The sequence below is a fragment of the Copidosoma floridanum genome, unplaced genomic scaffold (genome assembly GCF_036245765.1).
Source record: "Copidosoma floridanum isolate Cflo_tuat_1 unplaced genomic scaffold, Cflo_Japanese_pri ptg000013l, whole genome shotgun sequence".
Lineage (NCBI taxonomy): Eukaryota > Metazoa > Arthropoda > Insecta > Hymenoptera > Encyrtidae > Copidosoma > Copidosoma floridanum.
Window position 1 is genome coordinate 37,101,388 of NW_028321890.1, and position 243,793 is coordinate 37,345,180.

Sequence of the window (243,793 nt, forward strand, 5' to 3'; positions counted from 1 at the left end):
ACAAATTATAGTTCGTTCAATAACATTTTTAAGTACCATAACAAAGTAGCTGAAAACCCCTGAAGTGACATTAAATCGTTATCTCTAAATCTTAGATTTAGTTTCATTTTTAATACACGCTTTACTCTCGATTTGAATTAGATCAGCTTGAATAGCACAAAAGAGATAAACATAAAACCGCTCACCTTTACAGAACCAAGCGAGTGGGTATCCCATATATCATGTTTGGAAATGAATTGTGCAAAGTATCGCATGGCTCTCGGGTTAAATTAAACTTGGATAAACAGGGAACTTTGTTTTTTCAACATCTCGGGAGGAAGTGCCGATTTTGCCGTACGTTGAACTTGTATCAACGCGACAAAAGCACCAATTTCACGATCACGCGGGTCAGTTCGGTAAGCGTGTCCCGGACGAAAGTCCACCCAAATCGCAAATTATTCGAAAACCAAGTCAACTAAACGCGCAATCGGTTATACGATGATAGCTTTCGCAGAATCGACGGTAGCTCGGCTACTGGCTCTGGAACGCGACAAATACGCGCAAGGCTACAGCCTGACGACGCTCGTGGTTATTATTTTAGTCGTGACCATCGAGGTTGTGATGGTGCAGATAGCGACTATTGATCACGAAGATGGGGACGGTTCCATTGTTGGAGCGACCGAGATAGTTTTCGATCGCGAAGATTAGTTCGATACTTGCTTGTGCAGTATTGTGACCCGGCTGAAAAACGATCAGGTGGAGTATTGGTGGGCTGTCCGGGGGTCGAGTTCAGGACGGTGAGTCTGGGCTGTTTTATCGAGCACGACACGGCCGAGGCGCGGCTGTGCACCGCAGCCGATGTCCTGCAAACGCGCGCCGACTGCGGCTGGACCGATTTCGGCTACGTAATCCCACAGTCGACTCTACCGATGGACACGCTCCAGCAGCTTGTGGTCCAACTCGGCGGGGCTATGCTGCTCGAACAGTACATTGGATACTACGGCGTTGACTTGGTGGTTTTCCGTGACGAGGATACCGATGGCAGTAAGGTGCGTGTTTTGACATATTACCTTATTGTATTGTAATCGATAAGTTGGACCGTTATGTGCGCGTGTAGGAACTGAATTACTGGGTCGTTGATGTCGATCCCTACTACACGGACTTGATATCGTTCGACGATTGGAGGAGATTTTGTTTGGACATACCACTCACCGACAGGTATACTTGTCTATACTCATCCAAACAATGCGCTTGTATCTCTCCGTGTGTGTCAAAATATAAACAATTGCAGATTCGAGGATGGGCCATCGGCTTCGAGATGCGAGAAGCGCGATAATCGGTACGTCGTGTGCAGTGGAAAATTGTACATGGACGGATTGTCCCACTGCAGCGGAAATTTCCTCGTCGATCTCTGCAAGGAGCACAGAATCGCGTACAGTTCTAAGGTAAATATACATGATTTGCATATTCCGAGTGCTGGAGAGAAAAAAAAAAGTAGTAAGTAGTAGTAAAAAAAAAAGAAACGGTCTATTAATCAATCGGAGTCGCGGTCGTGGCTGACACTTTATTTTGCACTTGGCGTGACGAGACTGAAAATTATGCAAATGACGCGCATATATACGCGCCAAGTTGTTTTTTTTTAATTTTATTTTGTTTCGTGCACAGGCGAGAACGGGCTGCATGATTTGTCCGATCGACGCCGACTGGCGGGCCTTTTTGCTCTTCGCCTTCTGCAGCGACAAGCGAATGGCCCTGGGATACTTCACCAGGGCACTGCAAGCGCTCAGCTCGGCGTCGCTCGACCCGAAGGACGTCAATACTGTCGTACGTTGTTGCAGATCATTATCGGCAGAGCTTGTTTTTTTCCTTTTTTTTCTTTAACATTCATTTAAAAAAATTTGATTCGCAGAAGCTCGTGAACGACATCACCAATAGGATCGGCAATCCTTTCGAGCAAGGGGGAGAGAAACGGTGAAAAGGATCGATGGCAGAGGCAATGCGGGAGATTGTTGATTCTCTCTTTGGCCTCCTTACCGGGTTGATTAACCTAATTTCCATTGTGTGGAAATCTAGGCCACAAAGCAGGATAAATTATACCTATATACGTCTACACAAGAGAGCGCGGGTCAAAGTGTCAAACGTAGCATCCGGCAGTCGATAAGTGTAGCAAAAGTACCGATGCGGCGAGGGAGGAGAGCTGAATATTGTTGCGAGTTGTATGTATATGTGCAAGCAGAGTTTGCATTTGTATGGAGTAAAATATAATATAATTGAAGGAGTATAGCGGACGGGAAAAGTAAATATTGATACCGACGACAGGTAACGCGGTGGAGTACGTACATAACTCCCGGGGATTCATTGTACTGCGGACCCGTGCCGGTTGAAGGAGCACCTGACGCGCTTTTAGAGCTTTGACGGAACGATAAAGTTGCGGTAATGTCTTTTGCGAACTTTTATTTTTGTCCGAAAAAGAGGTGACGGTGTAAAAATGACAATCGTAGGCATGAAAAGTTTTCGGACGATGAGCTTTAAATTAAAAAGTATCATCCAACGAACAAATAATCAAGTGTTTTTCAATGGAATTTTGAAATGAGAATAATCGTACTGTTCCATGATTTTTCAACTCATGCGTGTACAAAGAGTCAAACATGCTTGCACCAAAACCAATTATTTTTGTTATTGATTGTGTAAAAAAAAAAAAAAAATGTAGTGTCGCCAACGAGTAAAACTCAATTTACTGACTTCACAAACGAAAATTATCACCATCATTCGTCTTATGAAAATCCACATGTTACACGGATTGCCTCGAAATTCCAGCGACTTTTCTCACTTGCTTCAGCATCGTGACTCAAAGTCATATATGCATATGGTACGAGGCACAGACACGAAGATTCCACGCGTATATCTATACCTATCGGTACCTCAATAGGCGTATGTAACATGTGTGCAGACTGCACAGTTGGCGAGGCCGGGGCGATTCTTCTTTCCCCGTTATCGCTCGTTACTAATGTCGTTCAACGGCGCGAACAGGAAGGAAAACGCGCCGGGGCGAACCACCCCTGCGATTCCCTCGCGTGATTTGCCAGCTCCGGTGTAGCTGACGGATTGCTTTTTTAACAACGAATGCGCGCTTTCGGGTCGATCGTGCACATATTATACGTGAATGTGCAGGACATTTTGGGCTTGTACGTTGGAAATTTCTTGTCGTTATTCTGGAAAAAGTTTGCGTCATTGAATAATTCAGCCGCGGAGAATAATCCATCACGCGCGAGCAAAGTGAAAACTCGACAGAAGTGCTAAAAAAAGAAGAAGGAGGAGGAGGGGGAGGGAAAAGTTTTCCATTCCACGGCGTTAAAAGGGAGAATGGAGGGATCGACGCCTCATCCTTCTATCTGCAAACGTCGAAAGACACAAGTCTCGACGGAGCTTATCTATATATTATAGTAATGTTGGCACACAGACGCGTCCTCCCCTTCCTGATGGGCGTCAGATGCACTAACCCCACGATAACGTTTTCTTTTTTTCTTTTTTTTTTTTTTTTTTTTTTTAGCCGTTTATCCCTGTTTTTTTTACCGTTGGTGATGTAATACGTATATTAGATTTTTACAGGGTGTTTACAACCATCTCGTAACCGATGATTGTGAGGAAAAAAAGAAACTGTGCTCTTTTAGGTACAGCAATTAAAAGTAAAAAACGCGCATCTCGGCTTTGCACGAGTGGAAAATGTTAAACACAACAGCGCAAACTCTGCACTAATAAATTGCGAAAGAGCGCGCAGCAGAGCCAAAAAAAAAAAAAAAAAAACCTAGGACTCGGCGGGGGAGGGAGGGGGTCGTTAAAAAAATAAAGTCGCAGACGTTGCGCAGCAGAGGGTCAACGCCACGCGGAGTGTGTACACCTTGAAAAACAAACCCTTTCGCGCGCGAGAGAGGAGCAACGGGGGAAAAAGTAGGAAAAAAAAAAACACACACACACTCACAAACGACATTTCCTTTTTCACCGCGGAACAATGGGTTGCCAAGAAAAATGCGCCCTGGTCCACAAGTGGCGATGAAAACAAACTGCGCGCCCTGCACGCTTGATCCCTCGATTTTTTTCATGCACTGCAGTTGGAAGTCACACACACTCGTACTAATTACTACATTTACCGTGTACGTCGAATTCAAAGTTCTGCGGAAGGGGCGGGGGGTGGGGTGGCAAGGTGCTTTTGTCACAACCCGGCGGACGAAACAAAAACGAAGAGAGCGCGCGCGCCCAGCCAGAAGTTAATGCGGCCAAAGGGAGAGGGAAAACATTTCAGACGCAGCTCGGAATGTATACAAGAAAGGGGGGCTGCCGGGACCAAAAAGCTATATGGAGGGGAAAGAACAAAAAAAAAAGAAAAAAAGAAAAATAGTAATGATAATAATAATAATTCATTGTATCGTGGTGTAAGAGTCTGCGGAGCACCGAGGTATGCAGTGGTGTCAAGGGGGTGGGTGTGACGGCTGAGACAGCGCTGAAGGGAAGAAGAAAAAAATAGAGCCCACTTTGCACCTCCTGCAAAATCAGCATGGACGGCCCGAGCCTCCTTTTTCTCCGGGAGGGAGATGAAGAAAAAAGAAAAAAAAAAGAGCCTCCCTCCGTAAGAATCGGACTCGTTCCTTTTGTTTTCCTCCTCCTCCTTTCCATTATCTACCCTCGGCCGAGTTTCCACGCGAATGTAGAGTGGCTATTGATTAAAAAAATCCCCCGAAGTGCGGCGGTCGCGAGAAATTTACTTCCACCGGCAGAGACAGGGCACAAAATGGATGAGAAAGGGACGGGAGTGAGAATTGATCACCGCCTCCCGGAAATTGGGAAGGCGTGGGTTCGCGTGACGAGTCCAAGTGGCATCACCAGGGGCTCCTATCTCGCCGCGACCCTAAGTAGGCAGGGAGCAACGGAGCCCGATTGACATTACCTCGGGGTTTAATGCCGTTTTTACGGCTCACACGGAGGACGTAAAATTTTTCACTCCACCTATAGCACGTGACGCCCGACCGAGCTCTAAAACAATTTGCGGGCAACAACACGCCTGCTGATTGTAGGTAGGCGCACGTCCAATTTGCGCAAACTCGATCGAGGAAACCGAGAGGAAGCAGGCGCAAAATAATTCATACCTCCCATCCTGGTCGTGTCTCTATTTTTTTCTTTTTTTTTTTCTTTTTTTTTCTTTTTAAAGATACAGAGCCGAGCGAAATTCTCGTCGATTCTCGGGAAAATCCCATAATCTCGCGTCGGCAGGGCGGGGATAAAAAATACCGCGAAACAAAGCAACGACGAGTACTCGGCCAAAGCTCCGGGCCCTCGACCCGATGCCTCTGCGCTACATACATGTATATACGTATACATGTGCAGTATAAGCCCGAATCTCCCAAAAGACGTGTCACTCGGGCGATTTGTTACCTACATAGGTATATATGCACACGTACGTATAGGGAGAGGGAAGAGGGTGTCCTACCGTTGTTCTCACACCGAGCACGAGTAGGTGTACAGAGAGGAGTGTAAGCCGCAATCCCGACGCCGCGGGCGTGATTGTCGCGCGCGAGCCGGCCTCGCGGGATTTCCTCCCTCCCTCTCTTTCGCAATCAAAAGTGTTTCAGAGCCGAGTACAAGCGGGGATCGAAGAAGCTTGCCTCCTCCGACCTCTTTTATCCCCCTTCCCTCGGTTCTCGCTGTTAGATTCAATTCCCCGAAATACAGATATGTCTAATAGCAGCCATTGTTGCCGGATCCGAAGGGTGAGGGCCGTTGGCGCTCGAGTGCCGACTTTTGGCCCCCGGATTACCCGGCGCGCCGGCGGAAAATATTGTCGTTCCGCGTGTCGTTAAAAATAATGGCCCTGGAGAAATTGTGCCCGTACAATACGGAGTATATATATACATAGCCTCTTTTGGAAATCGCTTGGCAGGTGGTATACATCAGGACACAAAGATAATAACACTTTATTTTTTCAAATACATGAACTAATATTCATAGAGTATATATATAGTATTCGCAAGTTAGCCTAGCATTTCCGTGAATTGGGGATGGTCATCGTCACGCATGCACGCGCCGGAGGGGGGGGCGATCAATCAGCTCGGCAAACGCAGGTGTGGGTGGTATACATATATACATCTAGTCTGGCACGCGAGAGATGCGTATCAGAGTCCACGCAAAGCGTCAATCAAATCAGGGAAGTGCGTGATGAAGCTGTACAGGGGAAAAAAAGGGGGGAGAAATAAGCTGCGACCTCTACACACACACCTGACTTGACATGGGTGCTATTAATCATCGGACCGAGGAGTGGGGTCATCTGGACCAATGGGCTGTTATTTGTACCTTAATTTATATACCCTAATCGGATACTTTACGTTTTTTTTTCTTTTAATTTTTGCTTTCTCGTCAATGAGACTATTTTTTCAGATGTTTGTTTTCCCCCGGGACAAAGATTTATATTTTTTGTTTCTATTGTCATAGCTATTAAATTTTCTATTCCTACGCATATATCATTTTTATCGCGAGTAAGCCTCGCGCCCTGGCACCTCCGTATTAAAAGACGAGTTGTTAATCGAGGGCACGATCCTCGTATAAGCCACGGCATTCGCGTGCCCTACTCCGAGACTCTTATACACAGCCCCTCTGTATTTTGCTCGGGAACGTATAATACACGCGTGTACGTATTATGCTTTTGGGTACAATATAATGGGTGCAGGTGTTGTATATGTGCTCACACGCACTTGTCCATGTCCGTCAATAAAGTGGCTTCCAGTGTATGGTATATTATATACTCCCGGTGCACTTAACGTACACGCACGCATTCCTGCACATGTTGTGGTTGGGGGGGGGGTGAAATCAGATTTCGCGATGAAAATCCACTTTGCCGGAGATTCCGCTTTGTATGTATACGCCGACCCACGAAAACGCCAATCCCCACCCCCTCTTCGCTAGCGCGCCCGCGGATTATCGCGGAAAACCGAGAACCACCCCGTCCGCGGTCTTCCTGATATTATACGCCGTAATAAGCTTTGTAAATTGCTGCCTCGTGTTTTTCCAGTTCAACACCATTAGCCGCTCATCCAATTGCTTTTTTCGAAAATGTCCTGCATCGGATCCACATATATGGAACGACGGAAAACTCGTCACGGCTACAAGTCCCGCGTACGCTGCAGGCAACTTTTAATATTCCACGGTACATACATATATTAAAAATCGGAAAAACACACGGGGAGGGGGTGAAGTGAATATGGTCCCTTGAGAGACAAAAACTTTTCCGAACGGAAGGCGTGACAGGGAGTTCCGAGGATGATCCATGTACTGCGCGGGGTATAGCTCATAGCGGTGTACTTTGAACGTGCAGGAAGCATCCATCAGAGAGTCGTTGATTTTTCGCGACAACAGCCTATATTTATCGCTCCGATACTGCCTTTTCTAAACTTGAGCTGTTCGCACTCGTGCGGGGGGAGGAAAGAAAGAGAGAAAGAGTCGCCGTTGGTGCGGCGGTAATAAAACTTGGATATAACAGCATGCACGTGTATAAATACAGTTGTACCGTACACCTACGTCATGTGCATAGGTGTTGCCGAGCGCATGAAAAGAGAGCGAAGTAAGGGTGAAAGGGGTGGGGGTGGAGAGAAAAAGGTAGCAGAGAGTGTATATGTAGCGCGGTGGGCAAAAAAGGGACAAGAGAGAGAGAGAGAGAATGAGAGCGAGAAAGTCGCGGCCGACTCCCTCGCCCGCCCCGTTCGATCAATACGCGACTGCCTGCACCCACGAGGAGGTGTACTGTACCATACACAACTTGCTGCACTTGGTTCAGCTCAGCTGGTCTTGCCTCCTTGCTCTCTGACGCGGCCAACTGACGTTTAGGCATACCTATACTGTATATTTGTATATACAGCTTTAGCTCCGCAAGAGCGAGAGACAGGGAGCCAACAAAACACCTGGCGTGTCTTACTGATGTTGGACGCATCTCGCGCACGATGAGCTTTTTTATCCATCATTCCTGCATGTATAGATACTTTTTTCTTACGAGTGGCGAGTGATAAAATGTTGCATTTTTCCCTTCGATTTTCAAACCTACTTTTAACAGTTTATTTATTAGTTACTGCTCTCCGTGTCAAAATAACTGTACATGTATATTTTAGCGTAATGAGCGACCACGCTCTGTTTAAAATTTTCGAGGCATACACATTTGGCTGAACGTGCATGGTGACGCAAAAAAAGGAAATTAAACACGCGCCGTACACTCGATCGTTGACGTCAGATGGTACTTCGCGCTACCAACGATTATGTCCATCCTCCGCGTATATTATAATATATGCTTTGAAAGTATCTTGGGCCAATACAGAAAATTAAGGCAATTAATAGGTGCAGCTCTTTAACGGGCATGTTGCTTATTGCACAAAAATACATGAAAAAATAATCTAGTTAAATATGTGTATTACGTCCCGGCACATCGGTAAATGGTACGCGCGATTAATCTCGAGATTATTAACAAATTTTCAGGTACATTAATGAAGTTTTTGCTTGGATTTTTGTGAAGCGTTTTTAATTATGGGTTTTTTATGTAATTACTACTTATTAATTATAATTACAGCTTTTTGCAGTTTCACGATGATCGCTTGACACCTGTTTCGACACGTACATTTTGACGATGGCGTAACTGCCGAAACAGCTGTCAAGCGATTATTGTGAAACTGTCAATTATCACGTAACAACCCATTGAACAAACTTTCAATGTTAGGTATCGAATTTCGTATATGTACGAAAAACAAACAACCCAAATATTTAACATTATAGAATCGAAATTTTAATTAAAAATTTTCGCCCCCCAAGCAACCTCCTCATCCACCAAACTGATTTCACTTTATCGGAGTATTCGAGCATTTCCGTTAAAATTTCCGTCCATTATAAATTGAAATATTCCCCAGCTCCAGTAACTTTTTCCTCATAAACACCGTACAGTGGAGCTGAAAAAGAAGAGCACGGCACGAAGAAAAAAAAAAGGTCATCGACTTTCAGCTGCTTCGAATTATCAACAACGGCAACAACAATAACAATCGTGACAATAATACCGCACGAAAAACAGAGAGAGAGAGAAAAAAAAGAAGCGGAATGAAAAGCATATCGGGAATGGGTGAGGGCTCGTTCCGCATTATGTTCGATTGGCTATTCTTTTCATCGAGCCTCGTGTATGTATACAACCTATACAGGTACACACATGTAACCGCACGTATCACAAAACGTGAAAAAAAAAAAGGCAAATATGGAACGAGGCTGCCCCCATTGCGCTGCTGCTGTATTGTATAATATATGTATATACTCGATACCCGATGCTATGCGCGAACAACTGCCGCATCAGAGCGTGAGGGAAGCGCATTGTTTTCTAAAAGGCAACAAATGCCCCACGTATCCATAATAGCCTCGAATTTGTTTCGCTCCCAATCACACCGTTTCTTCTTTAATTTTTTTTTTTTTTTTTTTCAACCTGCACAGAGTTATGTCTCGATTTGCATGAAACACGCGGTGTGCACCAAACGAGGGAAAGAATAAGCATATACACGCGGTACAGCTTTACGGGTTTTTTATCCAAGCCGTGATTACCCGCGGCCTATATGCATCTCGGTCGTAAAGTAAAAACGCGGGGCGAGTAGAAACAAGAAATTGGACGCAGACGAGGAGACAGGGAGATGAACACGCGGTTTTGCATTTGGAAGGGCTCGACGCTTTTTTCGCATCTTTCGCTCACATATTCCTGACAGCATTACATACCGGTATAAATGTCGCGCTCGACCAACCTGCACCGAAAGACCGATTGATTGGCACGAAGTTATACCTACGGCGAATAATCATCCTTCAACCATATTTTTTAGGACTCCCCTGATATTTTAAGCATCGAACCTAAATAAATTCATAAATTTTATCTGATCCTCGATAACTATGGTACTATATTTATTAAAGTGAAAAAATATGAATAAAAATTTAAAAGCTAAAAAAAAAGTTGTGGCGCAACGCAAAGAGTATAGTGGTACCAAACGCGGATGAGTTGGATGACCATCCGACACTTGTACCAAAATTCACCCCTTGCCCATAACTACAGTGTTTTCCTTCATCGTGTGGGTGAAAAAAAGCAAGCGTATAGCTTGAGACGAGCGCACAGTGCAACGAACCGATGGCCCAGGGAAAAACTTTGGAGGAAGAGAAGGGCCACGTAAAATAATAACGCGAAAGGAGGAAACGCGAGAGGCGTCAAAGCAAAACGTGTACCCGCGATCCACTTTTACTACACAGAAAAACGGGGTCAACGAAATGTCGATCACCCGGAGCTTTGGCAGGAAAAAAAAAAAAAAAAACCTCTAGCTGGGAAGGCTGCTTGAAAAAGCAGAGAGTCCGGTGTAGCTGAATCACCTCCTCGCCCGGGATGACAAATTTATACCAGCGCCGCGGCCATGAAATTCTAACGCGAGACACCGCCGGCCCGTCGTTACGACAAACGGCTCCCATGAAAGTTTCATGCGAACCCGCACCTCTCGGTAACAAAGCCAACTCCCCGTATCTGGCGCATCAATTTTAATTTGCCACGCCGCGGGCGCGCGACAATAAAATACATTCATTATACCCGTTGAAATTTGAATCATCCATTACTGCATCATTTACACCCGCTCGCGAGTTTTCAAACTCACTCGGGATATATACTGGACCCATCGGGCGTTACCACCGATACAGTGTGTACTCGTCCCACGGATGCACGGAAAATGGATTATGACAGGATCCCCCCCCCCCTCGGTGTATATATATATGTACACACGTGGGGAGCGCGCTCATACCGAAATTAATAAATATCCCGGTGTACGAGGGAAAAGTAATAAGGAGGAGATACACGGACACGGGCGTGATTAATAACCCCCACTCCCGTGATATCCCTCTTTGGCGCCCTACATCATATATACCCACATACGGCGATGATGATGATGATGCACCTGCGGTTCAACTTTTCTTTTTTTTAAGGTCAACTAGGAAACATGTACACTCGTATCCTACCCCCGGCACTGCAACGAATTGCACTTACGAAAACGACCAGCGTAGGTAGGTAGGTAACTTATATGTATATGTACAATCAAGTATCTGGAGTACTTGTAACACACACACACACGCGTGCGGGGTGAAATGAAATTCAGAGCTCCTGAGCTTGCATGGCGCGCTTTCGAGCAGTTGCGGGATGGAGAGAGAGAGAGAGGTGCACTCTATTTCAATTCAGCGCTTGGACGGTATATGATGCCCGGCATCGCGCGTGCGCTGCACCACCTTGCAAGGTACATGGTACACCTCGCATGTATTTGACCAAGAGGGAGGGAGCGAGGGGGGCAAAGGTTACTTGTGCATTCGCATCGGGCCAAAGTAGCCGAGGCCGGGTGTGGGGGCAGAGGAGGAGGGCCAGAGTGAGAAATAAGGGGATCGGGTGCCGCAGTGCGGTGCTCGCGAGAGGAGCTCTCCGCTCGGCTGATGATGGCCCACCAGCGAAAATAATTGAGCCGCCGGCTGTGCGCTGTTGGGCGTTTTCTCTTCCTACCCTCGACGTGTTTGTCCGATTATTTTTCCGCTTATCTTTTACGCGCTTCGTTGCACCCCCTTTCGGGCGCTCTATTTGTTGATTCAAGCTCACACTGAATTAAATTAATGCTCGTGTGGCAATTGGTGCAAGGGGCAGATAATCATGAAAAAATTTTTTTTTTTTTTTTAACGTTTATCCATACTTTTGGACGGATTTTGGTTATTTCATCTGTCGTACGTTATGATTATCGTATGCAAGAAAACAGTACATTTCAAGAGACTTGGCCGTGATACTTATTTGCACCCTTTGTGCGAAATGTACTTTTTTTTTTTTTTTTTTTTTTTTTTTAATAACCCGCGATCCAAATTTCACGTACGTCGTTTTATCTCACTAAAGTTGCTTTTCCAGCCTAAAACAAAATTAAATGATTGTTGAATCGAGGTGACCCTGCGCTTTGTGAATTTTTCACCCGTCAATCTACCCCAACAATAGCTCAAAAAAAAATGATCAATTTTTGCTTTTTCTCTTTTGTTTTTCGAAATGCATGTAAAAAAGCAAGAGAATACTTTGCGCGTCGTTGTATAAGATCCTTGAAAGGAAGCTCAATTAGACCGAAGAAGACGCGCTGATTGACCGAAGCGCTTTCTCTGTTCGTTCACCTGTTGCCATTGTCTGATATCTGATAATTTTTGGCAAATTCACTCGGGCTGGTTTGGCCCCGGGCCAGAAATGTGGCAAAGTGCCACTCACAGGAGAGCACAAAAGCCTTTCTCGCACTGTAATCATTCACTTGCCCATATATATACGCGTGGCGCTGAAAAATTTCAAGCTCCCCCGGTTGAATCAATTATGAGCCGAAATTGCTCTCCGCGCCCACACTGCATCCGACGGCTCGGCATTCCCCGACTTGATATATACACGTACACACATACTCGGGAACTTTTTAAGTGCAGACGCGTTAAATACGCCGTTTCTCGGTTTCATAGAGCTTCGCTATTAACCGCACGCTTGATTGCACTCAATTCAGACGTCACCGTCGGAGGGGGATCATTCTTTTTTCTCCTCGACCCTGTTCGCGTACGCGACTGCTCCGATAATCGGAAATTTAACGGATCACTTGAATCTCTCTCTCTCTCTCCGATGATTATCCGATGTTTAGCTGCTCGCCAATGGTCACATTAATCGCAATAATTCGATACGCGGGTACGGAGGTGCGTTTGTAAGAAGGAGAAAAAGAAAAGTGCAACTTCGAAGGCCTCGATAGGCTGTACGGTCGAGCGAACGAGGGTGAAACCCGTGCGATAAGCACACACGCACTCGCGGACGCATGATGCATTATGCACGCGTGGAGTGAGCAAAATAAATGTATCGGGGCCAGCGGGCTCATTTCTCCGACTCCCGTGGCCTCGAAACTATAAACAGCCCCTCTGCCTGCGCTGCGCAACGTGCCGAATGCCAACCCTCTCCGTCTCTGTGCATATATTGCACACACAATACAGATTTTTTTTTTTTTTTTTTTTTTATATTATAGTGCTCTACGTCCGGCTCCTTTTTAATAAGGGCACTACTATGGGCACTTAGCACTTTGGAGAAGGAAGGGAAGAGGGATGGGAGGCCCCCCATTACTGGGAGGGGGGTAGGGGGAAATTAGGCAATTATGCTACGAGAAGGTCGCCTAAACCCTCCTCGAGGAGCATTGCGTGGTGAAAAAGCACATGTGACAGACACAGAGGTACTTGCCCGAAAAAGTCGCACTGGCCGGGAATTGAACCACGGTCTCCCGCGTGCCAATCCACGACCTAGCCGACCGAGCCACCGCGCGCTCTACACAATACAGATAGACAGAGAGATGGGAACGCGGTGGTGGTGGCGTAGATACGACGAAGCCACGGTCTATCGCGTATACGTGGGAGGAGTCGCCACCGACGATGAGTAATGAAGATGGCAACGATTAAATTGGATCGACAGAGTTTCCTCGAGTGTACGCGGTTACACCTGGACAAGAGAAAAATACCTTGGATGGACAAGAGCTCGTAGATTCGGTGGCTTAAAAGGAACAAAGACGACGGTGGGGCCTCCGTCAAAACTTGAGGGGTTGAAATACACCCCGGATTATTGCGGCTCGGAAATTTCCGAGTGCATATATGTAAGCGTCCAGCCTACCCGAGCAACAACAATTGTCTCGAGAGAGACAGCTCGAAATCCCACGTCTCGGCTGTGTAAATACGTCCCTTCCAGAACCGCGTGATTATACGGGCTCGGAGGAGTTACGGACTCCGTCGTCGACCTCGATTCCCCCGCAGCGTCGTCTTTTCATCCCCTCGAGGGAATGAGGATATATGTATACCTATACGGGCGGTTGCCGCGTTCGCGTGTCCGCGCGTTAATGAGATACCGGGGGCTGTAGCTGCGGAGGCAAGATTTGCCGGACAGTTTCTGGGGTAGGACTCTATAGGTGTGACGGTTTGCGCTGGACCTCGAACTTGCGGGCAAGTTCAGCCCCGCGGCCCCACGGATCGATAATCCGCTGCCGAGGAGCTTCTTACTTATGCGGGGAGGATTGCGGCTACTTTTGGAATTTTCGAGCAAGCGAGCCACGTTGGGGGGATCCTCTCGTGGCACGCTCGGGGTCTTTTTTTTTTATTCCGCTCGAGACTCGCTTTGGACGATGATGCGAGGGGATACGAGTGTATAACATGGTTGATTTTTCGCCCCGAACTGCATCTCTTGACCTTCTCTTTTCAGCCATTTTGCACTTTTTACGTGGATGATCCATGGGTTGTAGTTTTTGGTTAGTTATTTTAAATGATTTCCATACTAGCACACTTTTTTTTTTAACTTCAAAATAAAGATCCACACCGATTGGATGATTTTAGCAAATAGTTTTTAGTTACAAATTCTTGGTTGCTTTTTTTCAGTCGTCGCAATTTTTCACGGCTAATAACGTTTGTTAATCATACACGTATTACCTTTTGCGGGGCTTATCGAGCGTCGATCGTGCAAAAACAAGTATATGTATATCTGCAATTACGGTAAAGGCACGAGCTTTCCCGAAGCGGGCAAGGCTGCTTGTGCTGCCTCGATGATAGAGCGCAGGAGGAAAGAGTATACACGGGAGCCCCTTTAATTGCCGGGGCAAGCACACGTAAGATCGCGATCAAGATATCTTGGTGCGGGACGCGTGATTCGAGAATTATTTCATAACCAGCGGCGCACGAGCTTTTAAAGCTCGGGGGCTATAAATCGGTTGGCGCTCCCTGCCCTTAAATTTATTTCCGGGCCGCGTCATATCGCGTGAAGCAACAAAATAACACCAGCAGGAAAAGAAGAAAAAAATAAAGGGAGCTTTCGGGGGTGGGAAAGACAAAAGCTCGGCCGAGCTTGCGTCGACAGGTGGGAGAGAAAAGAGAGAAGTGCGAGGAAGAAGTCACAAATGAAACAACAGAGTTGGACTTTATTTATTTATTCGTTTCGATAAACAGGGTGGGGTGAAGAAGGGGGTGTAGGACTCGATACGGCGTCACATCAAATCCATTATCGGAACTGCATACCCTCGTTCACCCGTAATCAACGTCTTCTAGCATTACACTGCATACACACACGCGCGCGCGCGAGTTGTAATTAAACACGCACGTCTTACCTGTAGTAGCTATGTAGGCATGTATGTATGGTATGTACCTGTACTATACCAAACCCACTTGTCGAATATTCAACGAGGCATTCCTAGCGTAAACCGTGTAACTAATACGTGCCTTGCAATCCTTCCCCGTGCACTCGAGGAGCGAGCACCTAATTGGCCTCCTCCTCTATATTATGTATGTATACTTACGCCGCGGCGACGCAATGACTGTGTAGCATAGCAAACAACCGAAATAGGTGTACCTACTTAGATATCCACGTGAAAGTAGGTATTGTACTCGAGAGTACCGGAGTGGAGATGTATAGTATAAGACACGCAACGAGTGCACTAGTCGCACGGGATCAGCGAGCAAGTGTGCGATATGGCAGCGTCACGGGAGTTCAAGCATATGAGTATACATGAGCTTAGAAAAAATTTCTCGGAGCGGTGTAATCTTGAAATTTTTAGAGCTACCAGCGTAAAAGATTGAATTTAAGGGCAGTAGGGATAAATTAGGTACAGAGAACCGGCGCGCCCTGATGGCGCTACCGTGTATCTCTTAAAGTAAAAAAGGTCGGCTCATCCTGATCCTTCCTATTTTAAAACCTCCCGCTCCGGTGCTCGCGAATGAACTATTATTTGCACACGCGAGTCGGCAAAAAGAGGAGCACAACTGGGTGAGGAAAGAAAAGAAGAAAAAAAAGTACGACAACGCCGAGCACCTCTCTCTGTGCACTGATAACGCAAGGGACGGGGGGGGCAAGCAAAAGCAGTGGGTTAATGGAACGCCACAGAGTCTCGCCTCGGCGTGTAATATCAAAGCGCCGCATCAGCGAGGCCCTTCTCCCTCCCTCTGTTTTCCAGTTCGCGCGCTCCCGCTTTGACCTATTATGGTTATAGGGCGCGCCACCCTATACACGTGTGCCCCGGTGTTTCGCGAGCGCGATCATCGTTAAAACTTTTCTCCCTCTTCCCTCTCGCGTTGTTGCACCTCTGTTTGTCCAGCTCTTCTCGAACATCGTATACTTTGCTCCTTCGGGATGAGGAGGAGCTTTCCGCTCTCCACTCAGTAAATGGCGATTTTCTTTGATCGATCACGCGTCCGACCGGTTTCGACCTTATCTACTTATGCCGGAGATGCGAGTGGTGCCGAATGTAAAACATCCCAACGACTCATCCTCGATATCAACTCGAGAGACGAGCTCCTATAGAGGATTTCGAATAAAAGTTGCAAAAACTCGGCGAGGGGAAGGCGCCGGCAAATGAAATTGGGGCATCAAAGCCATATCCCCTCGAAACTACATTTTCGGGGGCTGGAAATGGAAAAATGAATTTAAAGTTTCAACGGAGCAATTGCCCTGAAATCCGCGCGGGCGTTGATCAAATTTCTCTCCCATCCAAATTTATACGTATACATCGTACGGCATTACATACACATAATATGCTTTAGCGCCAGTATTATGTATATGCAAAAATGTCAAAGAGCACGATTGATCGGAACGCCGGGGGTATTACACGGATCCACCTGCAGCGAGCCTATTTGTTCGACTGAAAAATTCACCAGCCCGAAGCACAAACACACACACACACGCGGAAGAGAGCTCAAGAGTCAGGCAGGCGCTTGATTAGCCACTTCATAATTCAAGCCTCGGCGCATCTCCCAATTGAATTTTCCACGTCCCGCTGTACGTATATGTATACGTATGTATGTCTTGTAAAGTCCGCAGCTACCTCACAAAAGCCCCTGCTGCGATAAACTTGTGCTTGAATAGGGAGAGGAGGGGGGAAAAAAGGGGGTGATCGAGAGCGACGCTCGAGAGGCACGACGAGTATTGAAAGGCAGTCGCGGCAGCGAAGACGATCGAGAGGGGAGCTCCAGTCTGTTGTGTATAACTCGTTTATCTCGTTGTATTCAACAGTTTGCGGCTCGATCGCCCGAGCCCCAGCACCCCCCCCCCCCTGCTCCCGTGCTCCGGCTCGGCAGCCCATACAGTCGACTCTTGTATATACTCATCGAGAGGCAGCTGATGCTGTCGCTGTTTTGCGGTTCGGAGGCTGTTTGAAGGGGAAAATGAAGCAGGGCTTCTCTCTTACGGGTGGAGAGGAGTGCTTGTCACATGGCTCCGCGGAGTTAATGGGCATTGGCATATAGTACACGCGTGATTGAGTTCAGCGCGGGGTTTTTGTTTTTCCTCGGATGATCGATGATTGCCAGTTCGTTTGATTTTTGCGATGTGAATTGGCACACGCGCGCTACGCCGTACCTCGAACTGCTGTACGTATAGAATATGATTCGTTGTTTGATTGCCAAACAAATGTTTTTATTATAAACAATCAACTGCGTGACAAAGTTTATATACAAACAGCTACACGAGCGCACCTCCTGTTGGATGTTTTAATTGAAATTTTTTTTTTTCCCCCCCAACCTCGTGCACACACACAGCGTCGCATTATAGGAGCGTTTAATTAAGCTTTAAAATAAAAATGACGACCGCACGCGTGGGATGTTCTCGTGAAACGGGCTCCCCCCCTACCCCCACTTTTTGCAACGAGATATTATGTGCAGCTACAAATAGCGTTTTTCGCCATTTGTGACGTTTGTATGTCTTGTCAACTCGTTTTCGCGTATATACACGTGAATATTTGAATAACAGATAATAATAATAATAATTATTATTATTATCATCATAATGGTTGCAGCTGAGTGGGAATTAAGTTACGTACCGGCAATAAAACTCGTCGTGCACGGTAAAAACACCAATTTCACCCCCTATACACTGTGGTATATACATATACACATGTACTCACCTATACCGTTTTTTTGCAATCATTTTCCATTAACTCGCCAAGAGGAGGGGGGGGGGGGTAACTTACACGCCTGCAGTGGCGTCGACAACCATACACCACGGTATATTTACAGCCAAAGTTTCAGCAGCTTGTTACGCGTGTATATGTACAACGGGGGGTATATATTTATAAGGTACAGGGTAAGTATGCGCGACAGCACACCTGCAGCATGACGAAAAACCCAATGAATTATTCGAGCCACGTGTAACTTTGTCCTATACCGAGAGTTGAGACACTCGCACGTGCGCGTATATATATAAACTATACTGTGTACTGTATGTATATACAGCTTACCTATCGTCGTCGTTTTTCCCTCCGTCTATTTTTTCATTTTCGAGCGTTACAGTAAATCCCCCAAAATGTATTTTCAATGCAACCGCTTGCACCCAAAAAAAAAAGCTCCGTTTGGAATGTGGTTAAACAAACAACTATAGCGTTGGCCCAATCGCAGCCATCGAGCGTAAACTTGCAGGTACGTATATATATACTCGGAGCATGTGAATTTAGGATAGTTTTGAGGGTCGAACTACACGATGACTCATCCGTTGTTGGCGGGAGCCGTCAACAGGAGCTCCATCCGATGCGACAACGACGGGGGGGACCGGAAAAAAGTGCAAAATTTCCGCGGATAATGTATATATACATGCGGTCACCACTGCAGCAGCGGCAGCTCCCCTTTGTACAATACACCGTATACGAGCCGTGCAACACACAACCCTCAGGTGACTCGGACACGGATACCCCCCCCCCCACCTCGAAGCTCCCCTGAGCCCAAGAGAGCGCGATACACACGAGGAAGGCTCTCTGTCTGCATGCATACGATGGGTATACAACCTGCCGGTGTGTCCCGTTGAGCGCGCACCGCAGGTGTATGGTATTTAGTATCAGGGCGGAGGATAGTACAAGCGGACGATAAGCATCGGTTGGAATAAAACACGGAAAGCGAAAGGCTGGCAGGATCAAAGGGGGATAGAGGGAGAGAGAGAGGACGAGGTGGGGAAAAGTGCACGCCGAGGCTGACGTGCATGTAGCAGCAGCAGCAGGGCAAGCAGGCGGCCGGAGGTGGCTCGATACGCGCGGGCGCGGCAGCTCGTGCAGGGGGCGCGGGCCTCCCCCTCGCGGGACTCGAGCCGCGCTTCTCGGACAGTGCCGTCAGAGCTCTCGCGTGGGACGCCGGTGATTTTCGGTGAGCACCCGTCGCCTGCTTACGCCTCGTCTCGTGCTACTGCAATCCAATTCTCGACCTACCCCCCCCCATCCCCCTACCCTCGTATCTGTATATACTTTTAAATTTATTTTTTATTTTTTTTAATTCCCCCAACTACCCGCGCAGTTTAAAAAAAAAAAAAAAAAACAAGTGGGATATCCGCGTGGATTAAGTATCGCACGGGGCCAAAGAGTCATCGGGTCGTCGGCGCCGATTTGACCCCGTGGGCGCTATGGGGGTCACGCGCGGGCGCACTCCTGGTGAACTCTGATGGGACACGGATTATTGCCCCGTACGCGGGTAATACTTTACCCACCCATAAAGCAGTGTACCAATATAATAGGGTGGTTTTGCGTTTTTTCCGCGATCGATGCCTCCGTTAATTTTTCATTACGCTTACCCTTGTACCTTATAGACGCGTGAGTTGTCCGAAAATGGCAGTTTACTCGGATCACTTCTGCGTACAATCAAACCTTTTGCGAGTCTATCGTTTACGATGCGAAAGTATCACGTCGGTATTATAATATGGCAGCAAAGAGAGGGTCGGTGGATCGATGCATGGGGGGGGGAGTAAGAGGAATAGGTGCCTATAGGCAGTGTGCGTGCATAGCGCGGCGACGGTAACGGGGACAAAGAAATTGATTTGGAGAAAACGAATACGTGAACGATGATTCCGAAAAAAATACCTCCCCTCCCCCCCTACCACCAGTGTTTTTTTTTTCCTTTACGAGGAGCACGTGACAAGACGCGGCTGGACGTGTGGTTGTTTTTTTTTTACAGGGATACGCCGGCTCCGGAATACAACAGAGTCCACGATGCGTATACGTCCGTTACGCGAGTGTCCGATTTCGGAGCCAAACGTGTAATATGTAACGAAAAGCTGTGCCGCTGACGTCACGGAAGAAAAACAAGAAGACAGGAATAATAACACGAAAAGAAAAGTGCGCGCGTGTGGTGACTTGCGTAATTAATGTATAAGAAGAGGAGGTGCATACATTTACATCGACGGAGATACGGAATATAATATGCACATCTCCACCGAAGCTAAACTGTGAACTGCAGCTGTTGTTGTTGTTGTTGTTGTTGTTGTTAACTGTTGTTGTTGTTATTAATGACTCCGTGGAAGCCGAGGGACACCATAGGGTCCCATTTGGAGGACCCATCGAGCCACGCTCATCCGATGACTGTGACACTCCCGTAGCTTACGCCCGCATCCCATAATTTAACACAAGTAATAAAAATAATAATAACGCATCGTGTACCAGCACATGGCTACAAAGATATATAGCATAACTAGTGAGAGATGGTACGCTTCGAGGCTAGATCGGCGCTGAAGGAGTAGCAGTAAAATATCCTGGATCGCGCGACGGGAGTCCGGAGGGGCAAGTATGACCGTTCGGTGTCCGTGGGGGAGTCGGGGGGACGGGGGGTCGCGAATGGCACGCGGCAGCCCGCGGCATGGAGCCGCCACGTGAAGCAGCAGGTCGGGGCGCCGGGAGCGTCGATAGGAATGAGCAACCGCCAGCGGGGGACGGGGCCACCTGACCAATGACCTCGCGGAGAGCCGGCGAGCCCGAGGCTCCATCGCCGCCGCAGCAACCGCGCCACCGCGAGCTGGCCCAACGGGCCGTCGGTCTCACCGGCAGCCTCCAGAACCTCTCGCAGGAGGGGCCACTCGTGCCCCCGCCCGTGCCGCCCCGCACGCCCCAGGTGAGACAGCCCCGCGGCCGAGCCCGCCCCCAGCCCCCGAGGCCCCTGCCACCGCTACCCGCGAGGCCCACCACCGCCACCAGGGTCCCCGAGCCCGCGCCACGCGCCAACCTACCACCCGTCATCGCACTCGCACCCCAACCACCGCTCGGAGCCAGCAGTGGTAGCAGCAGCAGCAGCAGCATCAGCGATGGGGAGGGCAATGGAGGGGCCTCGTCGATGTTCGCGAGGTGCGGGCCGAGAGCCGCCTCGCGCGACGAACCGGAAGAGCTTCCTCCTTCTACTCTGGTGGAGGGGAGGGAGGTGCCCGGACCCGGGACGAGCGGGACGAGGTTGCGGCCCCCGTTGGTGGGCACAGCGGGGTTGTCGGCCGACTCGGGGACCGGGGACTCGGGTAGCGCGGAGATGCAGCCCGAGCAGCAGCGCCCGGGTGCCGGGGAGGACGAGGACGAGGAGGAGGAGGAGGAGGAGGGCGAGGTGGACGAGGAGGGGGCCGACGACGAGCTGGCCGACGATTTGGACGAGCTGCGGGGCTTGAAGGGCCAAAGGCAGCAGCAGGGCGGCTCGGGCGTGCAGGGGACAGGGAGTGGGTTCGGGGTGTCGCGGCAGCCCCTGGCCAAGGGTGCCAAGCAGCAAGTGAAGCCCTTTACGAAGGACAGCCTCGACAGGCTCGAGAACAAGCACGTGCAGCTGGTGAGGGACTACGGGTTCCAGCCGAAGCGCAAGACCTCAGTCGAGGACGGGGGTGTGCTGCCCAACAAGTTCGAGCCCTTTCCCTCGAATCTCTACGGCAGGCCCCTCGAGGAGATCGACAGCTTCATCTACGACGAGGTGGGTAACTGCTTAATGACCTTGAAAGCAAACGCATATCATAAGGCGATGGATTATTTAATCATCCTACCCGTAAAATTGTAATTCGATGATTTTCTAAAACTCGACTTTTCAAGCACAAAAATTACTCTAATCAATTGAATCACCAACAATGGAAAAGTAACCACTTTTGTGCTTGTGAAAATGATTTAAAAAATATACTCCCGTTACGAGATCGCCCCCCGGAGACGTGTTTATCAATAAAAGTGTAAAACACTTCATCAAAAGCCAACTCGGCATCGAGCAAACGAAAGAAAAAAAAGAAAAAAAAGCACACTTCTGGCATTGGCAACTGAATAAAGTCACTCGGCTGTTTTCGCATCGGAAGCCGACGACTACCACGTTTCGAACTAGTGTTTCCATAAATTAGCATAAGTATACTATACGTAAAAAAAAAAAACTCTCTCTCTCTTGCGTGGCTTTCGCGAGCAAAGTGTACACTGCTAATAATTCACGGGGCCTCTGAAAGAAAGCTCCCGATAACCCACATACAAGGCGGGGTACAACCACCCACCCTCTACCAGAACATAGCAGCTCTACCGTTACATTATATACATAGGGGGTACAAAACGCTCATTGTCCGGGTTAACTTTGTTTCGTCGTACGGACACACTTGAACGCACACCCATATACACTCAGACGTGCACGTAGGATGATCGAATGGGTAAATACGGCGACAGCAACAACCCGCTCCCCGTACCGCGATTACGCGCGCAACGTAGCTTCCGTCGAACACAAACCGGACAAGCCCCCGTCCCACCCTCGGAGCGTGCACGTATCGGTATATATACATCATACTAGTATTGTACAGCCAGATTTCGTCGGGACCACGCAGCCTTCACCCGTCGCGTGCGTCCAATCACGCACAAAAACACACACCCGCGGGAAGATAGCGGGAACACTGGACGTCCGTATATATATACACACGACTCTGCTCGGACGCTCTGCATGCAGACACGAGATATAACGCGTGTGTATCGGCTGACAATTTCGCAGGACCCTCCCACGATCGGTTCTGTATTACCGGGTATTGGGGACACACACCACACGCACCGAACCCCACTGACGTTGATTGATGTACTTTTAATCGGACGGGGGGGAAATTAAGCTCGAGTTTATTTTTGCCCTTTATACCCTATTACTATACGATTCATCGTATACATAGGTACACATACGCCTAATAATAATAATATATACGTATAGCTGGTAGGGTGCGTGTGTACGATTTTAAATGACAAACCCTATATATACCCCACCCCCTCGGATTAACCTTGCCCCGATTGTTTTAAGCTCGATGTTTATATACGCATGTATATGGAATCGATCGCGCATCGACGCAGTTAACGCACTTTTTTTTTTTTTTTGCAATTAAATTAGCTACGATTCCAGAGTAGCGAGCAACAAACGCGCACCCGAGCGATTATGTACGCAAAATTACATTTCCCGGGCGTCCGTGGAAAATTAAGAACCAGCCGAGCGCGAAGGGAAGGAGGAAACGAGACTTGTACGAGACTTGTTTTTCGGGGGAGGAGAAAAGAAAAAAGGGGCGCGCGGAAATTAGATCCCGCGGGCTTTGGAACAAACGAAAGCGCGACTTTGCCATTCGCGGAGTAAATACGCGCTTTCTCTTTCCACCCGGCTTTTCGAGCCAGTCTTTGACCCTACACGTATGTAGGTGAACCATGTTGGACCGTAAGCTGCGTTTGCAAGAACAAAATCGAGCACGAAACGCAGCTTGGCCCAGACTCTTTGATGTTTATGTTGCGCCGGTATACGTATTATACGCTCGCTTCGTGCAACTTGGTTTTCTCTCCGGTGTATATGTACTTACTCCGTGCGTGGGAGCTTAGTTGTGCGCTGTACTTCTTGGTGTCCGTCCCATACGGGCTTTTGTTTTTTGCGCAGGGCTCATTTATATGCAGGAAATTACCTTGTCCCGGCCGGTCGATTCATTGGTTCGTTGCGACCGTAGCCGAGCAAAGGTTCCATTCGAGGCGGGCTCCTCGTCGCTGTCGCGTGAAACTCAATCGTCGAGTATACTTGAGGTAGAAAATCCGTCGTCACTACCCCAGCAAACTTTTCTTGAATTTCAAGTATGTTGTACATCAAATTATTTCATGTTATCAAACATTTTTTTGAGTTTGGCTATCGGGACTAGTTTTTGACATTTTTAAGTTCAAAGTGCCTTTTTTTTACATAGGTTAAATGGGTTATACCAATAACAGCTTTGAAACCAAACAATAAAAAATACTGTACAAATCTTGGAAAATTTCGTACTTTATTTTGGTCCTTTCAAATAATGGTGTGTCGGCACGAAATAAAAACCAGTTTATTGATTAATATTTTTCCCAATACAAAAGCATGCGGCTGTAACCTATAAGACTGTCACGATACGGTAAATGACGCGCTTCACTCGCTCTACGGATTTTCTACCTTAATAATCAATTTCGCATGAACGCGGTTAAAAGAGGACGATGAGTCCCGTTCGTTAGCGGAGCAAGTATCGTTTCCGCGGGGCGGAGCGGGCATCGATAAACTCGAAAGTCGGATGCTTAGCGCCCAAACTTTGTTTGGCCACCCCCCCATTTTGCACGAATCGCACCGCTCGTGGGAATCTGGAAGTTTGCACTCGACCGCTTTCCGTGTGCCCGCCTCCTCGACCGGTGCTCCTCGTGGTGTGATTTTGAAGTGGACCCATCATTTTTTCATACCCTAAATTTCGGTATGAATTGAATGGTCAGAAAATGGCATATCGACTATTTTTCGCTCAACAATTGAACGAGTCCGAAGCAGTGGATACAATTTCCGCGCAATCGCAAGTACACATAAACTGTAAGGATGTACTCACTCTTTCTTTTCCAAGTTTTTTGTTTTGAGCACTAACACCGAGGAACATACGGAGATACGCGCTGCGCTCCCAACTCATTGAAGAAACAATCGATAACTTTGAAGGAGAAACTTTCTTGGTATAGCGGATCTCGTACTTTTTTCCCCCAGCAGCTGTGCTCAAACATCGAAAAAGTGCAATAACGTTTTGCAAGGCACTCCTGGAATAATTTTTTTTTGCGCGTACGCGAGATCTCGTCAATTTTTATCAATATCGCGCGCGTGTCGAAAAACTGCGGTACAATCAATCGGAGCTATACGCATTTTGGTGGCTTTCTGAATCGTCTTTTCCACAACCTAATACCCACCCCATATACTATGCAGTCGGTCGAACAATTCGGTAATAACCAGCCAAACGGTCCGGTCACACTCGGAATCCGAAATTCGTCGTTTCATTTGAATTCCGGGCTTGAACCCGATGGCGCAATCTGGCGCCGCAACTTTGCCGAACAATCGCCGAGTTTCGTGCGCCCGGCACCTTCGCACCCCCCCAGGTATGCACCTCCTTTGCTCGATTCCATTAGGGCGATTCCCCCAAGTGGTGGTGGTACTGATCGGACAAGCCCCGACTACGTGTGTTATTCCCGCGCTTCCTTTCGTGCACACGGAGAATAAAGCTTCTACCCCCCCGCGTGTGAATTTACGGTGGGTTTTTCGTACAATATGGGCCAGGGGAGCCGGTTATTTTAGCGGTTGCGCGCCATTTCGGGACTGTAATTCAATGGGGCTTTCTTCATTACGGTGATTTGAAATTGCAAAGGGGGTTTGTTTTTGCGTCTGAGCCCAATGAGGTTGAGCTGGGGAGAAAAAGGCAGACAGGGTTTTCGCATGTCGGCAAGAAATAGATATTTTGGTATTGCATTAAATGGAGTATTTTTTTCCAAAGTTACTCATAGCAGTTAACGCGACGTTCTCGATGAGCAAGATAAATTTTTACATTGGGTTTGAGGATTATTTTTTTTTATATATATATACCTTTCGATGTAGGTATCTGTATAAAAATATCGTCGAGTAGGTACATGTACTCTCTCGAGCACTTCTCGTAACTATTTTACGAGTAAAAAGACCCGTGGGCAGGATAATAAGAGCAAATTAGTAGCCAGTGACTGCAGAGGGGGGGAGGAGTAAAAGGAGGTGGAACGACCACGTGAGCCGCAACGTCAATAACGCGTCGGGGACATCGACGTATATCCGCTAGCCCGTTGGCTTTCCTAATTACATATAGGGGGGTAGTGAAAGGTAATTAGCGCTGCTGATGCTGCTCTTCACTGTATTAACGATTTTCTTCTTTTTTTTTTTTCTAACGATGTAGAGATTTTTCAACTCAATTTTTTATTCTTGGTAATCTTTGAATTTCGAGTATCCGGTTTTTTTTTTTTCTTTTAAATGAACCGCTATCAATTTGAATCGATTTTTCATTAATGAGGAAGATACTTTAATACTGATTCGAAGTAACTTACGTCGGTCTAATTTGATCAAGGAAAATGTATGCAGGATGTTTCATCAAAGTTCAATCCAACGTTCATTATTTCAATTAAAACTTGAATTTAAAAAAGAAAAAGAAATTGTGGGTATGCCTACTCTATTAATAAACGTTCGTAAAATGTGTATAAATGTAACGAGGGAGAGAGAACGAGTATATAACCTTTATCAGGTGCACGGCGGTTGAGCATACAAATGAATATACATTTTTCAGCTGAAACTCTTGGTCGCTGTGGAATGTTTCAGGAATTTCAATAGCCCGCGCAGCTCCACAGGGGGGGAATCAAAAAAAGTCGACGACACTCTGCGCCGCGAAGGAATTCTTTCTCCTTTTCATTGTCGAATTTCTTCATTGTTTCGCCGAAAAAGAGCTCGAATGATAAATTTTTCGTCCCCCGCGTGGAATGTATAATCCATTGCGAACAACGACGCTAATTTTACCACACTTTTGCGAACGAAATGCACGTTTGGCGACCAACAAATGACCATTGGAGTGCCCAAGTTTACGAAAGGGGTACAGTTGAAATTACTTTTTTTTTTTTTTTTTTCAATAACAATAATAAAAAACCATTTCTCCCAACGATCGACGCAGACTTACGCGTACAATTTTCTTCGTGTACCCTTTATACAATGTTTTTTCCATTCCAGTTACGTACCATAGATACTCAAAATCCTGAAAAAAGAGGGCTGTCAACACCTCCGCGCGTCAAACGTGTACTCGAGCACACACTTGGATTCGCAGGGAACAACCGATTTCCCCCTCAGCGTGTGGTGTGATGGTCGAAAAAACATCGTAGCAGTGGAGCTGTTCAACTCCAACGTGACAATGGGCGTACCCTTAGCTTCTTTGATCCCACTTGCAAAGTCCTGGTCCAACTTTCCAGCGGAAAGTTAGCGCCCGACGGAAGGCATGTACATATACCCAGCGCCTCTCGAAAGAGCAAAGATCGGCACTGCTTTCGGCGGACCCAAAGTTTCCCGATCCTCCCCCCACCCCCTTCTTTTCGTTTTGCACAGCGCAAAGTCTCGGCCGGGTAAATAAATGAAGAGGCGGGTCTCGCGTAAGCCGTTTAAGAAGTCTCGGGAGCTGCCGTCGAAAGAAGCGCGCCCTCCAAACAACGGCTTCCTCCCCCGTCCGGACGACTCGACTCTGTCTGCTCGCATCAGCCGCAGCACCGCTCTCTTAATAATTAATGGACCACCCCCCCCAGATGACTATTTACACGGAGTCCTTACGAATAAATTTGTTTGCCGATGGCTCCTTCGGTTTGCCTATATGTGCTCGCGATTTGTTTGCTCGTCTGATGAACTGCGCGCTCTCGGCTATTACTTTCGAGGGCCGTCAGCCAACACGCGCCTCCAGTCCCACCAACTTCTACACCGTTTCACACTTACAACGAGTTTTACGCTCGCGAGTATGTATAGCGCATCATTTGGGATTTTGGGAAAAACGGTCCGTGACGTATTTATGCCATTTGTTGCGTGGACGAGTAACTTTCTTGACTATATACGATGCGCTAATGGCAGAGACTGCAATGTACGTATTTGTATTGGATATAGCGTTGCAACGGCAATGCACTTTACATGGCTGGGTTGTACTCGCGTGTAGTGCCTGTAATTCATTGTAATGCGGGAGGAGCCAGGCGCCGAGGTGGCGGGCGCTGGCGCAGACAACGGTGCGGACAAATGAAAGCTTCGCCCGCGGGCTCGTGTGTTACGTGTGCACGAGCTCGGATGGGGAGGGGGGAGGAGAAAAAAAAAAAAAAAAAAAAAAAAAGGAAAAGTGTGTCAGAGGGAGAACAAGAGAGGTCGACGAGCACGAGCTGTCGGAAAATCGCCTGCTGTACTCTTTCTCTCGCGCATACTTATCCGTGCGCGTGTGTGTCCCCTCCACCGGCGTTTCTTTTCTTCCGTGGATATGTGAAAACGCTGTACGAGCGGGTCTCTGGCTCTTCTTCCTTTTTTTTTATCCCTCCCGCCCTCGTGCGCGCAGCGATTACGACGGAAGGAGAGACCACCGAAGAGCCGCACCGGCTGCGGAATGATGATGAGCAAATGAAAGACTCGCTACTTTTCTCCTTTCCTCCGATGATCATTGCTCTATATTGGATGATTAGTTGATAGGTTATATGATTCACTGATCAGCGTGTGAGCAGCTGGTGGAGCGAAAATCTCTCGAGTTAAATCGGTGAATCGGTTAATTTGTCGTTGAACTGTTTTTTTTTGGACTAATGAGATAAAACTGCGATAGCCAAAAAATGGCAATTAACAACTGTGGATCCATCGAGGCGTGAGAGGCGCGTGAAAAGCCACTGGGAAGCTGTGGGGGAAAGTCGCTGGACCGCGTGAGCACTTGCGAAAAGCGAAGGGGGATATCTATGCCGAGCGAGCGAACTTTAAAAAGCTTCGAATAAGCCTCTTTGTGGCGCGACATGCCTCGGAAGCGAGATCTCGAGAGGGACAATTAGGAGAGAAATTATGCCCTATCGAGGCTATGAAAAGCTCCTTTTCCTGCCGCTACTTTCGTTTCCCTCAAACGCACCCAATACCCACACACCCAATGGCAGCAGCTGGTACGTGGGTCGTGGGTACAGGGGTATTAAGGAACGCTCATCCTCTCTCTCTCCCCTCGACCGCAGATCTTTTTATCTTCTTTGCATGAATTTTTCTCTCTAAAACCTTTTTTTTTTTTTCTCTCTTCTTACCAGCAGTGCGCACGGAAGCAGATTTCCTCGTCCATTGAAAAATACACCACAGTCGAAAAGAGTATAAACTATACTAGCCGAGCTCTTTTCCCCCCGGCAATGGAGTTTCTGCGTTTCACCGAGCTCCATTAAGATAATATCTCTTAAGAACAATGCGATGAAGGTGGATGAAGAAAGAGAGCACGTCGTGCCCCACCAACATTGACTTTACCTCTCGATTACGTTATTTGCCCTCTGCGCCATACAACCATCGTTCATACACGTATACCCGTGTGTACTATACATATATGTATACCACGCACTCGCACACGCATACTCTCTGTAATTGGAAATTCAAATTTCATAACGAGCCTGTCAGCGTAAATACGGGAAACAGTGGGCGAGCGTCCGACTATACTCGGGCTGTACTACTTACGCGCCAAGAAATCGCCCGGTGCAGTACCTCCATGTACCCTCCATTTGAATATTTGGAGCAAAAATGCAAAAGCCCCTTATTTTTTCGCTCAAAATGGTAATTCAAATCCCCGACGCGATACACAATACTTCACGCTGGTAGGGCTGCACGCACACGGGTTGACAGCAATGTTGGTTGGTGTTTGTTTTTGTTTTTTCCATCCCCCCCGTTAATTAACTAAACTGTTCGGTGCACGTCAAGTGCTCGAATTCGAGCAAACTACCGCCCAACTTTTTGCGAGAGAGGACTTTGAGGAAATAAAGTGGTCGTGCTCACTTGGAAAGAGGGGGAAAAAAAAAAAAAATCCAATTGGCTCGTTTGTTCTTTTTCGTCCTTGTCATTTCCCCGGAATCGGATGAACTTGATACCGGTGCTGCTGCGTTGTTCACTAGAGCGAGATAGGAGGTGCCGCTAAAAAGGCCAAGCGCAGCGTATGACCGCAGGGCGCGTAAATACGGGCTATCTGCCCCGTGCCATCATCCCTCTTCGTCGTCCCCCTATACTACGGCTGGTTGGGCTTATATTTCTCTCTGGAGTATATATATATGTATACGAGGAAGGCGTGCGTGCTACCGCACTGCTGATGCAGGTGTTGTGTGAATATGCGTATACACGTAGCTGCGTCAAAGGCTCCTCTCCCCCTCGCCCACCCTCAGTTTCCAAGGTTTACGTTTGAATGCGTGGCTGACGCAAACGCATCGAGTTTATTTTGGCAGCGGGCAGCGATAAAGGACTTTTTTTTTTTTTTTCTTTTTTCACGAACCCATTAACATGTACTTTCTTGTGATCTTTGGCGCTGCGTAAATTTCCAATTTTTTTTCAAAGTGCAAAAGTGGCGGTAGAAAAGTAACATCACCAGTCGTGGTGTTGAAAAATCAGCAGCAGAGCAAACAAGAGAAAAAGGGTTACATACAATACGTGCCGCAGCTCAGCAACTTTCGGGGTCCGAGTTGGGGTGTGATTGACGCTGCACGCGAGGAGCCAACACCCCCAGCGAGGGGGGCTCGATCTTGCGTTAATTCTCATTTCCTTTGATAGCGGGGGGAGGGGGGGGAGAATCTGCCATCCGAGAAGAGGCGCTAATTATCTTCCAATTTGCGTCGAGCGGCGGGGCTCGATCGCACGCGCGTAATCGACCGAGCTATTGGCTGGACTTTGGAGGGCACCGCCGATAAATTACTTTGGATAAGTTGTTTGCCCACCTATCGGACTCCGATCCCACAGCCCCAACGATGTTTGCCCCGTCCAAGCGATATCGCACGAATAAAATCCACCGAGGGTACATACGTACATGACGAAAAAAAAAAAAAAACAACTTTGTCGAGAGAATTCGCCAAATGACACTTGGGGGGCATCGGTATTCCGTTCCCGCGCAAATGGAGGGTCATCTCGGGACGTTCCACAGCTGCATGGCGCGATACAAGCCGATCACACCCACGAATCGTATATCTCCACAAATGGGAAATATGCCGCGTCTCGGGTGGGACGTGCCGTCCGACGGCGATTAATTAATACAACTCGTGACGCGTCCTCCTCGGTCTTTCTCTCTCTCTACTTCTCTCCGAGCCTCTCTCTTGCTCGACTCGCGATATTGTGCTCGGGCCTTCGAATTCATCATCTTCCCTCGTCTGCAATGAGCACAAACACACACACAGAGATAAAAGCAACAGCGACTCTCCCGGGAGTGCAAGCCCGCGCATATTGCACCGGTTATTAAAGCCGCGTGCACTCGATGGATGCTCAGTGTCCTACAAGTAAGTATACGTGTATCATACCCGTGTCTCCCCTTGGACTTATCTCCCGCTCGTCTTGCGAATTTGCTGTGCTCCTGTTCATATCGTCGTCGTACGAGTCCACACACATACACACGTACATGTGTGTACAGTAGGTTATGCCTACACGGCGCGTGCCGTTGGCCCACTTGCGCGATGATACCGGCGAGGCAAGCGAGCGAGGGTAAAATGAAAAAGAAGGCCAAAGGTTGGACTGTGGAGGTAGGGCGCTCTTCTTGAATTAAACTACTCTCTGGGAACTGAGAGGACGAGAGGCAAATTTTTTTTTGTTTTGTTCGGATGCTGGCAAGCCTTTTTCAATCTGCTTCTCTCCGTGTATCGGCTGATCGTGCTGGCTCTGTTCTTTATTCCAAGTTTTTTTTTTTTTTTTCTTTGTCGTGAGTTATTATGTAACTTTTATTTTTCTTGTTTCCATTCATTCATTTAAATAAGGGTTTTTTTTTTTTAATATTTGAAAATTTACAATAATTGGTATTACAGTGTAAGGGATACATGCTTTTTCCTAAAACTCCACGAGTGACGTTGACGGGAATCGAATTCACATCATGGCCTTGCAAGTTTACTCATCAAACAAAGCTCTTGGTGGCTTAAGTGTTTGAGTGCTCGATGCTATAGTAATCCGAGTAATATTGACCAGCCAAGATCGATTGATGGGATTTTTCGACCACATGTTTTCTTGTATCTCCAATACTGATGTATCAAGTGTAGCTTCTATATTTAGTACCACGTGGTGGTGTGATGCTTACCCCCACCGATGAGAGGTGAGGGAGAAAACTAAGGGTAATCGGTGTCTCCAGAGGGATAGTAGCACCTACTCTCGAGTTATTACAAATTTAATGTGGCAAGTTGAGGAAATCAAGGCAAGTTGGAAAGCGACCCAAGGGCCAATAGTGTACGAACAAGAACAAGCCAATCGCCAAGTTAAAAAACTGCTCTGCCCCGTTTTTCTTATGCTAGACGTAGGCGTCTTTTCTTAAAAAAATGGAAATTTTCAAAAGATACCCTTTGAGTGTCCTTACCCCACGCGGAAACCAATCCGGAGGGCTATACATGCTTACGGAAAATCAAACGAAACAAGGAAGGGAGGATAGAGAATTACTATCGGTGGCCACTTTGCTCGCAAAGAGACGAAACATCCAAGGCGAAGCATCAGGAACTGCGCAGATGCTAGTGTTATAAAAAAAAAAAAAAAAGAGTTCTTGTTTTTCGTTGCAAATACCCTCAATCGAATGTACTTTATCATTAATTTAATATTTACTGCCATTAGAGAACTAGAAGATGGCAATTGTTCTCCTACCGAAAAGCCAGCAACGAAGACATGGCTCGAACCTTCAGAGAAACGCGAGCTTCTTCGTACTGCTTTACCGACTCGGCTACCACCGAAGCCGTATTACAATGGCACAATTTTTGTTTTTGACGTCAAAAATTTTAGTAACTCATTTTGCTACAATGTTTAAGTATTTTTTGACGCATCGACGATAATATTGCATTGATGCTTTTACAAGAGATAATCCAGAGATATCATTTCAAACGTTCACGTAAAGGACGTATATGCGTGTACAAACCATATAGAATGAGTGAATATTTTTAAGTAGTAATACCCGATTATAGTCAGACCGAGGCTGCACCCCGTGTGAATAAAGTCAGATTACACAGCCATTTCTTCCGTCACTCACTCGGTCTCGGTATGTTTAGCAACAAGAAAACCCCGCCGACGCTCTACGCGCGTCTATTTAACGTCAGACGTCCAACAAACCTCCCTCCGAGGATCCCCGTCACGGCACGCCGCTATTGCTCGCCCGTGTGCAACCAACACGCGCCACCCAAACGTAACACGTATAGCCATCCCTGGGTAGGTACGTGGGTATTGCACGGTCGTTTGCTCTCGTGAGCGCGTCTTCGGCGCGAAAAGTAAATATTGGCGAAGGTACACCGTAAAGGGACGGCTGCATATTTCAAAAGGCACCAGCTGCAGACGAGGCGCGGTGGAGGAAAACAGGAAGCCCGCAGTCGTCGCCGGAAGCAACTCCCGACCTTCCCCTTCCCCACGCTATAACACGCTTACGTGCTCTCTACCTCTCTTCTGGCTTTGCTGGACTGTTTTTTTTTTTTTTTTCCACCCACGCGTATATGTACGTGCAAGCGCAGTGCAGTCGCTCGAATTTCCGCTGGCGATTCTTTAATACCTCGGCGCGCTCCGAAACTCGTTACTCGATCCTCATCCCGCGTCTGCGAGTTTATATATATATTTTTTTTTGGCCCATTGGACTCGTTTTGTGCCATGATACCTTAGCTGCAGATGTCGATTCCGCCCATCGCCATTGATAATAGCAATATTTTGGAAATCACGTTCAGAGTGGTGTTTGCCGATGTATCTGTTTTTTGATATTTAATATTACTTTGGATTCAACTGCGAGGGAAATTCATCTCTCGAACGTCAAACGAAAAAGAGTAATATTAAAGCAATAGAAAATGAAAAAAAAAAAACGCCTCGTTTGATGAAAATGTAATGAAATCTTTCATTCAAGTCCCGGTAAATACGGGGCGGGGGAAGGGAAACTTCAATTTACAAGCTCCGAGATTTAATTTTCCCCTTTTCCGATGCAAAACGACGGGCGTGGGGCGATCATTAAACAAACCATTGACCGGTACAATGAAAGGGGGGAGGAGGTGGGAAACGAAAGGGAGAACACACCGAAATAAATAAACTATTAACAAGTCCTCGTGTTTGCGAGAACCAATGGACCGGGGGAAAAGAAGGGCCAGTAATTCCGAGTGTATATACACGAGGGGGACAATTGCGCGTCTCCCGGTAAAACGATTCCGTACAGCGAGACCGGAGGAAACCAAAACTACGCGGTTCGCTCTATTTCAGCCACCCCATCCAAATTGGCTCTTTAACCTTTTTTTCATCGGCATTTGGAAAATAGTTACCCATTTACTATTTCCAAATGGAATCATGCCCACACTGTTGTTTTTCCCCTTTCCTTCAAACTGAATAGCCGCCCCAGCGACGGTGCAATCTCGAACTTTGCACGTGCGCGCGAGAGAAAAGTTCCCGGGGCTTTCGGCAGTAAATCTCATGTAAATTTGTTGTACGCCTCGCTTCGCCGCGTTGTTTCTTGCCTTGGCTCCCATAAAAATCAACTTCACTCCAGGGATCCATCAAACTTCGAGCAGGTCCCTTTTCAATCGGCTCCTGACGGATGAATCCCGTAGAGAGCGGCGTACGGGTGGGGAACGCGCGCCTCCGCTCCGTGGATTTGCTGGAAACTTGATGGTCCGTCCGGCTTCTTTCTCGACGCGGAGTAAAAGTGACGGGTGGACGCGTTCCAAAAGCACCCGCCCAAACGTGAAATTCCGCCGATGTGTCGAGATGTCGCTTACCTTCGTTCAACTCCAAATCGTTGTTTTCCTGCACCAAAACATTGAAAAGTGCCAACTCGATGTTGCCTTTAGAATAGTGGCTAACTCAATGTGAGTTGACGCATTCGTTGGCCGAGGCATCGATAAACGGAAATAAACTACTTTGTCGCGTTATTGAGATAAAAATAATATACGGCAATGGAAAAAACCAATTAGCTTTTTGAACGATCGCTGGTTACACATTGGGATTTTGCCATCGTACATATGTATACGGTAACGAAATAACGAAAAATCATCCCACCGATTCCGTAATGGAATACTGCGTGCATCCCACGCGCGTCATTCATCCACAAAACCGATAAATCTCTCGCGCATCCAAACCAACAAAAAAAAAAAAAAAAAAAAAAAAAAAAAAATCCCACGGATAATAAAATACGGGCGCATCGAGCAAAAAGATAAATCGAGGCGGTGGCGCAGAGGGACGATCGTTTATTTATCGCGAGACGCATCCCAGATGTCCCGAGCGCTATGCCGACCTAATTTTAAAAATATACGCGACGCTTTCCCCCCCCCCCGTCCACAAATCAGAAAATGCATGCATCCAGCCCGTACATCTCATCCCGGCATCCGCGTCCGCGGCATCAAAAATTTACAGAAACGCACGCGTCTCGTAATTGCCAAGGTGCCCATATATGTATATCCAGCAGCTGCCCCCACCGGGACCACAACTACATTGCCCAGTGAACACGCACACAAGTATATAGCTGCTGCAGTAGTAGCAGTGGTACAGGTATATATATATACGTATACACGGTCCCTCGTGGATTTTCCTCGATTGATCCGCGAAAATCCAATTGATCCGCGTGTATGTGTGTATATCTGTGCGCGGCTCTGGTGTACGTGTGTAGGCGCATCATACCCGAGCGCTCTCGTGATGTGATGTGTTTCATGCTCCGGGGCACACGCGCCCTGGGTATACGTATACATGGGCAACCAAATCCAGATATATCTATATATGCAGAGACGAGGAAAAAGGATCATACGGATGGGCGAGGGGAGGTATTTCACGCGCCTATTTTTCACGTCACCGACTTTGGCTGTCGCTGGCTGATATTGGAGTTTGATGGGGGGGGGGGGGGTAAACGCGAACTCTGAATAATTATGCAGCAGAATGGTCGCACCGGTGCCTGAAGTTGGCCATGTACAGCAGGTAACAATAACGCGTGATTGGAGTAACCGGGGAAACCTTTTTTTCCGGGAAATAACTGGGCGATGCAGCTGGAGGGGGAGGAATTGTTATTTTCTTTCCACGCAGTGCTACAGCTTGTTACTCCCTCATCGATTGGATTCGACCGCTGATTCTTACCAATGGTGTACAGTTTCAGCGTCGGAGTAAAGAACATGTATACGGACAGTACTGCTGTCACGTAATCTGCAACTTTAAGAAAATATATTTTTGTTATAAATACATATAGCTACAGGAACCTGAACACAATTTCGGATGATGATAACATTTGCCTTTTAAAAATGACCGATGTAAAAAGTTCAATGGGAAACGAGTTGGTCCAATTTGGGCTATACTTCATAAAAATTCCAACACATCGTGTAACTTGATGGGATCACCCTTGCCTTGTGCTAGAAAAGCAATTGTTTTCTTTCTTTCCCAAAAACATCAGTTAAGTACTCCAGTAATGCTTGAAAATTCCATCAGGGAGTAAAGTAATTTTACACGTGAAACTGAGTTTAAAAGAACCATCAGCCCAACCGATAGTGAAAAAAAAAAGACAAAACCAATAAAAAGAAACTTACACGTGGCTGCAAACCGCGGAATTACAGCCAGCGCACTCCCGTTTGAGCCAATAGGAGGAAAGGAAAAAAAAAAAAAAAAAAAAAAAAAAAAAAAAGGAAAACCGCCGAGTAAAAAGCAAAAAGCCCGCAAGATCCCGCATTATCGAAACGCGCCATCAAAATAACCCCCCGCGTGAAAAAAAACGCTCTCCGGCACTATTGAGTGCACTTTCCCGCAACAGAAAAAAAAAAAAAAAAAAAAAAAAAGATTCTCGCTTCCTCGACGCGTGTAATCCGCGGTACAGGTAGTCTCGTTTTTACACACTTTCACGCGGCGCGTTGGTGGGTATATACAGCCCCGAGACAGAGTCAGTCGTGCTGTATATAAAGGGATATGAGAGGAAACAGCATCGGAGCCGTTGGGAAGAGACCTCGGTACATGCAAGGGAAAAGAAAAGCATAATAATACACGCACCCACACATCAGACAGTCAGGACGGAGGTGCCCGCGTGCGATGAGGATTCTCGAGCGTATACGTGTATTACACCCACCTCCCTTTATAAGTAGGAAGCTGTGCGTGTGTTTTGGGCACGCATCTGATGCTCATTATACCGCACGCCAGGCGTGCGACGTGTGCACAATTATACCCAAAACTATCCCTGAGCTTGCAACGATTTTTTTTTTTTTTTTTTTTTTCCGTACCTTCATCTGGTTGCTTCGAAATTTTTCTTTTTCTTTCCTTCCTTCTTTTTTTGCTAGTGTTATTCATGTAATGTACATACGGACGCAGAGGAGCGAGACGCATCGCGAGTATTGCGAGGGTGAAAATGCGCGCTGGCTTGTACAGACATGCACGTTGTACAACAAAATCCGTCGAGGTGACGGTGCTTCTTCACGGTGTGTTTTTGGATTTCTTTTCGGGAAAGCTCGGGGGGCTCGGGGTATATACCTTATATGCGCGTACACGTCGACCCGAGACACATTTCGGCGAACACGCTGCATTAGGCACACCGAGGTACGAAACTCTGTATCATACATACATGTAAATCGGGATACGTGGGGTAAAAAAAGTTTTTCCCACAAACATCCATACGTACACGTGGGTGTATTTCGATGAAACAAATGGCATTTCCAGGGAATAAAGGACGACTGGAGTGCTATTGTAAAGTTAAGGGGATACATGTACGATACATATAGAGTGCCTCGTGAAATCGTTAAATCGGGAATTTTCTGATAAAGTAAAATATTCAGTGTATACCTACGGTGCTATACGCATGTATATAAATATTTCGTGTACTTCAGCGCGACAGCTCGTTAATTCACCTCCTTTCCCTCTCCTCCCCGTGTCTCGCGCGCGTACGCGACTCGGTCGCGTATACGAATATACAGGTATAGGTGTAGGTGTATATATATTTCATCGCCATGATGTGTATTTTTATTGTTACATTTTTATTTTTTATTTCTTCGTTATAATCTAATTCCACGGTGCACCGCTACTTTTTCAGCAAATCGCGGGTAACTCCCCTTGGCGGCACTGCGCGCTGTCGCTGCGGATCTAAAATACTTGCAGCGAACGGGGTGGAAACCACTTCCACCAATGGCCAGCACGACATGTACCTCAAAAGAAACTTGACAAAAGCCGGCAGGGACACTCGTCGTCAGATTCCATTTTCAAAGCGAAATTCCACTTTTCGGGGTGGACAAACTTATCTCTTGCGTGCCAAACGCGTCTGCACATCCCTATGTACCTATATGTGTATTCGCGTGCACATGGTGTCGGGGCTTATCCTCTGCAGGGCATCGGTATCCCTCTATTAAGGGTAGTGGGCGAGTCGTGCAGATGGTAAAACACCCAAGGCAGAGAACAAAGTAGCTTCGCACGCGATACAGGTGTGTGACCCCCTAATAAAAATCGGTACTGATCCTCTTCGCATCGATCGTTTTTTTTTACACTCAACGCCTGAAAATTCCATAAACTTCTGGTACCTCCTTCCGCCTTTGTAGATACACCGATATAGCTCTCGCGAACGTGCGAGCTTACGTATATAATGTAGGCGTGGGTTATACAACGCAAGAGCGGCGCAGCCTCGCGTTTTGACGGATTTATCGCGAAAGCGTCTCTCCCGCCCTACTCCTCCACCACCGGCTCCCGCGCGGTGATTGTGGCTTTAGAGCGCGGCACTTTTGCAAAGTGCCTGCCCGTTTTGCGAGAAACGGTTTATTGGAAATTTATACATCGGCGCTCCCCGTGTGCGTGTGTACCGGAATAGTGGGCGGTGCTTTTGCGTGACAAATCGTCCGTTGTTTGCGAGAAAAGAGAAAAAAAAAAAAAGAAAAAAAAAAAAAAAAAAAAAAACAATAAATTTTTATATCGATGGCGAGCGTAAACACACTTATACGTAAATCATCCTGTTGCTGGAAACAACACGCGCACTAATTGCTTGTGCAATCATTTTTCATTGATTGTACATATGGCTTCTGGATTTTTCATCAGAGGAAAATGTATAATTGGCTCGTGACGATTAGGTGTATTCATATATATTTCAAGGCAAAAGTACATATTTAATACCTATTCTTAAATGTCTTTGTTTTTATCGTACATTGACGTTAATCTAGGGGGAGTCAGATGTATTTATCGAAGCTCCGAAGCAAAAGCCCTTCGAGTTAAAAACTTGAAGCATCAAACATCTGTTGTACTAGACTCGCGGTTCCTCATGTTAGAGTATAGATAATGTAGTTCCTCGGTAGAGTCAATTCACCGCGTCGTCCCCCGTACACAACATACACCCGGAGGGTCTGGAAGATCCCTCGTCCCGGAGATTGCGGGGCTAATTGACGAGGAGCACCCAACGGCTCGCGCACGCAAGCGCGTAAACACACAAGTGGAAGCACCTACTCGCGCGCGCATCAGTGCTCCCTCCCGCTACAGCCCGGAAGCCGTGTGACTCTCTGCGATGCTTGTTTAGTCCGCGGTCTTGTCGCCCCCACCCCCCCCCCCCTACGTAGTGTCAATCGTACAGGTAATTTGGTGTTGATTTACCAAGGAGCTTTACGAATTCGCTCGGCACTCGCAAGTTAATAACCGCTACCATACAATACCAATACTCGGTTGATACGGGCAAACAAAGCACAGCTCCGATAAAAAGGAAAACCCTTGATATTTACGCAAGGGGCACAACGAGCAGTAGATCATCCCCCGGTCGTAATCGGAAACTCTCCAGAGGTGCTCGTGTGTGTGTGTATATATATAATATATATAATACCGCGCCAACACGGGAGAGACGTGGAGAGCACGAGCAGTATACACAGGTATATATACATATATAAAACCCGGGCGTTGACTCTGCGGCTCTGTTATCTCTGGCGCGTGATCTGCGCTTAAATTAAATCCAAGCGGCCCGTAAAGTTTGCCGCGAGAACAGCTCTCGGCACCCGGTGTATATATATTGTACCATATATGCGGATCAGCTCCGAGATTTCTCTCTCTACCCATATACCATGTAGGTATAGGCATTCGGTATGTGTGCGCACATTATAGGCGTATCATCCCCATTGATTTAATTTATATGGGAACGGCGTGACTTTTGGCCCACATGGGAGGGTTGACGGGCCAGCCTCGATTTTTTCACACTCCCTTTGTTGTATCGTTGCCGAGTGTCATCAAAGTTAATTTTTATCATATTAACTAGGTCGACGATCACTTGCTTTTTTGCCTTTTAAATAAAATAAATGGCTGTATTGCCATGCTTTTACATTCCACTATCTGTAGTTCATTTATTTTAAAAGTTAATTTTTGCCTATGCACGCCGTGCAGCTAAAGTTACGTGCAATGTATCATGTACGTGTCCAAGGTCGGTGCGTCGAAGACGCAATAAACTCCGACAGCTATAATATATACATACATCCATAATTAAGGACATTCCAGCATCAGCCGAGCTCTGGAGGCTCCGGCCCATCGGTTGCACACATGTATACGTTATATACTATGTAGCAACCGCCAAACTTTGCAAGCCCTCCACCACCACCCGCCGTAGCTTAATCATTTACACACACTCGTCAAACTTGGGTGAACTCCCCAAAGCGCATTAGCACCATCAGCAGTTTCGGCTCTTGTAACGATAACGCCCTTCCCGCAAACTTCTTTCTCCACTTTTGCGTGCCCTCCGTATAAATACGTATACATACGTACATGTGTACACACGGAGGGGGGGGGGGGGCAGAAAAGCGAATGTAAAGTGAAACCAACGCCTACATTACGTGGCTCGTTTTCACGGGGCGCAGGTACGCGGCGCCAATTGTATTATAATATTAACTCTATAATCTTGTTTCCACCGCTTCTGATGCTGCTGTGCGTTTTATTGCTCGCGAGTTTGCAAGTAATTTCATAAGCTGATAATTTTGCTTGGCGTTTAATGAATAACATGTACGAGATAACGAGGAACAACTTTACGGGAAGGACTGCGCTAACTGGAACTCATCCAATGTTACAATTTACTTTTCGTTGTTCATTAAATTGTTTTTAATGATTATTTTTGTATCTTTTTTCATTTTTCAGTTGTAAGAATTAAATATCACATGCTGTCAATTATAGGATAGACCACGAGCCCTTGGCCGATTAAACAAATACACAGTTATCGATTGCAATTATTATTATTACTGTTGTTACAAATATATTTACAAACGCTCTCGTAAAGCCCAACACCCAAATGACATGGGGGGGGGGAGGGAGGAAGTAATGTTACGATTCGCAGCGTGACAAAGTCCCGAAGACTCGTAAATACGGTATGCCCACTCTCGCAAGACCGAAACTGTTCGCCCGCGGCTCTTATATGTTCGATCCAAAACCCGCGGAACCGCGCCAAATCTCCCGCGGGAGTTGAGCACACATGTACATATATATGGCGAAGTTACAAATCCACGCAGCCGAAACTCCACCCGGGCATTCATCCTCTCGCAAGAGAAAGCCCCCCCCTCCTACTCCTCCCGATTTTCTTGTGCAAAGCTACCTCCTACTTTCGGGATGTACGGATGTATAGTGTACTCCACCGGTGAAGGATGGGGCAAAGGAGAGCAACCCGGCTGCCGGAAAGTCTCTGCACCCACACACCTTTCCCGCGTCTCGGGGAAACGGGGGTACAAAAAGAGAAAAAAAAAGCCAGGAGCATTATCGCTTCTTTCCCTCTAGGCTCGGCTACGAATCGATTTTCTCCGCGGGTTTTATTTGCATCGCGCGAGGAGGTATATTATACGTACTACGCCCGCCTGTCTACCCCACCGAGCGCCTCGGAATTTCGGACACCTGTCGTTCTCCTCCTCCATGTGGGAGCGGCTGCCTTTTGGCCTTTGCTCCCTGAAATTTACATGTCTTTCATTTCAAATTGAAATCGCTGGTCCGACGGTAAAATTTGAGCACTTACCGGTTGCTACGAGCGTTGCGTCTGGCTGGAAATAACATTGCCGGTGTGCGTTGGATCACGTATCCGTGTTTAACACTTGCTTTTCCTTGCGAGTGTTGCGTTCGCCGATTTTTCCAAGTACAATTCAAGTACATAGGCATGCCTATCTGCTTTCGAAGTCTCGGGGGAGAAAGAGGCTTATACAAGCTTAAGCGAATTAATACGAGTTTTCCTTTCTGGGGTAAGCACGGCTTAAGATCCTTAACTCGAGAGAACAATGCACCGCGGCAAAGTTATTGAAAATACTTTTGTTAAAAAGAAAAAGGAGAAAATTTGTAACGCCCCTTAGCACGTATATATATATTTATACACACCGTCGCGAATTTAGATCGCAAATGTATGCATAGGTACACGTGGCGTTAATTAGCGTGAATGTACATTAATTATTGATTTCGCGGGTTGGATGGTTTGAAATTTAAATTACGCCCAACGGAATATAAATAATAAATATAACAAAGGGAGGGCGTCGCGTATACGTGTGTATTTATAATGTATCGTGTGTGTATGTATAAGTAAACGAAGTGATTTACAGGAAATTGAATGGAAGTGTGAAGAGATAACACTTTTTGCGACTCTTTTCACGCGAATCTCGTACCGAGATTCATTAACCCAGTTTTTCCGGGTCTGATTTAATGCCGCGACTTTTCGATCTGCCTCCCATCGGCGGACCTGTTTTTTCGACGCGACGCGAGACGATGAAATTTAAATTAACCGCCGCTTGCAAACGTCCCCCCTTTTTGTACCATCCCCTCCTGCGGCCCGATCATGCAAATCAGTACGGCAAAGCACCTAAGAAAGAGACAGAATACACCACTTTCGCGAGCAAATTTTCGCAAAGAAAGTATCCTCCCCCATCGGTTTCGAATTAAAAGCACACCCCACGCTGACGCGTACCCATGTGCACGCGAACGAGCTTGAGCTGCATGCACGCGCCGACGCGCGAGAGGAGCTCGCAGGGCGGTGATCCATTTTATTTATATTTATAACCGGGGCGCTTGTCGTGCCGCAAATCAGGCCGCGAGAGGGTGGAGGGGGAAAAAAAAAAGCTCGGCTGTCGTGGAGTATCAGCTCCCCTCGAGCGACAAAAGGAGGCCCGCGTCGAGCGCACAATGGCTGCTAAACAGCTTGGAAGAAAAAAAAAAAAAAAAAAAAAAAAGGCAACAAACTTTCCTGTACACGAAACGAGGGAGAGCTCCGTGTGTGTATACACAGCTTATCCGGAGTAAGTAAGTGCAGTTTGGCTCTGCGCGCTCAGCACCGAGTGAATAAAGGCCGGCTGCGTGCTCGAGCAAAACTGTTGTAACGCGGGGGGGCGTTATTTCACCTCCGCGTCGCTGCTACGTGTATTACGTGTGTGGGGAAAAAAAAAAAATATATATCGACGCTCCGCTCCGTGCATATTAATATACGTGCGCGCACGGCAACCGCGTGTATCACCGTATGTTGTATATGCAAGGCAAGGTGTGCACGTATGTGTGCTGTCGTCTCGTGCCGCATCGAGATTCCGGGGCTCCGTTGTTTTCTTTCTCCTGCACGTGAACGTACGTATGGAATATACGTCGCGGGTGGGCCCTTTTTTTCCGAGTTCTCGGGGAGTGTGTAACACATCGTACCGAGCGTGTAATGTACGAATATGTACAACGGCTGCGGTATACATAAGTTGAAATGTATGCCACCCGAGAAATTCATGAGGCTCGAGTCGTCGTCGACTAGTGGTGGGTGGCCACAAGTAAAAAGTAACGGCGCTGGAACAATCGTCCTGCGGGACTCGGCATTCCCAACTCGTTCTCGTTGGGGAGTGGCGTGTACGTATAGGTACACACCCCTTGCATCGTTTGTAAAAGGTGCTCGAGGTTCCACGCGATCGAGATACGCGGGGCTCTTGAATGGATGGCTTTTTTTTTCGGTAACGGGGGATGATTAAAATCCACCCCCCCCCTTCGAGTCGCGTTGAACGTAAATACTGTAACGAGCGAAATAAATCATGATTGCGTGCGAGTACGTATTACATGACTTTGGTGCGTGAGACTTTGGCTTGGAGAGCGAGATGTTGTTTAATTTGTGAAATGGAAAATAAAAAAAAAAAAATAAAAAAACAAAACTCAACGTCAGGTTGATCCCTTCACCTTTGCCGACGTTAATCACCCGGTGATTGAACGCCCGCGTGTACAACAGTAATGATTATCAACGCGACGTCGCGAGACTCATTTTAATTATCATCAAAAGCATCGAGTGAGCGAGTGTATATTGGGTAATAATCATTTTGTGTGTGTACAGTTGAGCTCGCAATTTCTCGTGTGTTTATACGTGTTTAACCCGAGCACGTTGGCCAAAGCCGTGGCGAGTGACTGCGTCGATGTAGCGAAATCTGATGCATCAGTAGTAAGGATCAAGCGTCGGTCAGACGGACGGTGAGCGGGTATACTTGCTCATCGGTAATATGGCACCATAGGACGCCGAAGCCTCGAGCTGCTGAGCTTGATTGAATTTCTGCGTTTGATGGCCCGGTATGAATTTGATGATTAAACGATGACTCTGAATGTAAAATTTGTTTGCTCTCCTATATACGCGTGTATTTATTTTTAAGCACGATCAAAGCATGTTGTTGCGTTAAAAATGTCAAATTTGTTTGATAGATCAAGCGAAATCATGGTAAAATTTATAGCTCTCCAAGAATCATCGTTCTTCGTTAATACAGCGGTGATTATACGGTAATGCGAGCATCGTGCGTCATCATCATTATCATAATAATCAAAAGTAGCTCGTGAATATCATACATTATCCGTCAAAACAGTCCATTATTACCATTCCCGAGCCGGTGGACACTCGCACGCGTGTATATAATATACGCACGCAAGGTCAAGAGAGAGAGCTCTCGTGTGCTTGGCGGGCAGGCCGCAAGTGACCAATTTGGCTAACAGCGTAATTCGTCGACTTGTAATAGTTAATATCCCATCAAGGTGTTGACCTACAATTGCGGCCGTGTCGGTTTTGCTGATGTATATGCATCAATTCTGATGCGGTCGAGCTGTTTGCTGTATATGCCCAGAAATCTCCATACGTATACTCGGTGTCATATTGCCGTTTCGGAATATTTATTGCCGAACGATCAGGCACTGGTTCCCTTTTGGAAGCCGATCGCCAGGGTTTGCTATGACACGGTAAAAAAAAATCGTTCAAACGTCCGATTGAAAGCGAAATAATGAAACGGCTCTCACCTGCACACACAGTGTTCACGTTTTCGTAATTTCACATCGTGATATCTGAAATCCACGTAATAATTATCACTTACTCCAGTGGCCTAAACTAATTGAATCAACAGTCGTATGATCCGTCGCATCAAAGTAACACACCGATGCACGCTGCATGAGACAGTTGCAATTACAATAAATTAACGTACAGCCGTAACGTTGGGTAAAAAAAAAAAAATCATCGAGGAATTGAAAATTACTTCGAGCCGACGCGTTTAACGCCATTAACGTTTCAACCGTAAAATACGTGCTTTCTCCGAGTCGTGTACCATAATTGAAACGTGCGGTAGTATTATTTCACGAGTCAAAATGATCATCCAACCAAATGTCGCGCTCGGCGGTTTCCACCGGCTATATTTCACCGCACACGTGCATGAATATTTATACCACGAGTCCCCTACTCGCTAATAAAAAAAGGCTTCCAAATGCAATTGCAAATGCATACACATATATATGTCCCGAGTCGATTGCGCGGCTAAGCGCCCATGCGTCAAAATGCGATATAATCATCCAATAGCTCTCGCTGGCAACGTGTACACACGCGTCCGTCATTTTCGTGTGTGCACAGTATATACACTGCGATCCGTTCAGTGGGTAGGTGGTGCACCTCTTCTCCCGTAGTGGGGGAGTAGCTGTTGCAAAGCAAATGCCGAGCACGTGCTGCGATCGAACTGAAAGCTCGGCGCATACAGAGCGTTACTCCTTCCCATGCACCCACACGCTCGACCCACTGAATTTTTCGCGGCTCCCGTGTGTCTGTCGTCGATAAGACGAAAGGGAGAGGATGTTTTGATGACGCGTTGACTCTCGGTATCGCGGTTGATGCACCACCGCTGCTGGCACTCGTCCTGTAATTGCTGCCCTCCGAAAAGTTCCCAACATTACCAAAATTCCATTCAACGGAGAAAAAAATGCGAATAAGGACTCCAAAAGATCGTGTGCACTCACCACGCGCAGGTGGATCGGGAATTCGCGGCCGACTTTCCCTGGCATTCCAAAAGCAGCTCTTTCTTTGGCGCGCAAGCGTTTTCGCTCCGCCCGTGGATGCCTTGGACGAAAAAAAAAAAAAAAAAAAAAAAAATGAAAATGAAAATCGAAAGAGCTCGCCAAAGTGGTTTACGGGGTGTGGTCCTCGGAACCACTAGAGCAGCTTTTTTTCATCTTCCCCCCCCCGCCCGCAATGGGGGTATAGTACACCCACGCCCTGGGAAAAAGCTCATCATCTCCTTTCGCGCGTTTAATTCACCGTGAAGCCGCACGCCTCCCAGCGAAACATGCCCCCCTCGACGTATAAGCATATAATGTACATATTCACTCGACGCTCGTATATGAAACGAGAGACTCTGGCACGTTGTACGTATATACATGTAAATCACGGTATTATCAGGATCTGGCACATAGCCAGTAGGGCTCGCGTAATCACGGCAAAAATTCACAGTTTGCCGGGCAAAAAGCTTTTTTCCTCCCCGCTAAAGCCCATACACGCCCCCCCCCTTCTTTATATCGCCCGCAGCCCTGCTCTGGTATGCTTATCGTATACGCCGCGCGCGCACTTACATAATGCATCAACTGCGTGGCCTTTGCGGGCGGAAATTCATTAGGTGCCTGATGGAATACCCCCTCGAAACTCGATGAACCGTCGGGGCTACGACGGACAGACGTGAGCCGAGAAAATTAAAACAACAAAAGGAGGATCACCATATAATATGCACTTGGATCAATCAATCAAATGCACATTAAAAATTCACTCCTGCTTGTGTCATACAGAACAACTCCAGAGAGAGCGGACGAAATGCCAGATAAACTAAATTAAATTGCCAAGCGTATAGGGCCATTGTGTAGGCATCCACTTGCAAGTACATGACTACATGAGTGTAGCTGTATACTTTTTACAAAGTGAAAATTTCAACAATTTCAATTTCAACATAGCTGCATGTATTATTAGCACTCGCGTCTTTCGACATATAATATCCGTGTATAGCTTAAATATTTCAAAGTGGACAATTTTAGTATCGCCATTGCCCGATGGTTGAACGCATCAGTCGTTCCCGCGAGGATCGAGAAAATCAGTCAAAATATTCCATCGCGAGTGAAATGATGTACAGCCCCGCGTTATTATTATCGCCTGCATCGTTCTCCAGTCGAAATTATAATCGCTTCAAATCTTTAACATCAGCCAACGAGTGGGATGTAAAAAGGCACCGAGATCGTTTAGAGGGCCACCAAGAGAGCCGATAATTCACGAAATAATGGAACGCCCTCGCACGCTTCCTTTTTTTTTTACCCCCGACCAGGCCCTAATAATTAATGCTCGCGCCGGGATCGAGCGGTGCTGAATATTCAGGGGACATTTTAAAACGAGTCGCGAAAGTTGAGCCGAAGGGCCCATACTCGGTTATACGTACGCGGCGGAGCACGGCTCGAGGAGGCTTTTCCGAACTCGATATCGGGAAGCCCTTCTCTCGGGGGCGCGTGTATAAATAATTTACAAGAGCCGGCAGTAAGTACCACTACGAGCACCCCCATGTAATTGCCGCTAGTCTCCGTTATTGTTCATTTTGTTCCGCTGCAACGAGCCCTCGAGTTTGTAGCTGATATACGAGAGCAAAGGATACAAAAAAAAAGAGAACCCTCTCTCTCGGCTGAACGCGTTAGGTAAGAACTTTTTTTTTTTTCTTCTTTCCTTCTTCCGAGCCTCCCTTGCACAATTTCCCGGGGCGGCTTTTTCGTGCTACTCGGCCCTAAAGGGGATATTCATAATAGCAGTCCCTCGCTCCCCTCCGCGGGTTACACGCAATTACAATTTAAAGATCGTATCGGCGATTGACCTCCTTGCGACCCCGGCCCTTTCAACTTCTTCTCCCTACCGCCCGACTGTACGTGCGAGTAGGTACGTATATACGCGTGTTTTTATGTGTTATACGTAGAGAAATGTATATCGAACGGGTGAATTGGGATTATCCGTTTAAGGAAAAACCGGGCAAAAGCTTGTTGCCTTTGTTCTTCCATCGATCTCGTGGTGCGAGAGTTTGACGATTATTATCCCAACAAATTTCGAGGGACAACGTACAGAGTGCGGGCTGCTACAGTAAATAAATCATGGGTATGTGTGCACATTTTTGTCAGCGTCGTGAATAAATCAACACTGCGTGTGTTGAAAAAATCAACAAGGTTGTCCCCCCCTCGCTCATGTCGCTGATAATAATTCAACGCGCGTACATACTACCTCCGCGGAGATATAATGGCACAAATGTCTCGCAGCAGCTTTTTGACTCGAGACGCAAACATATACCCTTTGTTGCGGTATTTCTCGTGTATTTTGTATACATTGTATACGTAAAGGTGTGTTTATGGGTGACTCGTTCCGAGAAGGAGATGCCGATGACGATTCCTCGGATTTTCGTAAGAAAAGTTGTTTAATAACCGTACACGCAACCGCGGAGTGCCGTATTATTCGTATTGTGCCACAAAAGGGAGGGAGGAGAAAAAAAAGAAAGGATTTCGTGCACGCGCGAATGAAGTTGAAAAGGAGGTCTATATATATACCGTATATACCCACGTAACGCGTATCGCGTCTTTGATCTTGAAGCCTGCCAGAGCTTGCGCAAGGGTTGCGTGCGATATACACGGGGTAGAAATAAGTCAACACCTCCATTGTGTGTGTGCGTACAATATAGGGTTATGGTATGCGCTCTGCACATATTTGTACGGCATAAGCGCACTCGAATGGCACAACATGTATACAATACAACGGAGGGAGAGGATGTGTTGATCCACCTACTTTGCTTCCTTGCAACTCGACACACAACAGCGACAAATAATGTGGGTTATTTGTGTGTATACACGCTCGCGGAGGAGAAACGGAGCCCGGCCTCGATACACTTTCCTTAGAGCATTTCACGCAGTTTCCATACCCGTACAATGCACTGTACAATATTTTGCGCTCCTATACGTATATGGGATTAAACTAGACTCCGTAACGCCGAGCGATATACATATCGGCGTCACGCGCGTGGCTTTCGTGTTGCTTTTCTCGAGGTGAAATTGTTTCAGTAGGTATCGTAAATTCTGTAGGTACGTAGATGCGTGCTGTACCTATGCAGTTTTTCTTTCCCTCCAATTGCAAAGAATTAAACGGCATTACCGTGTTTTACGGGGGTAATGCAATATAATTCCAACGTCGCAAATAACGGGATAACGTCATCGGTACACTGCGGGGTATATGACCGATGGTGTATTTTTCGAAACGGCGCTCGGCTGTTCTCGTAAATCCTACCGTTACAGTTACAAATCGTCCATTGCCCCGGGTCATCCTAACCGCGCGCACAAACCGGGCCATTTCGGATAATTTTCGCATTACCGTTTGATTTTCAATCGAGTAACGGATATCCGATGCCGGTGAAAATTATTTATTCGACGAAAAATCGTAAATCCAGCCGCGCGCGAGACGAACGACCCTTTGAAAGAACTGTAGACGTCAAACTTTGGATCAAAGGGAGGAAAAATGAAAAGTTTCGGCACCCGATTGTTCCGTGGGTGCTGCGAGTGAAACTCGATTCCGAAGCTCAAGGACGCGTCAGGGCGTGCAACTCGCTCGTCGTCCACTTGCACTCTGTGTATATAGGACACAGCCGTGGGGATGACTCCAGTTCTTCTATATATCTTCTTTCTATCGCGCAGTTGTACGTACGAAAAGAGCCGAGGCGTCGGGAACTCGAGATAAGTTAATTACTCCGGAAATCACGCGGGAGAACGAGAAACTTTGATAGTACTGCTATACACACGCTCACCCCCGCAGTTTCGTAACTCGAGAGGATATTCTTGGCTCACTTTTCGTTGTTTTTTTCATTTTTGATATTTCTCATTTGTTATCCCATTGAATTGAAAGCTGCGCTTCGTTTTGTATTCCATGAATATTGTGTTGTACCCGCTAGTGTCGATACTGAGCTTGCAGTTATTTTTGCCGAACGCGTTTCAAAATTAATTTGAAACATTCCGTAGCTCGGTCCATTTTAATATTACACGAAGGATATTGTAACGATCGTCCGTATCGCGGGTATACTTTGAAAATATCGAGATCCAACTCAGTGCATCGCCGAGGGTATATTATAAGTATGAAAATTAATGAGATTTCAAATTTTATCGGAATGTACATTCGCACCCACTTGTGAATTCCACACCTTTTTCCCGTCTCGTGGGGATACGAAATTGGATTTTGAATCAATTAAACGGCGATGATGAAAAAAAAAAAAAATAATAAAATAAAATAAAATAAAACGTCACAAAATCGTACGAACGTTTTCTCCTCACCGAAACGCAAATTGGTGGAAGGAGAATTTCAAATAACCGGCAATCACCTACCCCTCGTCCCTCCCCGGCCACTAGCCCACCTGTGTATTATAAATGAAGGCACTCAAAAGGTCTGATAACCGAATAATTTTGAAACGCAAACGCATATATACCTCTCCCCCCTCAACTAGTCGTCATTTATACAATCCGAACGGTAACTGTACTTTGATTATTCAATCCAGTATTTCCTTCGTTCGAGAGCACGAAAAACAAACAAAACTCGGCTCTAATTTATACATACGTGTCTATATACGGGCAAAAACAATGGAATTACCGAGTAGAGTGCCAATTGCGCTTATTCCGCGATTAGCAAAACCAACTGCGGGGGTTAAGTATACATAGGGTCTTTGTGCACAGCCAAAAACGTCGAGATGCAAAAACTCACAACATCCCCGACGCAAGAGGGGAGACGACGAACATGAGCAAATTCCAGCCAATCGCGCGCTCTTCCCTCGATGCTGGCATTATTTACGGGTGTAGGTATATATAGGTGTTTCGCGCTAGCGACTGCACGGGGAAGCCAAAAGTAGGTTTTTCTCCTCTCGCGAGTTATACATACAACGCGCGCGGAGCGAGGCGGAAACATAATGAGCTGTGTTTTTTTTTTTTTGTTATTTTCCACTCGGATCGATGCCGTCGTCGGGGAAAGCGCGCCCGGCCAATTTGAAAGGGCCACCCTTCCGTGCTAACGAGCGACAAATCGCTGTGCGCCGTGATTATTAAATTTTGCACACGCGCAACCTTTTCCCGCTGTATGTTTTTCGCCCAACCATAATATTTTGAAATACGTGTTGTATAATGGAAATTGAATATTTACCGTTGATTCTCTGCTTTGGGTTGCTGCACAGTGTACATCATACTTCACTGCTCGAAGCAAAAGTCGCGTGAACAAAAGTTCACTCGCACCGGGCAATTCGTTCACCCTGTAAATACATACGAGAGTATAGCCTATATGTAACCATGCAGTATATAGGTTCGGCGTAGGCACGAACAAGCGACGTAAGCTTAACACCCCCGACACGGCGCGACACGACATCGCTCAATTACGCCCGCCAAAAGGCTCCGCTTCTCCCGCTTGTAATAATACCTATACATGTACGACATAAGTACGTCGAGAGTTGCTGCATTGCACACCCAACTATGTACTGTTTTACGTACCCCCGACTCTCTCGCGCAAAGTTTTCCTCCCCCTCCCTCCTCTTCCTACAAGTAGGTTTATATAATACATGTACACACCACGAGCCCGAGTATATTTATACGTGGTGGATCGACTCGAGGACGTCGCGCGTGCAGCACCTGACCCATGCCACCTGTACCGGTATGTGGGGGTAACGATGTCAGTTTCAGGACAACGGTAATAGTTATACCAGCGCTATACATACATAGAATTATATATAGGTGCGGCGAATGTATATACCTATAGGTATATAATATAAGAAAGTAGTACGTGAGAGAAAGAGATATGGGAAAGGTGAGGGGGAGGAGGTGGGGTAAGTTGCACGTAATGGAGCGACGAAAATTGACTAAATATAGACACCGACAGACGCCCGACACGCTCGTGCTGTTTTAACGAGAAGCCGATAAAATACATCGGTATCTTTATATATGTAGTTATGTCCATTTTTGGTCCCTCTTTTACGTGTACTTCTCGTACAGCATGAACATTCCTCGGGAGATGTGCAAATTTAATAAAATATTTTTAGAACGGCTCAAGGATACTTGATGATGCTGAAATTTTTCGTAATGTATTACCAGTGACAGTGAATTATGTTTTTTTTTTTTTTTTTTTTTTTTTTTACAACCCCCTATGTACGTGAGATTCAAATGAAACGGCAATTCGTAAGTACAATAAGTGGGATGAGTTTATATACTTGGTGGCATATTCATACACCAATTAAATCTGGTTGCCGATTAATTAGAGATATTTGTTTTTAACCCCTTCATCGCTACGTATCGGTAATATCATAAGAAAGGGACTACGAGAAAGCAAATAATTTTATCTTTAGTCCAACGTGATATAGGTAGGTATTACAATTTTTTTTTCAATTCTGCTGGAAGTTTTAGAAGCAGAGAAAGCGAAAAGATATTTTGACACAGTTACAATTGCTGCATAATCATTGTCAATTTTGTTGAAAGAATTCGTGGATTTCGTGCTTCGCGCCGAACAAATTGATATCCGTACTAGTGTGCATGTACGTACACCCTCGTTTCGCTGGAAAAAAAATGTAAAACAAAAGTAGCCAACACGGAAAATCGCGAAAAAATGGCCAGAAAATACGAGACTGGTCGAGAAGAATAGGGAGAAGAGAAAAATTGGAGCGCAGCAAATAATCAAGGGAAAAAAGTGAGAAAACCGATCCCACGCCGATCTCGGAGACCCAACGCTGCACGGGCCGTCGAAATTCAAAAATCGTTTTTATAGTCTGATCCCCGTGAAAATAGCCCACGGATCGATCAATATTAGCCCGAGCCCCTTTAATCCCCGACCTCTGCAGAGCCCGCGCTCGTCTTTCTCTTTTTCAACGTCAGTTCCGATGATCGGGCTCACCAAGGATTACAGCCAGCAGTCGATACCCGCATCTGTTCCACACGAGCCGCGTACACGGACCCGCTCCCGCTTCGGGGATTATCATTGCTTATTAACGAGGCTTCCGGTGAAATTTTCATGCAGCTCTCGCAGTTGAGCTTTCGTTTAAAACAAAAAAAAAGCGCCCCCGATCTCCGGAATATTCGAGGACTCCCTGCACTGTCACCTTTTTTTGCGAAGGAACTTGCGGTTATTCGGAGCTGAAATTATATCGGGCACGAGCGGTCAGGTGTGTTTTAACATGTAGGTATGTTTTTCTCGACCGATTCGAGGCGGGATGTAGACTCCCAAATGAAGTATAGGAAAACTGTGTGATATACGGCGCACATACTCTATATACATCCCGATCGTCTGTCTCAAAGAGCAAAGTTTAAGAAGCTCACCATCCACCTCCTGCTGTAGACGAACGCCTTCTTTAAATTAATGACCCAACTCTTGCTCAAACTTTCTGGAAAAGAAGCTATAGTTGTTGCGATGCTCGATTGGTTTTCCATTCGTATCTGTGCAGCGAGAAACTGCATATTAAGAGAAAACAAACGTAAGTAGATGAGAGGGTTGAGCGGAAATCGTGATTTTTGAGTCACCGAAATCACATTTGTACGATATGTATGAAAAAAAAAAAAAAAACACGTACCAACTGCTGCATTATATGCACAGGTGGCCCGATTTTTATTATTTGTATCCTGAATCTTCGGTGTAGGAGGAGGAGGAAGACCAAGTTTTGATTGGGTCCCAGGGCTGGCGGCGCAAAAAATCCAGGCGCGTCCGGGAAATATTTATCAAGCCACTCCCTGCGAGAATATACATATATACCATATTCGTCGCGTTATTTATGCAGAGCCCAAGGGCGGCCGACATTTTTCAATCGGGTTTCGTGAGACGAATAATACGCGAAAAAACAATGGGTACACGACGCGCATACAGGTATACGGGGGAGGGGCTGTGACGAGAGGGCGTGTAGAGATGCGGTGGCAATCAAAGGATAATCGAATCAAATTTGCAGCCCCCGCACGGTCGGCGTCGTAAATTGCACTCGACTCGGGCTTCCTATCTCGGCTGCAATACGTTACAGACCATTCGGTCTTTTCACCGCCAAAGCACATTTCCCGTCTCGTCCCCGCGACGGTATATTTCGCAATTTAAGACGTCCCCGATTGACAATATTTTCGGTGGGCCATTTGGCCCTCTTTTTCCTCTTTTCCTTTCCTACGCGACTCAAATTACTTTCTTGGCTTCAGAGGAGCTTTGATACTCTTTGTTGGGTGGCAATCTCTTCCGTACGAATAATTTCCATCCATCGGAGGAGAAGGAGAAATTCATTTGGACCCTTTTTCTACAGTTGTGGGTCTCTCGCACTTGAAATCGTTTGTTACCAAGTACACACCACGTATACGTATACCGAGATGGTGATTTATGATAATGTTCGATTTGCGCGTGTTCAGCTTGCGTTTACGGCAGAACTTTGTTGTTGTTGTTGTTGTTGCATCTGATTAGAACGGCAACAAAGTTTCCAACAAGTTCCGATGCCAGCGCAATCACCACCAGCAAATTATACATTTTACCGATTCTCAAGATTGTTGATCCAACCGACAAAAACCTACCGATTATCTGTGAGATGGACAAAAAATCGCTTACTTTGCGTATACACCTCGTAAACACCAAGAGCTATTTCAAAACTCCATTCGCCTCGTCGAGCATATATTATACAGACTATATAATGTACGTATATACTCCTTGACGGCGCATCAATCAATCCCGTATGAATTCACGCCTCGAGGGCAATCTTTCACTTGGCTCGATGTGTATGTTCACCGAGGCTCCTCTCTCGTGGCCCGTACAACGTTCAGTCGGTCGACCCGTGACCACCATGACGCCCGGTAAGGACGGCCGGGTGATGCTTCTCGCGCTGGTCCAAGCCTCGGCGGAGCTTGCTGGTCCAACGGCGAGCCGGCGATCGGTTATCTCAAGGCGGTGCAGCTACCGCAAGTACAACGTCGACGCCGTCGAGCGGGAATACAGGGCGAAGGTCGAGCCGCGGGCCGATTGGCCAAGGGCGAGGAGCCGAGTCGACGGGATGCGACGCCGGTACAGGAGGGAGGTCAAGTTTTGGGATCGTTACCTCGGACGCGCGGAGCAACGCTTCACGGGGGAGGGCCACCTCGACTTTTACCTGTGGTACCTGGAGGACGTTGACGAGGACCACGAGGCGGATGCTCCGACGGGGGAGGAAAGACAACGAGCAGAGGACGGGGTAAAGTTGTCACTCCATTCGGAGTGATGATTCATGTGCACACCGGCAAACATTGGGTGATGTGACGGATATTTTTCTTTACGCGCGAGGCGATGCGCGATGTGGTTCGTTTATATACACCGCAAGCACATGTGTTATACATACACGCGATTTTGACTCTCCGTTCACTGAGCAATCCAATTCTTTGAATCAAAGAAAATTTCTTTACCCTCATTCCGTTGAATATTTTCTTTTAATTGAAACAAATTTAGTCGATCCAAAAAAAACATTTCGTACAACTAAATGAGAAATTCGTAATTAAAAAAAAGAAAATTTTAATTTAATAAAATATTATTTTCAATTGACTTGTATTTTTTTACTCGTAAGAAAATATTTAACCGGAATGAGGGTAAAGAAATTTTCTTTGATTCAAAGAATTGGGTTGCTCAGTGTTTCATCTTCTTTGGCACCCCTTTTCATGTACCCGTCAGTTCGATCGGCTTTGGTCCATTTTTCGAGCTCCGTTCGACGCGAATGAGGGCTGTTCCGTACACGTTGTTTGAAGGGCTGAGCGCCAGGCATTTTCGTGATAAATCGATGATCGGCAGCGATAAACCCAACATCCCATTATCCTTAACACTGAGTTAAAATTCTTCGTTCCGATCAAAGGTCGAATAAATTTAATTGTTGTTCTCATCGCAGTCGATACCGTATGATTAAACTTGTAAAAAATAACTGTAAAACATAGCGATTTACCGAGCGGTCACGATGACGAAATAAACTAATACGTGGAATCACGAGTGGTATAAATCCCATATCGGTGTAAGTGTACGCACGGGGCAATAATAATCTCACGAATGTCAGTGAAGTGTAGCATTGGATGTAAATCGCTAAATGGGCCTCTCGAATGCATGGAGATGATGAAAGGGAGTCGCTTGTCTTATCGGCGCGTGGCCTAGTTGCGCGGAAATGCAGTTGGTAAATCTTTCTTTTCTCCTTTGCCATCGGCGAAACTCCACAATCGTGTATAGCAGCTTCGCTATGCGCAACGTCGAGTGGCACAACGTATGCATATATACCTGCAGTGTGTGTGTATATACGTACACACACAAAAAGCGATGGCGGAAGCGGGGCAGCTTTTGTCTCGTCTTTTCTTTTCACGCTTTGTTGCTAGGATCTGTCTTTGTCCCCCTTTTTGCTTTCCAAGCCCCCCTACAATGGACGTCGTTGGTTTGGTCGCTGTATATATATGGCACGGCTACACCAACGTGCGTAGATTACTATATATATGTGTGTGTACACGTGTCGAGTTTCGCTTAATGATGCATGATCGGAGGAGGGGGCATAATTGAACAAACGACGAGCCCACTCGACACGATTTTTTTACTTACTACTTGGTGCGACTCGCAACGAGCGCGTATTCGTGTTTTAATCGTGCATGGCTTGGGACAAAAGTTTTTCTCTGGTAAAACGATTAACGGGGAATGGAAAATTTTGTTGAAAAGTACTCGTGCACCTACGCATTGTTATAAAATTATTTTCGTATCGAGAAATTCCGAGCGTTAAATTTATACCGCAGTGTACAAATTATGATGAATTTTCGCCCTCCTGAGCTCGCAAGACTAGCATTTTTCATGAAATAGTTTGCACGTCCACTACTTGGGTAAACGAGGCCGATGACAATTTTCAACGTATAGTATGGGTGTACCGCCTGAAAACTACAGCCCGTATAAATATATATGCACTCGGTTTCTTTTGGTGTCAAATCGGTAAAAAATCGACTTCCCCAAGCGATCCGCGGGTGTGCAGTTGTTTCACCTCCGCGCGGGAAAATTCGATTTAAGTTTCCTTGGCGCGCGGCTTAACGAGCTCGAATACACACAACCCCCCCACAGCCCCTGTCTCGCGGCGAATCGAACAAAGTTATTCGATCTGCCACATACACCCCTGTACCTCTGTACACGAGAGCGTAAAAAATCCCCTGGTAATTAAACCCCACCCAGCTATCCCTTTTTTCCTTGTGTGTGTGTGTACACGTTCAGCCGCGCGGGAGAGGGATCGTTTCCAACGTTGGATTCGGCAACCGCGAGAGCCATTTTTCCCGCCCCATCGAGCATATATTTGTTCCGTATAATTTTACTTCCCGTTGTTTCCGGCCATACCAATAAAAGCTAAGCAATACGTGGGGGAACCGATCGAACGTGGTCGCGCGACAATCCAATCGACGTACCTCCCCCTATCACGGTTGTAAGCGCCTAGAAACACACGATACCTGACACGCGTGACTCGTCAAACGCATCCGTTTTTGGGGAGGGAGGGAATCATCCGCGTGTATATGGCGCAATAAGTGAAATTCATCGTCGCAATATGTACACGTGCCGTGCAGCCGTCACCGCCCCGGTGTCCAGGCCGTCGAGCAGCTTTTTGCGATTAAAAGTGCACGTTTGTCCGGGCGTCCCTCATCCCGTGACGGATGGCTGTCGGACGCCTCGGTGGCATCGATATTTAACCCGCTGTGAATAAAACAGGGGCCAAAGGGAGGAAAAACCGTACGTGTGCGGTTGAAAGTTTTAGCGCCGGGTATTTTTCAGTCGGCGGATGGGTGAAAAAACGAGTTTCGCTCAATCACCCCACTGTGTATAATATGCATTTATGCATGAGCTTGCGGCCCTCCAAGTGACTAACAAGTAAAGCGCCAACGGCAATACCAGCTCGTTTTCCTCTATATATTATAACAGCAGGTCACACAAGTCGACCTATGCCATCCAATGCGTCTGCAGTTATGGGAGCTCGTAAATTCTCTCCGCGGATATAGCCACTGTGTGGTTCATGTATGGGTTGTACGTGGGTGGTACGCTTTTGTTGACTGAAATTCGAAAGAATGGCAGAGTTTAAAAAAAAAAAAAAAAAAAAAAAAAACCCAGTGTTTTCCAATTATATTAATTTATGTTGACGCGCGCCATCGCGATGGTTTTTTACTCATAGAAATGTATGTTAGCGGAGCACTTCCCGTAATCCCCCCGGATATTCATCGGGTTATTTATTCCCCCGATCAAGCTGATTATTCGGATTGATTCGCACCGAGAGGGGATATTATTCCGGTCGAGGAAGCCGTAGCTACGCTGATGATGCTTATTTATATATACGCGATACTATGTATATTATACCCGGTGAATTTTCCTCGGTTTTAATTGCTCGAGTGCGGATCGATCCCGTACGCGTGATTTTCCATTCACGTGATATCGGTTTCAAATAAATACCTGTACATATATATATACATTAGTACATATACATACACATATTAGTGGTGTACATACCTCTCAGAGGTTAGTACACTGTAATATAAAAAAAAAAATATATACATATTTTTTATATTATAGTGCTCTACGTCCGGCTCCTTTGATAAGGGCACTGCTATGGGCACTTAGCACTTGGGAGAGGGACAAGGAAAGGGATGGGAGGCCTTCCGTTACTGGGAGGGGGGTAGGGGGAAATTTAGGCAATTTTGCTGCGAGAAGGTCGCCTAAACCCTCCTCGAGGAGCATTGCGTGGTGAAAAAGCACATGTGAAAAATTGTAGATTATATATACACCTCAAAAAATTCAGGAAGTACATAGGTACAACAATAAATAAGTTCTTTGTAATTCGCTTGGTTTGCGTTGTATTATTATCTTGATGGTATCCATTAGAGTCGTTTGAGTCCCCAAAAACAAAACAAAATCATGTAAACGATAAAAAAAGGGCCAGAAAAATCCAATGTTTAACCTCCCAAGCGTCGATCGCTGTATACTCTTGACTTACCATATACAGCCAGTAGCTTATTGTACGTAGCAACAATAAAAAAAAAATGGTACACCCAGCAGATCCGAACAGAGAGCAAGGGAAAAAAAAAAAAAAAAAAAAGAAAGAAAGAAAAGGTAAATCCACCTCTTGGCGAAAGTGGCTCGTAAAAGAATTATCGAGCTCCAGCCCCATTTGTAGCCAGTCACGGATAAGCAGAGCACAGCTGTTTGCAATTTTCCCTGGGTACGAGCGCGGGGAATTTGCCTTCCCTCGTGACGTACACACGTACACTTACCTATACGTGTACAAATCGATCGGGCCCTGTGTATTCCTCTTCTCGGTGAGCGAAAAAAGCGTACCCGGAAAAAGAGGAAGGAAAGAACAAAACCGAAAAGCGCACCGGAAAGAGAGAGAGAGAGAGAGAAAAAAAGAGCAAGGCTGGCAGCAGTGCAGGCTCGATGAGCGCGTATAGCGGGGGGTGGGGGGGAAGGAAAAAAAAAGAAGCAATAAAAAAACAAAAGTAGAGCACCGGAGTAGCCTTAAAGCGTGTCTTTTCTCTCCCCCCGGCACGCGTGCAGGGGGTCTATATATATATTTTTTACCCACCCCCACCCCCTCCAGCTGTAGCTAATACATATACCTATCGAGTGAAATAAAGTCGATGTATATATATGACGCGTCGAGAAAATGTATACCAAGTGCACGTATAGATCGAATCGCGCTGTACACCGTGAGCTCCTCTTTCACGCGCGTATCGGATGATGCGATGAAAATGTTCTCGGCTGCTCCTTTTTTTTTCTTCCTTCATCCCCGACTCGGTGGTATCAAATTTTATAAAAGTTAATTAAAAAAGTTTTCTCTCTCCCCGGCGAGGCGGTGACCGTTGACGCGCGAAAAAATGACCCGCGATTCCTCGGCCGGCACAATCGAGGGAGGGCCAACTTTTTCCATCCCTGCCATCCTCTTTCGCCACCAAAAGCCGGGTACTTCGCGATCCCTTTGAGGATCGAAATCGCCGGTTGAAAGCTTCGGACCGTACACGCATTTTTTTCAATCGACCCCTCCCCCCCCTTCGAGAGATAGTCTCCCACCTGCTGGAATGAAATGTAATGAAAAATATCAGCGATCACGGTCCAGGTATCATAAAAACAAACACCAAGAGTAGAGAAGGGGTGGGGGAAGCAATACGGCGGGAGTGTATTTTTCCGTATGCGCTGCAATGGGCAAGGTAAACCCTCGTTGTGTTGCTTTCTGCGCGAGAGGAGTACAAAACCAAACAAACTGCAGTCAATTTTTTTTTTTAAATTTCAACGAAATACAGCGTAAATAAACATTGATGATATCAAAGGAAGGAAGGACGGAAAACACGATCGTTTGATTTTTCTATCTGTTTTCAGACGTTTTGCGTGGTATCGAAGAGGTTTCAGAAGAACTACATCCACCGGTTCACAGCGACCAAGAGCTGGTTCATCTTTTCGCCGTGGAACCCGATAAGGCGCTGCTGCATCTTCATTAGTACGAATCAGTTCTTCGATTACGTGGTCATGACCACCATTATATTAAACTGCGTCTTCCTAGCCATGACCGAGACTATCGAAGAAGCCGAGTAAGTTACCCCTCTGATATAAATTATATATACTACATAATTTTTTGTCCCTCAAATCTTGCAACCATAATCCCCGTATCAATATACATACACCGGGGGGGGGGGGGGTAAACAGAGAAAAAGATTTTCCTGGCAGATATCATCGGGGGTGTAGGATTATATATATACAGACACACTGTCGGAGGGAGGGGGGATAGAAAACAAGATGTATCTTTCCATTAGCGGGTGGGGCAAAAAAGCGCAGACGCATAGTCACCGCGAGGCATTTAGCGGCTCGTAAAGCTTATCGCGGTAAGGTAACGGCACACGCACCCACCCACCACATATATAGAGTATATACACTATCGCGCGTGTCTCTTATCTCTCCCCCAGCCCCTCGCGTTGTACGCGGTGCATGTAGGGGGAATAAGGGTCGCGCATCAAGGCTCGGGGGAGGCACGAGATAACGTACGGTTGCTCGCGGATTTCTCGCGGGATCGTAAAGCTCCGCGCGACACGCGATTCTCCGGGCCCAAACGCGCTCTCGCTCGGGTCGACTTTCTTTACTTCCTCGGTTGCTTTTCTCCACCTGATGCGTGCAAGTAAATAATCCTTCGTATTCTTTTTTTTTTTTTTTTTTCCCCTCAACGCACCGAACTCGCATTAAATTAATTTACCCCACCTTTAATTGAGGCACAATACAATAATCCTATATCGCGCTGTGACGAAGCCATTAGTAAAATCCGATACGCGAAGCGCCTCTTTGATGCGAAATTGCGCTTGCCGTTGATCCGATTAAACGCGCAGTCACCGGGTCACGGTTATCATTGGGCCGAGTAGTAGAGGCACGCGGGAGGGGGATCAGCGACCCGTGCGAGAGTTGTATATATACACTGCCGAGGCATGCATCGCCAAAGTTTGGCGGAGAATATAGCGGAGAGCGCGTGGATCGAAACTTTGGATTTTTTTTGTTTACCCCACGCACGAGCGGAGAAAGAAGGGGGAGTGAAGAGGACACTCTTGAAACTTTTTGACGATGAGCTTATGTACACTGTACAGCGACAGTGGGGCTAGTCGGACGATAATGACCCTCTTCTAACGCGACGGCTGTATACGCTACGCGTGCTTTTTTTTGTTCACTCGCTCGGCTCTTCAATACGGCAAAATTAAGTGTAACGAGGGCCTCGACATTTTCTCGGGCCGTATTAGTTTTTCCGTCCCAACCGTATACATGAAAAGGGAATTTATTTTTAATTGGCGGCCCCTTGGGCTTTTCCTTACCTTTAAGAAATGTTTATACAAATGTGGGGCGAATGCAAAAAGAAAAGTTACAAAATTCCATCAGCGCAACTAAAAGACGCAGGTAGCATAAAAAAAAGACAAAACGCCCATCGGACGATCGGAGTTTCCAAAGTTTACCTGATTGTTTTATACATACGTGTGAATCGTGAAAAAGTGCTTACACCTCGCTTCGGACGGAGGAGGGAAAATATTTTTCCCTCCACTCGCGGATTTTCATCTCCCGGTCCTAACGACCCGGCGGGCATAATAACCCCCAGACGGTAAATTCTTAATCCCCCCCTCGTTCCACGAGCATTGCGAAGAAGAGATCGAGAGTATACATGTATATACATACAGTCCCGGGGAAAAAGGCCTAATTAGCGTTCCATCGAGGCTTGAAAAATCTTGGCCCAACTTTACCCCCCGTACCTCGGCCGGATTAATAAAGTTTCCCCGGCCCACCGGAGCCGTAGCTCGAAAAGGTACGTATAATACACGTGCACGCGTTTCAATATCGATCCCCGTTTCGGTCGTGCGCGATGGTACAGCCGAAGCTGCTGACCGAGTCGTGTGGGCGACAAAAAAAACCCGCTGACCAGCTGCACGCGCGGCTGAGCAATTTAATCGCGCCAGGATTAATATTGACCCTCGTCGCGCGCGTCCGCGTGATTTGTCCATTCTCCTCTCTTCGACCGTCCCATCCGCGCATTCAAGATACGACAAAGCTCGCTCGCGTCGCCTTTGTATACGTATGATATGCGTTGCGTGGGGCGAAATCAAACTCGTGGGTCCCTTTTTCGAGAACCACTCGGGGGTGGGGAGAGGGGAACTCAAATAATCTTGTTTGACGGTGAGTTTACGTGATTTTTGCGATCATTCGTTATGATGGTTTTAACGATTTATATAGTTGAAACATCAATCAATTGAATCGTAACAATTATGCGTGGCATATATTTACCTAGTCATCGGTAAATGTTTGCTCGATTGATCGGATACTACCGAATCAATGCAGCTCTATTGTGAATAATCGATGCAAATTCAAAGATTTTATCGCGTTGCATGTGTATGAAAGTGTGCCGTGAATAATATCCAAAGTATAGCTTTTTTGGGTTTTAATATATTCTCCCAAGGTCTACATGTACTTTTATTCGTGTGAGCTGCTCTACGTGGGCTTAATACTATTGGCAAACGCATTAGCACGAAAGAGACAAATTCCTGTCCTCGCGTGGGGAGGGCTGCGGGTAAAAAATTTTAATTTTCCAAAAGCTTCTCCGAGGGTGTGCGCACCTAATGGGGAATTACGAAATGCGCCTCGGGCAAAGCAACTTAGGCTGTAAAAATATACTTCGGTGTATTATTGTGTGCCGGGGCGAAGTTTTGATGGTAAAATGCCCTAATCGTTACTTACGGCCTTCATTTGGAGATGGAATTACAAGTACAACGGAGCACCCCCCTCACCCCCTAAGAACGCGTTTATATCACCCAACTTTTTAACGAGTCGGGCTGGGACATTTTACGCGCAGTGCTAATACATTACTGGGAGTCGCGTGAGTGGCAAAACTTTCCGAATCCCTCCTTCCCTTTTGGAATCACGATATTTTTATGGCGTGTTGTTTATCCCTACGGGCACTTTGAAAAACCAAACTGACTCTGTACTTTTGTTCGATTTTACCAAGTTTACCAGTTGTAACACATTAAAGTGTCGCAATTTTTTTTTCTTTTCTTACAAATTAGAATATAAAAGAAAATCAAGCGCTTATATTATTCATTAATTACTGGAAAACCATTTCAAGATTATTTCGTGACTCGTACAGTCGTAATCGAAAATAAGGTGAGAGATGGAGCATTTTTCAATATCTTTTGATTTTTTCAATAAACCCCCATGAAAAATAGTGGCAAACTAGTGGTTCGGAATCAAAATGTTGTCACGTCAATTAGAAACTCGAGCCCCGCAACATATAGATTGTAATACTGACACGTGGTGATTGATTAACATGGACGATGACGATGGCAAATTTTAACTTTGCAGATATATCTTCCTAGCCATCTACACGGCCGAAATGGTGGTAAAGTCCATAGCCAAGGGATTCATCCTGAACAAGTACACGTATCTGAGGAATCCGTGGAATTGGCTGGACTTTGTGGTAATAACGAGCGGATACGCGACCATAGGCATGGAGGTCGGCAATCTTGCCGGTCTCAGGACGTTCAGGGTACTGAGAGCCCTTAAGACTGTTTCAATTATGCCAGGTAAGGATGACGGCAAACAACCCCGGCACTACCTCTATACATATACGTATACTCTTCCTCCTCTGCTTTCATAAATCAAAGCACTCCACCAGCGTCGTCCTTACGTACCGTAGCGCCACCCGGCCTTTAATAACTTGTTCATTGCCGTGCTTGCGGGACCCTCCTCGAGGGGTATTAATGTGTACAGAGGAGGAGTCTGCTTCGTAGGTTAATTAATGATTTGTTTGATGACACGAGGAGCCGAGCAAATAGAGAGAAAACCCATTGAATACGGGTGCGATTCTCGTGGACTCGGATGCTGGGGCGATGAGAAACTTTGTTGTTGCTCAGTACTGCATGTCCCATAGCTGTACAGGGGTGTTGTTGTAAATGGTTAAATTGTTGCGACAAAAGCAACGCGATACGCTTGGTTCTTGCGTGCGGACTATCGATTGCGTTACCGTATCCGATTACCGGTTGCCGTCCTATCAGCCCACCAATGATGATTATGACAGCCAAAATAGAAGCAGCTCATGGCGCACGCATGCATGCGTACAGTGAAAGTTTACGTCTCGGTTTACATCTCTACATTTTCAAAGTCTCGGCCATTATACCGAGCAAAGGGCTCCAAAGGCTTTTTACTCATTTTATAACTGGGTTAGAAAAACTTACGGAATAATATATGTACACGTATTTTTTTGTTTCCATTTCTTTTTTTTTTTTTTAGATGAAGTTTCGAAAATGTACTCGGTGGGGAAATTCACTTCTGAGGATAGCACTACTCCATTTCAATTCCATTTCTACATTTTGTAGAATAACACTCGCCGATTTCCACCGCGTGCGTATACTATATATACACGCCATTTCGAGCTACACTCGCGCAATTAATTCCTTACGCGTTTGAACTCTCAAGCAGCACTCAAGCCATCGTTTGCGATGCTTAATTTAATTGCAACCCTTTTCTGCGCACCAAAGGGGGAGTAATGGAATTTAAAAAAAAAGGGGGGGGGGAGCGGACGGCGATGCGATGATGATTATTATCAACACAATCAGCGTCTACAGGGAAAACGTATAGAGGTGGACACCCGATGTATCATCGAGAGCACGTATACACCAGCTTCTCTGAAATTACTGTACGGTGTCGGTATTAGCGATACATGCATATATATATATGCACAAAGGGAGTGGGACATGTGCAACTGGACCGCCTGTCCTTTATCATTATTATTATTACCATTATTAATATTCTCGGAGGCGCTTGGCGCTCCCGATCCTAAATCAATTACCGCAACGCGTCCCCGGAGCTCCAGAATATACACTCGCGTGCCAAGAACTTTGCGCTCTCTTCTCTGTCTCTCTTTTTTTTTTTTTTTTTTTTTTTTTTAGGGGGTAGTCACCTGCTTTTTCGGGGTCGAGTGTTCTTGTTTGTCTTTTTCTCCCTTCACGGGGGTTGTCGTCAGCTTCGCTCGCCTAATTAATTCGAGCTAGTCAAGTTCTTCAATTACGGGTGGAAAAAAATACTCTCGCCCTAGTGCCGAGCCCCGGAGGAGGGACGACTCGATTTTGGGTACGCGCACATGTAGTTTTATTGCACGGGAAAGTCGGTAAGGTAATCAAATTTGGGGGAGTATTATATTTTTTCCGCTGAAGAAAAAAAATGTCACTCGAAGATGTCGGGCAAGTGAAGAATTTGTACAAAAAGACGTTTTTCCAGTCTCTTTTCCTTAGTCGCGTTTAATTCGCCATCCAAAGAGCGGAAAGTTGGGAAAAAAAATTTCATTCCCATCCGCCGTGACACACGCTTTGCGGTATTTGACGTCGGTAATGTATATACATACATACAACTGCAACGTTTTCTCTAATCTTAATTGAGTTTCGGTCGATTTCCTGGTACCCTCGGCAGCATCAACTCGATTGGATCTCCAATTAAACATCCTTCCCTAAACCCGGGACCCGGATTTCCCGCTCGAACGAGTTTTTTCTCTCATCGTTCGCCGAGTCCCCCGCGAGCACGCGATTACCTTGTTATACGTACATCTCGAAAGTTTCGTATGTTTCATATATTATACAAATAGTACGTGATTTTCCTGTAATATAATATCATACTAAAGGTGAAGGAAAAAATTTAATCTTCGTTCCGTCTCAAGTAGGTACACCAAACACCAGGTGAATTGAACCGAGTCAATCCGATAAAATAAACCGAGACGTTGAAAAAAAAAAAAAAAAAAACCCACCCCCAGAGCTATATGTCCATACCATCCGGTCAGTATAATTGACATAGCTCGATCAACCCGGTTCACGCGTTTACCAACAATCCCCGTAGGCATCGGTACCGAAGCAAACAGCTAGCGACTCGATTAGCTGCATATACATATCTCGCCGCGATGGCGCGCCCATGCAGAGCTGTCTTTTGTCGCCAGCCGTTTTTTCCCTCCACACGCTCGCACACGAAGAGGGGGGAAAAGTAACGAAAAGACGGGGGCGAGAGCGTATGATGCAGCTGTATTGTATACATGTATGTATACCGGCAATAGATCCTCCGGTGTGGCCTGTGCCCGTTATTTTCGCGCTTCGACAAAAACAAGCCTTTTATTGAAGAATCCCGGCTAAAGCAACAATCCCCGCGCCCCGGCCGATATGCAAAACCCTCTCTACGAACATACAATAGCTGACCGTGCAATAAAACACGCCCTCGGTCTCTCGCGTTTTCGGAACGTCGATTGCCTCTTCTTCTTCTTTTTTCTTATTTATCGAGTTGCCATCGGCTCGAGCCGTGTGTTACTTTCGTAACGGGCCATTAATATTTTCGGACGCCCACCGAGAACCCATTCATATACACACATATATAGATACGTAGGTGCAAGAAAACAATCATCCCTCACACCTGTTGACGGCTCTCTTTCTCTCTCGGTCCCGGTTGGGGGACAAAAGTTTTGTATTCTCTTGAAATCCAATGAAGGGGCCAAAGAAGCTTGGACACCCGTTGTCGTGACACTGGGGAAAAAAAAAAAAAAAAAACAACAGGAACGTGCCTGGTGTACGCGTATAGGGAAATGCAAAGGAGGAGCAGGGGCTTGGAGTAGTTGTGCAGCGATGAGGAGCTCTGTGTGGGTGTAGATGATAAAAAGTCGCCAGTGGATCCTAGAACTATGGAGAGCCGGCTGTTCAAGAGCTACGGATACGGCAGAGTGGAATGGGCGGGGGGAGAGAAAGAACGAGGATATATATATACCCGGGGCTTATCGGAAGGCTATAAGCTACTGCTCTCCCCGTCGTCGATGGAGAGAAGCGAGTCCGTGGGTGTACATATATCTGTTGCAGCTCTGATTACACGGAATTGTTCGCTCTATATCGGTTCTTTCCTTTTTTCCTCTCGCCAGGAATTTATTGGTCGGATGATAAAGAAAGCTGGATGCTTTTATGCAATGTCCAAGTTTATGAAATCAGAGTGCCTTTCTTTTTCGATTTGGGGGTACCAAGCAAGCGCCACGTTATTTGTTGGTCCATAGGGCATAGAGAAAAACCAAGGTCCGATTACAGCTTTTAAAAAGTGCCGCCACTCGACAGCCGTACTTTTTTTTACAAATTTTTCGCGCGCCAGAGACGGTAAATTAAAATTGCACGCTATACAATATAAATTCCATCATCACCGTCTCCGGGAAGTGCGAATAAATTGCGGTACTCTCGAGCTCTCGATGCTTCTTTTTTTTTTTTTTTTTCTCATTCCTCCCTTTACGAGCCAGCGTTTATCATACAGCCCATTGAAATTTATTATTCCAGAAAGCGCATCGCGTTCATCATCCAATTTGAACCCGTGCCCAAATACGCGTACAAATTCATATCGGTTTAGCATCATCTTGGACGAGGAAAAAAGATATGCGGTTTAAAAGATGGCTTGCACATACATAGATAGACGATCTCGGGAAGGGGGGGGGGCTACTTTGCGTCATTTCACGCTTCGGCGCTCAACATCTCAAGTGTCGCAAAAGGAAAAAGGGAAAAAATCGATACACCGTCCTCGCATCCGCGCGATACGTCAGGTGCGACGGTATCCGCCCCCTCGACTGTGAAATTCCATATCTGCGCGCAAATGTATATATATATACATCTCGTGTCTCGGTACATCGGCAAAGGCGGTGGCGCAAAAAAGGCCAACGACAGCAGTACAAAAATATACAGTACACGAGGTTTTCGATGTCTATACGTATACATACGTACAGGTACACGTGCCTCCTCGTCGCTTTGCATTTTTAATATCCCGCAGTGCTGGCGTCGAAAACTTTTCTCATAAAGTTGGCCGTCGCGGCTCCGCACGACACGGCTGTTTTTCCGCTTTTGATGCTCCTCGGACCTCTATTTTGTTGTTTTTTATGTTTTCTTCTTGTTTTCCTTCGTCTATTTTGTGTTTCGCGCGTTTTTTGCTCGCTCTCGGAGGCACCGGCGCGAAAATTAGTCGGTAACTTTGTTCGCCGGTCTCGATCCATCCGACTTATTTTCTGGTTTAATTACCGCGCGCCTCCGAAAACCCCCCGCTGACGAGACCCAGACGGTTGTAGGCCGCAAGAACCGACTGCTCCGGGGGGGGGGGCTGTACCAGCCAAGTTTTGCCGCTGCTTCGTTAAGGCCTTTGGGGCCGTTCTCGTGTACGCGCGCCTGTCGCCTATACGACGTGCGTCTTGTCAAGCCCCGAGAGTCTGTCTGTCCTCCTCTTGGATAAGGGGTGAAAATACTACACCCCGTCGGGGTTAACTTTGCCGCCAGTATATATGTATACGTACTCGCTGGTTCGCAGTAGTTTTACGAAAATAATTATACAAACGTATGTTTTTGAAAAATGTAAGGGAACTTGTCGCTTTGACTTGTGCTTTTTTTTTCCCGTAAAATTATATTCTCATTAATTTGCGCAAGTAAACGTTCTTCACGCGGTACTTGTCGTGTAATTGCGTTGCCCGAATAATTAGTGCAACTTTTGGCTTTGCTGCGTTTTGAAATATTAAACGCTCGCAATTAAAAGTTAACAACGTTTTGGGAACCTCGTCGGTCGAGAGTTTGGGAAATAACGAAAAACAAGGATTTTCCACGACGAAACCTCGAAAAGGTCGGGTTTTTAGGGGAGTTGCGGTGCGAGCGGCGACGGAACCCATTTTTGCTTCCCCCTATAAGCGAATGATTATTGCGCAGCTTTTACGTGGATTCCTCCAGGAGCTGTTGCGCGACTACTCGCAGGATCCATTCGGGAAAAATAATTAAATAAAAGAGGCCGGTTCTCAGCAGCAAGGCGTAATTACGTTTCAACCATCAAAGATGCTCTTTGACGCCGAATTTCCAGGAGACCGAGCAATCTCGATGCAAATGTATATATATTATGGTGCCTATACGCACAGAGAGAGAGAGAGAGAGAGCCAAGGAGTATTAATTCGAGAAAATAGGGGCAACGTCCAAGTCGAGACTTTGCAATCGAGTCGATTTGACTTTTCTGCCGTATATAATCCAGAGTCGAAAATTAGATTCCGCGGAGAGGGTGTACTTGGACCATTTATATGGCACCGATTCGATTTCCACGATGCTTTTAAAGGACGTCTTTATTTTCACAGGCTGCAAAAGCCCCAAAGTTATTCAAAGCCGCGAGTGCGCAGATGAATTTACAGACGCGCGGTAGGTTTTATTTTCCATCGCATCTGCAACCGGCGGATAAAGTGAAGCGCGACTGGGAAATGGGAAAAATAAGACACAGCAGTGGTAAGAAACAGTGGCCTCGAGGGCCAAAGAGCCTGGTGGGGGGGAAGCAAAAAAAACTACATTCACTCTGTTACCCAGTTGCGCGTGTATACACATGTACAGTTGGTGTACCCACTGCAAATTTTATCCGCACCGTATTAATCCTTGGCCCCTGGCTCGTTTGCCAAGCTCCCGCGCTCGTAACGTGTACATATATATATATACACACACGACCATCACCGCGGACGGCACTAATCAGGGTTAATTGCTCGCGTATACGTGCGGTCGGCCGGGGAGCGCCGGTCCGAACGGACCATCAGAAAGTGAAAATCCGAGGCAAATTGGATCAAAGTTTCGGCTTAATGTTTTCGTCGAGATCACACGTTATAATGGCACACACGCGAGGATGATGCACTACGCCCCATAGTGGAGCGGACTCTCTGACGTGTATATATATACATATACATTTTTTTGGCAGAGCTGCCTGCAGTTGGCAAATAGAATTTCGCCCCGGATGGGCTGCACTTAAAACTTGGAGGTTCCATGCGAGGGATATTTGCAAAAGGGGGGAGTATATGGTTTTTTGGTTTCGATCAATGATATCTCCCCCGCATAAGTACATGTACCTACAACTAATTTCTCAAAGCGCGAAATGTAGGACGATATTGTATACAATGTATATACGTGTAGCTGTGACACGCGTAAAACTCAATGCCGGTCAAAATCGCGTTACAAGTTTTCGCAGCCGCTGTACAACACCACCACCTCGCTCGGTCTTTCACCAACAAACCCCTGCAGTCTACCGTTCTCTCTTGGTCCATCAGATCCAATATAATATATTGCATTCGCTCGAAAGCCAAGCTCGGGGTGTCGTCTCGTACATGGCGTTGCTCTCGAATTTATCGCGTGTTCGGGGTGTATGTATCTATACCTATCGGCTGTCGTTACCGGGGGGGGGGGGCGCCAAGAGAGAGAGAGACTCGCCGCGTCGTTAACGGGTGTGTATAGGTATTGCGTGTACCATCCCTCCAGGAGTTACCGGTCAGCCGTACACTTGTCTCTCGGCTCGCGTACACCGCGGGAGGGAAAGGGAGCACCTCGCCATCACGGCACTGTATACGATCATGTACAAGAGCCGGCTGTATCGATCTGTCCAAGACGTTAGCCGCTCGAGAGAGCAAGGGACGGCGTAATAAATGTACACACATAGCAGAGCTTTACTTTACGCCCGGCCCCCGCTATCTGCATACATATATACGACCCGCAACGTGGATATAACGAGGAAGGGAGATAGGGAGCGCTTCCGAGTATACGTATATATGTAGGGTCGGTGAAAACGGCCGCAGATAGACTCTCCCCTCTTCTTCCCTCGCACCCGCCTATACACGGTATACCTATTAACATACATGTATATTATGTGTATAGTAATACAGGTATTATGAGGTGAACCGGCAGTACATGCATACACATGTACATGTATACCGTGTTTACAGCCGTAAGTGTCCCATTGGGTTAATTATAACGATAGGAAACTATACAACCCCCTCCCCTCCCGCTCACCCCATTGTATGCAATTACCGTTGGCTTATCCTTGAAGATCAGACCCCCTTGAACTTGTCGGTGGTGTATATATACATGCGCCACCACCTAATCGCCCTGATATGGCGTATCCCGTGTACGCGCGCAGAGATTATACGGTGTTGTCCAAATTTATACGTGTACCCGTATGAGTGGATGTAAAATACTCGATGCTCGTCTACACGTTGTATGGCTTTGTCACCCCATACATGTACTCGATGAAGAAAAGGTTCAGTTATACGTACTGGCGCACACCAACATCTGATGTATGTGTACAGCACAATGAAAGCCCAAAGGTCGGTCGCGATGCACACGTGATTGCAATCTTCATCCGGGTTACTGGGTATATATGGTTAGACACACAGACCCACACACATGTACGTGGGTGCTCTTTCAAATGATTTCTTCTTCTCTTTCGATGAACTCCTGCAAACGATGCGGTTACGAACTGCATATACACCTATACACACGATCAGTGGTGTAAGTAGCACACGCATTAAGCTATAGGGGTCTTCGGTGCATATACATTCATCACGCTCGAAGCTATATAGTAGTAGGAGAGTGGGTCAATGGCACGTAAATGTGCGTGCACGCCTGCAATATAAATATACAGGCTGAGCTTGCGCGCGGTTATTCTTGTATGCATCGAACACTCTGGCGTGTCTTTAATCATCCCTCTATGCGAAATCGTGTCGCGTATTGGGCTTTTTTTTCCCCCTCCTGTGTAATAAAGTACTTGAATTAAAATCTCCGTGTGTACACCTGTGCGAGTCGCGTTGAGCTTTAGCTGTATGGAAGCCGCCGCGGCGTGTGCTATATACGCTCCAATTAAGGAGGTGTAGAGTTATTGTTTTTTTTTTTTTTTTTTTTTTTATACCTCGACGCTCGGTGAATTTGCATCACTCGATCGAACGGATGCGCTCGCAAACACGCGTAATCCGTGTGATGATGAACAACAAAAACAAAAAAAAAAAAAAAAAAACGGATGAAACCCCGCACAATGGAGCAACGATACCCCGCCGTTTAACTAGCCGCGTAATCACATGAAATATTCATCGAGTTCCTGGATGCGATCTGATATGGTGAAGGGGCAACAAAGCTAGCCGAGAGAGAAAATGGGACGGGCTGCAGATGTTAGAAAAACAGCTACGGTGGTACGAGAAACTCGACTATTCCACCGGCAATTTGCATAAATCCTGCGGCGGCGAGCTTTATGTATATATAGGCTCCTTCATCGGGTCTGCACTCGAGCGGCCAAGAGTCGAGGATCCTCCTGTAGGTATATACTACAAAGTCACTCGGGAAACCGGTATGGGGAGGGACCGGCTCTTCAGGGCGTCCTAATTTAATGCCTCGGCCGAAAATGAGCCGCTAAAGCAAACTTTGCGCCGAATAATTTCGAAAAGTGAAGCAAAAAAAGTGCGCGATTTATCGTTCGTTTAATTGTTTGTTCGGGCTCGTCAAATATTTGCTTTGCTGCGTAAAATTCGCCCAAAGGGGAACCGTGCCATGTTTCATATCGGAGTTTCACCCCCCAATTTCACTACGGCCATGTAAAAGAAAAAATATTTTTAAAAAAGCATCACGAGCGCAAACAATTTTTCCAATTGTCCGTTAAAAGAATCTACGGCGCGGGAATAGGTTGATTATAATTGCAAAGTTTGGAAAATAAGGAGACTCGCGGTATAGGGTTAACGACCAATAAATGCGGAAACGTAACTCCATGTGACATTATATGTGTGCAAAAATATATATAAGTGGAGTAATATGGCCGAGGATGGTATGATGTGATGATAATAGTTGCCGTTGATTCCAGGGCTTAAGACCATCATCAACGCGCTGCTGCACAGCATAAAACAGCTCGCCGAGGTAATGACGCTCACGATCTTTTGCCTGATGGTTTTCGCTCTCTTCGCCCTCCAGGTGTACATGGGCGAGCTCAGGAACAAGTGCGTCCGGCACATGGAGCCCAACGCCACTGCTCAGCTGGACTGGCACGAGTGAGTCTCTTTTCACCCTTTGCATTGAATTTTCGACAAAGTATTAAAGCGATTAATTTCCCGGTCAGACTCCAAAGTTATTTTTCTCGTTGCTCTCCGTAGTCCCCCGCTCGTACGTATAAACAGCCTCGCTGTAATCACAAGGGGCGCGCGTGTATCGTACACCGTGTTTCTCAATGACGGGGCGCTTCTCTGCCACCCCCTTTCACAATGGAAGATACTACACGGGAGAAAGCACGAATCATCCTCTACACTGCGCCTGTCTCGCAGAGCTTTCTTGTTTGCCGAGAGCCGGCCTCTAAGGGGTGAGAAGGCTCTTTCTTCCAGCCCCGTGGAACTCGCTTAATGATAAAAAGGGGCGCGCACGGGCGATTATCCCCCCCAACTGGGAGTTCCGGGCTCGGTAATCGGTACACGATTTGACGTGTTTGCCCAGTTGACTAAACATCCGTGTAGGTGTACTTTCGTGGCCTCGAAGTAAAAATACTTACCCCAAGACTGGAGCTCGCACAACGGGGGGTGGTACGTGCCATTAATACGACAATGGCTTCTGGATGTGTATAAGCAGCGGCCAGTGCAAACGGGATGAAAAATTCAGTCTCTTGGCTCGGCGCTCGTCGTTCACTCTGTCTTTCTTCCAACAGGTGGACCTGGAACTCGTCCAACTGGGCGTTCAACGAGGACGAGGAGCCCATCATCTGCGGAAACGTCACCGGAGCCAGGTCGGTAGTCGTTTCTTACCCTCCCTTTTTTTTTTCTCTCTCCAAAACTCGTTCGCGAAGGAACAAATATATATATCCATATAGCTTCGAGGGCGATAATTCGTACGCATTGTTTATACACGAGAGTGTCCACGCGGTTAATCGATCGCAGGGACGAGCCGGAAAGGCAGAGGCGGCACTAATCGGATCTTCCGGAATGCCACGCGGTAGTGCCCATTAAAAAAAAAAAAAGGCGCGGTATAAATCTAGCAGGCGTGCGACTGGCTAAAGCCGCGCCGACCACTTTTGCTTTATCGTCCGGTCGCACTTGGCGCTACGTATAGTACAAGCAAGTAGTAGAGCTCCGCGTACGGTCAGCCGTATATTTTCCCGGGCGAAAGTGAATCGGCTACCCCCCACTGCTTCCAAAGTCTATTAATTACCCATTCAATTGCCCCCCCCCCCCACACACTCCCATCAACCTTCCTTGCTTTGTAAATAATATATTATACATCCGAGTGGCACGCGTGCACGAGATGCGAGATTCGAAGCTGTACGCCTCTGCTTCTAGTATTGGATAAGCGTCAAAGTTTCGGGTTTAATCGACTGTGCCGCGTATGCTGATTAATTGTTTTTCTCGAGCTATAAATCGTCGCGAGTACAGCGGCGGGGCCAACTTTTCCCGTATTTATCACAAGGAAAACATAATCTCCCGGAAAAAAAAAATAAACAAAAAAAGTTCTCGACGCCCGTCCGAGGGATGAAATAATACATACGGACTGTCGAAAACAGCGGGAAGCCATTGGTTCGTTCTCTGTACTTTTAAACTTAAATGTTATTACACCCTTGTTTTTTACAACTTTTATTTGCACTTGTATCGATTTCACGCGCCCCACCGAGGAAGGAAATCGTCGTGTAACTCGCAATTACCGCGGAGCCAAGGGAAACCGAGACAATTTCCCGCCGATAAACATTTCGCGCGTACACGCCACCGATGACACTCTATACATACATCACACGTATATGCATGGCGCGCGACCCTTGAAACTTTCGACTCGCTGGCACGGCGCCCCGAAAATCGGATGATCCGCGGCACTTGGTTCTCGCAGCTGTGACTAAAAAACACGGCCCACTAGCTGAAGCGGAAGAGGGTTTTGCGCCAGCGGCGGTAAAAGTTGCCAGGCGCTCCTGTTTTTTCCTTTAACTTACCGGAAGCGCGAATTCGCGACGAGAGAGACGCGAAAGGGGACGTTATGTATATATTTTACAAATTGTGTGCGCAGGCACTGCAACGAGAGCTACACGTGCCTCTGCGTGGGCCCGAATCCGAATCACGGGTACACCAACTTTGACAATTTTTTGTGGTCGATGCTCACCACCTTCCAGCTCATCACCCTCGACTACTGGGAGGACGTGTACGACAAGGTACGTCGATCCACCATACTTGCAGCTTTTTCGAGCTATGTGTATTTACCCCCATTATTATCGTGCAGTGTTTTGCGTCTGTGCTCCACGGCAATGGGGACCGGTCGATGATTGATGGCCCGTTTGTTTCGCTCCATTCGACAGCCTCATTAGAGGGATTTTGCCGGGTGATTTCGGGGTTTGATTATTTTTCCATTAATTTTGGATCCCTCGTATACCTTTTCATTTTTTTTTTTTTTTTTTTTTTCGCGGTTGGTCATTAAGTACGGCCGTACGTGTGTGATGTATACGTTTCATTAATTTTGACGTCTTTCTTTTGCCCGGTTGGGCTGAATAGACTCGTGGAAAGGAATGACTCGTAGTTGGATTTAATGAATACCCATGATGATATCACGAAGGGGGGGAAAAAAAAAGAATAATAATAATAATAATAATAATAATGAATTTCATCCCCAAAAGGTCTTGTCAGCCTGCGGTCCAATAAGCGTCACGTTCTTCACGGTCGTCGTGTTTTTTGGTTCTTTCTACCTCATAAACCTCATGCTCGCCGTCGTAGCGCTAAGTTACGAGGAAGAGGCCGAGATCACAAACGAGGTAAGAAAAGTACATATACATACATATTTTATTTTTTAACGATTGAAAGAAAAAATAAACGAGGACTCGCACGTGAGTTGGACGTGTAATTTTTTTTAAAAATCACTCCACGAAACTCGCATCGATCCAGATACGTATGTATACGCATAGCAGAGCAGCCGTTCATTAGACCGCTCGTCGATATAGAGAGCAAACAGCGTTGGAAAAAGCCTGTATCGATCCACCAGCGGGTAAAAAGAGAAAAACCACGCGAAACAAACCCCCGTTCTTTCCTCTACTCCCGTGCGCACACGTGCACGTCAAAAACATGCTCGAAAAAGAAAAAACAAAGCCCATCAGAGTCAGAAATGCACGGGAGCAGTCTAATTACGAAGCCTCGGCTCCGCACATGGTTATCGCGTGGCAGCGATCGAGCGGACGGATTCGAGGGAAAAACGATTTCACGTATCGCGACCGGAAGATCTAAAAGCGCGACCGATGTAATTGCCCGGCTGACTTTGACGAATGATCTTTTCCTCTCCGCGTTCGACAATCCAATGGAGCCGTGTCGGGGGGAGGGCTTGGGAAAGCGTATCGACACCGCCGTCGCGATGGTTTAACCCTCTCTGTTCTTGCAGCGAGAGATACGTTACGGGGTGCGCGTGTCGAATGAGGGGGTAAGAGTGGTAGTCACACGCTTGTTTCGTCGCAGGAGCGGAGAAAGGACCTGACCGACCACCGCGAGGATTCGACGTTCAGCTTCGACCCGACCAAGATCAACATCAAGACCTTGACGAAGGAGAAGCAGAAGAAAATTGATGCGCGCAAGGGTGTCCTGTTGAGCAGTTACTCGCGCAAACGGACCAGGAGAAGAAAGCGCGGCCGGAGCACCGTCGGGCACGAGAAAAACGAGGGACAGCGCAGCAGGTGATCACGACTTTTGCTCGACAAAACATTCCAAATTACTAAATTAGGCAGCTATTGGCTTTTTTTTTTCATTCTGCCCGCACTGGGTAATAATACATTATGTCGAAGAAGTCGGAGGCCGATTATCGCCGGGCGTCGATCTTCGCGTCACGCTATCAGAGCTGCGGCTCCGTTATTATTACCCGGAACTGCTCGACTTCTCGGCCGGTTGATTTTTTCCACGCTGTGTTTTTTTTTTTTTTTCACCCCTGCAATCTTTCCCAGCCACGCCACGATGCACACAATAAATTTAGCCGTTTCTTCGCTCACTCGTCTCGGCGAGTGTAGCCTACACACGAGCCGTGTCAGGGTAGGCGCGTGATTATCGATTGCGCGAGCTTTACGGCTCTATTTGTCCCCAGCGCCGGTCTAGCTTGTTGACTGCTGTGTTACTTTTGTTACTTCAGTCCCTCGAGGTTTGCTTTTTTTTTTTTTTTTTTTTTCGCAATTTTGTATCTCGCGGGCTAGCCGACCGTGTGCAGTTGCGTGGCTGCTAGTGTTTTGGAGTAATCACTCGGGTTCGAGAGGAATTATTTTCGTGGTCTCGTTAAGTCTTCGAAGAGGCAAGTTTTTACCTGAAAAAGATTCAAGTTTGGCACAAGCTTTTCAAATCTTTTACAGATAACAATCAAACACTTTCAAAAATGAAGTGCCCAAAAATTGGCTTGTAACTTTTTAATTCCCAAGCATCAAAAAATTTTTTAAATAATATTTACAAAAGTTATTGAAAGTCCCAATAATAGATTGAATACTATAAGAAATACCGGATGGATATTATTCAAGAGCCAATTTTTAAAAAATCTTTGCCAAATTTAAATCTTTCTTCGCGAATATTCTCTCGAGGTTAATCAAAATTAGATACCGTCTTCCATACGAAATATAATGGCAATGCAATTCCGCGAGAAAACAAAAATAAACTCAGTTCAGGTGGCACCTAGTGCAAGTTAAAAATATCCCAAGCGGCCGATGGTAATTACATTGGCATATAATTAATGCATCAATTTTGAAACCCCACATTTCAACGCGAAAGCCAAAACCCTCCTCTGATCGATATCTAATTAACTTGACAGCGGTATACTCACAAGGGAGGTGGTTTTGCTTTTCGCTTCGATAAAAATATCCCACATGGCACGACTAAAGTGATATATAAAAATGGCACCTTGGCCAAAGCGAAGATGAAAAAAAAAAAAAAAATGTCGACCGCGAAACAGGTCCGTGACGCCCAGTCCAACGCCGAGTCCGCGGCACTCGGGCGCCCGGCCGTCCCACCTGCCCCTCCAGCAGTCGACACTGCAGAACCAGCACCAGCAGCACGTGGCAGCTACCGAGCAACGACAACAGCAAGGAGGAGGGCCCCAGAGGCAAGCGGCCCCCGAGAGCAACGTCGTCCACCGGCTGGCCCCTCGCAACATGTTGCAGTCGCGGCAGGCGAGCAACAACAGCAACCAACAGTCCTCGATGGACGACTCGGGCGTCGTCGACGACCACGACGGCGAAGACGTGACCTCGGCCGAGGAGCACGAGCGCCGCGATCAACACCATCGCGAGCACCGGCTCCAGGAGCGCCACCACCTCGACAAGCGCAAAAAGCTCCAGCAGCCGGACACGCGGGCCCAGGAGTACCCCGGCCCCGTTGCCATTTCCGTGAGGACGAGCAGCCGGGAGATCCGCGTTCTCAGGTGCAACGGCATCAAGAACAAGAAGAAGCTCTACTCGCTGCCCCCCGAGTACCTCTCGCACATTGTCGTTTTAGGTACGGTATACAATATAGGGATTGATCGGTTTGATGATGATTGTTGCCAACATTTTGTGACTTTGGTACAGATGATCTGCCGGACCGGAACTGCGACCGGTGCATACAGTGCTGCGCCGATTACGAGGGATGGCTGCGCTTTCAGAACTGCTTGTACAAGGTATACACATTTACATGTATTAATTGTTGCGAGAGGAGAAAAAAAAAAAGGGCAATAAATAACACCGTTGCGATGGACAGGTTGTGCGGGATCCGCTGTTCGAGCTGTTCATAACCCTGTGCATAGTGCTGAACACGTTTTTCCTGGCCGTCGAGCATCACGGTATGAGCGAGTCGTTGCGGCAGTCCTGTACTATCGCGAATCGAGTCTTCACGAGTATCTTCACATTCGAGTGCTTCCTCAAGCTGATGGCCCTGAGCAAGGATTTCTTTAACAACGGCTGGAACGTCTTTGATTTGCTCGTCATGTCCGCGTCGCTGGTCGATCTCGTTTTCGAGCTCGTCGACGGACTATCGGTCATTCGCGGCCTACGGCTGCTTAGGGTCCTCAAGGTATATGCACCTACACCTCTTGAAAAAAAAAAAAAAAAAAAAAAAAAAAAAAAACTGGAAATCATTGCATGCGGTGACTCTCTGTAGCTTGCCCAGTCGTGGACGACGATGAAGGTGCTGCTGAGCATCATCATCTCAACCATCGGGGCCTTGGGTAACCTGACCCTCGTGCTCGTCATCGTCATTTACATCTTCGCCGTGATAGGCATGCAACTGTTCAGCCGGGATTACACCCTGGAAAAGTTCGAGCCCGATCCGGTGCCGAGATGGAACTTTAACGACTTTTTCCATTCGTTCATGATGATTTTTCGCATTTTGTGCGGCGAATGGATCGAGCCGCTATGGGACTGCATGCGAGCCGAACGAGACGAGGGCCCGGAGACCTGTTTCGCGATATTCCTGCCAGCGCTGGTTATGGGTAACTTCATGGTACTCAACCTCTTCCTCGCTTTGCTGCTTAACAGGTAAATAAAGAAAAAAAAAATAAATAAATAAAAATAGATTACCACAAACGATTGACCTTTCCCACGCTTCATCCCCGCAGTTTTAACTCGGAGGAGCTCAAGCAGAAGAAGGAGGAAGTCGGTGAGGAATCAAAGTTAGCCAAATCCTTCGATCGCATAAGGTCCATAGTGCGGAAAAAGCGGTACCCAAAGCTCAAGAGCAACGACTCGGAGGACCCGGGTGGCAACGACAAGAGCAACAACGCCAAGCTCGAGCAGATCGTCCGCGAGGTCATGGACAAGTCCTCGGACAAGGCGAAGCACGAAAAGTACGCCATCCAGGAGACGGTCCTCGGCGCTCTGCCCAAGGACGCGATGTGCCAGCCGGTGTTCACGTACGAGCCGATTTACCGGCAAACGGTGCAGCGCAAGGAGACGACCGAAAGCACCGGCAAGACGGATGAGGTTGACAAGGAGACCATAGAGATGAGCGTGTTCAGGGACGCGAGCGCCAAGGCCGAGGAGGCAGCGGCATCGTCGAGACCAGGGCTGGAGGACGCGCCGAGGAAGACGGAGAGGAGGCCCTGGCACGCGCTCGTCAGTTACGTGGACGAGCTGACCGTCGGTGGTCGGAGGGACAGCCAGGGCAAGTACATCGACCCCATGGAGTCGTTTCCGAGTTTTGGGGGACGCAGGGCGCCCAAGGTGCCCCAGGACTGCTTTCCCGAGCATTGCTACGAGAAGCTCGGCTGTATAAACAAGTGCCTCGATACGGATATCGGTAAAAAGTGGACTAGCGTGAGGACTAGCGTGCTCTCGGTCGTCGACACGCCCGCGTTCGAGTGGCTCATCCTCGTGCTGATATTCGCGTCGTCGATAACTCTCTGCTTCGAGGACATCTACCTCGACGACAATCCTTACCTCAAGAACATCCTCTACTGGGCCAATTTGGCCTTTTGCGTGCTCTTCATCGTCGAGATGCTCCTCAAGTGGCTCGCCCTCGGTTATTGTAAATATTTCACCACTTTTTGGACCATCCTGGATTTTATCATCGTCGCTGTGAGTACACGCACGCAAAACCCCTTTTTCGTTTTTTTTTTTTTTTTTAGCTGTACGTGATTTATATATAAATGTACCTATATGTGACTTTGAACAATGTTGTATACCATAATATGTGTCGGTATGTGTGTGGGTGTGTCGTTTTTTCTTTTTTTTTTTTTTTTTTTGGTTTTTTACTTTCCTGAAGCAAAACACCGACTCTGTTCAGTTTAGTTTTGTTAAACACCAAGTACCTAATACTTCTATATAATACCTACTTCTATACGCAGCATGACTATATTTCTTTTGATGTTTTCACACAACTATTGTTTCGAAAAAATCTAGCAGACCTACACCTGTAGCTTTTTACGTTGGATAATATAAAAAAACACTTTATAACGTTAAAACGGACAAGATGATCGCGTAAGTCGAAAAAACATGGTTTCTAAAAAAACTGTATGATTATGATTGGAATGTGTTTTAAGTTGAAAATTTAGTTTTTATACGGGTTTTTCAAAATGCACAGACTTTTTTTTTTTTTTTTACAAAAATTGTGCAGCTTTTACAAAAAACTTAAAAATTTAATTTTTTTTTTTTTTCAAATTAACCTTTCGTTTATTTTCCAATCACACTAAACAATACTTATTTTTATAGACATTATTTTTCTAATTAAATGACAAGAAAACCTATAGTTTTGAATTGAAATCGAATGAGTGTGTAACATGTAACTGTACTAGGTAGCACTTTTGAATGTAGCAAATGAGACGTCGTTCTGCGTGTATTATATCGTCGTTTGTCTATGTGTGTATGATTATATACATATTATAAGGGCTAAACAGGTACGTCGAAATAACTCACCCCCTATCGTCGTAAACATAAGTATTCAATCAATATAAAATGAATAAAAATAAGCATTTAAGTACTGAGCTTCGCACGATACTGGCATCAGCAAGTTTTTTCAACACCTATGAAATTTTATTGATTTTTTGTAAATGTACATAGTTAAATTGCTTTCTTGCGTGCCGCTACTAACGCTTGCTTGCTTGTAATTTTAGTACCCATCAATGAATCCAAAAAGTGCCCCAACACACCATGTAACGGCTATTTTCATTTCATGATAGCGGGGGTGAGAAATCCTGTTGTCGACAGCCGTTTAATCGTTGGCATTTTTCCCATCGGCAGTATTTTTTTAAGCAGATCACACGTTAACGTGACGCTTTTCGAGAAATGTCGACAATTAAATTAGGTTGTCGCAATAGGATTTCTTACTCTATGTAAAATCACGAAGGTGCATCTTATGAAATCGACGATACATGGAACGAATTCATTTTTTTTTTTCTTTCTTTCTTTTTCTATAAATATATTTGTTTAGTGTTTTAAAATCTTGAAGCATTTTGTAATCATTACTTACAGTACTTTTTGTCTTGTCGTTTTCAATCTTTCGTGATTATATAAAGAGTAGACAATTGTGAATTTTTCTTTAAGGATAAAATCACCGTCGTTTAAAAGCATGTTTTGCAGTTATCTTGTATATATATTTTGGCAGATTAGTAAAATTAGGAAGCATTTTATTGGTACCGTAGAGTCAGCTATCCTCTTTACAATAAGTACATACATATACATGAATTAGCCTTTGGTTATGCCAAAATAAATTTTTGCACAAAGAGAAAATATAAATACATTTTATCGAAAGTAACAGTAGTATTTTTATATCAATCGAGGTGATGGCATGAAGGCGTAGCCTATAGTAGCTTTTTTATCGAAATAAAAATACTAACGTGCGAATTTCAATTCGCAGGTATCTTTATTTAGTCTCTTGATAGAGGAAAACGAGAATCTCAAAGTATTAAGAAGCCTTAGGACGCTCAGAGCATTGAGGTATTTTAACCTTTGATTACCGCGTTGAAATATTTTTTTTTATTTGATGCCAAATAATTGAGACAATGATAACCTTGATACCAGGCCACTGAGAGCGATTTCGCGGTGGCAAGGCATGAGAATAGTCGTCGGAGCATTACTCAAAGCCATTCCCTCGATCTTCAACGTCCTGTTGGTCTGTCTAGTCTTCTGGCTCATTTTTTCCATAATGGGTGTCCAGTTTTTTGGCGGCAAATTTTTCAAATGCCTCGACGAGGACGGCGTTATGTTGGATGTATCCGTAAGTCACTTTTAAAAATATACACGTACAACCAAGCCAATTTTACGATTCCTCGAAAGAGCCTTGTTTTAAAATTATTCATGAAACATGGCCAGCCGAAAGTGAGCTACAAAAGATTATTTATTAATCTTAAATAATTCCATTTTACGGCTGTTTCGAGTAAAAGCCTCCCAATTGGCGACACCGCAATTTTTGTACATATACTTATAAAATAAAAACGCAGGTGGTAGACACAAAGGAAGATTGCTACAGGCTTAATTACACCTGGGAGAACAGCAAAATAACGTTCGACCACGTGGGTGTTGCCTACTTGGCGTTGTTTCAAGTCGCAACCTTCGAGGTATGTCATTATTATATTGCGTCAATTGGTGACTTTGTGCGTTTTATGATGGAATAATTGTATCGTTTCAAGGGGTGGATGGAAGTCATGGCAGACGCCGTCGATGCTCGCGGAGTTGACCTTCAACCGCAACGCGAAGTCAACCTTCCCGCTTACATCTACTTTGTCATTTTCATCGTCTGCGGGTCCTTCTTTACCTTGAATCTGTTCATCGGAGTTATCATCGACAACTTCAACATGCTTAAGAAAAAAGTAAGTTTTTGCATCATTAACTCACAGCCCTCTCGCATCGTCTCATATTTACGAGCTTTTTTTTTCATATTATTTCAGTACGAGGGTGGCGTGCTAGAAATGTTTCTGACCGAGAGCCAGAAGCACTACTACACGGCCATGAAAAAGTTAGGGCGGAAGAAGCCGCAAAAAGTGATAAAACGTCCGATGAACCAGGTTCTCGCTATGTTTTACGACCTGTCCAACTCGAGGAGGTACTTATCCAAAAACTACCATTACTATACCTCGGATGATTTATTTATACGCTATTTTTTTTCTTTTTTTTATTTTGCTTTCAATTTCAAAATAATTCCAGGTTCGAAATAGTAATCTTCATCCTAATATTCCTGAACATGGTGACGATGGGAATCGAGCACTACGGCCAGCCGCACGTCGTCTTTTTCATCCTCGAGGTGTCGAACGCCTTCTTTACGACGGTGTTTGGCCTCGAGGCCATCGTCAAGATCATAGGGCTGCGTTACCACTACTTCACCGTACCGTGGAATCTATTCGACTTTGTGCTCGTGCTCGCCTCGATCCTAGGTATCGTCATGGAGGACATTATGATCGACTTCCCGGTCTCACCGACCCTTCTGAGAGTCGTCAGGGTCTTTCGCATAGGAAGGATACTCAGACTAATAAAAGCCGCCAAAGGTATGTTCTTTTTTTTATTTTTTATTTATTTGTATATATATATATATTTATTTACCAATGTTACTTATTATTTTTCAGGAATAAGAAAGCTGCTCTTTGCTCTCGTTGTGAGCTTGCCTGCCTTGTTTAACATCGGGGCACTCCTCGCTCTTATTACGTTCATCTACGCCATAATCGGGATGTCGGTGTTTGGTCACGTGAGGAAGCAAGGCGCCCTCGACGATATGGTAATCCATCGAATAGAGTAACATATCCACACTATGTAAAATTGTTTAACAACATCGTCCCGGTACTGCAGGTGAATTTCGAGACTTTCGGTCGAAGCATGCAGTTGCTGTTCCGGCTGATGACTTCGGCCGGCTGGAACGACGTCCTCGAGTCGCTGATGGTCCAGCCCCCGGATTGCGATCCGACGCCGACGAGCCGCAAAATCAACGGGGACTGCGGCTCCCCGCTCCTGGCGATCACCTACTTCACCTCCTTCATCATCATAAGCTACATGATAGTCATAAACATGTACATTGCCATTATTCTCGAAAATTTCAATCAAGCGCACCAGGAGGAGGAGATCGGCATCGTCGAGGACGACTTGGAAATGTTTTACATCCGCTGGTCAAAGTAAGCTGTTCCTACCACGTTTTGATTGAAATGTGGTGTAGTAAATGATGTTGATGAAAATCATTGTTTGGTTCGAAAGGTACGATCCACACGCGACGCAGTTCATACGGTTCTCGCAGCTGAGCGACTTCATAGCGAGCCTTGACCCGCCGCTGGGAATATCAAAGCCCAACGTGGTCGCGTTGGTCAGCTTTAATCTTCCCATAGCGAGGGGCAACAAGATACACTGCCTGGACATACTGCACGCCCTGGTGAAACACGTGCTCGGCCACGTCGAGGAGTCCGAGGACTTTAAAAAGCTCCAGGAGCAGATGGACGTCAAGTTTAAGAAGCAGTTCCCGACGCGCAAGGAACTCGAGATCGTGTCTTCCACGAGGATATGGAAGCGCCAGGACAAGGCGGCCAGGCTCATCCAGCGATCGTTCCGCGAGTTCATAACGTACGGACGACCATTAATGAAGCGATGGTCAACAATGGAAAAAAAAAAAAAAAAAAAAAAAAAAAACATAAATGATTCGTTTTGCAGGAACAAGCGTGAACGGGAGCGCATAGCCCAGGAGGTGGACTCGCAGACGCAAACGTCGAGTCCCGGCGGTGTGGGCAGCGACGGTAGGGGCGGTAGTGGATGGGGCGGCAAACTGTCGGCCCTACTGCACGTGCACAGGGGTAGCAGGGCCAGCAGTCGCAAGTCCTCGAGGGCCAGTGACGCCAGTGACGCCAGTGAATTGGGTACCGCATCGGCACTCTTCTTCCAGAATTTTCCGCTTCTGATGCTCTCCGGCGCCACGGGAGCCCACGAGGACCTGCAGCCTCCCGCCCTCACCGTCTCCCGTCCCTCGCCGACGGCCGAACACCCTTCGGCCGCCTCCAGCTCTGGCTCCGACTCCCACGTCACCGTCAGGTCGGTACACACATTATTTTACAACATCATCATGTACGGTCCATACATCTCCTCACAGCCGCTACTACCTCATCCTCCTCCCGATATGATTACACATATAATGATGTATCCTATATCCAGTTCATTTCTCATTGTCGCGCACGGCGTACTTTTCTTGTTTATTATTGGCACAGCCGTGCGTTGACGCATATTTTTTCGCGGTTCCAACGATGACTTTTGTCGAAAACGACAAAACTTTTTAAAAAGTATAGATCATCGTAGAGGACATCATATTTTCATAGAGAACACCTATACGTCACATGCTCATTTCAGGCATCAACAAGCATTATTATACTCCATCAAAATAATATCAATGTTAAATGAAATGGTAACTGTGTTCCTTTTACTTTTACAACAACCGAACCAAACAGACTCCAAAGAAGACTGACAATCTAAGCCCTATGATAGGTAAAAACGAGGAGAAATCCGTACCAGGTGTTTTATTTTATCTTACTGATTTAGAGAGAGATTTTGATATTTATAGCCCCGATATATCATACTATTAGCAGTAGCTTCTCTCGAGTACTAAGTACATTTTAAGCGTTAAGTCACTCTCATCAAGTATATCATGTACGAAATTATACACTTGATCCAAGTTAATTTTCGGTATATCACGAGAAATTAACTGCTGCTTCTTCTTCTCCCTAACAAAATATAGCGAGCTAAGCCACTTCATTACATACGTATTAAACATAGTGACCTTAGAAGACAAGAAAAGTTTTCCCATATAGTTTAATTAAGCGATCCCTGGACCCCGGCTTTTCTAGGAAATTATTATGCGTAGCCCGCCCGCAACTACTTGTCACCCGGCGCTTCGTCCCAGGACCTGCCTACCGCAGTAGTAACCTATACCTACCTCCGCACCTTCACAATTATCGCTTAAGAGTATAGACTTTACTTCTACCTTGGCATTAACATGGTTAATTATTTTATTCATACCTGCATACGGCTAATTTTTTTTATAAGAGTTTAAAGCAACTTTGCCGAATAATCACTCGTTATGCGCTGCAATAAGAAAATTAGAATTTAGTTTTTGTACGCCTTAGGCACTGGTCCAATTTTTTCGTGATTTTATGTGAAATTATTTATAACTCTTTCCAGTGGCTTATGCGAAATGGTGATATAAAATTTGTTGAGTTAATATGAATTGGTTTGAGAGTAAAAGTTACAGAAATTGAATGAAATTTGTCAAGATTTGGTCTTCCACTTCAACATAGTTGGTTTATTTGAAATATAATTCTTAAGCACTTTGTTTTATGTTTTTAATTTCTGAATAAAATCCATTTCAATAACCAAAAGTAAGTAGTCAACATTTTTCTTAATTTTTTAAATATTCAATCATTTTGAGATGGCTCAAAAGATTTGTCAAGTCATGTTATAAGATCTTTGACCATGATTTTTCTCATTTATTACTTAATGTGCCAACTGCGAATGCAGTTGTGTAAAAAAGACAGTCTACAAGGCATACAAAAATTAATTTTTGTAACACTGTAGTGGATAATTTTTCTTTCGAATTTATATGAGCAACTACACAAAAAATCCAGTAACAGACTCCCAAAATTAAAAAAAATGTTCGATCACCCACCGCGCGAACACATAGTTAGATTGTACTTATAGACAAGAAACTTTTTGATCTCGATAAACATTTATTGCTATGGTATTTGAGAAATGCTGGTACGTACCGTCAAACGAATATTTGAGATTGACAACCTGAGTTTTCCCTGAATTACTGAAGCATTGGTTCAGTTGATCATCAAATTCTTCTATGACTACATTTTATTATACTCGCTCGGCTGATAGCATTAATGAAGTCAATTATTTTATGAGTTTAACTGAAACAAACAAAAAAAACTTTCTTTAAAATTATAAATAATTGGCATGTTAAACATTAAAATATTCATAAAGATATTATCCAATTCAAATGAACATGTGTTTCAAAAAGCTTTTGAGAAAAAGAATTTGCAAAATCTGGTCAAATCCGATTTTTTACAATTTCTCTAATATTCAAAGTTACAGTGGTAGTGGTGAGAGTAAAATTAACAAAAATATCTTGTACCTAAAATATTCTTAAAAAACACATCTGCTTTTATGTTTACAAGTTTTCCCGCAATCCTAAAAAGTATGATATATTTTGAGGGAGTCCTGACTGAAAATTTTTTGCCAAACTGCTCGTAAAGCTACGTTTAACTCCACAAAGCACTCTTCGTTCACAACTCCATGATTTATCGGCTTGTTTTAAAAATTTGTGCACACTGGCTTGCTTTGATAAAACAGAAACAAAAAAAAAAAAAAACAAAAAAAACTTTATTTTTCACCATCAGCCATCATCGGTATACTTACCGATAGACGCCAAAACTAATCCATCGCTCGTTTGTTGTTCGCATGATGTATCCCCCCAACCGGCACAACAACAGCAACAGATCGTCCGGCGCGACACTCGGTCGGCAAGACGCTGTGGAAACTGACGAGGACGTGGCGTCACCGCCTGCGCCGCCCCCGCCCCAACAACACCAGCAAAAGCGCCACTCGCTCCGGCCAAGCGGCACCGCCCTGTCCCTGAACGTCCTGCAGCGCGACCTCAAGGAAGCCTTCACCCGCCGCTGCAGCAGCCTGAGACGCCGTCCCGCGCCCCAGCCGCCCCACCTCCGACCCACCGACGCCCAGCCCGACGCTGTGAGCATCCTCGTGACGGAGCCCAGCCCCGAGGGCACCTCTCCCGGGGGCCGACCACCCCTGCTCAGGCAACAATCCGAGGCCACGGTCGTGCACGTCCTCGTGCACCGCGAGAGCGAGGAGTACCGCGAGCAAGCGCTCGAGGAGGAGGAGGAGGAGGGACCACCCCAGGGCAAGAGCCTCAAGGAGGAGCTCGAGGACGCCGAGAGGATGGCTAGATGAACGCGAGTTGCAAACTGCTTCCCCCTTCATCTCTTCGCTGGATATAGTTCGACGTGCAGCTGCTCGCAAGGGACGTGCATATATACATAGGACTGCATTATAATAATATACAGCTCTCCGAACTCCGTACTCGTGTAAATTTATGCGATAGGGTATCCCGATGTTGGATCGAGAGTTTGATACTTTTCTCTATAGGTGTACGTGTCGTAGGAAAATTTTTAATTATCGTTGGATCCGTATAGGTATACGTACGTGCGTTTAAATTGCGGAGGGAACGTGATGCTTGTCGCGTTTTTAATGAAATGCGGGTTCAATATTAAACGTTGGCTGTGCGGATAATTAATGACGAATAAATAATCATGAAAACTATTTAGTAATTTTGGTAAACATTGCTACGATTTTATACCAGTTTTTTTTTTTTTTTTTTTTTTTTCATTGTAACACGCTGCTCTTTTTTTCCTACCCTCGTTTTACGCACAATTCGAGCTAACAATGTTTTTTGTTGAAACTCATTTTTTTTTTTTTTTTTTTTTTTTAATATAGCTCTGTGTAAGTGACTGGCGTTGCGCTCTTGCGGTTGGAAATAATTTTGGCTGTATGCTCTACATGAGCGTGTAAAAAAGTTTTCAATCACAGGAGGAAATCATTTCCGACTGTATCTAAGATTTTATTTCGTGTATACTTATGTTGATTTGGATCGATGGCGCTAGTGAAAAAAACGCACTAGCGGTGTCTTCTCATTTCCTTAAATACATGTTACAAAGAAGCTTTTCGACGGCATCAGCGTGTCGTGAAAAATTAACGATTAGTAGATAACATGTCAATCATCGCGGCTGAACAAATCGAGCTTCTATACGTGCAGTTTCCAACTAGTTGGTATAGTTAATTTCGATGCATGATTTTTATTAAAGCGGAATGACGAAAATTTTCTTGTAAATAGTACGTATACGTGTAAATAAATTAAAGCGTAACTCATAGGTTTTCGTAGCGTGTATATTTACAAAAATTTTAAACGATCGTTGTGATATGGACGAGATCGCGGTAAATGAATTATCACGTGAATGTTTCGCAAATAACGTAGAGACTATATTGAATTGAGGATAATTTATTTGTTGCTATTAGGTTGACGATTCACTTTGTCCCGGTCTTCTCTATTTCTTTGTTTTATCTTTCAAATTTTATATTTTAGTACCTAAACGAAAAAAGAAAAAAAAAATAATAATAATAATGAAAATTGTTACGTAAAATAAAAATTGTAGAGACTAAAACTGTAAACGGTAATTCTAAATACCAGACGTAGTTCATTATCGCTACTTCTGTATAAATGTAAAAAAGAAATGATAGTTACCGTAAAAAACAATTGTATATAATTAAGGTACAATTAATTTTTACACTAAGAAATACGTGGCACATATGTTTTAATAATAAAAATTATACCCAACGAAGTTTTGCGCGCTTGAAAAAGAACACGACGAAAAAAAACTTTTTACATGTACATAAACGAATGCACGAGAGACTTCTGCACTTGAAAAGGTTCGCAATTAAAAATCCAACGACAAACCAAAGTGTGGAAGATACAAAAATCCTAGAAGAAAAGTTTTTTAGAAAACAATCAATTGGAGCGAGTAATGCGGTTGGAAATAGTTGAAACTGACAACAATATAATATGTACTGCCTCAATAATAAAATTGTTAAGTTGCGCGTCCATACAAGTTGCTTCTGATAGTTTCGAATTATTTTTGAACAAAAAAATTTTTGCTATTGCTAATATCGAATTGCTCCCTTACGAAACACTACGAAACACAATAATAATAACAAAAAATTTTCATGTAATGATTAAGATTCATAAATAATAAATGAGAATATCCATTGATCCTCAACCTCTAAAAACCTTCTATAAGGTTCTTTTCTTGTATTAAAGGTAATAAAATCGGCTCCGCTCGACAATCTTCAGGCGACACAGAAATTAACGTAGCTAAAAATAACAAGCATAAACATATAGTAAAAGCGACGAATAGCGCTGGCGAGACCTTTTGTAAAGTGTCACCTTAGATGAAATTACAGGACACGCGTTACAATTTTATGTATATAGAGTATCTAAGACCATAATAGTAAATAAACTGAATTAATCAAGTCAATTATCGAATAACGTAATGAACATGTTTGACGAGTTCAATGAATGCAACAGTATGTGAATTGTCGAAAACAAAGGCGCGAAAATGAAAAAAAGTGTGACGTACTAATATAGGGTATAGATACTTTCGTAAATGTAGCTTCGAACTTTTAATATAAATTTCCTGAATTTTAGAGACACAGTATTTTTTGCTACTTAGTGTCATTTTTTGTTTTACTGGAAGCTTCAAAAAGTAAAGAAGAAATTAAATTTCACGCGTAAGTACTACTTTCAAAATTTACGGTTTATATCGATCCGCTGCAACTAAAATTTAAAGTAAATTCATACTTTTAAATCGTCAAAGTAATTATATAGCAATCGTTGGTACTCTTTTTAAAAAAAAATAAATAAAAAAATTTTAAAAAAACTCGTACATAGCTCTTTATGATGTAATTCAAATCATTAGTGTCATACGAAAAAACCATCCTGAAAATTGCACTGCAAAATAAATGAACAATTAAACATAAGTGACCCATTAATCCATTTTAAAAAGAAAACTCCTAAACAAATGGAAACAATCCAAGGACGAAAAAATCAGAAACTGTACAATCATTTCAATGTTATAAATTGAGGATCGGAGAAGCGTAACAAGTGAACAGGAAAAAGATTTTAACAACTTGTACATTATAATAAAATCAGGTTCAGATATGTAAAACACATCACGTAATGATCGCGTAGTTATGTTTTTAAGTTATTGAAAAATTAAAAAATAATTTATTGCATCTTCGTGTAAGGTGTATGCACCCATAACATGGGTAATAGAAGAAAACAAATTTCAGTATGAAACGTTCATAATTGTTGTCAAAAGATTTTTCCATTATTTTTATTGTTATTCATACGCGTGAATATCGGCTAAGGGCTCGAATCGACTGCCGACGTTTATTCATTTCTAATTCGATAATCAGTCGAATTGATGATTTTTTTCTTGATTAAAAGAAGTGTAGAAGTTAGCCATGTTTTTGATTTTTTCACATAAAAACATCGTATGAACATCAAGGAAATACGTAAGAGCGGTAAAAAAACCCCCGACGGATTCAAAAATTTTTTAAATGCGTCTAGCTGCAACGACTATTTTTATTGTCTTCCCTTTTTGCTCGTTATTAGTAATTAAAATTTTCAAATAATAACAAATTGAAAAAAAAAAAAAAAACAAACAAAAAAAACAGTATAATTTTAAATTATCTCTGATTTTGCATATAATAACAAGGTATAAGCACGCACACACGCATACGTTTAAAAAGTAGTATCGGTATAAATTGCGGAGATTTTGTTACAAGAAAATTGCCTCCCTGCCGCGCATCTCACGTGCTCCCCAAAACGAGCAGTGATTGTTGACAATATACATTTACCCGCCACGAGAGACAACAAAAATAAATTTAAAAAACGCTTACGAATGAAACCGTTTGGATGAAGCATTAAACCATGGATGAAAATGATACGTGCACTGGATGAAAAAAAAAAAAAAAAAAAAAAAAAAAAACAATAACGCATTTTAAATTTTGATTAGAAATGTTACTGGTGAAACAAAATCACGCAATCGCTTTTGTACGAACCGGTGCACGGGAGAGTAAAAGGAAAAAAAAATCCAACAATCAAAGGCCTACAAAACGTAATTTAAATATAACCCAGTGGCGTTAATTATTACCTTAAGGTGTAGTACCGTTACTGCAATATTATATAGGAAACTGTGTTACGACAAGCGAAATAGTAAAAATAAATAATTAATGTACTTGAGTAAGTGGCGAGTTGAACGCCAATGCAAAATTTATCGCGTCATTGAGCGCCTTAACGTAAATAACTGTACGCAAATGAAAATACAAAGTCTCCAGAAATCATATGCATATACACTTACTCGAGTTCTTTTCCGGCTGATCGATCATTTCGATGCCGTATGCGTGCCAATAACGTACCTTCGATACATGTAGTAACTACTCTGGTACCTGCGTTTCAAACTGTTGGCTTGACTGGCGATTTATAAAAAAAATTATCCGCAACCTTTTCTCCATGTAATGAATTTTAGTTTTTTTTTTTTTTTACATATTTATAAATATTTTTGTAGTTAGTTACCGATCAACTTTCCACGTTCGCAAAAATTTATTCTAAAAATTTAGCAATACAGTCAGTCAAGTCAATTGAAACGTAAATACATAGCTGCATTAATGAAATAAATATACAATAAGTCTTTGAACACATGATGTGGATGTTTGACAAAACTATGCTGTATCATTCATTCCGAGCAATTGATTCCGAACCCCGTGCACAGAGATATGGTATGTACATAGTGTAAGAAAATAACTTTTCCTCTCCTACCTCGTTTTTCCTTCAAAAAAATTCAAAGTTACTTATTTACCTAAAAAAAAAAATATTGACAAAACTGTCGTCAGAAATGAAACTAAAACAAAATTTAATTGATGTGAAAACGTCAGTCTTGTTAGATTTTTCAACTTCTTTGGTATTTTTGTATTTTTTTTTTTTTTTTTTTTTTTTTTTTTCAGTAAAAGTAACGGTATAAATATGTATAAAAGGAAACGAAAAGCACTAAATCTCTTGCCTCGTAATACCAAAGATCATAGCACGCGTTAGATATCCGGCACGTATACCGCACAATTTGTCCCAGAGAGATAATTTTTTCATCGCATTGAATCAATTTTTCACTATCACAAACTTGTGAGAAAATTATCACTCTCGGCTCATTTTCACGTACAATTCTTATTATATTCATCCGATGGACGCGTGAGACTTGCGTAAGACAATTAATGATATCCATATACGTACGTAAATATATAATAATGAACAATGTTCGTTACTCGAAGCGCCATCCGTTTATCGCATAGCCGAATTTTATTATTATCATTAAATTATTATTATTATTATTATTGTTATTATTGTTGTTGTAAGCATTTATTTATACTGCGAGTGTAAACATGTTGCATATTATTTTCAAGCAGTATTATTACCGTGTTGTTACTGCGCGTATGCGTTTATTATTGTTAAAGTTTTATTATTATGATTGCGTTCGTCGGCCAGGCAGATGCCCAAAAAAAAGCTGAAATCGAAATATTAAAATAAAGCGTCGTCAATGCAGCGCTGGACAGGCAATGTGAAAAAAAAAAATGTAAAAACTAAATGAATTCAACGTCCGAGTCTGGAATGTTCGACTCTGATTGGCTCTTACAGTCAGAGCAAGTGGTACAATAGTTATCAGCAATATTGTACGAGGAGCAGTTATTCTGTCAGATATTTTATTATAATAGTGATAATTTAAATACGATACTTAAAAAAAAAAAAAAAAAAAAAAAAACGAAAAAAAAAAACAATAAACAGTGAGAAAGATGAGCTAGACTCTATGGATTATAACTAGTACTTTTCGCTTGTTTTACTAATAATGCGAATAATATTATTAAAATCATACAAAGTATTATACAATTATTCCTAAACAATAAAAAAGTGGAGTTTATCGATAACAGGTGTGTGTATTTATTTTCCTTGACCAATTTTTTTGTATTTTATATAGTTACAGTGGCTATTTATCGCGCACTACTCTCTTGGTGATCATTATGCAGTAAAAGAAGAAGAAAGAACAAAAGAAGGAATGACATAATAATGTAGAGACAAAAAGTATTGTCAATAGCTAAATTAAGATATGCCATTCATAAGAACTGCTGGTGTCAAAAACTAGGTTCGTTACGAATGATGCATGTTTTTCTTTTTTAATCACAAAAACTTACAAACAGGTCTGCTTAAAAAAAAAAAAAAACCTAAAAAAACTTGTGGGGAAAACCTCCCTGACCTACTCGTTGGTACAAACATTTTTTTGAGGATCATATTTTAAATACTTTCGTGATAAAACATATTTAAAACATATGGAATGTTGTGACAGTCATCGATTTTGTTATTTGATAAATTTCAAATAATATAATGTAAAATAAATAAATAATCAAGAGTCAAAATTGAAAATTTTTAAATCTAATAAGCTTATAAGTTCAGAGCTAGTACACTTTTTATTAGTTATATAATACATGGAAAAGTTACTTGCTTTGAGATTTTTTATACAAATGATTTTGAACTCTACGATATTTAAAAAACAATAAAAAATAATCATCAAACAGAGCTGAGACTGCTAAGTGTTAATCAGGACTTTGTAGATTACATTTAATGTCTTTCATTTAAAAAAAAAATGAAACGAATTTTATTACATTAAATAAATTCATTATAAAACTATTTTAAGTAAATTATATCTATTGCAAAGGTTTACATATATTTTTTATAGCTACCATTACTTCCAATACAGTTTTTTTTTTATTCAAGGAAACTTCCGATAGCTTAAATTAGATTTTGAATGAAAAGATTGACCTGAATCAAAAATATTAATTCATATTTATTTTATTTGCGCAACTTCTTATCTTTTGCTACGATAACACTTTTAAATTGATCGGAATCATTACTTTCAATCCTAATTACACATGTTTATCTAACTATAGACAAACATTACTTTGTTGATACTCTTGTACGCTTGTCCCATGAGAAATTAGCTCCATAGGTACGTGGTTTTGGATTGTTTTCATTGGGTTGCTGAACAAAATAATTCCATCCCATGTTTTCACAATGTCTTATAGCATCCTCCTGTGTAGGAAAGTTGACTCTTGTTGCTTGTAAGGGATCTCCCCTGAAAAATAAATCATTGTCACAGTTTTCTTATTATTATTGTAGGATTTAAAAATTAAAAAAAAAAAAAAAAAAAAAAAAAAACAAGTTATGCGATGAAACACAGTAACAGAAACGAAATTCCATAAGGTATATGTCTGTAACTTACGAAGAACACCATCCCATGAGTGGATTTTCCCAGCGCTCTCTGGTATCAAAACAAATTTGCCAGTGATGAGTATTGTCTGTTCCAGACTGCATGGCATTTTTTGATGGCATGTAGATGCGAACAGTTCTCGTCTTGATGTGCTCCTCTGGTACACCAGAGCATATACCAACAGCATCTAATTCACTTTCGATGGTGATGTAGTTATTCAAATCCTTGTCATGTTGAATCTGTTCTCTACCTCTCATCACATCGTGCAAACTTTCACGCAAAGGTTTGTAAACCTCCACGGACTTTTCGTCTTTTGATTTCGAAGCTCTACTCAGAGTTGAGGTGGAAGAAAGATACTTGCTATTGAAAATAACAGAACCAACGGTAAATTGTAAATATTACAAAAAATACACATATTGACTACAATAAGGATTACATAAAATCAAGAGGTTATGTTTAGGTAAATAGGGTTTACACTTTTGACAGTTTGTTTAATAAAATTGTTATAAGTATACGAATGTGTAAGTGTAATTACCACTGCGAAGAGTTATTGATAATACGATTCACATTTCGTATCAGTAAGGCTTTGGAGCCCATATTTTCCGCACTACTGAAATTTTGACTCAACTGTGAAGTTTAGCAGAAGACACTGAATTTCGTATGAGCAGAAACAACCGTTTGACAACGAAAACAAAACGCTGATATGCGGGAGCCCGCGAACTATACGAAATCGCTCGAAAAAATTGTTTTCGATACAAGAAAAGTATAAATAATCGTCAAATCACGTCTTTAACTTTTGTTCGGTAAATAAAAAAACTAATACGTCATGATAAAAGGCATGCTGAAAAAAAAATTTCACGCTTGCTTCCATTTTTTTTTTTCTAATACTTATTTGAGTCCAATATCAAACACTTTGGCGATAAAGCATTTATAATTTTTTAAACGAAAAAACGCTAAGGTTGTTAATTAAAGGCTGTTAATGAATTTAATGAAATCATTTCAAATTCGTGACATTAAGCGCTTGGAATCTCATACGTTGAATTTTAAGACACTTTGATCTGATAACCCTACAATTTACAGGATGATAAATAAAATTTCAAAATCTTGTGAAATTTACCTCGATTTAAGATAATAATTAAAATGATTCGCTGTGATAAATTTAACCTTCGAGCACAGGCAATCATAAAAATGTTGCCCTTATATCCATGCATTGGGGTTCATGGACTCGGCAGAGTTTGATTCCGATTGTCCAGAAAAAAAAAAAAAATCATAAACGTGTAGGGGTAATTTTGTCACAGAAACGCTATCACCACTGAAGCTATGGATAGCCCCACTCACGTGGCGAGCACTATTTTTCGTACACCCATAAACGTAATTTAAATCATAAAAGTATACAGTTTTTTTGTTATATGTGACCCGTACAGATACGTTTTAAAACGGCAAAAGCCGCATAGCTACGGGGGATGGAAAAAAAAAAAAATTTCTAAAAAAGATATATAGGTACTCGTACACACACGATGATGAGTGTTGAAAATGAGACTCATCGTGTTTTTTCTACACTTTATAATATCTGTGCATTTATACGACGTGGAGCATAAAATTGAAAGTATAGTTGTACCAACAAAAGTATACAATATTTGAAGGCACTAATACATATAATAATTAGTACCGCTCGAGCTGCAGGGGGGTGATGGGCAATCGGGTGTGATATGACGCTCACCACCGTGACGTCATTGCAAGACGGGGGGGGGGGTGTCTGCGGTATATATCCATGCACATGTATTATGTGTATAGGTATACAATACGTACAGATATAGATTACACGGATGCTTGCACACGGTCTCGATATGACTGAGCGTTACGTATAATATTACGCGGAAGCAAAACACGGCCGGGGCGCATGCCCGACACCCCCTGCAACGCTATGCCAGCACCTCTCGCCCCTTCGATCCCTCGGACGCGCCACCGTGTATACCCTCTCCGCACAATCTCGGTGCGCGAGAACGCGCGAGCCTCGTCCGGGCAACTCCAGGATTACAATGGGTCATAACGTGAGTGCGCCTCTATACTTAATCATCATTTATCATCTCATCTCTTTCAAAGTCGCTAAGAAAACCAAAACGAATTTTTTTTCCAACCAAAGTTTTTTTATCACCACAGGGATGCGGGGTGGGGTAAGTGTACGGGGGTTGTCCTCATAAATTTTGTACCTTTGCACACATTGCACTCGCTCGGCTCAGCTGTTTTGCTACTCGCGTGTGCTTACCCACTACAACATAATTATTGTACCGTATATACGCGGGTGATGTAGAATATTACGGTGTGATGCGTGTATAGGAAATATAGGGATACAGGATGTCTTTTATAATAATACGTCACGTGTTTAACGATTGAAACTCTTTTAACCCGCCTTTAATGCTCTACTCGTAAGTATAATATACATTGTGTGTACATAATATATACCCTCACGGGTTGGTACACTTTAATATAAAAAAAAAAAAAAAGTATATACATTGCGCGCCACAGGCGATGATGATATATGGTAATGGGCATTTAAAAATATTATTTTTTATTATACGCATATGGACTATAATACGTGTGTAATATTATATAGATTTGCGAGGAGACATTATAGTACATGATAATGTTGCGTCGCGTATAATATACAGTCACTAACATTTTATCAATTCCAATTTAATTTTTCGTAATAATTTGTGTTTTTCATTCGTCGATCCAGCGAGTTGAATCGTTCCTCTGCTCATCCGCGGAATGAAAGTGTAAACCCGCGTAAAGCCACAAAAGCGTATAATATACGTGATTATCGCAATGACAAATAACAATAATAATTTTGCTTTGCAGGTGAAAATAGGGATGTGCCTGTCACTGGTGCTGGCGGTTATTAACACGGGCGTGGATTCCGCGACGCGGCACATGATAGCCAAGAGAAATTACAGCGATCAGAGTGTCGAGGGCTACTTGGCCGAGGTAACATTCAATACGCGCAGTATACATGCTGTGTGACTTACTCTCCGCCGCCCCGGGTAGGATTACCCCACTTTCCAAATTTAGCTGCCCATCAAATTTTCATTGAACCTTTTCAACGGGAATCGTGTAACTTGTGTCCCAAATTGACATTTTTTTTTTGTTTTTTTTTTTTTTTTTTTTCATACGAAAATCTTTACTTTCTTGGGATGAACATTTTTCCACCCCTAAAATACAAGTAAACCTATGGTTTTTTGTGTATATACCTCTTTAAAAAGTTGAGTTTAAAATTTAAAAAAAAAAATAGATTTTAGTTCCGTCCGAATAAAGCAGATAATTCACCCGGAATTTCGTATAGTGGAGTCTAATGGATGATATAAAAAAAGATTAAATACGTTGCGCGAAGAATTATACATCAACAGAACCGATTGATTTTTGACCACGAAAAAAGCATAAAATTGCACAATTTTAATTTCTCTACTTGATTGTCTTGCGTTACAAAGTATCGATTCAAAGTAGATGAGAGACTATGAAAAAAAAAAAAAAAAAACAAAAAAAAACAGGCAATAACAGCGCATTGGTTGAGCAGAGAACCTGCTGGTGGAACGAGGTGTGCAAGGAGGAGTTCCACAGCAAATTTCGTTGCCGGTGCCCGCGTTGGGCCTATTGCCGGGCTCCCGGCCGCTACTACGACGCCCACTGCAGTATGACCAGGACCGGCTACATCTGGACCCAACCCGAGACTTCGCTGATGCTCGAGAACGTCGGCAAATAACAAACACCCACGTTGCGACGTGTGCACAGCTACACCTCGCGACGTCGTGGCTCATCCGCCAGGGAGAGGGACCGGGCCGAAGCTGCCTCCCGCTCCAAGAATGAAAAAGTCAACACCGAGGGTTGATTTTAACACCTCTTGTGTTGGTTTTATTTTTTTTTAAAACCTATGTGTTTTTGTTGACACTTTGTTTGTTTTCTTTTAAGAAAAACTAATTTTTTTGCTCGTCACAATTCGCTCAGTAAATTTATATATTTTCGTTACTGGTTTTTTATGCGATTCTGGGAAAATCGTTAATTTTCGTCAATGTTATCGACCGATTTGCGTGAATCGGGTTTAAGGTGATTCCATTGGAAATCAGACTTGGGCTGTTTCGTTGATCTCGAATCCCGATCAAGTTCGGAAAACAAACGGTTGTTCGAGCATAACAATATGCATGTATGTATACTAATGAAGATTTATTATACATCCATGGGGGTACTATGAAATTTCTTATGCCTTTAAAAATTTGTGATTTAATTGAACGTAAACTTAGAGCAGATTAGAAAAAAGTTGTTTGTTATCTTATAAATTTAAAGATATATAATAGAGTAGTTGAGTAGAAAAGAAAAAAAAAAAAGTTAAACATGCTCAAGGGAATTTATTTTCTTTCGAGCGGGCTTTAGATGAAATTTAATATTTACTGATAAATCACTTGTTCAAACAAATAACACACGGAAGCAAGATAGAGATTGTTAAAATAAGAAAAACACGCTGATTTTATTCACATAAACAGCTGCCATGAAAAGTTCGAATATTAAGCAAAAAAAAAAAAAAAAATTGCCTACTCATAATTCAATAGCAATCGTATATACTTATTTTGCCTTTAAAATTTTACATATTATCAGTTTTTTCAAAATTAACGTGTACAAGGCTAAGATTATCATTGAATAAGTTGAATACGTTAAAAAGTTCAATTGTACAGCATGTGGTAGACTGGTAGCGTCGGAGAAAAAATTACACGACAGATAATAAAGATAACGTCGTAATGAATTTCAGTTCGGTTTTACAGCAACAGCATTCTTTCGAGTTAGATATCTATTGTCACGTACGTGGCTTGGCCTTCTACACGTAACACTACGTAGAAAAAAAGCTCTATGTATAATAAAAATGTTAGAACTCTCGTGTTCGTAGGCACACGTTTTGTTGAGACTTGTTGCATACAAACTTGTTGAAAAATTAGAACTGTTATGTGCAGACACGTTGTTCGATTTAAAACGCATAAGTATCTCTAATAAATAGCAGAATTTTAACACGATATGCCAAAACCTTCCAGGACATTTATTCAGTGACATACGCACATGCACATTCACACGTACACTCTGAAAGACTTGTCCATGTTAATATTCATAAATATGTATACTAAAAAAAAAAAAATTTCAATTTTAAAAAATAGGTCTTAACACGCATATTCCAATATGTATATATAAGTGTGTATGCAAACTTGTGAAAAAATATATGAAATGTAAATATATGTAAGTTGAAAAGATATTAACATAATATACTATTAAAGTTTCCCGTATTTTTTATTATTTTTCATTACTATTGTTTAGGAAAAAAAAGCCACTGCAATAACGAAAAACGTATACACGTACACTAAGTGAAAAGTTGTATGATTTTATTTTCCCATTGTAAAGTGTACTTTAACGGAAGAACGAGTAAGTGGGGCAAAGAGACAAAGCATCGTCGTGCCGTTGTACATCCTAATATATATAAGGTAAGTACCTCGATTGCAAACCAACAAGCCCACTTCCACCATCCGCTTGATAACTGTTATTTTCCTTTTATTTTCTTCAAATGCTGTTTGTTGAGGTGGGTCATGGGTGAAACGCACGATGGTTGACAAAATAAGAAAATACTTTGAGAAATTTTACACAGAAACGACCATTTCTCTAAAATTTGGGTAAGAAAATTAAGCAAGAAAGCGGACAATTTTTTAAATTTAGAACAAACGCTCATAAACACTATTATGATTTGCGTTTTTGAAAGCTTATTATTCATCTCTTGTAAAAGACAAGTATTCTGAAAAATATACGTATAAACGCGCCCTGGTGAAAAGATGATGGAACCGGAACGTTAAACAAAAATACATATAAATTCCTTCCAAAGTTCTAGTTGGAAAAATTAAAAAACGGTTTCAATAATACGATGTGCAATGTATTATTGAGAAATCAATGTAATACATATAGTGTCTGTCTAACCTTTATTGTTACAACTATATAGGATTTAAACCTGCAAAATAATGTTAACCTTTTAAGATTCAGAAGTTTCCCAATGATCTATATGACTTATGGAACTTAAAGTCACGTGAGAGAACAATACTCCATGCAACTCTGAATCATAGAAAATAGGATTTGTCAAGTAATTTTTGTACACAGAATGTGTATTTTTCATTTCTTATTAGATGCTTTTGCCGAGGAAATATTGTTTGACTTTGGACACAAATTATGAACAAAAATTGTTTTTTTTTGTGCAATAAGGTATTCTATTATTTTTTTTTTAAATATACTTGTACGAGTAATTCTCTTCATGGTTTGAAATCGTAAATCCAAAATATATTTTAAACAACGTACCCACTAACCTACTACTACGTACATATAAGTACTACTTAATAGACGTAACAGCTAAAAATATTAAATTCGATTAGTGTGAAATCAGTAACCAAGTAGATACACACCCGATTATTTCTTATCATAGGTAACGTTGAAATTCGACGTCGACAAACGATAACACATTCATTTTGTGGAATTTTGAAGACCACAGCAAAGAACTTTACTATACTTACACATTTTTGACTCTTCACAAGCAAGATATAGCTCACAATACGTGCCGAAGCTATTAGCTCTTGTCCACGAAATCGAAAATTCCACTCGAGGCTATATTAAGTACTGGAGTAAATCATTAAAATTTTACTTGAAAATACGAAAAAGTACAAGTATTTCACGTGATGACGCAGTTGTTTTTTTTTGTTCACGTGTATGGTTTAACTAAGTACAGCACGTGATTCATCGTCAAGTCGATTACAATGTTCAAGTATAAAACACGGCCGATGCCGGTAGGTATAGCGTAAACGTGCAACGACCGTGCGGAGCTAACCGAGCCAAGGCACCGACGCAAAAGGTGCTCGCGCGACAACGCAACCGAGTATTTCAGCGCTCTATATATACCTCTAGCTGAGCCCGTGTATAGTTAGAGGCCGTGTACGTGGGTGGCGGTGGTCGTAGTTCTGTGTATTGGTGGCCCCCCTCTCTCCACGTTTGCGCACTGAACACATTTTGAGATTGAAAGTTTCGCGTAGACCTATATGTGTCGTCTCGTCGTCTGTCGTTCTCTTTCCGTTGGACGAGTCTGTGCGCGTGTGTGATCGGGGGAGGTGCTATACGTACAAGCATATATAAATATACCGTTTCGGGCGTGCTAGCTGGTATGGGAACCCTCGGGAAAGTATAAAAGGAGAGCTCGTGAGTCGCTAAGCGTGGAGGAGAAACCCAGGCGGGTTCTCTCTCTCTCCTACTTATTCGGCTGCTGCTGCAGCTGGAGCCTCAGAACGTCCCGTGCCGTCGTCCGCACTTGTACACCCTTGATTAAAACCCGTGCTTACACAGTCTTCCAATAATTTTCCAACCTCGTGCGCCACATACTTATACCTATACTTGAATCCGTTCGTTTGGTGCTTCTTTACAAGAAACTTACAACGCATGACAGCGCTAGGTATCACCGCTGGTGCTCACCCGTTGAGCAAAGGAGGAAACCACGTCGTGTCTTTATTACATACACATATTATCATCCCCCTTTTCTTCCTCTTGGTTGTCTGTTTCCTCAGGTAGACGTAGACCGACATCTTCGTCGGCATAATGGCCCTCAGTCAAGCGTGTGTGGTGAGTAAAGTCCCCTCATCCTCTAGGTGTGTGCGTATATAGACATAAATATGCCAACAGCATCGGCAGCGGCATCAGCCTCGACTTTGCAGAAACATAAATCATATAATTATATACACGTCCCTCCCGTCGAGGCATGCCTCTCTTCGGCCTGCGACCGAATGCCGCTGAAAACCTCGTCGGAGTTCCAATTTATACTCTCTTGCTAGCAAGGGGGGCACTCTCCCCAGCCCACCGAGGAAGCGCCACCGCTCTCCTCCTCGGCGCGGTACTTGTTCTGGCCTCTCGGCGTGACTTTCATCATTGCGAAACTGGTGCTGCTGCTGCTGTTGATGTTCCTTATACAAGTATAATCATACGATCTTCGCCGACAACGATCATAGTTTTCAAATGACCAAATCCACTAGCGTTTAAAGTTACGGTTCATCACACAAGTTCATGATGGGTTTAAGTTAGTGACTCGGACGTTGTTGCTTTTAGTGCTATTGTGTAAGAGATGTCATTTTGTGCTGACTATTATTGATTTCTACGTTTAAACTATTAAATTTTTTTTTTTTGGAAATCAAACTTCAATGATGTAGTTGTCATAACACGTTGGTCTTGCCAATTGTGATTTATAGAGGGTCGAAATGCATCCATATTAAAACTTCACATTGTCTCATGTAGTGTTTTATGCTTATTTATAGTCATGTGATTTATTTCAGATAAAAGTATATAGCACGGTTATAGATGATGTAATATCTGGTGTACGTGAGGCTTTTTTGGATGAGGGTGTTGATGAACAAGTGCTTCAGGAACTGAAGCAAATATGGGAAAGTAAGTTGTTGTCCAGCAAGGCTGTGGAGCTGAACCTTGATACTCCAGAGCCACAACCACCTCAGTTGAATTCAACAAAAAACAATGCGTCTAACAAAAGCAGCTCTAAAAGTAAGATATCGCTTTAATGATACATTTTGTGCTTGTAATGCCAGCAGATGAAGCAAAATTTTAGATTTTACAAAGAAGTCACTGATGTAAGTAAAATTTTTTTTTTTTTTTCAGAAAATAGCAACGCCAACCATGCTAACAATGCTCAAGCAAAGTCGGTTCCTATGGAGGAATTGCCCATTCCAACCCAGCAAAGCTTACCGGCTCAACCTGTGCAACCTCAGCAACAGGTTCAACCACAGCCACAGCCTCAAGCGGCTCAACCACTGCCTCAGACTCAAGCACAGCAACTTCAAAATGCGCAACATGCGCAATCAATGGCATTGCAACAGCAACAAATGCAAACACAGCATCAGCCCATGCAGCAACAACAGCAGCAGCAACAGCAAGTTGTCACTCCGGGTGCTGATCGACAAGTCTCCATACAGATAAAATTGCCTGTTCATGGAAATTTGCCCGAGCGACTAATAAATGTTCATGTTCCTGCTGCTGCCCTTCAAGGTGAATAACCCAAATTTTCCTAATTTGAATACCATCTTTGTAAAAGTTTTCAAACAATCAATTCAATTTTTTTTTATAGGGAACCAGCTGCATTCTCTCTTTGCTGGGCCCGTTATTACTGCTGCAATATCATTGCCAGTTCCATTTGCAACATCTTTACTACAACAGCACGTCAATACTACATTTGAACATCTTTCTGGTTTTACTCCAGTGCCCATCTCTCACCCTGTACAATTTTTACCACAAAGCAGTGCCAACCTTATGCAGCAGCAACTTATTCAAAACCAGGTAATTCAAAACTATTGAAATTTTGGCTGGATTTTGCAAAGCTCATTTTATTCACAAGTATATAACGTTTTTTAACAGCAAGGCAATATTGCTCAGTTGGATGGTACTGTAGGTGATTCAACAGATGATGATGATGATGAAGAAGAGGAAGACAATGATGACGATGATGATTTGGATGAGGACAAAGAGGATGAAGAAAACGATGATTCTGGTGCAAGAGAAGAAGTTAGTATTGCAATTAATATGAACCTTGTTGATACAGTTGTTAACTTAAATTTTTTCTACCCAGGAACCACTTAACTCGGAAGATGACGTCACTGATGATGACCCAACGGATTTGTTTGATACTGATAATGTAGTTGTTTGTCAATATGATAAGGTAGGCCATTGTTACATGTCCACATATTATAGCGTAAGAAATATGTTAGTCATGATATTTTATTTGAAAATGCTTTCAGATTACGAGGAGCCGAAATAAGTGGAAATTTTATTTGAAAGATGGTATTATGAACTTGAGTGGTAAAGATTTTGTTTTCCAAAAAGCCAATGGAGATGCTGAATGGTGAAAAATTACCTTGAGCAGTGTCAATGTTCCACAATTGACAACTGCCAAAACTTATGGACTGAGAAACAGTCAAACTGTTTCCAAACTAAACATTCACGAATTTATGTTGGTAATCGCCAATGCAAAACTTTTGAGTTGTTTTTTTTATTCCTTAACGTGCAAAACATCAGTAATTTGCTCAATTACTTGATTTAAGTGTATAATTTTTACTAATATGAATGTAGGCTTTAAAAATCTGATTATCATTTGTTTGTTGTATACTATTAAGCAATCAAGTTTAATTTATTCTGTTGCATTAAAAGATAAATATTTGACCTATGTCTAGGGTCAAAGGAAATTAGAAAAAAAAAAAAACTTTTTTTCTGAAGTGATAAGACTTTGCAGCAACTACATGGATTTGTAATGTTACACAGATGCCTATACATTGATCTCTGAAAAATAATACAAGATTTACTTATTTTTAACATGTATTTTAATTTGATACGATCCACAAACGTGCTATTAAAAATTTAACCGTGAACATCTATAATTTGGAAAACAGTTGATAAAATTTATATTTGTAAATAAAATTAGTCAACGGGATACATGTAAATAACAACGTAATGTGAATTTTCTGCCAAAAACTAGTATCATTTAATCCTTGAATTATTTTTCAGCATTTAGCGTCTTTATTTTTTGTACAGTTGATCTAAACTTTTCTTATAGAAGTACAACATTTTTAACAATCAACATGCAAGGGCACGAGTGCCTTAATTAGTTTTGGATTGATTATTTTGTTTTCACTTTGTCATTTTCGTATAATTATTGTTTTATTGTGTTTTTAAATACGTATCTTATTTCCTCTCATAAAGACGGTGGACGGGATAAAGTTTCCATTAAAATTAGTGAAATTTTAGCTTTATGTGTAATGCAATGTTGACTTCAACCATTATCTCGCCAAGAATGTCATAAATATGAATGTATATACATTATGAGAGGGAATGAACAAATAGACGTTTTTTGAAATTTGTGCAAATATCTTATAAATAAATGTATCTTATATTGTTAACATCAAATTTTTTCCTGATTTTACAACCCTTACTTTACCGCTAAATACGAGTGACCGTCTTAAAGCGTAGGATATTGTGTATTAAAACAACGTGGAATAATAGTGTATTTTAATTTATTAGTCACCACACAGCAACTTTGATGGAATTAAGAAGACTGTAAGTGGTAGTTACAGAAACAATACATTTACATTGATTATTAACTCTTTCGTAGAAAGGAAGTTTTTTCGACCAAGTATTCCGCGTTGACAGTTTTTATTCCTATTTTTTCTGTTCTTAGAATATTCTAATAAAAGTTTTATGAAACTTATTATTCCAATGCAGCAGCACCAGAAATAATTTCAATAAGCTCCCTGGTGATAACGGCCTGTCTGGTACGATTGAAGGTGAGAGTAAGCTTGTCAATCATCTCTCCAGCGTTTTTGCTGGCATTATCCATGGCAGTCATTCGGCTAGATTGTTCGCTGCATGCCCCCTCTTTCATCGAATAGAATAGCATAGACGCCAAGGAGAATTCCAAATAACTTTGGATCACCTCGTCATCCAACGAGTCGTAAACGGAAAGCTTGGGCGCAGCAACAACCGCACCCTTATCAAACAATGGCAAATTGTCGGTGACGTAGGATACAACAGACCTGAACCTGTTGTAGATAATTTTGCCAGATCCATATGTGTATCTGAAACGAAAAAAAAAAAAATTTTTTTTAATCCACTAACCAAAACTTGACAAGTGGTAAGTGTGTGACGGCGCCAATAAAATCGTAAAACTCACTCGCTATTCATAATCTCAGCAGCGACTCTGGCAGCATCGTTGAACGTGGGAGGCTTACGACCAACCTCAGACGCGACAAAAAGAATATTCTTGCCAAACAGGCGCTGAAGGATGGCACGCGACTTCTCCCCAATGCAAACAATCTTGGTATTCTCGCGTTCGGTCGGATTGGCGAGCAGCTGATCGCGAATGGTTCTGGACACGCCGGTGTGTACAGCACCACAGAGACCTCGATCGCTAGTCACTGCAACCAGGAGTTTCTTGGGCTCGGTCTCGGGAGCCGTGATCTCAGCTTGCTCGTAGAAAGTTTTGGAGCCCTGACCCAATGGCCTGGCCTGTTTAAGCTCTCGCTCGGCCCTGTTGTACTTAGCTGCTGAGACCATCTTCATGGACTGTGTGATTTTTTGAATATTCTTGACCGACTTCAACCTCATGGAGATGGCCTTCAGAGTAGCCATGTTACGTTGTTGGATCTGTGGCTGCTGGGCAGCAGCCAGCACCAGGTTCGTTCCTTGGCGAAGCATTGTCACTGCTCAGATGAACTGTTCCTAAAATGAAAATACGTTTATTTATTTATTTTTTTTTTTTTTTTTTTTGACATTTCATATAACGTGTGTATTAAAATCCTGTTAGTTCAAAGCTTTTCAACTCTAATACATAAAGATTGATAAATGAAACAACTGATGATAACTGCCACTGAAACTTGGATACATTTTTTTACAACAAAATAATTATTATTCAATGTTTATCACAAATCACAAGTGCCACACTCATCATGGCACGATATGGATTTGGCTTTTTATTTCTGCTACAACCTGACAGTAACGAAACAGAAAATGTAATGATTTCAGCCCATAGAATGCCAATAGAAGTCCAATGACACACGATCAATTTTTTTTTTTTTTTATTATCAAACAGATTTAAAAAAACGGAGCAACATATTCTTAAAAAGGCAGTGGAAAACTATGCTTGCGTGGAAACGATCAATTGAGTATTAGTACTAGTGCCATGTCTAATTAAACACATAACAGTGAGTAGGTCTCCCAAAACAAGAGCACCACACCACGGAAATCCGTCCCAAAAAGTCCAAGGATCGCGAGAGCCCTTGCGATCATGTACCTATCACACAATTATTCACAGTCACAGCAACGGCAGCCAGAATCACGCACGCATTTATGTAATCGCTGAAACTGAGATGGGTATGACGACCGCCCTCGCCGTGTATTTGGAGCCAGCAGCAGCGGCAGTTATGCGAAAAGAGCCAAAAGAACAAAGGTGAAGAGCTGCGCGTAAACTCACCACTGCCTCGACGGAACAACCGCAACCAAAAGGTGCGCTTCTGTGCACAAAGTCGTCCGGACGATGATCTGACCAGAAGGAGACAGTGCCGCTGCGGACGACGACGATTAGGAGCGATAGGAGCGACGAGTACGAGCCAGTGGGACGGCACCACAATACATATAAACACTGCTGCGTCGATAACGCAGGTAGTCCGAGTAGTCTGACTTATCGGTTATACGTTGAGTGAAGCAAAAATTTGTTTTTTCTCATTTACGCGCGCTCTCGTTGTGCTTGGGATTCATTAGTAGTTGTTATTTCAATCACTTTTCACATCAAGTATTTCTTAGATTTCGTCATATTGATTGAGTTAATTTATCACCTGTGCAGTATAATCGTGCAATGCATAGATTCGTTCACCTTACAATCCAGGGACGGTCGGGGACGGTGTGAGCGAGTCGGAGACGAAAGTGAACAAGTGCTCTTCTCCGATCGTCCCTGATCGTCCCTGACCGTACGCGATGCGCAGTTGTACACGTTAGGTTAGATTAATGCAAAAAGTAAACAAACTTGTTTGTATTTGCACTTCTTTATTTACAAACTATTGTTTACATACAGCATTAATCTAACCTAACGTGTACAACTGCGCATCGCGTACGGTCAGGGACGATCGCGGACGATCGGAGAAGAGCACTTGTTCACTTTCGTCTCCGACTCGCTCACACCGTCCCCGACCGTCCCTGGATTGTAAGGTGAACGAATCTCATATGATGTAGTGCGCGCGCGAACTTTTATTAAACGGGTACCTGATTGTTTTGGTTGATTTCAGTGTTTGATAGATTACTTCATAGGACAGGAGAAAAAAAAGTCGTTAGCTAAAATGCCTTGTGAGATGATAACCCTGCAACTCGGCCAATGTGGAAACCAGAGTAAGCTCAATAGTACTTGCATTGTTTTCTATTTCTGTGTGTAAACTTCACGAGTGTCACAATTGTTTTATTCTTACAGTTGGCTTTGAGTTTTGGAAGAGGCTCTGCTCCGAGCATGGAATCAGCCCCGAAGGCATTCTCGAGGATTATGCCACAGAAGGCACCGACAGGAAGGACGTTTTCTTCTATCAGTCCGACGATGAGCACTACATCCCAAGAGCTGTTCTCTTGGACTTGGAGCCCAGAGTCATTCACACCATCATGAATTCGCCTTACTCAAAGGTTTTTCATTGCTTTCCCTTTAATGTCAATAGAAGCTGTTGTGATGTGAAACGTGGATTTACTTAAACATTTTATTTTCCAGCTGTACAACCCTGAAAATATTTATTTGTCAAAACATGGTGGTGGAGCTGGAAACAATTGGGCATCTGGTTATCATCAAGGAGAAAAGTTGCAGGAAGAAATATTTGATATACTCGACAGAGAGGCGGATGGAAGTGATAGTTTGGAGGTACGTTTGCAAACAAGATTTTTCTTTCAATTTTAAAATTTTTATGAGTATAGTAAAAAACAGATTGTTTCATTGTAGGGTTTTGTTTTGTGCCATTCTATTGCTGGAGGTACGGGATCTGGTATGGGCTCTTTTATGCTTGAATCTCTGGCAGATAGGTTTCCAAAAAAATTAATTGAAACATACAGTGTCTTCCCTAATCAAGATGAAATAAGGTATGTCGCTATTGTCTACTATTTATAGATTCAATCTATAAATTATTTTTTTAAATATATGAAATTCCAGCGACGTTGTTGTGCAACCTTACAATTCCCTGTTGACGCTCAAGAGATTAACACAATGTGCCGATTGTGTGGTGGTTCTTGATAATACTGCGTTAAACAGGATTGCATCTGACAGACTGCACATTCAAAATCCTAGTTTCACTCAAATCAACAAACTAGTATCGACTATTATGTCTGTCAGTACAACGACACTAAGGTAAACAAATCTTAACTTACAAAATGTCAAACTATGAAAACAGTGCTCATTCTTATAATTTCTTGTTGTAGGTATCCATCTTACATGAATAATGATTTGGTTGGGTTGATTGCACCGTTGATTCCAACGCCAAGGTTACATTTCCTAATGACCGGATACACACCTCTTACGACGGATCAAGAGGGTGCATCAGTTCGTAAAACTTCTGTACTGGATGTTATGAGGCGTTTGCTGCAACCAAAGAATATGATGGTTTCCACGGCATTGGACAGAAACGCTGCTCACTGCTACATTTCTATATTGAACATTATTCAGGTATATTTTTTTTTTTTTTTTTTTTTTTTTTCCAAGTAGTCTCAATACAAAAAATATATTAATATTAAAAACAATTATTAGGGCGAAGTTGATCCAACCCAAGTGCACAAATCTTTACAAAGAATCAGGGAAAGAAAGTTGGCAAATTTCATTCCATGGGGACCCGCTAGTATCCAAGTTGCTTTGTCAAGAAAATCCCCTTATATTCAAAGTACGCATAGAGTATCGGGGCTCATGTTGGCTAATCACACAAATATTTCTTCGGTAACTATGAAACACTTTTTACAGCATTATTTGTAACGAGGCCATAATATTAAAAATCGAACTTTTTTTAGTTGTTTGATCGAGCTCTGCAGCAATACGACAAGCTTAGAAAAAGAGAAGCTTTTTTGGAACAGTTCAGAAAAGAAAAAATGTTTGAAGACAATCTTGACGAGCTGGATAACTCGCGGGAAGTTGTTGATTATTTGGTGAAAGAATACCAAGCTGCTACAAGAGCAGATTATTTATCATGGAATCCGAGTAAAGCAGAGTAAAATCATGTTTCTGTCTGGTACATTATGAATTTTAAGCCTCTACAACTCGATTTTTGACTCCATACGTATGGTTCCATTATGTTGAACTTATTAGATGTTAACATAAATTAATTAGTCAAAATGTTTTTTGGAAAATTTGAGATCTATTATTAATAACAAATTTTAATTAAATTTGTACAGAGTTGTTAATTTAAATTACAAGTCGAATTTTTTTGAATAAAAGGGCCATTTTTTAATTAATTAGTCATGACTATAAAATAAAAATTATCCCTCTTCGGTAACTCTCGCAAAATCTGGTGGTAGTGTAGCAATCGTTATATAGCCTGTATGACCAGGAGTTGATGCAGGATGAGCAACTGTTGTTAGTTTCACAGGATCAAGAAACTTGTTTAGGCTCTCGTTCGTCTGAAAACCAAAAATTATTTTTTTATTTTTTATTTTCTGTTAAATCATGAACGAAAAAATTAAAATTTACCGTATTTTTTACACTAAGTAAATCCAGCACAGGCAAATTTTTTTGTATAACAGTCAATTCCCTTTGCAAACATTCATAAGTTTCAATTCCTATAAAGCCTTTTGATGCTAATTTTTCACACGTCTTTTGAACTTGTTCTATACAAGGTGAAAATGAACAAAGCTTTCCTCCTGCGTCAATTTAAAAATTTAAAAATCAATTTAATCTATTTCACATACGAAATTCATTAAAAGTTAAATTTACAAAAAAATACTTTACCACTCTTTTTCAAAGATTTAACAACGAAATCGATCGTTAACCACGGAAGAGGTAAATCCAAAAAGACGGCGTCAACCTTGTGCTCAAGTTCATTTCCGAATCCTTGTGTACAAACATCTCGATGGCTCACAGTAACAAATTCATCGATACCATGACTTTTAAATTCTTCTTGAGCCAATGATACCCTTTGCTCGTGAAAATCAAATGTGTACAGGTGACCGTTTGGCCTAATTGTCCTTACCAAAGAATGTGATAAAGATCCACTACCAGTTCCTGTAAAAGCCATTTTAAAATTAAACGATCTAGCTGAACGTTGTAAAAAATAAATTCAAATAAAAATTATTTTCAAACCTGTCTCTATCACAACACTTCCAGGAACCAAGTCGAGAAGGTATATTATCAAACTTATGTCAGGTGTATAAATGATCTGAGTCCTGTGCGGAAGTGTCAAAGTCCACAACTCTGGGGTTGGCTGCAAAACGTGAGCCCAGCCTTTTGACAGATCGACTTTTGATCCGTACTTTTTACCAATAAGACTAATAACTTTCAAGGCACCGTAAGTTGTTTGGAACACATTATCAACGAGTTCTCCCTTTTTATTAAAAATTTTGTCTTTCACTTTAATTTGATGCATATTGTTGGGATTTATGTACAATATCACTACATCTCCTTCTTCAATAAAATCTTTGTTACATTTGAAACTCATTTTAACGTGTCCAACTTTTCATTAAAATTAAAAACTTGGTCTGTCAACTGTCAGTGCCTTTAAAGCACGTGGATTCGGCATTAAATTCTCAACTGTTTTTTGAAATCGCGAGATAAACGTAACCTTAAAAAATAATAAATACAAATTAGACAATAAAATTTACACTTGTTCAAATAACGTATTATACAGCAATAAAAATTGAGAATCAAAGTTTAAGTAAACATTAAATAATGCTAATGTCGTAGCAGCTGTATACCCCTCTGCACAGAGAAAAGTCAATTGAAAAAAAGCAAATGCAGCGCGAGCGCAAGGCGCAAAGTCGAGTTAAACTTGTACATGATCGAGAGTATCAAATATCGAAGGTCGACCGGACTGAAACACTTAACGATCCGTTTCGAATGACCGTCATTTTACCAGCGGGAAATTTAAAAAATGTGGCACTTCCCTACGTAACAACGGTGTGCACAAGTAATGGGACGGTCAACTCGATCGCACATTTCGAGGTTGTCAATCGGACTCTTGAAATCGAACAGCACTCGCAGTTAATCGAAATTAAGTGGTGTGAGACTGTGTGTGTGCACAGCAGTTTGGCAGTAGGGCGGATTTCATCTCACGTCAAATTCGACCCCAGCTAAAACATCACAGAAAGTGTCACAATTTCTGTTGAATTCACAAGATATTATATCCACAACATCGACGATGGTGAGTAGAATTTTCTGTTTATGTTTTTTATTGACAAGTTCATTTGTTAGTGGAATATTACGTGGTTGTGAGGATTAGGAGGACTGATCCTTAGAGATGATTCATTACTATAGTCTGCAATCAATATCTTTTCTATTTTTTTTTTATCTATTATTAGATGTATCAAAAACCTTATACGCTTTCAGATCGTTTCATTGACAAGTCTGATCAAATGATTATTTTTGTTTTCAGATCCGGTTTATCCTCATTCAAAACAGAGCAGGGAAGACGAGATTAGCCAAGTGGTACATGAATTTTGATGATGATGAGAAACAAAAGTTGATCGAAGAGGTACATGCTGTTGTTACAGTGAGAGATGCCAAGCATACAAACTTTGTGGAGGTTAGTGAAAGTATACTTGACGTTTAACATCCAAGTGTTAATCTACAGCTAAAATTGTTTCATTAATTTTTTAGTTCAGGAACTTTAAGATTGTATACAGGCGTTATGCTGGACTTTACTTCTGTATATGTGTGGATGTGAACGATAACAATCTATGCTACTTAGAAGGCATTCATAATTTTGTTGAAGTGCTGAACGAATACTTCCATAATGTATGCGAATTAGACCTGGTCTTTAATTTTTATAAAGTAAGAACAATTTTGGCTTACGTCCCGTTTTTCGGATTATTACTTATACAGTTGATTAAAAATTTTTGTTCTTACAGGTATACACCGTTGTAGATGAAATGTTCTTAGCTGGGGAGATAAGAGAAACCAGTCAAACCAAAGTGCTCAAACAGTTATTGATGTTAAATTCTTTAGAATAGATGATGTATGTACATATTTATTGGGTAATGTTGAACTCATTATTCCTAAGGTGAGATTGATCTGACTCATTCCATGAATTTATCAAAGCAGTGTTTAACTATTTATTTACACAAGACCAAACGCAAACGAACCATTCTATTATTATAGTACATTACTATACAAAAGTGATGTTGGGAGATGTTTTTTTTTTTTTTTTTTATCAATTAAAAATTTTTATTAGACTTTTGATTTCTTTTTTCATGAGTTGTTTTAATGATAATAGTTGAAAATTTGTATATTTATTTCTTGAATAAATGTGTTTTTGCTCAAGATTATTGCCCAATATTGATCTACTATTACTCCGTGAGTGGCGGTCGCAGCATGGTTGACATAAATATAGTATTCTATCTGTTGAATCTATTAAATAATATAAAATGTAGATCTGCAAGGTCTCTCTGAAATAGCAGGAGATGTATATTAGTATAAATATATTAAATTTTTTTTTATTTGAACTAAATATGTGGATAAAAATTTTGCTCGTTTGATTGAACTAAAACGTAAACAAAAGTTGTTTGCAGCTAATATTGAATAAAGGTGAAATATGTTGAAAAATACATGACCTTAAAATTAGCTGTCTAACACGCCTAAAACTGATCCTACATTGTGCGAAATTAAAAAAGGAAGCTAATGAGCTGAGTTTGATCAAACTTCATAGATTAACAATCGATCCAATCAACTTCCAGGTTTATATTTATGTACAAATCAACAAAAGTTTATTTCCAGGTCAAACAAAGCATGTTACATTGTGGCAAAAATCGCTATGTTTAAGTAACTTCACTTAATTTATAAATTAACGATTGATACACGTATATGTATACATACTTAGTTCCAGATAAGCCAACGATTAGCTGATACCGATATTACCGATACCTGTAACGCAACCTCTAACTCCTCCCTTCTCTGTCTTGTCCTTTGCTTATCGTCCACTAGGCGGCCAACCGCTTGCCAGGGCAAGTGTCCGAAATTTACATTGGCAATTGTCACATAATGAAGCATATAATTGAATACAAGAACATGGCCATCCATGGCTAGTCCAAATAAAAGTATAATACGCGCTGGCCGGTATGTGGCGTTAATAGTATTATCACTCCAATGATTACCAATCCCCTTTTGCGTCTTTAATGTTTTAATTTTCTAAAAATTAAAATTAAAGTACATTTTTCCCTATACATTGGAATCAGTACAGGTTGCCTTGATTATTAATATATAGTTGGTGATGTTGGCTTTATCTGTCATAAAACTATTTTTCGGATACCTTTGTAATATCACAATGGAGTTTTCAAATTTAGGTCTAGTATATGCCATACAGTAAATTTCGACCACAACAGTGTTGGCATACTTGGAAAAAATTTGATGTTCACCTACAAAACAGTCAACCGGTCATCATCCATTTAATGCCCAAAATTATTCTTCGCGTATAGCGCAACACCGTCGTTTCATTTTAAAAATAATACGCGAAACACGTATTTTGCAAACACAATGGTCGTGTACGGCGTTACGCCAATTGAAAGCGATGCGAAACAAAGCGTTTAATTTGATCAACAGTTTTCCATTTCGGAAGATAACAACCATATATACGTGCACATATTACACGTATTATAGCGAATCAATCAATTAACGCAAACAACACATCAGCCTCTCGCTGTTACACGTATACGCACGCGTGTTGTTTTCAACTGCACGCAATGTTGCAAGAGTCAATAAACAAGTCGTTTATCGCGTCGTGTACGTTGCATGTACTTATATACACGCGAGTTCTTCCTTATCTCGTTGAAAAATCGCCCGCTGTCTCGCGCCTACCCCTCCGTCAAAACACCCAATACGGCAATCACCGAGCGATAAAAACTCTCTTATCGACCCCTTCCCCACACCCCGTCGTAAATAGCTCGCGTCTCTACAACTTATCTCTCTCTTTTCCTCCCGGTTATTCCAAGTACAGAAAAATCCAGCGGGTTATCGAGCCCGGCTGCGCCTTCCCTCTTTTTTTTTTTTTTTTTTTTTTCTCGAGCGTTATGTTACGGTTCACAGGGTTATCGCGCGTCGCTTCGCCTCGATGCGCCTCTCTTGGCACCTTATATACCCACTCACGTAAGATTTTTTTACAATGTGCACGTTTCGTACTGGGATGCCCCCGATCGACTCGTGTATGGTATGTTTTTTTTTTTTCTCCCCTACGAATTTATCAGAAAAATAGCGCGTCTATATACGAGGGACCAACGAAAATGACAAACGTCGCGATCACCTATACCCTGTAAAGTCGAGTGTCGGCAAGTTTTGGGGGCTACACGAAAAAACAAAAGGTCACGCAATTTATCCACGTCCCGCAAAGTATGCGCGTGGAGGGTTTTTACGACAAATGGAGGATGACTCGGGAACGAGCTGCCCTGCATATTTCCCTTCCTTTTGGGTGGGTATATAATTATAATACAGACATGTATTAACTCCACACGCGTGCGAGGGAGGGAACGGCAATTAACAAGCTCTTGTCTCGAGCTTTTCGGGATAATAGCTCTCGTCGCGTATCGTAAAAGGGCGCGGTTTCTATGTGGCGTTCGCCGAGGGACGAAGAGGATAAAAAAAGAAATGCGCTCGAGAGGTACAAATAGCCGTTCGTCACTTTTGGCCGTTACTGTTTCACTCGTGTGTCTCCGGCTGACGCGTACATATATACGCTTTTTCCTTGTCCCTCTTTGCCGATCTTCTGGTATATACAAGGAGCGCGGCCTCTCTTTAATAATGCAATTCCTCCTCCCGTTTACGCGGCGCGCACATGCGGAGCTTTTAATCTATTTCCTCTTCTGTCGGTAGCGCTGTCGCGCGCACGAAAAAAAAAAACAAAGAGTCCCGCGGCGCATCAGACACGGAGCGTTTGTCTGGCCGAGATGGGACGCGCGGCAAATTCGGTTATTCAAACGACACTCGCGCGCGCACATTATATACTATAATTTTTGCGGCAGACGCGCTTCAACTCTTTCCTTTTTCTTATTTTCACTTGCGATATTTATCTAACGAGTGTCACGTGCGGCCGTGCCTTCGCGCTAATGAGACCGCCTCGTTTGTTCACTTCGATAATGCCTCCGTACAAATATAATCGCTACGTTATAACGAAAATCACCCGTATTATTGTTGGCTCCGACAATTCGATCCCCGAGCACATATATATATATATGCAAGGTACAAAGGCCGCGTAAGCGCACAAAATAATGTCCATCCGAATATATATCCCGTTTGGATCCAAGATAAATAGACACACGAAACGTATAGGTGTATATACAACCCGCGGGCTACTGTCCCGTCACTCGTTACGCTCCATCGAGCTTTTCTGCGGTGCAGCATTGCGCTAGTCCGGCGTGTGACATTTGTCAGCGACGTCGGGTTTAGCGAGTATACCTACTTGAACAAGTGACTATTATATACTGGTTCTCTTTGACGTACTTGTAAGGATTTGTCGTTTCTGAAACTTCAGTGTGTGGGTACTTTGTACTTATTTGTGGGTTTGATTGATTTGCCAAAGGTGATGACTATACACTTTTTGTTTAAAAAAAAATGCGTAAGTTCTATATGTGGGCAAATGTTTAACCGCGTGAAATATCAAGCATAAGTTTAATGTGTGTGTGTGTGTGTGTGTGTGCACGATGCCCAAAAAAGAAAGCGATCCTCCTCCGACGTACAGGGGCGTTCCGCCATGCAAACCTGGAATATAGTAGCTAATGCGCGTCGTCCCAACTCTTCCTCCGCCTCCTCGTCGTCGACGCGTCTGCGTCTCTGCCTCGCTTATACTCGTTTGATTGCAGCATCACAGAGAGAGAGAGAACGAGCTTTTCTCTTCGTCCTTTTCTTTTCCCTACACCCTATATATACGCCGCGCGCGTATCCGGCCCTCATATACATGCTTCCGTCTCGCTTTACGCTTTTCTTTCACTTTGCGGCTTAGGTATACATAAACCTAAATTTAAAAAATACTCGTACTTTTTTTTATCGTTAACGTGCGCTTGCGTGTACATTTTGTTGGGTCAACAACCCACCTGGCTTTTATAAGGATTATTCTCAAGATTATACTCGGGGAAAAATTAAGTGCCGCGTTGCACAAAATCTGCTGTTTTCCGTGGTTGGATTGAAAAGTATACGCTCGCGTGGGAGGATGGAATGAAGGGACTTTTCGATTAACTTTTCGTTAGAAACTCTCCGATTTGACTCTCTCAAGAAGTTACAATTGCAGGGACTCATCGGGAGGTTTGCCGATCCCTCTAAAAAAAAAAAAAACCACGCGCGTTCGATCGGTTGCCAAGTGATTTCGACCAATCCTTCCTCTTCGGTGCATAAAAATTGTGCAACAGCATGAGAATGAACGCCAACACGAGTGTATATAAGGAACCAACGGCGATTCCGTGAATAACGACGCCCACAAAGTGCACCGGCTCCCCGTGATTAATGAGATCGGCCTCTTCCGGTATATACGTTTGCACGATACCCCAGAGAGAGAGAGAGAGAGAGAAAAAAAATGAATATCAAACATTAACACCTACCGCAAAAAATCAGCCGTCCCAGACATCATCGGATATCCCCGGTTTTACAGCGCGTAAGACAAACGCATCGCCGCCCCTTCGCTTTTGTCTGATCTCGGGTCGCGAAAAATAAGGGCTCCCAACGAAACATCCAGCTCTCACGACCACACATACACAAAGCCACGTATATGAGCGGAGAACGGGAGTAGCGGCAGCTCTTTTTAAAATAGAATCGGTATAGTGTAGCGCATTCGGGTGGCGGTCTCGTCCGCGGGGAGACTGTATTACACGTAAATATATATACACACGACGGCACGCGCGCCTGGCAACGAATTAGCGAATAGCGAGAGTAGATATATATGTATATATTTATATTATTCACAGGCCCTAATCTGTCGCCTACTCTCTCGGGGCCGCATGTGCGCGGCTCGCGTTTTATTATATATATGTGTACCGGAGGGGGTTGCGTCTCTTTCACCTTTCGCTCCCTCCCTCTTGAGCGTGTAGTGTGTACATGTATATGTGACGCCCGTCACGAAAATATACTTTTCTTTGCCGCCCCCGTCTCACCGATTTTTTGTCCTTTTATTTCTTCCCTTTTTCAAAAGGCTCGTGCAGCCGAAAAGGGAAAAATCAACGCTGCACTTGCGCACACTTGTCGCATCGGCGGAAGAAGCTTTCTTTTCTTTTTTTTTTTTTTTTTTTTTTTTTTACCAGAGCTTTGATTTTTTAAATCTTTCGTATAACATATTTGGCGTAAAGCTGATCGAGCCATTCGTCGCGTCTCGAGAGAGCTCGTTCGCAGCCTATATACTCCCACAAGTTACGTGCACATAGATGTCGTGTATCCCCAAAGGGAGCAGTGATTTAGTGATCCGTGCAACGTCAGCGGCGGCAGGTCTCACCCGAAAAGAGTCGTGTCGACCCATACGTATATTATACACGCGGCATAAAATATATTTTATAACGATCGAACGGCCGGTCCACGAGGACCGAAGATATACGTGTAGGCGTCCAGTAACGCGTTACGAGATTTCGATGTATATTCGGTAAAATGCCGTAGCGCTTGGGTGAGAGTATATATAAACGTATGTGTGGGTGTGTGGGTGTGCGCGCACTCGGAGCTCCGAAAAGGCCCAGGGGCTCTTCGTATTTCAAAAGGGCCGCGCGGCTCTCCTCGTTACGACGCGCGATCTTTGCGCCGCACCCGCACATATGCCGCCGGTCGCCGCTTGTACAACTTGTTCCAGCGAAGCTGCAGCATTGACGATGAAAAGAAACAAAAAACAGAAAAATGAACAACACGTGACGTATGGCGATTTTTGGCTTCCCCCTTTTGTCCCTGTTTTCATAGCGTTTCTCCGAGACGTTGATTGGAGATTTGTACGGGTGTAGTAGGTGCTTTGGGTGCAATGGGGTTTTCAATTTTTTTTTAACGAGGGAAAAATATACCGGCTCTCAAGTGTATATTATCGGCGCCTTGGGGAATGAAATGTTTCAAAAACACCATCTACGTTATCTTGGAATTGATGTGGGATTTTTTTTTTTTTTTTTTTTTTTTTCTCATATACTTCGTGGGATCGCCACTGCTAGAAAAAAAAAAAAAAAAAGTTGGTATTCCTTGAAGTATCAAAATGATCAAAAGTCTGTATTAGTTTTACTGTCCAACTGGAGATAGTTTAAGTCGAAAACAAGATATTTTTCAAAGTATAGGTACTCTTTTTTTCCTAAAGATGTTGTGGTGCCATTTTTCCTTCCTCGAGGCCTTTCATGCATATATAGCTACATAATAATTCGATCAACTAGTCACTCGTTGTTTTTTTGCATTTTTCGTGTCCCTCACTACTTCCAAAGCTCATTCCGATTTATACATATATATTTTCGTACAAAATGCAGGTATCCATCAGCACCGATTAGGTAATACGGAGCACGAGTGTCCCGATACCTTTTGCGGGATCGGCCCAAATCGTCGCGCGCGAAAAACTTTTTTCGCTCTCTGTGTCGCGCATGTATAGCTGCACTCCCGTGATTTATAGGGCCGCGTCGAGAAGAGCGATGGAGACGCGCGTAGAAGCTGCGACGTCGTAAACGTCTGACGAAAAGCTCTCGTGCTCCGGCTAATGTGCTTTTCGAGCGAGATTAATGGCTCGACTGTTTCGAGGATACTCGACTGCGGCTTTGGGAGTGACAATCGCGCTGATTTTTCAATGCGCTTGAAATAATGATAAAAAAAAAAAAAGAAACATTTGGTTTTCAAGTCGATTTTTTTTTATCGGTATGTATCGTTGCAATTTTTTTTATTCTATAAAAAAAACAGTTGCATCTCGATTTGAGACTTTCAGGCTCTCTGTCGTAGATTAGGAAACAAATAATTTTCTTACTCCTGGACTGAATCGTCAACACCACGGCGATGGAGTTATTACACCATATGATTGTATGAGTCCAATAACTTTATTTTTCTAAATCGAAAAGCAGGTGCTTAGGGTATGGTTTAACGTGTAACCACCAGTGAAACGGGTATTTTTACGTTTTCACGTATACTTGTACGGAGGAGGGAAAAATAAATAAACTTCTTCGATATATACACTGCAGAGTTGAAAACAAGTGTAACCATGGCAACCACCGATCTTCAGTATATTATTATGTGTAGGTCCGTGTCGCTCGACAAAGCAGATTGATATACACACATCAATATTGTAGAGTTGGAAAAAGCCCCAAATGTACAAATATAGTATACATGTCCCGTGATGTACTGAAAATGCCCCAATATATCGAGTAACAAATTTAACGCCCTCGTAACCGAGGCATCAGTTCACACGGGCCCCTCTTGTCTATACACCGAGATGCCCTCCTCCCATTACCGAGAGGTCCAAAACACATCTCACACTGCGGTCGATGCACACGCACACATATGTTTATAGCTCATTATGTATGTATAGATACGAGCAAATGACGACGGCCGCCGTCAAAGGCTATGTACCTAATATATATATATATATGTGCGCGCGCGAGAGTTGGTAATGAAAAAGGTCTCGAAGCCCTCCAGTTTCGTGGAACCGTCGCAAAGCTACTGGTTTCGGGCTACGATCGTATAACACACGTTAGCTATAAGTACTTACGTATATCGCGTGAGTAAAGTACAGTGCGCAAAGTTCATTGCGCGAGGCTTTGTGGTGCACAAATGTTATTATTATTTTTTTTTTTTTAATCCAAGGAGATTCTTGGGGAAGAAAATTTTCTCGAAACAATCGACTCCAGTATCGGCATCTGGAAGCGACGCTGCGTCATGGAAGTGGGTGGGTCCAGCCTCCATACGGTCGCACATTAAAATACCTACAAACAGCTTTTTTTTTTTTTTTTTTTTTGTAATTTGAGCAGCGCATCGTTAGTCGAGCATCCATCATGCGTGCGGTGTGCGTAATGAGGTCTGCTTCTTTGATCTGCTCCTGGATTTCGGGACTATGCAGAATAATATTGTATATGGTCTCTGTTTAAATGAATTTTTAAGTCTTTCTTTTCTTTTTTTTTTTTTTTTTTTTTTTTTTTTTTTTAATCGAACGAGCTTTTATTCATTTCTTTTTTTTTTCCTTCATCGAACGAAATAATCGTGATTTAGGTACATTATATACCTAATACTTTGTACAGATAATATAAAGTTGCGGTTAAAAGAAACGTTTGAAAACTCGGGGTTCGCAGGTTCGGGTTGCTTGAGCAGTTTATTGACAATACTGTGAAAAATAATGCTGTGCGCCACTTACAAAACGATGTATACACACGAAAATGGATAAGCTTCGAGGCTTGTACATTTTATTTTTGTGTTATAACGATCGAAACGTGGGGAAATAAAAAATAAAAAAAAAAAGCACCAACAAACAAAAGTATACTCGGGGAATCGATACACGCGGGATTACTATAAACCTAAATATATATTTACACAAGAGTATGATCGAGGGAAGAAAAAAAAAAAGAAAGGAAATACCTATTTACACCGAGAGATTACGTGAATCCGTACTTATCTCTTGCGAGCGAGCAAGAGTCGTTTGTGCGCGAGTACACGTCGTTAACAATTGAGTATTAAATTACTAAAGTGTGCGCGTACTAATGTATACCTTATGCAATTTAACGGAGAAAAATCGCATACTAAAGTAGCGATGTTGGTAAACAATGTGTATTGTACATCGAAAGTAACAAAAACACGGTTTTCGCGTGTTTGACTCCGTTAATTGAAACGATTCTTTTTTTTTCATCCACGAGCTTGAAAAGAGAGATCGTCGAACCGACCGCGATTCGTCACCTTTCGCTCCGACTTACGTGCACTATAATATACGCACATTAAATCAATGAATAATATAATAGCAACACCAACACAAGGTATTTGTTTTTAACTTATCCCTATGTATATAATATGTTATATAGTAAGGTACTACTTTTGAAAAATCATCGCGGTTGAGTATGTTACTTTTGAAACTGTGTCCGATGAGTGATGCGATTGGTCGAACTTTTGTATGAAAAATTGCAGATAAAGGCGACTCGTTGCCATCACTTTGATACACGAAATACTGTACACAACGCATACATGTATATACACATACGCGCAATAATTACATGGATCCGAAGGATTCAACGTCGCGCGTGTAGCGTATAATACCAAAAGCAGCCCATTAGCGTGTCCCTAATCGGCGCAAGCGGCGTGAAAGGTCTGCATGTGGTGGTGACCGGGTACCGGTAGGCCGACCCCGGACTGATGATGGCTCAGGTGGTGATGATGGTGGTAAAGGGTCGAGGCGTAATACTGCTGGTGTCGTAGGTGGTGGTGGTGGTGGTGGTCACTCGGAAGGGTTTCGCTGCTACTGCCCGAGGAGGGCGACGTCGACGACGAGGACTGCATCCTCTGGTGGTGATGGTGCTGCGGCGAGTCTCCGCCACCCGTACCGAGGTGGTGGTGGTGGTGCGGGTGTAGGTGGTGGTGGCGCGCGAGATTGTCCGCTACGAGGCCCGGGATCGCCCCCGACAGGATGTCGTGGACCGTGTGGGAGCTTGGCCAGTGCAAACTAGCCGCCGCAGCCGCCGCCGCCGCAGCCGCTGCCGTTGTCGAGATTGGCGGCGAGGCCGTGCACGCGGTGACCACCGACGGAGTGTTTGGCTCGTTCGACGATGGCGGCGAGGGCGACGGGTTGCTCGGCTGCTTACACGACGACCCCGGAGAACTCGGCATAACCCCTGCAATTAATTTATGATTTTTTTCTTACACTAAAAACAACACAACTAATCATGAAAGCTATTGGCGACAACAACATCACCAAGGTAAATGAATTTAAATGCAAAACCATATGTAATGAGATGATGTATATAATGTATGTAAAAACAGCGAGTCGGAGGCCCGCGAGCCTCGTACCCACCCTCCTCGATGGCCAGGAACCTCCGGAAATTATTGGCCCCTTGGTCTTGTTGGTTCTCCGGCTGGTGATTCACCTGGTGGTGCGACGACGACGACGACGACTGTTGTTGCTGGTGGTGGTGCAGGTGGTGACCCACGGGCGAATGATAAGCCGTGGGCACGTAGGGCATGGGCGGACACAGGGGCGCCCCGGGATACAGGTGGTGGTGGTGGTGGTGGTGGTGATGGTGGGCCGGATGGTGCGGGTTGTGGATGGCAGCGGCAGCAGCGGCGCCCACCTTGTTGCGCAGTATCCTCGAGATGCTCGATACCGAGGGCACGTTGTACTTGTCGCAGACGCCGTCCGAGAGCAACCTGTCCCGTATCTCCCAAGCGAATATACCGGGATCCTTGAGCTTGAGTTGCTTTATGTACTGTACGACCTTGGGAGTGGTGACGCGGGGCTTGCTGCCCCCGATGGCCCCGGGCAATATGCTACCGGTCTCGTGGTAACGGGCAAGTATTTTGGAGACGCAGCCGTGGCTGACCCGCAGCTGCCGGGATATGTCGCAGGGCCGGATACCCAATTGGGCGAGCTCGACGATACGCAGACGGACGGCGTTGGGCAGGGGCCGGCCGTTCACGAAGACACCTCCCAACTGGTTAACCTCCCCGTACTGCTGCTGTACTTGGGTCTGCTGCTGAACCTGCGTCTGTTGCTGCTGCTGCTGATGCTGGCCAGTCTCTGCGACACGCAATTTTCCAACGAGCCGGGACATTCAGTAAATATTATCATTATGTATATATGTTATGTATGTGTTAGCGCGTGCTTCCGATGCCATGTAATATCACGCATTTGCAATTATTAAACCAACGGTTGGACGGTCGCTCGGCCCTAGCGGTGCTTTCGCAATGTTTGGGGGGAGGGGGGGGTGCAATAAATCAGGCCTCTTGGCTCTTTTCCGCGGATAATTTCAGCGACGGATCCCGCGCAGCGTCCATTATTTCGCGGCGTAGGACTCCCTCGCGGTCCCCACCCCCGCCTACAGGAGGTGGTACAAGCTCGCGCGAGAGAAGCTTAAACTCGGGGCACCCGAGCTTTTTCGAGAGCATATACATACATATATATATACCGAGGCTCGGCCGAGCGTGAAATGGAAAACGCTAAAATAACTGGCGGTGACGGCTCTGTAGGGGTTTCCTGAATCTCTTACCTATAGCTGGCCTGTCAACCGTTGGTACGTATATATAATATGTACACCAGTTTCACACGAAGCTGAGGATGCGGACCAAGTGGGTTTTCAAAACGCCAGTGGTTTCAGCGGTGACTGTGATGTATAATGTCTTGTATATGCGTACTCGACTCGGGGCGTGGGGCTAGAATAATTCAAAAGTGATACTATTTCGCGCGACGTTTCCGCGCTGTGCTCGGGGCTTTGCTGAAGAGACAGAAAAAACATTGCATCAAAATATACCAGCTACGCTCGTGGAAATTCCCATGTGTTTGTACCTGTGTGGATCGCGCACCCCTATATACATGGCAAGAGAAAAGCTTCGGTAAAGCTATATAGGGTCTATGGGTAAAAGGTACAAGATTTGCAGCACAGGAGTTCACTATATGGCGGTGCTTAATATAACAAAAAGATTGCCGGACCACGTGCTCGGACGATAAATTTCTCGGTCCGCCAGCGCCGAGAAGCCGCGGTGCGCCGCTCCTACGAAAAAGCTCGTCTCCGATCTTACCGATGCTGGAACGCATGCATGGAAGCTCCCGAGGCCAAAAGAAAAGGACGCGCCCGCCAGTCTGGCCGATTCTCGGAAGCACACTGCACATATATATATACCGGTGGAGGGGGTAGGGGGCGCGTTTTTGCTCGGATCGCCGATGGCTTGTCTCTCTGTAGCTCCTTTTTTTTTTTTGCTCCTCTCTCGCTCGCTCTGAATCTCGGAATCGCGAGACTTTAACGGCCGCCTGCGTCAAATGGACCGCGCCGGAGGAAAGGGGGGTATAATATACGTGTAGGCTTTCAAAGGCGCAATGAGGCTTGGGTTTTAATTTCCCCCTTTTTCTGCGGCAATGAGCCTCGATCCTCATTCCAATCGGGAGATTTTTTTTCCCCAACTCTAGAAATGGGTACGTTTAACTGCCGCATCAACCTTACAAGATTTTCCATACCAATTTTACGGGTGATGAGGAAAAAAAAAAAAAAAAAAAAATCACGAGAAATGGCGTATAAATCAGCGTCGAGGAATTTTTCAAGTACACGTGTGTGTATATACATGTACAAGTAACCCTTTCGGCAAGTGGTGTGTACATGACAGGGAACACGCGACGTAAGTACCTATATACTTAGATTTGTACATGTATACGCGAGGGCGCACGTTTATTAAAGGCAAAGGCACGCGCGCGCGTCAAAAGCGTTTTTTGAGGCAATAAGTCGAGAGGGAGCGCGAATGTTTGGACAGAAATCTGTCGCGCGCCCCTTGCCCGAGAGAGAAAATATTATACAAGTGGCGTATATTTTACGTATACCTATAGAGAGAGAGAGAGAGAGGAGCGGAGTATACATATACATATATAAACGAGCGACAAACGTATATAATTCTTCATGCGTACTTTCACGCTTGCACATGTTATTCTAACGAGATTAATTGCACCGCCCTGACACTTTGATACACCCTCTAATAATATACTACGCGCACGTATTATTACAAGGTGTATAGTTGTCAAGCCACTTGCGCAAATAATTAATAAATTTTAATTTATATATACATACATACGTTTCGGCCTTATGGTATACGTATATAATATATAGTACATTGGGTTGGGCACTTTTTTAATCTTTATTCTTTCCAAAAGATCGTTAATGCATAACACGATGCCTATACAATGTCACATCGTGTAATCGGCACACGAGCATTTTTCATTACGCATCATCGCAAACCTCCATCTCTCTTATTTCTGTTGATAGTAGTATGCACAGCGGCTTGTAAATACAACATTCGTAAAACCACTTTGTTTTTCTCGAAACAGTGGACACGAGGACGAAAAAGGGGGTGGCGATTCAATTACCGATCGCCCGCGTTAGCGTCGTCGGAAATAATAATAATTAAAAAGATGAGAGTCACGAAAGTACGTAAATGCACGTGGTCGCGTAAAAAAAGCGGGAATATACTACACACATATATTATATATATATATGCGTTGCATGGGTGTGGCTATATGTATATATTATATTATTATTAGACTTTTTCCCGCGAGGGGTGATGAATGGCCGAGATCAAAGGCTCCCGGCCGCGAGTAGTCGGTTTACACGCTTGTAATACATATGTTTGGCCCAAGGGAAGCAGTCGTAAGAGTCGCGAAGAGAGCGAGAGGGAGAAGAGAAAATAAAAAAAAACGAGTCAAGTTTGCGCGTACGTGTGGGTGTGTGCAGTTCTGCTGCTGCGCGACACTCTCGATCTCGTGTTATACACACGAATATATATATATATATATATGTATAAAAAAGAACGAGGCTCGATGGGGTTCCTCTTACTCGATGAGTGTGGATTTGACGTTTCGTGCACTTTGAGGGACAATTCGATCGATGCGAGATTTTTACATCGACCTCGTAAAATAATGCGTTTTATGTGTACTCGTATACAAGGGTACACGTGAGAGGGGGGGGGGAGTATTCTAAATTCGGAGCTTACATGGAGTCACCGATTGACGTCGAAGGGGCGTCGGGGCGCTTTTTCTTCTTCTATTTTTTTCATACGAGTATCATTGCAAGTACATACTCACAAGTATACCTAAACGTGCGGTGCTCGTTTTTAAAAGTCAACTCGTTTTCCCGACAGCTCCGCTGCTGACAAATTGAAAAACCGCGTTCCATAAATGCTTTTCCGAGCAGCTTTGATTTAAACCGGATACTTACACTCTTCGAGTTTATCGGTTTCAACGATTTAACTACAAATTGAACGAGATGAAGATGAAGAAAAATAATTCCAGTCGCTTGCGTATGGCAAAGCTAAAACATATTACCAATATGCACCCATCAGTAAGTCATCTCCGTGTCTGAGCTTGCAACCATCAGCGTGACATTTTTTCGTCGCTCGTCTCCGGGCTAATTGGAGGAAAACTCGAATCCACTTCCACGCGACACATGTGTCGTGTATTTTGTGTGCATATCAGGCACTTACAGGGAAAATGGGCGGAAGCGTGTAAAATAAATCTCCGCCCACTGGTTAATAATTACATATAATTATGCGTAACGAGCAACAACGCGTGGCGCGCACATCTCGAGCTCATTAGAGTATAGATATTTTATAACGAGCCAAGGTGTTTGTTAACCATAAATACGCAAGTTAAGGGTGTATACACGTTAACAAAGGGGAGGAGGAGTCATAATAACGTCGGTTGCTTGCAGTCAAAGTGGCCGTACGCGAGTATATTATGTACATCGAGTGAGGCTGCGCGCACTTATCCGTTTCGGCCTCTTTCCCGGAGACGAATGTCACACCATCAGGGGCCTATACAGCGTCGAACACGTGTGTTACGCTTACTTGAGCACTTTCCGAGGCGCGCAAGAGTTTATAATGCGCAAAGAGACAGAGAGAGAGAGAGTGTATAATATGCACACAAGTGCGCATATAATATGGAGGAACTTTGGGTACAGTTGTACGTACGCATATACATGCTCGTTAATATACGTTATTATTATATATGAGAAGTTAAGGGCAAGATTGATGCCCGCGTGCATAAGGACCATTTAGATGCCCAACCGAGCTGCGTTTGTTATGACGCGTACTTTTGCATGCTCGCGTGTGTTGACGAGTGTATGTAGGAAACAGATCTCGACGGGTTGCGCGCTTGCCATTATTATTTTTCTTCCGATGGGATGGAAATCGGTCAACATACCAATTTTCGATCGATTATCGTTAAGGGGTTTTTCCGAAATCTCGTAGGAGGAAAGTAGTTCCTCGCAAGCATGTGTGCTTTTCATACGGGAAAATTGGTAGCCGGTGAATTTGTAGGATTATATAGATTGGTACTTCTATACATGGTCTAAACCAGCAATCGGCTCTTTTCTCGTGTAAATATAAATATGCTGCACACACACCCGTCGGACGGTCAGTCTCTCCTCCCTTTGACTGTGCAACAACCGGCGCCCGAGAGGGCCGTGCAACACACATACACATCCTACCTGTATATAATACCTACAAACGGAAAAGTCGCGTGTTTGTACAGTCTAGCCGGTCCTCCGTCAACTGTATTTGCCGTCTGCGGATGCACGCAAGTAGATATATATATATAATAATGTATTTACCCTTTTTCGGGGGGGTTGAAGAAGAAAAAAAAAAAAAGAAAATCGGCGCCCCCGTTTATTTTCCCTGCAAACACGACTAATTGACGCTAATGAATCCATGTGAGCGCTCTGCTACCTACGGAAGCGACGACGCGTATTGTCTTACCTGTGCACATATTATACTCGTGTCTACTTCATCCCCCGTATACCCTGAACCGATTTTCCTCTTTCGTTTTTTTTTTTTTTTTTTTTTTCATCCCGAACGCTAGGAACAGCTGCCGCTGCTTTGGATCACGTTGCCGATCAGCTGCCGATTTTTTTTTTCTTTGTCGTCAAAGAGTGATTGTACGCTATTCCAATGTTGTTTCGAAGGTATCGAAAATTACAATAAAAACGACTGATTCTTTTTGAAGCGACGATTATACGGTGCCGATACATCCGGAGAAAATCAATGAAAGACGCAAAGTGTGAAAATGAAAGAAAGAAAAAAATGAGCCAAATCTGCGCTTTGCTGGTTGAAACGCGTTGGAGTGAAACACTTACCCATTAAAATCGAATCCATGTTGGGGTGTCGTCGGGGTGCTCGCAAAAGGCCGTCGGGCCGGGCGCGTCGCGTGCCACCCGGTATACACTTGCGAAATAATCTTTTACCGAAGCAACTGTCAATGATCCTCGACAAACAAGTCTCCCATCGCTAGACTCGGGTGCTTCATCTTCTTACTAAATAACACTCTGTCGAATTACACTGGACAGAGACACGCACGTAATATTGTACCATTGGTAAAAAAAAAAAAAAAACAAAAAAAGAAAAAAAACAACACGATCGAGGAGGTAAGACCTATAAACTCGCGCACTCGCAACGAATCCCAGTGGCAAAATTGTCAAACAACACCAAGTAGAAAGCACAGTTGAGTATCACCGGTGTAAGGACGAAAGTCGAAAAAAGTCGTTTTCAGAGCCGACGATGCCAGGGGAGGGGGAACAAAAACAAAAAACAAAAAAACAAAAAAAAGAAAGAGGGAGGCGTTCGGGCGCTTATCGGGCCGGTTCGCCCTGCCTCACTGACCGGGCACGACAGATTTACCCGAGCAGAAATAAGAAATCCCCGAGCGTGCGTGCAGTGTCGCCGCTCTCCTCCTTCCTCCCCATCTTCTTCCTCCTTCGCTCTCTGCCGACGCTTTCAAGCTCTACATGGACCCTCGGGATATACATATATCATACCGAGACTGCCTTCCCTCGCGCCTAAGCCATATAATGCCTATACGTTTTTATACTTACTCGTGTGCGTACAGATCGAGCGAGAAGAGGACCACTTTTGCGCGATGTGCGTGTGTTACATTAAACATCATACTGATGCATAAGTGTACCAGATGAGAAAAAAAAAATTACGCGAGCGCGTACTCGCATGAATATTACATACACATATCACGAGGCTTGACTCGATATCGCTGACGATTGCTCCTCGGTATAATGTATGTGCGCTCCGTATATGGTCTCGGGGAAATAGTCGTACAGCCGATTTATATCCAAGTAATTGATTGATTGTTCGAATCGATGCGCCGTTTTAAACGGCGCGTGTACATCATTAATGCATTGCTACATAGATATTCCCCTTTGGATAATTTATGCATCAATGGAATTTCAGAGCAACGAATTGTAGATTCACGTGTCGCAAGCTCGCGGCCACAAAATGCAATGATATAATATTTTTGCAAGTGAAAAAAAAAAAAAAAATAAAAATAAAGAAAAAACAATCAATCCACAAATCTATGATAAATGGCACAATGTGCCAATTTATAGTATACAAAAGCAACTAATAATACACGCGTGGGGCGAATCAAGTAGCGCGGACCACCTTAAATAACCCGAGAGAGAGAGAGAGTGGGAGAGAGATATTAGATGTTGAGATTGGGTGCGCGCGGGCGCATCTCATTCGCTCGTGACGGCAGGCATGAAGGAGAAAGGGGGTGGGAGGAGGCATCCCATACTATCTCATCATCTCGTATATTATTTTCTCTCGGTTCGCGCAATACGCGTATAAATGAGCTTCTGGTATACATATACGTATATATAAAAGAGGGGGTGGTCCGGAGAGGGGGAGAGAAAAGATGATACGAAGAGAAGAGAGAGGGAGTCCGCGGAGGGGGTGTGGCCGGCGCTCGGCCGAGGCGGTTCTACGTCGGTGCGGGCCATTGGAGATGCTCATACAGCGTGGCGCGGCCTACTCTTTCTCTCTCTCTTTCCTTTTCTTCCTTCCTATATCCTCCCCGAGCCCAACACGCCCCTCATGATTCACCTATACACTCCACGTACCATATAATAATATGTGGTACACATACATCGTTACAACAGGTGCGTCAATTTAAACAGGTTTTTTTTTTTTTTTTCATTACTTAGGTGTATTGGTTATAATTATATAGTATACAGGAATTCAATCGGGTAACCCTTACCGAAACGCTCAAAATGTATAAAATTACATGCACATTGCACATGTGAATTTGCGCAACAAACCCCTCGTGTCGTCATATTGCCAATTTAATGTTCATTTGACGGTAGATTTAGCGAGTTATTTATTAGTATACAGCGGCGCGGCGTTACTTGGGATGCTACCGAGGTGTATTATTTATATTTATAGATGCTCACATCTTTGTTGCAAAACGCAAAATTGATTCGTTTCTTTGTTCTACTCGATAAAACTTGAAAATGTTATCAAACGCAAAAGAGAATGTACCGTATATTTGTAAACGAAATGCAATAATGTCAAGTAAATATGTACCAGCGTGGGTGATGGTGCACACTTACCCCGTAGGTATAATATACAGTCGGCGTCACGAGTATAGGTATATATACATTAAACGAATTTGCTGGTTGTGAAAATGTATCGTTCCAAGTGCTCGTTTTCATTAGCATCGCCCACCAGCCCCCACGGTATTTTGGCACGATCGGTACGCTCCGCGTACACGTGTATGTATAATAATAATACTCTGGTCCGCGCGGTCGCGCCCGATCGCCAAATTCTACGTGGTTCTTCCGTAAATCATCATCAACGGCGTGTAATAACGCGGCCGATTGTTTTTGTTGAAATTAAAACGCCGGAACGGCAACGTACAGCCGTGAAATTGTTGCACCCCCTCGCCTCCACCCCCAACTTGAAATCATATAGTCGGCGAAGCTAGTAGATGCCAATTTTTGTTGTACAAAATTGTACATGTAAATCTACGTGTACAATAAAATATCTTGGAAATCATCACGTGTACATGTAAAAACAGATGGAACATTTTCAACTTTGGTCAGTAGAGTTTAGAGAAAAACGAGATGTAAAAGGAAGTACTATACGGTGGGAGTTGAAACATTGTTTTTTCGTTTATCTTAAACACAACAACATTACACTTTTTGCAAATGTATGTTAAATTGTAAAAAAAAAAAAAAAGAGCTCTCGTTGTAACAAGTTGTGACTCGCGACTATATTTGACGAAAGTCGTAAAGATTTCGTTCACCCACCATGGACACGGAAAAAAAAGTCTTCGCCATGAGCTTCCGTCTATAAAATTTCATCCATCCAGACGATTGGTCGGATACATCATGCACTGCACCGAGAGGGAAAAGCTCCATGGGATACCTATTGGGTATGAAATGAGCAAAGGCCGTTTCACACCGCGGAGCAGGGAATTATTTGGCCGTGAGCCCAAAATTCTAAATTTACAGTTTTCCCGGCCCCGCGGCTGCTGCTTTTCTACGCGTGTGCGCGCATATGCATGCTTTCTTGCAAACGAACGGGCATTTTTCGCCCAATGAAAGCCAAAGGTCTCGTTTCGCCTTTTTTTTCCCTCCCGCGTGCGTGAATTTTATGCTTTCCAAGTTCGAGCTTTTGCTGAGCGCGGGAATAGTTGTATATATTATCCACTTACGTTTGAGTTATTTTCAGAGTATACAACGCATCATCCCGGGCACACGGACTTTTTCACGAAAACGAGCAAAAAGTACACGGTACTTTCGTTATTACAAGTTGTAGAGTACAAACGAGAAGAAAACTTTTGGGCCCTACTCCATTGCCATTTTTTTAAAAACTCGTGTTTTTATAAGTTTGAAGAAAAAAAATCGTTAATAAATCGTGATTACGAAGCCTCGAGCAATAACTTCGGATGTATTTACCGTTTGTTTATTTTTACAACTCGTCTACCGAAACGGGGAAAGAAATTGTAATTTTTACAGGTATGTGTAAAACATCACAAAGTGGTTAGTGCCAAAGTAAACTATAGGTGATGGTCATTAAGCGGTATTGTCTTTGGTACGGAAATTAATACAATAATGAAAAAATCGACGATACGCGTCTGTGGGTAGCACTGGTACTGCGGGACCTGCTCCCACCGAGAGGAGTATCGCATCCACCGCCACCATGTGTGGTACTCGATGGTACATTATAATATATGTACTCGATTGCTGCAATTTGCGTTATAATTCACTACTTATTCTTTTTTCGATTACTTTTCAAAGAACAAAATTATACAAGATTGCTTTCACATCAATGACTTTGGCTACTCATGCGTATAGAGCGTCCGAAGTGACTGGTTACTAGTTTTTCTCGCCTCAAGCTAACGCAATTCAATTATTGTGTTTCCATATTAAAACACGTTTTTGAAAAAAAAAAAAAAAAAAAAAAAAAAAAACATTAAGAAAAAAGACGTAACTCGAAGCAATGTTTTAAATGGCTTGGTACATGAAATATAACATAGATTTTGTGTAACAACCCATATACATATCATGTACGAAGATGGCGCAAAGCGCACTCGCGATATTTATATTCGTTAACCTTTTTATCTAACTTTGCTAACTCTATATCGGACTCCAATTTTTCTCATCCAAATTGCAATTCCTCCTTAATTTCAAAAAATGGGCGGACAAATAAACGATGATGATAAAATTCATTCGCAGTTCTTGGACTCTTTGTGCATGTATGTAAGCGAACAAGATATTATAATGGTATAAAATAGAAACACATGTCCGATGATGCATATACTTATATAAAAATAAAAAAATAAAAACCAGCAGCCGAGTGCACAGCTCTACTTTTATGCAAGTCATATACGTTCTCTTTTCTTTCTCCTCTCCTCGCGGCTGGCCACATAATATGGCGAAGCGACTTAATGGCTCGCGAAGTTCATGGCGCCAGGCGGCCTCGCCTTCCTCCCACCGCTCCGTGGCACGCTACATATACATATTAAACACACAGTCTATGTACAAGTTTTCTTTGCTATACTGCTGCAATCTGATAAGATAAAAAGTTTCACGTTGACTTGGATTTCAATGAGGTGAGATTTTTTTTCTTTTCGATTACATAAATGAAATATTCAGCTTTTTTTTTTTTTGTTACAGTACTTGTTTTATCTTTATATTTCAATAGGATGAAAGCATACGTTATTTACAGGCGACTTTTTGTGATATAATTTTTAATTATGCTAAAATTCACGATAATTATTTTACAATAGTTGATTTTACCCCACTATACAGGTGAGTTGCAGTGCACACAAACGATGCGAGTTATGCCAAGGTACGGCAAAAACTCAATTACAACAACGTACATACATTTATGCGTTTTTAAGGTCCTTATTGCTAAAGATACAAACTAGTCCCTGACACGGTAAAAATTACTTACTCGTGGTTAGAGAGTTTTTTTTCTGCAAAATTGAATACGAAACGTGTCAAGATAACTGGATTTTTTGAGTGAACTAGTTAATTTGATTTTCAAATAAAAAACTATGAATCCAGATATGTCACGAATGTAAAAGATCATTGTACTCTGAAATTGAAAAAAAAAAAAAAAAACTTAAAATATTACAGCTTTGCCATTATCAATGAAAACCACAATCACGCAAAGTATACATACGTTACAAGTTCATACACTTCGCTTTTGTTCCAAAATTTTCACACATCATGATAATACACTCATGTACAAAATTAAGACCAACGTTAATCTGTACTCTCATCCATCTTCTCGTCTTGCTCTTCTTGCAGTATTGAAATACTACTTTCATCTCTCTCCAATTGAGTAGTTTCTTCATTGTCAACTGGACTATCATCCTTACTTTCACCTTTGCTACTGTCTTTATCATCTTCCTCTTTTTCTTTACTATCGTCACAAGCATCTTCTTTTTCTTCTTCCTTACTGTCGTCTTTCTTTTCTTCTCGTTTTTTTCCCATACTGTCCTCTTCTTTTTCTTTTTTAATCACTACTTTACTTAGGGCTATACTTTCTGTTGTATCTTCTTCTTTACTCTCTTCTTTATCCTCATCATCATCTTCTTCTCTGTCTTCTGTGTGTTCATATCTATCTACTTCCTTGTCTTCAACTTTATCGTCATGTTTATCTTGCTCTTTAAACTTGGAACTTCTTTTTTTTGTTTGACTATCTGTATCTGTCATTCTGACATCTCCATTTTTTTCCGGATTAGGGTCACGATTTTCTTCTTCAGGTTCTTCCATCGAATGGTCAAAGTTTTCATTAGATTTGTTATGTGAATTTCTGTGACTTCCAGCTTGAGATTGGATCATTTCAAGTTCATCCACTAATTCTCTCTCTCTCCTATCGATTTCAGCTGTAAAATAAGTTTCAGTTTATGCATTAGTTTTTTTGAAGCTGATTAAATGTATATTCACGAGAAAATAAAAATACCTTTAAGTTCATTTGAAGATTCCTGTAACAATGTGTCAGTTTGAGGTGTACTTCGTTTAGGCAAGTAATAGATCGATGGTTGAGTTTTTGTTTTGATAAAATTTAGGAGAGGAATCTGTGAGCTACGCCAATCTTGATACTGCTTACTTCGTGCTAATTTTATTTCAAGAGCCTTAACTTGTGCTAGCTGCTGTTTCCTACTTAAAAACAACTGTTGTCGCTCTCGTTTCAGTTCCTCCTTCTCTCTTCTCTTTGCTTCTTCCACTCTTGCTTCAACCTCTGCCTTTTTATCTTCCTGAAATTTAACAATAGACGCATATTCATCACTGTTGGTACGCAATTTTTTGAAGTACCTTATCTATTGCATGAAATAATTATAAACATATTTTTAAGAGAGCAGTAAGTAACCTTTGCTTTTAGTTTTGTTTCTTCCTGACGGAATTTTTGAAGGGTACCCAAGAGAGCACCAAACATGCGTCTGTTTCTCTGTTTACTCCTTTCATCTGTGCTTTCTCTGCGTATAACGTCTTGCCTGGATGGTATTTCTCGAGGTGTTGCTATAACTCTAGAAGATACTGCCGGCTACAAAACACGGGATAAGCAATGTAAGTACTGAATAAATCAATCTATAATGAGGTATGATTTGAAAAAAAAGTCAAAGTACCTTAAAAGCATTGTCATCTTCATTGTCACTGTCATCAGCAGCAGGAGCCCTTGCACTCAATCGACTGAATACAGTTTTTGGTTCAGGATTATTGTTGTTGTTATTGTTATTGTTAGTGTTGACATTGTTACTGCCTTGTTGCCACCTTCTTTTAGGCCCAAAACCATTATTTGGGAAATCAGTTCCTGATCTGCGTCCTCTAACGTCATCTTGCATAGGCCTCTTTTGAGCACCTCTAAGCAAATAGATTATTCAGTGAAATTTGCTTGGAAAGAAATTGTAATGAATAACATTGATAAAACAAGTCACTGTGAAAAATCAGTACTATAATGTTGCATGTAAATGAAAAAAAAAAAAAAAAAAAAAAAAAAATTGTTAACAAGCAGCTCTAAAAATTAAACATTGCAAATCTTGTGACTTGACTGCACATGCATGACCCAATAATTGCCACCAGGACGATAGGTTATGTTCCACACAGTTACACTGATGTAATGGGAAACGGAAAGAACAAGAGAAGCGTAAAAAAAAGCATTAGTGCCCACCTATTTTGGACAGGGGCTACAGCGCCGTTCTCCCCGTCAGGTACATCTCTGCCGAGGATCTTCCGGATATTTTTCTCGAGACCACGCAGGCCGTCCTTGGCGGCTTCAAGCTCCGCTTCAAGCTTCTCGGCACCCCAGAGCTCCCTCATGACTGAGTCTCACTGTGTCTGTTTTGATAATGTTTTCCCCTGTAACTTTGACAAAGCTCTTCTCCTATATCCCCATGGATTCAATCCTGGAGTAAGTATATAGGCTCCAATTGTCTGGCTGCAGGTCACGAGCAGGAGTTACAGCACTTACAGCTTTCGGTTTATTGTCTGTCGTGCTAGCGTTTGATAAGTACCTATGCTTATGTACTCAAGCCAATCAGACTCATTATCAGCGTCATCACGTCACACCCGGCGACCAACACCTAGTTTTCCAATTAGATTGAGCTATTGTGATATTTGTAATTGTTACTACAATTGCAGTTTACACTTACGCAGTATTTCGTATATCTCGGTGTGAATGTATATGAGTATATGTACAATCTACACTACAATTGACTACAGTATTATCCCGCGACGACCCGCGACGGCTGCGACACGCTTGGGCCGCTTATTTTGCTTATACCTACCAGGTGTATATAATACCTACATGTGGTGTACGAGCTATAAACAATACAACTTGTATTTTACAATCTACAATGTACACGTGATAAGACAAATAGGTAAAGTACACACTTTCTGATTTCGTAATCAAAAATTAATGTTGGGAGTTGAGACAGATGAGAAAAATATGTAGTACACACAAAAGTTGGTATTATAATAGCCGAGATAAGACAATACCTTTAAATGCATAAGCCCTACCGCGAGGCATAACGTGGTATATTTAACTTTTCTTCTAAATAAGTATAAGGAAGTTTCTTAATAGTTTTATACTTACTTACCAAATATGATCAATTTTTTAAATACTATTGTACTAAAAAAGTAAAAAAATGTACATACAATTCATCGAGAAAATTTTTTTTACGATTATTTCATTTCATTATGGTCAGTTAGATAATTGTGGATAATATAAATACTGATACAATACCAAGTGATGGTTACCAATTGTCACTTGGCAAGGCTGAAACTCTACTTTCCAACAAATTTCATTTTTTTCAACTGTAGGTGGCGGGATTAGTGGTTTGAATCAGGAAGGATATTTTGAAGTGAAGATACGATTAAGTAAATCTTACTCAACTAATATCTTTTTATTTGATATTTTTTAGTCTCCATAATAATTACTTATAAGCACACATGTTTTATCACAGCGAAGAAGTCCAACGTTGTAAAGCGCTGAACGTATACTAGGAGGTATAATTATGGTTTTACTTTTTACGGACTTTCTTGTATTTTATAAAAACATTGAAAAAAAAAAAAAAAAAATTCGAGTAGCTTTTTCTTTCAATTATTGATAATCTTGTTTTAAAAATTTATAATACATAAAATACATAAAAATGGCGAATAAATGTGATTAAACAGCTAGAGGAAGACTTGCTTGAATCCCCCAGCACGATAGCATGTAACAGTAAGCTTGAATACTATGATAAATGATACATAAAAATTTCGATAGAATCCTAAAGTTGATGCAGACTTATACAATAACTTCACGTTATGCTTTCATTATCACCAAAAGTCCATTTCATCTCATAGCACATTTCATGTGAAATTGATTGAAAATTCATTCTTCCAGTGTTAAACTGTTTTAATGTACAACTATTTATTGTCATGAAAAATCTAGAAAAGTCAAGATTCAGAACACGTGCAATTGACGAGCATAAACTTGCATCGACTTTAGCTTGAAAAGGTCTAGGGCGCAATAAAAATAATACAGCGAGATTATTAAATTTATCATGAGAGGTAAAACATAAGAATAAGATATACATGTATAGGCTTTTTGACGTAATCATATTTTACACAGAGAGGAGAAATATCCTTTGGCTTTAACGATATTTCATACCGAAAGTAAAGAGTAAGGCGCGCCCCATTATGTAGTAATATCTCAGACCATAAACTAACATCTAGTCTTAATCTAGTCTATACAATTGTACAATGCGTCCTTAAACATTAGAATATATTAAAATCACATTGTCATTTACCGCGACAGTAATACTTTATTCACGTTTATTTTATTCGTTGCGCCTGAAAAATGGCATTTTAAAAAACTGTTTTTTTTTTTTTTTTTTTGTTCAACTCCATGAACCCTTTTCTAGATTAATATTTCGCAAGGTATAAAAACGTTATAAATATGTACTAGGTTTTTATGCGTAAAATTTATTTTGCAGCTGAAAGACCCAACCAAAATCTGCACAGCATATGATATCATCATTGAATCGCTCGATTTTTTATGATGGAGTTTAAGTCACTGTCGTTGAAATGTATAAATCACTAGATTGCTACCAAAGTTAATGTAAAGTAAACTTTGTGACGTTGGTAAACTCTAAATGCATCACTATAGAACTGAATTGTATTAAACCAGTTATATAGATGTGAAATAAAACAATAAACTCCCAAAATAATTTCGTTAAAAACAGTTTCGTTGACAACACGTAATATGTTGAAAAGTGCATTGCTGCATCAATTTAGGCCACGGTTGCAAGGCGTAGATGCAATTCTAGGTATAAAACAATAGTACATACTTTTCACGTTTTGATACAACATGAGAGATGCTTTCCAAAAAGGATTCATAACTGCATGGACCCGTGTATACACTTGCGTTAGTTGATGGTCTGCAAGCCTCCGCATTTTTCATTTGTTTGTGCATTATTCAACTTTTATAAGTTAGGTGCTTAGAAATGTCTAACTGATTAATAGTGGAGTAAAACGAATAAACGGTTTAAAATTTTTCAAATCATAAAAAAAAAAAAAAAATAAAATTTAAATAAATACAATTCAATACTTTAATTATTAAAGTATTGCAAAAGATGGATCTTTTTTAGGATGGCAGTATGCATTAAAATGAATAAGGCGAATGCATAAATTACGCGATGTTCAGATGTACATGATCCAAGCGAGGTCTCGCGTATTTTTGCGGGACGAGAACGTAATAATATTACGAACGTATGAAACGAATGTGGTTTTGCGCTTATACTTTATGCATGAACAGCGCTCGCGCGTCGGCAGAAATAAATGAGGATTACATCCATTTTGAGCGATCGTCTCTAATAACGTGATTATGCCTTTGTATGTGAGTGAGTTCATGACACGCGCTGCGTATACAGTACGTCCCTCTTCAGTTTGCATTGGCTTATAATATGTCGTTTATATGTACAATAAATGAATGACAGTCTTGGCGAAACAGACGAGAAGCGGAGAATCAAAGGTGACAAAGCATCCCGTGCTTTCTACTTTTCCTGCAGCTCCATTTATTATCATCAATCGACCAGCTTTCTCGATAGCTGAGGTTCCCTACGTGCCGATACAGTCGTCGCCATTCGCTCTCGTGAACAAATATCCACGCAAATGGATTAAGAGATCCGTTTACTTTTATATCTAATTGTACAATATAAAATGCACATAGTAAACAAGTAAACAAAAAAAAAAAATTTTGATTTCGATTTCTTTCATTTCCTCGCGAAAATCCATCGCCGCGAGTTGCTCATTCCGTTTAATCACCTTGATTGGCAAAAATACTTATAACTCGCGCTCTACCGAACGCGTGAAAGTAAAAAAAAAAAAAAAAATGAGAGACCGGTCGTCTTTTGATCGTTGACGAGGGCGGACTGTATTCAACGAACCGTGTATGTACATATACATTTGAAGAATACGCTTGCGGTATCAAACCTTCAAATGAAGGAAAGGGAACAGAAAAAAAAAAGAAAAAGAAAAGTGGTGTGTTTTTAAGTGGGCAGGCCGACAATTTCGCAACTGGTCGCGTGTCCGTTGTACGCCTCGGCAGCTCCGTTGGCCTACGTCGTCGCCGTCGTTGGGGTGGTCGCGCTGTTACTGGACGTCGTAGCTGCGCTCTTGGGACTAACTGCGCCCGGGCATGAGTTGTCAGTGCTGTCGCTGTCGGTCTCGCTGGCGACACTCGATACCGAACTGCTCTTGCGCCGACTGCTTTTTTCGCGACACGCATAAGACGCAGGTACAGGCGAGGAACCTGGGCTCGTTGTCTTATGGTTGCTGCAATCTGAGCAAGCGTGACTCTGGCACGAGCTATCGCTCTCACTGTCGACACTGGACATCGGGCTGCCGTGGCGTTGGCGCAATTGCTCGTTCTCCCGGCGGAGCTGTTCATTCTGCTGCTGGAGCTCATCGACGCGCTGCTGAAGGGCCTTAAGCTTCTTCGCTAGTTCCGCGTCCCGAGGTTCGTTCGGATCCGATGCCGTTGCAGCTGCAGCTATCAATGTTACTGCCAGCTGCTGATGGAAAGCAGCCGCTGCGTTGCAGGCGCTGTTCTTGGCACGCAGCCGCTTGGTCAGGCCGTCTATCTTGGCTTCCAGCTGAATGTACTCGGCGATGAGCGCACTCTTACTAAGCTGACTCAACCTCTCGGCGTGTGTCTCCTCGTAGACGTTACAGAACTCCTTGGAAAGAAATTCCTCCTTGGGAGAAAAAAAAAAAAAGAAAAAAATTATCATCAAGTCAAATTTTTTATTTTAAAGATTTATTTGAGTTTGATGGAAAAAATCGTAAAGTGATGTATAATTTATAAAAAAAAAAAAAATGATCAAAATAATGAAATTACCTCATCTGCGGGGGATGAATAAAAATGATCATCGTCGTCACTGTCCATGGAAAAACTGGGACAGCGCCCGCGGGCAACAGGCTTGCTGGAGCTGACGAAATCGGTCGAGTTGGAGGAGACGGGAACAGCACCTGCGATCTTCTCGTCCAGCTCGGGCAAGTCGTTGTGATCGTCCATGAGGAATTGCGTCGTGTTGTACGGTGCGGGTGGATTACGTCCGGCCTTGTTTGGGCGACTCGAGGCCCGACCTCGCAAGCGTTGCTGGAACGACGGCTGCTGCTTCGAGTAGGGTTTGAGCTTGCGGTGCTTCGGCTTACCGCGTCTGGTCTTGCGCTTCTTCGCCGCTACGTCTACGCCGTCTTCCATCGAGACCATGCCGTCTTGGTCGCCGCTGCCGCTGCCGCTCTCGAATCTTTGACATGTCCTGATGAATGGCTTCAATCGCTAAAATACAATTGTTGCAGTTGTACGTTACTCGTCAAAATTAATGATTATCGTTATTATTATGAGCTATGGAACGAGTTTAAAAAATACCCTATTTTCCCGCGAGTTCTAAGATTATGAAAAAATTTTCCAAACCAATTAATTAATTTAATTACAAAATTGGGTAGAAGTTACGTTTCGACATCAGGAGAATTAACACCGTGACGCGTTTTCACGTCTTAAACTTCAAAAAGCTGAATCTCGAATCTTACAAGGGTCAATCACGTTGAGGGACTTTAGGTGCATCGATTTTTCAAAGATCGCTATTAGTATTACAAGCTTGCAGTCATGACAACGCTTGTAGTTGTGGCAATCTCATTGCCGTATATGGCCCTCTTGTTCCGACTGATAATTGGCATGTACGTATATAAGTAATAGCGCTTCAACACCTCAATAATGCTTCCAGTCGGAAAGAGAATAACAAGTGTAAGCATACTTCGCGCTACAATTTAAACAATGAAAGTTTTGAGCTTCATATTTTTTAAAGTGACCTTTATTGATGAAGAAAAAAAAAAGCTAGTTATTGCACACCAACTTTGATCCAATAGTCATTCATTGAATTACGTTTTAGAATTAAACGGAGGAAAAAAAAACATTCGAAATTCAGGACCTAGACAATGCAAGTTTTACCGTTTCGAAGAATATAAGTCACACGAGATCATAAACCCACCCGCACAAGTCGGCTCCGTGCGAGCGAATGCGGAAAAAGTTCTGGAGCAACGACGCCAAGCCAAGAAGGATAGGATTAGGATTTAGGATATAGTTTCTTATACATAGGTATATTGTACTCACATCTTTGCCGTTGACGTCATCGAAGCTCTCCCCGGCAGAGCGCGTGCCGGTCGAGGTGGCCGTGGAGGGGGTTCGCGCCGCCGCGTCAGTCCTCGGCCCCGTTGTCGAAGTCGTTCGCGTCGTCGCGGAGACGGCCATCGCCCTAAGCTGAGCGTCAACCTGGAGCCCCTCGCTTTCGGCCCCGCTCTCCTGGGCCGACCGGTTTTCATCCGCCAATACCATTTCCTCTTCCTGCCGCTGCGGCCGACTCAGGTCCAGGCTGGGCTGATCCTCGCACTTCTGCTGGCGCGGCTCCTGCAGCTCCTCCTCGTTCATGACGCCTATGCTCGGCGACACAGTACTTGCCGCTACGGCGCTCGCACTCATAATGGTATCTATCACCCACTCACTCGCTTCCAATCTCTCGCGCACAGCCGCTTCACATGTACACAAAATACTGCTCGCAAGTGGTCGTGGTGGCTCTCCCAGTAAACGTGCCCGGGCGCACGCGCTTTTCGTTATCTTGGCCCTTCCTGGACCGCGGCTCAAGCTATATAATATATGTGTTCCTGCTGCTGAACTTGCGCCTGCGCAAACTTAACTCCTTTCTATCGGCTTCATTACTATCACACGATACGATGTTGCGCCGCTCGCGAGCGAAAGCGTACTACTTCAGTTGCAGAAGCGTGTAGGACCAGCGTCAACGAGTTCCGCGTCGCGACTACGGTTCATGTGCTGCCGCACGGTAAACAAGCGCCCCAGCCAGGCCCCAGGCTTGCTCTCTCTCTCTCCCCTCCCCTCTCCTTTGCTGTCTCTCTCTGGCTCGGGCAGTTTGATTCCGACGCCCGGTCGGTGATTCCGTGTGCATGCATGTAAAGCACACGGACAGAGTATATCTATATGTTTACTCGCTACCGACAAGAGCTTGCATATACGTGTATAGAACTGCTGTCCGATTCGGCGCGCTAATGCAGCTTTTCCACGGATTGCTGTTCATTAGTGGGAAACGTGTATCGAGCCGTTAAGTTGTGGAGCGGTGTGTGCTGACAGCAATTGAATTTCAAGTGATTTTCCTGATGGGCGTGATGAACTTATCAATTACCCGCGTACGAGTGGACGGACGGATTTTTTTCGGGTCGAGTCGAACGTTGTTAAATCGTTTTTTTTACTTTAATAAAAAAAAAAAAAAAAGAAAAGAAAATTGTGACATTTAATAAGTGCCCTTGAAATAAAGGGATTTCGTAAGTAAGCGTAAATAGTGAGATCGAGCGTTCTCTCGCTCTTTTACTCGTTCGCAGTTTTAGTTGCCAAATAGGGGGGAACGGACTCTGTTGTATAGAGAAGAGAGAAAAGCGAGATCATAACAAGAAGGTAAGTATCATCAGGAACTCGGTGATGACTCGATTCGCCGACGGTAAACTTTGCAAGCCCAGTGCAAGGAAATGCTCATGTAAAACAAACAATGACACTGGTTTATTATTTTTCAGGCTGTTAAACAATAGGATTCTTGTTGTATATACCTTATTGAGGGATACAATGATTGGATCTCGATTAAGCGATGAGGTTTTTTTCAAGCTATACAGACAAAAACGCTTTTTGTCCGGTCCGCGAATAAGATACTTACCTACACGCTACCTGAAGAATAATTGGGTGATGCTGGAAATCACATGATTTCGCACTACGAGCTTTATGTGTGGCAAACCTTGTTTTTGTTTTGTCAACGATACGAATCACACCAAACTCCGAAATTCTAATACTTGAACACTTTTTTGGTACAGTGGAAAATTTTTTGAACCACCTCAACCGAAAGTACAACACTTTTGCTTCTGCTTCGCGAGGTATGTGAACAAAGTATTAATATTTACAACCGTAACTTTTAGCACCTATAAAAATTACATGATTCACACCATTTACATCATTATATTGTTCCATATTTGCATTTTATACCCGGGTGCTATAATTATAACTGCCGTGTTGCTTGGGCACTGCCACACTGTAGAGTCCAAGCAGAAGTTCGATAACACCAACGACTATACCTACTGTTATGATAGCGAGAACTTCAGCCCAATTTAAGATTCCTCTGACGATATTAGTTACATTTCGTGGTAAGCCTCGCATGCAGATCTATAAAATAATCGTAACCGAGTTGTCCCGTCACAAATAAAAATGCCAACTTAGGAAAAATCACATTCACGAAGCACATTTATACAGGTACCTCGCACACTTTCCCCTCTGAATAATGCAAGTCTTTTTTTTTTCTCCCTCTATTCCACGCAAACATATATACCTCGAGATGAAGAGTCTTGCCAAAGAGAATTGGCCCCTCGTGCGCTCGCCAGCTCTTTTGTCTCTCCGTCTCGTTTCTGCCGTCACCGAGAAAATACAGCGACATGCATCATGCATATGCACATACACGCGTCTTACACCCCCCTTTTTTTTTTGTTCAAGATGCAAAAATGCGATAAACAATGCCTCCGAAACGACAGACGGCACCATTTGTATTACAACATGTATATACAACAGTCATTTTTTTGCAGCCCTTATTATTACTTCTTCCATCCCCCCGCTTGTCCTTAGCATTGGCATATTTATCTCACACGCATGTAAAAGAAGCGGACACTTCAGTTTAACAGTATTTAACAGCCCAAAAAGCCCGGGTGCCCACGCGTACAGTTGGGTTTCGCCGTCGAAGGAGACATTCAATCTAGTCAATCCACGCGAGAGGTTTTCCAGCTTTTCTCCTGCACTATTATCTGTAAGTGCATCGACACGACTCCGTACCTACGGGATATATCTTTCCCCAATCAGCTTCGAACGAAACAGATGGGGATCGAACGCAAGAGTCAAGTTCTTTTCGAGGCATCGTATTTGCACACACGTTCGTCAATCGCTTGTACTACGGAGTGTGTATATGTATATTTAATAAAATAAGTCCGATTTTACCGAGGCATCACAGTTTATGTACACCAGCCACCAAACACTTTTCTCTCGTTTAATCTGCAAATAAACACGAGAGAGAGAGAGAGAGAGTCTCGTTCGCAATGATGAATGGCCCCTCGGCAGTTTTGTATCTTATCGGCTCTGCTCTGCCCGTCCATACATAATTATATACAACGTGTGTTTATATTTAGGATATACGATGGTGCATTACAATGCCGATTTCTTTATCAGCGATTTTTTCAGCGTTCCCCAATGTCTTATCTGCGCCACTCGCCTGTCCAACTTACTGCTGATTGCGATAATTATAATAATCTTGCGAATAAATATTATAACCTCGCGATTTCGTAATGGCATACACAGCTTATATGTACTATTGTGTACACGTGCTTGCTTTTTTATTTTTTATAGCGCAAGCGTAAATTTATCGTTGTAATTTCGTTGTAGCGTGTAATATGCTAATTGGCGATTGTCCTTAAATTGATTTTATAAATTTTACGTAACGCCATGTTTACTCGAGCCCCACGTCGGAGATTGTAGTTTTGCGTAACCTGATACTTACTCGTATATGATACATGTATGAATAATAAACAACGCGACTATTATACTCGGTGCGTGTACATATTTTAAATTACGTTGGCCCGAAAAAAAAGAAAGAAAGAAAATACTTGAGGAAAAAATAACACGAGTCATCGTTGCGTTGCTACTGCCGCGTGGACGAGAGAAACAACACACGTGAGATCATGATATATGTTAAGCACAAGGCTGTATGGTGAAGCAAATTTAGAAAATCGAGAGTTACAGCCTTGACCTGTAGCTGATGTCATTTCTTTCTCTTTTTTTTTCTCTCTCTCTCTGTGCTCGTTTATTCAAAAATTAAAAAAAAAAAAAAAAAAAAAATTCACTTTACAAACCTGTGTCGTATTACACATTCACACAAGAGTGTTATTATACAATATTGCTGCTGCGTATTTAAGTCGCGCACGCGCGCGGACTTTTTTATATTCTCTTCTATACTTGAGCTTTGGTGATGTTGTTATTGTCTCGATATACACATGAGCATCATTGCCCCTCGTTTCCCTCCTATTAACCAACATATCCCACACACGGCACTTTTTCTTTCTTTGCAACTATTTTAACCCCTCCTCTTTATCTTTATAATATTTGTGAAATTGCTTTTTTTGTTTTATTTGTTAAACATGTAAGTAATATACGCTGCGTGTGCCACACTACGAGGGAATAAATAGAACCGTAGGCGCAATATAATTGATCCTTCATCATCTGTAAAACATTCATTTCAATCGTCATATTATATTACAGCCGACGATTAACACAATTGAAATTGCACTCGGTAACCATAGTTCTACCAAGCATAATTTTCTATACCTATTACTTTCCATCAGCTTCATCATTATTACGTTTATGCGTTCACATACGGACATCCTACTATTAATGTATCTATCATTATATTTATTATTATTTTTATTATAAGTGAGCACAATTGCATAGTTGCGCGTGTTTACGTGTACAACAATATTGTATGAAAATGTAGCAATTGGAACGTCATATTATATAAATTACTTGCAAATAATACAGAACACGTACAAAAGACTTGCCCGTTGACATTATGTCGACAAAGCAGTGCTCGATATTAACTCAATTAATTGCGCATATGCGTATCCCCACTCATTTACATGTGCACGTGGAAATCTAAGAAAAATCATGATAGCGAAGGGCACAGAATTTTGTCAAATGAGATTACGTGATATAACTTCGAAATAAAAAAAAAAAAAAAATAAAAGTCTTGTAAATATACAATACGTTTGGTCTGGCTAATATTTGATGAAGATACGAAAAAAGTGTGACGACTGAAAAAAATCGAGAATAATACTCGTAGTATGTTTTTCTCAAAGTGTTGAAAGACAAATTTCAGTTTGAACACTGGTGATGTTTGAAGTGTCAAGAAAGACGAAAATTTCGGACAGATAACGTTTATTGATGAAATCGTCAAGATTTTGTCGACGATACAATAAATGAATTTTGGATTTTAATGCCTCTACTCATTCTTTTTAGCGTAACCATCTATGTTTTTCTTCCAAAAAAAAAAAAAAAAAAAAAAAATTGGCGAGTCATTTGATGCGATGAACTAATCCAAACTTGGGATCACACGACCATATATACTCACGAGACATCAACCGATTTGAGCAGCGTCACGCAAAAACCTTCATCGAACTTTTGCTTTTCTCCACACAATTTTTTGGAGATCCCGACGCACACATACAAAAACGTAATACACAACGTGTATCTATATACACGTATATCCATACGTAGATGTACTTATATACAATAGACGTTCTTATAAAACCTCGTGCGAACAAAGCAGCTGTCCACGATACGCAATGAATAATTTCCCGGAGATGTATACACGTATTATGCATGAGTGTTGGCATCTACATGCGCTCAGCGACGCTATTCCGTGTGATTTCGTGCTTAGCTTACTTACGGTATATAAGTACACTTGCACACATGCATTTGTACGTCATTCGTGTCCATAAGACTATGTATAACGTATACCGATACATAGGTTGCACGTGTATCCTCGCCTCGATTGCACCACACGGGAAAATGCTCACAAGTATGTATTATTATATTATATACGTATGTGGTACAATATGGGATATTACACGAAAAATATAATTAAAGTAAAAAAAATTGAACGACCGCCATTCAGTGGTTACAATTTATGATAAATTTCGTTTTCTAAGTTGAGCATGAGAGGTCTAAATAAGCCGGGAACTTTTGGGCACATCTCGATTGATCGGTTCGTTCGGAAAACTCAAGTTGGATCCCACGGAATATCCAACGTAACAAAGTTTTCGTAAAACAGCTCATCAATAATGTAAGTTGCAATCGTGCGTGGCGTATCGGGTATACAAGTCATAGTTTTGCCGTGTATATATATTAATTTGTTCCACGTATAGCGCAAACTCACGTAACACGTAACACGAGCGTCTTCTTGGATGTTTTTATTTGAAACAACTGTGCCGGCAACGCGCTTCTGTGCTGACCCGTTGTGTTATTGTATATGTATCGCGCGCAGGTGTATTTTATTACCTAAAGCGTTCAAATTTTGTTTAGAACAAATATCGAGGTACCAATTGTCCACTACTTGCTCTTTAATCTTATGATTTGTAAGTTATTGTACTTTGATTTGTTTAAGCATCTCATGACGGTGTAATTGAATACCTAAAAATTAATGATTGTATGAAAGGAGTAAGTAGAAAAAGGAACGCGCGAGACCGACGATTCTTCTTCTTATTTACCTGACTCTCGCTCCTCCAGTTCCTTGCCCGAGTATACACATGCATACACACATGTACATATATATACATATTCAAAAGGACTTCCTTTCTGGCATTCTGCGTCTCAATCATTGGCGGTATTTTTCCACGCACGATTCTCTCGCTATACGCACGTGTTAAACTGTACTGAGCAGTTCCTACGTTTCAGTAGCACATATACTAGGTACCAGCCGTTTATTAAATGCTTCAACCGAACAATCAAATACGGTCTTACATGTGTGTTGTATATATATATTATACGTGTATGATTTTTAGACAAGTGCCCCACCTCAAGCTCCGAAAAGAGAAAAAAGCCCCGGCATTACTTTGCGAAAGCCATATACTTCCAAGCATCACCTGAGAATAAGTATGACCTCTGAGGAATGTGGCTCTCTCTCGTGTAACTTGGGGTTATAAGTACCTACTACCGATTATATGCCCTCTGCCCTTACATTTATTAACATTTTGTATACGCCTAAACCAAAAGATTGAAAGGTTCACTAGCAAATGTGCATAATATTATATATATGGTGTACATGTATACATCTGAACTGAGGTGTACGATATACTTACTTGTATAACACATATGTGTGTGGGTATCGTCAAAGGACTCCTCTCCAAGAGAAAAGGTGGAGAAGAAACTCGCTCTCGACCACTTACACACGTACACGCGCGCTTAATGATCCTGTCGTCGACGCTTCTCAGACGTTCTTTCGCTCTCCTCCTCTGTATATATCATCCTCGAAAACCTACTTTTGATCTCCCCTTCTCGTCTACACAATATTATATAGTCAGACACGTCCCCGCTGATGCCGCTCTTCCGCTCCCCTCGTATACTAAATATGTAGCGTTTATTTTTATTTTTCCTACCCCGCAAGAACAAAATTTTCCCTTTTTTCTTGATTTCTGTATAATATACAACATTCAGCGGAATTGCTCAACTATATAATAAATACATGTACGACATTGATACGTGCTTGGTAACCAAAGGGAAGAAAAAAAAAAAAAAGACAAGGAGCGTAAGTATATAATAATTACAAATGTAAAGCCGCACGGATCACTCATAAGTACGCGTCCTTGATGTTTATTATCAGAGCCCGGCAGTCCTCTCTCCCTCTCTCTTTGAGTTCATTGCGCATTCGTCGTTTCTCTTTGCACATCTCTTTTTTTTTTTTTTTTTTTTTTTTTTTTTTCATCCATTGATCTCGGGACATTATTTATTTCGCTGCCCTCCGGCGTCTCGGATTTTCTAATTGACTCTTGTTCACCCGAATCCGATTGCGCAATCTCTCCGGACGATTTTTAATTCAGACTGGCGTACATTGGCACAACAAATTATCGTATTATCTTGTTTGCGTAAAATTAATCCCATGCCCGCGCACCCGAAAAATAATATAAGTTTGTCTGTTTTCGTCCGATAAACTTTATCAATCGCGATGATGTTTCTGTAAGCCGGAAGAATAATCCACCGGGGAGCCGGGGTTTCTCGCCTCACCCGGGGTTTATCTCGTCACCCTTCCCAACCTCCCTCGACGAAGCGCGTATTTTACACGTCTGAAGAGCAGTTCATTCATTTCCGCGTACTGCCAGAGATGATTTTTCATTTTGCGCAGTACAAGTATTGAAAAAAAAAAAAAAAAAAAAAAAAAAAAAAAAAATCGATCAACTGGGAGGCTTCCCCGATACATCGGGTTATTTTTCTCCCCTTCCACGTCGATTTCACAACCCGAGTCGAGGAAGCGCTACATCCCATTGCCAAAGCCGTTAGCTGTACCTTGTAGATCTTGATACGGAGGAGTTATCCGAGTTCCGCTCGCGAGGAAGACTCTCAGAGGGCCCCCCCTCCAAAGATCCCGACAGAAAAACCCGAGTCGAAGCTCGGAGAGGCGAATTAATCAAGACTTGAGCGATTTAATGCCACGCGAGGTTACTTTCGTTGCGGGATGTAAGTGTATTTTATACGCGGTGTTTAATTGAAACCGGATCGACGGCGGGACAATTACTGCGAGTGAAAGAAAGTGCTTTCGAGATAAAATGGTTGTACCTATATGCATCGGAAAAAAGGCTCCAGTTCCGAGTCCATACAATTGAGGGCGGTGGTGCCGTATAATAGGAGAGGGGAGTTTTTTTTTCTTTCCTTTCACAAGACCTCGAGAAGCATCAAGCGTCAAAAGTTTTATTAAATCGTCGATTCTCTTTTGTGGAGTCTAATTGGGTCGCGCCGTATTGATTCTGGGGGCATATTTAATTATTTTGCCAGAGTTTTTTTAAATAATACGAAGCTGTTAGGTTTATTTTATTTATTTATTTTTTTTTTTTCAAAAGTAAATCGTTATTTTTATGAAAATAAGAGCAAGAGTCACTTATGAAATATACACGACCCAAGGAAAGATGCACCGGACATTTCGAGGAGTGTCTTTATACCTTTATCCGGTATCGTACACCAAATAAATACGATTAAAAATGTTCAAGCTAAAATGTACACGAGGATTTAATTGAGCTGCTGGTATACAACTCGTTGCAGTATCAATTGACGCAATTAAACTGTAATTATTCTAATTCCTATATAATATTCGAGTATAAATATGCACTCAACTATTACACGCAGGAGAGCTTTTATCAAAAGCTCGAGTGAGCTTTGGCCGTAAAGCTTTTGCAAGCACTATTTTAATTTTCTCTCTGATGATGCCTCGTGTGCTCTTTTATTCATCCCATTTTTGTACATGGTAAAGGTATGTATAGTCTCCCCCTTTCATTATCTATTCTCGTATTATACGCAGTGCAGCGGGTGTACGTTTATCTCTGTCACTACACACTCTCTCTTTCTCTTTGCCCTCCGCAAACCAACTCTCGGCTCCCGACTGTACGCATACCTATATATATTGACACAGACACAACACATTGTACTGTCTTGTTTGCGTCCGCCCGATGTGTACGCCTATATGGGTATGCATGTGTAAGTCTATAGGCACCTATTTTATTCCAACCGCGCGTTTTCCATCGGATCGAGGATCGCTGATTTAATTGAGCATTGAATGCATTGGAAAGTCACTTACCGCTCGAGCACAAAGGGGATTAAATTCACGCGCCGTGTTTACATTATATTTGTGTAAAAGGAAAAAGAAAGTGGGCAATCTCTGCTGTTGCTAAGGAGCCCATATTGCGATCGCGTTATCATTTATATATATGTATGTATATGAGCACTTACACGCGAGCCGGGCGGTCCATTGTATCAGCGAACAGATTTTTGTGACCGAAATAAAATATGATAGGGAAGAATAGAAAAAAAAAAAAAAACAGAGTATGTCAACATTTGGTCATTCCGTGGTATATGTTTAAAATGTACTTTTTTCTAATTTGAACGAAAAATGATAATTTTTTAACAGTCTACCTAACGAACTAAACTGTTTTTTTTTTGCCAAGGTACGGAAATCGGCGAGTAAAAAATTCTGTCCCGGTGTAAATTCATTGTCCCGTCGATCGAGTCGTAAATTGGGAATGATACATGTTCACGATCAACGTTCGAAGGAATATGTTACAAAGGTCAAGCGTGTGTTGTTAACTGATGAATAATTTTTTTTTTTTTTTTTTTTAATGAGTAAGTTTATACGACATTGATGAAATTCACGTTTTTCCTGCGATTAGATAATAATATAGATTCACTTGAAAGCTTGGTTCTCGATAAAAAAAATTGATGCATTCCATCATATGTTTTCATGACCACTTTGTTCAGCACGTGTGTTTTGACACTTAAACAATTTTATATCAAGTATCAATTGATCGAAGGATGTCTTACGAAATAACGTTTTCAAGGTAATTTATCCTCGATGACAATATTTTTGTAAGTATAAATTTTAATTTCCTAATAATATCCGAAGTGAACAAACCAAGGGATAAACATTATTCAAATCAAACTCGAACAAAAATACTTTTTTTTTAAATCATTTAAAAAACAAATTACTTTGCAGCGCCATAAAAATCCAACTTTCGTGTTTTACGAAACACTGTTTTCGACAGTTTGCATTAAAATGCAACTGATCATGCCTAGACACGTTTAATAACAAAGATGTCCTATAGGTACTCATGTATATAGTGAATTCTTATTATTTAATCGATCAAACACACGAACCATCACTTTACATCAAGGGTTCATCCCCCCCACTTACGTTACTCTACTCACACGTGTTTGAATTCGTACACACAAGCGAGCCCACGGTTTTAATATACATATATATATTATAAATGAATCTGTACGATTGTGCAAACTTTTGCTCCGCGTCCAATGAAACAATCTCGTTATCTGTAGCCGACCATCTGAAATCCATTCGTTTAACTTTTAATAACCGCGGACAATAGGAACGCGGTAAAAATACCGATGTGTGTGAATTAATAAAATTTGACCTACTTCCCGCGAACGAGGCGAGCATGTAAGATGTACCAAGTGCATATATAAATACACATTCGAGCTTTCCACGCTTGTTTTTACCGCATATATATGCGATTATCGCGTCGCACACGTAAAGCCGGTGATGGATTATTTATAGCCCCACTTCCGCGTTAGTCGCGCACCAACCATAGTTAACATCACCGGCGCGTTCATTAACAATAAATTTTCGATCCCACCGTGAATAATGGAGTCGGCGTAAGTGTAACGCGGATAAGAGCCTTGCCGTGCACTAGATAAAGGTACAGTGTTCCGGAGCCAAGTTGCGTGGGTGGATGTCTCTTACAAATTTTATATAGGTATGCCTCGCATACGCAAGTGTGTATATATATATATATATATATTTAAACTTGGGTATACTTATATGCTCTCGTATAATATATATATAGTTACGTAATTTCAATGGCTTAGTCGGCGGTTAAATCATCATTATCATTGGGTTGCCATCGAAATCATTTTATATATGGTATACTATACCTGTATAATAACGAGTACAGCGACCGGCAACTCGAGCGGGTAATCGCATCGGACGACCATAACCGGCTCCTCATACGTATAGGCATATGTATATCGGTAAACCTGTAAAGACTACAGCCTACATTGTACCCACGAGCGATGCCGCGGATGAAACCGAGATGAAACGGTCGAGGCAGCCGTGAGGTACTTTTCGAGGGGAAGCAGCCGAGCGCGAATGCACTTTCTTGTATATATATATATATATGCCAAACTGATTTTGCGCTCCGGAGAGGAAAAGCGGTAAATGCACATCTCTGTGGCAGAGCGGATTCGGTGAGGATGAAAAGGAAGCGATTTTCTTGCCTTCTGAAATGCGTGTAGTGGATTTTCATGAAAAAGCAAAAGTGCGCTGTACATAATTATCATACAGGTACTTTGGTGTTTCAATTTATATTTTGCGCGAGTTTTAATCTCGTTTTAATTAATACCCGATCGTCAAAGAAACGTGTATGGTCCAACGGTAATAATTATACAGTTTTCAGAGAAAATTCGAAAGTTAAATTAACCGTGCGGTCACCGTATATTATGTTACATACGCGTGTATATATACAATATAACTGCGATGTATCTATACCTACATATAATATACTAGAGATGCATATATTAGAGATTTTACGTAAAAGTACTTTCTCCGCTCGTTAATTTGCATTCGTCGGGGGAAAATGATAGGATTCGCTGTATAAAGGGATGAAAAGAGGCAAAGTTTCGAGGACAAAGCGAACTCGTGCCATCAAACTTTTCGAGATGGAGGAGCCCAAGTTGCGTGTAGCTTTTTCTTTTTTTTTTTTTTTTTTTTGCTAACGAAACTTTGTCTATAAAGGGTGAGCTAGTGGAATATTTCTCGAAAGTAGTTCCGTTTTTTGTTTCGATTTCAATCCGTACCATCCGCGAAGGAATTACGTGCGATGTATATATATATTCTTAATGTCGCCTAACGACGTCTAAAATCCAAGTGATCCACGAGCGATAAAAATCACGCCAATCCAACTTTCCGCGAAATAAAAGCCAATCAAAGTTGTAAATTTAAAACTTGTAATGGCAAAAGTCAATGCAACTGCTAACGATCCCCATTACGCGCCAAAGTCCACTAATGGCCGATAATGGTAAGTGTCGTTAAAAACTTTTCAAAGTGACTCGCTGCAATATTATCGTCAACGAGATCGGAATATTAGGGTTTCAGAGGCCAATTGCGGAGTGTAAAAAATCACTCCAACTTTCACTCTACGCGCGCCAAAGATGCACATTTGCAAAAATTAATGCCGATGAGTAACACATCGAATAACCCGTATCTCATTGCATAAGCTGGTGCATAAAGGCGTATGACCAAAAGATGCACGTATACCGGAAGCAGGTCGATGAAGCACTAATACACGTGCACGTCATTTTTTTTTTTGTTTTATTTTACTCTCACTCAATTTCTCTACTCGGTATATTGGTAAGTGCACAGGAAGAAAAAACACCTACTGCAGCGCGCGGCGTCGTTAACAGTTCAACGTAATCTATAGGCGCGATGGAGTCATGCAGGGAGATGATAAACAAAAGTGCTGTCGATCGCAGAGGGGTGCTAATGAAGTTGAGAGGAAAAAAAAAAAAAAAACTATAGTAATCGCACGGATAGTGGCTTTTGGAAGATTGAGGCCAAGACCATCGCTATGTACTAAGTAGGTGTTTTTTCTTCCTGTGCACTTATACCAATATACCGAGTAGAGAAATTGAGTGAGAGTAAAATAAAATAAAAAAAAAAAATGACGTGCACGTGTATCAGTGCAAGGACACGCACGTCCATCTCCCAAACGAGACAGGTCACCTCGTGCGCGTGAATTCGCCACACGCCTTATATTATCCAATAGGTATAGGATTCGATGTAAAATCAATAAAGGTGTCCCGTACGTTTCCTCAAGCACGTATACGACTCGCTATAAAACAACGTGATTTCGATGCCTCATGCGATATAATTATGTTACCAGTGGGTATATATATTTATACCTTTTAATGAAAATCACCGTGACTAGAGCGCTTGGTGGCAAGTACACATCAGGGCTCTGGAATATTCCCCGTCGGGTGGCCCACTTGGTATAGGTACACCGTGCAATATTATTGGGTTTCGGTAATACCCTACATACGCATTGCGTGGCCGAGAGCCGCCCCTCCGTCGGATGGCCAATTTCAATTTGCAAACACGAACGAACGGGAGAAATTGAGAGCAGCGCTCTGTTTGACGCAATTTCGCAGGGTGGTTTGTGCGCGCGAGGGGCCACAGCGTGCCGAACTGTGCCTCTGATACTTATACGTGGGACAAAACTGGAAATGGCACTGCAGGTACCTCTGAACTCGTGAAAAACATTGGTTGGCTCGTTTGTTCGAATCAGGTGGCTGTCGGGGGAATTCGCGCGTCTCCCCCTTTTTTGAGAGTCGTGCTCGCAATTACTTTAGGGGTTTTTTTTCGCCGTTTTATCGAAAGAATGTTTATCAGCTCAAGAGCAACTGCTTTGACGGCTTTGTCCATTTTTTTTTTTTTTTAGTTCATCGCTAGAAGGAAAGTGCGAGAGGGTTCTCCTTTACGAAAAATGCGATGCAGAGTTATCGACCAACCACTTTCACGCATTATATACTTTTCGAATTGATCCATAAGGGTCCTTACGCAGTCGAGCCAATCGGTGTTTTTTTTTGTTTTTTTTCGTCTTTTAAGAATATACAGTTTAAAAAAAAAAAGGTATGCATTTATCTCATAACAACGCTATCGTTCTTCCTGCTCCTGCTATCAGATTCAAGGAGCTGCAAGCAAATTGAATCGAATTAAATTTTCAACGGCATACGGGTTGTTTTTTTTTTTTTTTTTTTCCTCTCGAAGGATAAAATAAAAGACCTACTACTACTATATACATATACGGAGGTCGTTTGTTTGGTTGCTTTTATTTTTGTTTTTTTTCCACCTCAACCAACGACTTGACACAGTTTGTCGGTGTCGCGTGTGCGGTGCTTCGGCACATACGTAGCGCTCGTTCATTTTCAACGCGAATCCAATAAAGCACGGCATCAGGTTGGCCTATAATATAATACATACCCGCATGGAACGTATCCGTTATTGTGTCGTCCCGCCTATTTATACCGAAATTTCAATTAGAGTAGCTCTCGTGTAGTATATGTATAGGGCCATCGTTGCGAATAATTAAGATTTTATTAAATCATCAAAAAAATCCCGTCTCACTGGCACACACGTATATACGTAAAATAATAATCGGACACGCGATCAAATGGCCCATTCCATTGTATTTAGCCAAGTTATTGCGTACATCGACAACATCAGCCTCGTACACTGCACCTATACCTTATATATGTATATTTCTCAAGACTCTTCGTATATTCCCCCTCGAGCGTACAACGTTCCATCGGATCTCTCCTGACGCGTGATAGCAGCTGCTATTGCGCTCACGACATTGGAGGTAATACACAGGAGCAGGCAATTGTTGAAAGCACGCTACTGTCGTATATATTGTCACCGCTAGCAGTGCCGCAATCCCCGAGAAATTCAACGATTTCTCAACACGATTTTGGGAAAGACGTTGGGGGGGGGGTCGATTAGCGATATAAAAAAATAAGAGGACTCTGTCTCCCCCGTTAAGTAGGCGCAATTAGAGAAGTTGCACATATATATATATGTGTATAATATATATCTGCTTCGCACCAGCCGCACAACTTTCCATTCCGGAGGGCCGATCGTGCGTTTGCACGATTATGGAAGCCACTGAGCAATTCGACGATTAAGTGCGCTGTGAAAAGTGTTGGTTATTTTATTGGGAATGAGAAGAAAAAAAAAACAGGGGGAAAAATGAGATACGCGCAATGTCTCGGATTGCTCTAAACCGTGCACGTGTGAAACTAAACACCTTGGAAAAATTCATCACTTTTATGTCCATGGTTGTATAAGTACTATCGTATGTACGTGCATGTATATTTCGGAAACGAGTTCGGAGTCATGGTTTTTCGGCAGTAAGCAGTGTATAAGGTGAAACAAGGAGTCCCGAGAAAGTACTTATACCCACATGTATTCAGTGTAGCCGAAATCGAGAAACTCACAAAAAAAAAAAAAAAAAAAAAAAACACCACAACTGGACCATCGTGTATACTTGCGAGGGAGAGAAAAGGAGACGAAAAATCCGGTGGACGCAACCGATTATCCAACAATCGTGCTCGGCAAATATCTCGGTGCAGTTATGTATATGTATGCACGCGTGCGTGCAATACCTTCGTGTGCTCATGCGATCGAATCGATGATGCGGAGGAGGAAAGAGGGACTATATTTATACACTACATGTATATACAACCAATCGCGCTCCTTTCTCTTTTTCCGCGGGCACGCATGTCAAGTACCTACTTATACTGGGCAAAGCGCGAGTACTCGCAGGCGAGTTTAATAATCTGCGACGGCAGCCAAAATTACCAATATTTTACGTATATATACTGGTGGACGCCTGTACTTTCACGCCCTTTTGGCTGGGTATGGGGCACCTGGACGACGTTGACGCGTGGGTTTGCACTTGGGGTGGGGGGCGTCGGTCAGTGTTACACCATATTTGGCTCCCTCTCGCTTTCGGCTCGATATCGCTCTGCATGCACACTATATACTCTCGGGAGCAAGTGGGCACCGTTGCATGTACTTGGTGCACACGCGCCGCGAGACACGTGTCCCGATCGCTCGACGGTCAAGTGTTTCGGATACACGCGCGTATCGGGTCCTCGTTACTTTTTTCTTAATTTCTTCTATAGTTATTTTATATAAATATATATTTTTTTACAAGGCCGGTTTCAGTGGGTGCATACACAGCAAGTGCCAGTGTAATATACTTGTCCTTCTTTCGTACACCCTTTGGGTATATGGATTTACGATTGTTTTAAGGTTCAAATGTGGCCGCGTAGTCTACCATATAATAGTTGCTAGGTACAGTTGTTTTCTGATGGCATCATTGTCGTGCGCACCTATTAATTGAACGAAGTAAAGCAAAATAACGACTGCACTGTTAATCCAAGCGGCTTAACTCGAATATTTTGTTTTAAAACCATTGGTTTCATGATATGCAATACCGTGGTCGTCGCGTCGTATTTCATTTCACGTTATATTCGAAATACCAGCTGTTAACTATACCACTATTGATGGGAAAATGCATACACAGCTACACCGTTGTTGAAAAATACTCGCAAAGCTGAATAAAAGCTCTTTTGGTTATACCTTCCAATATACATTTACCTGTATACTTCTTTTTTTTTTTTTTGTTTGCTACATATACGTACACGCCGAAAACTACAATGCACAGTAGCGGGTATACCATTAATGAACTTTATTAGCCATAAATTCAATCTGTCCGAGTGCAATTTACGATCCTGGTGAGACTGTCCGAAGCTCGTTACAATAATTGACGAGCTCTCGCAGGAGCTTTAATCCGAGCTTGGCTTCATCACCGGCACGTTTCAGAGTCCGAAAAGCGCCAGCGCCGATGGTCCGAGCTCCCCGCAAGATTGTTCATTCACGAGTGCACGCATATAGGGACGTGGTGGAAATAAAAGGGACATTTGTATAAGATGACGCAGGTAAGAGGAGGGGAAGCGAAGGCAGTGACGGCGTTGATCCTCGGCTGGCTGGCTCTCATGGTGGATCCCCGCGCTTCTTACGCGACAGCGGAAAACGCGAGCACCAACGAGGGTGAGTGTATGCGTATATATATAAATTCTCCGTTTACCCCCCGCGTCCACATAATATCTCGCTGTACGAAAATCATCCCGCGGATACATTATGTATGTATTTTTAAAGCGCACGTTACGGCATACATCTTATAGATTATATACTAGCGAAGCTACGATATTCACAGAGCTCCGAATTACTCGACGCTCGCGTGACGATAGAGGAGGCTTTGTGCTTTTGTCGATGACCGCGAGATCGAAACGCGCATTATCGGGCTAATAATTCCGTACGCCGCAGCCAATGGAAGTCATTAGCGAACGTAATGGTAGGCAATATATTATGTTATAAAAACTTACGTATCTCTGCATGGCTGTCCGAAAACGGTCATTAAGTACATGCACGTTACTTGTACATTTGGTATAAGCACATTATAGATTGGACGATTGGATCTCTTATATACACAAACGAGCCAAAAAAAAAAAAAAAAAAGAGTCTTAATGCTCACGCACAAACAGCACGTATCATCATACAATATATATATATATATATATATATATATAAGTATAGAGCGCCACTCCATTCATAAAACTCTCCGAATATATTATGTACATGTATGCATTTAACACTGTGCACGGCACAAAATCGATAGGTGCGACCTTTCGCTCGGAGCTTGATATCTCCCCTCTCGCGCGAATATTGTTCTCCTCTCGTATATCCTCTCTCTGAGCTGACTATTAAGTACGTGTATTTATATATATATATATATATATATATATATATATATATATATATATATATATATATATATATATACAAACTCTGCACGTGCACACGGGTGCATAAGTATATATATATATATATATATATACCAACAACTCACCCTCCCCCTATTTATTTCTCCTCTTTTTTTTATTATTATTACACAGTGTACGGAAAGCCAAATATGGATAACATTAAGTTTATTACGTTGCACTTTTTTTCAATAATTTAATGTAGAGGCTGCCGGTATCGACAGTGACAGCATATAAAATATCATGACTCACCGTGGTGGGGGTGGTTTACGTAAAAGGTCGACAGTTATTTAGATTTGTCGTTTCGGTGGCTCGGGAAGCAAACTATTTTTGTACACCAGTCGAGGGAAATGCGAGTATACTTGCCGGACACGTATATTTTTTTTACTTTTTCCTTTCCAAATAAAAGTGTCGCCACAATGATTATTTGTTTGCTCGTGCACGCTGCGACAGATACGAGAGATATGAAAATTCGGTTGATTCGATCGAAGAGGAACAAAGAAACGCTGATTCGAAATCAGTCACGTTTCATTTTGTGCCAAAACGATCGGGTGTTTAGCTATATATATTACGCTCGTGCTAATAGTCTCGTTGTTTCCGAGACAATAATGTGGTTTACATAATAATACGGGGGTAACATGTCTCGCCGACAGCGTTTCGTCGGTGATGCAAAATTGACACAAAACGTATATATGGTATTGTAGGTATATACAATAATTATTTTTTACTCAATTAAAAAAAAGAAAAAAAAAAAAAATGTAATTCATCGCTTCGACATTTATAAAAAGATTAAGTGAAACCTAAATCCATCCAAACAAAGTACGCAGGGCATATTATTAAAATGTATGATAAAATGAAAGAAGAGCGAGCCTCGTGTGCCTACACTCATGCATTTTTATATAATACGAGTTTCTTGCGACCATCGTCGCACCGAATTCCCAAATGAATTTCGTTCGGAATTTCCGAGCGCAAACAACGCTCCCATGTCACATATACATGTGCTTCTGGCAGAGGCAATATAAAAAAAAAAAAAAAAAAAAAAAAAAAAAAAAAAAAAAAAAAAAGGAAAATTGGAGAAAGACGGAGAGAAAAACCCGGAGGTCCCTCGCCGAATCATTAAAAACGCCCTGCATGTTCTCGCAACACGTATGTACTTATGTATATCCTTCGTATATAAGAAAACGAGCCTTCCAAGCTCGATAAGTCAAGCGCGCTCGGTTACTCCATCACGTTCTCTCTCTCCCCTCTCCCTTTTTTTTTTCCTTTCCCGACCGATCGGCGTCGCGATAATACACGCGCAAAAAATAATCTGCACTCATTACCCACACGCGCAAACTCTACGCTGGTAGCGTTTCAATTTTTTGGATTCAGCTGCGTCGCGCTTAGTATATCTATACGCAAAATTATGCGTGCACTTGCAGAGCAGAGGAATAGGTACTATACGCGAGATGCACAAGTCAAAGAGAGCTTGCACCGCCAGCATGTATACATGTACATGTAAAACAAGCATCGAGCTCTATCTATATTTAGTAGTGTGTGTGTGTATTTCGAGGAAGTCACCGGTGCTCGTGTCGACGGAGCTAGCGAGAGAGCTTGCGCGGGCGGCAGTGTAGTTTCGCAAGCTCTTTGGCGGAGAAAAATAGAAAAGAGCTTTAGCGTTGGAGAAATGTATGTGACCCTGGAACTACGAGGTGGGTGCGGGTGAAAACGAGTGCCGGCTACAGCTGCCGGATCGATTGTACATAGTTGTACCGCGAGTGTAATTCCCCCTATATCAATCATTCAAGACCAATTGAGCTTCTTCGTTGATTGGAATGTATTTATAGATAGGGCCGACGGAGTTGCGTGACCGTAAAAATAGTATATTTATTTCGATGAAAAAAATAAAATAAAAAATAGTTTGTAAATTGATATTGCGCGCGTATTTTTTTAGAGCTTGCGTGCCGCTGGATTTTATAAAAACCGATGCCTCGGTTAGTCGAACACGTGGGTGTGATAATCGAGCGTTTATGACCACAGCACGGAAAAAAAAGGTGTACCTATATATTGGTATTATGACTCGGTCCGTAAATGCTCGGGGAAGTATAAGGTCACGTGATAATTTATTATGGCCGAAAGGGAGGATACCGTATCGACGTCCTTCTCGCACTTGTAAATCATCACGTATAATATATCACATGTGGCACACGGCAATTTAAAGTTTAATCTGTGCAGCTCTATATTTAACGTGTCTTATTGCACAATTTAGATTCGCACAGTATGGGTACAAAAGGATCATTTTCAATTTCGTTTGTCATAGTTGCAACACGTGCCCCGTGGGTATAAAAAATTAACAAAGATCGCCGCAGATATTATGTATTGTGTATACGACTTAAGAAACTTTTGACGTAATTATGCAACATATAAAGATTGAGTCAAGTATGAAGATGGTGTAGCCATGGAAATGAGCGAGCAAACTTTCTTTTTTTTTTCTACTCAAAGAAAATTTATTTATACATTCATACGGCAAGTCGAAGAAGTAGGTAAGTACCTAATGTTGTACTCGCATCTGTAATAGTTGACGACTGGGACGAGAGTTGGCGCCGAGATTGCGGGTTTAATATACAATTTAGGGGACAGAGAGACGGAGCACAACGTGAAAGCCATTCGAGATGGATGGAACGATAGGAGGAAGAAGAAGGTATATATACCAAAGCAGTACCTACTTATAGACAAAGAGAGAGTATAATATAAGGTATACAGAAGACTATATATATACAAGCGCGAGCGAACGAGACGGGGAGAAAAGAAAAGTGTATATATATATACTACATATTACGGACGTAGAGCAGGTATCGTATAGGATGGAAGAGGAGACCGGCCGGCCGTTGGCTTTCTGGCACTGATGGCCGCTGCAGGTTCTATCGTCTATAAATAAAAGCTGGGCAGGGTGGTATGAGGGAAGGGAGAGCAACAACGCGGGAGAGTGTTTGGCCATTTTTCACCGGTACACCTATATACCTCTATACCGATACGTACTTATGCTTGATTGTTTCCAACGTATAACCAACCTTTCCCTCGGATTTTTAGCTCTTGTGCATTTTCTCGTACATTTCCTCTTTTCCGTGTACATGTAGGTACTCCGTTAATATTCATATAAGCTCTCGAGCTTTTTTTCACTTTCGTTACGTAATCGTGTCATTATCAGGCCGGGTGTGTGTTCATTGCAACTGTCGCCGTGACACTGCAACGTATATAATATTATGTTACATACAGGCAGGCACAACTTTCTCGTCAAATTGAGATTAACGGGTGCCGAAGCAGGTTTCGCGCTCACGCAGACTTTGTAGCTGTACCTGATGGGCGTTTTAAAAAAAAAAGAAAAAAGTTTTTGTAGCAAATGATTATCTTTGCATGTGGACGCGGGTACCTAACACATATTGTAAAATACGAAGTAAAATGGTAAGGGATAATATAATTGGTCGAGCCGGCGACGAGCACCTGTCACTGGAGCTCCCACGCAACAACAGATATATGTGTTCATCGGAGCGGCTCTGACATAAGGAGATATAATATACAAGCGCAATCTAATGATGGAGGAAAAAAAAAAAAAAACAGCAATAGCAGTCTATAGGTACTCTCGGTCTTCCTCGATCCCGTCTATTCTATATAATATAAATTACACAATTCAATGAAACTCCGGGCGGTATATAGATTACCTAGACGTGCATTGGCGCCACTTTGAATTTCATTGCCACTGACAGAGCACTCGCAGCCTCGAAAATCTCTCTGTCTGTAACAGTGCAACACCCACAGATAACTTTGTGTATATGCAACGACAAGAGACAAAAGGCGCCTCTCGAACACCTACGCAGCAGTCAGTGGCAGCCATTGTATATACATACTGACCGTCGGACCAAGAGGGCTCTCGCGAGTCTTCTCTTTTGATTTCGGAACTATCTCTGGCTCTCTTAAAACGGATTACCTCGAGGCACCTCTCGCGGTGTATGTAATATATAGGGTGCTCAACGTAAACTTTCGCTGGTTTCCGCGACATATAGGTACACATATATATACCGCCACTGCTGCTCATCTGCGGAGTTTGCTCGCAAAGGTATATATAGGTGTACCAACACAATGGAAAAGCGACTGCATGGGCGGGTGTTTCCCTAAACCAGTGTGTAAAAGTACTTGCAGGTACTTTCCGCGAAAGCTTGTTTGCCGCGGCGTTGCGCTCTTTTGTGTAAGCTAATATGCTCGTGACAGGGGCTTTTTTTTTTTATTTTTTTTTTCTTGCATCAACGAATAGTTACACTTTTGCGACATGACGTGGTCAAACGCCAAGTCATAGAAGTACTTTTGATACTACTTTTTTTTTGTGACTTATACTCGAGGAGAGGGGGACAATAACCCAATACGAGTTTTAAGTACTGCACGTGGAAAAACAAAAAATTTTCTCCATGGCCGGTGTGGGTGTATTGGAGGCTTTACGTAACCGAGTCACGCACCGCCTGGAAATCGTGTGTACGCCATCCCTCATAGTGCCACGGCTATACGGGCATGTATGCACGTATATAGGCATGGAAGGACGTTTGTGTGTTACAGTGGCAAAGACGAAGAAACCATAGAAAAAAAAAAAAAAAAAAAAAAAAAGTTGGGCCAAACAAGGAATAGAACGCCTCGACCCTTTGTCACTTACGTGCGAGGGGGAGAGAAAAAAACACGGTGGAGGTAAGTATATGTACACACGAAACAGAAGGGAGAAAGAAAAGGCGTAGAATCACGACGAGGCGGAAGAAAAAGCTAATAAGTGTATCTTGCTCTAGTACTCCTACACAGCTGTACGTAAGGTATCGATGGGTAGCACAAAAAACAAAGACCTTCTTCGATTTCACGATGACAGAGACGACGTATATATACACGTGTACATGTACGGTATACGGATGAAGCGATTGTAAGTCAAGGGCTCGGAGCCATCGCGTAAGAAGCTCGAGTGGGCATGTAACTATGCACGGGTACGTACGAGCGATTCCACGAAAAATTATCAACTACTTACGTTCTTCTACTTTTTTACTTTTTCGCGATTTTGTAAATTTGGCTCTATGTCAATATGACTTTTTAAATAATAAATGACAAGAGCTTCCAAATGATAATTGAGTCCAATACAAAACGTATACGCATCGGCAGATCAAAAGTTTACAATAATTGGCCAAGTCAGTAAATCACCCGTACCCTCGCAGACTATTTTTATAGCATATTACGACTCAAGGGAAGAAAGTATTTACACGTACTTTTTTTTTTTTACTTTTATACGCGTGCACACTGTTTTTGTTTTTAACGTAAAGTGTCTGAGGTAAAGCTGAATATTGGGTGTATAAAGACTCGTTCGAATGTCTATATATATTGCCACTGTTGCTGCGTGCACCGCATATGCCAAGCCAACCAGAGTCAAGAACCTCCCCGAGAGGATGCGTCGACGTCGTCTTTGTCACTTCGCGTTATCTTATGTATGTATATGTATAGATGCGCACAAGAGCAGAGAGAGAACTAACACTTTGGTCGCTCTCCAGCATCTGGCTGCTATAGTGGTATATGTGCGCCCGTGCAAAATGACTAGATATATACGTATATACCGCCATCACCTTGGATCTTGGGGTTTCGCAACTCGTAACCGAGAGTATGATTATACTTATGGTGATGGTTGGCCGCACGTATAAACGCCACTCATATATATATATATATCCATCTTTTATACCTATATATACACACAGTAAGTACGTGTAGTCTCAACTCTTATCATTAAACTTGCAGTCGTGAACTCTTAGGTTCTTTGTGCGCGTTGCGCTTACCTATGCCTGTGGCATATATACATACGCGCTAAGCTTACCCTATAAGCTACCTGCAGGTATGCGAGCTGGATGCGTAATAACGTAAAAGCAAGCGTTAGAATTTTAATCAATGTATACAAGCGAGTGCTGCAGCTCCTGGTATTTACGAAGGATATTTCATTGAGAGACGGTCTTTCAATTAACGAAACTTTCTGGAGTGACGTTTTTTTTTTTGCAAATTTCAAAATCCATCTGACGTCGCTTGGTTTGATCGTCAGTCCTCGTGCGCGGTGAAAATTCAAGGGAGAAGCCCATTTCCTTACTTCAGCACGCGCGCGTAATTCGTATAGTTTCGAAAAATCTGGGTTGCCTCCCTCCTCCGTCCAACAGTTTAACGGGACTTTACAGTCACGAGACGCAGTCTATTAGCAAACTTCTCGCGTGACACCCCAACCGACTAACTTTTAATCACAACAGAGGATGTTTCAGCCGAGGAAGTTGCAGTTTGTCTTGGTAATTCATTTTAGTGCAAATTAATGTTCTCCGAGTATATTAATTTAACCAATTCGTTTTTGTCGTTTAAGACGATAAAAAAATCTACAATGTCTAAATATGAGTATCCATATATGTTTCTTCGTGACATTAGGGTGTATTTTAGCTAACACTCTTTACGGAAACATCATAATATATATATGTTAGGTCCGCCTTTACCAGGTTGTACCTATATATAATCAATCTCCTTCGTCTTGTCCTTCGTCCAGAAATGCAAGGTTGCCGGAGTTGCCGCACACCAAACGAGAGTCCGTATTTAGAGTGGATATATGTATATAATGTACGTCTGCGCCAAGAACAGGATTAAAAGCCACGGTAATTAATGGCTGCGGCAAACCGAAGTTGAATCGGGAGCGCGTCGTTTTTGCTTTAACGACGCGAGTATAGACTCGTAAAAGCTACTCTTGACGATGTGATGATGGTATACATGTACGTCGCCCACCTTTACATATACACATATATATATATATATTTGTATGGAGATCTACATACCAACGTTATCGGGCTTTCTCTCATAATTTTTTTTTTTCCCTTCAATTTTTCAAAATATTGCACTTGACCATAGAACTGCATCCATAAATTCTTCGCACGCGGTATACGGTAGACAAATGTTATAAGATAATTGTGCGGCGCTCACTGGATTTCTTCAGTCCCGTCATAATACTACACTGTATGGACTGCAAAATGTTTGCAACCAAAGTTAAACGACACTGCAGGCTACATAAATTTTACATACCTACATTCGTAAAATGTACTTCTGGACACGGAAAGTTATAATAAAGCCTCGAGATTGTTGTGCACTACTATAACCATTTGTGGTGATAAAGTGACAAAGCCTTTATTTTCCCCTTCATTTTTGCACTATGTGCACATTCAACATCTTTGTAACCAACTCCGTTGGGAGGATTGTCACCACCGCTCGACAATTAGTCCAATCCTGTTTACGAAGCTCCGTAGATTCCATACATGTGTGGATTGTCGCGCGCGTCAAATCATGCAAATTAAACGGCGATGCGAAATCGTTAGCGTCGACGATATCCCATTACAGCGCCGATGCTCCCCACGGAATTCTAGCGCTGTTGCTGTATAATACACACGACAACCTTGGGGGGCTACGTTCCAGCTCAAAATCAATGCTATACACGCCTATATATGCACCGACCCCGCACGCGTAATAACGTCCCCAGGGGTATGTATGTTACATTATGTACGTTGGTACAGCTGCCTCGCTAAGTTAACGAACTCGATAGACCGCACATTACCATCAAGAGATGTATATGTATATATATATATATATATATATCCACCGTATGTACACGAGCAGATTCGATCGTCGATCGAGTGCGAATACGGGGAGAGCTGGTTCGCTAAAAAGTACGTCAGTTAGTATCGGCAGAGAGTTGCGTAAGTCGAAGTGGGTACAATATATGGGGCTACTTAGACTGCACCAACTTTACGTATATTTGTACGAGGAGATAATAATATTATCTCTTGATGGGCGATTGTGCGTGTGTGTATGTACGCGAAAAAAAACATTTTTTTTTTTAAATGAAAGAGTTTTTACACGGTGGTATACTCGAGAAACCAACTTTTTTTTCTTCTTCTTCTTCTTCATTGTGGGGGTCCGTCGTCGGCTTTTAAAAATACCCGCGTTACTCGTGCCTTATGTTGTTGGGTCTACATCATATTTATATCGGAGGATAAATGGTGTGTGCCGATTAGAATTTTTTTTTGAAAGCCATTGAATAAAGGAAAAAAAAAAAAAAAAATACATGCATTTGTTTTTTGGAACTAAATGTAAAAAGTTTCGTGATTAATTCTCACGTTGCAGTGCTGCCGTACCTACTGGGCTCAAAGTCGGCGACAGGGAGCGCGTCGTCAACGGAGGTGGAGGACACGGGGAGGGTGATCGTTTGCCCGAACGATTCCCCGAACACCCTGTCGCGTCTTCTCGGCGTCATTTGCGAGAAGAGCTCCGACTGCCACTTCCTCGGGGCGGACCAGCGCTGCTGCAAGGGCGTTTGCAGGCGCGGCGTGGAGGCTCCCATCTACGAGCCGCCGCACGGAGGTGAGGAAGCTAAAACACGCCTATTTCGTCCCCCGCCCTTATCCAATATCGATATCGTTTCGACGAGGGGGAAAAAAAAATTTGCATTTTTTTACAACTGATCGAACCAAAAGTATACACGTGAGGGTTTCTATAAATATCGCTGACTACGGGTTTGATAATGAATTTTGTTTAATGAAGCTATAAATGCGAGGATGCGTGTTTGAGGATGTAGGCGATGACATGCTGTGGGAGACGATAAGAGGGACGAAAGGGTTGAAACAACATAATAGATACGAAACAGGTGAAAGGAGAAAAAGAGTTTAGAGCCTTATCTCGCGCTAACTCGTCGTCGAGGCTTTTATGTATGACCAAACCCATGGGTATATAGCTGTTGTGGACATTTTGGACTCACGAGGGTGGGTTGCTCATTGAAGCATTCTATGGGAAAAACGAAGATATTTCTGGACTAATGTTTTCTTGTGAGTGTGGGAATATTTAATGAGTCACAAAATATATCAAATCATATCAATATATCATATCGTGCGATTTCCAATGATTACGAAGATTTGCACGACACACTGTGATTTTCCATACGCGTAAGTAAGTAGTGCATAAAAACTTGCCACTTACAGCATCGCAAGTTTTTTTCATACTATGAATATTTTTATCCATCTTTACTGCACTTGGATATCATTATTGTATTAACGATTTGGATGCGCGTACTCTATTACTTAGGAATACATACGTATGTATAGGTATATCATCTACATATTATGATCGTGTTGCGTCATTTACTCAATAAATGTTTGCTTATACAGAGGTGCCCCGTACCTCTGAGTCTGATTCGAGTATATAGGTGTCAACTCGAAAACGAACTACTTACTTTTTTTTAACCGCCCAACGCCTTTTTCTCGCCCCACAGCAACGAAGGAAGTCATGTTTTCGATCGAGCCTAAGTAGACGTACACTCATACGTACAAACGCAATGATTTTAAATTTTTCCATTTATATATGTATATTGACCGCGTGGAAAAAAAGTAATCGCTCGTACCACACAAGCGGATAGGAAAACGTACAAGACAACCATTTGGGCACGCGACTCTAAAAAGTCTTGTATGGTATATAATATATATATATATATGTACTGTACTTGTCATTTACGAAGAGTATAAATCTCGCTCGGGCAATCGTATATAAAACGGGTGAAGGGGAGCAGGAGGAGGAGATAATAATCCGGCCAGCCTCAAACCCACGCGAACCGATGGCCCCCGCGTTAATTAATTGATTATTCCACGGACGCTCCTACACCATATGCGTATTAAGTAGTATGTGGGCAAGTACTGCACATTATAATATTATCTTGCAGATGAAATAAAAGCTGGTACGAATAGGATTGTCGCGTTACTTTGGTATAATTTCGATACGGAGCAACGCTCGCGGACACTTTCGACTTTGGCGCTCAGTGGGCCCTGTTTTATTTTACCCGTAAAAAAAAAGGGGGAGGAGGGGTTATTAATTGTACAGGTATACATGTACACGCGTACACTTACATAGCAAGGGAGCTCTCGAGGCGCGTTATCGATCATATCGCTGCCCGCTGTGAACTCGTGCTCGTGCATATATATAATACACGAGGGCAGCCACTTGCCGTGTAAATGTATAATAGCTAAGGTAAAAAAAAAACCCTCTATCCTTCCTTTTTTTTTCTCCTCCCTCGTTTTTTGGCACGAAAGCCACAGTTTCGTCCACTGCTATCTCCCCTCCTTGATGTTTTACAATCGAGACGGGCGAACCCGGGCGTTTATCCTGCTTCTCGCGCCGAGTTTTATACGTAATGGGCACTCGAGAGACGATCGCTCCAGATAAGTATATGTCATCGGTCTGTCGAGCTCTTGTATAGGAAGACGCTCGACACACATATCCGATGCAGTCAAGTACATAATATTGTGATGCATGGCAATTCTGTGCGGTTGACATTTTTTTTTTTTTTTTTATTTCGCTTTATTACTTACAATATGAGCGCGTGTTTGTCGTGGCTCACATGTGTATAGGTATAACATCTCCGGCTGATAAATCTTATCTGTTCGGTCTGTGTGTGTTTATTTCTCGTTGAGATTGAGCCCGAGTTACTCCCTCTCTCGTGTAAAGTATACTTATCGGAGAGATTCACGTTTTCACCGGCATCGTTGAGTTGGGAACAACGGCTCCAACAGCCATACCAGAATGCTCCCTCCTTTTTCTCATTTATTTTTTAAATATCACGTGAATCTTTTCCTTTTTTTCTTTATTCATACGTGTTTTTTTCGTTAACATCAAATATATATATTTCGCAGGCATAAATATATATAATTGCTCAATATAAGTGCGAAGCATATAAGAAAGCGAAACTACCACTGATTTCTTTATTCTTTTCTCCCATTGTGTACAATATCGGCATAGCCAGCGCGACTTGTATATATACATGTGCCACACGCGCTCGTTCGAACGATTTAACCTCCCTTTTGCTCTTCGAAAACATCTTTTATTGAGCGAATCACATGTTATATAGGTATACCCACTGTGTTGGCAAAATTGACACTGAAGGATAAATAAAATTATGCAAAGACCCCGATGGTTGCATGTAATATATTTATGCATATTGCGCGTGTATGTTAATAAGTGCATAACACCTACGCTCGCCTCGGAAATTGAGAATCAGTCCTTCTCACTTGCGGAATCAAATTAAGGTCTGATGTACACTGTACAAGTCATCTTAAGTGACATCGATGCGAAATGAGAGATACTGGAACCATACAGAGATTATACAATATGAACGAGAAGCCAACAACCATTCCGACCTTATTCGAGTAATTTTACCAACATGGTTATCATATAGATATACAATTTCCATTTACCTAAAACGATGTAGAATTGCTATTGAAGCACAAAGATCTTGCGAAAGCTGATTTATATAAAGAAAAATTACGAATGTTAATATACATATATATATACTTTTAAGTAACATCTCCAAGCCCCTGATACACCTATACTATAAGACTTGGGTTCGAGCGATAAAGAAAAGAAAAGGAAAAACTTGGAATGAAACAATGATCGCTTATCTACATCGATTGTATAGATGCATGTAGATGGATAGTGTGTCCCATATATTGTGTGAGTGCAAAGGAGACAAGTATATTTTACAATTTAAACGAAACGCAATCGTAAATACGATACGAAACTTTTTTTTTGTCGATCGAGAAAACATCGGGAGAAAATTGCATTTGCGCGTAATAGCACGTATGTAAGTTTATTGTATCCCGATTGAGTATATAAGACAAAAACCACTTTTGTCGATAAATCGCTAGAGAAATGACGATTTGGGGAAGCGAGCAAGATAGGCATATATACGTGTATATAAAATGTATGGATAATGTGCTATATACTTGCAAAAACTTTCCAGCCGTGCGGTGCGTGACCGCATGATAAAGATATCGACCGTTGAGTTCCGAATGAAATTAACATGATTTAACGCTGCTCTATAACATATACACGTCAATTTACAATACGCTCTATTGTGTTTTATATACATATTATGTATGTATGTATGTATGTTGGCGCGCGCGATGGCCTTCACGGCGTTTACGACCTACTATTGCGTTATGTGCCATCCAAAAGTCCTACAAATGAACAAAATTGCAATGATCATTTTTATTGTAAGTCAACTGTGAAATTTGGGGTGTCCAATGGAGTCGATATCGGAGATACAATTGGCGCATCTGGGGCACGAAAAGATCCTGCACGAGCGGCTTCTTCCTTTGTCTCGGGAAACCGGTGTATATACCCACAACTCCCCCCTGCCCGATACACCTATACAGATGTGGTAGTACACACAGCTCTATATATTCTAAATCCACGGGCGCGCGCAAATATAGACAAAGACGTGCACGCGGGTTCTCTTGCATGCGCTTGCCGTGGAAATATGGGTGTACTTACTTACCTATCGATCGAAGACTCGCGAGAGCTATGTCTGCACTGCCCCGACTCAACACTTATAGCACTCACCTCTAAATCTTTCCTCATCGCGCAACGTGTACTTGTGTGATTGCTCCGATGCGCCAAGTGTCACTTAATCATAAGCAGATTGATTTGCTGCTCATACTGTTCAAAAGTACATGATAAGGACAATAGCTTTCCCGATTGTGAGTTGATCAGGTGATGTTACAGCGATGAGATCCGTAATTGTATGGTTAATTTTGAGCTCACGAAAGTAGGTTAAACTATATATGACTTGGCTCTAAAACAACAGCGATAAGGAAATACCCGTTTTAAACTTATTGTTTTGCTCGTGTAGTTTTTTTTTCCCAAGTGCTTTGCACATTCTTTACTCGCTCGAATTTTTCAATAAATCAGCGTGTTCTTTGGATCAGTTGAAATTACTCAGTGTTTTGTATTGGTTTGGGAAACCGTCAAGTATAAATGGCTCGATGAATTTTTACAAAGCCATAGAATTACCGTGTACTTAGTAGGGATATAGTTTGAAAAGAGCAGATGAATAAAGTAAAATAATCATATGCTACAGCGATCACTGTCAATGGCACACTTATACCTACTTATCTACCTATGCCCTGGAAACGCGCTTATTATTCACTCGCATTATGGTATATACCTACTCGTGGTAGAGGCAATCCGCTCCATATATTTATACTAATTACGTCATACATATATATATATATATATATATATATATATATATATATATATATATATACCTTATACGTACAGTGTTGCTGAAAAGTATAGTAGTTTTCTAGCGCTCGTTATAGATAACGTGACAAACTGTGTCTTGGTACTTTTATTTATCACGTACACCTACTTTTCGCGATTGACTATAGTGTCAAGGTAAAATTATAGCAACATATGTATGTACCAAAAGGATCAGAGCGCTGTACCGAAAGCGAGAATAGCTATGTGGTAATAAAATTCAGTTTTACTCTCTCGAATCTTGTTCGCATCATTTTTTTTTTTTTTTTTTTTTTTTTTTTTCTTCCAGAGGGATACTTACTTACAGGGGGAAAAATGGAAAAAAAAAAAAAAAAAAAAAAAAAAAAAAAAAAAAAAAAGAGTGAGGAAGAGGGAGAATCTCACCTCAGAATGGCTCCGAAGAAGCGAAGCATGGTATATTATACCCAGCTGCTGCTGCTGCAACGGTTCTGCTCTTTCTCTCCTTTCTCTTTTTTGTCGTAGGTATATCTTAGGAGAGAAACTACGACCTTAGGATCCGATTGTAAGCATTTCCTGTTGGTTTTCAAAGGACGCCTATACACGTACATTATATACATATATATATTTGTGCACTTTTACTGATCTGCCACGTTTGTTACGCAAGCATACAGTAGGTACAGGCGTACTTGCACAGTAATGTAACACCAAAGTTGTGTTTGACTCTGTAATACGCGAATAAATTATGGTTCCTTGACACTGCCACGGTGAAAAGAGAGAAAAGGTGTGCATCTTCCAAGTATACTTAGCTGCCACCTTGGGGAAAATAACCCGAGGTCATTTGGGAAATACCGTTCCTTCCGTACGAGAACAAATTTTTCTTTTCTTCCGATTTTTTGGTCTCGTAGCTTTGGAACTTAAAATTACAAGCACGGTGGAGCTCTTAGCCGTGCAATTAGCGTTGATTTTCTTTTGTAGATCTCGATTGGTACAAGAGTACTTACCAACAATTTCTTCGACTCGGTGATCCTTTCACGTGCGTGCAAATACCATCCAAACATCGAGAACTTGAAAAAAAAAAAAATTACTTTTAGTGATGACCACTAATCTTATACTCTGACCATCAAAATCCCTTTTGTTTGATCTACAGCTTTTTTCTTCTCCCTATTAGTCTTGATGTATCTCCTGATGCATTGTTTTTTTTTCCCCCCCCAAAATGGCCAAACGTTCTCCTCTCAACACTACTCACCGGTAAATCTCTGTCGCGTCTATACGTACAGATACCCTCGGCTTTCTTTACTTCAAACTTGGCTGGCAATTGCGTATATATACACCCATATAAATCCGCATCTCTTGGCTCCTCGCGCCTCCCCTCCGATGGCCCGGCACTCCGGTTTTCTTTGTCCAGAACTCGCCATTCACGTGTAGGTACGTACTACGTTATAGGTATATGCACACAGCAAGCGCGCCTTCCAGTTCCCTATCTGGTTCCCTCTCCCAGCTCCGATGTGTGCGGTTGCTGGCTGGGCCATCTCTGCACTTATATATTATATCGCCGACTCTCGGCGTTCTCTCTTACCCCTCGTTGCAACCACGCCGTACATATATATATATACCTATCTTACAATATATATTGTGTACAAGTACGTACCAAACATATACATTCGTCTTACCGTCTCTCTCTCCCTTTTCTTCGCTTAAATGACCAGTGCACACGCGCACTTAAAAGTCCCTCTATATCAGCTGTCGTTTGAAAAAACGGCCTGTATGTGTGTTGCATCACGTATTTTATACATATGTACGCACCTATACTTTATCCACTCGCTCCTTTGTAATATTATATACGCAGTTTCTGAGCGCGAGGGGCTATGCATCTTGCATATATTTACGAGAACAAACCTATTACGCGGCCTACGTTTGTGATGGGCAAGTTTACGCGTCGCGAACGAAGAGACGAACAGAAGATTGATTTTTAACAGCCATACCCTCGAAATTGCAAATTTCAATACTTACTCGTTGATGCATGCGCGTGACACATTGTAGCAAATAATTAAATTGGTGTTTCATATAATTACCATGTCTTTACAATATACCTCGGCCTGTTGTGTAATATAATATGATGTAATTTGTTATTTAAGCAAATATTTTTGTCACAAGGACAGTATAACATTGGGATGGAAAATAGCTTGAGCCGACAGTGTTGCAAATTAAAATCGTGTTTGATGAAATCGAGGGAAAAAAATTACTCAAGTTTAATTATGTGAAAGGCAAAAATTGCTAGGCATCATTGAATAAAATTTTTTTCGCTCAAATCTGTCATTTAAAAATCGTTTATATTTATATTACTTCTTTTAATTTAGTTGAAAGTTTTAAAAGGCAAAGTTTATAGATACATCGATGTTAAAATACTTTGATTTAAAAACAGTGCTCGTTACAGTTCTTGTCAACTTGTCACCTTAATTATTTTCAAGGAGTGAAGTACTCGTAATTGGTTACTTCAACATTTATAAAGCCGAGATACATTTCGTTGCTGAAATTGCGCTACTAAGTAGTATAGATTTGATAAATTTTTGTGAAGCAAAGTTTATAGTAATAAACTACTTTTTCAATATTTTTAATTAAAATTTTACCATCCAAAATAAATTTAATTTTTACAAAATAATTATTCTATCGTTCAAGTGTTTGCACGTTCATCAAAAGTGTTTACTGTAGCTTGATGTCTAAGAGCCGTAATTACTATGGACGCGCAATTTGTATACACAAGGCTTTGTAACGTTTATGATGGCAGTCGCACAGACAGTACAATTATAATTTCCTCAGAGGCGGAGCACCGAATAAAAAAGTGGGTTTAAATAAATTACAGTTCCACGAAGAATGAAAATTTCAAAAGAACTTATTTTGCACTTTTTAAAAAATTTATCAACTCTAAAAATTAACATACTGAAAAATATTGAGCTCACTGTGTTTTACAAATAAATAAATAGATTTAAAATCTCAAATGATAGAGCATGACTTTATAAGATCCTCCGTAAAAAAAAAAAAAAAAAAAAAAAAAAAAAAAACTACACAGATTGAAATGTAAGTAAATAAATGAATGAATGAAATGGTTTGCACTAAAGTCCACATTTAATACCACATCCAGTAGTTTTTCTTTTTACGATCGACTCAACATCTCTAGCGACCCTCAACACAACCGCGCGTAATGAACTCGTCGCTGCCGTAACTTGTACACTTATACACACATGCCGCGAAATTAAAAGTAAAAGCGATCTCGCGTGCAACGTCCGGTGGGTGATGGTTACGCTTCCTCCGTTGATTTCATATCGAGAGCTAATCGTGCACTTTGTGAGAGGTTGTCCAATCAGACGTTTCGAATATGATGAAGAAAAAGGGCTTGCTAAAGGCGCTCCTCTTCGTTTATTACTCTGACCCCGACTCTCTCCCCGCCGGCGTATCTTTGCTGCTCGATCGATCAATTTTTATTTTTGAAACGCATTTTTAATAGCAGAGTATCGGAAAAAGCGCTGAACAATTTTTCCTTCCTGAACATGCAATTAATTTTCTTTTTTTTTTTTAATGTATATAAAATTCAATATTCATTGGGCATTTTTTCAAATAGAATGGAAATGCGTACTTTTACAGAAAGCAATCCCATCGTAAGATGAAAACGTATAAAAATAACTTTCGAATCGAATTTCCGAGATATCGACAAGCTGCGATTTTTATTCCGTAGGAAAAAATGTGTTATCTGGCTTTTGCTATGCGAAACGTCAAAAAAACTGTAATCCAGCGAATATCCATACATTTTCAATATTTGTAGAGGGAGAACAAAAACAAACTTTTATTTTGTACAGTTGGTGTAAACCGTTTGAGCACAATATGTAATATTTTTTAGAGACGTACAATATTCGCGAGCAACCCAGTTTTGGCGAATATAGAAAATCCCTCTTTGCAGTCGGCGATTTCCTGGAATATCGCTCCAGTTACATTTATTTACGAATACCCGATACCTATGAATACCAAGTTTATTGTTCACCAAAAAAAAAAAAAAAAAAAAAAAAAAAAAACCATATAAACTGTATATATTTGATTGAAAAAAAAAAAAAAAAAGTACGTGTTCAATTTAAAAAAAGTTCAGATGTTTGATACACTCATCAGTTCCAAAGGAAACCGGAACAGCTTTATTATCCCTCCCACGCGCCCCACCTTCCATACACCAATCCTCCATAGCTGGTAATCAGCAACTTTCAAATGCAATTTCTTTTCCTCCGACCAATGCAACCGCTCTTTTTTTTTCCTCCGCAGCACACGCGCACCCACAAACTAACGAACAAAGTTTTTCCTTGGGCAATTCTTTTTTCTTCTTCTTTCCCGCGCGCGCACAGCAACGATTTTCACGAATGGAGAACAATAAAAATCGCAGCGATTTCGCAAAACTGAGCGCCCGTGCATACGTGCGCCCCGCTATCCCGGAGAGGCCATTTTTCGCGCTCGCGAGCGAATCGCTGCCACGGAGCCTGTACAACATGAGCGTCGGCGGAGCGAAATAAAAATTGTCGAAGAGGAGCTGGTAGGATGACGTTGAAGCATATTTTTGTATACCTCGACGCTGGGGAGCTCGTGTATACGAAGAGGAGTGCCTCCTGGCGTTTATTCCCGTTTATCCTCTATCCGAGCTAATTGTAAGCCCTGACTTAAAGATTAGACTGCGCAGCAGCACATTTGGTGCGCACATAAGAACTGGTTTGGCGAACTTTTGCGATGTGTGTATAATAGGTAGCGGTTTCGGTCTAACAATAACGCAAGGGAGCGCGCCATAGGTGGGATCATAAAGGTAGTATATACATGTATCTGTAGCTGGTGAGTGCGGCTAGATAGGAAATAGCGTGTTACATATGCATGGATATTCACGCACGAGCATAAACAATAGTTGCGGGATATTTCTCGTTGTGTGAGATATTATATTATAAAAACTTCCGTGATATTAACAATCCCCTGTTGAAAGAAGCACTCGTGTGATTATCGAGTACTATACATATATATTTGTTCTCCGGTGAAATTCAGCGACTATATGGTTTGGTGGATGTACATACCCATATTTCGTAGTGCAAAAAAGTACCTAATAGCCGAAAGGCAATCATTGAGCATGTGCACCAAACTAGCGCCCTTCCCCACTGCCCCCCCCCCCGAAAATAAATAAAAAAGAGTCACAAGAGAAGCTCGGCAAATGGTTGGTGCATGGTCGAACAAAGGGACACCGAGTGTAGGTACACCCAGCCAAAATCGGCGATCTGCAGCAGCAAATATCAACTCGCGAGTCGTTTTCCAAGGGGGAACGGGAATCCGGTGTGTTACATATGTGGCTCGCTTTCCAAGATATATTTATGTATGCTTGTACAGCTATATAAGAGAGTAGTTTCGTGCATGTAACATATATATATATAATATACTTACACGCAGTGGCAGTAGCAGCGCTCGTTTTCTAGGTCTCGGCACCTCGGTAGCTGACGTGTATGGCATAGAGTAGCGAGTAGAGAAAAATAGAGATAGAGAGAGAGAGAGGAAATCGTGTCAGAGAGAACCAACTCTCTCCGTCTTTGTCGTCTCTCTCATGCACACATGTATACATTGAGCTATATATATTGCATGCTAGTCGCGCTGGTATAGTGTATCTCTGGCTGATGCAGAGGAGGACGCAAACTCTCTTGGCTTGAGGCTTCTCTCTTGTCTTTTATCATATATATATACTTACTTACACTCTCCAACTTTTGCACGACCAACACACGCTCGTATAGGTACATGGCTCATTTCACGAAAAAGAACGGAATTCAACAACGATTAACACAAGCTTTTCATTCTTTTTTTTCCCAAGCTTTGTGACGGGCAAACTATAGCTAAACTAAATGATTCTTAGCAATTTTTAGAAAACCCATGTAAAAACTTGATGCTCATTTTTTTTTAATTACCGTATTGATTCTACACACTGGTAAAAGTATAACAAAAAAATCATACTTTATGGAAATGCCATTTTACGCGCTTCGCCTGTACACCCTTTGGCCGATATATTATATACGTACCAATATTCAAGTACAGGGTCTCGTAATTCGGGAGGGGGTCTTGAAACTCGCCAATATCCCCGTCCGCGTAGCATCTGTAACGAGGAGCCGTTACTTGTACTTTTTTTTCGCACGCAAACTTTCCACTCGCTGCACGCGTGGACTCGGAAACTCCATAGTGCACAACGTTATGTAGGTGAAGTCTGTTCGTACTCCGTTCACACCGTAAAACTACATGAATAAGATTGGTTTTTTTTTTGTTTTTTTTTTTTTTTTATAATGTATCTGCGCGTAGGTATCGCACGTGAGTTGCCGGTCGGATTATGATGAAACTTTTGGCGTCAATTCTAGGTCAACGTGGATGCTTTTTTTTTTTCATTTATTTTCATCCCCTGCCAGCGCTTCGTCTGAATTCCGCGCGAACAGACTCGCAAGCCCCGCTACGGTAAAATATAAATGTACACACAAGTTATGTATCAGAACGCGGGGCATGAAAAATGATCATACCTCCAACAAGTACAAAATATATATGTGCTATATACGGGTGTACCCGCGTAAAAGTGTGCGCGGGAGCGAGCGATGCGCGGTTAATGAATAAGGGACGAGCGGAAAATTTCGTTTGGCGCACTTATCCAGCCAACGGTAGGTTAATAAATGTCCAGCAAAAAGTTTCCGGCTTTACGCTTATATTTGTAATACACGGAGCTATGTATATAGTGCAGAGGAAACGAGGGGAAATTTAAGGGGCGAAATGCACAAGAAACCGCATTAACTTTAACCCGTTTGTACAGTGCTCTCTATACCTATGTATATGTACATTACGCGCAAGTGCAGGTACAAGGGAGTTTTCGTTTTAATCTTCCGGAATGTAATCCGAACCGTATACTCTAATTTCCCGCGCCACGGAGCTACGATTATTCTCTCCGCTTTTAATTTCAAAGCAGTACAACCGAGTCCTTGTTATTACAGCTCGATGTGTATAATATATGTATACACCCACATTATCGATATATTTAAGGTATAGGTAGAGGTTCATTATAAGTACTTGCAAGCGATTTGTTATCATAATGGAGCTAAAAAATTGAATTGATGTTTATACGTGCTAACTGGATCGGTGCCCTTTTTAACCTACTTCCCTCTATATATATATAAATGTATAGCCCTCTTGCACTTTCTCCCTCTCAAGCAAATTAATATCCTCGCCCCTGCTTACCAGAAAAACACTCTTGAACCAGTAAACGAGAAAAACCTCCGCTAAGCTCTTTTTTCCCCCTAAAACAGCTTTAATTTGCAAATGCATGAAAAAACGAACGAATCTAAATGTGTGTCTGTAAAGTCGGCGCCTACAATATATGTATTGGTTCTGAAAAATCTATGGCCGCACGTAAAGATATAAAGAATCACTTTTATCACCGGCTCCTATACACGTATAGGTATACATACCTTTTCGCGCAAATCCAAGAGACGCTCGCGCGACGCGGAGATAGAAAGTGCCCGACGCGCGATCCGATCATCTTTCCTCGTTACTTTGTACCGTACACTATAGCATACGCTGCTTCTTTCCGTGTTTGTGTATGTACGTTGGTACCATTTGTGTGCGCGTACATGGGGAACTGCAGGAGAAAGAGTTTGGGAGAGAGAGAGAGGCTGGAGAAGCGAAATTTTGTTCGCATCAGCGAGAGGTAAACGTGCTTTATTCGCCTGCGTGCACGGATTCGTTTCGTGCGATTGGGACAAGATTTTTTTTTTTTTCATTCATTTCAAACTGCAAGTGTTACACAGATTTCGGATCATCGGCCTAATTTCATCATTCCCAAGTATGTTTCCTTTGTTATTCGCTGCGAGCCAACTGACAGGTAAAAAACCAAGCAAAAGGTTACAATAAAGCGGCGGACTGAAAATTTTCCCTAGACATGTCGAGTGAAAAATGGAAAATTGGCCTTTCTACGGAGCTCCTCTGGCATCAAGATTACGCGAACATTTTGCCAACTCATCTCGCAGAGGAGGCTTTTTCGAGTTCCGCCGGTGTAACGAAGAACTAAATATCCATACGCTTCATTCAAATGAAACACGAAATAGATTATACGAAGAGCCGTTTATGTGTATCAATTGAAACTCGAAATACCATTACGTTGATACACGAATGAATAAATAATTCGTAAAACTCACTGATCGAGGATGTTGGTACCTTTACTTAATACTATTTGCGGGACATCTGCACTGTTAGTTAATTTATTGTTACGAATAACCAAAGAGCAAACGTGTATCGATTGTCAAAGTTTCCAAGTTGGAACCAAAAAAAGGTCACACCGTGAAATGTTGACTCGAAACACAATATGCGCGCTTTTAAGTGGCAAGTTTCGCGGTGCAGAGCAGCTTTCGAAAGGAAACCCACTCCCTCTTTCGAGGCATCGCGCGCGATCATTTTTCTCAATTTAATGTTCAGCAGCGCCGCGCGAAAAAGAGCTAACGAGGAATGAGAGAGAAAAATGTCGCGGGGTATTGGTACACGTATAAAAATACCTATACACATCACTCTCGGACCATCTCTGCATGGCAGTGCAAAACTTTCCTCGGCACGTATACACGTACACACACTCGGAGAACAAGCCAGTAGAGTGAGAGTTTGGACGGTGACGCGGGGACGATTTTGAGCCTCGTTGAAAAGCCATTTACACAGTTGCCTCGAGTTGCGCGTACACCCAAAGTTGTACCAACACTAAGCAGCAGCAGTTCTGGGTAATGGTAGTTTCAATTCGATTACCTAGCCGAGATGCTTAATGAGGCACCCGCACCTACATACATATCTTTTCCTTCTAATGCACCTACAACGTACGAACGTCCCACCTTTCCTTTTCCGCAACTTATTTTCCATAAAATTCACTCGCCATCCGTTCGTTAGTGGCACTTTCCTTTTTTTTTTTTTTTTTTTTTTTTTTACAAGCTTCACTTGCAGCCTGCATCAGCTGTAACAAATTATTGAACAAAATCAGCTTCACTGCATCCCGAGCGCGTCTCTATGTGCTGGGTATGTGTGCGAGTACATATATATATACGCGGAAGAAATTAATACCTCGTCGTGCACCGTGTCGCGGAGGGAAAATTATTTTTAATGAAACTCTGCTGACCGAGTTTCGGTATACGCGACGCGTATACACATATAGCGATGATGATCAAAGAGGGGAAGTTGCGATGCTGTTTGCTCGTACCTAAGCGCCCGGCTCAGCTCTCTGAATGTGCAATTCCACTTTGATCAATAATTGGTAAGATACTTTATCGAAAATCGTTCTCGACGAGCTGGCCAACGTTGCTTCGATTGCGCGCACTGAAAAATTATTGAACTGATTGAGGATGAACGCAATGCATATGCGTGTGGATTTGTTGGTATACAGTATAGAGTAAACAAATTATCTTCTCAACGCGTTCTCGGGAATACAGACAGAAGAGCACCATATGAATACTTTACGTGCAAGTATACAAAAATACACCGAGTAAATGACTCGAGACGGTGGGTGTGTCGTGAGACGCGGCAATAAAACGGGTCGTATCTGTATGGATTTTTCTTTTAACACGCGAGTGCCGTGAACACTCATAGTTTGGTCGATGGCACACACCCGAGAATTATTCAGGCGTGAAATTACGATTTTCCCGGTGATATAGCGCATATACACACGAAAGTACTTGCTTGTGTACGAAAAGAAAAGAAAAAAAAAAAAAACAAAGAAACAAAGAGGTTCGAAGAAAACGAGTGCGATTGATAATTCACGGCATATACGGCTCGTGTTTGCACGCGCGAGCGATTACTTAGGTACGGCTCGTTAATCTTGATCATCGTGTTTTAGCGAGGCTCGTTTTATTAGCTCCGCTTTCGCCCGTTTACCTATATACCTTGTACCGCACCTGATGCTTTATTATTAGAAGAAACGAAATCAATTCGTCGGGTGGCAGTGGTTATGTATATACTATGGAAAATCGAAGAAGCAACGCGTATACGAAGAGATCGAGCGTTCCGTCCGATGAGCTGTTATCGTGAAAAAGGCGCCTCGACTATGGGTCGCGCGCCGGGTCGATAACGAAATTCTTATCTTTTCATCGGGTTTCGACAAAGTACACAGAAAAAAACAAATGGGAGGGAGGGAAACCTCGAGCTGACAGGGTCTTTGACTCGGTATCGAGGTGGTGTAGAATAAATCGGTCGAGCGAAACCAGCTTCGATGATTTCCCGGCGAAAATCGTCCCCATCGAGCTCGTTGGGCAATCGTGATCATTGCCATTGGACGCCCTGGGGCACAAACAATAAGGGAGAGAATGCACTTGCACACACAAAACCTGCACCCTCACCTTTCAAACTCAGCTTCCCAAGGTGATCTCACTAGAGCACTGTACACACAAGGTGTATATGCGTGTAGGTGTATATATATATATACACCTTGCACTCGGTGTGCCTATTGCTGTTGCCGTCGAGCGAGACTGGTTCCACTGGCTTGTTTGCTCTCTTATTTCTTTTTTTTTTTTCCTCTCGTCCACGTGCACAACGACTACAGGCCGAATGTCCATACGTATAGGCTCACACACTCGGCCGAGTGTCGAGGGGGCCGAAGGAACTTGTTTTGCTCGAGCTGTTCGTATACACGCTTTTTTTTTTCCTTTTTCCATCCTCTCGAGAACGACGAATTTCGGAGCGCCTCGTGGACGCATCAGCAGCACCAACCAGCACTCCGAAGTTAAGAGGGCCTATGCGGCGAGGATTCGTGTTAAATGAGCTTCCCTCGGTGCATTTTTGTGGGTATCGGGTTGTCACCCGCGCTTGGTTTTAAGGTCTATGAAGGGTGTGAAAGAGCACTCGCTCGCTGCCAAATAGTCGGGATGAGTGTTATTCCCAATGAGACGGAGGAGAGGCACGAGCGTATTATTAAACATTCACCTTTTTTTTCCTTTGTTTTCGTTCTTTAGCAAACGCGCATATGATGATGTGTAAACGCTGAAACGCGCAAAATTGGGTACATAAATATACACTCGATGTTGTGAAGTGCGAGTAAATGTAGAATCAGCGAATTGATAAGATCGCCTTCGAAAGCAAATACATTATAACTGCATACAGAGGGGGAAACGTGCAGATGTTGCTTGTGCAGTGGGTGATTATTGAAACGTAGGAGGAGGAAGCGTCTGCGTGATGTGGTTCAACTTGTGTAAAATTTTACCAGGCAGTTTCGAGATCGCGTCTCGCGCCACCTGTGGACCATTTATTTGTACCAGACTCGTGAAAATGTACAGTTGGTCAAAGTAGAAAAATACTTATCAAGAGTTGTAGGTTTTTTCTATTTCACAGCTTCAATTTAAGGGGGCTCCTTCACGAAAGTCCCCAAACAGAGACATATTATTTCTTGTAAATAAAAATCTACTGAATTTAATGGTGGTCTAAATTATATTTCGAATGGGTCAAAATTTTGAGAAATCCGAGCTCAAAGTTGTAACTATTAGCACGTGTTCCTATGGGGCAGCGTGAAAAATAATTTGTTTTCGTTTATAATAAACCTAAATTAAATGTCCCAGCAGACTGAATATATACGTTTTGTAGATGAAGTCTTCCTCTGTAATATGCTGTATTAAAAATTATGGATAAAGGACCATTTTAGCGAGATATTTGCGATGGAAATAAATAAATAGTGTCCGGGAGGTCAGGAGGTCACGTGGGTAGCAGACGTGCTTGTTCACGACATATATATACCATATACCTATATATTACATCGCTATACTACACCAACACAGGTGGTCTGGTCTGGTGGTGTACCCTCGTATGCACTAGACTGGTCAAAACAATAATTAATTTTTCGTACAAAGTTAAACTACACACATAAATATCATTTTTCCCACTTCATACGTTATTAAAAATATCATAATGATTTTCAGACACATTTGTTTATTGAAAAACAAAACTTTATTTTTTGTTTGTCTTTGACCTCAGCAGTAGTCGTAGGAGCCCCCTTAATATGATTTTTCAACACGATTCAGAGTAAAATATCGAGAAGTAACAGTTTCCCACGAGTTGAAAAAAAAATTCCATCATGTTACATTTTACTTGTTACACAACTGTATTTAATTTTGATTTTCCGTTGTTTTTTTTTTTTATAGATTTTTTTGGGATTCGTCGGAAATGTCCTGCCTATACATTCCCAGAGAGACTGCCAATAAAGAGATGCTCCAAGGATGAGGACTGCGAAAAACCGCACCGGATATGTTGTCCCGATAAAAAGGACAAGTTACTGTACTGCCGAACTGCCGCGCCGATATGGTCGGAACTGCCATTTCCAAGTAACCGTGAGAGTAAGCTTCATTAACAATTCAAAACGAATTGCAATAGTAAAACAAAATAAAAAAATGTTTAAAACATAACTCGTTGCAGCTGTCAAGACTTTGATTGGGTTTGTTCAGTGCCAGCCAGCTCCTCCACCTGTTCTTGATATATTTACACGGTCTTGTACAACAATGATTGATTGTTTGCCTAATCTGTGTTGCCAAGAAGGGGCAAAAAAAGTATGTCGACCGCCAAAACGATCGATTCTAAGCTTAGCTGTTCAAGCAACGTCTGTAAGTTGATATTTCAAGTCGAATTTTCAAATTGTAGCAAAAAGCATTGGTCAAGAAATTTGCTTCGCTACTGCTTCATACAACATTACTAAATAAATGCAACATGTACCATCATATGATTATAAATTATGAAAACTCTTTATCAATAGTTAAACTGATACTTAATTTTTGTTTCACTTAACTTATCCAAGATATGCGAAGAAAAGAATTAATATTTACAAATAATCTAGATTTTTCAATCGTTGCAACCAAAAGATAAATTTTTTTTATTTTTACAGAGACTCATTAGTGGATAAAGGAGCAGGGGAAGATGATAAATGGATCATTGAATAATGAACCGATTGTTGTTTTTTTTTTAAAAAAAGCTGTTTTACTCAATTTTTTACTTACAGCTTAAAACATTCTTAACTTTCAAGTTAAATTAAAATGATAGTGGAATCGGTTTTGAAATCCAGAGTTTACTTTTTAATCCAACTGAAAAGTAAAACAAAAAAAACCATGTTCAAGCTGTGATTGTTAACTTTCATTTGTAAATCAACTATTTTGTAATAAAACTTGTTATAAATTGAAAAATTGTTAACTGAATTTATTCCACGTTTAGACAAGTTATTGAGTGTACCACAGTCCAAGACAGATAATTATACTTCATAAAGAAAAGAAAAAAAAAAAAAAAAAAATAGATAATTGATTAGAGACAATAGTAATAGTGTACATCTTGACGTTGAGTGGAGTGTACAAATTCCTAACATATCAATAATTAATATGTAAAAATAGTAATATTCCTTACCTTCTTGAAACCAATGTCACTGGCGTACTCTCTGAAGCACTGTCGACACAGGTTCAGACCGTATTTGCGGATGAGACCATGTTTGTTGGCGCAAGCACGGCTAAAACATTATAAAAGACATTAGTAATGCTGCATCGATCTAAAATAACTTCCGAGAAAGTTGATAATCAGCTAGTGATGCGGGTAAACATCGTGCACGCGTGCCATGTGCGCTTTTGACTTTGAGGTTATATCAACATAAATATTTGCGATTATAGACGCTAAAAAGAACTCAGCTTCACGATTTGCTCATAAAATTATAGATTAAAACATTCATGACACGAGATGTGTAACAGCATAAGTACAATCTAGGACTTGCAAATAAACGATTAATAGTAAAAATTGAACGCACACCGAATGCATGGATCGACAAGGACAGAAACTAGAAGATTGTCAAGTGCACTTCCGCGTGAGGTATAAATCGTACTTAAGGAAAAAAATAAGCAAATTAAAAAGCGGACTTACCAGGATCTCGATCCCTGGCCGTATTTGCGGGGGTGCGAGTACCAGATATTGCTAAAACCCATTTTATCCGCGAAGACAACTTAGGCAGGTCAACTTGGCCAACTCTGACAATATAAAGGAGCGCTCATACGGGCGCGAGCGGAAAGCTTGTGTGTGAAATAAATTGAAAAATCAGCCTCCGGAGCGCTGACAGCGCCTCGGAGAGTAAACATGGGCCGCGAGAATTTAAATTGTCTGCTGAACTGAGTCCTTGAACTTTCAGGGCCTATACCATTAATTCTCTCGTATGCTCACATCACCCTCCCACTGGAATTTGGCTACATATAGTTCCATGTAATCTTACGTTACCCACAAGAAGGGTAACAAAAAAGAATCTTGCGGAAAAAAAAGCCAGTATTTGAGTTTTTTTTATGGAAAATGACGCAGTTGAACAGTTTTTTTTAGACAATTTACATGTCTTATTGTCGAACTAATTTTCAAAAATTATACACAATTTTTCAACCTTAATTTTTTGAAAACCATGAAAATGATTGATTTTTGCATTTTGTATTTTGAAACCTTCAAATGTTTACCATCAAAGTTGTAAAAAATTTCTGCTTGTCTAGTTCAACGTTTCTATAACGCGATGTTCAAAATTTTATTTAAATAAAATCTTACATTTCAAGCGACAAGAGAACACATTTATCCAGAATGTAATAAAACCTGCCAATCTGCGAATCGTTTCAAAAACGTGGGTACTACACCATAAATCCTCACCTCACAAATCAGCTATAAACAATAATGAACAAAAGCATTTTATATCAGCACATAAAAATTTTATACTTTTGGTTAAAGACATTCGTATACAGTTCTTATCTCGTTAATCAAGTTTGGTTCTACCTACTCGTTCGACACACTCTTTCGTTTTTTCAATCAAAACACATAAAATACCCCTTGCATTGTTTATCATCACGTTGAATGGCAAATTTAATTGATAAAAAATTCACCAATACATATACACCTAAAATCTATACTCTTACTAATGATTCTTTTTAACGTGCATACAATCGTGTCCTGATAGTAATAAAAAATAAATCATTCGAATATTCCCCGGAATAGTTTTTCGTATATCATACGTCAGACAGCAGAGCATCTCCCGGAACACGAAATCTCAGATCCAATGCAATTGCACAATGAACGGGGGGGGAGAAGAGTCATCTCAAAGTGAAAAAAAAAAAAAAAAAAAATCACGTTGGAGAAAGGAAAGGAGTAAGTATAGAAACAGAGACCGGCCGACCGATACTCAAAGGAACAGGTTCTCTCTTCGTGACTTTATACTTCCACCGAGTCCACTCGCGAGGAAGACACTGCTGCACAACGGTACTTTAAAAAAAAATTTTTTTTTTTTCTCTCTCTCCTCGCTCTCTCCGACAGTGCGTGTATCCGAGCGTTATTTTGAAACGTATAGGTATATAAAAGCATACAATATAATACACGCAATAGGTATTACGTGCTTCATGTGGTCACTGTACTGCTACGCGGACGTGAGTACAACGACGGCGCGCGACATGGCACAGTTGCAGCCAAAGAGGAGTCCCACTGCCAAATCTTCATTGCCGTTTTTGTTGTTTACGTGATATTAGATACGTGCAATTGATAATTGCCAATTTAGAATATATATATATAAAAGATATTTGCGCATATTTGTAGCTAGATATAATAACAAATCGTCCAAGATGAAGGGAATAGAGCGCAACGCGAAGGAACTCAACGGCAAAAAGGTACGTGACTTACATTTTTTCTCTCTAGCGTAAAATAATCTGTTGTGCAGGTATATATGTCTTAGACGAAACGCTAAATTACAAAGAGCTCGTACCTGTACATTTTTACTGTTAACCAACGTTGAAATTTCGCGTGTGTCGGACAGGTGTGTGTTACACCGGCAGACTGGGGCAAGGACACTTTATCAATTTTTTTTTTTTTTTTTTTTTCTTAAAGTGTAACGCATTATTATTATTTGGGGAGCAAAACAATTTTTTTTTTCATTTCTAACAACACAGTGTTTAAACAAAATTTTTATCAGCAAAAACAATTCAATTTGAAGGAAAAAAATTTACTCAAAGTATTTAAATATTCGACGATAAACTTTAACATCCGAAATCTATTATACATTTATTTGACAGAAAAGAAAAATGTTTCCAAATATTATTGTATTATAAAAAGTAGTTAATAAAAAAATGCAATTTATGAAGAAAAAAAAAAAAAATGTTGATTTCAAAGTATTTAAAAATGCGTGAAACAATTGTGGCCAAGTATGGTCACCGGTACTCGAATATATACCGGTGGGGCCAAAATCGTACCATTTTCCAATAAGTAAAAATGATCCATTTGACAGAGAGACGAAGGAATAAAGTCAAAGCTCCTGAACACGAAAGTCAAAGTAATGGGTCAGATCTTCCTGTGTGCGGTGGTCGGCCCGGCCATCCTCTACTCGCTTTTCTTCCTCTTCCTGCGCTACCAGTCCCACCTGGCCCGAAACCAAGTGGCACCAACGGCAAAGGAAGCCCCCGTATCGACCCCGACGGCACCGAGTGTCAAGGAAAAACGGCCCATCTACTGGGTGTACGGCCTGAGCCCGAGCTACGGCCACCTGCGCCACGTCTTCGCCGTCCTCGACCGGCTCGGCTTCGAGCGTGGCAGCAACGACTCCGACTGGGACCTACTCTGGGCCCACGACTACCCCTTCAGGGATCTCCACTCCTCGCTGAGCCGACTCAAGTCCCACCAGAGGGTCAACCACTTTCCCGGCTGCGGCTACATCACCAACAAGGTCGATCTCTCCACGAGCCACGGCAAGTCCATCCCCGTGGCGTTCAAAGTGCCCGAGGACCGAGAGGCCCTCCTCAGGTACGCCAAGGAGCACCCGAACAAACGCTTTGTTCAAAAGTCAAACGCCCACCGTGGGATCAAAATCAAAAGGGTCGAGGAGCTCAACCTGACAGCCGCCGGTTCGTTCGTTCAGGAGTTCGTGGAGAGGCCCTTCCTGGTGGACGGTTACAAGTTCGACGTCGGCATTTACACAGTCATCACTTCGGTCGATCCGTCGCGGATCTACGCGTACAAGGGGGACGTGCTATTTAGGTTTTGTCCCGTCAAGTACCATCCCTTCGATCCGGAGATCGTCGACAAGTACGTGGTGGGCGACGACTACCTGCCGATCTGGGACGTGCCCTCGCTCAAGAGTTACTACACCAAGCTCGGATTGTCCATGAAGGAGTCGTTCGACAGCTACGTCCGCTCCAGGGGTAAGGATCCCCAGAGGATGTGGGAGGACTGCTACGAGGCCATTAATGACGTGGTCTTGCGGAAGGAGGCGCAGATCCGCGAGGTGGCCAGGAGGTTCGGGAGCGGCAGGAACTTTTTCGAGCTGGTCAGGTTCGACTTTGCCATAGACGAGGATCTCAACGTCTTCCTGATGGAGGCCAATATGTCGCCGAACCTCTCCTCGGCGCACTTTGCGCCGAATCAGCTCCTGTACGAGCAGGTTTTGTACAATTTGTTCGCTCTGGTCGGAGTCGGGCAGAGGGTGCGCAAGGATTCTCTCCGGCCGAGGTGGGTTTTTGCCGACCCAGAAGATTCATCGGTCATCTTGGCTAATGAAATTTTTGTCAACAGGAGCCTGGAGGAGCAGGAGATGATTGTGGCCGATAAAAACTTGGCCGTCCTGCCGGAGGTGTGCTCCGAGTGTGACGACTGTTTCAGGGTGGAGTGCCAACTGTGCCGACCTTGTTTCACGGACGAGACGAGACTCACGTTGTCCCAGAGCTACTGGGAGCATCACAATAAGATGGACTACTTGAGGATTTTTCCGCCAAAGATCGTAGGATTAATCATTTGCTTTTCGTAAATTTTTTTTTTTTTTTTTTTTTTTTTCCTAATAATCGACGTGATAATTTTATTTTCAGAAGAAAGACATGGTACTTAAGGATTACTCGTTGAGAAATCAACTGCTGATGAGGTGGTATCAAGGAAAGTGCGAACTCGATCCGACATGGTGCGAATAATATTCGCGAACGCTGAATATTTACAAAAGTGATGTTTTAATGGTTGCCAAGAGGCTGTTGTAAAAATTGTTTAGACAAACTCGGTTATCGAGTTGTAAAGATAAATTTATTCGATTTACAAAATGTACATATACATTGACTCATTGTAAAATTTTTATCAATTATAAAACTAAAAATAAAAAAAAAATGAGTTAAGTTCCGAGAGTAAATTATTCTTACGTAATCAAAATATTGATGAGTATAACAATGTGCCGAGAAGAAATACTTTTTGGGCCGTTTTTATACAGTGCCACACTCGAGTTTCAATTTGTCAAAAAAGCATATTGTACAAAATTTAGTTTCAACTGTTAACAATGACAAAACTAAATCTTGACACTTGACAAACTTAATTATCAATCATTCGTAGACTTTAAAATAAACGTGACCTATAAAAATTTCTTTCTTATAATCTACAACAATGTACATAGATACAATATTTCCTCTAAACGACTAGGCCCAATATAACAAAAACAGTAACATCTTTAAGGTTACAACAATAAATTCGATGCTTTTTCAACAAATCAGGACTCATTTATTGTCCACTTGTTTCTTGCGCCCTTTTTTTGCTTCTGGAGCGTTTGGATTTGTACCCTTATAAAAGTCTTTGAGTAATTTCATCGCTTCCTCGCCCTTTACACTACCCACTACATTAATCTTATGAGAATCGTAAACTTGTGATACCTCGAAAACGCTTTTACAACCTCCAAACCTATCGTTGGCACAGCCATAAGTTATACTACGTATTTGCAGCTGGTGCAGGGCTGCAGCGCACATTATGCACGGTTCGACGGTTACAACGACGTCAATTTTTTTGAAGACTTCCTTATAATCATAATTTTTTTTTCGACAATAGACTAGCACATCGTCAATACAATTCAGTTCGGCGTGGCGAGTGGCATTTTTTGTCTCGTTCACGGTATTGTAACCGGTCGCGATGATTTCGTCTTCATAAATGAACAAACAACCAACAGGAACTTCGCCCTTTTTCAAGGATTCCCGGGCTTTTTCCAAAGCCTTGTCCATCCACTCGACAGCACTCATTTTAGAGCTTATTTATAGATATAGTGTAAAAAAATATTACAACAAATTTAATAAATGAATAACTATTGATTACGTTAAATCTTAATAAAACTTAAAAAATGAGATCGATTTGGCAATTAACATTAGAATCGTTTAATGTTAGTGTAGCTTAGGTCTATGGAATTTCAAGCTTAATTGGAGAAATATTCCATCAAGTTGTATTCTCGCAGTTTGTGTTTGGCTTTTTCGTTCCAGTTTTCATTACCTACCGATCTAGGGCTTGGATGAGGAATACACAGCACCTGAATTTCAAAATAAAACTGTCAAATTTTTATTTGCTTATTGTTATAAGGAAAAAAAATGTACAGTACAAATCATTACCTTGATTGGAAGTCCCGTGGTCTTGATGATTGTCTGTGCCCGTTTCTCCGCAAACCTTCCTACTCCCAGTACAATCTCAACTTTGAGTAATTTGAGCACAGCCACCAGTGTTTCATCGCAAGCTGAATATAAAGTATACTGTTCGGGACCCTGGAGAAAGAAAAGGATAAGTTATCATTGAAATCGATACATGAAAATTAATAAAATGTTTGCCTTAAGCTCTGCAGGAGTGATGTTACGACCTCCAGCATCCATCAAAGCGATTGGGCAATAGTTGTGCAAATAAGCGTTTCTGAAGAACTTTTCGGGATCTTCGTTACACAGTTCTCTAAATAAATTCCAAAATCTTCTTCCACTAATTTCACTACGTGTACAATTAAACCCTGTTACCAGTCTGTCAGCTTGTTCCCGAATAGGTTTTCCAACGTTACCACTAATTTTCAACCAATCTCTAACAATGTTTACTTCGCCAAACGGCACACCTGTCTGGGACATACCCCAGGGTCCAGGATTCATGCCAAGGAAGAGAATTTTTTTCGTTGATCGGCAGTATTTAGTTACATACATGGCATGACTTTGAAATGCATATTCTATGGGGTTGTATACATACTCGACGGGAAAATTGAAATTGATGTATCTTAACTTTTGTGAAAGCGCGCACTCAAACGCCAATATTCTGTCGGAAATGCTAATTATCTGAGGCGGTACTCTTGGCACAACAAATATTTCATTGTCTCTTTTGTGTTCACTCTTTTTAATGCTTAAATCTAATGGCATATCATCGTAATCCATTCTAGCTCTTTTTGCGATTTCCATCATGTTTTTTTTTTTTTTTTTTGTTTTTTTTTGTTATTTTTTAATTTTTTTCAACAATTATAATAACTTACACTTTGTCCTGTCAAGGAAAATACAACGGCATTACCATTAAATGACCATTAAAGCCAAATAAACTCTACAAAAGCGACTAGGTAACTATTCTACAAAGGCAGGGTATACAATATTTACATACACAGAGAGAGAGAGAGCAGTTTTAATCGTTAAAGAATAAAAGAGGACAGAGACAACAAAATCATCATTGTTATTGATTTTGTTGGACACCAACACATGTACAAGTAGCGAATTTCCGTGAGTAATTAATGCGCACACACGTTAATCAGCCTGTATATTTATTTTCACCCCCGCAACACCAAATTTTCCAATTACGAGAAAACAACAATATGAATTTTGCCACGAAATGATGCAATTTTCCGACATCGTCCTCATAATTATTGCGTTCCTCAATTCAATGGTAAGTATAATATATATTACGCGTACCAACAGTCCTACAGTGCGATCCTCGCAAACTCGCTAGAGGTAAACATGGCATGTCGTCATAATAAAAACAAAGCAACGCCAAAAAGTTGCGCACCGAAATGAGCACAAAATAAATTTACCTGACAGAGGTCCAGCTCCTCGCAATCTTACACGTGAACCACCTTGGATGACAATCGCGTCAAGTGGATATACCTTATCTGCATCAGCGAATAAGTAGGTACTTAATTAAGGGAGCCCAGCATCAAAGGATACTTATAAATCTCTCGTCCTGAAAAGTTGATGGTTTCTTCTCTGATGCTGACGTCCTCTCTTCTTTCCTCTTATTCAAACTGACACTGTTGCCCCACATAATATATATGGACCGACGTCGTCTGCTTTTCTACTGGTGCATGAGATTGCGGAGCACACAATCACGATATCACCAGTAAATCTACAGTAGCGCCCCCAACCACGCAATGTTGTCACGTCGTAACATCGTACAGTAAGTGGCTGGCGGCAATTGGGATTGCGGAATGATGATAGGGATTGCGTAATGGTGTTATACCATTCCAGCGTTTCTGTTTTATTGGGTTACACCATTCCAACGTTCCGGGGTTACTGTGTTATACCATTCCAACGTTCCTATTTTATTGGGTCGTTTGAGATTATACCACTCCAACGTTCCGGGGTTACTGGGTTATACCATTCCAACGTTCCTGCGAGATACGATTACAATATCTATTTTTTTTTGTAAGTCAATTTTAGATAAATGCTAATATTGCCGTAAATAGCACTTTTATCTTTGTATTTTCTTTCCATTGGTTTAAGTTGCGGCTGGTTTATAAAATAGATTATATGGAACTACTATAATTGCCACATAACCGGAACGAACTCCACGAAACATGAAGTTTCTCAAATCCGGTGCGAGTTGCGGCTGGTAAAGATTTTCGATTACCCTTGGACTCAGCTCTTGGCTATGTTGTTTATTGTGTACAGTTTGTGTAATTGTGTTGAACGTTGAACGTTCGTTAAGTTCGTTTTAATCGTCTCGCAATTCGCAATTCGTGTCGTCGCATGTCAGATAAAATTTGTATCAAGTCGGAGTTTTGTAGGTTAGCTTGCGGGAATGCGAAAATATTTATGTTTATATTGCAGTGAAAGAAAATACTTTTAAAGCTCAAAAATGGTAGAGACGCAGACTCTGCCGCCCGTCAAAACAAATAATCCAGCTCCTACAGTAGAGCAGATCAACGCGGACCGGATAACGCAGGTAAGAAGACAAGTACTTTATCAAACTATTTGTGATGATAAGTTTTCAACAATTAAGCCCATTTTTGGTCCTTTCAGCTCGCAAACAAATACTGGGCACCGCACACCGCCGAGTCCCATGTACCTTTCAGCGCCCAGGTCGTCGATGACATCTACGTCGAGGAGATATGCGTTTCCAAGTTTTCGATCCGGCGCATCATGATGCTGGAGTTTAGTCAGTATTTGGAGAAATATTTGTGGCCAAATTACAATGCTGAAAAGGCAACGCGGGCGCACACAATGTCCATCGTCGTTATGGTTAACGAAAAGTTTCGTGAACGGGTTCAAGTGTGGGAGGCCTTTGAAAGACTGCCGAATCAGTTCCCCGGATTTTTCAAGCACGTCCTTGAAGCATGCCTGGAGGACAGTATATATGATTACGACCTAAAAGAACAGACGGCTCTCGTAGTCTTTCTGAATCATTGTTTCAATTCGATGGAAGTTGTTCTTGTGAGGGAACAGGTCCGGAGACTTGTGTCCATTGGCATTTGGATATCTTTGCAACAGGGTAGGAGGGAGCTTGAGTTCAAAAAGTATCCCATGTGGAAGAAAATGTGGAAGGCCATTCTAAAGAAGGACAAGTCAGAGAACAAGGAAAAATTGGAATGGGAGCGCAAATTTTTACACAGATTAATGATCAAGTATATGACGATCTTGGAAACCATTCCCTTGGAAGGTAAAATACTTATTAAATGACATGATGAAAACAACAATCAATCCATTTTTTAAATTTGTAGGTCAAGTGATTCCGGATAAAGTTCATTATTGTGAAAGATTTTTGGAGCTGATGATAGATTTGGAAGCTCTTTTACCAACCAGAAGATATTTCAATACCTTGCTTGATGATTGTCACTTGGTAGTTAGATGTCAACTGTCCAATCTATTGTATAGGCCAGATGGTGGATTATTTAAACAGGTAAATTTTTTTCAATTTTCTTTTTATTTCTCGTTAAACAAGTGTGGTATAAAAATTAAGAAATTTTTTAAAAGTATAAATCTTAAGAGCTCCACTTATAAATAACTTATAACTAATAATATTACTACAATTCAATATAATCCTGAAACATCTCAATAATACAGCTGTTTGAGTAAGGTCACTTTTTATTTTAATAAATATAAAGTACTGATTTCATAGTTTGTACATTAAAATTCTATACAGTTGTACTTTACATCAATCCTTTTAGAAACGAATAGGTCTCTAATCTTTTTATTCCACTTATATTTCGATTCAAAGCAATGGTTGAATCTATAACTTTTTTTTAACTATCTGATTAGAAATACTTGAGATTCTTTTTACAATTATAAAATTTGAATGACTATGTATAAATACTTTAGGATACGAGTTTTAAATTGACTTATTTTTCCATTTTGTAATCAATATCCAGCATTAATAGCAGTCATCTCTTCGCCCCACTCCATACCTTCTGCATTTTCATTTGAAATACAACAGTTGCACGTTTTTCCCAGCAAAAATGTTACCCTTTTCTGACCGAAAACGCACACGTACAGTATTATAAACGCTTGAAGTGCATTGAGAATTATGTGGCAATAAACTAGACCATTATACTTTGAAAGCGACAGCATGAGGAATACCCAACCGATGCTCATAGCCATGCACACGAGAATAAAAGTTCTAAAGTTGTACTTCATTTTATGATGTATTCTTCCATAAGTGCGCATTCTCTTTAACTTGTTCTTGGTTGTGAGGATAAAGTATAAATTGAAAAATATACTGAACGCTATAGTCATGAATAAAACCGATAATCCGAGCCATCCCAGAGTTTCTTGAGCCTCAAACGACACTCCGCCAATGATGGGCTTGTTTATTTCCAACGTAAAGTGTGCAAATATCGCCGTCGCCGCAATAGCTACAGTACAGCCGCACACACAAGTCGCGTAGCAACAGTACTTTTTTTTGTCAGTACTTCTGAGGAACACGTTTTTCGATCTGAAGGTCTTCCAGATGTAGTATCCCAAAGCGTTGAGCCAAAAAAAAGCGGCCAGCAGTGAAATGAACATGACCAAATCTATAAAACAGAAAAATTGTTATTATATTTTACAACAACTTACAAGGATCCCAAGGGATAAGCCATTAAATAACCTGTAGCAAGGAAGTTGATGTGATTGCCAAACTCGGTGAATATCGTGATAAAGGAGGCACACTGGTTAACGATGAGGCACACCATGAGACTCGTAACGATATTGCCGACGAGATCCCTGAGCTGAGGCAGGACAAAGTAGACAATGGCCACAACGAGGTAGCAGACCACGGCGATAGCGTGCAGAGCCGGATCTACGGCCTTTCTTATCAGATTGTCCGTGCTGGCCCATTTGACGGCCCGAGGCACGCAAATCTTGGCGTATATGGCCGACAGGTTGTCCTTTGTGAGGATAGCCTTGTCGGCGCAGTAGTGCCCGAAGGGATAGTCGTAGTGTATGGCCTTGGCCTGCACGTCCTCGGGCTCGAGGAACTCGGTGCCATAGAGCTCCTTGGCCTTAACGATCTCGTCGACCTGGTCGGGCACGTAGTGCCTCAGCTTACCCGAGGTCAGCATCACGAGGGTATCGGAACTCGAGGAGTAGTGATAGACGTCCCACTGGTTCTCGTTGCTTCGACAGCGCGGCGGCCCGTACTTGAAAAGATACCTGGGCAGCCTCGGGGGCTTTGCGCCCGGGTAACCATCCTCGCTCTCAAAGTCCGGGCGCCAGGCCTCGGTCTCGTTGGCCTCCGCCAGGGGCACGCACGCGTGGTCCAGCAGCACCTCGTGCTCCTCGCAACACTTGGCCAACACGATCCGGTCGCGCTCATCCTGGAGGCCTTCCGGTTGTGCTCCGCTCGCGGCGTCCAGCGTACTGCCACCGACGAGCTGCAGCGCCAACGATGTCGCCAGAAGGACCAGCACCAGCTGCGACGTCCCCGTCATCGTCTAGCATTTGCCCCTCCGCTACAATCCACACGAGTTACGATCGCTGTCGATCCTCGTTTTCACCATAGTCGTCGACTCGAGTAGCGACTATTTGCACTGCTGCCGTGGTGGCCCAGCCAAAGAAAACGGTATACAATTTGCACAATGCACACGCGACGAGCTGCAGAGGAGAGCGCACGGACGTCTCCAGGTAATAAAACAAACTGGTGGTGCTGCTGCTGTTGGCGTGATTCACCTGCCTGCCCCTTCCCTGCGTTTTCTTCTCTTCCTTGGTGTGGGACACGCCGCGCGCGTTTTCTCCTTTCTCGGATTACTTACCTGCTGCCTGGCTATGTATATACGTGCAATAAATTCTGATGGCTATATCCTTGTTTGCCCGACGCTGGCGCGTCTCATCGCTTCGTTGTTACACACCGCATCGATATATATATATATTACACCTCCGGCGACAGTTCTCCTGATATATAATACAGCGATGGCTCCTTTTTCTCTTCTCCTTTGCGTTTGACGGATCGTTTTACCGGTCACTGTAGTCGTGCACTTCTCGTATCGTGATCGGCTTTTCCCCTCCGTCGAAGGGGACGATCGAGCGAAACGTAAATATTTCCGCGCACACGCACGACAGTATGTCGAGTTGATCCCGGCGCGCCAGCCAGCGGAACAGGACTGCTTTGCGTGCTCCGATTTTTTTTTTTTTTTTTTTTTTTTTTGTTATTTCGGAGCAGCACGCGCTGGAAGCCGTCGCTGCTTATGCATCGCGTTGTATATATATATACTATGGGGTCTTTCTGTACAAGTAGTATACACGCGTGCCCCACACGTGTTTTATAACTGCGCGTTTCTGTGTGTCGTCTCCCCTCCTCTGCTGCTGCCTCGATCACCCCACATGGCCTCTGTACAGTTGGAGTTGCTCCCCTTGTACACGCTACGCTTATCGATTACCTGCATGGATACGCCAGTATCGAGCTCTTTTATCTCTCCGACACCGGTGTGGTCTCGCAGATTTTAAGATTATGCCATACGTTCGAATTTTTTTTTTTTTCCAACTGCTCTTGAATATCGGTAAAAATGAAACTGACAATGTCGCGACTGTTTTTCCTTACTGCAGCTCGTTTCCGCCCTTGCAGCTAAACTCGCCGTCCGCGAAAAAATCGATCCAAACGTGGATCAACAGCGTAAAAAGGTCTTTTAGCCGTATACGGTTTTGAGCTCGCTATTCCTCCGTTCTGCGGTCGACGAGACAGACGCTCTTTTCTCTCATTTCCTGAACAATGGGACAACAGTTCACAGCCGTTTAATCACGAAGGAGAAGGGGTGAGAGAGGCTCCTTCGATTCAATGAGCTGTAATGACGATGGCGAGGGAAGAGAGCCGCGGGCGAGCCTGATTGTATTGCACGCTCGTTTGATTTGACCGAGTCGACGGACTGGACCTTTATTTAATTTGCAGGGGTAATTGATGCTTATTTATATACGGCTACACTCGCGCTGCCGAGTCGACAATCTTGATTGAAATCCAGAAAGGGACGGACTAGTTTCGTTGTTGTTTTTTTTCTTCTAAAAGTTGAAAATTTCATTATCACAGATAACGGAAACGAGTCGTTAGCTTCAGAACTTTTTTTGATTGCAAAGTATATTTATGTTAAAGTGCTATTGGTTACAAGTGCATATAGGAGACAAAGACAAGGGTCTTTGGGTCCCTGAATTTGGAGGGGTATCGGATCTTAAATTTTTTTTCCCCCCTCAGTCAAAGCACGAGACAGTATACCGATAATCGAAACTGACATTCGTTTAGAGGTCGTCACTCTTCGAACTTGAAAGCGAAAATAAGATATCTCGTTTGGAGGAAAGATCTTGTTTTTAGTATTTTATTTATTAAATATACAGATATATAGGTGCACGCCGAGCCCAAGTGATAATGATAAAAATACTAAATGTCACCCGTATCACTTGTACTCGTGTGTACAGTTGCATGAAGCGCTTATGCAACGACTGTTAAGATTATATAGGTATTTTCGTACATCGGCCGAGAAATCGGTTCGATCCTTGCATTATGTACTCTTCGCTTGTACGAGCTTTCGTATAAATATAGGTGACGCTCAAGTGCGCCACACGCGTCGAATCAGCCTTGCCTTCGGTTTAACTCCGAAGGAAGGTTGATGGTATTTTAAGATCCAGCGAGATTTCGGCCCACAAATGGACAAATCATCATTCACGCGTCCGTGAAAAAAAAAAAAAAAAAAAAAAAATCAGCTTTTTTGGTAATCAAGTGCCCTTGATTTATTTCCAACGCGCGTCAGACGTGCATCATTAGTCTGATTTTAACCCACGACTGCAAGCATGTTTGTCCGAGTTCCATATTTTTCAAATCGAAATCTATTTCGTTCATTTTCGTCGATCACGTGAATTTACAAAAATGTGTTCATGCAAAATCTGGAGATGAAGAATTTCTTCATCATAACGTGATGGCTTACCCTTAAGAACTAACACTTGTAAATAAAACCTACACTCGATGTACGTGGTTCTCCAGTCAAAAAACACTGAACCACCGCGAGCACAAGGTCCGATTACCCGAGTCTCTCTCGTATAAATCACATACACACACGCGCGCGCGCGTGCTCACACAAAAAAAAAAAAAAAAAAAAAAAAAGAGAGTCCGCTGTAAATCTACGACGACTGGGACAGCTGGAGTTCCTCGGGGTTCGCAGCCTCGCAGTCTTCCGTGTCGTCGTAAGCTGCCCAAGATTTGGGAAAGGGGATGCCGAGGGGCCTTCGCTGCGCCAACAGCTTCCTCACTCGGTTCCGACAGACGACCAGGACCATGAACATCAGAAAGCCCTGCAGCACGTTCACGATGTCCGGCAGAATCCTGAAACCAACAGATAACATTTACATTTTTCGGAGCATCGTTTTTAGGGGACGCGATCGAAGGCGTATACCAGTAGTAACGGTTTATGTCCCCGAAGATAAAGGACACGATTTCAAAGATCCAAGTGACTCCCATGATCAGGGCGAGCTTTATGCACATGATGCACTTGGCTTTGAGGACGTTGAGCTTGCAGCTGCTCAAGTCCCTGTACTCGTGCCAAAGCTTGCACGCAGTCAGTGCCAAGTATAGGAGGTTCATCAGGAGCAGTACCATTATCGGCCCGTAAAAGTACGTCCACGTTGACGTTTTGTCTAAAGTACATCGATGTTGAGTTGTTTTTTGTTTTTTTTTTCTTCGTCTACGCATTTTAAATTATAGAACAAAAAAAAAAGCAACTTACTGTTGAACCAGCAATTGTTCTCGCCAAAGCCGGGTTTGATGAAGTAACGATCCTTGTCGTTGTGGCCAAACAGGGACAAACCGAGGAAGCAGAGTGGCAGACCCCACCCGACCAAGGAGTAAATCGCGAGCAACACCTCGGTCTTTACCCTCAAGCTGGGATACCTTGTGGACACGAGGGAGCAACATTTCTTACATTTATTTATTGTAGATCTATAAATCAATACTACATCCAAGCCAACTAAAATGCTACAGTCTTAGATTGCTTGACGATTGAATTTTAAAATGTAATTTTTTTTTTTTTTTTTTTTTTTTGTCTTCTCGCGATTATTGGAAGACCAACGCATATATTGACGTTAAAGTGCTCGCTAATGGGGTAAACTTGAGCACGTGCTTGTGATGCATGTCAGAAGTAGGATAAATATTGCGTTTCCTCGTTAGCGATTTCGCGTTTTTTTGTTGTTGTTTTTTTTTCCATACTTTATGTTAATCAAAAGAGTCCCCACAATAAAGTAGGTACTTCATGATAAACAACTCACCACACACATCTCCATATGTTGAGCGAAATGACGTTCAGCCAGCAAAAGGCGCTCATGTAGGCGTAGTACATGACGAAAGCTGTCGAGTGACGAAAGAATAATTTAAACGATGCAAAGAGTGAACATATACTAAAACAACATCGAGCCAACAAGGTGCGCTGTACTCACCGACAAAGACGCAGGTGAACTCCTCCTTGAGGGTCGACTCGTTGAGCTGCTGGATCCCGGTGAAGAAGAAGGCAACCATGAAGCTGACGGTCATACACGTCATCGCCCTGTCCTGGACCTCCCTGAGCTCCGGGAGCGCGAGGTACACGAAGAGGGTCACGGCGAGGAAGACGCTCGACACCAAGCTCAGCGTCCCGAATATCAGAATCCTCGGGTCCTTTGTTTCCTCGACGAAGCAGATCAGCATCACCTCCCGGCCGCCCGTGGTTCTCGACGCCAGGCAGTACCTGATACGAGGACTCGATGAACCGCTGGGAGAGTGCGAATGGAGGAAAAGAAAATGAAAATTTTGTTTCCATTACTCGTCGGGTGGGATTTTGAAGCCCGTGGACCCGTTGAACTGGACCCACGTGGAGTTGTTGGCGTCGAGCGTGAAGGTGTACGGCTCCTCGCCGACCTCGGGCTGGAGCCCGTGCATGTAGAAGCCCCCGGCGCAGTTCAGTCGGATGCCCCTCCCGTCCGTGCAGTTTTTCGAGTCGTCGACGTAACTTTGCCCTTGTGGGCAGCACTGGGGTGGACTCGCGCTCACCGTTGCCAGGAGCAGGCACACCAGGACCAGGCACTGCTCCATCGCTCCTACAGTTGTCATTGGGTTGTTTGTTTTTTTACTTTCGGTGATTGATGGTGGGACACACCGTTGTTTATTCATCGTGTGTTTATTGTATATACCCGTCGCGAATCGGCTACGTAATTGAATGATTTGGAGTGATCGTGCGCATACTTGCCGCGATGCAAGCGAGGGACAAGTCTCTTTGTAGATTGCGCTTGTCGGGGAAAGGTCTGGTGCGCGTGTGTTTCTCGAGCTTGTGTATATGAATATGCCGCGCCGGTGCGTTCGAGAAGGTCCGTGATAATGATTAATCGAACGAATTGGTTTTTTTTTTTTTTTTTTTTTTTTTTCATCCGAGATTATAATGTCAGTGTGTACAATAATGGGTTAATGGGTGTGCACGCGCGGTTTTTTTAGATTTATCGCGCGTCGACGTATTAGCCTTTTTTTTTTTTTTTTTTTTTTTTTAGCACTCGAGAGAAATTGCATTCTTCTCGTTGTCTCGAGACACAATGTTTGTTACAAGGGTTATTCTTGGATCGTTTTGAGGTGCTTCACAGAACTTTACACGAGCGAATGATCGTACATTTTTTCCAATTTAAAAATTGTAGAAGTAAAAAAACAAATAATTGGATTAAATTTCACAGCATACTACGTCAAGTTGTGAATCCGAGAACAATAATACTTTTTTTGCGCTACGCGCTCAAATGTAGAAACGTAATTGTGATTTGAACAGAAAATACTTCAAAAAGTAGTGGAAACATCATTTTTTGCTCGTAAGTTGATATTTTATACAAAAGTTGTGAACCTTGAAAAAATTTCGTTTGGTAAAAAAACCAAATGATTTTGGTTCTCAAATTCGTCAATCGGTAAAAATAGTCAGTAAAAACATCTTTTTCTGTGATAACATCATCATTTTATAGTAAAGATCCAACTATATTTGAAAAAAGTTAATTTTTAAGAAAATACAATTTCGTATCAATTATTTTCATGTCCCAAACGCAGAAAAAGTAAAAAAAAAAAAAAAACATAAAACACGCTTGGCAACGATTCAAGGAAGTTTTAAAAAATTTGTGTGGGAAACTAAGTCGCGTCACACGTGAGTGATGTAATTATACTTTTTGCTCTCGTTAATAATGTAGCCAATCTCGGTGGTTTACTCGAAAGATGTTTATTTTTTTTTTACTCCCTTTGCCGTGGCCTAGTTTTATATACATTTAGCGACGAATTAAATGTATCCGATCGACCTCGACAACTTTTCGAAAGTAAAAATCTTTCGTCACTTTGACGTGTACCTTGAACACACGACAATATCGACTCCCACTAGACGGGGTTTCGGCAATGACTTATTGTTTTCGGATGAAAAATGATGAAATTTATCACGTAGCATACCTCGTGGACTCGACATCTGATAGGAATCAAATTCTCTCTGCTGCGCCCCTCGATTGTCTTGGCAATCCCTAGTGTTGTGTCATTTCTCGCCGATACTTCAGCGAAATCGATGACACTTGAAAGCCACGCGATAAATATCCTTGTATCGAACGCGTATATTAAACCGATAAGTAACAATATCCCTCGAGCCTTAATTGCTTCGAAAAGTTATCTCCTCTCGCTGTTCACAAAAATACACGCAAGTACCGCCGATTTTAGTTTCAGTCACTCCGGATCCAGAAAAGCTCCAGTCCGTCAGCTTGCAAGCACCACACTGTCTCCGGAAACACTCGATTGCTCACACTTTCAACGTCAATGAACAGAGCAGGCCCCGTTCTTTTATTATTACTTAAAGCCTCGAGCGGAGACAAGCTGCCTCCGTCTCGCCAAGAGGAAAAAAAAATTTGAACAAAGAACCCGAGTTGCACCAGAGTCCGCGATAAAGAAAACAATAGAAAAACGCCGAGGCAATTTTTTGGTGTACAGTGTGTCGCGGACGTTGCGAACCGAGACACCTTTGAGATGCGCGCTCGGGTTGGTAATAAACGAGCTCAGAGAGCTCTCGCCGCCGCTTATACACGCGGACTTTTCCCCACTATATTGCCGCTTCTCGCGCTGGGGGGATCTACTTATTCGGACGGCACAAGTGGTATTTTGTTCGACTGTATTAACTTAAATCAAAACGTGACATTTTCAAAATATTCAAATCATCAAAACTATGTGCTTATAATTATTTTTAACATTAATTTTTTTTTTTTTTTTTTTTTTTTCAACTTCCACCCTTTTGCTAACAACATATTTTACGTAATGCTATTTTTTTCCACCGCTTATGCAATAAAATACTTTCGGGACTCGAACAACTGTAAGCAATTACTTTGTATTTTTAGTTGAACAATTTTCATTGTTTTTCGGTCGAAAACAATAAATATACCGCGGTATGCCGTAAATTTGGTGATTTTTTTCAACTGTTTTCGGTAGGTGGAACGAAATAATCGTGAATTTTATAAAAATTTTTAACAACAAAATGATGATAATGACAGATATTAGAATAGCAGCAAAATTCTCAAATCAAAGTTAATCCGACAATTATTATAAGACTTGTATATAACAAAATAGGGAGTTATTGGTTGCGATGTCCTTCACATTCCAAAAAAAATTTTAGATTGGAGGAATACACGTCGGTATTTATTATCTCTTATTTTCCACGATAATCTAACTAGATTGAAAAATGTCTATCAAATGGTGCATATTGAATTGGTAAGTGCATTAGCACAAGTTACGCGCAATGCTCTTTTTTATCGCCAATCCGCAAAGTTTATTATCGTACACGTGTAGACTCATTACGTAATATATACACGTAAAAAGCGATGCCGCAATATGATTAACATCTTAAATCTGATGCTTCGGTTGGGTACTTTCGATTTGGTACTTGAAAATGGAGCATACCCCAAAGTACCTATACGCGGTGCGATTACGATGAATAATGTACGGTACATTTTTTTCCAAAGCCGGAGATCTTGTTTTTCATCGTTAGAGCGATAAATCGTTAATGATGCAGACCTCGGCGACGAAACGTAGCGCGTTTTGCACTGCAATTGCCGATAAAATCGATTCCACTCTTGCGCGCATTCGATTCGCAAATTACTTCGGCGTCCACTCCTTTTATAATCGTTTAAAAGCAAAGGTATACTTTTTGCTCACGTCCGCACACGCGCTTTTTTATATTTATTCGAAGGCACGAAGAGAAATTTTGCAAAAGAGCATTTCGTTTGATTACCAGCTGGCATTGTTTTGCGCGCGCGGGTATAATGTCACGTCGAACGTATTTTCCGCGCGAGTTATTGGGAATCCAAACAGATAACATCGTAAAACAGCCGCACGCTTATCTGTGATGGATATTGATGCTAATAGACGATCTTGGACTGTATAGGTAGTGATATTCCTCCTCCGCCGACAATCACCGGTGGTATTTTTTTTCATCAGATATTTATTTTTACTGCAATCTCGGGTTGACTGATGCTTTTTTTACAGTGTTATTATTACCTCTACCGCCACTGTGTTTGTCGATGTATTACGGTTTTCGTGTTATTAAAAGCCTCGTATAAGCAATGGCACTGCTATTCTATAAATATTACGATCGTATGGAATTTTTCGATCCATGGACTCTCTAATCGACGCTCGATCGGCTGAAAAAATGTATTTATCAGAAATTTCAAGTAAATAACTCCTTCGATTATAATTGTTTATGTTCTGTCGGTGTCGTTGATTGTGTGATTGATCGATTCATAATTTTTGAAAGCCTAAATCCACAAGAACTCCGTGATATGAAAAATTGTATAGCAATCAATATTTTACACTTTTTTTATACAAGTCGTCAAAACCACTTAAATTACCGATGTTACAAAAAGAAGCCGACGAAACCCGTAAAATCAACGTTCGTTAACGATGTAATGTTTTATAAATAAATCTTAAACAAATGGTATATGTACATTATATTCTCGCAAGAAGAACAGCGTTTTTTTACCAAAAACGTACCATTCATCGCATGTCTCCTTGATAAAAGGAAAAGAAAACAATCAAGCATATGGATGCTCATGGACTAAAATTTTTTTTATTTTCAGTTGCTCGAGATGCTAAAGTTCTACGCCAGATTCGAGATTAGCGAAGAGACCGGAGATCCCCTGACCGACCACGACATGACGCAGCTCCACTACTCGAAAATCACGTCACTGCAGAAAGCTGCGTTCGCCAAATTCCCCGATCTACGTTCGTTTGCGCTCGCAAACGTGGCCAGCGTCGACACCCGGGACTCCCTCAACAATCACTTTGGCCCCCTCAGGTGAGACCCATTGGTTGTGCGACGCATACAGCGTGTAAATGTCGAATTTTGTGACACTCGTGCGGTTTATTTTTATTTTTAGCCAGGAGAAACTGAAAGCTATCGCGAGCTACTTGAACCTGGTGCCGCCGAAGGAGCGCGAGAGCTATGAGAACTGGTACAGGCTGGACATGGACTTCCTGCGCGAGTTGCTCGTGAGTACAATTTGCCGCTCAAAACTCTATCGGAATCGAATCGATAATTAACTCCTAGCAAAACAACAGATATCGAGACACGAGAGGCGAGCGTCGCAGCTGGAGAAGTTGAACGAGATGCCGCTTTACCCTACCGAGGATATCATCTGGAACGAGAGCATCGTGCCCACCGAGTACTTCTCGGGCGAGGGTTGTCTCGCCCTGCCCAAACTTAATTTGCAGTTCCTGACGCTCCACGATTATCTTCTCAGAAACTTTAATCTGTTCCGGTTGGAGTCCACGTGTGAGTGACGCACAAATTGTATAATTACGATTCGCAAAGTCCGCTCTGACGTCCTTCCGTTTTTTTTTATAACAATTCTTTTCCCCCTCAAAAAAAAAAAAACAAACGCTTTCGAGACTCTATTATTATGCAGCTGGAGATGAATTGTGTAAAAAGTAGTCTTTCTTCGCTTCATTTGTGAGACGTTTCTCGAGCTCTGTTGTATTATCTCTTCTGGAGTATGCACTCGTTTTAAAATTGTAAATAAAACATGAGTTGGAAAAAAAGTGTAGCCTCTTTATCGCGTAAGAACTATCGTACCCAATACATTCGCATAAATTACCTAGAATGAATCATCGGTAATAAACACTCTTCGGCGACTTTATTTAATTCGCGTTTCCGTTTGCCTCGTTATTATTTAAATTCACAAAAGCACGCATATAATCAAGAATTTCGTAAGCAATTGGAAATTTATTTTAAAACATAACAAAGTTTGCAGAAAAACATGTTTATTTTGTAATCGTGGTTTTTTAAGCCGGTGAAAAAAAAAAATTATGTTGATTCATCTCTTTGTTTTCTCCCGAACAGACGAGATCCGACAGGATATCGAAGATGCGGTTAGCCGACTCAGCCCCTGGTGAGTTACGTCTGCTTACTCTTTTATCACGAGTGATGTTAGCTTTCAAAACACAACGAGTTTTTCTTATTTTGTAATTTTGTTGAATCAGGCGAGCCGAGGATGGTGAAGTGTACTTTGGCGGCTGGGCGCGAATGGCACAGCCGATTACGCAGTTCGCGGTGGTGGAGGTCATCCAGCCGCATATATGCGAGAGAAGATCGCCCCGCGTGCGCGCTGAAATTACCGTCAACCTCAACGTGAGAAAAGAGATCAAATCTGAGTGGGAGAACCTCAGAAAGCATGACGTCTGCTTCTTAATAACCGTCAAGCCGCAAAATACGATAGGTCGGTGTGGGAATAGCATTGATTTAATGTGCCAAATTTGTTTCCTTTTTTTTGTTTACCTTCATTCTTTGACCAATGAGATGAGAATTTTTTAAATTGCATTATACATTTTTTCACCGGTAGCTCCAATTGGCTGAATAACTCTGATACAGACTCTAAATAGTGTTATTTAGATCAACAATCGATCTTTATTAACATGAAACATTCATTACGTAAACTATCCAGATACTTGTTTTAATCGAATTCCGGGTGATTTTCTTTACATTAAGAACTTTTTGAAATGCATTTTTTCTTCACTTACCGTGTATGCATCATCTCTGCAGTTCTACTAACATTTGGTTCTGTTACAGGCACCAAGTACAACCATAAACTGCCATTTGTACCCCAAGTTGGTTTGACAACAGTGCGAGGTTGTGAGGTAGAGGGCATGTTGGATTCAAATGGCCGAGTGATAGAAGATGGTCCCGAACCGAGACCAATTTTACCAGGGGATACGCGTACCTACCGTGTCTGGCTGGATTCCAATCAGTATTTCATAGATAATGCGAATGACGATGATGAGGATGTCTATGGTAGCTTCAATATCATCATGCGACGTAAACCCAAAGAGAACAACTTTAAAGCTGTGCTCGAGACGATTCGCGAGCTTATGAATACCGAGTGCGTCGTACCTGAATGGCTCCATGATATTATTCTTGGCTACGGAGATCCCAGTGCTGCCCAATATTCCAGAATGGAGAACGAGCTGGATACGGTGGATTTTAACGACACATTTTTAGACATTGATCATTTACGCGCAAGTTTTCCTGATTACGAAATTGTAACCGATCATCCTCCGGAAAAACTTGTCAGCCCCTTTTTACTCACATTCGAAGATGTCATTTGCAAAAGAAAGAGAGAGGAACCACGTAAAGTCATACGTGTTACGCCACATGTTCTGCCCAGCCGCGGACCTTTTAAAGCCAATGAACCCAAAAAGTATTTTTTTTTTTTATATTTTACTTTATATGAATTAAGATATATTTTTTTCCAACAAACAACAAATTTAACAATTTTTATTTGCAGAAATCAAATTCCGTTCACGCCAACGCAAGTAGAAGCCATTCGTGCGGGAATGCAGCCAGGCTTGACGTTAGTTGTGGGTCCGCCTGGTACGGGTAAGACCGACGTGGCTGTGCAAATCATCTCGAATCTTTATCACAACTTCCCCAACCAAAGGACGCTCATCGTAACGCATTCCAATCAGGCGCTCAATCAGCTCTTTGAAAAAATCATGGCGCTCGACATCGATGAAAGACACTTGTTGCGTCTTGGTCATGGTGAGGAAGCCCTGGAAACTGAAAAGGATTTCAGTAGATATGGTAGGGTCAATTATGTTCTTGCCAAACGTCTAGATTTATTACAAGAAGTGCAAAGGCTACAGGTAAACAATTTACTTTTACTTATTCAACAAATCTGGATTCGTGAACTAGAGATGACTTAACAATGTTCTTGAAATTGTAGGAATCCCTCGGAGTTCAGGGAGATGTAGCGTACACCTGCGAAACAGCGGGTTACTTTTTCACGTACCAAATAATGACGAGGTGGGAGCGTTTTCAATCGAAAATGAAGCAAAAAGTCGGAAGTCAAGAAATTGACAACGTACCTGCTTCAGCTGTCAGTGACGAGTTCCCGTTCCATAGATTTTTCGATAACGCGCCACAGCCTCTTTTTAAACAAAGCTCTTATGAAGAAGATTTGGCGATCGCAGAAAGTTGTTACAGGTTCTTTTCTTAGACTAATTTTTGTGAAAAAAATAAAAAAGAAATTTAATTTTATTGGTCAATTTATTTATTTATTTTTTTTTTTTTTCAGATATATCGAAAGGATATTTACTCAGTTGGAAGAATTCAGAGCATTTGAGTTGCTGAGGTCAGGACTCGATCGATCTAAGTATCTTCTTGTGAAAGAAGCAAAAGTCATTGCCATGACTTGTACTCATGCAGCCTTGAAGCGCCGGGAGCTGGTAGACATGGGATTCAAGTACGACAACATTCTCATGGAAGAATCTGCCCAGATCCTAGAAATCGAAACATTTATTCCTTTGCTCCTTCAGAATCCACAGGACGGTTTCAATCGCCTGAAGCGCTGGATTATGATCGGAGATCACCATCAGTTGCCTCCAGTCATTAAGAACATGGCCTTCCAAAAGTACTCTAACATGGAGCAATCGTTGTTTGCTCGTTTTGTGCGTTTAAATGTACCCACTGTCGATCTTGATGGACAAGGTCGTGCCAGGCCGAGTATCTGTAATCTGTACAACTGGCGGTACAAGAAACTCGGCAACCTCCAGCACGTGGAAGATAGTCCCGAATATTTGATAGCCAATGCCGGTTTTCTGTACGATTTTCAGCTCATTAACGTTGAGGACTTTAACGGAGTGGGCGAGAGCGAGCCTAGCGCTTACTTCTATCAGAATTTGGCCGAAGCAGAGTACTGCGTTGCCGTGTTCATGTACATGCGACTCCTCGGTTATCCAGCAGACAAAATCAGTATACTCACTACGTATAATGGTCAGAAACATTTGATTCGGGATGTTATAAACATCAGATGTGCCAATAATCCACTGATAGGCCGACCCGCCAAAGTCACAACAGTCGACAAGTACCAGGGTCAACAAAATGACTACATTCTTTTGTCCCTCGTCAAAACCAGAGCAGTTGGTCACTTGAGAGACGCTCGACGTCTAGTTGTAGCAATGTCTCGAGCTCGTCTCGGGCTCTACGTGTTTGCCAGAATTTCGCTTTTCCAAAATTGCTTCGAGCTCACACCAGCATTCGACAAACTGATGCGACGGCCGCTCAATCTCAAAATCATTCCTACGGAATCGTACCCAACAACGAGGCCGAATGATCAAGAGCCCTCAGAAGCACCCATGGAAATTATAGATATGCCACACATGGCCAAATTTGTCTATGATTTCTATCTCACAAAAGTCAACATGAAGGTAGTTGGATTTTCAAATACTTGGAAATTTTTTTACTTCCACATTTTTAATTATTATAAATGGTTTTAAAATTTGCAGGATGTTCCACAACAAATATGGCCAACGACAAGCGTCGATGTCACGGAGTCAACAGATCCGTACTACGATCATCCTGGAGCAGGTGATTCCGATGATGATATGGAGGAAAAACCAGTAGTCCAAAAATCAGCAGCAGATGATAAGACTGAGGAAATGTCTTTGGATAACAATTCCGTGGGTGATGTTCAAAAAGAATCGGTCATCGCTCCCATTGAAAATTTGGTTCCAGAAGCAATGGAAGTATCGCAAGAAACACCAGAGTCGCAGCAATCCCGAGACGTGGTAGAGGAAGAAGAAGATGATGATGATGATGACGATAGAAAAGAGGTTAAAGAGGATACACAGAATGAAAAGAAAGCAGAATAAATAAATTAATAAAGTTTTTTTATTTTAAATAATACTGTTTTCATTTTTTCTACATCACACTATATATGAACTGGGAGTTGACGTGTGATGTTGTTCAATCTGCGCAATTCCAAAAAAATATGACTGTGATTCCCATCTTATATTAGAATTTTTTTTTATTCCTGTCTTAACTGTCCTCAGTTTGGATACCGTGTTGGACCATGAAGGAGCAGATAAAAATTAATAATTCACCTAAACTTTTGAGCTTTGTTAAACTATATTATTATTTTTTTTTTAAATATATTAATACATGGAATGTACAACTTGTACTCTCTTGATTAGAAATTCTCCTAAAAATGACAGCGTGTAGATAGTAGAAATTACTCATCATTGCTTCTATTGAAAATTTATTACGAAAGGAAAAAAAATGAATCGCAAAAACAGCAATCTGAAAAGGTTCAAGTGGATGAAAGAAAAAACAATAGTGGTTTTTTTAATGTTATTTTTATTTATTCCACGCTATCACAATCGACACAGATACAAAGCCGACCAGCAGTCTTCTACTCTATACCATCTAAAGGTACAAATGTATGTAATGCTTTTGAATTCACTCATATAGAAAACAACGAGGAATACGCCACTTAAAAAACAAAATAATAAAATTCTTTTCGCAATAACAGCTTTTAGTTCTTGAAACATGATTCAGTCGTAAAATGCACAATTATTACGGAACCCTTTTGAAATATAAGTTATAAATAAATATAAAATTAATCTTTTAAGGTTCTCTGACGCTAAAACGCGATAATTTTCCTTCATTAAATAGCATCTACGACTACAAAAACAAATAACAGTTTCACTAAGCATTGCAATATGCAAAATACAATTGTTTTACACTAACTACATTACAAGGAGATATTTGGTGTTTGCTTCATGAATCTTCAGATAGTCATGATTCCAAAATACAGTCGCAAACATTTTTAATTTTAAGAAGCACATCAGATCGTAATATAGCAAGTATAATTTTTTTCGTGTTAACAGATACTTATTTTAAAGGCATCGATAAGAAAAATTTATTTCTTATTAAAAAAAAAAAAGTTAAATCTAAAATAATTTACGTTGATGCTTATTTATATTTTTTCCTTTGATAAAAATGCACGAAACAAGAGATAAATTTGCACTTATTTTTCAAAGTGCAAACAAAATACGTGAAGAATCAATGCAACTGAAAAAAAAAAATTTTATCCCACGAGTGAATATTTTCTGAAGACTAGTAGCTACACACCTCACACAAAACATGTATCTGATGATTATATTAATTAATACACTTTTATCATGCGAGCTTCATCGAGACTTTTGCTTGATTATTTGAGGTAGCCTTTTTTTAATATAATATCATATATTGTTTCTCATTATTTACGTTACGTGTATGCAATTACAAGAAGTAAAAGTAATTAATACATCGAGTACACATTTTTTTACGTTTCGCTCTGTATTTTGCAGATTTTGTATTACTTATTTCTGTTCAATTCAAAGATTCAGGCACTATGGCAAAATTTACTTGTATAAAATTTTATCTATATACTTGTTGAAAAGATTAAGCAGAAATTGCCCAAAATTTTTTGATTTAAGACAATAAATTTAAAAAATCTTCACATTGTTTTTTTTTTTTTTTTTTTTTTTTTTTTACGTGAATAACGGATTTTGTTTTGTAAGGCAGTTGATTATTTGATAATAAAATGTCATAGCAAATTCCCGAGTTACAAAGTTACAAAAGCCCAAGATCACGATTACTATACAATATCTACACACATGCAAATATACATCTATACTTCTATTGACATTGACGTACATATATTCATGTACATTGCACTTTATAGTCATGTTCGGTCATTATTTTGATATTTCATTTTCTTTTCCATATTTGAATTCAATGTATGTATATATACTGTACGTACGAATGCATATCCGTAACATCGGTATGTAATACGATCAAAAAGACCCAAAGGCACATTTTTGTGTAATTGTATGTATTGTAGGTATGGCTTTTACGTAACTGCAGCAAACTCTCATGTTTATCTGTGGAGTTCTATTGTGTTGTATCTACCAGGGTGTATTACCATTTGAATTGCTGATGACACACTGATGCGCCACGAATACATGAATTATATGCGTATAATTATAAAGTTAGGTAAAGGTGTAAATGTCGATGTGGCTGAATTCGTTGCTTCCTCCCCCTCCCTCCTTATCACCCTGCAGCCCCCTCCCCCCTACCCCCGTGATAGCCGGCAAAAAGTGGAAAATCAGGGACTCTTGGACGATGTTGAGTCGCCTCCAGTAATACAGCAATAAAAGCGATCCTCGCCCTATTGCGGTGTATTTATAAGGTCTCGATGACATTTAGAAGCTACCACATTCCCGCAGCACGCGATTACCAAGCGGCAACGGCGGGCGGAAGTTGTTGATCACCTGCAATCAATCAAAATAGTAAGCAATTTTTTTTTTTTTTCTATAATATTTAATATGTCGCACACTCACCACGCCATGGTTCTCGTGGCAAGGGCAGTCCTCGCCGCGGGAAAATTTGCGCAGGTTGCGGAAAATGTTGAGCTGGTGGTGAGAAACCTCGATGTCTTGCTTGAAGAGGATCCAAGTGACGCTCTCGTTGCAGGGCGGCGTTGTCAGCGAGCCAAGGTACGTCCAATAACCTTTGTCCTCTGTACGGATGACAAAAGGGAACAAATGTCATTTTTTTTTTTTTTTTTTTTTTTTTTTTTTTTTTTTTTTTTTTTTTTTTGCTGCTCTCACCCTTGGCACTGTTGTGGTCAATCAAAGTTTTAAATATTCAATTTGAAAGGGGGATCTATGAAAAAAATTGGTGCCCGAGAAAATTACATGTTAATCTTTTTCCTGAATCTTGCTATGTACTTAAACTTAGATATTATTATTATTACATCCTTAATTCATACTATATCGGTAAGTTATGCAATTACAATAATCCAATAGTGTCAAATCTTCAAGTATTGAATTTATTTAAAAAAAAGAGAGAATCTTTTCTGCTGATCTATGTAAGTATCTACAGGAACAACATTTATGTAAGATCGGCGTGAATATGTATTTAGTCGTAACAATTTAAGAAGATTATAAAAGTGCTCTTAAAGCTCGATTCGTTAACAAAGCTTATTAATTATTTAAAAAAAATGGTAATCCCCCGACTTTCGACATTGATTTATCATTGCACGCGCTAATTTTATCGTTACGTCCGTTAAATAAATAACAAGCGCACTACTGAAATATTGGTGTGTAAACAATATTGTCCTTTTCCATGCATTTCCAAGATTAAAATAAGTGCGCGTGGAGAATAATCAAAATCGTGCTACACCAAAAGCGCGTGCGTACTTTTTGGTACCCGTTTGGGAATGCGTCATTACAAATAAAGTGCAAAACTTGGTGAGCTGTAAAAAATATTGTCTCGCTGCTCACACAAACGTATGGGCGTTGGTGCCGATCGGGTGAGTTACGTTGAAAACACACACACGGTATGGATATATTTATAAACGTTAAGATGCGAGTTGATGAGACGAGGAACCGGCTCCAGACGCCTCCCGAGCTTTTGTACCTATCTATTAATATATACCCGCAACGAGTGAGTAACGCCGTGGGCCGCGAGAAAATAATATCCAAGTCAAGTCGAGGCATTAAGGTGATGCGTTGGAGTTCCAATGAGCGGGGCAAAACTATACATATGCTGCCGCTTCTCCGATGCGTGGCTATAAATAAAATAATTCACTTGGAAAACGTATATAAATGCTCTTTCCGGTTAATTAACTATTTGCACTCGCCCTCTGTTTTCCCCCCGCGGTCGCTCTTTTTCCTACATATGAGGAGAGTCAATGTTTGCCGAGGGCGGTGTCCCTTATATATACGTATACCGCCGTTGCAAGAAAAATAATCGCGCCTCCCTTTTATTTTCTGTAATAACCCGTTCGAGGAAAGTGCGCACACACCGAACGAAATTATATATACCTACTGTATATGCATTTCTATCCACGCGTTCGATGTAGCCATGGGGGATCGGAAAGATTAAAAAAAAATAAAAGCGAAGCTTGACAACATGTGCAAAAAGTGCTGGGTGGTAAAAAAGTACTCGTAAAACTGAGCCGAATTCCATTATAGATTTTTACGCGAGAGTTGATTTTTTCGGCATTTTTTAGTTTCATACGCCTGCAACTATTATTACAGATTACCCGGGTAAAAGGGTTGGCTCGATGATACAACACCCTTACTCTCAAATATTAATTGAGTTGTAGGTGTTATTAATATTGAAGGGAATAATCGATAAAAAGCAAATACGGTGATTCATTAAAAATCGGAAAAAAATTGAGACGCAGTGAAGGAAGTAGTATATACAAGATACGCTATGCATCCCAGAAAAACAATATATAATCTACGAATTGACGTTCGGAAGTACGGCCGATCTCTGACGCACGAGACGCAAGTCTTTTGCTCGTCCCATCGTTTGTTTGCTCACAATTATTCATCCGTATATAGGTACGCACCTAAAGGGGAAAAACTTGTACGTATTCCCGGTACGTGCGTCCGCATACTTATGTAGTTATTGGTGGGGCAGGTATAACACAACACCCGTAGTTGCACGTATGAATTTTCGTCGTCTATATACCTACTAGCTGCTTTGGAGAAAATTGCATACTTTGGTGGGAGACAACTCGGTTAAAAACCCCTATTAACGTCAATTACGTCTATTTGTTGGGTTCACGCGAAGCATCACACGCTCGACGAGAATAGCCTTCAATCCGCTCAATTCCAGTTTGACAAAGTGACCCGTGGAAGCAACGGCATAGCGCGTGTGGAAGAAAACCCCGAGGAAAGCACGACATTCAGTGGTAAATGGAATATACCAAGAGAAGAGTGGTCTCGCGAAGAGACGTATAATATAATACATAGTGGCCAGGCGGCGATTGCGAGATAGAAAAAACAAAGCAACACAGACAAAAACACGAAGAAGAGGAAGAAAAAAAAAAAAGAAGCGAATATGCCGTGAAACGGAGTTGCACACGGTGCAGTGGGGGGGTTGGGTTACGCACCTTGGCACTGCTGTTCGCGCTTGTTTTCCGGGCGGATGATGCGACCGGCCCAGCGCATGCACGGATTCACGAAGCGCTGCGCCCCACCGTTGCTGCCACCCCGCACTGCCACTACACGTTTTATATACATATACATACACATATGAGCTTCTGCCGTGCAACCCCCACCAACCCTGTTTGCCACACGACCTTTAAGATTTCGCGTTGACCATTCGACGTATGTCGTTTCGAGCACGCGGGAGATGAAAAAGCGAAGGATTATCGAGGGAGAGCACAATAGATCCTTTTTTCCCCGTGTATATAGGCTCGATAAATCAGCCTTTTTGCTCCGGGCCTGGAAATTGATACTTGGGAGCCAAGCATCTCGGAAAGAATTATTAGCTGCTTTCGTCCCCTTTTTTTTACGACACCATTAGTATCGTATATACCGTTAGAAGGGAGGGAGCAAAAAAAAAGAAAGAAAAGTCGATCGAGGTATATATTATATACGAGGAGGCGAAAAAAGTTGGGAAAATTAATTGAATCGGCGGTTGATTGTTATAATATGTACACCTACCCGGGCGTACATGCGTGCCGGCACAAAGTTCAATAGCGCCGGTCATCATGTAAACTATTTTTTTTTTTTTTTTTTTTTTCTCGTTCTAGGATTGTTGCGTGCGTAGGTATGATATCGCTCTCGAAAATCGCGTAATCACCGAGTTACGTCGATGAACCGAAGAAAAAAAAGGCGCGGGGAAATCGCGTGCGTGTGCGAGCAACGCAGTTGTTGTTGCCATGGGATCGGGATGTATTATCCACTTTCGGAGTGATGAATGGCGGCCCATATACGTACATGTATACCAACTCGGGCGAGTGATAAAGGGGAAACAATATTTTCCCTCGAGTATCGTGTCTTCGTCCCCCCCCCAACCCCCTCCGGAATTCCGCTCATCCGGAGCTGACGCTTCCGCCGCAATAACCGTTCGTATGTAATAAGTATACACCCGAGCAAAATTACATTTTTCCGGGGGTCCTTCTACCGATGGCCGTACCGTAACTTGGTTTTTTTTTTTTCACCCGAGACGCGGATATTTTTCGTGCGCGTGCGGAACATAATTAATCCGAGCGAGGGATGGATTACAGCTCGGCGTACCCAAGCACCGGCGTCTCGAATGAAACGAGTATAACGCGCCATTCGTTGCGGCTAAACTACCAAAAAAACGTTAGGCTGAGATGGTTATACGTCTACCGTATGGGATGTTTCCTACTTTTTTTTTTTATTTTTTATTATAAAATGAAAATAAGCGCGCCTACGTCACGTCCCGATTGGAGCAGTTGTCCGTAGTTGCTCGTCCATACACGTATTGCGTTTGTACTTTATCGTCACCTTGAAACGGTCCAGCGTTAATATGTTGAGATCCATTGGGGAGGGCGGCGAAAGTGAAAAACAAAGAGAGCGAAAGATGGGGGGAAAAAAAAAGTATAGTTGTCGCTGTTTACCGGGAAGTAGCTTGCTGGGATCAATGGGCTCGGTGATGTCGATGCAGTCGTCCTTGTAGGAGACGTACGGCAACAGCCGAGCGATCTTATCCATTTCCTCGTGCGGCTTGCCCACCTGCAAAAACGAAAAGGTTTTGAGTAACGCAAATGGCCTCACGTGTAGACGTGTAGGTATGTTGGGCTGCTTTTGTTGAAAGCTTCTTTTTTGCTTATCGAGACGGCAAAGCCTGCACTCCGTTAAATTGAGTGGAAAAAAACAAACAATTTCGATCATTGTCACTCATTGTTTGCGAGAAAATTATTTAGAGTGTACAGGTCGAGAGGAGGAAGAGAAAAAAAGCGAGTACAAAATCGCCTATGCACGTTGCACTTTTACCATTAAGCGAATCGTCTTGAAAGCTCATGCGACAATTGTCCGTCGAAATAACAGCCCGAGAGACGAACAATAATTTTCGGGCTCGCGTAAAATGATCCGTTACCATCTGGCTGTGCACGCGCACGTGGTGTGGATTTCTTTCAAAACCCGATGCTCAGGGCATTATGCAGCATTGTGCAATTGTGTGTACAAGTACGTGACTCGGCGACGGGCGTGTAATGATCTGTGATTTTTTTTCCACCGTCGCAGTTTGTGTTTGCATAACGGAGCATCATCATCATCATCATCATCATCTTCGGATGTTTGACATTTCTCGGACGAGTTTGGACTTGCGCAACAGCCGGATAGAGTTGACGATTGCTCCGGAGAAAACGTAATTCGAGCCTTAATCGTGTACACGCGTGCGATCAATTGTTGCAAAGCCATATATATATATATATAAGTATGGAGAAATACTTGTTCGTAAAATAGTGCAACTCGCACGTAACATCATTTCGTCGTCTGTGTTATTTTGATTACACTATATAACCGTCGTTTCAATGGTTGGGCGATATAGCGTTATGCACCACTATAACTTTTCAGCCGAGCAAAGCATACACGTAGTTCGCGCGTTAGATGTATAAATATATGCATAGACTGCGCGTGTTACGTGCATGGGTCAATTAAAATTTGCGTAAGGCCGAAAGGTGATGATGATAATAATAATGATGTAGCCTAACGAGCGTCTAAATTTAAAAGTCCACTGATTAAGCGTCCTCCAGACAGAAATAATTATGGGCAGCTTTGTTATGGACACTTTTGTTACACCAGCCACTGGTGGTAACATATTCGTATGGCTGTATTGTATGAACGCTCTCGGGGTATTTTTCATTTTCGTGTAAATTTTCTTGAAAAACTCATTTTTGCCCTGTCACATAAATACAAAAACATGTTTGACACGTGCAGCCAAACATATTACAGTATTTCCCTTGGACGTGTAGGTATATATACTTATATTATACGTAATGGAATTTTTTTTTCCTTTTTTTTTTTTTTACAAATTTCATAAGAGGAGACAGTGACTATGCAGCGAGAGCATAAAGTCACGCCGACGTCTTGCATAATTGATTATGCCAAACAATCATCGATCCCCACACTAGTGTGGGTTCTGTTTGTAGGGCTAAGCCGCGTCGTGTACGTACGAATTATGTGACACCGAGGTGCATCCTTACGACGACAGCAGCTGTGATCTCTCTATATTTATTACCTTTAAGCAGATACATATACACGCGCGTGACATCTCGATCGATTTTCGTGGAATTTCTTACTTTTTCGCGCTTATCTCTCTCCCATTCTTTCATGGGTACACCTACATACGAAAGAGACATATACATATATGTATATATCTATCGCAAAGTATGTATAATTTCACGTTTCGCGGTTGATTTTGTTTTTCAAAGTAGGTTACCCCGCAATTTCTTTCACCGAGGCCTGTATTATTTTATTAAATGCCTGGAAACAGGAGCGAGGATAATCGCGCGCTCGACCAGCATAAATCATGCGGTGTGTGCCTATACCAACAATCGCACGTGTGCACGCACACACACGCGCCCGTTTTATGATTCTATACACGCACACTCATTGCACATGGGAGCGTTTTGCCGCATTCTTTTGGCGAGTAAATTCATGAAAGAAAATCCATCGTTTAGATAACACGGAATAAGTATAACATCGAGGTCTCGGCTGTGCATAATATATGCCACACACTTGTCAATTTATTCCCGACATCAAGTGTACACCTGTAAATAAAGAGAATATATCGCGACGCATACGGTAATGCCCAATATATTGCAGAAGAAAAACGCTTGCGTAAGTGCCACACGATTATACGCATCGGAACTTCTCTTACGTGAGAACCGTGGGGCGTGAAATGTACAGTTTCGTGGATGATTTATTCAAAAAGCTGTATGGAGAAAAAAAAAAAAAAAAAAGAAAACAAAGCGCTTGCAGCTTCGTGAAAGTCAATCATTGGTTGTGAAAACCAATACATGTATACACACGTGTTTCCGCTCTCGTAAGTATTTTCCCGATGTGCAAAGAGACGCGTGAAACGTATCGCCGTAGGGGGGTAAAAAAAAAAGAGGTGTTGCGTATACGAACCTTGAGGAAGACCCCGAGCACGGCCAGTCCATCGGGCGCCTTGGCTGCCTCGGCGAACGTCTTGTACTTGCTGGTGTTCCAATGCACGAGATGCAACTGCAACAGAAAAACGTCAACTCGAGTCACATCCAACTTCCATGTAACACCTATTTGCATATTACGCGACCGAAACGAATGTAAAATCTTTTAGACCGGGAGGTCCTGCATGAGGCTTACCGCACGTGTGCTGCGCATCCGAAAACCATTTGTTCCCAACACCTACTGGGTCAGAAACTGTTTTTCCCTCGGGAGAATTCATTTCACCCCTTGCGCTGATGCGATTGCCTTGTCTCCTTTATACGTAACGCGCGCAAAACCGTATAAAGACGTACGCCTCTACTGTCCTGTTTTGAATTTTCGCCGAAAACTACTCTCTCACGCATAATGTATATAAATGTACAAAGGCCGTGTAGGAAATTATTCAGCTGCTTAGCTAATGGGCAGTACGGGCAAAATTAGCGGGGACAATTGTTTTGGTTGAAAAATAATAGACGCCTGTGTGGGTGTGTATATAAACGAGGAAAAATTTTAATAAGGGAACGAGTACACACGCGAGCAAGTCTTGCCGGCGATCGACGCTAATGACACGTGATTACCCGCAAGAGACGGAAAATAGGTGTATACATTTATATACCCTGGGCAGGGGTATTTAGTCACGAAGGATGAATTTTCAAACGCCGCGTATCTACATGAATGAGCAAACATCGTCTACATCAAAACATTTCCACGATCATTCCACGTAATGAAATCCACCCTAACGTGTCATTGTTCTATTAAAAAAAAAAATCGGGGTGGAGTACGCAAATATGTTTGACGAACCCTCACGGGATAACGAGTTATAGTACCGTGAGTATATATAGAGGAAAAAAAAACAAAACAAATCGGCTCTTCGTTTGCGTCATCGGATCGTAATACGCTTGCACCTTTGCGTTGTTTTTTTTTTCCCCTCCCGATTTACTGCACTAAGCTGTTACGGCTGCCGTAGTATCACGTAACGAACGATGCGTTGCTATAACGAAGCGCGAGAGAGTTGATCGGCCTGAGTTGCATGTATATAGGTATACTTTTACGCGAGTTGCGCAACCCGAGCCGAACGAAAAGCTGCATTCCAACGCGCAATGCGAATCTAATTTTTTGGAATGATACCACAGACTTGCTTTTTCAATTGTTTTTGCAATATAATTATTTGTTGAATTAATCAATCTTTTGTGGGTTAAGAAAATGGTATATTCAAATAAGAAATATATCAAACAAACGTAGTAACGCGTATGGCAATTCATTTGTTTCTTAAACCTAATCCCCACACACCTAATTCCGTAATCCGTAATTTTCTCTTCGTACCGCGCAATTAGAAAAACGACCGGTCGCTACCTTTTTTATTGTAACGTACGCATGGTAATGGATTCGCGTGAGATTAGTAGACCTTTCAGACGGCCTGAAACGAGAGTCCGACGACGTATGGAAAAAAAAAGGTCGTTAATAGATCGTCGACGAGTCGATATATTCGCGTGTATAAATATGTATTATACAAATGTCACCTTGGCGGCAACCTTTCAACATATTATTCTTTTTTAATGTCGCGAAAGTGCGATTCGAGTAACGCGCGGTGACAGACCATAGCTGAAAACCACGAACGCACCGTCAGCAATAACCGACAAAATATACGGAGCGAGTGAGAAGAAAAAATGTATCCTGCGATCAAGTACCCACATATAACCCGTAGATCGAGTCGAGAGCGATATATGCTCACTTGATCCGATGATCGGCGTGCGAGTGCTCGACTCGTCTCGTGTAACAGATCAGGATGCTCTTGTGTATATACACTCGGAGCTTCATGGAGCCGGTATGATGTAAGTTGTACCCTATACATACACACACACAACGATGCTATCGCCCGATATGACGCAGAGCCACGCGCTCGCACGTTCCGCCGACACGCGGTCATGTGATGTGATAAGAGAGACCATGATGTGCTATACCTGTACATGTATACTCGAGACCGAGAGCTGATTTTATGTGGCAATTTAAAAACTATTATCATCAACTCCCCCTCGTCTCTCGCGTATATGTATATGCGTATAGGTATACGCATTGCTTTTATGATGAATATATACCTATACTCTCTGAAAACTCTTTTGAGTGAGAAAAAATGGCCAAAAGTTAAGTTTTACGGCTTCTTTTAAAAGTAGATTTGAGTCGTATTTTTTGGTAAAAAGTAATTTATCTACAGTCCAAACACGATGATGAATCGGGCTGATTTGATGAAGTTGTTTGGGGGAAAGAAAAAAAACAACTGATGCATATACGTACGGAAATTGGGATACACGTTTAATACGTGTTGTTGGACAGTGAATTTTCAGTTTTAAACAATAGGCAACAAGATCACAATATCTTTCGGATAAATGGAAACACGTTATCACAATTTGATACGTATATATATGCCTTTACGAAATAGCTTCATATTTTCAGGATCGCGTCGTGTGTGTGGGTACGTAATAGTTACGTTTTCTCCTTTTGATTGGATTTCCATAATCCTATATATACCTTGCGACTATCAATGTAATTTAAATTCTAGTGGCTAATAATAATCCCATTTTCATTATAAAGTCGATGTGTAAAGTGACATTACGTAAATCAATTCAACGCTTCATTCACAAAATTGAGATAAGAGAGCAGAGCGTTGATTAACGTTCTCCTGGAAAGTCTGATAAAAAGTTCCACCTCTGGGTGTCGTAAATCCTCACATGTACTCAATCGAGCGATAAAAAAGTTCCCCAATACTTAACGATTGCCAAGACGATAGATATATGGGTACCCACCTCGCCAGCGAAAGCTTGTCCATCGACGGTGTGCTCGGAACCCCGAGAATCGCTGCATCCCCAATGACAGTGGTACTGCTCGAGCTTGTAGATGTCGTCCATGAGAGGCCCCCCGGTCAGGACTGAAAACAAAAATGTCGATCCACCAATAGGTCTCACGTAGATCCAAGCACCGAAAAATCATATAAAAATATAACGAATATGCAATCCAATTAACGCAACGAGCGAGTAAAATTGACCGACGCGATACGGCTTATCTATACCCTTAGCGCCACGAATACCCGACGATCCCCCTCAAACGTAACCAACTAACCATACGTAAGGCTGACTCCATCCAGCGATCAACCTAAATAAAAACAAAACAAAAAAAAAAAAACAACAACAACGTACGGCAATTATCCTCACTCACGCGGTATAAACCCTATTTGGGAAACCCATTGGTTATCTTCCACGGATACAAATACACCTATATGTATATGTGTACCGGAGACTATCAGTTCCGGTAGCCCAAATAGGTAGGCCGAAAACAAATCGAAAGGCTTACAGTCACGAACAGAAAGTAAAACTTACCCGAGCTCCTGTACGCTCTCGCTGCGTCACAGGATAGGCTCGATTAGCGATAACGATATAGGGGGAGATATGGATATATATATATATAGGGGGAGCTTTTAGCGTTGATCAAACCGAACGCACTCCGAGAGGGGCTTGCTACGCTTTATCGTTGACGTCGCACGGGGCTCTTGTTTGTATTCGAAAAACGCCTGGCATCGCGCTAAATTGAAAAGGAAACGCGCACGCCGCTGGAACCGGAGTGATATTTTTATCGTCCTCCGACAGCATTTTAGTATACATATATACACACAAGGTAAAGTTTGTTGGGAAAGAGGGAGGGACGATTACGAGAAACTGTTTATCGTCCGTCCTGAGTGTACCCTTTTGCTTTGTCACCCCCTCGTGAAATAAATCAAAATTAATGGGGCGAATTTCCTTGGTTCAGCGCCACGGGTGTTTTCTCTCTCTTTCGGTTTCCACAGACTGACCTTGACGAAATTCCATCTACTTGCGTTTGTCAGGCCTAACGAATTTCGGCACCTCCGAAATGCAAGCCGAGGAAACTCCCCCTCCTCCCTCCGGGATAAATTTATTCCGCGCGTCGGAGCATCTGGCGCCCCTAGCTATTTTGGGAGAGCCCGCATAGTTTGCGCAGCTTCGAAGAGCCCCTACTTTGGGTGGAAAAACTTTGTTATTTACTGTCTGGAGCGACGATCGATTTATTGAAAAATCACAATTCATGATGTATTATGTTGTGACGATTATTTATTAAGAAACAACAATATTATATCAACGATAAGTACAACGAAAATCATTGCTAACAATTGTATTACAGGTTTTTTTTTTTTTTTTTTTTTGCCTCGTCTACTGCGACTTTACAAGCACAACAGTCGTAAAGTGAGATTGGCCGCGTATTATGTCAATTAAAGGCGCTGTTTAATAAACGGGATCTGGAGTTGGACAACAATGAGCTCACGTGCGCGTGCGGGGAAGGAAACTTTGTCCAGCTGGTTTTCTGGAAAAACAGCCGCTCGATTATATTTTTATTGTTACATCAGCCGAAGCTTTTAAACATATATACACGCATTGTATATAGCAATGATTTCAATGAGCAAATACTGCGTGCTCTGATATTTCTCTTCGTGAACTCGCGACAAACGCAACAGTTGAGTTTTTTTCCGCGTTGCATGTAATAATTATGCCGTTGGATTTTTTTTCTTTTTCTTCGCTCGGAACAATCGGATTTTTCATTTTTCGCGTTTACCGGTGGTTATCGAGATTATGCTCAACGAGGAAAGTGTACGAAAAATCGCGCTTTTGCATTTTGATTTAAAGAGTTCGCGGAATATCTTAACCCGCTGTTTTTTCTTTTCTACCGAAGGTTACGAGGTATCTTTGCAATTCATCCATCTTCCTTGAAGCTTTTTTTTTTTTTTTTTTTTTTTTTTTTTTTTTTTCTCAAAGCCCCGCGATTTGTCATCATCTACTTTTTCTTTCAAAGCCAGGAATTATGCGGTATTAGCATAATCTCGGGATTCTTTTCGTACGCAATGTAATCGCGTCCCAGTTTTTCTGATGAAAATACGGCTCGTCTGCAAAGTAAAAAAAAAAAAAAAAAAAAACAGTACCCTGACAAACAGTTGATGCAAAGAATAATCCGGTCGTAAAATTAATTAATAATACTATTTGTACACCACGCCTTGGCAACTGAGTTTTCTGATTACGCCCAACTCGACTTTTCTTCATTACTGTGCAAAGTTGGCAATCCACATAATACGAGCATCGATTTGAGCTAAGACCTTTATAAAATAAATACCTTTGACAACTCCGTTTTGACACAAATGCGCGAGTCTCGGGGATTTTAGGATCAGCTACTCGTTAAGATACAGCGAAACAAGTGGGTATTTTTTTTTTATCGTCAAAAATAATGTTTTAACAAAGCATCAGGCAATATATTTTTCCTCAAAAAAAAAAAAAAAAAAAAAAAAACTTGTGCGTGACTGTGACGAAATTCGTCTTTCACTGAAATATTTGCATAAGAATGAGCTAAAAGAATGCTTATTCAAGTCACGTGCGAGTGGTTTACACGAGTGTCAAATTTATCGCTTCAACATTTAATATTGAAAGTACACTGTTATTTCACTTCTTTTTTTTTTTTTTCATTTAACAATGACTAATTCAAGATAAAGCCCACTTTTATTAAAATATTCTCAAGATATGATGGACAAACAAAAAAAAAGTAATTCCAAAACTACTTAAAGATTATTTGATTCGAAATCTTTGAACTAGCGAGACTCAGCTGTACAAGTTGTGAGACGTTGGTCGAAAAAAAAAACTGATTAATAATTCAGGAGTCAAAAAAACTCCTTACAACCGTATTGTACTAAATATTATGAGGATATCCGCGTTGGCGAACATTATGCATACACAGCTTCTACAACAATATACATACACAAAAAGCGCCTCGGCAACTTATGTCGCGCGTACGCGTAAATAAATGTTTAAGTATTTGCATCGATGTACACTTAAGTCTATATCCTACAAGTTTTATACCTGCGGTATACGTAGTGAACATAAGAGCACACGCGATCGAAACCACGATATACATGCTTATACGGCTAAATTATTTAGATTCGGATAAAATAGCCGTCACACGCTGCTTTTATTAAAAGTATTACGGGCATTCGCGTGAGCTGTTCAATTTGCGTGATCAATCCCCTTTTCATTGATTGCAATAAAATTTTACCTGTTACATACCTTTCTGCCATATATATACATACGATGAATTGAAAAAAAAGCGCTTTCGTTTATCATTTTATTATTTTTTGTTTTCGTTTTATTTACCAACAAGATGTAAAAACGTTTCCACCCGTGCGCCACGAACGTCAAATATGGAAGCGACGACAGTCGCCCCTCTGTTGTTTGTGTCCTGTCTCCCTCGGGGTACGCGCACGGAAATACAAAATTATGCAAATTGAGCCGCATCGAGAAAAGTAGTCGCAATATAGGCTCGCTCGAACAATCAAAGACGTACAAAGTGCTCTCTCTCTCGAGAACTTTTGCTACACGCATCGTATTGTTTAGTCCGAGACAGTAAAATTGACCCTCTTATTTATTCACTCCACGTCAATTTCGGTTTTTCGGTACACGCCCTCGTTAATACTGCAGCGTAAAATGTCAATTTAACTTTGTACTGATTTTCTTCTCGTGTTTTTTTTTTAAACCACGATAAATAAAATATTGGAATAGTCGATGAATTCACTATCACGAAAGAAATCAATGTCCCAATGAAACCCCATAGAAGAAGAACTCTGTGACGCGATGAAAATTGTTGTCGTTGCCATTAGTATTCGACGTTTCGAGTCCTTTTAACCCAAGAACAATCGAAAGGGGAAACTACGATATTGACCTTGAAATCGTAATTACGTGTATCTATTGTGTTGTCGATGACGATCGCATTCATGCGCGATGCGCATGTCGACTCGGAGACAAACTAATTTTACATTTCAACGAGCCGCTCGTTGTTCCATCCAATTACTCATTGTTCCGCGGAGGATCGCCGATTGCATGGGTACTCTAAAGTAATTGTTTTCCTACCCTTATTACTCGCGAACACCGGCAATATTTTCTCGCGCAAAAGTACGGCTTTATCTCCACAAAAGCGAGCGTCGATGCATTATGCATGACGATAAATTGGATGGTTATACTTACAGGTGCCCTCGCCGTCGGTGTCGATGCGCCAGCAGTAGCCCGGATTGACGAGCTTGCGCGAGGCATTGGCCGGGTACTTCCATCGCAGTGGTTTGCTCAGCAGTGCCTCATGGTCGGATTGGGCGTTTTCGGTCTCGATGTTCACGGGACTCTGGCGCGAGCCCGCTGCCATCGGGAATCTGTCGCCCCACGTGCTTGGTCCTGAAACACAAAAATTACAATAGCGTGACTTCTTTACTTCATTCCAATTTCATGTGTCATGTTATCGATAAGGGGCGTGTAATTAAATTTTCCGTTTGTGGACAAAACCGTTCGTGGCTATACTTTGGGTAAAAAGTACACGATTCCTCGAGAGCAATATTAGGTCTTTGCGTGTTTTGATAGTGACGAAAATTAGCGTCCGCGCGTCAAACAAATAATTTAATTTTCGAGCTGTGTGTACACAGAGCAAAGGTATACTGTGTTGTCGACAATGCGAGCATCGCGTTATTGTAATCGTTGCAGAGTCCAAGGCCGCACGAATCACTTGAGCGTGTCCATGTGAACCGACTCTGGGTGTAGGTATATAGGAAACGCTATCGGGGCGTTTGATCTATTTTAGCTAATACTTTAAGTAACCCTCGTTACGACCCATTTCCATCGGTTGATCCTTTGTTCCGAAGATTCCACCAACAGCGCGAAGTATTAAAATTACCCAACTCAAAATGGGTGTAAGTACATTCAACGCTTCAAAGCGATGATAAAAAAAAAAAATCACAGCGAATTTGCGACAGCCATTATTTTTCTAAAAAAAAAGTACTTATATAATGTAAATCCCAAAACACGCGGTGATGACTAAATTGTCACGGGTTACTCTTAAATCATTTATTTCACGTATGGACAATCCAACGTATACTCTAATCGCGTTCATTAACGTGTTTCAAATAGCCGCTAGCCGTACAGTCATCAAATATATTGCTCTTTTTAATAGCTTATCTGCAGATTACAACAGCTCATTATTCTTTACTGATTCATCTTCGATTTTTCAGTGCACCGAACGGACAAATTGATTCATAAATCGCTTCAGTTGGTTCTTATCACGGGACTTAAAAAAACACTCAGCCATTTCGTGGTAACCCCGAGGCACATAACTATATGTATGCTTCCTAAAAAAAAAAAAAAAAATCATAGCGAGAACAAGTCAACAATTGGCGTATACCTGCACGTGCTCGTCAAAGAGGAAAAGTCCATTCCACTTTTAAATAAATATACTCATATCTGGCGAGGCACAGAGCACGCGATTATCGTGTCGCGCGACCCAGCAAAGATAGAGGTAATTTTTTATACCGATTTATCGCTGTTCTGCTGTGGAGATCGTATATAGCCCTTCGATCTGATTTCGTATCGCTGCACTCGAGAAACTTATCGGACATAATGTTACACATGTTTGCGCGAGTGAAAACGTCCGTTACGTAAAAAATGTTATCGCTGCAGATGCATTGACAATTGTTTTCTTTTGTCTCGGAGATATTTCAAAACAAAGTCGTGTGTCGAACAAGAGGAAACTCACGATGAATTTTTCTTAAACACCGTATGAACATGCTTATTTTGTGTGTTTACCGAATCGCGATTACGCAATGATTTCGTGACTATAAGAAAAAAACTTTTTTTTTTAACAATTCGAGGACGGAAAAAAAAACGTATTCTCGTACATCTACATGAAATACCGATCAAAAGAGCACATCGCTCGGAAGAGATATACCCCGTTTAGCATAACTTTCTTTTCCACTCGGGAGCCGAAGCTCCCTTCCTTCCGCGCTACTTGCACACCGGGGCTGAGCACGTCAGCCGTGACGTAAGCTCGGAAGCTCCAAAAAGTTGCCGACTTTGGGTTGACGCCACGCGCGGTTGTGACATTTAGGTGGGAACTTTGAAATGATGGATCGCGAAGCGGAAAAAAAAAAAAACGCAGGTCCGGCGATTGATCGGCCTCGAGGATCATGGGTGTATACACTTACAAAGTAGGCGGAAGGATCTTGACACGGTTGGTCTCGCGGCCTTCCGGTTTGATTTGTTAATTCAGCTGGAATGGAACGAGAAGGCAAAAAAAAGTAAATACAACAGAGGCACTTTTTTGCTCGTAAAAAAAAAAAAATTCACTTTATCTCAGGGATCATTGGTAAGATAAGAAAAGAAAAAAAAAAGGTTTGTGTATATCGTTATGGTGACGCAACGTTGTTTGAACGACATTTTCCGGGTAATATAAGTTTCGCGAATCGTGACGCGAATTTGAGAGAAGCAGCGGAAAAAAACGGCTTTATTCGATTGTTCGGCATAGTTTTTGCATCCGCGCATAAACGCGCAATTGTACTGCAATAGGGGAAAAGAAAAATTCCGCGAGGAGATATGGCTGTTTTAGTCTTCCAGAGTCGACGATTGCAAGGTCGGCTTCGCGCCAACTTTGTTTACAGGGGCGATAATTTTATTATTTTTACACCTGTATGTGCCTCGAAATCGTCGACATCACTGTTTTTTTGGTCATAAATCGTCGCCCGCACGTGCAACAAGACGTTTTCTTCTGTCACACGAGGCGTCGTATGTGGGGGGCCCAGCACGAGTCTGCCTCCAATTATCGAGGCCAGGGCATATACAAAAGTCTCCGATGCAACAATGGAACGAGTATAGGTAAGTACACCTGCAGCCTCTTTTTTGCGTATAGACGCGCACTCTTTGTTTTCCCTCCTTGTGATGTTTGCTCGAAAAGAGAAGAGTCGACCCAAGGGCGTTTCGGCATCTGTCGGATAACGATCGTCGCAATTGACAATTTCAAGGCGCCGCGTCATTAACAACTCCCTGCCTTACGTTTTTACAGTGTTGATGCACGCGTACGCGTTTCGTTGGATTTGTTTGCTCGGGGATAAAGGCTCGAGGATTTATTGCATAAATTATGTGCTAGCGAGCTCGTGCATGTACACGAATTTCGTTTTTTGCGGCAATGACATCACCCGGGAGGACAAAAAAATCAAATTTTTGATCTTTGAAATGGAAGAAGAAGCACACATTAAGTCATTGTATCGATTGTTCTTCGGCTCAATTGACGATTCTCTCGTTTGATTTTAAAAAAAGCCGTAAGGTTTATAAAAAAAAAAGTTGAAATTGTTAGGAATTACATTAATTGGCACGTATGAGTACTATAGACAAACGAATCGGTAATGTTTGTTTTCAGCGTTAATAGTTTTATTGACTTTTCCGAGTGTCATAATTGGACAGAAACATCGTTTTTCTATTTTTGTCACGGCATAACGTATGTTATTTTACCAACAACGACATATTGAACGATGTAGCTGTAAAATAAAAAAACCTCAAGGGCAATTCACTTAAACTTTTTTATCAATTGAAAAAAAAAGGTGAATTAATACACCTTTCCTTTAAATGAGTGTTTATCAACATAAAAAATTACACAGAATAAAAAAAGGAGTACTTGCGAATCCGCGTAATAAATCATTATCGCGTATCAAAAATTTAAAAAGCTCAGTCATTAAGTCTTAAATCTTGGGGAATCAAGAGTATTTATGAAACAAATCCAAAGTACGGCATAGGGATGAAGTAATTATTTTCTCTCGGTGATTGGCGCGAGCTACCGAACAAAAAAGAGCTTAGTACAATTTGGCCGTACTCTATTGAAAAACGTAAGGAACGTTGACATGTAATGTACGTATAAGGTACTGAAGCTTATTTTCCAGTGATGCGAAGGTCTACAATGGACGTTTGGATATTAAACCGAAAATCCCATATAGCTCACTCTCGGTAAATTGTAGTCTCGTGAGCTGCGAAAAAGAAGAACGTCTCTTTCACGCAAAGCTCGTCCATCACGGCTAAATACGTGACATCCGCACCAGACGGGTATAAGTACTCGCGTGCTTGAAAAAAAAGCCCAGTTTTTTCACAGAAAATATTCTCCCTCTCCCAGGATTGATGGCTCTGGGGTGAAGAAAAAAGAAAAGAAAAAACAAAAGTAAAGTGATGCGATGTGTGCGCATGGGGTGTCTCGAAGTTTACCCTCCCAGCAGCTGTCCTTATCGTCGGTTTTCGTAAAAAAAAAAGGGTTGTACTGTGCTTACGCGGCCGTCAATTTTGCTTGCCATACAGTTTTCCCGAAGAATTTTAACAGCGTTCGCGGACTCGTGGCGCCAATCGGGAGTTCGAAACGCGATAAGATACGACGGCGGACGAGCCTCCTCTCTGGGTTTTACCGATGGTTGAGTGCCACGTATATATAGTTCAAAGATAAATCGTGGAAAATTTCTACTGGCCGTATATCATGTTTCTTTACGAGAATGTACATCGTGTGTTTCACGTGAAAAACACCAAAAGTAACCAAAACATTTTTCAATTAAAATTCAATGCCACGGTTTTGGCTAAAAATTGCAATGTTAGTAATGGTCCTATAAACAATATATAGGTGCATCAACAAAATATCTCGAAGAGCTTCCCCATTCGGTATATAAATATAGGCAACGAGGATTTAACAGTGAATTTATCGCCAGACGATTTAAAGTTAATTAAATTATCGTCAAACGCAGATAATAAATGTATACAGTTGCTCAGTCGGACAATAGATTCTAATGTGAGCTGTGACAGTAACAGCGTTATCTATAGTAACCCCTGAAAAAACGTTTGCCTCGCACGGAGAGATGCGGCATTATCGTCGTGTGAGTATAAAAAAGAGGTTCGTAGCTGGAGGCACGAAAAAAAAGTGGCAAAATCAACAGGATCGAAAGGTTTAATCAAGATCGTCCCATGACGAATGAGATTTTTTTTTTTTTTTTCGAGGTCTGCGTACAGCCGTTGACAACTGCTCGTTACTTGTATGAAAAAAAAAACGAGAAAAAAAACAAAAAAAAACAAAAAAAAAAACAAAAGAAAGAAATCAAGTTCAGCCAGAGTTTATCAAGTACATTTCATCCGAGGCGGGGGGGGGGTATCCCTTCTGTTGTACAGTCAGCAGTATTCCATGTGTTCCATTGTTGGGCTATTGTGTTCTTCGAACACGCGACGACGATATTATTCCGCTTTTTTGTCTCGAAAAACTTTTCCCCGCCGCTCGAACGAAACGAAGCCCACGCGGTTTGATCTTCGTCCGGGCGCCAGTTCTCCTCCCCATGCAACATAACATCGACGATTTCACGAGGGCGGCTTTTTTCCCTCGACTTTTGAACTTGTAAATATTTCCCCATCCTCGCGGCTTCTTGGTGCTTCATCGCGCGTGTGTTTGCCCATGTACGATTGTTTTGCTAGATTATACATCACCAAGATAAGGCCAGTGCAGCGCGTGTACCCAGTAAATAGTCGGGAAGGAGCGAAGAGTCACGCGTGCGCTCGTACGATGCCGTCCCTTCTTTTTCCGCTTTTTCGGGGGGGAACGAGTAAACGAGAGAAACTATACTCTTCTTTCCATATATATGTAGGCCTGGGCACACAAACTAGTACCAGCTGCCTTGTTTTGTTACATTGTTTCTCTTAGTATATATATGGGTGTTGGTGGTGGGTTTCCGGGAAATTTCGGATCCACTTTTTCTTTGGGAAGCCGGTGAAATTGAAATTTCCCCCCAAGAGTGTCGAGCAAGACATAAAAATTCGAATTTTTGATACCTAGTACTTGCAGAAATCAATTTTTTTTTTTTTTATATCACTCCCACGTTTCTCCTTTCGATGGCTCAGCGGAGATGCTGTAAGTTGAGACGACAAAAGCAATTTTAGCGAGAATAGAGAAAAGAAAACCTATTCACGGTCACGTGTAATGGTGGTGATATTGTTGCGACCAGCTCGGCCGAGCCTAAATATGTATGACTTGAGTTTTGCGGAGTATGAACTAATGGTGTGTATATAAATATGTATTGTCCAAAAAATATAAATGTATATATGGGGCGACGCAGTGGCGGACGCACGCACGTGGCAAGTGCCTACGCACATACATACGTACATACATAATACGTTTTAGGGGAGAAACGACGGAGTTGCGCAAAAAGCCAATATAGGGGCCGAAGAGGGATGAGGAGCTCTAAGGCGTGTAGTGCGTGTATTCTCGAGGCGGAGGAATATTTAGCTATAAATGGATGGCTATAACTTTTATAAGTTGGAAATTGTACGAGGGTTCGGGAAACTTTTTTGAATATTTTGCGGGATCGGACAAAGTGTAACCATACGTGGGATGTTTGGGGACATACTTATACAAATATATCCAAGGTATGATTGTAGGATAAGTTCACGTAATTTTAATTAAGCTAACAAAGTCAAAAACAATGTGACCGATTGGTGTGAATTATACCACTACTACTGTCATGAAACAAAAGTAGAGTTTTAATTATCATCGATTATAATAATAATGAAAACTCGTTACGATAATTGAGAGAAAAAAAAAATTAAAAAATTAAATAAAACTTTCACAGCTAACGCGTCAATCCTGCATTGTTAACATCTCGTGATGTCGCTGAATTTATACCCATCAAATATTTATCAGCCCAACGATAAAAAAAAAAAAAAAAAAAAAAAAAAATATCGCGCAAAGATCATGCGTCCGTTGTTATCTGCGATGCATCAGACAAAACACCCGTTCACGTGCGTAACGATTTATTGATACCCTTGACATTTTTCATACGAAAACAAATGCTGATAAAAAAGAAAGAAAGAAAAACCATTTCCCACTAAAGTCAAGGTAAGACGCGTAAAAACTGCACATTGTGAGTCAAGTCTCGCTCTCGGAGCAAATGGAGCGTAACGTGCTTCCAGAACGCGTTAACTAGCGAAGAATAAATAAAACAAGGTGTTGGGGCGAGAGAAAGAAAACCAAACGATCGAATTATGATATTAGCGCCGAGTTAAGCCCCTCGAGGAGGTAAACTTACAGGAGGAGAACGAGTTTTCTTGGCAAACTTAGTAAACAAGAGAGAAGGAAGAAGAAAAGTGCTGACCATAGACACCCGTTGGATCATAGTATATACACGGGCACCAGCCGCGCCTTCTTTATGTTACTGAGTTGTAAAAAAAAAAAAAAAGTGGTCGTCTCGTGCTCTCCTTCCCCAAGGTTGTATATATTATACGAACGAGCGAGTGTCCCTCCCTTTCTCGATGCGGTAAGTGGAGAAAAATTATAATGAGGCGCAGAGGTGTAACACTACATTATAAAGTGTCACGGAAGCGCAAAGGTGCGGAGTTTTGTTTTTCACCTATTCCGTTACGCTCATTATAATATACTTTATATGCCAGTGTACACAATATATTGCGTGGTATTTTTACCTAAACGTCTGTTTTGAGTAAAGTGATTTTTTTTTTCCCGAGGCAAGGAGTGAAAGTGGACAAGGGTAATGTTATTACTTGGGGGACGATGACTTACGAAATTCCCAAGTGCATCCATCAGCTCGAATGTAAGGATCCTTTTTCGTTACCTCTCGCCGAGGGAAAGTCCGGGGGGAGAACAATGAGCACTGTTAAGCTTCCCTCTCTCTCTGGACTTATTGTTTGAAAACCAACGCAATTGGCATCGCGAAACAATAAACATTACCAAGCATACCTCGGATTCTCTCATTTTACGAAAGATGGAGGATATTTTTCCCTCGCGATGAAAAAACAAAAACACGTGTGCCAATATAAATGATAACAATGGCTTTCGATAGCTTTCGAAAGTTCGGTGTACTCGCGAGTAAACAAATGTAAGCGGCGCACCGCGAGAAAAATCCAAGAGGCGTCAATGATATTATGTACCGTTACAATTATATACATACATATATATACGTACATCGCACGCGTGACCCGATACCAACGCACGCACGAGTGTATCATATTTTTACATACAATTGATGAAAAAACTCGTCAAACGCTTACGGTGATGGGCATGAGCAGGTATATATTTAGCAGTGGGAAGAACCGGTTTACACCAGACAGGATCGCGAAAAAACCGCATTTGCATTTTCCTCTAAGTTTACACAAAGCACAACGTTACAGGATAGACTTAAATTTGCATCGGAGTTATTAGCCTCTCGAGTTATATATGTGTAAGCGACGAATGTTCTATTTCAGATGCTGCGCATGTATACGTATTGGTAAATTAAAAGCGACCTGTTGACGGAAACGATTGTAAAACCGTGCGTCTATGGATTAGCTATCTTTTGCTTATCTGACTGCGAGAGCTCTATTGTTTGAGTAACGGTGGGATGATAATGATCAGGGTCGCGATCGCGCTTGGATGTTATACTTACTTGATACGGATACTTCAGCGCTATCTCGATTTTATAGAGAAAATAAGCGCCATTTCGTAAAACCTATTTTTTTTTTTTTTTTCAACTCTACAGCGTTAACTTTGATCTTTGACTGTTTAGAAAGGAATAAAAACTTTTAAACACTTCCTTATGCGTTTTCCGTGTGTATTTTTAAAAAATTCATCTTACTCACGGTATAATAAATAGCTCCTTGATAACATTGTCAAGCACGAGCATGTTTTTTCGAGTAGAGGTTTTTTTTTTCAAAATAGCGGATAGTTTAAAAAGATCTTGTTAAACTTTGAAAAATAAAATTTTGTTCCATAATATTGTCTTACTCACAATTTTAGAGATAAGCTGTAGTTAGAATTTACAAGAGTGCAATAATACTACAGAGATACGCCAGAAAACAAACGAAAGCCAATATTTCGACAAAAGTATAGGTACATACCTCTCTATTAAGTAAATATTAATTGCTGAAATATCATCGGTGCTTTTTCTCCTGCGAAGAGCGCCAGTGCCCTGTTAGTTACAGGCTCTGTTATAAGCATGTGTACAATGGAAAAAAAAAATGAGTCACTTGTAATAAAAAACCATCCCACCGCTATTTAAATATCAGATTTGACGACGGACGCCAGTTCGGTACCTACATATAGACCTATATCTAATTTAGTTTTATCGCGCGTGCTAAAATTATATACGACTCGCAACCGCACCGCAAAATAGGCTACCCCCGGGAGGAGCAGCTATACAGACCGAGTGACACAGAATGCGACCAATTTCTCGGCACAAAGGATCAAATTTCATCGGTGCAACATATAAATATGTATACATCGTGGCATACCTATCCGACAGTTTGTACACTTATAAAAGTACGCGAAGTGAAGGCTGCAGTACTGCACGTATATATATGTAATAGTGCCACATACGAGCAGTGCAAGAGGAGACGCGTAGAGGTAAGGTACCCATCACACGCGAAAAGCAGTATAGCACGGCGGGAATCGATGACCCGCTGCGATGAGTATAGGCACCACGTAATATATTATGTACCAGAGCATAGGTTTAACCAAATAGGTTAGCAGACCCAGTTTCACTTAGCGCGCGTTTCCGACTTTCGATACATGACTCCAAACGTATATCCATATGTAACGTATTAACTCAACGTTACAGAACAGAGGAATGAATGATGATGATGATATTGGTGGTTTGCACCTTGTTCACTCTAATTCACGCGCACGCGGGGGGTGTAACACTTTGGGACGTGGATTATCTATATATGATTGTCGAGGGCGAGAGTAATTATTAACTCGGGCTTTTTTTTTTTTTTTTTTTAATTTTGGAATGCAAAGAGGTAACTTTTTTTTTCTCGCATCAAGATATGGCAATTTTTACCCGAAACGAGGTTTAAAAAAAAAAACGAGACTAGTTGATGCGCGCTCTATTCTTTTTATTGAGAAAGCGTTGCCTGGAACAAAGAAAAAAGAACAAGCGGGGAGGGGGAGGAAAAAGTTAATGAAACAAGTCCAAGTGCTCGCGTGTATGTATATATATATATACGTATTGGCAACGATGGGAATACGAAACGAGCTCGAGAGTCACGACACGGCTGATATGTATATACGTAGGGGCTGTATAGCTACCCCTCGCGAGTTTGTTATCTGTACGCGATTCCCGGAGCTTACCTTGGGCTCGTTTCGCGGTCGTAGCTCCCCAATTAAGCAGCGACGACGCTCGGACACGATTTCCCGCAAAAACAAATCAATATAGGGTAATACCTACATAGCCGAGAGCCCCCCCCCCCCTATCTCTTTTCAAAAGCTCGGCGTGCACGTAATTACCGCCACCTGTGGGATTCGGAATTGTGTCGTCGCGAGGATGTACTTACCGAAGTACATATATATATATACACGTATACGCGTTTAAAAGGCTACATACACGAGCGTCCGAGTTGCTTCCACAATCTGTCCCTTCGATCTCCGTCCCTCGACTTAATAATTGATGCAACGAACCCAGCGGCTTTCCATTTGCGGAAATGACAGTTTTATTTATTTATGTCCGTTTCGGGGTTCCCCACCCCCCTCATCAACTTTCAAATAATTGTCTATGCTCGTTTGTTTGTGTTTTTTTTTTTTTTTTTTTTTCGGCCTCATCGATTAATATTGTCGTTTCTTATCCCCATCGAGTGGTTCGAAGTATTTTTTTTAGTTTCATTGATATTGCACCTGTAAGTTGTTGTTCTTTTGCTTCAACTTCAACTTTGGTACATTCTTCGAGAAGCGCGTCTTTGATTAAAAAAAGGAAGAAAAAAAAAAATCTAGTTCGATGTTAATATCGAGCGACACGAGCACAAGCAGGCAGAAAGGGGCATCAGTGGTTTACTTGTCAAGTGACAGCTCCGGAGGGCAGCTGATGGTGTCGCCATCAGTGACAAACACGATCGCGTGATTCCGACTGTTGCCGGGGACAATGTAACGACACAGGTATACCGAGACGTAAGTATACATCAGGTGGTGTGTATATAGATACCACCATGTCGTGTGCATTATAAAATTATCGATGTACGCCGTGTGTGCATTTACGAGAAGATGGAGAGCCGCGATCCGAGTCCGCAAACGTGATGGTTATTTTACAGCGCGCACCTGGTGAAATCCAGTTCAACGGAGATAAGATGTACAGCCTATATTATTATATGGGTCGTTGGCTTGGCGTTGCAGGAAAATTAAAAAAAAAAAAACTTTTAAATTGTAACCCACAGTTTGGCCGTCATGTTGGTGTTTGATTTGAAAATTTGCCATTACAAAAATTGTCGAAAGATTTTCAATGCCTCGCTGTCAATCGACAATCTTTGTGTGCGACTATTTGCAAGAATTAGCACGTAATATATCATCACTCACTGGTACAGGTGTATGAAATATAATGTCTATTATTAGAAACTATAATACCATACCAATAGGTGATGTAGCAAATTTACGACTTTATAGCGTCGCATCGGTGAAATCGCCGGCTTTTGCACAGCGTAGCGCGGAAGCTCCGCTCCAGCTTACTAATTAGCGCGTGTATGTGTATACATACGATAGAGTCGCTAATGCGCTTTGACGTTTGCTCGCGCAGGAAATCCGTGGCAAGCCGATACATACCTAGTGCCTGTACGCGAACGAAACTTAAGCCAAACGACTTTCACGACGATAAGAAGTTTTATTTAGCGTCGGTTTTCCTTGTTTTGGAGGCTTTTCCGCAAGAGAAAAGAAACGGGGCTTGCGCGCTGATAAAAATGATTCGAGCTTACGTGCAGTTTGAGGTTTTTTTTCTTTTTTTGTAAATTCGCACAACTTTTCAACGTTAATGTTTTTTTTTTTTTTTTTTTTTTTTTTTTTTTTTTTTTTTCAGGAGGACAATTTATTACTTGTACTTTGGGACTGGAATGTAAATCAAATTAAACGTCTTTTGTTGGCACCTTAGCTGCAAAAATATTTAACGACAAAGTTTTGGCTTACGCTTGTATAGGTTTGATGACATTGTGAAATATTTTTTTTGCGCATAAAACGCGTTTTTTGCCCGTATCTGTACAATCACAATTTTAAATATCACAGAATGTTCTCTTAGCGGTAATCTTCATGTTTTTAAATATACATTTTTACAATGCGGTAAGGAAAGAAATAAATAAATTCAAACTTTGAAAACAATTGCGCAACTTGTACGACAAAAATCAATAGTCATGAAAAAAATGCCTTCATAGGTATGAATATGTAATAATGGAAACAAGTATCATCCGGCTAATGTTTGCGCTCGATTGTAATCGATCGCAGGATAAATTTTACTAACATGTTTTTTTTTTTTTTTTTTTTAAGCTCACGGGTTCGACCACCTCGTGTTCGGGCATTGTACTTACTATTATTATTATTTCCCGTACTGTTGGAAAAACAAGAATTTACCCGAATCATGGTGTTTTGCGTATACCGTTTCTTTTCGTATTGATATTTTAAAAAACAAGGGGCGATCCGAAAAAATTATTTTACGACCGGCGGAATATTTTTACTTCGTTGTGAGGCTTACTCATCCGTCAGAACCGCTCAAATAAAAGACCTTGGCACCGTTATGGGCTTACATTAATGCGCGCGCGAGTAAGTAACGATGGCGATTCAAATGAAAAAACAAAAAAAAAAAAAAAAAAAAAAAAAAAAAAAAAAAAAAAAAAAAAAAAGCAATGTCGCTGACCTGCAGTGATCTTTGTACATGTACACTGCTTCGAGAATAAACCGACTCTCGCGGCGTACTTACCGTCGCCAATAGCTGTGCACACATGTTCCAACGTCAAGCGAGCGTCGTAAATTTGCGCGAAAAATTTTTACAGCGAGGCGCTCTGACAGCTTGGTGCGCGTGATTGTAAACGTGAGTCGTGTGATCGAGAAGAAAGAGAGAAAAGATGCACCGAGGATGAGGAGACTCATGGAAGTAAATAGAGAGAGAGAACACGGTGAGCTGATGATGGTGTGTGCCACACATCTCTCGCTCGGCTCTGCATCGTCATGCCAAACGCGTGAAATATACACTGTATAGTCCAGTACACTTAGAATTTGTTCGAAATATTATTTAAGCGAAAAACAGTGTTGTCTGACAATATATATCTCATCCTTCTAAGAAAAAAAATTTAATGTATAAACGTGTCGTATAAAAATGTTTGGCTAACAGAAAGAGAAATGTTTGAGAGCCTCGTTCAGCTGTTACGAGTGTAATCATTTATTATTATTTAATACTCGATTTAATAAGTTATAATAACAGTCGTTAACTGATTAGCACGTGTAATACGTTCACACGTGACAACGACTTTATCTCTGGCCTCTGTGTCTTTACGTACACTACACAAGCACATAGTTGTGTCGAATCCTCAAAACTATAATATGATGTAAGTATTATTACTTATTATTACTTATTGTCAGTTGTTCAAACTCGATGAATTTTCAATTATTTCAAAAACAATTGCCGCATCCGTTACGATCGAACGAGCATTTATACTTATTTCTTGGCAACAATTGTTTTAACACGAAAATTAGTGTATCCGCAGTCTACTATCAATTGTATGATATGTTACGTTGACAAATGAGTTTTTTTTATCTTGTTAATCCATTAAAAATTCCACGTAAAAATGTCACTCGCAACAATCATCACTCGATTATAATGTATTTCGATCGGACTGCCCCCATAGTCAGAGAGGCCGTCGACATAGAAACGGGGACTCGAATAATAAAATATATATTTATACAGAAAGAAGGGGAATACGATAACAGCCTCGCATAATGTATATACAATATGTATCGGTATGGTAGCGATCGGTAACCTGTCATATATCTTATGTACACTTGATACGATAAATAACTTGGTATACCCATAACACCACTGACACTGTATTATATTATTTATTCCTAACAATGATGATAATGTTTGTCGTTTTAAGCACGTTACAAGAGTAGTTATAAAAATACCTTGACTGGAGTAGTCCCATTCCTTGAAGCCGGCCATCGCGGGGGCTAACGGAAATTGAGGTCCGCGAAGTTGAGATCCGAGTAAGGCTTGCTCCCGCTCGTCTTGGCTACTCTTTTATAAGCTTGATGGAAAGGCCACCAAACTTGCTCTAATCGTTATTTCTTTGACTCCCTCGATTCTCCTCCTGTATAAGTTCCAACTGAACTTGGCCCGCTACACTTTTTGTCACACGCACACTTTGAATGGCTCGGCGAACGAGGCGAAAATGAGGAGCCAAGTGAAAATTCAAGTAAATACCAAGAGCTCGGAGCACTATAATATAGTGATGTGGAATAAACAGAGAGAAGATACAAGTGCGGAGCGAACCGAATGTGTGTGGAGGTGCGATCTTTCGAAGACTCCGACGCGTTGTAAAACCGGCCGGTCGTTGCAGGCGTTTATACCCCCGCGTACTTACCGAGCCTTGGTCACGTGATCCACCGCCTCTGTCGCTGGAGTCAGTTTTGGAGTCGGCGAAGGAGGGGGGGGAGGAGCATTTGATAGAGAGCACTGAGCTGCCGCGCATGCGCGTGTAAATATTTATACATGTGCGCGCACTATTCGCACACACACCGTGTATAGCTGTCCTTTTCTGATGTGAACCGGAGACGCCAAGTCACCATGGCACTGCGAATTTTTATCCTACCACCCACACCATCTCCGGAGCCAAACAATAGCGAGACCTCATCCCTTTGTGATTTCCCTCTTTCTCTCCATCTGCGTCTCAATTTTGTATTAGGTACAAGCGTATACAGGCTTGCTGGAAAGTGAATGATTATCTCGTACCTATACGCGGAGAGATGCATGTGTGAGCTTATTACGCACAGCCGACAAGGATAATCCATGTGTATAAATTATATATTGTACACTTATTTATTTGGTTTTTAAGATCAACGCGCATATTACACTTGAGATTCCCGTTCGAGAACAGTTTTGAAATTGGAGCG

The 243,793-nt window shown here is 42.3% G+C and overlaps 21 protein-coding genes across 27 annotated transcripts in view; 9 read left to right on the forward strand and 12 right to left on the reverse strand.

The window, feature by feature from the left end:
* The window catches only part of LOC106642203 (IQ domain-containing protein H), a 4,823-nt gene extending 2,869 nt beyond the window's left edge, over positions 1–1,954 (forward strand). Inside the window, 5 exon segments of the mRNA XM_089590859.1 lie at positions 736–1,028; positions 1,097–1,197; positions 1,271–1,424; positions 1,645–1,803; positions 1,889–1,954. Of these exon segments, the coding sequence (XP_089446985.1) occupies positions 736–1,028; positions 1,097–1,197; positions 1,271–1,424; positions 1,645–1,803; positions 1,889–1,954 (773 nt within the window).
* Positions 1,955–18,579: 16,625 nt separating this feature from the next.
* LOC106642295 (sodium channel protein 60E) lies at positions 18,580–88,639 on the forward strand. The gene is made up of 25 exons (XM_089590860.1): positions 18,580–18,632; positions 20,769–21,747; positions 60,314–60,522; positions 63,812–64,032; positions 73,124–73,307; positions 73,952–74,029; positions 75,292–75,433; positions 75,893–76,027; positions 76,719–76,933; positions 78,184–78,725; positions 78,797–78,885; positions 78,966–79,277; positions 79,365–79,741; positions 79,822–80,779; positions 82,557–82,636; positions 82,721–82,916; positions 83,140–83,256; positions 83,329–83,508; positions 83,587–83,741; positions 83,843–84,180; positions 84,259–84,407; positions 84,479–84,798; positions 84,878–85,237; positions 85,325–85,699; positions 88,159–88,639. Exons 1-25 carry the CDS (start codon positions 18,580–18,582, stop codon positions 88,631–88,633), a joined length of 7,239 nt encoding a protein of 2,412 aa, XP_089446986.1. The 3' UTR covers positions 88,634–88,639.
* A 6,125-nt stretch (positions 88,640–94,764) lies between these two features.
* On the reverse strand, positions 94,765–96,244 carry ND-18 (NADH:ubiquinone oxidoreductase subunit 18). Its single transcript, XM_014357037.2, has 3 exons — positions 96,143–96,244; positions 95,620–95,967; positions 94,765–95,472 (listed from the first exon to the last, which is right to left on the reverse strand). Exons 1-3 carry the CDS (start codon positions 96,202–96,204, stop codon positions 95,295–95,297), a joined length of 588 nt encoding a protein of 195 aa, XP_014212523.2. The 5' UTR covers positions 96,205–96,244; the 3' UTR covers positions 94,765–95,294.
* Positions 96,245–97,502: 1,258 nt separating this feature from the next.
* LOC106642265 (uncharacterized) lies at positions 97,503–100,747 on the forward strand. 2 transcript variants are annotated; one of them, XM_014356987.3, is made up of 3 exons: positions 97,503–97,658; positions 98,467–98,592; positions 99,179–100,747. In XM_014356987.3, the coding sequence occupies exons 1-3, from the start codon at positions 97,647–97,649 to the stop codon at positions 99,362–99,364; spliced, it is 324 nt and encodes a 107-aa protein (XP_014212473.1). In that variant the 5' UTR covers positions 97,503–97,646; the 3' UTR covers positions 99,365–100,747. The 2 variants fall into 2 exon arrangements, with proteins under 2 accessions (XP_014212473.1, XP_014212472.1); XM_014356986.3 differs by lacking the exon at positions 97,503–97,658 and adding an exon at positions 97,739–97,781.
* Positions 100,748–102,419: 1,672 nt separating this feature from the next.
* TfIIA-L (transcription factor IIA L) lies at positions 102,420–106,592 on the forward strand. Of its 2 annotated transcripts, none has more exons than XM_089591497.1 (7): positions 102,420–102,458; positions 103,986–104,208; positions 104,323–104,709; positions 104,789–104,997; positions 105,076–105,222; positions 105,287–105,376; positions 105,456–106,592. In XM_089591497.1, exons 1-7 carry the CDS (start codon positions 102,429–102,431, stop codon positions 105,561–105,563), a joined length of 1,194 nt encoding a protein of 397 aa, XP_089447623.1. In that variant the 5' UTR covers positions 102,420–102,428; the 3' UTR covers positions 105,564–106,592. The 2 variants fall into 2 exon arrangements, with proteins under 2 accessions (XP_089447623.1, XP_014212527.2); XM_014357041.2 differs by lacking the exon at positions 102,420–102,458 and adding an exon at positions 102,715–103,281 and having other exon boundaries at positions 105,456–106,591.
* Positions 106,593–106,707: 115 nt separating this feature from the next.
* On the reverse strand, positions 106,708–109,076 carry ATPsyngamma (ATP synthase, gamma subunit). Of its 2 annotated transcripts, none has more exons than XM_014357042.3 (3): positions 108,680–109,076; positions 107,381–107,928; positions 106,708–107,285 (listed from the first exon to the last, which is right to left on the reverse strand). In XM_014357042.3, the coding sequence occupies exons 2-3, from the start codon at positions 107,902–107,904 to the stop codon at positions 106,919–106,921; spliced, it is 891 nt and encodes a 296-aa protein (XP_014212528.2). In that variant the 5' UTR covers positions 107,905–107,928; positions 108,680–109,076; the 3' UTR covers positions 106,708–106,918. The 2 variants fall into 2 exon arrangements, with proteins under 2 accessions (XP_014212528.2, XP_014212529.2); XM_014357043.2 differs by lacking the exon at positions 108,680–109,076 and adding an exon at positions 108,500–108,620.
* A 228-nt stretch (positions 109,077–109,304) lies between these two features.
* Positions 109,305–111,665, forward strand: LOC106642298 (tubulin gamma-2 chain). The gene is made up of 8 exons (XM_023392641.2): positions 109,305–109,587; positions 109,667–109,869; positions 109,952–110,098; positions 110,177–110,313; positions 110,384–110,578; positions 110,650–110,893; positions 110,975–111,157; positions 111,229–111,665. Exons 1-8 carry the CDS (start codon positions 109,539–109,541, stop codon positions 111,427–111,429), a joined length of 1,359 nt encoding a protein of 452 aa, XP_023248409.1. The 5' UTR covers positions 109,305–109,538; the 3' UTR covers positions 111,430–111,665.
* Positions 111,572–113,018, reverse strand: Trmt61 (tRNA methyltransferase 61). Its single transcript, XM_014357044.2, has 4 exons — positions 112,514–113,018; positions 112,163–112,435; positions 111,905–112,074; positions 111,572–111,834 (listed from the first exon to the last, which is right to left on the reverse strand). Exons 1-4 carry the CDS (start codon positions 112,866–112,868, stop codon positions 111,694–111,696), a joined length of 939 nt encoding a protein of 312 aa, XP_014212530.1. The 5' UTR covers positions 112,869–113,018; the 3' UTR covers positions 111,572–111,693.
* A 443-nt stretch (positions 113,019–113,461) lies between these two features.
* AP-2sigma (adaptor protein complex 2, sigma subunit) lies at positions 113,462–114,602 on the forward strand. The gene is made up of 4 exons (XM_014356985.2): positions 113,462–113,570; positions 113,802–113,951; positions 114,026–114,199; positions 114,277–114,602. Exons 1-4 carry the CDS (start codon positions 113,568–113,570, stop codon positions 114,376–114,378), a joined length of 429 nt encoding a protein of 142 aa, XP_014212471.1. The 5' UTR covers positions 113,462–113,567; the 3' UTR covers positions 114,379–114,602.
* Positions 114,603–123,558: 8,956 nt separating this feature from the next.
* Positions 123,559–130,261, reverse strand: LOC106642253 (uncharacterized). Its single transcript, XM_014356963.2, has 3 exons — positions 130,135–130,261; positions 124,323–125,045; positions 123,559–124,143 (listed from the first exon to the last, which is right to left on the reverse strand). Exons 1-3 carry the CDS (start codon positions 130,151–130,153, stop codon positions 123,596–123,598), a joined length of 1,290 nt encoding a protein of 429 aa, XP_014212449.2. The 5' UTR covers positions 130,154–130,261; the 3' UTR covers positions 123,559–123,595.
* Positions 130,262–134,969: 4,708 nt separating this feature from the next.
* LOC106642255 (desmosome associated protein-like protein pinnin) lies at positions 134,970–138,041 on the reverse strand. 2 transcript variants are annotated; one of them, XR_016292935.1, is made up of 6 exons: positions 137,468–137,906; positions 136,926–137,160; positions 136,670–136,843; positions 136,262–136,556; positions 135,476–136,184; positions 134,970–135,388 (listed from the first exon to the last, which is right to left on the reverse strand). XR_016292935.1 is itself a non-coding variant. In XM_014356966.2 (6 exons), exons 2-6 carry the CDS (start codon positions 137,614–137,616, stop codon positions 135,559–135,561), a joined length of 1,479 nt encoding a protein of 492 aa, XP_014212452.2. In that variant the 5' UTR covers positions 137,617–137,879; positions 137,949–138,041; the 3' UTR covers positions 134,970–135,558. The 2 variants fall into 2 exon arrangements, 1 of the variants encoding a protein (XP_014212452.2); XM_014356966.2 differs by adding an exon at positions 137,949–138,041 and having other exon boundaries at positions 134,970–136,184; positions 137,468–137,879.
* A 635-nt stretch (positions 138,042–138,676) lies between these two features.
* LOC106642226 (uncharacterized) lies at positions 138,677–144,167 on the reverse strand. The gene is made up of 3 exons (XM_014356930.2): positions 143,456–144,167; positions 142,181–142,624; positions 138,677–142,037 (listed from the first exon to the last, which is right to left on the reverse strand). The coding sequence occupies exons 1-3, from the start codon at positions 143,819–143,821 to the stop codon at positions 141,399–141,401; spliced, it is 1,449 nt and encodes a 482-aa protein (XP_014212416.2). The 5' UTR covers positions 143,822–144,167; the 3' UTR covers positions 138,677–141,398.
* A 933-nt stretch (positions 144,168–145,100) lies between these two features.
* LOC106642205 (uncharacterized) lies at positions 145,101–186,900 on the forward strand (the record flags this gene model as incomplete). Its single annotated transcript, XM_089590861.1, has 4 exons — positions 145,101–145,272; positions 169,331–169,567; positions 186,436–186,627; positions 186,707–186,900. Coding segments are annotated over 4 exons (795 nt in total), but the record flags the coding sequence as incomplete, so codon positions are not given.
* Positions 186,901–187,238: 338 nt separating this feature from the next.
* On the reverse strand, positions 187,239–188,325 carry RpS29 (ribosomal protein S29). Its single transcript, XM_014356954.2, has 3 exons — positions 188,183–188,325; positions 187,679–187,778; positions 187,239–187,365 (listed from the first exon to the last, which is right to left on the reverse strand). The coding sequence occupies exons 1-3, from the start codon at positions 188,242–188,244 to the stop codon at positions 187,357–187,359; spliced, it is 171 nt and encodes a 56-aa protein (XP_014212440.1). The 5' UTR covers positions 188,245–188,325; the 3' UTR covers positions 187,239–187,356.
* Positions 188,326–189,515: 1,190 nt separating this feature from the next.
* Positions 189,516–192,276, forward strand: TTLL15 (tubulin tyrosine ligase-like 15). Its single transcript, XM_014356942.2, has 5 exons — positions 189,516–189,541; positions 189,665–189,942; positions 190,557–191,773; positions 191,837–192,041; positions 192,127–192,276. Exons 2-5 carry the CDS (start codon positions 189,898–189,900, stop codon positions 192,223–192,225), a joined length of 1,566 nt encoding a protein of 521 aa, XP_014212428.2. The 5' UTR covers positions 189,516–189,541; positions 189,665–189,897; the 3' UTR covers positions 192,226–192,276.
* LOC106642235 (tRNA-specific adenosine-34 deaminase catalytic subunit ADAT2) lies at positions 192,020–193,317 on the reverse strand. Its single transcript, XM_014356941.2, has one exon. It carries the CDS (start codon positions 193,303–193,305, stop codon positions 192,793–192,795), a length of 513 nt encoding a protein of 170 aa, XP_014212427.1. The 5' UTR covers positions 193,306–193,317; the 3' UTR covers positions 192,020–192,792.
* Positions 193,318–193,450: 133 nt separating this feature from the next.
* Smug (Single-strand-selective monofunctional uracil-DNA glycosylase) lies at positions 193,451–195,082 on the reverse strand. Its single transcript, XM_014356943.2, has 3 exons — positions 193,879–195,082; positions 193,666–193,815; positions 193,451–193,586 (listed from the first exon to the last, which is right to left on the reverse strand). Exons 1-3 carry the CDS (start codon positions 194,482–194,484, stop codon positions 193,476–193,478), a joined length of 867 nt encoding a protein of 288 aa, XP_014212429.1. The 5' UTR covers positions 194,485–195,082; the 3' UTR covers positions 193,451–193,475.
* An 809-nt stretch (positions 195,083–195,891) lies between these two features.
* Positions 195,892–212,950, forward strand: LOC106642279 (RNA helicase aquarius). Its single transcript, XM_014357005.3, has 13 exons — positions 195,892–196,228; positions 196,306–196,942; positions 197,004–197,182; positions 207,829–208,046; positions 208,129–208,240; positions 208,310–208,523; positions 209,091–209,139; positions 209,231–209,466; positions 209,817–210,444; positions 210,532–210,889; positions 210,970–211,229; positions 211,321–212,452; positions 212,531–212,950. Exons 1-13 carry the CDS (start codon positions 196,142–196,144, stop codon positions 212,894–212,896), a joined length of 4,476 nt encoding a protein of 1,491 aa, XP_014212491.3. The 5' UTR covers positions 195,892–196,141; the 3' UTR covers positions 212,897–212,950.
* On the reverse strand, positions 197,350–199,523 carry mthl5 (G-protein coupled receptor Mth-like 5). Of its 2 annotated transcripts, XM_089591134.1 has the most exons (3): positions 199,141–199,523; positions 198,368–199,101; positions 197,350–198,293 (listed from the first exon to the last, which is right to left on the reverse strand). In XM_089591134.1, the coding sequence occupies exons 1-3, from the start codon at positions 199,188–199,190 to the stop codon at positions 197,641–197,643; spliced, it is 1,437 nt and encodes a 478-aa protein (XP_089447260.1). In that variant the 5' UTR covers positions 199,191–199,523; the 3' UTR covers positions 197,350–197,640. The 2 variants fall into 2 exon arrangements, with proteins under 2 accessions (XP_089447260.1, XP_014212492.1); XM_014357006.2 differs by having other exon boundaries at positions 198,368–199,523.
* Positions 201,044–205,743, reverse strand: LOC106642281 (putative G protein-coupled receptor Mth-like 1). The gene is made up of 7 exons (XM_014357007.2): positions 205,169–205,743; positions 203,529–203,802; positions 203,167–203,453; positions 202,999–203,077; positions 202,461–202,624; positions 202,131–202,371; positions 201,044–202,060 (listed from the first exon to the last, which is right to left on the reverse strand). The coding sequence occupies exons 1-7, from the start codon at positions 205,182–205,184 to the stop codon at positions 201,859–201,861; spliced, it is 1,263 nt and encodes a 420-aa protein (XP_014212493.2). The 5' UTR covers positions 205,185–205,743; the 3' UTR covers positions 201,044–201,858.
* Positions 212,951–214,454: 1,504 nt separating the features above from the next.
* On the reverse strand, positions 214,455–243,234 carry CAH1 (carbonic anhydrase 1). Of its 2 annotated transcripts, XM_089591261.1 has the most exons (8): positions 242,807–243,234; positions 229,093–229,293; positions 224,830–224,951; positions 221,972–222,067; positions 219,457–219,571; positions 217,978–218,082; positions 215,411–215,589; positions 214,455–215,341 (listed from the first exon to the last, which is right to left on the reverse strand). In XM_089591261.1, the coding sequence occupies exons 1-8, from the start codon at positions 242,841–242,843 to the stop codon at positions 215,273–215,275; spliced, it is 924 nt and encodes a 307-aa protein (XP_089447387.1). In that variant the 5' UTR covers positions 242,844–243,234; the 3' UTR covers positions 214,455–215,272. The 2 variants fall into 2 exon arrangements, with proteins under 2 accessions (XP_089447387.1, XP_014212494.1); XM_014357008.3 differs by lacking the exon at positions 217,978–218,082 and having other exon boundaries at positions 242,807–243,231.
* Positions 243,235–243,793: the final 559 nt, after the last annotated feature.

Bases quoted from the DNA above. Each gene is read 5' to 3' on its own strand.
- LOC106642295 (XM_089590860.1), top strand. From the start codon at position 18,580: ATGCGACAACGACGGGGGGGACCGGAAAAAAGTGCAAAATTTCCGCGG. The intron at 84,408-84,478 runs GTAATCCATCGA...CCGGTACTGCAG, and splicing joins AAGGCGCCCTCGACGATATG to GTGAATTTCGAGACTTTCGG. The intron at 85,700-88,158 runs GTCGGTACACAC...CAACAGCAACAG, and splicing joins GACTCCCACGTCACCGTCAG to ATCGTCCGGCGCGACACTCG.
- ND-18 (XM_014357037.2), bottom strand. From the start codon at position 96,204: ATGGGCTCCAAAGCCTTACTGATACGAAATGTGAATCGTATTATCAAT. The intron at 95,968-96,142 runs GTAATTACACTT...TATTTTCAATAG, and splicing joins ATCAATAACTCTTCGCAGTG to CAAGTATCTTTCTTCCACCT. The intron at 95,473-95,619 runs GTAAGTTACAGA...TTTATTTTTCAG, and splicing joins CTCATGGGATGGTGTTCTTC to GGGAGATCCCTTACAAGCAA.
- LOC106642265 (XM_014356987.3), top strand. The intron at 98,593-99,178 runs GTAACATTCAAT...TTGGTTGAGCAG, and splicing joins TCGAGGGCTACTTGGCCGAG to AGAACCTGCTGGTGGAACGA.
- TfIIA-L (XM_089591497.1), top strand. From the start codon at position 102,429: ATGTTCAAGTATAAAACACGGCCGATGCCG. The intron at 104,209-104,322 runs GTAAGATATCGC...TTTTTTTTTCAG, and splicing joins TAACAAAAGCAGCTCTAAAA to AAAATAGCAACGCCAACCAT. The intron at 105,223-105,286 runs GTTAGTATTGCA...TTTTCTACCCAG, and splicing joins ATTCTGGTGCAAGAGAAGAA to GAACCACTTAACTCGGAAGA.
- ATPsyngamma (XM_014357042.3), bottom strand. From the start codon at position 107,904: ATGCTTCGCCAAGGAACGAACCTGGTGCTGGCTGCTGCCCAGCAGCCA. The intron at 107,286-107,380 runs GTGAGTTTTACG...TTTTCGTTTCAG, and splicing joins GCTGAGATTATGAATAGCGA to ATACACATATGGATCTGGCA.
- LOC106642298 (XM_023392641.2), top strand. From the start codon at position 109,539: ATGCCTTGTGAGATGATAACCCTGCAACTCGGCCAATGTGGAAACCAG. The intron at 110,099-110,176 runs GTACGTTTGCAA...GTTTCATTGTAG, and splicing joins ATGGAAGTGATAGTTTGGAG to GGTTTTGTTTTGTGCCATTC. The intron at 110,894-110,974 runs GTATATTTTTTT...AACAATTATTAG, and splicing joins CTATATTGAACATTATTCAG to GGCGAAGTTGATCCAACCCA.
- Trmt61 (XM_014357044.2), bottom strand. From the start codon at position 112,868: ATGAGTTTCAAATGTAACAAAGATTTTATTGAAGAAGGAGATGTAGTG. The intron at 112,436-112,513 runs GTTTGAAAATAA...TGGCTTTTACAG, and splicing joins AAGTGTTGTGATAGAGACAG to GAACTGGTAGTGGATCTTTA. The intron at 112,075-112,162 runs GTAAAGTATTTT...AAATTGACGCAG, and splicing joins TAAATCTTTGAAAAAGAGTG to GAGGAAAGCTTTGTTCATTT.
- AP-2sigma (XM_014356985.2), top strand. The intron at 113,952-114,025 runs GTTAGTGAAAGT...TTAATTTTTTAG, and splicing joins AGCATACAAACTTTGTGGAG to TTCAGGAACTTTAAGATTGT. The intron at 114,200-114,276 runs GTAAGAACAATT...TTGTTCTTACAG, and splicing joins TGGTCTTTAATTTTTATAAA to GTATACACCGTTGTAGATGA.
- LOC106642253 (XM_014356963.2), bottom strand. The intron at 124,144-124,322 runs GTGGGTACGAGG...AATTAATTGCAG, and splicing joins GTTCCTGGCCATCGAGGAGG to GGGTTATGCCGAGTTCTCCG.
- LOC106642255 (XM_014356966.2), bottom strand. From the start codon at position 137,616: ATGAGGGAGCTCTGGGGTGCCGAGAAGCTTGAAGCGGAGCTTGAAGCC. The intron at 137,161-137,467 runs GTGGGCACTAAT...CTATTTGCTTAG, and splicing joins GTAGCCCCTGTCCAAAATAG to AGGTGCTCAAAAGAGGCCTA. The intron at 136,557-136,669 runs GTTACTTACTGC...GTTAAATTTCAG, and splicing joins AAACAAAACTAAAAGCAAAG to GAAGATAAAAAGGCAGAGGT.
- LOC106642226 (XM_014356930.2), bottom strand. From the start codon at position 143,821: ATGAGTGCGAGCGCCGTAGCGGCAAGTACTGTGTCGCCGAGCATAGGC. The intron at 142,625-143,455 runs GTGAGTACAATA...ATTGTATTTTAG, and splicing joins ATGACGTCAACGGCAAAGAT to CGATTGAAGCCATTCATCAG. The intron at 142,038-142,180 runs GTAATTTCATTA...TTTTCTCCCAAG, and splicing joins ATTCATCCCCCGCAGATGAG to GAGGAATTTCTTTCCAAGGA.
- RpS29 (XM_014356954.2), bottom strand. From the start codon at position 188,244: ATGGGTTTTAGCAATATCTGGTACTCGCACCCCCGCAAATACGGCCAG. The intron at 187,779-188,182 runs GTAAGTCCGCTT...ATAATGTTTTAG, and splicing joins GGCCAGGGATCGAGATCCTG to CCGTGCTTGCGCCAACAAAC.
- TTLL15 (XM_014356942.2), top strand. From the start codon at position 189,898: ATGAAGGGAATAGAGCGCAACGCGAAGGAACTCAACGGCAAAAAG. The intron at 189,943-190,556 runs GTACGTGACTTA...TCCATTTGACAG, and splicing joins AGGAACTCAACGGCAAAAAG to AGAGACGAAGGAATAAAGTC. The intron at 191,774-191,836 runs GTGGGTTTTTGC...TTTTGTCAACAG, and splicing joins AAGGATTCTCTCCGGCCGAG to GAGCCTGGAGGAGCAGGAGA.
- LOC106642235 (XM_014356941.2), bottom strand. From the start codon at position 193,305: ATGAGTGCTGTCGAGTGGATGGACAAGGCTTTGGAAAAAGCCCGGGAA.
- Smug (XM_014356943.2), bottom strand. From the start codon at position 194,484: ATGATGGAAATCGCAAAAAGAGCTAGAATGGATTACGATGATATGCCA. The intron at 193,816-193,878 runs GCAAACATTTTA...TTCTTTCTCCAG, and splicing joins TCACTCCTGCAGAGCTTAAG to GGTCCCGAACAGTATACTTT. The intron at 193,587-193,665 runs GTAATGATTTGT...TTTGAAATTCAG, and splicing joins CCACGGGACTTCCAATCAAG to GTGCTGTGTATTCCTCATCC.
- LOC106642279 (XM_014357005.3), top strand. From the start codon at position 196,142: ATGGTAGAGACGCAGACTCTGCCGCCCGTCAAAACAAATAATCCAGCT. The intron at 196,229-196,305 runs GTAAGAAGACAA...TGGTCCTTTCAG, and splicing joins ACGCGGACCGGATAACGCAG to CTCGCAAACAAATACTGGGC. The intron at 208,524-209,090 runs GTGAGTGACGCA...TCTCCCGAACAG, and splicing joins GTTCCGGTTGGAGTCCACGT to ACGAGATCCGACAGGATATC.
- mthl5 (XM_014357006.2), bottom strand. From the start codon at position 199,190: ATGACGGGGACGTCGCAGCTGGTGCTGGTCCTTCTGGCGACATCGTTG. The intron at 198,294-198,367 runs GTTATTTAATGG...TCTGTTTTATAG, and splicing joins CATCAACTTCCTTGCTACAG to ATTTGGTCATGTTCATTTCA.
- LOC106642281 (XM_014357007.2), bottom strand. The intron at 202,372-202,460 runs GTAAGTTGCTTT...GATGTACTTTAG, and splicing joins GAACAATTGCTGGTTCAACA to ACAAAACGTCAACGTGGACG. The intron at 202,061-202,130 runs GTATACGCCTTC...TGTTGGTTTCAG, and splicing joins GACATAAACCGTTACTACTG to GATTCTGCCGGACATCGTGA.
- CAH1 (XM_089591261.1), bottom strand. From the start codon at position 242,843: ATGGCCGGCTTCAAGGAATGGGACTACTCCAGTCAAG. The intron at 222,068-224,829 runs GTGGGTACCCAT...TTTCTGTTGCAG, and splicing joins GACAAGCTTTCGCTGGCGAG to TTGCATCTCGTGCATTGGAA. The intron at 219,572-221,971 runs GTTCGTATACGC...TCGTTTTTGCAG, and splicing joins TGCTCGGGGTCTTCCTCAAG to GTGGGCAAGCCGCACGAGGA.